The 288,358-nt window shown below is 37.9% G+C and overlaps 8 protein-coding genes and 4 long non-coding RNA genes across 31 annotated transcripts; 6 read left to right on the forward strand and 6 right to left on the reverse strand.

Moving 5' to 3' along the window:
- Positions 1–16,397: 16,397 nt before the first annotated feature.
- LOC122568725 (G kinase-anchoring protein 1-like) lies at positions 16,398–19,205 on the reverse strand. Of its 4 annotated transcripts, none has more exons than XR_006317187.1 (7): positions 18,748–19,184; positions 18,397–18,465; positions 17,853–18,123; positions 17,527–17,784; positions 17,299–17,453; positions 16,946–17,218; positions 16,398–16,856 (listed from the first exon to the last, which is right to left on the reverse strand). XR_006317187.1 is itself a non-coding variant. In XM_043728811.1 (7 exons), the coding sequence occupies exons 2-7, from the start codon at positions 18,919–18,921 to the stop codon at positions 17,186–17,188; spliced, it is 960 nt and encodes a 319-aa protein (XP_043584746.1). In that variant the 5' UTR covers positions 18,922–18,932; positions 19,076–19,205; the 3' UTR covers positions 16,398–17,185. The 4 variants fall into 4 exon arrangements, 2 of the variants coding, with proteins under 2 accessions (XP_043584746.1, XP_043584748.1); XR_006317186.1 differs by having other exon boundaries at positions 16,398–16,859; XM_043728811.1 differs by having other exon boundaries at positions 16,398–17,218; positions 18,748–18,932; positions 19,076–19,205.
- A 1,032-nt stretch (positions 19,206–20,237) lies between these two features.
- Positions 20,238–33,395, forward strand: LOC122568119 (mucin-3A-like). Its single transcript, XM_043727492.1, has 3 exons — positions 20,238–21,727; positions 21,853–21,929; positions 22,142–33,395. Exons 1-3 carry the CDS (start codon positions 21,552–21,554, stop codon positions 31,354–31,356), a joined length of 9,468 nt encoding a protein of 3,155 aa, XP_043583427.1. The 5' UTR covers positions 20,238–21,551; the 3' UTR covers positions 31,357–33,395.
- A 280-nt stretch (positions 33,396–33,675) lies between these two features.
- Positions 33,676–37,659, reverse strand: LOC122568120 (phosphatidylinositol 3-kinase catalytic subunit type 3). 2 transcript variants are annotated; one of them, XM_043727493.1, is made up of 10 exons: positions 37,487–37,659; positions 37,007–37,201; positions 36,501–36,930; positions 36,290–36,385; positions 35,528–36,079; positions 34,983–35,458; positions 34,727–34,915; positions 34,484–34,659; positions 34,343–34,417; positions 33,676–34,237 (listed from the first exon to the last, which is right to left on the reverse strand). In XM_043727493.1, the coding sequence occupies exons 1-10, from the start codon at positions 37,558–37,560 to the stop codon at positions 33,837–33,839; spliced, it is 2,664 nt and encodes an 887-aa protein (XP_043583428.1). In that variant the 5' UTR covers positions 37,561–37,659; the 3' UTR covers positions 33,676–33,836. The 2 variants fall into 2 exon arrangements, with proteins under 2 accessions (XP_043583428.1, XP_043583429.1); XM_043727494.1 differs by having other exon boundaries at positions 37,474–37,615.
- Positions 37,660–38,433: 774 nt separating this feature from the next.
- Positions 38,434–40,900, forward strand: LOC122568161 (T-complex protein 1 subunit gamma). Its single transcript, XM_043727570.1, has 4 exons — positions 38,434–38,615; positions 38,711–38,772; positions 39,086–40,223; positions 40,312–40,900. Exons 1-4 carry the CDS (start codon positions 38,579–38,581, stop codon positions 40,725–40,727), a joined length of 1,653 nt encoding a protein of 550 aa, XP_043583505.1. The 5' UTR covers positions 38,434–38,578; the 3' UTR covers positions 40,728–40,900.
- A 135-nt stretch (positions 40,901–41,035) lies between these two features.
- LOC122568159 (death-associated protein kinase 1-like) lies at positions 41,036–51,143 on the forward strand. Of its 4 annotated transcripts, XM_043727567.1 has the most exons (21): positions 41,036–41,749; positions 41,820–41,998; positions 42,400–42,478; positions 42,557–42,669; positions 42,735–42,895; positions 42,976–43,096; positions 43,176–43,476; positions 43,577–43,625; positions 44,124–44,240; positions 44,313–44,585; positions 44,655–44,837; positions 44,938–45,052; positions 45,129–45,320; positions 45,431–45,672; positions 46,764–46,853; positions 47,064–47,228; positions 47,303–47,521; positions 47,581–47,760; positions 47,832–48,125; positions 48,208–48,530; positions 48,610–51,143. In XM_043727567.1, exons 2-21 carry the CDS (start codon positions 41,992–41,994, stop codon positions 48,770–48,772), a joined length of 3,387 nt encoding a protein of 1,128 aa, XP_043583502.1. In that variant the 5' UTR covers positions 41,036–41,749; positions 41,820–41,991; the 3' UTR covers positions 48,773–51,143. The 4 variants fall into 4 exon arrangements, with proteins under 4 accessions (XP_043583502.1, XP_043583503.1, XP_043583501.1 ...); XM_043727568.1 differs by having other exon boundaries at positions 41,036–41,985; XM_043727566.1 differs by lacking the exon at positions 41,820–41,998.
- LOC122568165 lies at positions 44,009–45,644 on the reverse strand. The gene is made up of 3 exons (XR_006317000.1): positions 45,539–45,644; positions 45,199–45,334; positions 44,009–44,238 (listed from the first exon to the last, which is right to left on the reverse strand). It is a non-coding gene; the product is annotated as an uncharacterized LOC122568165 (long non-coding RNA).
- On the reverse strand, positions 46,202–47,112 carry LOC122568164. The gene is made up of 2 exons (XR_006316999.1): positions 46,946–47,112; positions 46,202–46,873 (listed from the first exon to the last, which is right to left on the reverse strand). It is a non-coding gene; the product is annotated as an uncharacterized LOC122568164 (long non-coding RNA).
- LOC122568163 lies at positions 50,603–51,590 on the reverse strand. Its single transcript, XR_006316998.1, has 2 exons — positions 51,365–51,590; positions 50,603–51,196 (listed from the first exon to the last, which is right to left on the reverse strand). It is a non-coding gene; the product is annotated as an uncharacterized LOC122568163 (long non-coding RNA).
- Positions 51,591–51,729: 139 nt separating this feature from the next.
- On the forward strand, positions 51,730–54,495 carry LOC122568162 (tropomyosin-2-like). Of its 2 annotated transcripts, none has more exons than XM_043727571.1 (7): positions 51,730–51,871; positions 52,480–52,777; positions 52,848–52,981; positions 53,274–53,462; positions 53,539–53,614; positions 53,723–53,855; positions 53,929–54,495. In XM_043727571.1, exons 2-7 carry the CDS (start codon positions 52,538–52,540, stop codon positions 54,009–54,011), a joined length of 855 nt encoding a protein of 284 aa, XP_043583506.1. In that variant the 5' UTR covers positions 51,730–51,871; positions 52,480–52,537; the 3' UTR covers positions 54,012–54,495. The 2 variants fall into 2 exon arrangements, with proteins under 2 accessions (XP_043583506.1, XP_043583507.1); XM_043727572.1 differs by lacking the exon at positions 51,730–51,871 and adding an exon at positions 51,878–52,030.
- Positions 54,496–55,074: 579 nt separating this feature from the next.
- LOC122568073 (tropomyosin-2-like) lies at positions 55,075–65,134 on the forward strand. 8 transcript variants are annotated; one of them, XM_043727398.1, is made up of 8 exons: positions 55,075–55,139; positions 55,726–55,992; positions 56,155–56,288; positions 56,367–56,555; positions 56,648–56,723; positions 56,942–57,074; positions 57,155–59,465; positions 62,305–62,437. In XM_043727398.1, the coding sequence occupies exons 2-7, from the start codon at positions 55,753–55,755 to the stop codon at positions 57,235–57,237; spliced, it is 855 nt and encodes a 284-aa protein (XP_043583333.1). In that variant the 5' UTR covers positions 55,075–55,139; positions 55,726–55,752; the 3' UTR covers positions 57,238–59,465; positions 62,305–62,437. The 8 variants fall into 8 exon arrangements, 1 of the variants encoding a protein (XP_043583333.1); XR_006316963.1 differs by lacking the exons at positions 55,075–55,139; positions 55,726–55,992; positions 56,155–56,288; ... (2 more) ...; positions 56,942–57,074; positions 57,155–59,465 and adding exons at positions 59,554–59,597; positions 63,341–63,679; positions 64,233–64,491; positions 64,880–65,134 and having other exon boundaries at positions 62,305–62,675; XR_006316960.1 differs by lacking the exons at positions 55,075–55,139; positions 55,726–55,992; positions 56,155–56,288; ... (2 more) ...; positions 56,942–57,074; positions 57,155–59,465 and adding exons at positions 59,562–59,597; positions 63,341–63,679; positions 64,233–64,491; positions 64,880–65,133 and having other exon boundaries at positions 62,139–62,675.
- On the reverse strand, positions 62,388–182,998 carry LOC122568072 (Down syndrome cell adhesion molecule-like protein Dscam2). Of its 5 annotated transcripts, XM_043727397.1 has the most exons (30): positions 182,465–182,998; positions 106,366–106,716; positions 99,451–99,615; positions 90,612–90,758; positions 90,357–90,474; positions 85,169–85,330; positions 84,260–84,543; positions 79,371–79,515; positions 77,143–77,294; positions 76,091–76,363; positions 75,497–75,781; positions 70,767–70,886; positions 70,134–70,307; positions 69,876–70,026; positions 69,391–69,539; positions 69,182–69,313; positions 68,655–68,955; positions 67,908–68,086; positions 67,660–67,829; positions 67,454–67,592; positions 67,212–67,329; positions 66,685–67,136; positions 66,427–66,608; positions 65,909–66,302; positions 65,512–65,655; positions 65,181–65,333; positions 64,222–64,433; positions 63,506–63,659; positions 63,337–63,439; positions 62,388–62,640 (listed from the first exon to the last, which is right to left on the reverse strand). In XM_043727397.1, exons 1-30 carry the CDS (start codon positions 182,490–182,492, stop codon positions 62,388–62,390), a joined length of 5,790 nt encoding a protein of 1,929 aa, XP_043583332.1. In that variant the 5' UTR covers positions 182,493–182,998. The 5 variants fall into 5 exon arrangements, with proteins under 5 accessions (XP_043583332.1, XP_043583330.1, XP_043583328.1 ...); XM_043727395.1 differs by lacking the exons at positions 62,388–62,640; positions 63,337–63,439; positions 63,506–63,659; positions 64,222–64,433; positions 75,497–75,781 and adding an exon at positions 74,128–74,427 and having other exon boundaries at positions 64,886–65,333; positions 65,512–65,640; XM_043727393.1 differs by lacking the exons at positions 62,388–62,640; positions 63,337–63,439; positions 63,506–63,659; positions 64,222–64,433; positions 75,497–75,781 and adding an exon at positions 74,128–74,427 and having other exon boundaries at positions 64,886–65,333.
- On the forward strand, positions 144,643–145,422 carry LOC122568075. Its single transcript, XR_006316964.1, has 3 exons — positions 144,643–144,778; positions 144,857–145,040; positions 145,211–145,422. It is a non-coding gene; the product is annotated as an uncharacterized LOC122568075 (long non-coding RNA).
- Positions 182,999–288,358: the final 105,360 nt, after the last annotated feature.

The following is a 288,358-nucleotide window of genomic DNA, read 5'->3' on the forward strand; positions in this document are numbered from 1 at the left end:
GAAAAAGGAACGAGAGAATGAGAGCAAGAGGGCGGCATTAAAAAAAGAGGAAGCGAGAAGGTAGAAAGAGACAAGACGGGAGAGAGGAATACAAGCATAGCCTTGCTACGGGGATGAAAAAAGTGGAAAACAGATATAGGCAAAAGAGAATCTTTCTCCTGTACCCGTAGCTTCTTCCCACCCTTGCTCGCCTGTCTCTTCGCGTCTCTTTACTGCGTTCCACGGACGTATCGAGGATATGTTTACACTGCCGGAGAAGAATCTCCGCTCGCGTACGACTGGAATATCGATCTTTAAATGCACCACAGAATTGAAACGTGCGTGCCTTTGTCAGTTTATCTTAAAATGGGACCGGTGGACTTCTTCTTGAAATTACTCGAAACGACTGTGAAGACGAACGCGATGAAACGTGGCGGAACGCGGTAATATAAATAATTCGGTCACTTGTTTCCGCTTCAAATTGTACTTCTGTATCACGATTTTTATAGACTAATATTCAGTACAGTACAGTAATATTCAGATACAAAAAGCTTTGCTCACCTACACATGCATTTATTATAGAACTTACATACTAACTAATTAAATTCAAATATATCAAACTTTTTATTTAGTAATACTTTAAGGCTACAAAAGTTTGATACTATGAAAATAAAAACAGCACCTGATAAAAAATACTTTATTGTAAAATAAGATAAGGGACTGTGATAGCTACTTTTTGTAGCTATTCTATACTATTGCGAATTTAAAAAATTATTTACACATGTTAGTTTTCTAAAATTTTAATTCTATTATCTCCTAATTTTACCTAATTTTATATTAAAAGAAAAAAGAGGAGTTATCGAATACCTTGAAGGAATTGTAACTATGTGCATTTTAATTAATGTTTAGTTACCCTAATAGATACGTATAAAAGGTGTGAAAGAAGGTTGGTGTAGTGGAACGGAAGAAGATAGCTGTTTTGCCAGGAAATGTATAGCAACCACAGGCAAACAAATTTTCTTCGACGAGCTGAATTCCGCGAACAGATAAATGGCAATGGGATCCGTGCGATGGTTTCGATTCAGAATTTAAAGAATTTCGAGAGATTCCTCACTGCCTCGAACGCAGCGAACACGTTTTGTTAAGCCGCGAACGGGGACATACGATGCACGATACAGCTTTCAATGCATCAGGGATCAATCCACGCTTGCATAGGTACGCATAGTGCGTATTTAATTTCCGCGTTCAACCTACCGATCGTAGAAAAAATTAAACAAATTAATCAGAAGCTATTTTATTTCGTTTCACTTAGAAAATTCTCGTATTTTCTTTATAAAATACAAGATATTAATATGTTATCGAACGATAACGACGAACATAAAATAAGGAATTGTTATATCAAATTTAGCTTAATTTAATTTAGGGCTATTACTTGAAACAAAAACTTGAAGGTTTTTCCATACAAAGTACAGGAAATGTATTTTAAAAACCTATATTACAACGAAAGTAAGAATGAATTTTCTTATAATATAACTAGTTAAATTTATGAGGAAGCATTACTTATATGGTAAACGTAATATAGTAATGGTAAACGTAAAGAGAAAGTAAATAATCCTGAAAAAGATAATTGACCATACGAGATCGGTCTAAATATTTATTGTTCAATGAGACTTTTCGTATAGTAGACGGATTGTCCTTGGTAACAGGTTCTACTACATGTGGAAGTTAGGTGACCGTTCACATCAGACCCTGAAACGGTGCTAATTGGCCTGTTGCGAAGGGTAATGTGCGAAAGCTCTCGTAACACTCCTCACACCGCCCTAAGCCAGACTTACTTCCGGTTGTGCTTCGATCTAAAGGCAAAGATTAAGTTGCCTTCATTCCTTACAATATTTTTACGGTATTTATTTTTCTAGTAAAATATAATTTTTTATTTTATTACGAACAATCCTGAGTTTTGAAATAAATATTAATTCATACGAAATATGCAACTTGTTTAAGCAGGATGAAACTATACAAATTTACTATACTGATTTAGTATACTTTCAAATAGTTACAAAAATTTCATATTTTCATTATGAAAGCGAAATGTTCACGTAAAAAGCACAGAGTTTCAAGAAAATGCAATGCTTGGTCTTCTTTTTCATATAATAATAGCACTCTATTTTGCGATCGACGAGAAATAAGCTCAACTTATATGAACCTCAAACTATACAATGGACTGGGTCAAGGTACAACGATTTTAACCAGATGCTTGGAATTCCCAAATGGCGATAATCCCTCCGTATTTCAGGGATATCTTCTACCTCATAGGCAGACGTTATGATTAAACCATTGACTTCTTCTCATTGATTCACTCCCTAATCTAAATTCTCTTCAAATGAATTTCATTTATCGTGACGTCAACACACAATGAACTTGCTTGATGATGGTTAAAGTTTCTGCTCAAAACACGGTATTACTTAAAATTCAAAATCATTAATGCTTGACAACACTTGACCGAATAAGATTTGAAAAGAATAGGGCGAAGGATTAAACTATGAAAGTAAAGTATAACGATTTCAAATCGATGATCTCCAATTGAGAATGGGAAAGAGGGAGAGAGAGGTGAAGGCCAGCCCAAAGTCCAGAAGGGTGCTTCGCCTCGCGGGCAAGTACCCCAAATTTAAATCGTCGCTTCCACGACGACACCAGTGAATCTCCTCTGGGCGATGGCGAGAGAATTCGAAGAGGCAGGGTGAAAAGAGGGAACGAGAGGGAGGACTCGGGGGAAACAATTTACCCGAAATTCGCCTCGTCGCGTTTGGCGACTGGATACACTCTTATTTGTCCCCTCGGCAATCTGTCGACTCCGAACGCTCAACCCCTTCTCCTCGTTTCCTCTTGGTTCTCCACCTCCTTTCCAGCAACCCCTTCAATCCCCACCAACCCCATTCTTCTCTATTTCCCACCTCTTCTCGCGAAGCGCGAAACCGCGAAACCTCACGGGAATTTTAAACACCGGTGATTCGTCGGTGTTCTTTAGCGTTATTCCTGTCTTTTTCTTTCTTACACACGCGTATATACATACATATAAACGTTTCTCTATTTTTCCCCCTTTTTTCATCTCTCTCTCCATCTTTTTTCTTCCTCAACTTCTTTCCCCATTTTTTGTGCTTCTTTTTTACCATATCTTCTGCCTAGGCTTTTTCGTTCATTTCGCAAGTACACCTCCTCCCTTCCTATCCGTTGACTGGAACGCTTTCTCCGCAGACGACGACGAGCCATCGTTGCTGAGACATCCGTGCGCTTCCCATGGTGATAATGCGGAAACATTCAAATCTGGCGCAGCCTTTCTTCCTTGACACGCGAAAATCGTGGTCGGAGCTAGCGGAGCGACGATGATGTTGTCTTTGTAGAAGGGGACCGCTTCGACGTTAACGCGCCCCTCTGACAAGGTCGAAGAAGGGTTCTTCACTGGGGTACTTACGCACTGGTAATCTTATAACGAACGCGGCCTGTGAATTAATCCGTTGGTTAGGATTGGCCATAGGGTCTCTGAATGGTGACTGACACATCATCGTCAATCGATACTTCAATCGTGAATTTTTAATTTTTGACTGTTCAATAGAATATTTTCTTTTTTTTTGGAATATAAATTGTTAATTATTTTAACGTGAAATTTGAGAATTTTAAAATCTGAAGTATTATGCTATAGTATTTAATTTTATAGTTTTTGCATCTTAGAAATTTCGTTTATGTTTGCTTCCATTAAGCGCTAATGATTGAATATCGTTTATTTATTTCACCAAATAATTTTGTTCATTAATAATTTGAATACCACTTTCATTTCAATCGCATTCATTTTTGATAATAAGCAAAAATAATCGTCCAAATAATTCTTAAATTTCTCCACCATTGCCCCTGAATTTTACCCTAATTAATCCTCCAATTTTGCCAAACAACTTTGGAGATTACCGAAACTCCTTTTCACTCTCCCCTTCCCCCTATTGATACACGATGAAGCTTCATGCTTCGAATTCACGATCGTTCCAACGGAACGCGGGTCTATCTACTATTGTAAGTACATAGATTACGATGTGACACGGAAGAAAGAAGAAAGACGAACACAAGAAGAAGAAGAAAGAAAAAAACGAAAAGCAGAGACAAAGGGAGAAAAAAGTAGGAAGAACATCGGCGAGGGACAAACGAGGATAGCGGCCGGTTAAATCCGAAACACGGTCAACGTTCCATCAAATCGAAATTCATCTAACGGGAGAAGGGCATAAATACAGCCGTGTTGTTGCGCATCTGCTTTCGCGAAAGAACGGAACGGTTAGGAAAAGGGCGAGAGATGAGGAATCACTCGAATCGGCGGGAGCTCACGGCGGGGCGTGTAATATTCCCGGGAAGTAAAGCTCCCGAGAATTTCAAGACCCCTCCCCCACCGTCAACCCCCTGTGTCCGTCTCCCTGTGGCCCCTCTACAACCACCCATCCCATCCTTCCTTTCTGCCCCCTTCTACCCTCCCCCCCGTGCGAACGTATCCTCGTGCTCGCAGCAGGCAGTACCAACCACCCCACCGACTACGAGAAGGGATGCAAATAACTGGTGATAACAACAGATAGCTGTGCCGGTACGGCTGACTCTATATCTGTGTCGGTGTACCACTACGCGGTGGCGGTTTAGGTTTCGGGGGCGAAGGGAGATCGAGGAAAAGAGCGTGGCAGAGTGGTAGAAGGGGGAGGGGATGACTGAGGGTGGTCGGCGCGGAGAGGCGCGCAAAGAGGACGAGTAACGGAGATAGAGGGAGATAGAAAGATACGATGGAAGATGAAGAGAGTACACAGAGAGTGGTCGTCGGTGGGAGTGAAGAGGCCGGCAGAAATCGTAGAGTAGCGAGAGTCAGAGAAGAGATGGCTTCGGCTGCGAGGGTAGAGGGAGTAAGAGGTGGCGGTGGAGGTGGAGAAGGAGGAGGGGTGACAACAGAAACCGGGTAGAAGGTAGCGAGATGGGGAGGGTTGGTCTCTCTGTTGGATGTGGAGAAGGGTGCAAAGAGAGTAGATAGACAGAGAGGAATGGATAAAATGAGGGAAATGAACGAACGAAGGGTAGAGAGAAAGGACTGAAACGAGTCACCTTACTGGAGAAGCGAGAAAAAGATAGAGACGGAGATAGAAACACGGCGAAAAGGGGGTAAGGGCGAAGGTGGAAAAGAGAAAAGCTACGTGACTGTATAGTAGTGGTCCGAGGAAAGCGGCGATACGGAGGGTGACGCGAGGGGAGCATTCGAAGGGTGTGTAGACGGGTGTGGAGAGCGAAGCAGAGGAGGAAGCGGAGGGACGTCACTCGCTGTCGCATCGAGCGCGAGCGATGAGTGGCGCGCGCTCGCTCGTCTTTTGTTTGCGATACGATGCGACTGCCAGGCCTCGTGACAGCGGTGATGGGCGGCGGGGGTGGTTCGTGGAGGAAAGGGATCACGGCGAGGAGGTGGGTCGGGGGCGTTGGAGGCGACGGCAGAGCGAGAGGGAGAGCCGACGGTGGTGTGCAACCGCGAGGATGAGCAAGAGGGCGCGGGGAGAGGGTAGGAGAACTGAGCTGGGTACCGGGTGAGAATCACAGAGGTACGCTACACTTAACGCGACCCATGCGTACATATGTTACATGGATGAGCGTACGTATATGAGCGTCGATACGTGCACGTAAATTTCTACTGCCGGCTTGTTCGGTGTATTGGGGCCTTGTTGTCAGCAGGTTGCCGGATGCACATCCACCTACGGATCTCTCTGCTCTTCTCTGCTCCACTCTTCTGCTCTACTCCGCTTTGCTTTGCCCGCGAGTAACGCACCGCTGTTGTATATGTATATATACGCTTCTATGTACATACGTGTGTGTATGATTGAGTATGTGTGTCTATCGAATGTATCGGGACTAGCTATACATACGGTTGACGTACACGACGTTTTGGGGATAATCGTCTCTACTATCGTACGCGTACTATTGGATCAGACTTAGGTGAATGTTGTAGGGTCGTAAGAACGAGATGAGCAGAGGAGAGACAGAGACGAATGTACGGATAAAAGGGAGCGTTGAGCAATTTCAGATTTGCTTCCGACACGAGTTGGTATTTCGTTTAGCAAGTTATTGAATCAGCAGCGCTGGTTTCGCGTTAACGCTAATTAACAGGTTATCGATATTTCTTTAACCAAGAAATTTTTCTGCTGGATAAATCGCGGTGAATAGCAGCTGTTCTTCCTTTTGAAATTTTATATGATCCGCAAATTGATAAAGACTAACAATAATTTATCCTTAGAGATCAATAAATGCTACGTAATAAACGTACCAATATAATTTATTATTCTTATATTTCAACTTTTATATAAATTAATTGAATATTTATATCTTTTACAATATTACAAAGCATAATTCTATTCCCTTTTTATAGTACTTTTTAATATTTTACCAACTTTTTTAAAATTCAATTAAAAGTATATAAATGAATGGTAAATTAAACGATTATTCGATAATAAAATAAAAATAAAAAGACTAACAAGTCAAAGAAATGTGTATGCCGTCCTATGAACAGTAGAGTCTGTTCATTACAGGAAACTTCTACTGATCCCCGAGAATGTGTAGTTGTTTCACTGACTGGCCAGACATCCTACGCACGTGAATTCATACACAAGGTCGTAAACGATCATATCCAATAATAGGATTTCAACCAGCAATTTTTATGATAGGTATGACAGAAACGAATGCATCCTATCAGGCTGATTATTACGTAAAATCGTTATTACATTCGTTTGCTCTTGTAGCAATCATCAATGATTGAACGTATGCATGCACGCAAATGCTTCGCTTATCGGAGGCTTATTGTCAATATGGCTGTTTGCATGCAGAACAGTAGATACGCCACATCTGTATTTGTCTTTTCAGTATTTCAGATCCTCTCTATTAATTCCCATTTCGCGTCAACAATATTTGCGTTCTATTTTGAGGATGCACGTGTTCACACGGCACGCGCGAAAGATACCACGTTTTCCACGAATTTCTCACGTGAGGATGTTGCTTTGCTGCATTTCCCTATTAGCTTTCTCTGTGATTGATATATAACCCTGCTACGAAGTTCTTAAGAGGTTTCACGTCGAGTCTGGATTTATCGTGAATCTACGATAATAAGCAAATTTTCATTCAGGTAGACATAACTATTCTTATATCTATCTATAAAAAAGAATAAAACGTTAATAATTCAAGTTTACAAATATTTCTCTACAATTAAATATTCCAATGCAGGTTTCTAACTTTCTTTTAAAGATTTTACATTTCTCGAATGTTCAGAGAACAGAAAGTTTCAAAACATGTTTCCATAATATTTTAATAAAGTCTAAAATTGAAGACGTTATAAAGATTTTTTACCGTCACAGACTATGTGAAAATCTGCATGGATTTTTTGCAGAGTATTCTTTAGAATAACGACGACGCGACGGTTCACGATATGCCATAAATTACTGAACCGATTGATTTGAACTTTGGCGTACGTGCTGAGAATATCTCTATATCTCTTACTACTTTTGGATCAATATTTTTAACATATCTTTGCAATTTGCAGAAGTTTCGTGTGCTGCATATTTAAATTAACCCTCGAACACTACCATGGTTGTTCATGAAAAGTGAATTTTTTCCCAATTATCGTTTTGTAATAATACCATCGAGATATCGTGATGTAATTTGTAAAACAATTATAAACAATAATTTGTCTGCATTTCATTTAATCTTGAATAATAATAAAATATTCAATTGTTTGAGCTTACTGATAGAAATCACTGAAATAAAAGAAAGCAATGAAATCTCACTCATAATAGATTCTAAGTGTCACATTGAAATTTTGCTATAATTTTGAAAAAATTATTGTGACGATACACGCTAAGCAATGATTCCTACGATATTAATGATAAGCAATTAAATGTAATTAATGTTTCTGAAACAGTTGAATTATCAATAAATATACATACCTGCAAAATTACTATGTCAGAACCTGATTTGATTTTTTATATAAAATAATCCGAATATCAACATCAAAATGTATCGTTTATATAGAACAGCTGTTTAATTTTTTCCAAGCGTAAAAGCGATACGGACTAAGCGATTAAACTTAGTCAGGGCTTACGTTACAAAGTTTATCGGCGAGGGATTCTGTGTCCTTAATTGCACGACGTTCCGCGGCGAAACATTTTTGTTTCGCGACAGTGAGCGAGCAACGCCGCGGAAGCGCGACCGATGTTTTATTGTGACAAGGCTCAAGTGCGAGGTGTTCGGTGCACGGGAGGAAATATACAACCGCGAGCTTTAAAGTGCACCGATGCACCGCGCTCGAGAATTTCCGTGGATATAGAACGCGCACGGTTCGTAGGAGTAGACGCGCCAACGCGACCACGTATTATTACGTAAGCATTCGATACTAAAGAATGCCGTGCACCAACCGTCGCGGTATTTTATTAAACGTTTCTCTATTTTAAATGGAAAAACGCGAATTTCTACCTTTGATAGAGAGGAAATGTTATGCTAAGAATAGGATAGGCGGAAAACATTTTAAATGGGAAGAAATTTGCATGATTGTTGTCTAAATGTATGTTGCATTGAAATTATTTTGTAAATGGCCATTTAGTGCAGAAGTGTTATATTAAATCTGTAGCATAGAATTTTGGAAAGTAAATTTATTTATATGTTTTAAGTAATTCTATTTCAAGATTTCAAGATCCTCATTGGCGAACGCTTATCAATTTTTTCAATCTTCTGAAATCAAAATGAATTCCGGTGATTATCCGAATGGAAATCAAATTAAAATTTTGTCAAGATATTATTTTAAAAGGTAAATGGAGAAAAATCGGAACGAAAGAAAATGTTCGAAAAGAATTGATATTTTCCGTCATCCTCGTTTAATTAAAAAGATATAGTTATATTAAACGATGTAATTATATATTATCAAATATATTTAAACTGAATCTGCTTTCCAGATCTCTAAAAAACTGTAGATATGAAAAATAAAATTCTATATCACTTCTGTCTTGCATAGAAACGCTTTATTCTCAGCTAGTAAATACATATGTTTGTTTTAAAATGTATATGTAAAGCATTCGAATCATTTGCCCGGAAGAATATCGGGAAGAAAACGGGAAACCTGGCCGAAAATAACGGTTTGGTGATACGAAGAGGAGGCGAAGTAAGTTCGAGATGACAGAGTGGGGTCAGAGGATAACTCGGGTCTCGACCGGAGCTGCTTTTGACACGAATACGTTTATGCGATCACTTGGCCTCTCGTTTCTCACGTTAAAGCTCTGTCCACACCGACACGGATCACTTATCGGTTATTTTATTTCAGGAAGAACGCGTCGCCGAGCTTCTTTGTAACTCAAGAAAAAAGATTTCACCCGCCGATATTCTAAAGGGATATTTCAGCTGGGTCGCGAAATTTCCTTTTTTCCGTTTTTTCTCGTCTTCGCTCGCGCTTACTTGGATACGTCTGAATCTATAATGCTTTTGATATCAAGCTTTAGTCGGTTGGTATAATCGAGTCGTTTCGCGGTGAAATAAAAAAAAAAAAGGACGGGGGAGGAAAAAGACAGAAGAGAAAAAGAAAGAAAATGAAATCCGCTGACGACAGAGCTTGGTTTTTAAGTGAATCGCGTCTGTAAACGCGACGTCGCGTAACACGAGTGCGCGAAACACCGCGAACCTATTAGCGCGTGAAATGGAGCGACTTGAAAGAAACGAATTCTATCCTCATCGAGGACGACGGTAATCTACGTAATCGCAGACACGCTTCAAAGCGTTCAACTTAATCCGAGATGCAGGAATTTTCTCGACTACTAACGCGTAATTAATTCGCGAGCAGCATCAATTAAATCGCGACTCACCGATGTCGCGAGTGCATACTTCTACAAATCGGTAGGACAAGAAAGGAAAGGCTTACTCTACCTCGGCCAACGTCCGTTATATTAATACATCGGTATCGATTCTGTCATTTAAAATCAACGATTTGAATAGAAGTACGCAGCGTGTCTTCGTATAATTACGAGCGGCGTAAAACTACGGCGACGGACGCGCGAATTCGGTTTCGATATCGGCGCAAATTAAAAATAAAACGCAAGAGGGTCGCATTGTGATATCACCGCCAACTTCGAGGAACATGAAAAGCGTGACGTACAAAATTTTTCTCTGTGTAATTGCGATAAAAGTATATTTATATATTTACATATATACATGTATACATGTGTATGCGGCAGAGTAAATTAACGTTTCGCGTGTAGCACCTTGCCAACGCTACGCTATAAAAGAGACCGGTGCAAATGGGTTAAGGACGAGATACTTTTCACGAAAATCGCGACACGCTCGTGTAGTTCTTTTCTTGCCCGTTGACGCGTTTACTACTCAGCCCACCCATCCGGTGACTTCCGGTGACATGATGACGAGTATAACTCCCGGGCCATACGACGCATTAAACGCGAGGACAATTAAATGGCCCCTTCGCTGATTCCCGCTGGTAACTTATTCCCAAAGTTTCCAAACTTGGTCGCGCAAACAACTTTAATTAAATATCTACCAGCGATGCCTGCGCGTGTTCGTCGATGAACCACAGACGAAGAAGAAAGAGTTGGAAACAAACGAAAAGAAACGATCATCGAGCGAAGAATAAGAGAAAACGAAGAAAAGAAGGTAAAGTTGAAAAGGAGAAAGATTTACGGAGAAGAGATAGAGAAAAGTGAAAAAGCGAGAGAAGTAAACGTGAATACCTAATAATGTAATACTAGGTTAATACTCTTTAGAAGACTCGGAATCGCGGTTTTCGTTAATGAAAATGAATAATGGACAGGGTAGATAATCATACCGCATTCGATGTACACAGCCACCCCCCAACCACGCCATTTTCTAATTGAGTCCATCATCGTATTGGCATACCACGGTTTTCGTTAATTATAATGAATCGCGAGTCCCAGCAACGCCTGTATTAGGGTAAATACAAGACTGGCTATTTTTGTTGCGTGGAATCGAATTACCGCTACGTTTCTGTAGAGATCACTGCGATATCAGAAAACCGTTTTAATGAAACATAACGAGAAAACTCGCCGCGACTTACCCTCGGTCATAAAGAACGTGATTTATATTCGTACGTGTAAATTATGTAAATCCTGAATTTTTCAGAATACTGCTTGAAGATATAATTATTTGTCTGATTGCTTTTTAGTGTGTCGATTTGTTTAATTGTATGAATTGTAGACTGTAGTAAAATATTGACATTATATGTATATATGATGTTTACTATGTTGATTAATTTAATTGAAGTAATTACTAATTAAGTTAAAATATGAAAAATGTAATCCGCAATAATTGTATGCCAACTATTTAACCATTTAACGTACTTACATGCCCGTAACATATCCCTATGAAGAAATAAATTGTTTTTAATTTAATCTTTATAAATTCAAAGAAGGCGTATAATTTAAGATCTCAGAATCTAAGTATACATATATATCTTTTAAAAAATAGATGATACACCCATCTGTATTGTAAGTTGTTTTTTATTATGAAAAGAATAATTACATGCTCTTACTCTGTTAAATTTCCCATAGATACGTAAACATCCACAGTTTATTTATGATAATCGCATCGACACCGGCCAATCTTCGTAATCAACGTTCGTCATCAATTCGCCACTCTTGAAATCATTTCGATCTTGACTGGAAGTGAAGTGGGCCGGGGACGAAAAATCTCTCTCTTTAGGAAAATTATCGACGGTTCGGAGAAGCGCGATCCAGTCGAAAAGCACCATTGATACGAAAACGAGTATCGACTTTGACTGTCCACCGACTCTCACCTTTGCCAGTGCGTTCCTTTTAATCTATCCGCGTGATGCAACGGACTGCAACGTTCTTCTGCCTCCGAGGGCTTTCGGATAGCAGTAGAGGAAGAGAGAATGAGAGGGAAGGAAGAAGGAGAGGAAAAAGAAGAGAAGATGTATGCGGAATCGCGCGCGTCGAGTACGTAGAACGCATTACACGATCATCGCGTACGGAAAGCCCAGATCAATTACATAATGGCGCGACTGAAACGGATGCTCTTCAACCACCGCCCCGAGCCCCCTTAGCCCCGTCCCACCCCAAAGCGTCCCTGCGCTCCTGGCACAGCCCCTTTCGCAAAGTGACTATAGAACAAAGGGTTGAGCCTCTTCTCTGCGGGCGCAGTAATTATTATGCTCTTTGACGATCCCTCTGTCTGTCAACGGTAACGCCAACGGAATCGATACTTCTAAAACTTTAATCGTTTCACGTATGAGTGACATGCTTTCGCGTTAAGCCGCATGTAAAAATATTTCACGTCCGCAGTCGAGCCTCGGGGGAGACGAGGAGGTGTCGAGAAGGGTACCATCCATGTCGATGATTTTCCTTTCATCTGAATCGATGACTCGGTGGAGTAAAAACTTTATAGATCGGTAGATATAGGGAAAAGTTTCGATTTAGTGGTAAGATGTTTGGTTTGGCTGAGTGTGTCGTGCGAAGATTTCAGGTTGAGGGATTAATAATCGTCTAAAGAATTAATAATGGATAACGAATTCTTTTTATTTAAGAAGAATGTACTTAAAATATCTTTTTGAATATGATGTCTTATTAGATATATCCATGTACTTGAAGATTTTGCAACCCATACACTGAGGCACTTTAAACTTTAGGCCATTAAGAACAGTGTATAGGTTCCAAAGACCTTGACCCATTGTACGAATTTCAACAACTTCCACAGTCCCCATAGTTGATTATGTGGTTCTAATGTATGCCATATTGCTTAAATATTAAATATTATATTGTTATTGTAGCAAATATATTTAATTTAATTCTTAAACGACTAGCTTTAGTTTGAGATCTGCTTGATTGATTACGAAAAAGTCATGTTAATTATAAAAAATTGTGAAAATCGTATAATCACAAAAAAATGTGTAGAAAATATTGTGCAACCACCTTAGAGGAATATTATTCTTTTCTTCAAGAAAGGTATATTCTGTCCCATTATTTTACAACCAATGATTCAATGATTTAAATAAATATGAATATAAAGAATATTAAACCCGCAGACATGTTTGTCAACTTATTCGATAAACTTTCAGTCTTTCCAATTTTCGAATTTTGAACATTTAGCACTATATTCTACAAGAACTACTAAGAGATATTCGATATTACTTCAAAGACAAACAGAAATAAATACATTCGTTCAAAATACAACTAAACGCAACACATAACAATTAAAAAATTTCTTATCGTGCCTATTACAGTGACTCAGGCGTTTATAAAGGAACAAACAGATAAGAAATTGTTGACTCTATGTATATCAGTGAAGAAGAGGGAATACAGAAGATAAACGGAGGATCATGATATTGCCGAGAGTTAGATACTTTCCTGGATCAGTAGTGAAAAATGATAGGGCGCGATCGAGCTGGCGTCGCTGGGATCTCATTATACCCCGTGGAAAGACGAGATCGTCTCCGTAGAACTTCTTTTTCGCCTGGAAGGAAGGAGGGCCTCCCGTTTCACGATACAGAAACGCTTTCCTCGTTAGTCTTAATTTTCTCTTGCGGCCCGACATAGGCGACGACACTTCATATCGCGAACGACAGTACATTCGTGGGAGCGTTAATGACACCGTGGAATACACGCGATGAATAAGATCGTAATAACGAGTGCCAACCGTTGTTCGCAACGGACCCCTTAATTTTCCTGCCTAATGTTTGGATTAATTTTCCGTTCGTCTTTTTCGCGCGCCGCGTATTTACTTTTGTTGAAATAAAACAAAGAATGTAGGCCGCTGTCTCCTATCTGAATATGAAAATCTCTTTTGCAGCTGTATCGTCACAGATACTCTGTGTATACATACAATATGCATGATACACACTTTCCGGCGAATCACAATTATAATATATATAAGTATATGTATATAATTTTGTTTCAGTGGAATATCGTCACTACCAAATACTCAATAGCATCCTGGATAATTTAAAATATTATTTTGTTACTTCTGCAGGGGATGAGCGCGTACATATAAAGTGCGCGCTTATATTGTTCCTTTCTGATTCTACATTAAAACTGTTTCACAGTATTTTGTTGTTCCATTTTTTGTTTGGAACATGCATGTAGACATTTTATTTTGATATTTGAAGCATACAAATTTCTTCATTATAAGTTTTACTTGTTATTTTTCATAATAAATTCTTTATATGTTTATCATCTTAAATAATCTTCTATAATAGATCGTTAAATTTGTACGAACCAATAATTTCACTAAAACGTAGAACGATATAACATTAATCTTGTCATATTTTTAATGCATTTCATTTTAATACTAATCAACAAAGCCAAGTCAGGCAAGACTGTTTTACATTTTTTTTTTTTTTTTAGAACTTAATATTTTCTGTAAAATGTCAAGTTCTTTAATAAGAGATATTACAGATCTTTGACCAGAACCTATCTAATGATACGAGGCGAAAAAGAACTGAAGGAAATGTCTGACTTTTCAAACGCGTTTCTGATGGCAGATATCGCGTATCACTACATACATACACGCATAATATGTACACAGACATATACCAGAGATGCTCTTGGCCCGAGCAAAATCTCAGCCCGCAGGAATGACAATAGACTGTCAGATAATGAATCCCCACTGTCACCCCCTTTACCATCTCACGTCCTAAAACCCACCCTTTGCCATGCTCTCTCTTTCTCTACTTGTCTTTTTCCCGCACGTATTTCCTTTCTCTCGGCAGCGACGGGTTCGAAACCAACCATCAACTTTTACTTATCGAAGAACAAACTTTTTCACAACATCGACATCATAATGATAAATTAGACTGATCGAATCGATTACGAAATAATATTTGCCCAGCTAATTATTTATTATACCATTCTGAGTTTATATATCTCTAGTTTAGAATTTTAAATGAAGAAATTTAGTGAAAATTACTTACATTAAACTTACATCTTAAGCGTTTATTTTAAACAGCATAAAATATGAAAAGATAACGACTAATGTTTTGTTAATTCTATATTCTTTTTTAATTTAAAGATACAACATTGCGACATTGCTGTTAGGGCTGATTTTCTTATGTATAGTAAGTAATTAGTTTTCTCCTTTCTATTTTGATATATAACGCTTATTTTATATTAGTATTTTTTCTTTTTTTAATTTCTTGTAATACAACCAAATTTGAATAAAAAGAGTCGTATCATTACGTAAGCTAATAAACGATGTATGTAACTTTTACTTAGATCTCAGTTGTATCTCTCGCTAACTATACCCTTTATATTTTCCACCCTCTACTCTTGTAGCAAACAGGACTATGACCGAGTAGGCGAGGCGTCCACTTAACGCTAATGCCTCTTTTATTGGTCAAGATTCCAGTCAAAAGCTGAATAGACGCTCGAGTTATACTCCCAATTCAGTTTCCTCTAAAAATTGAACGAACAATTCATTATACCTGCTTGTAAATATTATATTCAATCCCGTAAAATCTCATTTGACAACTAATATAATTTTTATATGCTAAACAATACGGATTAATTTACTTTGAACAAATTGAAAATAAATTAAACATAATTTTCCCATTCAAGCAAATATTTTTATATTTTTTTTTGATTGTGATTGATTACGTTATTTATAGCTATTCCTTATATTGTTTTCAATTCCACATTTAAACATAATTAATATTCATTTCCGTTTATAATTCACATATTAAAAAATAAAAGAAAGAAATTCAGTCGTTTATCCGCTTACGATTAAGCCGATGGGTTCTTTTAATCAAAAGTATAATGCGTATTTAAATTTATCATGGTACATGCGAATTCTCTTCCATTTTTTCCTTCCTTCTTTTTTTACGTGAACTCGGAAACGAATGAAGCAAAGCCGGAAAAAAGAATTGGAACGTGAGGTGTAACATATCGAACTGAATGTTGAAGCCAGTGAGAGAGCGAGTCGAAAAAAAATTTTGCCTGGGCCTGGAGTAACTCCAGGCAGAAAAAGTGAACAAAAAATTTCCATAAAAATGCACTCGTACGTATAATCCGGATAAAGCTTAGCATCGTGAGAGCGGCTATGTCACCAGTGGAAATGGCGAAAAAAACAGAATTGGTATGTGGAAATGACGGTAATCGAAGATTGTAAAAGGGCACGTGAAGAAAATGTTATAGCATACAATAATTTCAAAGATATCTTCTTGAATAAAAAAAAACATATATATATAAGTATAAAAATTCATGTTAAAAATAAAACATGTTAAAAAATTATCTTTAACGGGAATAGTATATTGTACTACATATATTAATGACATATGAAATATGTATGGGTTAACATCATATTAGAAAATAAACATTTATTATTTTGTTAAATAAAATTTAAATCTAGAATAATTTTGTGAAAAAAATATATTTTCGTTAGTTATTTTGATACATTCATGATAGTTTGTATATAAATATGGCTTATACATTTAGGACCTGAAATTCTTCTTTTATGTATATAATTTTGTTTCAGTCTCATAGAACAAAAGATTTGATCATTCCTTTTTTAATCTTTTGTCCACAAATGTTCGCACTGAATAAAATATTACTTCTAAATTGTATGTACAATATCAAAATATTTTAATTTTACTGATAGCTTTAACAAAATATTAAGGAAATTATTAACATCAACAAGGATGGTGTAGGATATATTTATTACAAAATACTTCAGATAATGTATACTCACTGACTTACGTTCGCACAAAATTTGGAAGATAACGATATTTGTTTATGTTGTCAAGTTGCAATATGGAAGTTGTGTTGCACTAGTTTCCCGTTTAAACTGGACTGCAAAGTTATGTTCAACTACTACTGTGTAAGAAAGTTTGAATAAAAAAAGATATTCTTGTACCGTATTATGAAAGAATGAAACTCAAATTACAAATGGAAATACGCACTTTAGAAAAATATGACCCTATTTTCATTGAGTGAACTTCTGTATGTTTGAAAAATACGTTACTTAAAAGATTGCTTTATATGCTTCAAAGTCAAATACGTGATACATTTTCATGAGATCTTAAGTTTTAATGATTACGCATCAGTCTTGAGACTGTTAACTGATTAGTCATTAGCAGTAAATTAAGCTTTATAGATCACAATGGTTTAGTACTTTGCATTCAACAAAAATAGTCTGTAGTTTAGGCATTTTCATTAACGGGCCTCTTCTTATTCTAAAAAATATTGTTTGTTAACACTCGATTATATGTAATCAATTACATTAAATTTAATGCCGTTCTAATAATTATCTTACAGTTTGTTTAGATGGTTTGACATCTGTACTAGAAGTACGTGTTTTGGACCTCTCTTGTTCTAATTGTGCATGTAAGGATGCTACTTCGGACGTCAACTCATCTCGTATTTCTTGTAATTTTGCTACTTCAGCTAATACTGACGCTTTATCTTTCACTAGAAACGAACAAGAAAATTAACCATATTTACAATAATACTAGAACTATCAGTAAAGAACTATCGAGCCTACTTTCTCCATGAGATAGTATTTGGTAAAGCTTTTTATTCCTTTCTTTAACTTGTGTTAATTCCTTTTTTAAGCTTTCTACTTGACTCCGTAATTCATTAATGATTTCATCACGTTTTTCCACTTCTACCCTTAACTGAGCAGATGTAATATCATCATCGATTTTATTTAGTCTCGCCTTCAATATATCCTTTTCTTTTTCCTTTGTGATTTCTTCTTTCGTCTCCTTTTCAATTCTTTCAAAAAATTCTGTGTCTAATTCTATAAATAAATTAACTAAATTAATCATTTTATATCTACTTAAGATTTAAAATATGGAATTACTTTACCTTTGGATTTAGTATCACCATTTTCTGGAGGTAATACTGTGTTTTGAGTAGTGGTAGTGGTAATGGTAGTGGTTGTAGTAGAAGTAGTTTCTAATCCCATATTGTTGAACTGCTCCAATGACATAGTAGCCTTTTTTGATTTTTTCCCTGATTTCTTATTTGACTCTTGCTCTTTTTCTGACTTGACTGCACTTACTAGCTGCTCTTCATAAGCCAGCTTTGACAGCAAGATGGCTTGATGTAATTCTTGCTCAAACGTTTCCTCGACAGCCTTAAGGAAATCACAATTGGACGTGATAACACACAACACTTATAAATATGTCACTACTGAAACAAAACCTTAGCTTTAACAATTTATATCTAAAACTAAACTATGATTTTCACACATATTAGTCAAGCCTGTGCTGTCCTTTATTACACACAATTGGTTGGGTGTCATTGTACCAATGTCCAGATAAAAACTTATTTTATTAAATTTATAACAAAAATTTCATTAAGCTAAAGACAAGTAAACAAAATACATTATAAAAAATGTATACATTACCATTGTATCTTTCTGTTTCCATTGTTCCCATTGTTGATTTTCATTGCTACTAGTTTTTTTCTTTTTTCCCTATAAATAAAGAAAAAGTGTAAAATGAATAAAACATATATTTTACAAATTTCTGAACATTATTATGATAATATTAAGAACTAAATTATTCTATTAATTATAAATTGACTTGCTTCCTACATTTCAAAATATATTGAGATTTGTTATATACACCACTAAAGGTCAAAATCAATATTGAAGTTCGTTTCAAAATACAAGGTCCCGCCGCGACTTATAAATACTATGACGTTTACCGGGTAATCAAAAACAAAAAAAAAAAAACAAAAACTATACGCATCATACCTTATTTTGTTTTTTCTTGTCATCCTTTTTTGGTTGCTGCTGTTGTTTCGATTTGTCGGTTTTAGATTTTTGATTCGTCTTACCGGCAGTAACATTCTTCTGGGTTTTCTTCGGCTTACAATCATCATCATCAATGCTGAGAACTGCGAATCTTGATGGTACGGCGGTCGCCATTTCTGTGAACTCTGAATATACGTATTGATAACGAAAACTACAGAACTTCCGGTATCATTATAGTCATAAAACTTGTAATGTTCATTGAGTCTTGTGTTATTGCATCGTGTATCATGTAAAAAATGATATAACCTAGTACAAACGAACGACTTACGTGCCTATACTTATCGCACACAAACGGATGTATAAGGAAAAATGAAGAACGATGTTAAGCTACCACATAAACCGGAAACGAATAGTAGACGTTGTTACGAACTTTCAGCGCCTCTAGCGGAAAATATTATGGAAATTACACTTACCCGCCCGGCGACACAGTAAGACCAACTGTAGAAATAAAAATAAGAAAATTGTATATTTCAAAGTTTCAAGAGTTTAACAAGGTACTTATACCTGAAAGAAAATAAATTTATTACTATTATATATCTCAAAGTACTTACATATTTAGTACCAAATATTACATTTGAATTGTTTTATATACACATACATGCTGTAATCTTTTCCTTGGTCTGTATTAAGTTTTATTACTGTTTATCACAATATAACAATATAACGATATTAGTAATTAAGAAACGTTATCGATGTTAAATGCTTTGCAACTTATTTTGTAATTAATTTCGTATACATTTCAATTTACATGTCATAACTGATAAAAAATATTTTAGTTTTATAACTCTAATATATGATATTATACTTTTATAGTTGTACAAAATTTAAAAGTGTCAGTTATTAAAGTTATAAGTTGATCCATTTTGATATTTGAATTTATATTTACATCACAGTTATTGTTTTATACTTCATAATAATGTAAAAAAATTTTCGTAATAATTTTGCAACTAAACTGTATTTCTTTTTGTTTATTTATTATACACTAAATTTAGTTTTTTAAACTTTATGTTTACGCTATGTATACAAAATATAAAAGTATGATATTTATATTTAACTGTAGCGAAAAGTGCATTCTACGTAGCATGAAAAGCATAAAATCAGATTGATATTAAAAATTTATATACGAAGTATTACATATATATGAAACTATTGATAAATAGTTGAATGAGAAATACATACATGAGAAATGTATGTATATTACAAGGTATTACTTAGCATTTAAATCCTTATAACCTTTGATCTTTTGTATAATTTTTATTTCGTTATCATATATAGAATAAAGTCTTTTTAAAATCAACAATGTTTATTTATTCCTATCCTGAAAATAATATTTCAGCGCAATTAGCAATTATTGGAATAATTATAAAATTGTAGAATTACTAAAATAAGATATGTATATAAGTAGAAATTGGTAGAAAGTTAGGAGATAGATAAGATGCAATAGTTGGCAACACTGTCGGATCGAGAATCTCGAACAACGAGAGAGAAGGAAGTATCCATCACACATCCATCCATCCACCGTACAGAGCCCCGTTGCACGTCGGGAAATTGAACATGTACGTATGTCGTATGAGCGACGTAGAGCGTTGAATGTGTCGATTGCGTTCGGGGTTGGCTTGCACTTTTCGCGGTTAAATGTGCGCGCAGCAACGTCGCATGGTCAGCTATCAAGACGTTCGCGAACCCTTCTAGTTTATAGTGACTAAGTGATAAGAGGTGAGGTGAAAAGAGAAACTTCTTTTCTTGGGACGCTCGCCAATTTCGGAGCTATAACATTCTATTGCGGCGTCGTTTTAACAAACAGTCGGAAGAACACATAAAGGTTCACTGCTGTGTATCTGTGTGTGGAATATATCCAATCACGGAATTCGCGGGCTAAGATGCCCGACGTGGCTCCCGCGGACAACGTCGGCATCGAGATCAACGAAGATCGACGAAGCGGTGCACGACGAGAGGAGCGACGCTCGCTCCTGGTTTCCCGCGAATACACCTCCGATTCCATTTTTATCTATGCCCGCGCATATGGATGAACAATTTGTCGTATTTTGAAACATCGGAGTGCTTGCAAATTAATCGACTGTTTTGAAGAAAAAAAATATTTGTGTTTTATATACTACGGATGATTGCTATACTTTGTTCAAGATAACGTAACATGAAAACAACGACAATTTGTTAGTGTATTATCTGTTCTTTTTTTCTTTCTCTCATGTATTTCTAATAAAATATGTAATACATGATTTTGGAACGAATATTTATGGTGCAATTTATAGATCTGGAAGAAGGACATATTAATTAAGGCTTAGTAGCAGGATTTACTCTAGTGGTTATATTGTCTTTTGTATTTATGCCTAATGTAAAATGTTACACATGAAAAAATCAGAAGCGTTTTGATCAATCAATATATGTACTTTAAGTTTAAAAATTTACAAAATGAGAGGAACGTAATCGAAAAGTGTCCATAAACTTAAGAGAATCATTTATTCATTTGCAAATTGCATATTGCATTTGTTTATATGGTTTTCCATACATATTTATCATGTTTCTTCTCAAATTAAATAAAACCACTTATTGTTACTATATATTAAGACCAGATTTCAGTCAGTAGAATAATACTTTCTTACTGTTACGATACGCGAACAATTATTATTTGAGGTGCTTCATCTAAAAATAGATAATATACAAGATATTTATGTTGAATTTCAATGCTGGTTTTATGAAAGAATAATATTAAGTATCTTTCTAAAATGTGTGAGCAAACAGAAATTAATTATTTGGATGGAGATGTTGTTTGGGTGAAACTTGGAGGTTGTTGGTGGCCTGGACAAGTTACTGGGTTCCACAATTTACCTGAAGATATTCAACATGGATTTCAAAAGAAACCTTTAATAGCTGCTGTGAAGTTTTTTCAAGAAGATACATAGTAAATAATTTTCAACTTATTTTTATTATATACTAAATCTATTAATGTTTTTAATATTATTTTTGGCTGATAGATATTTATGTCTTTTATATATATATATATATATGTCTTATTAATTTTTTCAGTGAATTTGTCAAGAACTATCAACAAATTTATAAATACAACTGTACCCTGAAAGATGAATTTATCAGGAAAGGATTAGGTAATATTTCTTATATTTAGAATAGTATATTTCTAATATTTATGTGTGAGTATACAGTTTAAAATAATAAATATAATAGGGTAGGTCAGGAGGTCATTCAAACTTACTTTTTTTTTACTTATTTTTGCATATCAAATATTCTCCTGCCCAGGTATACCATCCAACCTGGCACACATTTTGTATAATTATACATTTTATAATATTACTTGCAGACAAATATAGAAGCAGATGCAAAGATGGATCCAGATACATGGACAAATTTCCTGGAGATGTTGAAATGGCTGAAAAGTTAACAGGAGGAGATCCTGATATATTAAGCCATGATAAATTTTCTCCAGAAGAAAAGCCAAATATATCAGCTTTATTTGGAGACAAGAAAATTCCTAAAAAGAAACGAGAACGTGAGGAAGGTCATAGAAAAAGTGATAGTAGCGAAGTTGTACGAAAAATCACACATCCACGATTTTTAAAAGAAAGTGATCATGAAGTTCGGATACGTCAACAACCTAGCAGCTTACCATCTACACCGAATAATAGTGGGTCTCCACAATATCCTTGTCATTTATGTAATTTTACTTCCTCGCGAGTAAATGTTATTATTTGTCACATAAAAAGCCACAGATCAGGAAATTCACCAATGTCAAAATCTAAAGTAAAAACTTATTCTCAATATACAAGTAGATATTCTGATGTAGATACTCCAAAAAGGAAATATACAAAGAAAGAAAAAGGTCAATCAAATAAGAATAAAAGCAGCAGTGATTCTGGCAAAAGAAAACAAATTAAACAGAATGAGAAAGTTGCTAAAAAGAAAAAGACTTCAGATCCTAAAATTCGCGATACTATATTAGCAGATTGGGAAGATGAATCAGATGAAGAACTTAGTTTGAATCAAAGCAATCCAACTGATATAGCATCTATGAATGATTCATCATCAAAAAATCAATTTGATTTTGACAAATCAGAAGAACTTAATGAAAAGAATAATACACTACCAGATGCTAGTGAAATTATTGCAGAAACTGAAAAATTACTTAAAGAAACTGAGACGCTTACAACAATTAACATAACAGAAGATTCTGTATCTGATAGTACTAATACTTCGAAAAATCTGAAATCAAATCTTTTTGATAAACAGTCGTCCGAATTAGAAAAAGACGCTAGAATATCTGATGTTGAGAGTAATGAGTCTACTAATAAATCACAGACGGAAAAAGAAACTTTTAATATTGACAGCGAAAATAAACCTACTGCATCAAATAAAGATAAAAAATTATTATTATCTTGTTTTGATTTCCATGAAGAAGAACCATCCATACCCCCTGTAAGGAAAAAGTCTCGTGCATTTCATCAGAAAAAAGAAATAATAAAAGAATTTGAAATGAGTCAAGCTTTAAAAACAGAACAAGAAAAAGAAATTGAACATAATAAACCTGAGGATGAAGATAATACTAGTTCAAATGAATGTGAAAGATTAAATACACAGTCATCTTTAAGTGAGCAGAGTTTAGAAAAAAATAAAAACAATGACAAGGTTATAATTAATGATAAAGAGACAAATAATAAACTTGAACATACAAAGGAAAAAATTAAATCTGGAAAAGAATCAGAAAAAGCACAGAAATCTAATGTTAATACTTGTGAAACAGAATTAGAAATTGTGGAAATATTTGAAGTTGAAAAGATTGAAGCTGAGAATGAAAATACTACAAATGTTTCAAAAAATGTTGAGATACAAAATTCTCCTACAACAAACGTAACGTTAAATATTAATAAGAAATTAACAGAAAACAAAAATCTAGATGTACAAAATGTCCCTATTGATGATGAACAAACAGACATTAAAGACACAACTATTAAGGGAAATGCAGAAAATGTAAAACAGGAACCTTTAAAGCAAGTTCAAGAAACTTCGTCTGAGCGTTTTACAGTAGAAACAGAAGATGAAGCTATTTCTGAATCTGCTGACACATTTCCAGAACAAAGTGAAAATTCAGATGCAGATATGCTGGATCAAGATCAAGTGCCTAGTTCAAATTCTACAAAAATTTTATCAAATGACGATCAGTTAAATGTTACTCCACAAGCTCGTAAGCCCAGTAGTAAGTTAAGAAAATCAGAACCTATGCGTGCTAATACTAGTGAAAGTGCCAGTGGTAGTGAAAGCCCAAAAATAAGGGATAATAAGAGCAATTCAAAAATATTTGAGAAATTTGAAATAGAAAGAACATCAGAATCTGATAGCGATCGTTCATATGGTCGAAGAAAACGAAAACCAAATAAAAAATATTTAGAATCTGATATATATGTACAAGATGCAGATCAAATGATATGTAAGACTGATGAAAGTCAATCTGAAAGTGAGGAAAAATCTTCTGAAAAAATAAAAATTAAATCAAAAAGAAATAAGAAATTTATAGAAAATATTAAGAAAATAAGCAAGGACATTGATCTTAAAGAAGAAAAAGAAATAGAAATTTCTTGTAATACCATACATACAACAGAAAATAATGTTAATTCTTCAAATATAGAATTAAAAGATGAATTATTTGAGAATACGTCTAAAAACCAAATGTTTATAGAATTAGATACAAAAATTGCAGACAATCAAATTTCTGTTGAAATTCCTAAGAAGTTACAAGTATCAACTGAGGAAAAAGTTCTACTAAAAGAATCTGATACATCTGTCCTTGAAGATACAAAATCTGTAGTAATAGAAGATAATACTGCTAAATTTGAAGGTACAATTCTTGAATATGAGAAAACAAAAGACAATGATACTGAAAGTATATTAACTTCAAGTAATCTTTCACAAGAAGATTTAAAAGATCTAGAATCTCCTACTTCTCTTCAACTGGAACTTTCATCAGAGAAAGAAGCATCTTCTTATCAACAATTAGATATTTCAAAAACTGTTGATATGCTTCCTCCCAAAAAATCTCAAATAAAAAAGTTTGAATTATCACAAATTGATATTTCTGGTACTGATGAAACTCAAAAAATCATGATAGATCCTAAATTAAATAGTGGACAAGAACAAATGAAAAATTTAACTACTAATGAAACAATTGAAACTAGTACAGATACAGAGGCAATTCATTCTTCAAAGCAAGAGAAAGATGATCCAGAAAAACTTGAGATAGACACAAATAATGTAGAAATTACAAAAGATGCAAATCAAATAGAGGAAGAAAATAAAATTCAAGGTGGAAACACAACTATATCAATAAATCAAAAAATTCAGCATATGGAAATGAAAACATTGGAGAAAGAAGAACAAAAAACTAAACTAGAAAATTTAGAACAATTGCCTACAGATTCAATAAGTACATTAAGTGAGCACCAAGTTCAAAATAGAACATCTATGCAAACAAGATATAAAGGAAAATTTACACCAGATACATGTACAAAATTAAAGAAAGATAAAGAGTTATTTCCTGAAGAAAAATCAACAAATACATTCCAGGAAGCTTTCTTAAAAACTTTGCATATCGACAAGAAAAAGGGTATAGTTAATGATTCTGATACAACTGGTAAAGGAAAAAAAGGTAAGAAATTAGTGAAGAAAAAGCCTGAAGAAGAAATAGATAGAAATACATCTTCCGAGACAACTCAAAATATGACAACTGAAGATCCAAATATTCCAGAAAATTATCCTAATCTTTCTCAAGACAACAATTCTCAAGTCACAGTTATGAGCAATTTTGAAGGTATAGAAGTAGTAGTTGATCAAAATCTTGAAATCGATGCTAAAGTGGATGATACTATTTTTCAAAATGTTGACCAACTTACATCAACAAACGAATTTAATATCATGCCTAAATCATTGATACAATCACCTACTGAAGACAGTACTAAATCTATCAATATAGATGTGCAAAAGTTAGATGAATCTTCAAGATCATTAACTTCTACACCTTCCCCATCATCAGATGTTAATGTACCAGTAAAAAAACGTGAAATGCCACGAATAATTGAAAATGTAACATTGACTGAACCTATGCAAATTTTAAAGTCAAAATTATTAGACAAATTACCACAGAAAGCGGTAAAACATAAATTAGAAACCGATGGTACAAAAAGGTGTGACCAAAAGGCAGGTCCAAAAACGAAAATAATGAAAATTGAATCTGCATCTTCAAATACCAAACTGAAAACTGGTTCAAAGGTTACATCTCCACATTTGTCTTTGACTAAAAAGTTACAAGTTTTAAAAGCTGAAGAAGCAGAAACAGCTGCTATGTTAGAGGCACAAAATGAACAGTTAAATGTAAAAACTTCGAAAACTCCAACTACAACTACTACAACTGAAAAATATATTCAACAAAGTTCACAAAGCTTGGCAGATATGGAACTAGATATAAATTCAATGCCATTTGTTTTAAGTGAAGATGTTTTAACTCCAGAAAGCATTGAACAAATGCCTGTTGTTATATCTTCTATTATACCTGCATCTAGCACAATTCCAACATTATCTTTTACACCAACTACACAAATAGTATCTCCCACTCAAAGCCAGTTCAAATTGAATGAAACTACAAATGAAATGTCACCTTCAAAGAAAAAGAGTGGTACTCCAGCAATTTTGAAAAACAAAACTAAAGCAAAACCTACAATTACAAGTATAAAAACGCTAGTACCACCACTTACAGGTGGTGTGAAAGGTATAAAATTTCAAAATACACCAACAACAAACAAAGTGCCACCTCTTTTAACACAGAAGAGTACATCAGGAAAATATGTAGTAGTACAAACATCTGGAGGTCAACAATTGCGATATGGTGTTCAAGGAAAAACTGGTGTACAACAAAAAATTGCTATACCTGGTAAAAGTACTGGAAATGCCCAAGTTGTTCATCAAGGTAGTAAAGTAGTTATATTAACATCAGCACAATCAGGCCAAACTAAAATGCTACCTTTAAATATTTCTAAAACATTAAGTGGCAAGGTTCAAAGAATTATGACAAATAAGGGTCAAGTGTATTGCCCTATCAGTCCTCAGGGTATTATAAATTCAAAAACACTCATTGCTCCAAAAGGAGATGGTGTTTCAGCAACAACATCTAAGCTTCCTGCTGGACATAAGATTATTAACACACAAGGTATAATAGCTTCAAAAGGGGTTCTAACTCCTATCTCAGGAACAATGGGAAAGACTGCTTTACTGGGGACATTATCTCAAGGAATTTTCACGAAAGGTGGAATTTATACGCCGATAAGTGCTTCTACTTTAGGCGGGAAAACTATCATTGGATCAAAAGCCCTGGTTACAAAAGGTACAACCATTTTATCTTCACAGAATTTAGGTACTTCTAAAGCTATTTTGACCCCCATATCTCAAGCTATTTCTGGCAAAACAATTTTAAGCACTCAAGGTATAGTAAGCAGTAAGGCAACAGTTTTGACACCAATAACAGGACAGCAAGTAAAAGCTATTGCAGCAAAAAGTCCATCCAAAGGAAATAAAGTACAATATCAATCAGCGCAACAAAAAGTACAGCTTCCTATGTTACAAAAATCGCAAAAAGTTCCAATGTCTGCTACTTCACAAGGAAGATCTGGTCAAATGAAAACTGGTGGCAGCAGTACAGTAGTATTGCAAAATACCATTCCTACACAAAAGACTGTGCAACAAGGAAAGAAAGTAATTAAACAGACAGTTGTACAGCAAGGTTCTAGTATTCAAAATATTGTATCTCAAAGTAGCCAACAGACAATAGGTATAAGTCCACAAATTCAACAGAAAGGAAAATCTGTATCTACATCAACTATACAAAAAGTTATTATACCTCGAAGTAATCGACAGCAAAAAACACAACAAAAAATAGTTGTTCAAAAAGTACAAGAACCTGCAATTACGACTGTACAAAATATTCAATCAAAACAAACGGTCTCAGTACCATTAACTACTGTACCAAATGTATCTAAAACAATAATTCAGCAAAAACAGGCAGCTAATACTACTGCAACTACAAGAATTAGTACAAAAGGCCAATCAGTAAATAAGACTGCTACACAACAGCAGAAGAATTTGTTGAACATTGCAATGAATTCAGTAACTACGACTAACGTAAATACAAATGTTTCTACATCTTTGTCTCTTCCACCATTAGAATCTACTGAATCTGAGAGGAAATCGAAAATAGAAAATGTACTTGTTGAATCTGTTCAAAAGGACCAGCCTAAACTAGAAAATTTCAATGTCGAGAAAGGTAGCGAAATAGAAAAAATAGAAGAACCGAAAATAACAACACAACCACAAATAATGGCTTTGCCAACAGAAAGTACTGATGGAACACAAACTTATGTTTTGGTAACTATTGATGAACAAGGACAAATACAACCTCTTGATAATAATACTCTTATGTCACTAGAAGGTACTACGCAAAATCCAGATGGCACAAGAACATTATATATAGATCCTAGTTCATTAGGAGAAGCAGGCACATTAGATAACATTGTTCTTCAATTTGATAATGCTGTATTACCAAATATACAAACCAGTGCTACAGAAACTACTCAAACAATTATATCAGAAAGTCTTCCTACTTCAGAAGTAATACACACATCGAATCAAGATATTTTAGCCGCTGCTCTGGCAAATACAGATTTTCAACAAGAGATCAATTTAACAGAAAATCCGACAGGAAATGTAATGACCACTGGTTTGACTCAAACAAGTTTAATTAATCAGACTATCTTGCAGTCAACTATCGTACCTCCTACAGAACCAATATCTTCTCCTTGTGTGCTTGAAACTTCATTGACTTTAAATCAACCCATAATGACGCCTTTAGAAGTGCCTAGTAATTTGCCAATACAATCAGAGTCAACTCCAACTTCTGCTGTGACAACCATCCCGTCTTCTCTTGAATTACCAATAACAATCACAAGCCCTAATATTTCATATATTTCAACGGGAGAAGCACAGATACAAATCCCTGGTAATTCTATGCCAGATATTGGAGAAATCATGGAAAATCCAAGTACAGCAGAGATCGCTCGAGCGGAAATCCCCGCAAGTACTCAATATTTAGTATTACCAAACTTAGAAGATAATATTGCTGTAGGAACTTCGAGTGAACAGAGTAATACTATTTCAATGCCTAGTGTTTCATATTCAGTTTCAATACCAAATAATATAGTTTTACAAACTTCACAAGTTCAAACTACTCCTTCAATGCCAATAATAGATGATACCTATACTGAAAATGTGCAATTTGCTTCAACAATAGAACCATCAATGGCACCAGAACAGACTTTTGTAGATGTACCTGTTTCTGAAATGCTTGTTTCAAAACCAGTTGTTTCCAAGAAAAACGTAAAATCGCAAGACACTGCTGTAACATCAGAAATGGTAGTATCTCATAATGTTTCTACATCTTCCCAAGAATCTATTGTATCAACAAATGAATCTCCTTTATTAAGTGAAGAACAAGATACCACAATACCATTGCAAGAAGTATACTCTTCTCAAGAAATTTCTATTAAGTCAGAAGAGATGCTCTTGGAACAAACAGTTACTAAGCAAGAGAATAATTCAAATGTGGGAATTAGTAGCCAAAGTGAAGAAGTTAGTAATAATGATAATATAGTACATGTACAAATTATGGAGCAACCGGATGATGCAATGACAAATAGTATGTCATTAATGGATGATAATACTTTAGTTACTTCTGAATCCAATGCAAAAATTTCGTCTGAAGAACATGCGAATTTTGAAGTTTCAAATTCAAATGAAATAGATACAAATAGGTCACAAGAAACACAGAATATAAAAAAATTTAAAGAATTAAGCTTTAATGAACAATCTGCTAATAATGTCCATTCTCCCATATGTGAAAAACAAGCAGCAACATCCAATGAAGTAGAAGTTGCTCAAGAAGGGGCACAAATCCTACCAGCAGAGTCACTGAACCGTTTAGATGAACATAGTATGGATATAGATGAGGTTATTGAATCTAAAATTTATGCTGCAAATACAATGAAAGAATCCGAAGATTCTCAAAGAGATGAACCATCATCTCAAGGTGAATCAGATTTGATTCAAAGAAATCTAGAATTACATTTTGGAGAAACAAATGCAGAGGCTAGTCATGAAATACCATCACAGTCATATGAACAGTTTGGAATAGCAATGACTACTGATTCCACTGATTTACCTAGTCAATCTGCTACAAAGTCTGAAAATTCAAAAGAACCATCACAATCAATAACATATGAACCTATGGAAACAGATGAAGAAGCTGTTGTAACAGAACCACCAACACAATCATTTGAACATTCAAAGATAAATGAAGCTTCTCAATCATATGAAGCATCTGCAGAAGCAAGTACAAATGCGCCTACCCAATCTTTTAACGAATTAATGCAAAGTCAAGAAGAAAGATCAACTATTGATGATGCAATTGATGATCAGACGTTCCCAACACAGAGTTATGAAGTTGGTAAAGCAGAAAATATTCCAGAAAATTTAGAAACGGATGCTGAAATTAGTCAGGAAGGAAATATGCCATCTCAATCTAACGATATTGGTACAGATGGGATTGGCACATCCTCAGTTTCTACAAATAATTCTGGACTTAATGAAGATGAAACTGCAAGTTCATCTTATGTTCCAGAAACGCCTGAGAATCAAGAAAGAGATCCAGATCAAGAAAGTGCAATAAGTACATCATCTTGTGAAATTCCACCTTGTGCTGAGTTGAATATTGCATCATCTAGTGCAGAGCATACAAGTATCCATGACAATGGAGTACCTGAAATACCTACATCTTCATATAATTTGAATCCAGACATTACTTCAACTCATGTGGATTCTGTACCAACCTCTAGTTATGAAGAGCAAAATGTATCAACTTCTTATGAAGTTCCAATCTCAATGCCAGGCCTAGAGGAAACATCCTCTCAGAATTTTGTTACAGAAAGTACAGATCATAGAAACGAACCATCTAGTTATTATACTCATCACCAGGAAGTAACAGCAAGCTATTATGAATCTGTAGGGCAAGAAACAAATTCGAGATTGGTTGAAGATCCACAAGAGGAAGTTACTCCTAGCTATTATGACAGTAATCCACAAGAAGCAAGTCAAAGTTATTTTACTCCAGAAGAAGCCACACCAAGTTATTCCAGTCATAATGTCTCTCCCAGTTATTATGATCACAGACCAGAAAGTGAAGCAAGTCAGAGCTACTATTCTGCAGATGACATGGAAAAATCAGAGCAGTCTTCCTCACAAAATATTGAGGCATCACAAAGTTTCTATCAAGAACAATCTGATGAATTAAAATTAACTCAACAAGGAGAAGCTACACCAACATATACAGAAAGATATCCAGTTGATTACACATTAGAGAATTCACCAATAGACAGGCACGATCTTGTAGAAAGTTCTGTACCAGCCACTAGGCCTACAGAGAGGTAATATATTATGATGAGAAGTAGCGTTGCGCTATAAAAAGAGTCCTTGTTTTTATAGACTAATGGACATTACAGCCATTGATAGATAAACTCATCTATTTTCAAATGTAAATATAATATTAAGATGATAAATAACTATAAGCTAAAATTAGATTCTTATCTATAATTTATAACTATACATATACATGTGTATATATATATGTGTATATATACATACATACATACATACATACATACATGCATGTATACACGTTATCACAAATGCACAATGCTTATGTACATCTGTGCATAAATATGTATGTATATATGTGTATATATTAATTATATATATTCGTACATAGAATTTGATAAGTGAGCAGTGTAATTACAGAGGAAAACTATGGTTTTGTTATAAAAATATTATCTTATACATATATCCATCTTATTTAATATGTTGAAAAAATATAAACATTTCAATATATTGAATTAGATTATCATTCATAACTTCTTTCTCCTTTCTTTTAACTAGATACAATACTTTATCATATACTAAATTGATTATATGTTTTCAAATACAATACATATGCAATGTGTATATTGTAAAATTTTGTAAACTGTCATTGGAATAGTAGTAACAACTGTTAATTATTGCTAGTTTTGCAATAAAACTTAATAGTTGCACTATATGGACAAATATAAAATGTAAAATAATTGTATATTATCGTGGGTTCTTAAGGAGAATAATCAGAATCGAATAATAATCAGAAAAATAATTCAGTGAAACTTTACTACTACTCCATAATGACAAGTCTTAATGAACGTATAAAAACTAAATGCACAATATACCTTCAGTAAGTACTAGTAATGTACATCCCAAGATATTTATAAAATTCAAATAGAAAGTTTCTTGGATTATTCTTTAAAGACTTAATTTTTCAAATAAGTTTTTCACTCTCCTTTTTCACTACTTATGAATCTATTTACTGACAGGAAATTCTTTATGTATAATCAGAAGTGTAGATAATTAAGAGAATCAATAATTGAATTATTATGCATACATTGTTTATTTGTAGGTAATAGTTTACATTTATGAGAAATAAAGAAGCCTATTATTTGAATTATAATAATGTATAATCCGTGTGCTGAAGTGTAAAGAATAAAAGAATTTAATAGGAGATCTGTCATGTTTGAAATGAGTTAATATTTACAGGGGAGTAATTTAAAAATAAATTAATAAAAATAAATGATTTAATGTGAACAAGATCATTTTATTCCTGTGAAATATTTACAATTACATGCCGCAATTTTATATGTAAACAAATTTTTACACATGCGTATTAATATATATGAATATTTTTAATAGCTTTAACATGTTTTAATAGTTTTTCCAATAATTTAGAACAAATAATTCTTTTTGAAGAATGATGTAACCCTCAAACAAGACAGATTTCTCAACATACTCTAATATAAAAACGGTTATATTATATTCTTTATAAACTCATGTTATCAAAAAGAAATTTGTTTTTATTTTTCGCGGCGTTTTCAATCGTGATCACGCATGTATATATTATGTTACTGTTACGGGAAGAAAGTTATTGATTATGATATATCGGATTTGATGGAAGAGAAATTAAGCCAGAGAAATTTTTGAAAATGGACTGAATTGTTAATATTCTTTGATTGCTTCTTGAATTCAATCAATATATACATAAATACACATGTACATATATTTTTCAAAGCAATTATATTATAAAAGTTTCTATACCTATAAATAGTATGTAATACTGTGAAATGGGGAAAATATAATTACATTTTCTATTAAAATTTTCTGGTACAATCGTAAGTTGGGATATAATTGCTTCATTGAAGTAATCAAATTTAAGTGACATAAAGTGATATTGATTAAAATAGCATTAATGCGTTATTATATGGATAACAATTTGATATTTTCATCACTAACAATATTATCTTTTTATTTCTACAGTGTGCACCACATACACGATTGTAACTAAGAGATAAAATAAATACATAAATATTTACGTAACAAATTATATATACAATAAATGTTTTTGTTGTTTTATTATTTGGACATGCCCATTACAATAAATTTTTGCCTGTAAAAAAATATATTTACTATTTTATTTAATGTATTTTCATAAAGAATCTAGTAAGCAACATTTTTATTGCACTTTAAACTGTAATTTACGAAAATTGTTGACATATATATAATTTACATGTATAGTTCACATATATTATGCAGTAAAAATTTTTTTTATTGTGACCATGTTAATTATTAAACATTTTTGTATGCAATTTACAAACATATAAAAAGTACTAGTATATATTTGTTATTATTATCAAAGATTTATTACCTAAAATAATCCCAAAATACAATAAATTATGTTACATTTATAGATGTATGGTCATTTATATACAATATAGTAATATTTGCAATAGTTATGAAGGAACACAGTCTTTACAATCATTATCTCGATTGATTTAGTTTTATTTTCGCCAGTATTGTGCAAACTTGTGTAATTGTTCCACTAATACTGCCATTACAGCTGTTACTGATAAGTCCAAAAGATTATGTACATAATGCACTGCTTCTTCGTCGCTCAAATCCAATCGTAGTTTATCTTGAACTTTTTTAACAGCTTTATCTGGTTCTAAAGCTATGTCTGGTACACTAGCATCAACCATTAACGAAAACAAATTTAGAATTAAATTTGCATGTCTGCGCAAATGTAGAAATGCAGTGTAACATTGTTTTCGAAATTCATGATAATGTTCCGAACCTACGCCGCCCATAGCTTCAACCATCTCTTTACTCAATTTCATTGGTGGTGGTAAAGGTTTTGGATCTCGACCCAAAATATAGCCGAAATCTATATGAAAGAGTTTACCTAAAATATAAATGTTATTCCGTTTTATGAAATGCTTATAATTTTATATATGTATGTTTATTTTTTCACAGCTTATATAACTAAGAAATTTATACCAGAAATTACCTGACGTTGTTAAGAGTAAATTATCTAAATGTCGGTCACCAACACCAAGTACATATGTGATAATGCAGTAACCGGCTGAAATTTTATGATTTTATATAATTCAATTTGATATAAATTATTTCAAGAAGACATAATTCTTACCACAACTTCGAACATAAGTATCCATAACTTCAGGTACAACACCATAAGGGCCATTTTCGGATGGATGATGTTTTCGGAAAAAGCTTAATATAGATCCTTCACTAGCTAGAACTTCTGCAACTGTTGTAGATTCAATAAATTGTAAAAAACCATGTCTAGTACTTGTTGCAAGTACCCTAAAAATAAAGTAATTCATATTTTAAATAACGTTATATGTTGACAGATTGTTCTAAGAACTTTTACCTGTAAGGAGTAAGTTTTAAATCCAAATTTTCTCTTCTTAATAATTTATCCATAAGTGCAATTGTTTGTAAAATTAATTGATCTTGTCTGAGGTCATCACCATGTTTAAAAATCGCAATGTATTCGCTGTTTTCCGTTGTTAAAAATGTTAATTTAGAAGGCATAAGAGCTGATTTAAAAAGACTGGCTCTAAAAAATAACTTACATTACTTAAATATACCATATATCATTATTAAGTAGAAAGAATTGCACATACTTTTCAGGTATAATTCCCTTGATACAAATTTCTGGATCCAAGGGAAAAGGTATTGGTTCAAAATTGGAAAAATTGATTTTAAATGCTGGATCCGGATCTGCCAATAATATCCTGAGCCGGTCAGTTTTCTTTTTACGATTTCCGCTTTCTCGTGCAACTGCTTTTACCAATGCTACTAATTGATCAATAAACATTTTTTGGCGTAAAAGAAATGCTCTTCTTTTTTGCCAAACAGCATTTCCTTGTGCTAGCATCATTGAAAACATTGACATTACAGTATTATACATTTCTTTAACACGAGTATCTTGTTTTGCACTTATGGATGGATCACTTTGATCTTCACATTCAATAGAGAGATACCAATAAAAGTAATTGGCCAGTGTAGTGTTTTGGCATGCACGAGTAATCAGAAAAGATGCTAAATCCATAAGAGAATCTTGACTTGCTGAGAAATGTCCACTTTCAGATTCACTGGACTATAAATCATGTATAACTATTCGTAACAAATTAGAGGAATTCAATGTTTATACTATAAAATTACTTACCGTTGTTACAGCTGTAGATGAAGAATCATTAATTTGTACTTCTCTATCTAATTTTTCAACTTTTTCAGATTCCTTTTCTTTTATTAATGTTTGATGTGCCCTTTTGATGCTTTCAAAATCTTCATACTTCAAAGCTTGTACTAATTGCAACAAGTACAACATTAAGTCATCATCAGGTGCTTGATTAAGTCGAGTGATAGCATATCTTCTAACAGCTGGATGTGTAAATGCTGGGCCAAGTAACTCTAATGCATCTTCAGGGTCAGGTGGTGCCCATAATGCTAACATTTCTAATGCTTGTCGTTCTTCTCCAGCAACTTTCCAATTTACGCATTTCACGAATTTTGTTAAAGCCTTCTTTTGATTTGACAAATAAAATCTATATTTCCAAATAAGATCTTGTTCTTCTGTAGAAAGAGCCGTTGTTGGCGGATAACTTAATATTATGTTTAAAGCATCACGAACATTTGAAGTTGGTTTTAATTCTCGAGTATGGCCACCGCTTCGTAAACTTCGAGCCAATTTATGATGTTTTGCTTCCACAAGATTTTCCTAACAATAAAAATATATGAATGAATATAAGAATTATACATATACTACACATAGATATATATAAGATAATGATTTAAGAGTAAACCAAATAATAAGAACTAACTTTCTTCTTTCTTTCCTGGAAATATTTATAGCTTTTATGATAATAATCATATAAATAAAGTTGAGATCTATTGTATATTATGTATAAAAGTTTATAATAATACTTACTTGCAAAATTTCATAATCGGGCAAAGTTACAACATCTGGTTGTGATCTGTGTTGAACAACTTCATCCCCATCTTTTTCGTAATACACTATAGAGTACTATAAATATATATAAAATATTTAAAATATTTAGGTTAATAATAAAATTTATAATAAAATTATAAATAATAATTATATAATAGCCTGCAGCACTTAAATTTGAAGTTTTTCATACCGGTATTCCATCCATAGTAATTTCAGGAAATTCAATCATTAAGTACAAGTATTCAGATGCTCTTTTCTCTCTTTCATTAATTAACTCAATTTCTCTAAATGTTAGTCGGTCCAGCCAGTCAACTTTATTCATTTGACCATTCCTGTGCTTCTTGACAAGTTTTGCTAATCGTTGCATTTGTTCTTTCCCATGATCTCTAGTTTTTCCTGGTGTACTAGTTAGTACACTACCATCTGCTTCTACTCCAGGCCATACTCTAAGGTCTAGCATTCCTTGACGAAACACTCCATGTTTTCCAAATAAAGATATTGTTGTACCACCAACTGGTAATTTTCTACCAGGTCCAGCACAGTCATATAAACTTATACATAATTGAGCATCTCGTGGTAGATCAGAATAAGAAATAGGTAGAGTTACCCATTGATTCCAACTAAGAAAATTCATATATATATTACACGTATTTTAGAAAAATACTGCCACCATACTTCCAAAACAATAATACATACTTCCAACGTGATGTGAAATGTTTATATGCTGTATGAACGGGTAAAGCAAGTGGTCTACCACCAGCCCACACCTGTAAAGAAGCTGCTAAATCCCCACGTCCTCCATTGGTTCCATATAGACCAGAGTATTTCAACATAGGGTCGATAAGCAATTTATCATATTCTGGTCGTTGTCTTTTTCCTTCTAATGTTCCTCTACGAAAAGAAAAATGTACTATATTAGAATAATTTACATTAAAATTGATATGTATTCATATGGCATTTTAATTAAAAGATCCAGATAATCTGCAATGAAATATTTGATTGTCTGTACTACATTTAAATTAGAATTTGTAATCGGATTATTTTATATTTTATGGTACTACCAGTAGTCCATCTGTTTTTATTGGGGAGATACATTATGGAACATTTATTATGGTAACCTGATAGCAGCTGATACTGACACTTATTACATTTCACACACTTACAATTAAATCTTACATTTTAATTTGTATTTTCGTGTCTAACGAAGAACTGTACACATAGAAAAACTTATCATTAATATCTTCCATCATTTTATGAAATTACAAAGTTAACATATTTCTCTACTTCACATTTTCCATCATTCTGCCGCGTCTATTGTGCTTAATACATTGGTATATGTACCATACTACGTGAAGGAATATTGCTACCATAGGGATGTAGATATATGTATGTACATAACATATATAGGTATAAATATTTCCTAATAGAGTCATCTATAGTATTTTTAGTAATATAAAAAGTTGTGGTAACAGGTGTTGCAATTTTTATATTATCGATTGTTAGTCAGAAAGTTATATCATAACTTCCATGCTTTCGTTTATAAGTAGGCAACTTACCATTTGTAAACAAAGTTATAGAATCGCATAAAATCTGTATAAATAATATATAAAATACATAATTTATATCTTAAAGCGTATCTTTTAATTTTACTTTTAATCTTGTAAATTTACTAACAATAAAGATTTGTCTTATTTTATCAAATATTAAAGATATTATACAAGTATTATGAAATAAAGATATAAAATTTATTTTTATTATACTATTATAATATTTAAATATTTTACTATTTCTTTCTATTATCATTTTTTATTGTTATTTATTTCACCATCAATACACGACATGTTTTTGTGAATATGTTTCATATTCTTACAGTCTTGTTGTACTTTGACAGATAAATAAATCATAAAACATAATGTTTTAATATAAATATTTGTTATTGAAATACATATAGCATTGCTTGAATAAGAAGTAAGCAATTATTTTATTCCTGTTTTTATATTACTGTGAATTAAAAAAATATTAACAAAAGCAAAAGCAGGGAAGAAATTCTTCTCTGGCAAAAGCAATCATAGGGACATTTCACATTTTTGTTGGCAATACCCATTTTACTGAAGTATATTTCATCCTAGGAATATTCTTCAATCGTCGTTCCCATTTCTAACCAATTATTACGAGTTCTCGTCTTTCGTTTTCTTCTGGAAAAGTCAGGCGTGTACTTAACTATCATTTTTTGTCACAGTATTTTACTACTATAGTAATTGAAGAAAAATGTTTGGATCAGGGGCTGCTCCGATCGTAGTATTGAGTATGTAAAACAATTACGATTTTGATTGTCATTTATTTCAATAGTGAGATTAAGAAAAATTTATTTCGTTATGTCGTGTGCTTTGATTATTGCAGGTCAAAATACGAAAAGGGATACCGGTCGAAAAGTTCAGAGAGAAAATATACAAGCTGGAAAGGTGAGTCTGTACGATGCATAATTTACGTACATATTTGCCTTTTAAGGCCTTCATTAAATATCTGTACGCCCACGTGTATATTCTATACGAATAACTTTCGTTATGCAAAATTGATGCTACGTAATAATATAAAATGTAGTATTTATAACATTTATGACAAATAAGGTCGGAGTAAAATTTATATATCAAATATTAAATAAATTTCTTTAAGATTGAGAACGAATGTGAACTAATTCTACATTATTTATATATGTAGGTGTTTTACATTTAACATGAATCTACGAATTTTTAAATGTTGTATCTTTTTATAAAGGCCATTGCAGATGTTATTCGAACATGTTTGGGACCACAAGCAATGTTAAAAATGTTGATGGATCCAATGGGAGGTATAGTTATGACCAATGATGGAAATGCTATATTACGAGAAATAACGGTACAACATCCGGCTGGAAAATCTATGATAGAAATAGCTAGAACTCAAGATGAAGAAGTTGGGGATGGCACTACGTCGGTTATTGTATTGGCAGGAGAAATTTTAGCTACTGCTGAACCTTTTCTTGAGCAAAATATGCATCCTACAATTATAATAAGAGCATTTCGCCAAGCTTTGGAAGATATGGTGGCCATTCTCAATGAACAAGTCAGCATAGATCTGGATTGCAACAATAGAAGCAAATTGATTCAGGTCATTAATTCCTGTGTGGGTACCAAATTTATTGGACGTTGGTGTGAATTAGCATGTCAAATTGCTTTAGATGCAGTTTATACTGTAATGCTTGAAGAGAATGGTAGAAAAGAAATAGATATAAAGCGTTATGCAAAGGTGGAAAAAATTCCTGGTGGCACTATTGAGGATAGCACTGTTCTTAAGGGAGTAATGTTCAATAAGGATGTTACTCATCCAAAAATGAAAAGATATATTAAGAATCCAAGAATAGTTCTATTGGATTGTTCCTTAGAATACAAAAAAGGAGAATCTCAAACTAATATAGAAATAATGAAAGATACAGATTTTACCAGGATTTTAGAATTGGAAGAGGAGTTTGTTAAAAAAATGTGTGAAGATATTATATCTGTAAAACCAGATGTAATAATCACTGAAAAAGGAGTATCAGATTTAGCACAACATTATCTTGTCAAAGCTGGAATTTCTGCTATCCGTAGATTGAGGAAAAGTGATATTAACAGAATTGCAAGAGCTTGTGGTGCTACTGTTGTTAATCGTACAGAAGAACTACGAGAGGAAGATGTTGGTACTAGAGCTGGTCTTTTTGAAATTAAAAAACTTGGGGATGAATACTTTTGCTTTATTACGGAATGTAAAGATCCTAAAGCATGCACTATAATTTTGAGAGGTGCCAGTAAAGATGTGTTAAATGAAACTGAAAGAAACTTACAAGATGCTCTTCATGTTGCAAGAAATCTTCTTATTGAACCTAAATTAGTACCAGGTAATATTTATTATTAAAATAGCATAATACACAAACGCGCATGTAAAATATGTATTACTATATTGTATTTGTATTCCTATATATAAAGGTGGAGGAGCTGTGGAAATGGCAGTATCAAGGCTTCTAACAGAAAAAGCAGCAAGACTTGCAGGTGTAGAGCAATGGCCTTACAAAGCAGTGGCACAAGCATTAGAAATAATTCCAAGAACGCTTGCACAAAATTGTGGAGCAAATACAATCAGAACCTTAACTGCATTACGGGCAAAACATGCCACTGAAGGAATGACATGGGGTATTGATGGAGAAACTGGTCAATTGGTAGATATGAAAGAACGTGGAATTTGGGAGCCTCTATCTGTGAAACTTCAAACATATAAAACAGCTATTGAAACTGCTATTTTGCTGTTAAGAATTGATGATATTGTATCAGGAAGCAAGAAGAAGAAATCAGATAACGAGCCTGGTCAACCTGCACAAGTTTCAGAAGAATCTATGAAAGATTAAAAACACTGAATTTATATTGCACTTGCAAAGCTTTTATTTGTTAACATTTCATAATTCATACTCATGATAATTTTATTAAAACTTAATTCATGTTTATGAGAAGCATTATTTGCCTGTCTGTATGCATTTTCATAATAATAAAAATACCTTGAGGTATTAAAAATTGATGCAAATATTATATCTATTTATATATTGTTTTCAGTAGTTTATTTCCCTATCCGTATCAACAATGTTTCATAAACTGTCTCAGTGCATGTTTAATATATAGCAAAATGATAATATAATACTGCTTAAATATTATGTTCTGAATCTTTATGTACCTACCACTTTCACATTTGTATTATAATACTTGTTATTAATTTCAGTTCCACCAAATGGATAAATATTTTTATTCAAAATATTGATGTTTATAAATTTTTAATTATTCTTAAATTTTATGTTCATACATCAGTGTCTCAAATAGCTTGAACTGTTCTCATTACTTCAAATATTGAATAAAATGTTCATTGAGAATTTCTGTAGAAGATTATAAGTATTTTGTTATCAATTTTTATCATTTGCTTGATTTGTTACGAACGATCAAATAATTGTAAATATAATTCTTCACAAATCATAAGTTTCAGGTTTTAAAAAAACTGGTAAGATATAGCCAGTTTCCTATTCCATTCCTCATAGTCTTTTTAAAGAAAGGTAACATTAATTTATAACCTTTAATGATAAATAATTAACAATAATCAATGAGGTGTAAATCGAGCAATTGGTATAGTGTAAATTTTAGATTCTAAAAAATGAGAAAAAGTTCAAGGAGATTGTAATACATTTTGAGGAAGGTGGCGTTTCACGCGACACAGGTATATTGATTGTGTGTGTAGGGTGGCCGGCATGAGTAAAGGCCGACGAATGGGACACAATTTTCGTAACGGCTCTTTGCGAAACTTAAAACTGTTCGGATAGACTGAACGATGAGCATGAATGTGAGATGATGCCAGGCACGTCTCGCAAATTGGGAACTTCGGACGGTGGTAAAAACCGACTTCCTTTCAATTGTTTTTAATCTTTCTACACAATATCGATGTCGATGTTTCTGTCAAGGCTGGCAGATGTTTAATATATCTTCGCGATTCGATACGATCAAGAGATGCAAAGTGTATCAACAACATTTTTAATGCACGATTATTCTGATCTTAATGAAAATACATCCACGTGGCTACGTGTGTACGGAAGTGAATTTCATATCTGTTTACTACTGGATTGACAGGTGTCTATGTTCTGTTAGTTTTGAACGACGACTATTAATAAATAATTATTATTGTATAGTATTACACATTGATTTAAAAGATTGAAGAACATTCGTTATATTACTTTTGTTCTATTTATATTGATAGATATTTGTAAATAATGTTGCTTAAGATAAGTTGTTCATGTAGAAATAAAACGTTTATTTTGTAAACATTCATATTTTTGTTATATACATATACATACATATAGATATCTTTTGAATAATATTGTTTGTCAGAAAACTTATTTTCTATTAGTTGATAATTTTACTTTAGTATCTATGAAGTTCTTTTTATTTTGTTGACAGAATACATATAATTTCTGTATTGGTAAAGTGATATATATTAGCAAAGTATATATCTTTTACATGTAAAAATCTTTATTTATTAAATAGGCTCTGAGTGGGACACTTTAATGGAGGTTCACCATGAACCAATTGAAAAAAACTATAAGTTACTGGAAGAAATTGGAAAGTAAGTCATCATACAATGTATAGTTTGCATTTATAATAAATATATGAAATTACAAATCTACATATTTATAATTTACAGAGGACAATTTGCAATAGTACGGAAATGTATGGAAATAAAGACTGGAGAGTTTTATGCTGCCAAAATTATGAGAAAAAGACGAGTTGCCAGAGGTGTGGCAGCTGAAGACATTGGTAGATATTTTTGCATATTTGATAATACTTTTCTTGTATAAATAATTGTTGAATTTTTGTTTTAGCTCGAGAAGCAGGTTTATTAGCACGACTAAGACATCCAAATATTGTTTCATTGCACAAAGTTGTTGACACAGGCACAACAGTTGTTTTACTTTTAGAATTAATTTCAGGAGGAGAACTTTTTCATTGGGTACCATCTGGTGAATTAGAAGCTGCACATGTGGTTTGTAATTTTTTTTTTTAGTAAATGTAATTTAAAATAACTAATATAAAACAAATATTCAACAATGTAAATTTGTATAGGTTCGTCAAGTTTTAATGGCTCTTAGTCATTTACATTCTCATCAAGTTGCTCATTTAGATATCAAACCTGAAAATATCCTGTTATCAACTCCACCACCAATGCCAAATATAAAATTAATAGGTAAGTTATTACATTAAGGTTTACATGTGAATGTATTGTTTAAAATATGTAACAAAAATTTGTGTATTTCAATGTACAGATCTAGGTCTTTCACATCGATTAGTACCTGGATCTGAACACAGAGCATTATTTGGTACACCTGAGTTTGTTGCTCCTGAAATTGTAAATTATGAACCACTCAGTTTGGGAACTGATCTTTGGGCAGTTGGTGTTTTAACATATATTCTCTTAAGTGGTGCATCACCATTTCTAGGTGAAGATAAACAAGAAACTTATGCGAATGTTGCTGCTTGTCAATATCAGTTTGACAATGAATATTTCAGTACAGTATCTGAAATTGCCAAAGATTTCATACGATCCTTGTTGATCAAGGATCCAAAGTAAGTATGAGAAATTTAGAAGTAGTGTTAGAAAGTTTAATTTTAAGATATATAATGATTTAAAATGGAATGAAGTAACAATGAAAAATTTGATTTTCAGAGAAAGAGGAACCGCAGAATCGTGCCTTAAACATCCTTGGATCCTCACGGTCTGTTCCTGAAAGCAATATTATAATTTCCTTTGTAATTGCCAGAGCTGACTATCATTTTTATTTTCTATCATTCGTATTATTTTTTGATTTCTCATGAAATAATGTTTATTTATGTACATCGCATAATGAATGTTAGTAGCATTTGTACAGTTACATACCAATTATACATCATGCATATACATTATTTCTCACAGAATATACATAAGTTAAATGTAACAAATTTTTTTATTGAATATATGTACCTTAATTATTATGTTTTCGAAAATATAATTTTTTACATAGTACTATATAATATAGAATATAATATATGTTATTCATGTTGATAATTCACTTTTAAGGAAACGTTTTTATTGGCATTTGTATATAAATATATGACTTCGTAATTGTATATTGTAATGTAATTGATCATAAAACACGATATACATAAAATACATACATAATATGTACATAAAATAATATAGTATTGAATAGTTGTGTTTGTTTGTTTTTCTGTAGGAATCAGAAGCCTCTCAAGGTCTTGGTGGAGCAATGATCAGTGCCGTTAAACGAGGCTGTGTTGAGGCTGTGTCTCAGTTACTATTGCAAGGAGCACCATTGAATGTGAAAGATTCTGTAAGATTCTTTTTGCTATATACGTCCAAATGTAATATGAATAAAGTGTGAATAATTTTGTTTTTTAAACAGAAAGAAGATACGCTTTTACATATAGCTTGTGAAGCAGGGGATGAAGGAATGGTAACTTTTTTAATAGAGAATGGAATAGACTTGGATACACCAAACAAGAAAGGCTTAACACCACTACATGTGGCTGCTAGATACGGTTTCATTAATCTTGTTAGACATTTGTGCCTTGCTGGTTGTGATGTTGATAAAACAAATCGTGGAATTAGAGCGGATGTGACAGCAATCAAATATGGACATCCAGATATTGCATCATTGTTGGATAAGCTTCGAAATGTATGTTATTAAAATGGTCTATTTTTGTTATATTTGGTATTACATTAATGTACTTATTTAAAATTATAGCCCATTCAACGTGAAAATTATATTAAACAGTTACAACCAACACACAGACCAATAGATCGTTTACACATAAGACTCTTAGGACATTGTGCATCAGGAAAATCATCTTTAATAAATTCTTTAAAATCGGGTATTTTTAGTTTCGGATTTTTTAGAAGATCAAGAAGTCAGAATTATACTACAAAGGTATTTATTTTTAATATTTTAAATATAAAGTAAAGGTATATATTATATTTATTTGGCATGTTGAGAGCGAAAATTACTTTTACTAAAACTAATTTTATAGAGGGAACCAAGTATTGAATTAGATGTAACTAGTAAGCACGGCTCACTTAGTTTTGAGTACAGTGACAGTGAATATGAAGGTACACAAGGAGTAGAATGGAGTCGTGGTAACGTAGGTAAGAAACATAGTTAAATATTCTTATTTATGATTATATGAAATTACATATATTTATAAATTTATTAATTAATAAGGTGGTGAATGTATCTTTTGGGAGTTATGCGGTCGGGAAGAATTTTTACCATCTTATCACTATGTACTCACTTTTCAACAACCTGTTGTACACCTTATTACAGTTAGTCTTAGAGAACCACTCACTATACAACTTCAGCAAGTAAAGTTTTGGCTACGATTTATTTCAGATCGTATTGCATCAACTACTTTTGGTAAGTTTAACGATCTATTTATAAGGAAGAATATAATTATATTTATTAATTATTTATATATTTATTAATAAATTATATATATGTCGTTGTCAAATATGTTTTTGCAACAGGTTTTGGTGGCAAATATAATGATGTAAAAGTAATCTTAGTCGGTACTTATGCTCCAGAACCTCTTGCTCCAAATACAAATAGTGCAAGCCTTCTTGCCTCCCTTTTACCTTTTTTGAGAGAGTTCGCACTAATTTTGGGAGATGAACCCCAAATGGTCGCAGTGGATGCAACTAATCCTTCTAGCCCTGGTCTGAAACTTCTAAGATCTTACTTGAATAATGCAAGGATGGAATTTTTAGAGGTGAATTATGAAAGTGACCATATTTACATTTTTTTTTACACATATTACAAAACAAATTTTTTAAATAGTATTATTACGAGTCTCTCAGTTTTAACCGAGTTTCCATAATAACTCGTAATTAATTCTTTATTAAACTCAATCAAATTTAAGAGATTTAGATATTTGAAATTTTGAATTAAATTTTTAAGACACACCGATTTAAGTAAACTATTGCATGTCATCATACATAATATCAAATTAAGATCATTGTATGAAGATCACTTACTTTAAATTAAGAATGTAGGATGTAAATCATATGTGAATATGTTATTGCATTAGTATATTGATGATAATTTCTTGTGAAATGAGAAAGATATTTAAGGGTATAAACATATTTGAATATTTATGATTTACATCTAGGAATCTCAGTTCAACACGAAAATCTACAATCATTTCATGCTTGGTTGCACGAGCGACTCGTTTAGTAAAAAAAAAGGTCAATTGATATATCACTAAAAAATTGATGCCAAATATACAAAATATTAAAAGGTTTAGGTTCAGCTTAATATATTTGTGTACATAATTATACTTCCACATCTTTTTACAGGGATATCGCCAGTGTTTGTACAGCATGCAATAAATGTGTGCATTAACATTTTCAAAACGATTCTGATCAGAATCGAGTCATTTCATTTGCATAGTGCCAATTACATTTAAACGATTCACGTCTCTTTGATTTCAAATCCCGCAATGTTAATACTATGTTGAACAAAGCATTCATTCCTAAATATGATGCAATCCTTTTTGTTGAAGTTATGATTCAGTAATCCATGGTCATTTCATGATGCATGGTTGATTTAATATATATGTATAAGTAATTAAGCTCACCAAATATAATACTTTGTATTATCCATAATTTTCGATTAAAATAATTATTTGCGACATTTAATCAAGCACATTCTCTAAAAAACAAATATTATAAGTAAAATTTCTCAAATCTGCTGTCACTTTATCACATAATCAATTTACTAACGACATATATTTTAGTTGCTGATTATTTGGTCATTAACGTTTATTAACATCAGCCTTACTGCATGCAATGCATGATGTAGGAAGGACCGGAAGTTGCAGAAAGTATTCTCCGACGTGACACGCCGCGGGCTGCGGCCTCGTACGTGCCCTTGGCGAATCTTGATAAACAGGTCGAACTATTTCTCAATTCCTTTGATAAAAGTGATGCGTATAATGAAGCTGTAATTTAATTACTCTAATGCTTTATCCCATTAATACATACGTGCACTACTGTCCAATGCAATTAAGAAACTACTCTTGTATATATTTTCTGCATCAGTGTATTATTTAATACTTTTCCCTTGTATTTTATTGTTAAAGATTCCATAATTTTATTATAGAGTGCACTAGTGTGGACTGGTCTTGCTGAATCTTGGAGATCGTACATGCAATCATTAGAAGTACCTCCAGTTATGCTAACACAGGAGGAATTTTTGAAGGAAGTGAGAAAAATTAATCCATTAGTTTCCTTAGAGCACTGTAGACACCTTGGCTTACAATTACAGGTTTCTGTTCCTACTGTTGTATCTTTTCCATTTAGTTTTTGTTCTTGATACATTAATTAAGATTTAATCTTCAGAATTTAGGAGAATGTATGCTTCTTCCTGGGAATTTAGTAGTTTTAAGTCCAGAATGGTTTTGGCAGGATGTAATAAATTGGCAATTAAGCCTAGAACAGAGAGGACGTCTTGGTGGTCGTACTACAGGGGTTTATGCTTTAGAAGATTTTCAGGCTCGTTGTCCTTGTCCTGCAGGACAAGCTTTACAAGCTTTACAGGCTGTAAATTTATGTGTGCCGGTATGTATTTAAATGTCTGCATTTTATTCATAAGATAAATTTATGTTACTTTATTTCAGTGCGAGGTGGATGATGATGAAGTAGAATATGAAATACCATGTTTAAATCTCGTCGAGCGTTTACCAGGATTATGGGAACCATGGAAATCTTGCTCCAATGTTTTACCTCATACTGGTCTTCGCCTTTCTCCATCCGAAGCACCCTTATATCATTTGACTGCAGTATTTCCACATTTACAAGTATGTAAAAATAACAAGCACTTATGTAATTTTATAATTGTAATCACATTTTTGATAATGATGCTATATAGGCACAATTGAGGAAAATTACACAAACATGGGATCCATCAAATTCAGATTTATATCAATGGTGGAGAGGATCAAAATTATGTATTGGTCCTTGTGAAAGTATTATTACTTTCGAAGAAGAAGAACAGAGTTGTATAGAGATAAGAGTACGTGGACCGCGAGGTACCAGTGCTCAATGTTTCGCCCTTTTCAGCATTATTCTCGATGCTATTGAAACAACGATTGAATTAGTTGCTCCTGGCATGTTACTTGAAAGACATTGGTTAAGTCCTAGTCAACTTCGGGAATATGATGAAGTTAGTTATTTAATAATAGTTAAGTAAGAAAGTAACGCAATATAAAAAAGGTGTACTTAATGTTTTTTATGAAATTTTATAGGTAATACATTCTTGGGAACCAGCACCAGTTATATCAGCTTTAATTGATAAAGGTCTTGAAGAAGCAACACTCAAAAATCCTTTAAATGGTCAAGAAGAAACTATATGGGAAATAGTAGGTTGTGGACTACCTTTAATAGAAAGTTGTCTTCCTGGACCAAAGCAACCAATAAAACAAATCAAGTCTGCTGTACAAAGAAGATTGGCGCAAATGCTCGATCCCCCCGATCATCATGGAAGAGATTGGTGTTTACTTGCTGTGAGACTAGGTTTGGGAGATCGAGTCGCGCAGCTGGATAGTACAGTAGACAGTCCAACGTTAAGGTGAGATAAATTTGTAGTAATTATTTATTATAATCCTGAGCAGTTAATCATGTATTTCGTGCAATTTATTATTTGATAGATTGCTTAACACGGCAGGTGTTGATTGCACCGTAGGATCTTTAATACAACAACTACGAGCTCTTGATCGGGAAGATGCTGTACATCTTTTGCTCTCTTATACACCGACATATATATTGTCAACAGCTGCTGATTCTGAAACAGGATCTAATCTTTCTAGATGACAATGTTGCATTTATCAATGGTGCATTAATACTTTTTGAGGAAGATGTATTTCTGAAAGAAACTTTTATCCTCATTATGGGTTTGATAGACTTATTACGTCACCGCTTCCGCCCAATATAAATTGTGCATTGCTCTTTAAGCTAAGTACATACATAATAGTACATTCCTTGTGTACATCTTTAGAAATGCACATGCACCCATGTGTACTTTTATATCAAAATATTAAAGCACATTTTAAGCGGCACAAAATTCTTTTAATATATTCTTTTTAATACATACGTACACACACACACACACACACCTATACACATATATAGTTAAAACGTTGCATAAGTTGCATAAATTTCTGTCCTTTCTTATGAGCTCTTATAATTCTAAAAAAAATATCATAATTTAAATATACTTGTTAGCATAAAATATATTTACAATTCTGTGTTTCTGTTAGGTTTGCAAATATTTACTTAAAGAGATATATATAAAACGAAGTTTTAATTTATAATATTTAGAATTTTTTTAGTTGTGAAACATTTGTAAGCATTTGTATTGTGATATTATATTGTATGATTAAGTACATTTCTAATCAAATTTCTTAAGTAAATTTATATTAGACAGAATAATTCTAAATATTAATCGTAAAACACATTTACACATTATATAATACGATATTATCGTATTTGATACTAATATTGTTTTGAAAGCTTTACTTGATATGCATATATACTATATGTCTTGCCAAAACTCAGTGTCAATATACGCTGCTTTTTATGATATTTAGAAACTATTTATGTGAAAAAAGGAGTGAAACAGTTCGCACAATTGTTTGCTTTTGGTAAATTTATGGAAGCTCCATTCTTATATGGACATTTTTTACTAAATCAACATTCCTAAAATATTTATTATGTGCCATAAACGAGATTTGCTCATTTATACTTATAAAAAAAAAAAAAAAAAAAACGTTGGAACGTTCTCTAAAAATTTCTAAATTTCTAAATTTCTAAATTTCTAAACTGATCCTTCTGCTGATGTTCGTGGAAATAAAACACTTTCTTATTAACGATTTGAAGCTTACAATACGAAGGATCATTGTTCAAAACAATCTCAAATAATGACAATGGTTTTTGACATAAGATATTATTCATGTTTTATAGGCACGAAAACATTACACAAGGTGCACTGTTTATGTGCAACATGCATAGATGTCTGTATATCATTAAAAACACTTGCTGTTCATTGAAACACTATTCTTTGAACATATCTATTGTGTATTAACTTTGTCCAGTGAACACTGCTTATACATAATGTGTTGAATAGGATATGATTTTTATTCCCATCTGACATGATACAATGTTTGATACGAATCTCAAATGTATGGGAATAATTGAACATAATATGAATATAAGAACAAGACAAAAGTAGTGTATTTAGTTACAAAATATCTAAAAAGTTAGTTCTAATTTGCTCTTGTAAAATGTATCTAAGATACTTCTGTTATCTCTGTGTTCTATGCGTATGTATTTACTATACAATGAACATTTACTATGATGTTGTGTGATACACGAATTGTTTAATATTTTGGTACTGAATCATCTTTTCGATTTTGGAATTTAGTCTCGAGTTTGCATTCTTTTATGCACTGTGTTCATCATGCATTTATACGTCGACGTTTGAAATATTAAACGCTTTAATATTGTACATTACATAGAGAATTGTTTTCGTAATGCGTACATTAAGTTACAGACGAACATTTACTTTTGAAAGTTTTGTATTGTTAATTAATTATTTAGTAAAAAGGACATTTTGCAGAATAGGAAATTGAAAAATATGATAAATATAATTACAATCGGTCTTTATTTATACCTTGTGAACAATATAAATATAGTAACATTGATTTTGTTGAACTTTGTAGTATTTACAATTTTCTAGTTTTTATAATAACCTGGGTGTTTATTGAAAACTGCTCTTTTTAAACCTTTTAAAATCATGATTGAGATATCATGTCTGATCAATGATATCATTGAGAGACTGTATTCTTCAAGCTATAATCAAAATTGATACTGAAATAATCTACTAGTGTCGTAAAACAATTCTGAATATAAGAAAAAAAAAAAAGATGAACTGCAAAGTGTCGAAAAGTTGCGTTCAATTTTGTTCACCGCGTAATGACTTAATAAGTTGTATTTATATTTCTTATCCATACCTTTGTAAAAATGGTCGATAGTAATAGGAGTGAATATACATTCTGAATGAAAAAACGTATATGCTGCGCATTTATTTGTAACGACAAGCGATGAAAAATATACTAGCTGAACGAGATGTGTAATTATTCCTTTTATACTAGGAAAGATGTCAATAAAGCCATGTTGCTTCATAGATGTATTTTAATTTATCATGAGCCCAATTAATCCTTTCATAAGTACAACTTTCTATAAGAAAGCAACATTTTCAATATAAGTATAAAAAAAATATTAATACAAAGTATATTAAATAGAGTATATGTGTATTTCATTATGATCGACAGTAAATATACTTTATTAAATTAATATATGCAGCTACAAAGAATTTTATTTTAATATATAAAAGAACTAACGTACCGTTTTGGATGATCAAGACGACAGAATTCCCGCGTTTACAACGTGTAATGCACGTTGTAGTGAACGAGATCGATTCGATGGATCGACAGGGGTCGCCGTTGGGAGCGGGAAAATACAAATATTAGAAAGACAACGCGGACGATATGGCGCGAAATTAGACATTTTTCAAGATAACGGAGAACGGGAGAATGTTTATCTCGGTATGGTATTTATGTAGACTAGGTTACGTAGCCGACAGGAAACAAGAACGGAATTCCTTCGAGCCGAGAATAGCATAAGGGAGGTGGAGATCGCGTTTCGTTGGTAGTCAGTGCGACGAGCAGCAATCAGCCAGTAAAGAGCCGAGATAAAATCGGGACGACAGCCAACAAGGCGACAAGCAATTATAGAATTGGATTGGATCGAGAAGTTCGAGGAGGCCTGCGACGCCGGTTTCGTTTTATTTTAGCTTAGCTTTCGAAGGCATCCGGTTGTGCATTCTCATCGCGGATCGTCGCCACGATTACAGTGAGTGTTGTCCCCCTTTTAACTCTAACTTGTCTTTTCTTTCGCGCTATTTGTTATTAAATGTTGCTCACCGGTGAGTAGCAACAACGGCTTGGGTGCCGTATGAGAGCTAGATCGCTCATTTTTCATATCGTGCATCGTCGAACGATACTGGCTGAAGTAAGTACTTCGTTTCGTATTCGTATAAACTATATCAAGTTTAAATGTGCTACCGCATCGTTTTTTATTAAAAAGAAACAGGTTAGAGATATTTTTCGTTACCCTTCGCGAGCGTATTTCTCATGGCGGTTCGATTTTGTAGTAGCGTTAGCCTAATTGTAGATATGCAGTAGATACGGTGCGATTATAGTCAGACCAAAGCAGAGTAACGCTACTTTTAATTTGAACGTTGTTATATTATCAACTTGTATTTATTCCTGATTAAAGATTAGAATAAGGAGTAGATTAAATAACAATTCACGAATTTATAATGCTACAGATGCAACTTTGATTAATGATAATTAATAATAATACTGTACTGACAAATTACACGTTACGTTAGTGTAATATTAATAAATCAGTTTATATACATATATATATATATATATTAACATTAATGAATTTATTAGGTTTAAACTGCCGACAAAGAATAAGCAATAAGAGGGGAGAAAAACACGGACTATCATCATGGAGGCGATTAAAAAGAAGATTGCGGCGTTGAAGCAGGAGATGGACGCCGCTAATGAAAAAGTCGAAGCAAATGAAGCGAAAGCAAGATCAGAGAACTTCCGAGCGGATAAACTGAACGACGATGTAAGGGATTTACAGAAGAAGCTGGCGCAGCTTGAACGAGATTACGGAATTACCAAGACGAATTTAGAGCAATCCACTGCCGACTTGGAGCAATGTGAAAAATCTTGGTCTAAGGTGCGTAAAGACACGTGCCACATTGATTTACGAAAGTCGATATTGTGTAATTGATGAATGATGTTAATAGGCAGAGCAAGATCGAACCACGTTGACCAAAAGGGTACAAGAGATCGAGGCAACGTTAACGAAGAAAGAAGAGTTACGTCTTTCTGCTCAATTGAAACTTGCACGTGCCACAGAACTTGCGGACGATGCTCAAAGGTTTTACATTACAGTTTACTGAAATGCTTTTAATAAGCGATAAATAAATATCGTTCGTCTTAGCAGATATATTTAGATAATTGACACGACGAAATATTTTCTTTGTCATATTTTATATCTCTATTATCAGATAACTTAGAGAATTTTTATTAAAATTTAAGTAACGTATCGTAAAGAAATATTCTTAGGGTAGATGAATTTGTCGAATAATATTTTGACACATCATAAACTCTATAATTAGCACGAATGTTTGAACGCGTGAATAATAAACGAAACTTTCTTTTTGTCGTAGAATGTGCAAAGTACTAGAAGACAGAAGTCGGCTGGACGAAGAGCGCATGGAGAAATTGATGCACGAATTGAAAGATGCAAGATTAATCGCCGAAGATGCGGACGCAAAGTCTGACGAAATATCGAAGAAGTTGCAATTCGTTGAAGAAGAACTGGAAGGCGCTGAGGAGAGAGTCAAAACCAGCGAGGCGTTTGTATAATTATATTACTCTCTTTTCTCCACGGTTTCCATAAATTCTTCTTTACACGTTTAAACGCATTTGCAGAAAAATCGTAGAACGAGAGGATGAGCTTTTCATTGTGCAAAACATAGTAAAATCTTTAGAAGTATCCGAGGAAAAGGTAATCATCCTTTACGAATTATGTATAGTATATAAATTTTAAAGTAGCAAAATTCGATCAATTGAAAAAAGTATTCATACTTTTACATATTAAAAATTATTCATTTAGGCTAATCAACGAGTGGAAGAATTTAAAGTACAACTAAAACAGTTAAAGAAAAAATTGAGAGAGGCTGAGAAACGCGCCATCCATGCTGAAAGAACGGTGAAGAAATTGTTGAAGGATGTCGATATGAAGGAAGGTAGGGTGTTTAATAGATGAAGACTTACCTTTTTTTTCGAGGGCAATATTTTTCAACGATTGCTGTATTTTAGACGAACTGAGAGAAGAAAAGGAGAAATATAAGGCAGTCTGCGACGACATGGATGCCACATTCGCAGAAATGACAGGATATTAAGGCCACAGAAACGGACGGAGTTCCTTTTATTTTGCTATTCTGAGCTTCTTCCGCTTATTCGCTACATTTAATAATGGACATCAGTCGGCTGTATTCAGCTACGCTGATTTGACTCGACTCGTTATAGTGTACCGTTAAAAAAAGCTTTCAATGGTGCTTCAAACATAATTTGCTATGCGAAATTGTGCAATTAACATAGCAATTAGAGAGCGTACACTGTACTAGTTTTCCGTTAATGTAATGCTTTGCTTCAAGCTTAACACTCTATAAAAGCTTCGGGGCCAGAGATGATTGGACTGATGGTGTTATAGTTGCTTCACAAACAAATAGTCTCTTTTCGATAGAATTAACGGCATCGCCTATTTTTCTTTCAGAGACGTTGAAGAGGAATCGGTGAATATGAATGCAAGCTCGATACTGCATCCTCTTTTTATCATTGTACGCAAAATCTGTATTTTCAATAAACGGTATTTAAAAAAAAGAATTCTTCATCGTAGTATGATTTATGAATTCATTCAATACCTTGTTAAATCCTGTCGAATAAAGATAATATGAAAAGCATAAAGAAAATGTATACAGGGATAAACGATATGCCCTTTTATGATTCATAACTAAGAAACAGAAACGTAACTTAAAATATATACTGCTAACTTTTTATAGATAAATTTCTAATTGCATATTCTCATATTATAAAAGAGAGACGTAATCGAGTAAGATTTTATTTTTCACCCTTTAAAACATTTCTTATTTCCTTTTTTTAAATAAATGAGTAGTTTTTAATAAATGCATTTGCAGACAGAGAACCGAGTAATTTTTTTATATGTATAACGCGATAAAAACTGTATAAATTTTTTTAGCAACGATATTTTAGGATTTGTTATATTTCGTTAATGCTCGAATCCTCAGCTTTGCGTCAATTGAACTATTGGATGAGCATAAACGTCTAGAGAAGTCGAGGAATTCGTTTGCGTCTAACTAAAGAAACCGACTATTAGGTTCTTTTGCATTTCTTTGAGTCTATAAAGCATTGTCCTCGTCGGTCACGGAGTGCAGTAACCCGCGAGCTTTGCTTTGAAAGACCGTGCGATCATATTATCTTTACGAATTTTATTTTTAATATATTAATACGTAAGATCATAATTCTTTCACAAATAGGGTGAAACGTTTTGTTCGACGTTCTGTTTTAATGTAGTGTGAAAGTGTTTCAAATGGATTAATAATAGCGTTAGAATTAGTGTAATATCGGAGTAGTAAAAAAGTGTTTCCAATATATGAACTTTTGACGCAACTAAGTTCCCTAATTTTCAATACTTAATCGTTCTTTCTTTAAAATATCGATTCATGTGTGTCGAATATTCCCGTTTTTATTAAATTTTCCAACATCTACCTGTACAATTAGAACAATGTTCTCTTTTACATTTGAATTCTTCTATTTATAAAATATTCATTACTCTTAAAGAAGAATGAAGAAAAAATATTCCAAGATTTAATTAAAAATATTTCAAGAATTCGGGAAATTCATAGAAATACTTTTTATATATAGATTGCGCATCAATAGTGTGCATGTCTTGATCAAAATCTTTTAATCAATTAAGATGATTCATAGTAGAATATTGGTCGAACGTTTTTGCACTATCGAAGAACGATCCAGATTTTATTAAACGAAAACAGAGTTTTGTTGATAAAAGATTTATTGATCGAATTTTCCATATAGCTTCGCGTCGAAACGTCGGTCGTTGTGATGAACGCGATTAAGAAACGCCTGCAAACGTTGAAGATCGAGAAGGATCTGGCGATGGACAGGGCCGATCTATGCGATCAACAGGCGAAGGAGGCGAATCGGCGAGAAGAGAAACTAAAGGACGAAGTTCGGGAACTGGCGAAAAAGCTGGTGCAGATGGAACGCGACTTGGAACTGAGCAAAGCTCAGTTGGAAAAGTCGAATAGAGATCTTGAGCAAAAAGAGAGAGTTTATATCGTGGTTGGTGATTTTTAGAAACATAAAATCTTCTTTCAATACATTCCATAAATAATATAAATTAAAATAATTCTATTCTGATAAAAATTAATTTTTCATACGGGATAATGATAATTTGTACGAAACGTAAGAATAATTAAAGATAATCTTTATGAATGACAACAGACGCAATCGGAGTTGGCAGTTCTGAACAGAAAGATGCAGCAGTGCTTGCAGAATTTGGAAAAATCGGAGGAACGCCGTTTGACGGCTCAAGCAAAATTGACACAAGCGATGGAGACCGCGGAAGACGCGAAACGGTTTGTCCTGTGTGAAAGAAAACGAAAAGAATTTGATTAACGTTTGAGATTTTGTTCGTAGTAAATTGTTGCTTTTAGCATCTGCAAAGTTTTGGAGAACAGAAGTAAGCAGGACGAGGAAAGGATGGATCAACTGATGGCGCAGTTGAAGGAGGCGAGGTTGATCGCTGAAGACGCTGATACAAAATCGGACGAGATCTCGAGGAAATTGGCTTTCGTCGAAGATGAATTGGAAGCGGCTGAAGAAAGAGTGAAATCGAGCGAGGCGTATGTAGGACGAATCGTAAATCATTTTATGATAATTTTTTACAAATTTTAGTTCCATGTACAGCAAGTAATTTCGTGCAATGATTCCACAGGAAGATAATGGAACGAGAGGACGAATTGTTCATCGTTGGTAACATATTGAAATCTTTAGAAGTATCTGAAGAAAAGGTAATAATATATTATTTATCAAATATTTTTTGAATATTTATTAAAAACAATATTGAATAATAAAGTATCTTTTTTATATTTGAGAAAAATATTTATTAATCGATGCTATAATATCGTATAATGGATCAACTTCTTGATGTTTCAAAGATCCTGAAACAAAGTGTAAAAGATTGAAGTTAATAGCTAGTTAAAAAATTCCCATTTTGCAAATTTTGTAGGCTAATCAAAGGGTAGAGGAATTTAAAACACAGCTGAAGGAGTTGAAAGTGAAACTGAAAGCTGCTGAAAAAAGAGCCATCATCGCGGAGAAGATGGTTAAAGTGTTTTCGAAAGAGTTGGATGCAAGAGAAGGTATTTTTCTACAATTCTTTTTACACTTTTTAGCGAAGACCTCCCTTGTCTGTATTTACTGTCACGCTTTTGTTTTTCAGACTTCTTATTCAGAGAGAAAGAGAAATACAAATACATCTGCGACGACATGGATTCCACGTTTGCTGAACTCACCGGATATTAGTCAAACTTTTGTAATATCGAACTCTGCTATTTTCTACGCCAGTATATCCATATTGTATCTTTTCTATTAAAAGCTATGCTCGAACTTATTTATTCACGAACGTATTTAAATTCAATCATAGAGTGTAAAGTAATCTTCGCTAATTAATTAATCCGTTAACCGAGTTGTTTTTTAATCAAACACTCTCGTAATCTCAAAGTTGATGCTTAATAAAGATCAATTTGAATTAAGCCAGCTTTATTTCTTATACATATAAATATAGTATAATTCATTTTTCATAAAAATGAAACGATAAAATAGAAGATCCGTAAAAAAAGAAATTCCGATGTCCAAGAGATCGACGATGACTAAGCGACGAATCAACTCGTCTGCCCCGGTTAACAGGTTAATATTTATTTATCTAAAATCTTCAAGGAGTGAAGCAAAGAATCAACAAAGGTGATTTTCGTACAGTACTTTACAGGATATCAATTTATTTTATCGATTCTACGATCGACACAATGCTTCGAAACGCCATACCACCGACTCGAATACAATTTCAACCGTGGCATTGATAGTCACGTCGCGTCGCTTCGTTTGCTTCGCAATTCTTTGAAACAGGGAGAAAGATCGCGACTTTTCCGACGGGGTTTTCCGACGTCCCTCCGCACGTAGCCATGCCACTCAAGAATAGAATCTCGATACGCAGACACACCCTCACATTCGCGCCTTCATCTCGTCTTTCTTTACCTTTTCTTTCAGTTCTTTATTATTATTATTATTTTTTCTTTACAACGATGCTAATAGTATAGTTACAGTAATAATTGTTCGTTTGATTTGCTCACTCCCCACGCCTTCGTTCATTCGCAAACGCGGTCAAACCGGTGACGTAATCTCAAATACTCAATCGAAATAAAGACAGTTCCGTATGTAGAATCGCGACCAAGGGGAGTTTGATGAATTTTTATAGAGATACACGAGAGATCTAGATAACTATATAGCGATACAAAGTCCATCATTGATCAATTTTTAGATTTTAGACGTTGTAAAGCTGATGCTTATCATTATCGATATTTTTCGCTAAAAGGTTTTCCGCTACGTCATTTTAGTTTTACATTTTACGTGTTGAGAATATAGTACTTATACGATACAATTGTACGACTAGCTTGGATTTTTCAGAAGGACGTAAAATCTTACATTTGTTATGTCGATGTTGATGAACTTCCATCGCTATTGTTTTTCAAATTTTTGCATTACTTTTCATAACGTGTACCCGTGTGTAATGCGATTGTGTGTATTTCGAGGTGTTTTAAGTGACGTCACCGTTTTAACTGAAACGTACAGTTGGAAGCATCGTTCGTGGTTCAACGATTAACGCGGAGGAAATAATTGGCAGTAGAGTCGTGTGTGCTCGAGGAATTTCTGGCTCTTCATCGAACTGATATTCTTAATAAATAACGATTGACGAATAAAATCAGAGATGTATAGAAAATCTTATTAAACCTTGCAATAAATTGTTCAGATATTTCAATACGATGATTCGAATTACAGTAATGCGTTTGTTACATCGTAATATATAGTGGCTCTAAAAGTAAGCCAAAATCCATAACTCACCCTCCAGATCCTAGATCGATACTTTCAAGTATGTATTTTAAACTGTCAGTCCTTACAATACCTGTAATTTCCTTGTCCTTCGGTAGAATAAAAGGTAAGCGTTCATTTAATTTCGAAAAATTGATTCCGACAGGTATGATTATTTTGAGAGATTATTTTGTCTGGAGCCAGAAATTCCCAGAAGTGGAAAACAATCGAATAGAAAAAGAACCCGGGCATATCGACGAATATACGGAGTCCTCGTTAAGCGGACGTCAGTCGGTCGGCGATATAAGCAAAAATGTACAAAAAACGTTATCATCGTCACGATAAACGATACCCGCTTCCCGAAAATCATCTAACAAATTAATCGAACTCTACGAGTTTGATTGACGTGCTTCTCGATATATACATTCATGTATGTTGAACCGTAATGTATACGCTTACAGGCGCTTTTAAGTACATATGTATATATATATTTATATAAATTTATATATATACGTATACCTATATGCCCTCGTCTTCGCAGTGTCGCGCACACTCTTGGAACTCAGGTTGGAATTTCACGAAGGAAACGATTGAAAATTCATTATAAAGTTCGTCGAAAAAACCGCTCGTTTTTAAAATCCTAAAAATCTCGAAAAACCTGCTACCTGGTAATGATAAAAATCGCAATTGTAAAATTATTGTTTCCGGAAGTAGGAAATTGGCCATGATTTGGCACTATTCGAGTTAGTCTGCGGGATGGCAGTGTCGTGGTAGTGTGTGTTTGCAACTCGTGGATCACGGTACGCGTAAAAACACGCGCGTTAAACCACGTTATTTTTACTTTCAAATCAGTCTGAGGGAACGTACGAATTTGTCGCGGCTCGCGCGGACCGCGGTGCTTCGCCACGTTTCTATTTTCCATTTGTTTTTTGATTTCAATTTTAACGAGATCGATATGCTTCTTTCTTTTCTTTTTTTTCTTTATTTCAACCGTTACCGAAAAAACCTCGAAATCTGTGTGAGAACAGGTTCTTCAGATTGCTCATTTAAGAGCCATCGTCGATGCCACACGAACGTATTCGCGTGCAATTTGTTATTTCGTACTCGCCATCGAACCCATTAAGGTCCAAACGATATATATGTATATATAATTTATTATTATGTTATGTAAGATATTTTACCATCTCCAGTTAAACAAAACACCCTGTGTATTATCCTAAAGAGACTAATATTCTGATAATCGATATTGTTGTAATATCCAAACTGATGGAAAGAATACGTATCTGATCTAAAAAGAATCAACTAAAGAGAAGCTTTGATAATATAAAATTGATCGACGATTGGGTGTATAAAATTAAAAAAATGGAGAATATTACTTATCATATTGCGTTAATGCAATGTTGGACCTTAATGGGTTAATTCGAGTTTGATTATCATTTAATCAGAAAATAACGACCGTTTGGATCTCGAATATAATTCGAGTACAATTCGCGAGTCTTTCGGTCGAAGTGCGCGACATTCGAAGAGAGATGTTGATGTATTTAATCGACGAACGATCCAGAGTCGAAATGGTCGCTGTCGATGTTAGACTAGCGTTTTGTCGGCACGGCGAAAAATTTACAGAGCGGGAGAGGAGCGTGCGGTCCGCCCGCACGCGGAAATAATGCCTTACTTAGAAGTCTTAGGATTTAATAACGGACTTAAAGTAATCAACGGTGTTTAGACGTACGTATAAACTTTACAATGCAACAGAGCCCAACTTTCGACGAGCCCGTCTTGAAAACGGACAAACGCGTCTCATTGTTGTCTTCTAAAACGTACCACGAATAGTTTTACGTTAGCTCGCGTAAAACCGCGCCGAATTGGCACTCTCTTTCGGGTTTCTTCTCGGTTAATAACTCTCATTCCGATTCTAATACCACGCGCACGTATTTAACTGGACACAGGCGAGCACGGATCGAGAACGTGGAAAACGATGTCCGGCGATTCGTTCGTTGAAATTAGATCGAATACGAGCTCGTGAACAATCGCGATCGAACGGAGAGTAAGAAAATCAGTCTTACGAATTGAAAAAATCGCTTCTTTCGGTAACGAACGTTACACGAGCTTTGAACCGTTTGTTGAGATTCGTTGTTGCTCGAGCAGCATATTATTCAGTAAAATTTGTAATATTTGATCAGAAGAAATAATTGATGCGATTAGTTAACACAGTGAAAGATAACAAGATGACTAATTTCTAATATTAATCATCGTTTGCGAAATTTAATATTTGGTTTATATTTAGGAAAAGTGTTAGTTAAAGTTAATCGGTACGATAGTACAGGATAATGAGTCAATTTTTTGATATAGCCGTGTTAAGGAATTTTTAAGCGTAATTCATAAATAGATGAAAAAGAATATTTTAGAAGCAAAGAAATACATATACCATCTACTGTGATTCATAAAATAAAACATTTCGCATGTATACATAACATAACATAAAACTCAAGAGTCGCAGTTTGTATAATGATCGAATCGATTGCGCCGGAGAAGTCGATAGAAAAACGAACGCAGAACGTAGTTGCAAAAAATAACGACGGACCTGTCTAGAATCGTAGAACGAACAGCGTAGGCCAGCGTGACCAAAATAAATGCTCCCGGCGTGCATCGAGAGGGGACAAGTTGTTTAGATCGTGACAATTAGTTACGTAATGATCAATTTAATCGACGTCGTGTAAATGTTTTTTCAATCGTGTTGTACCGCACTTTTGTCATCGTTATTCTATTAATAATTACTTTTACTCGTCTATACCATGAGAATATCCAATCGGTCAACTGTACGAACGTTCAAAGCCGATCGTCCATCGTTCGAAGAAAGATCGAAACGCGAGATTTCCACGAATGCAAGATGCCATCGTTTTCCACGATTCGCTGGTGCTCCAAGGACTTTCCCGTGCTCTGTTCGTACGATTAAGTCTTTGGTCTCGAATGGGTCGCCCGCCGGCAAACGAGTCGCAGCGGTCTGAGCAAATTGTCGTTTGGCACGCACTCTTACACGCGATTAACTCATTCAACTTCTTGACCATTCACTCGTTACGTACACGCACGCGCGGATATAATATCTCGTTGCGTCATAGATAAAGAAGAGAAAGGTAAAAAGTGTATAACTTGTTCGACGTTCCATTAACGAGAGATAACGAGTCAGTCGAATTATTTTTGTTAACAATGCACGTGATACAGTTCATTTCACGATACTTATTTTAATATTTCGTTTATTTAGCCTCTCTCCGTTATCTATGAGCGATTCATCTGCCGATATTCCCAGCAACGAATATAATTTAATTTTCATCTATAATCGACAGAGAGAAAAAGGGAAACGGACGCGCGTACTTACGCGTCACCAAGTCCTATCTTTCAACTTTTTTTTTTCTTTTTCATTTTAAATCTAACCACGTCGAAACATCCGGCGAGACACCAGATAAAAGGATTTTTTTTCATTTATCTAACTCTTTGGACCATGGGATCAAGAGAGGGAGAACAGAGATATCTTGGCCTACCACGGACAATAACGGGAAGTAGAGGAGGCACACAGAGGAAGAGAGTGGAGCGAATTAAACGGCGATAGAGTAATCAGAGGAAGGATTATTTTGGGTACTCGGCCTTGACCATAGGGAGCTCCTCAGACCGAGTTTCAGCTTCTTCAAGGAGTCGATATCGCACTCAGCTTCGCTGAGCTCTGGCCTGTCGGAACGGTCGCCATTCCCTGGCACTACGTTTCCCTGATTGCCTCCGACGAATGTGGTCTCCGCGACCGATATCGGCGGTAATAATGTGCGTAGAGAGCTCCTGCTGGGAACATGCCATCTTACGGGACAGCCAAAGAAATGAACTTACTACGGGTGAGAATATGACATATATGAGTTTGCTTTTTTTCAGCATTGTTGGCTGAATCTTGGCCGTACAGAGAGTTTTATGAATATTGCATGATCTATGAACATGAACATGATACATGGCCTTTTTTTGGAAATCAAATTTGGATCATTATTTTATGATCGAGTTTCGCGTGTGATATGCTATGCGAGTTTCGTATATAATAAAACTTTTCTACTTGTGTCATTTGGGATTGAAACTTTGTAAAATATTTTGGGATTTGATAAGTTTGATTAAAAACTAGCCCTTTAGATCTTAATTATATACTATTCAGTTGGTATAATATAATGATTGCAAATTTTTTAACGATGTTATAACTCAATGAATATATATTCTAATAAATTTACTTTTCTCGTTTTATCTCTATTATCTATGATATTGATCTGATTCATTACATTGTCTTATAACTGCGTAATTATTATATTGAAACTTCTCTGCATGAGTGTGTGTGTGTGTGTGTGACAATTTAAAAAAAAACAATGTATCAAATTAATTACTCGAGAAACGCTCTGTACGATGTGTTACGAATACGAATCAATTATGAATGAGATGAATGATAATATATCTAATGAATGTATTTAATATAAAAATATTAAAAAATTAATGAAGGATAGATTATTTATCAATTACCTAGATCGTCCTCTTCGAGGAAGTGACTTCTGCTCTGACATGGGCGAGATGTCCGAAGAAGTGCTCGACGTACCGTGATAAATAAAATCGGAAACGGCCCGAACTAGAAGTAAAATTTTGTTACTAAGGTATTATTTTATGAACGAGTTGGATGGATGATTACGCATACTATGTTTGAGTTTTCCCGCGTCCAGTTGGTTGGAAGACTCTGTGCGAGAGCTCGTCAACTGATCCGGGTCAGACTCGCTCTCGTCGGTCTCGACATCGCCCGGAGTTTGTTGCTTTCTCTGCTGTCGTCTCCTCGAAGAAACGCTCTTCATGCTCTGTGAATATAATACGATATGTAGGTCTAATAAAAATATAAAACCTGTGACTTTACGTCACATTTTACAAATGAATCACTACTTTAAGAAATATCATTAACATTAAAACGTATCAAATAGAAATAATTGTATAAAACTTTACTTGCTTCTTTTTTATGAACAAATAATAACAGGAACAGAACTTATTTATTTCCCTTAATATATAAAATATGAATTAATACGCGAAAAAGATGTGAAAGGACCAATTTATTCAAAACAAATGTCTATGGGGAATTGCAACATGTTTAATACATATGTATGTACGCTAGTAATTAATAGTTACCACATAACAATTAATATCGCGAATAATGTAGGAATTAATATATGTAATTAATGTTACGTTATTTATAATTCATGTAATGAATATATTCATCAATTAATGTAGTAAGCCCTGGGATGGTACTAATGGTTGCATATATTACAGATTATAGTTTAATGGGAAAATAAGAATTTAGTGCTCAATAAATTAATAAAATATTAACATTCTTAAGCTATTAGGTACTAATTTAAACTGTGAACTTACTGTCGCGGCAGGTGGAGGGCTTGCGCACCCTTCGGTCATGGCGTGCTCGTGATACATGAAACTGTGTAGCAGAGTGTTGTTCGGGTGGAGGCCGGCTGCTGAAGCTTCCGCCGCGCCTCCCAGTCCTCCCAACCCTCCCAACCCTGCCAGGCTTCCCCCGCCACCCTCCGAAAGCTGGAACGTAGCGTACGGCGAGATGTCCTCCGCTGTCTCTGTAACCCACCAGAGGCATTGCCTACCTTTCAAATCGCGTTGGGATGAATTTTTTATGTGAGAATCGATTTTTATCTGCTCTATTATAGAATGATTTTACTTTCATTTTGTAATTTCTCTGTTACAATTTCTAACGTGAACTATGATTCTTGAGAAGCAACTGGTTTCTTGAGGAGAATATCACGAAACTATCATCATCAATCAAACGCAACTCTGTGAATTTTTTGGTTTATTCTGTTAATAGATGTTTTTGAATGTATAGAATAAAATATCCAATAATGTAACTACAATAGTATTCTTTTATATTAGAATATATTTTTTTATAATATTCTCCTGAGAGCAGAATTGACAAACACAGAATTGACTACAAATCTCTCTAATGAGTTCTCGTCACTGTTAATTTAGAAATTTTAGTTATATCCTAAGTGATACAGTTTCTAAAAAGTTACAGAGGGTGGTCGATGAAGGCAGAAGCAATGCATGATGAAGTGTCGAATGAAATATGCGGTGGAACACGAGTGAAACATACAAGATCGGTCGCATAAAGGGTAAAAAGAAAAAAGACGATGATCTACGGTGATGAAAGGGAGATGTAAAATAATCCACCTTTGCTTTGTGAACTGCAATCGAACGCTAACGGGTCTGCCCATTTTGGTTGAACAGCGCTACGCGTGCGATTTTCTTTTACCTGAACAACAATTATAGTACCAAACCTGGCTGTCGTCCGTATCGTAACAAAGGTTCACCTGGAATCTTGTCGGGCCCTCCACCCGTATTCGCCGCTTGTTGTAAAGCCACCTTGTGAATCGTCGCGTAGTAACGTTCTCTTTGGGTTTCGGCATTCTGTTGATTCTCTTGGGTCTCTTTCATAGGACGCTGCATTCTGTCTCCGAGATATCCTTATATATAAATAGAAATAAAATATGTATGTACTTTGTATGAATAAATAGGATTTATTTACAATATATCTATCGCTGATCAAGATTGTTTCATGATCCATTGATTGTGAGTTTCACACCATTCGGATATTAAAAGTGGAGTTCGACAATTGATAGAAATTTACAACGAACAACTTACTGCTTCGCCAGCGAAGACCTACGATGACCACAGCGACAACTAAGGCAACAGTGGCCACGATCAGAGGCAGCATCACTTTCACATCAGCGTAGAATGGTACGGCCGAAGCGATTCCACGTTTCGACAGTTCTGGAGGAGGCGGTTCTGCAAGGTTTCAGGAACACAGTGCTTTTGGATATAATTCTTTCAACTTGAATATTGTCACCAGATTGATTCGTTTTGCTCTATTTCAAATTTTGTTACAAGCTGTGAAATGTCTCTATCCTTTGTCCATTATAAATTAACTGCTCTTGATAATTGAGAAATGATAAATTTGTTGTTTATTATTCGAATTTTGGAATTCAGCTTTAATGATCAATTGGTTTTGAACGAAGAATAGTTATATCATCAAGCTTACCGCCTTCCTTTGTCAATGTTACAAAAGTGAACTCCGCTTGATTGTTACCAGCTACATTGTGGGCTTCAACTTTCAGCTGGTAAACCGAACTCGGTTGTAAATTTGTCACGACAAATCTTCGTTGCATTTTTACGCTGTTTGAGACTAATGTCCAATGAAATTCATTTATGGGTCTGTATTGAATCACGAAGAAAAGAATCGGACAGCCATTATCTGGCCACACGTGAAGTCGAAGGACTAATGTGGTCGAATTTGGACTGAGAAAAGCTGCAGCTGGTGGTATTCCTGGTGCCTGTCCCTGTGTTCGAACTGAGAGGACTGGTGAGGATGGACTGCTCCCAATTTTGTTGTGAGATGTCAAATATAGTTGATATGTGTTACCACATAGGAGACCCTGGAAATTAATATACTATATCAGTAATACGTTCAGTATAAAATATTCTTGAAACATTTCATTACGCTTTGGAAATCTTTTATTTTAAAGATATGAATATAGAATAAATGTACGTCTATTATACCTTTAATTCGTGACTTGTGGCATGACGAGATAGTTGCAACTCGTCTAAATTTCCATGTGTCGTTCGATAATGTAACGTGTAGCCTGTGAGTGAAGCACCACCATTGTGTCCAGGTTTCCAGTGCAACAAAATACTGCTTGATGTGGAACTCGTTACGTACAGAACAGGTGCACTAGGTGGTACTGTGAAAAAATTCCAATTAATCTTCTTACAACTTCAACTATTAATAACCACTTATCCTTCAAAAATTAAACTTACCCTGTGCAGTCAAAGTATAATGTAACTTATCGCTGCCTTGAGCGTTCTCAACCTGACAAGTATAATTTCCACCATCTTGTGATTGTAAATTCGACAGCACGAGTTCTCCAGACGGTAAAATTTGTATGTTTCTGGTTGTGTCAGTACGAATTTGTTCGGCTTGTCCTTTATACCACTCTCTAGTAGGGTCGCCAACTGCGTTGCAAGCCAACGTAGCAGATCCTCTCCATGGTCGTACTACGTGGCCTCCGAAAGACGTAATCCTCGCTGGTACACGATTTGTTGGAACCTGTGCGGCTACTCTGGAACTTTGACCTTCGCCTACACGGGTGCTACCAGTCACCCAAAATTGATATTCTACGTGTTGTTGCAAATCAGTCGCTTCGAAATAAGTGCTTGTTGCCGGCAGTGTTCTTTTACCGTGATTAAGTTCCTCTCGGCCATCTACGACCCTATAGCATTTATATTTTTATAGTAATAAAACTAAATAGAAATTTATTTAACGATTTCAGTGTGGTTGTTTTTACCTCGTATACAGATTATATTTTGTAATAATTCCATTTGGTTCTAAGGGTGGGAGCCAAGAAATAAAAAGTGCCTGCGGTGAGCTTACCACCACTTTTATGTCTGCTGGACTGCCAGGCACTGTGGATAAATTAAAAATACTGCGATTATTGCATTTTTAATCATAAGATTATTTAATTTCAAGTTATTTACTAAAAATACTTCTACAATTGTGTAAACTTTCAATTAGTTTGACAAAAATTACCATCCTCTTCCGTTTGACAGTAAGTTACTGTTGTAGGTACTCCATCTCCAACTCTTGTAAAAGCTAATACTTGAATGGTATAATTTGTATATTTCCTCAGACCCGTAAGAATAATGGTTAAAACGTTAGTCTTACGAACCTAAAACAAAGTGACGTTGAAGAATCTCAGTTTAAATCTGCCTAAGTAAAAGAGATATTATGCTTACTTCCATTTCATCGACACTGCGCCACATATCCGCCAGGATAGGTTCATAATGTAACTTGTATCCCTGAATAATACCATTGCTGTGCGTATTAGGTGGTGGCTGCCAAGATACTTGAAGTGATTGTGAAGTTAACGCAGCGCATCTTACATCTTCGGGTGGCATACTGGGCACTAAATAAATTAATTCTTGTAATTAAATATACCTTTCGAAATACACAATTATTTGACATCTTAAAAAATATCATTTACCATCTTCCATTGTCTGTGTGAACAAAGGTTCGGAAAGTGGTCCAGATCCAACTTGATTATACGCTTGAACCACTAAAGTGTACTTTGTATAGGGTCGAAGGCCTGTTAGCCGAAGTTCTGCACCCCCTTCTTCCCCGTCTCCGGACACAGAGCTGAAGTTATACGAGGGATTCGCCGAGCTGAAAGAAGATTGCTAGCGTAATGGAGTTCTGAACTTGAATAGTTCAATGCGCTTCAAAACATTTGTATAATTAGAATTGAAATGTAGTGGCGACAAAAAGGATTTGTACACCATTGTATTTATTACAGCATTTATATTATAATTAATTAAGTCCAAATATATTAAACATATTAAATTTGATGGTACTTTTATACAACTACAACAATTTAATACTATGAAAATGAAGTGTGGCCCCTGATAAAAATTTTATTTAAGAAAATTTCTAGTATCTTTAATTTCTGTTCAATATATTTCGATTCTTTTAAACAAAATGAGCGTATTTGTAATTATTACATTGCAGGAGAGTTATATCTAACTAAATCATGAAGTACTGGACCCATAAGAAAGTTTTTATAGAACCGGTTGATTTTCATTAGACATAGGTCATTTTTCATAATTCCGAAATTATAAAATATACATAAAATTTACTAACATAAACTGTTTACTTATAGAGTGGCATCTTTTGTGCATGAATTTTAAAGTACAACGACTGTACAAGACAGATTACTCTGTTTCGATATTCCTACCTTGTTTCCCTGTAGCCAACATTGAATCCCTGAATGTCACCGTGTCGGAGTTCAGGCAGTGGTGGCGACCAAGTAATTAAAATTTCAGAGGAGGACAGAGCCCTAGCTTCAAGATTAATCGGGGGTCCAGCCGGTCTTTGTGGCTCGGTTCTGACGATCAGTTCTGCCGAGGGCACTGATCTACCCGCTGGTCCTTCGGCTATTACGCGTATAGTGTATCTAGTTGCCGGTTTTAATTCGTCTATTAGAGCTGCATATGAAAGAGGCGGCCCGGTGAATTCTTGTTGTTGCCATATTCCAGCTGTTTTAATACAATTTGTTCAATAAATGTTGATACATATCGCTAGACTTGGAGTGTTTATGCAAATTCAAATTTTGATCAATTATAAATCAAAATTTGCTTGATCTACTAAATATTACAACGACCAATGTGATCTAGAATGACAGTAATGATAAATATTTTATTATTAGATCTTTTTGTTTTTTTACTATGATATATTTTCTTTAAATAATTGAAAAATATTCACCATCGCCTTCTTTATATTGAAGAATATATTTGGTCACTTCACTGGTGTCTTGTGATTTATGTTGCCATTTAACGTTAATGCTTCGGCTGGCAACCATGGCAGTTTCTAAAGAACTTGGCGGCTGTGGTGGCTCTAAATTAGAATGAAATGAATATTTCTTTAAATGAATATTTTTTTAGTTATACCTATTTTCATCGATGAAATTATACCTTGTACGAGGAGTTGCACTAACTGTTGATCACGACCATACAGATTGCTTGCTTGACAAAAGTACGCCCCACTGTCTGAAGCTTCCGCCGAAGAAATTTGTAATTGTGCAATCACACCATCCGGTGTTACCTCTCGTTTCACCGTAACTCTTTACATACGATAAAGTAACCGTAAAAAATTTAGTCATAATCCTATGTATAATTAATATCTGATAGAAAAACAATTGGAACGCAACTTCTATGAATTAAAATTCTTTCTAATATAAACACTCGTGTATGCACATATTCGTCTTATACAAAACACTCGCAAACAAATAACGAATCATCTCATACAGAAACAAATAAAAAAAAAATTGATCAAAATTTAATCAAAAGTTAATAAAACTTTAAAACAACTTTTTTCTATCACGCGTTTAAAAATATAAGTTCCTAGCAATATATCAAAGAGTTTCATTCGACAGTATTCAAGCTAATCCCAGCTTTACCGATAGTTCGTCGAGGGATTTAACTCAATTTTTCCTCCTTTCAACCAGGTGACGGTGACCGGTGTGTCGCCGTGTACCTCGCAATGCAAAGTTGCTGTGTCACCCTTCTTCACGGTGACGAGCCTCGATGGTGCCGCGAAATATGGAGAAGCTACCAAGACATCAAAACGAGGATATAATGCGTTTTACGTTGATTTTACTGATATACAATTTATTATATGATTATTCGATTTATACGTTCAACACAAAGGTACTTACAGTTTACTTTTAGCTGAACTACTTTGCCGATACCACTCCCAATGCCATTGCTCGCTTGACAGAGGTAAAATCCTTCTCTGTCTTCTTTCACGTGTTGCAATAGCAGCGTACCATTACTGAGGATTTTCGTGTACGCTCTTTCCCGCAACTCCTCGTATTCACCGGATTTGCTTCCTATTTTGTTGAGATAATGAGATATACCGAATCTGTTTTATCAACGAATTTTAGACCTTCTTTTTCTTCCTTAATTCCCTTTATTATCCAACTAAGAGCAACGTTTATTCGAGATCTTCTGATAGAAATTCATAATAAAAGTGGTACGAACTTTTCTAACAACTCGATGCTTTATACAAGTTCATTATGTAAATAAGAAACAAAAAGGACTTCCGATAAGATATAAATAAGCGTTTTAAACTTTACAGATTTCTTTAAACTTTATAACATTGTAGAATCTGCGATCTAAAGTTGAGAGAATAGTGAACAATGCTAAGAAAAAAATATTAAATAAATTCTTGAAATTTCTTCTTATCGCTACGATGTTAACAATAAGATACAATTATGTAAATCGACTTGAAAAAAATTGCAAATGTAATATTGTCAGCCCTTAATGGATTAACGTAGCAAATTTCTTACCCGTGGCCTTTTTCCAAACGATAGTAGGTGTAGGCACGCCCTGCGCTTGGCAGTGCAAAGCGACGTGCTTGTTTCTTTCGACGCTCACGTCCGCTGGTTCCACGATCCATCGCGGAGGTACTGAAAACCAGAGCGAACAGCTTTAGACAAGTCGTTGCAATACTTCCATGTATGTTATTTTTACTGGTCGTTAGCGATTTAGAGACAGGTACGTCGTGAGAGAGTCGTGAAAAGCGCGGTCAAAGGACGAGCTCGTCGACGGTATGGCGCTATATCGTCGTAAACGCAGTATCGAGATACATATGTACAAAACGAGAAAGATACACTGTACAAAGGTGAAAGTACGAAGAGAACGCAGAACGACGGCGCCTGTCGTCGACGAGAAACGATCGTTCCTTTTTTTCGTTCTACTCTTTATTTTTCTTTTCGACTTCGTTTCTATTCGAAAATGATTTATCTGAGAAGTCGATGGTTCAATATCGGAAAAACAAGCCGCGGAAAGATTCGACACGCGACTAAACAAATTTTGACAAAATCTCGAATTTCCGTAATAATGGTGGAAAAAATGGTAAATTTACATAATGAAAAAGTGGCAGAGACATTAAGAGATAAAGTGAATGAAGGTTCGTAGGTGAGGTTTAGTATGGAAGTGGGGTTTTTAACTGTCGATGCGCGACGTCCGCGACGTACAAGCCTTCGACCGATTCTCTTGGATCGCTTGGAACAAATAAACGACTGGACTTGTTTCTCTGCTTCTACTAAAGGATCATCAATGTAAAGCGGTTCGATCGATACACCATCAACGTACATACGTAGCCCAAAAAGGAGACAGACGAAAATAAAAAAAAAGAAGAAAAAATTAGAGAGAGAGAGAGAAAAAAAAGAGAATGAGGTACACAGTGCAGTATGAAGCATCTATCTGAGATCTCTGTATATCTAGCTACGGCTCAAACGAAATCGCCACTAAATGTGTGCATCGTCTAAATTGCGACAAACACCGGATATGAGTGAGTTTCCAAAACGGTATAAATGATCCGTGACGGTACGCCGCGCATCGACCAGTGTCGAGAGTTTGAGGTTTACTGTATTTTTGGGTGTACTGTTTGGCGGGTTCTACTTTTTACGGTGGTGAAAAACGCTGCACAAGCGAGATACTGTGAGTGGGAGTTCCAACGTTTTACAAGACGGCAAATACCGGCCACGCATTAACGCGTGCGACAATATAATATATATATAAATATATATATATGTGTATGTAGACCAAATGTATGTAAAGATTGTGTGTATAACGTGTTATTAAATATATAAGATACTCGTTCAATTGTGGCGTGAAACAAGTAGAACTCTCGGAAGAAGAAAAGGCGCAATTGGGCAGGAAATGTGAGGTTCTTGGATGAGAGCATGTCGGCGGAAAACCGAAAGATATATATCGTGGATAGGCGAATAATAATATATATATGTATATATAGATATATCAAGTACCCGCTTCTAACGACTAGTTCGACGAATACGAATTTAATTAATAATAAATACGTACTACTAGCCTACATTACCGGAAAATTCGCGTTGGAAACACATGGGGCGCGTGTTCCTTTACTTTCGACATTGCGGCATACAATGCATCTATATTGACGTCTCATTTATGCGGATACGTTCACATAGCGCAGCACTTTGTGTGCGAGTATCTATATATTTGCCTTATTATCCATTCTCGTTTCGCGTACGGTCAGATGAAACTAGTTCGAGTTCGTTCCGATTCGTGCCCCGTGTATTTCGCGACCGCGAAGGAAAGATAAAAAAGAGCGTGACAGAGAGATAGAAAAGACAGTGAGAAAAGCATGCAGAAGTGTAATGAAAAAAGGTTGCCTTCCAACGAGCCCAAAGGGGAGCCACAGCGCATAGGTTCTGTGAAGATTTTTGATCGTGAGCAGAGTGGCACGTGCTCGTACTCGGTTAATCAGAAAACACTTAAAATATATATATATATATATAGAAGTAATAATAATAATATATGTACACAAACACGTAAGGTATATGTATATATAAATATATGTATATGCAGACAGAAAAAACGACAGCTATGTCAATAGTAAAAAGAGAACATGCAAATAAAGTGTGTATGATGCTCACATACACGCACGCACGCAGGCCAGAAGAGAGTTTTATTTTTGTTCGTACACATCGCCATTATCATTTTTTTTTTTTATAGTTTTGCTTGGTTGGTTGGTTGCTCCGTTTTAAAGAAACGAGTAAAAATAAGGAAAGGTGCAAACTGTTACCTTTATTATTCGGTCAAGTCAAGCAAACCTCGGGGGTCCACGAGATACCGACGCATTCCCAGAGAGCCAAAGCAACGTAAATGTAATACACACTGTGTCTGAGGGAACAAGGAGATTTCTTTGGATTTCTAGGAGAATAGGACGGACTCGATGATTCAAGAGGGTTCAATGATGAAACGTGCGTGATCTCGCTACGAATAGACTCTGTATTCTTGGTAAATCGAACAGGCCACAGTAACGTGTCTTGCTATATGTAACAGAATTATTGGTTTTAATGGTTCGTCTTTAATCCGTGCGAGAACACTACGACGATTAACGATGGTTATGCAGGGATCGAATTAGTAAAGCGTTATGACGTTATGATTCGATCGTTATGGACGTTAAATATGGACGATAGATTATGGCGATTTGGATAGAGGTGGATCTGATGAATCTCTCCGGATGTACAGTTGGGATCGGGACAAGAGTTGGTCTCGACCTCGACGTTATTTCTTTCACAGGATATATATATATATTTCTCGCCGAGTTACTCTATTTATCTGTTTAGCAGATATTAAAAATTCTCTTTATATCGATCAAAATAGGTATGTAATCTCTGATTGGCAAAAAATATTCAGGTACATCTACTGAATGTGCAGATTCACTTTGTCAAATGTCTAGCAAAAACCAAACGACAAATACGAACTCTAAATAGATACGTACAAAACTCTTACAGCAAATTCAATTGTCTAAAAATCTTACCAACAAAAAGCAAAGTAACAAGTACGAATTTTATTTGAGACCATATACTAAAAATATTACATTAACCTAAGGAAAATAGGAAACAAGGACAACGAAAAGAACGTATTAGCTTACTAGGAACAAACCACAATTACCTGGGATTTAAGGAGAGAAAGAAACAAAAATGAGCGAATGAAAAATTCCTCGAAAGAAGAATAAGAAGATAATTTCATAGCGCGTATATGTAAGAGGATAAAATATATTACAGATATTTCCGTCGAGATCGATGGGAAATGCTGGTATGAGATCAAAATTGGAAGTTTCGGGATGATGATGGAAAAGGTCGCCGATCATCTAGTTACCTTTTACCTGTAGCTTGGCCGTGTACCTGACCTCGGCGGCGGGGTTCGCGGCGACGCAGGTATAGTCGCCGGAGTGCTCGGCCGCGAGGTTCGTTATACTGAGGAGACTCGAATAAGGATCCAGTTGGGAGATGTTTGCGACGGAGGCGAGATTCGGCGGCAAAGGGAAAGGACTTTGGCCGTCTTTTAGCCAGGATATAGTTAAGGGTGGGTCACCCGCCGCGACCCCGCACACCGTCCGCGTCCGCATCCCCTCGGATAGTCCCTCTTGAAACGTAAATGGCTCAATAATAGGGGGTACTGGAAAAGGTCAAGAGAGAAGAGAGAACCATACGTGAGAGCGAGAAAAAGATGGCACCAAAAAAAACGCAAGAACCTTCTTTTTGTACCAGGTACATGTGTTCTTTATATATATATGTATAAATATATATATAGATGTTTTTCTTTAATATAGTAGCGGTATGTTCATATATATTATATATATAGACAGTAGTACGTCCATGTATATGTATAGATATATATATAGAATATAATATGTATATATATATGTAGAATATGTACAATAGAGGCAGTATAGTAACGTAGCAATGTAGAGGAGAGAGAGGGTGGCCCCGCCGCGGACCTGCCCCTGCCGCCCTACAACACCTTGTACACTTATAACTTGGCATCGCACACTCACGCTGCATACGGTCGTTCCCAACGCAAGAGCTAGCATTCGTCGACTCTTCGAAAATTTAGTTTCATACAGATAACAGATTTTTTTTCAAAAATACTTTATACAAATTTATATTCGTACATATAAGCGATGCACTTATGTTGTTAATTTTTATCCAAATGTAAAATTTCTTTTCAAAGAGTCGAGACAAGGATGGAGGAGAAAACATAGGATGTGATAATGGCAGGTCTCGTGCAGGAGGATGAGCCACGCTAAGCGTGAGCCGTCATTAAGTAACCGTCATCAGGTCTCTACGTTCCTGAATGACGTCCGATGGCTTGATATCAGATAAAAAAAGACTCCTTCTCGAATGAACGCGTAAGAATTTAACGAGCTGTGTGATCACGCATCTTCATTGTATCGGTTCACGTTGAAAGCTATTTACAGCGGTGAGACAGCACTAACACACATCGAAATTTTCAGATGAAGCGAGAACGAAGAAACGTGTGCGAATAGAGACTGTGGAAAATGTTGTGTACTCGCTATGACTTCCACGGAGACGCAAGAGAAAGAGAACAGCACTTCGAGATCCTCACGCGGTTCATTCGCGAGTGTGGGCAACCGTGTACGCACTCACGCGATCGGCACTCGTACGGATTTCGGGCGGTCAGGCGGTCGTCGGGCAAAAATGAAGGGGGCCTAGAGGAGGATTACCATGAACCACAAGCCGCTGCGTGTGTGATACCTCTGCGGCCAGATTACGGGCCACGCACGAGTAGTTGCCGTTGTGATCTGGAGATAAACTTTCAATCATCAGTATGCTATTGTACTGGTCCATATTGGTGACACTGACTCGCTCCGACGGTCCCATAGATCGTCCGTCCTTGAGCCAGGAGATCGAGAGCGGCAGATCGCCTCTTGTCACCGAGCAAGTCAACGTAGTTCTTTCGCCGAGATGAAGATCACGATCTGCCGTGAATGGGCTAATTTTGGGAGGAACTGGAATAATAACAACAACGACACCTCGTGAACTCGAGAAGCATAGACGAAGATAAACACGTCGCATCTGGCAATCCTTCGCTGCTCATCGTGGAATCCTAGAAATTATCTTCTTCTATTTCTCATTTTTTCTTTTTTTTTGGGCGGTTCTTCCACCTTACTGTTGATCGTAGTAATTATTTTTTCGAAACATATTCGATTTGGTTCTTCGTCTTTGCCACGAGACAATAGTTAAGACTTGGTATCGTCTTCTCGGCATCGAAACACCTGTAACAATCGTACAATAGTGGCACGAACGAAATGCCTTACCGATCACTGCGACGTCTCCCGATCTTCTCGCGTTGTGTCCTTGTTTGTTCCTTGCTGAACACGTGTACACCCCTGCGTCGCCCTTCTTCTGTACGCTCGTGATGACCAAAGTACCGTCCTTAAGCACTTTCTGCCGGAGATCGTCTGGTAATTCGCGATTTGCCCGCTCCCACTTGATTTCCTCGATCGGGTAGCCAGCCACTGGACACTTCAAACGAAGAGTTTCGCCGGCGACGGCAGTTACCTTTGGAATTAGTCGAATGTATGGAAGACCTGAAGGGAAAATCCAGCGATTAATATATTAAGATTTATGGATTATGAAAGAAAAGTAATTGTTAATTTATCGGTAGTTTTGCTGACTTAAAATAATTACAATCAGATCCAATAAATTGGAAATATTTATTTATGCAATTCTGAAATCTTAGAATCGGAGCTTACAAATTATAAATTATGAATGTTTTAATTTTGCAACCTTTTTGAAAATTTTACCCGAAGCTCCTTTTACAAGTTAGAATGAAAGATTTTCTTACTGCAGGAATATATGAAATTTCGTAGCTAGATAACTTTGAAAGATATGTGTTATCATTGCAGTAAGAAGTGGAATTGGTCTGACTATGAACATGGTAGTACTACTTTTATACTGCTGGAATAAAGTTCTCTTGTCGACAACAAAATTTTCCGTGAAAACATAAAATCAAATGCAAATTTGGCACAGAATGTATGAATAGCAAAGAATGACAAAATTTTGTTACTTCGAATAGATGAAATATTCAATTGAACGCATGAGCAAACGGCCTAACATCATACGCGGTAATGCTACTTATTCGTTCATAGCTGATAACGCAGTGACGTATTTTAACCATTTTACGTGGCTCTATTTAGTCGTGTAACTTATTTCCATTTTATTTAAATAATTTTCAGCTGCGAAGGGCGTCATAGAGTCAGAAATCAAAGCTCAAACGTAAACCATAAATTGGACAAACTCTAACAGGACATCAATTTGCTAAACATTATTCACGAAGTTCGGTCACCGGATTTAGCATGAAATTTACCGTAAACGTTGAGGCGTGCAGCGTGAGTGACTTTCCCTGCTCGATTTTCAGCTGTGCAAGAATATTCTCCTCCATCCTCCACCATCACATGACTGATATTGACGTGCGATATAACATCGCCGTGAACTGTCACGTATTGACCGATAACGAACCTTCGGACATGGATAACAAATTCTCCTTTAATGAACCGTAAATTATTTCTAAATTATTTCTAATATAATATTTCTAATATAATTTATAAATTATTTCTGACATAATATTTACAGATAGACGTAAGTTGGCAGAGAAATGCGCAAAACTCTAAAGAAATGGCCCTCAAAATCAGCAGATATCTGGCACTGATGTCGAGTAACTGATACAGTCTCGCTTTTTTCGATAACGCCATGTATATCTCAATATTTTTTCTCTGTTCCCTTTCACTAACTTCAACGAACCAGATACATATTTATAGGATACATTCAGTCATATCTGTTCTAACCCTTGGACGATCATACGTTCTACCGAGTCTTTACAATATGTAAAACCAGCATGTAAAAAACAGAGCTTTTCCGTAAAAATTCTCATTGACAAAATAATCACCGATGCAATAAACAAACCTCAGAAATTCCTATAAACTCGTACCACCATACGCCATTCGTTAATCTTTTCTTCCAGCTTATATTATTATTTAACAGAATTCCGAAAGGGCGAACGAATATTTCCATCGAGAACGTTCCAAATTGAAGCTATATTTCACCAGCAAAGCTCTCTACGCAATTTCAGCAAAATCCTCCAAGTTAATGAACAAAGTTTTTTTTTCAATTAACGATTAACTTTGATGGGGGAGGGAACACAGTAACTTCCTACTTCCAATACAGTGCAGAGAGACCACTTTTCAATTACCGCGTCGCAATGCGCGTTCTCGACCAAAGCGGCCCGATTTCAATGAAATTGCTAATTTCACGTGTACCGAGAATCGCGGGCAACAGTTTGTACGACGAGAAGCGAATTGCACGCGTTTCGCCCGAAGCTGGAGGATCGTATAGGATGGCTTTTTACAGAAAGGGGAAGGAAATGGTCGAGAACGAGGCGGTACAACAACGAAGTGGCACAGAAGAAGAATCACAGAGCGTCTTTTATGTCGATCTGTCGTTAAACCTTACGAGGGTCTCGCGTCATATCCTCTCGTGTCCGTCCTCTCGTACCTTTGCCTTCTCTATCCTCGACGAATGACGGCCCGTGTCGTCGCAATAAATATTCCCCGGCTTCTTGCTGGGATATTGCACTTGAAATTGAAATTGGCCTGGCTGCAGATGCGACCTCTTGACTATCGCCGCCAGGAGATTGCATTTTAATTACGAGGCATCAAGCACGCGTTAAAACAATTGTTCAAGAGTTACGATCGTATGCTTTATGCGACGATCAAAGAAGCAGTAGCGTATTTTATCAGTCGTATGCGGAAGTAATGGTTGTCACGTTGAGTATCGTTGAGTTGAGATTTAGCACGGGCACGTGACAAATTAACCGACTAGCGGAAATAGTTTAAAATTAAACGATCAATATTAAGCAGACAGTTATAGAAATGAAAGAAATTTAATTGGACAAAATATCTCGTCCGAGTATTGCATAATTTAACACGAACGTGTTAACAAATTAATCAGCTAGTTGGAATGTTTTAAGATTAAACGGTCGATAGTTGTAAGAGATAGGAAAGATTTAACAAGATGGAATATTGTTAGTTGATAAATTATTACGCAAGACGACCGTGATAACTTATAATAAGTAATAAATTAAATTAGTTCGATACTTAATGTAGGAATCCTGAATACTTGGAGTAAGACTATTCGTTTCTTGCTTCTTTTCTATCTATTAATTTGACAAAATATATTTATATAATTCTTGTCTATAATCTGTAACCTATAATTTCTCGATTCGTCACTATTATCAATATAACAAAATTAAATTCGATGTTTGATACATCTATCATTTTTTATTTACTTCTTGATCAAAAAACGATTATATGATTGTTAAAGTTAGATAAGTTAAATTAAAAACCATAAGAGTAAAATCTACATTTCAGTTTTTTACACAACCTCTCATACAATTCCATATCCGGATCGAATTAATTAAGTAACCTATAATTTGCCTTGCAGCGTCTAATCGATATATGCAACAATTAACGACCAATTATACCTTGCATCACGTTGAATACACCAGTATTTAGTTACGTACAATTAAATGAAGCCTACCTTCCGTTGGTTGGCAGAGGAAAGCCGTCCAAGGCCCAGGAGACCTGCGGTGTTGGATTCCCAGCAGCGGAGCACTTCAAGGATACAGCCGGGCCCGGTTGCAACGTTTGTTCGATAAACGAATAGAGCAGCATCGGTGGTGCGTCTGCGAACAGAGAAAACAAGACCAGGACACATATATTTCTCGGTATCCTTCGTTTTTAACATTCCTCCCCTTCCCAACTACCCTCGCACTTTGCTCGCGTTTTTATACGACTTCAAAGAAGCATTTGAAACACACGCGGTTATGAAACGGCCAGAGAAATATCGAAAGAAATACCGAGCACAGAGCAAGAGGAATTCTTTTTTTTTTTTAACGTTGCTACTCGACACAGATTGGACTTTCGATAGCGGTGAAGTCTCTCCGTTTCCATCGGTCGATTCAAAACGAGGATGGAGAAAGGCGGAACGGAAAGCAGAAGAAGAAAGATGGAGTCAGCTCGACCAGAGAATAGCCATTCGATTCGTAAATGACCGCGACGCGATCGGATCCATCTCGTTAAAAACGATACGCGGGTAGGTTAGGGAGCAGCAGGTAAGAGTTGAATTGGATAGCAGATAACGGGAGAAGTAGAAATCCCCGTTTGCTCGGGGAAGAAGAAAGAACAAGAGGCAAAAGCGTGAAAGACCACGACGGATTCTTGATTCTGAAAGCCGCCACGCCTGCCTGCCTGCCTGCCTGCCTGCCTGCCTGCCTGCCTGGCTGCCTGCCTGGCTGACTGACTGTCTCCCGTGCATCGCGATAGAAAACGAAAGACAATGGGCTCGTTGCGACGGAAGCGCGTCAGAATATTTTTCTCTCTCGATGTTTCTATCTCGACGACACGACGACCGGTGGAAAGGGGCCTAGGAAGGATGAAACGGAGAAAGAAAGAAAGAAGGGTAGAGGATAGAAAGTAGAGGTAGTGGAAAGGCAAAGAAGAACTGGGAAAGTCCAAGATCGAAGTCGAGTCTCTCTCGGTCGACGCCGAGGGACGGAGCTCGCAGGATGAGAGACTTTCCATAATTAAAAGTGTCGATTTCTTCGTCATTAAAAATGCTCGAGCGTCCCGTTACAAAAGACAGTTCCGTCGTCTAGAAACGAAGAGACAAGCGGGTGGATAGATGCATAGATAGATAAGAAGATAGAGATAGAGATAGAGAGAGGGAGAGAGAGGAACAGATGACTAAAACACTTTTGTCTACGATGAATACAGGTAGGAAGTAGAGACTATGCTCGCGGATCCGTGTAGAAATTGATGAATCTCGTCTCGATGCCTTCGAGCGATCGTCAATACGTAGTCGTGAGACCGCGACACTTTGTCCGCTTGTTTCAATAAAACAGAATTTCTACCTGATGTTTATTCAGTCTGTCTGGCTTGGGAGAATCGTGAAGGAAGCAGGGAAGTCGCGAGGCGAGTGTCGAAACGTTATGTGGTAGTTGGAAAATGTAGAGATTTCGAGCGTCGAACGGTCTATTTATTACGAGTGGTAAGTAAGTAAGTTTTAGGCGTAAATGGTCCTGAAAAGTATAGTAGTATAAGTTTATAATAATTCCTAATATACAACTGTATAGAGCATACCGCTACAATATTTTAGTATACACAAAAAAAGATCGGGATGCAAAACAAGGAAGAAGATGCTATAAATGTAGCGTTCTGAGATTAACTGCTAATCACTGAATGATAATTAAAATAGATGTAAAATGAAAGTGAATATATGTATATGAAACAGATATGTACAAACGTAAAAAACGTGAAATTGGAAAAAATACGAAGGAATAATGCACGAGCATCGAAAGCTTTTGCTAGTTGGAACTATGGAGTCATTTAAAAATGTCCATAGAATTAATCAATGTAACAGTGAATTTTTTAGGAAAAACTGTTATTTTTACGAATATAAATAAAGAAGTAGATTCTAAACTCATTTATTTACCGTACATCATAACGGCTATTTTACGTTGAATACTTTGTGTGCTTTTATACATCGTGTACACTCTATGTATTTTTCTATCTCAATGTATAAATATGCACGCTCTAATTATACATTATATACAAGCTTAAATAAGTTACAGTTTTGCTTCGTACTAATTCATAACAACGTTTATTACATTAATTAAACGTTTCCAACATCACATCCATAGAAATCTCTTTTTCCTGTATCTCACAATATGAAAGAATTTTGAGAAAGACGAACAAATTTCAGCGAGGAAAAAAATGTTCCAGTTGTCGACATTACAGCTTCGTCGAAGTGTATTCACAAGGCCGTGAATCTTCATTCACGCGGCTCGACAAAATACGAGGCAGCCTGGCGTAACCGCATCCACGAGAAAGGCGAAATTTCATAATGCACTATGGTTCATAATTTTCATAGGGAAAGTAATAGTTTAGTGCTCTTGCGATCGTACTTTTTATATACGCAAACTCGGCCTTCTTTTTCTTTATTTACATCACCACGAGATTAGAAGAAATTAGAAGCACCACGAGAGTGCTCCTATCGAAGTCGAGAAAAGCGGTTCATAGGTTACCAAACGTTCGATCGGAACGCGACTGGTCTCTATTTAGTTGCAGCTCGTCAGCGAAACGACTTTTTTCCGCTAGCCTCTTGGCTCGTGGCATTACAGGCAAGTCATCTCTCTCCCTTTTATTCCTACGTTTTTCCTACTCATGAAATTGTAACGAAGCGGTAATCCTCCCTCTCTCTCTCTTCCTGTCTCTCTAAACTTCTCCTTGGATATATATATATATATATATATATATATATATCTTGGTCTCTCTCTGTTGCTCTGTGTCCAGACCACGGTAGGTCCTTACCACGGGTGTATGGCTTGCTCGAATTCCCTTTGACGTAAATTCCGTGCATTACCGACGCTGACGAGCGAGAGACGCTAACTTCATTGTTGTTTCAAAGGCTCTCCTCTGGCTGGTTTCCTCCGCGTCCCTCGCCAACGGCATGTTCCTCTTTCATGCGCTACTCCTCATCCATAGGTGGGTGGTCCAGATATAGGGCAAACGGTCCAGAGAAAGAAGGAGGGAGAGTGGCAGAGGAAGGAGAGAGAGAGAGAGAGAGTGAGAGACGCTTCGTGGTGCTTACCAAAGAGTAGAGGGGAAAGGGGGTTGACAGTGGTAATAGTGGCGAGTACGGAGGAGGTAACGAAAGGGATGGGAAGAGGTAAAGCGGCGTAAAAGAAGCCTCCTCCACTTCAAAGCGGAGATCTCTGTTCTCTCGACGTAACGGTCCACGTGGTTGACATGCTCTTTTCATGATAATCGAGTTCCTGGTAATACGATCGGTAACGTTCACTACCGATCACGCGAACCTACTTTGGAGAGCGCTACGCTTGCATCGCTTCTGACACGTAACCGTGTCGCGTTCTCGGAAAGGGGTGAGAGATCAATTCTCACAGGCACCGATCGGGTGAAAGTATTTCGGGGGCAATGGTGCTCGATTTCCGGCGATCGATGAACAGAACACTTGCAATGATGGAAGCTTGTAAGCGGCGAGGGGAATCGTGATTACAAGCTTGGTTTGGGTCTGCCAATTTGGTATTATACTCGATGTGTCTTTAATGGTGTAGTATTAACGAGGCATGTTACGCAATACGTAATTGCGTATTAAATCGTTTTGATATCATCATTCGTTGAATTTTAATTTTTCTGTTTTTATATCGATGCGTATTGGACGTGAATACCTCCGAAAAATTACGCAAATTAGTTGTAACGATGTCGAAGGTTGGATAAATTGGAAGTTCGAAAAAGTCCAAAACTGTTAAAACAATATCTATTGGACGTAAATTTCGAGCTGCTAAATTACTAAATTAGATTTGATGAATGAATTTTTAATAAGAAATCGTTTAATTCTTAACTAATTTCTTAGAAAGCTTGGTTGTTTCGAGGTATCACGTGTAATTATCAAAGAGCTAAAATTTGTAAACTGTTTGTTGTTCGATATAGCGACACTTGAATCGATTAGTATTTTTAATTAATTTTATGCCAGTCGAAGTGGAACGCAATTATTAATATCAAATTCTAGAGCAATCAAATATAACGATAACCAAAATCAGAGGTAAAACAGTAAAATTTATTAATTGCATACAAATTGCTTAGTTAATAAATAAATTAATTCAAAATTAATATTCTAATTGTATAGTTTTTTGTAGACGAAAATAAAAGCTGTTGTTTATTTTACATACATTTGCCATGGAACGAGGTCACGGATTCTAGACGTCACGTCGTATCAATTTATTAAATTTCCTCTCTGGTAGAATGGCAAGCGTGATGCATTTCCATGCTAATTAGACCGCGTGAATTTTCACGGAAGCGATAAAGTTTCGAGACGCAGAAAATGAATCTTCGAGAATGACCTAATTTGCTTTGTGCCCGACCAAGGTTGATAGTTCCGCGAAAAGTGAATTTATACGTATGCATAGACCTATTGAAAGCCCCCTCATTTGCAATTCCGATCGAAACTGCACCGCAACTTTCCGTGTAATTTTCCTTTGTGCAGTCCAAGTCGAAATGAAGCCGAGTATGTGGAATTTGGTAATTGAGATCGAGCGAGTCGAATCGAATGGAATACCGTACGTACGAATATATGCTGTTGCGCATTTACGTGTTTCTGCATACGAAAATTACGTAACTTAAAGTAGCTATTCGTTCGAATACCCTTTTCCAAATAGTATTCGTTAAATTTCAGAAACGACGCGAAATTTACACAGATAATTGGAAGAGGATAATTTCTGAAGAAATTTGGAAAAAACGAGATTTTCCCAAAAAGGTGAATTTAATCCTGCTATGAGCTCCGAACTTGTAATATTGCTCCGGTTTCCACTATGGAAAAGTCTAAGAAATAAATGAACATTCCTTACGTACCGCCCAATTGTAGTTCCGCAGAGGCCTGTGCAGTGTCACCCTCCGCTCGTCTGACGATACACTGATACATTCCACGATCTTCTCTGCTGATACCGTTCAGCCTCAATAATTCTGATTGTCTGCCGGAGCCTGGCAGCTGCCGACCATCCTTGTACCAGGTAACAAAGTGTGGTCCAGCTTGTGGATGCGTGCTGACCTCGCATCTAAATTCGGCATTACCTCCTAAATGGACGCTTAACAACGGCGGAGTCACTTCGATGTGTAGCGGGGCTGTCACGATGAGCCTGAAGAACGATTATTTACTTTGTAACATTGGTTTATTTCTTCCAAGTGCAGGTTTCATTAAGAACTTAATCGAAGATACCTTTTATTTTATCATTTAATTGGTCATGAATTTTAAATCGTAAACGTTTTAGTAATCTTGTCGAAATATCAACGCTTTATGCTTTCCTTACCTTACTTTCTTTGTAATAAAGTATCGGACGAAATAAAGGCGTTAATAATTTCTTTGTAATAAATTATCAAGGTATTATTTGTAAAGTTAAATATGTAGATAGAGTATTTGCAGGGAGTCCACGGTCTATGGGCATAACTACCAGAAGCGAAGCTTTAATTAGTCGATTAAATAAGCTTCCCGCTTTCTCTGTATAAAAAAGATAGAAGTGTTAAAAATTTAACGCAATAGATATCTTTCTTATAATTAAACGTTCTCTAGAAACTTCTTGACCTAATTTCAAATCCTTAAACCTTTGTATAGTAGGAAACGCGTTAATTTCAAAATAAGCTTTTCCGGAAATAATATATCTATTCTTTTCATTTTCGTATAGATGTTAATAATTAGGATATTATTTATTAATTATTTAATTTCTTTCTGAACGTATTACTATTTATATGAAATCTATTCGTTACCGAATTTCTGCGCTAGCTTCGCCACCAGGATTGGACGCAGAACAACGATAAATACCGCTATCTTCTAACGTCACAGCTTCGAGGGCCAGAACAGACCCGAGCAATCTGGTCCTTGGTCCAGAGAGTACCAGCATTGGCTCGGAACCGGTTTGTGCGTACCATCTGGAAATTGAATCGTAGATGGAACACTAAACCTTAAATGATCGAGCCACTGTTTGTGTAAGCAATATTTCACTCTTGAAATAATCCAACGGTGCTATGAAACATAACGGAAGATTTAGAGATCGTAAAGCTTAAAAACACTTTCTACTTGCAATTATGATCCATTAAAATCATTCTTGACGTTATGTTTCAATTACGTCTTCGTTAACGTACTTTCTTTATAAAATATTATGAAGTTGTACTTATGTTTGTTAAACATGTATGAAATTAATATAACTTCTTCATATATATCCTCTTCTACGAAAATTTTTCATAAATCTCTAGATTGATTTAAGATTCAAAGAAGGACTATACTCAGATATCTTATTATAATAGAATGGGTTTTATAATCGCTGAATTTTACCCCCAAGACTATAATCGTATATATGTACGTACATATAGTATTATATCCGTATATTGTACATCTTTACTTCCCTTTTATAGCTTTAAGCTTCTTAACATCGTAATTACAGAATTAATATTACTATCATCTTAATTATAGATTTAGTACTACTATTATCTTAATAATAATTACCGTTAATTAAAACCTTCGTTGTTGTACAAAATCTAGTTCCCGTTTATACAACCCTCGTATTAGCAAATACTTAGCTACTCAGAAAATTATTGAAACACGTGAAAATCAATTTTTATATTACGATTCTTTAGATTACGATTAAAACGAAATCAAACACATATTTACGAGATTCATTCCACTCGTTATTACCTATCATTTTCATTTCTCCCTATCCACAATAACATATTATTTCTCTAATTTATATCTCATGCGAAATTATCCAAAGTACCAATTAAAAATTCCATCGAATCGACCAGCAAACAATCGTGAAAATTCAGCCGACGATAAATTCCCTCGTAATCTCGATTAATTCAAACGTCATTCTACTCACTCGGCAACATAATATATCATCCAATTACATTAACTGAATCCATTGAAATCTCTTTATCGGCGTACAATTCGCGAAATTCTAGCCGAACATTCCGTTGAAAATTTGCCGGCAGCCGCGCACAAATCCTTTGTAGCATTCGCACGAAAATGGGTCCTGGCAGCATTCCATTCTGTTCCCGTTCTCGCACGCGAATTCCGGTAAAAATTTTCAAACGTAGCGTTGCGCGAACCGAACATTTCGAAGTTAACGCGGTTTGCATGATTGCAAGTTAATGCGACTTCCCTTGCCGCTTCGGAACTTCCTTTTTTTCCGGTAAAGACTCGAGGAATAATTTTTCATCGGAAGGCAAAGCGCTCGCGCATCAGGCAAAGGGCTGGTTGGTGGAACCGAGGCGCTTCAATTTCACTGGCTTTCGGGCACGACGACCTAGAAACGACATCCAGTCGCATCCACAGTGAGCATTTATCCCGGAGATTCCGTGCTTTCTTTCATCCTCACCAACGTCTTGACAGTTTTCGATCGAAGCACGTTCGTCGGCTCGAACCACTTCCACAGATCCCCTGCTCTGTTTTTCGTTTCTTTTCCTCTTCTCACTTTCCCCGATCCTCTTCATCTTCGCCTTTTTATACCCTCTCTATACCCCACCTAACCCTCTTTGTTTTTTGTAGATCGTCCAGGAACATCGTATCTTGTATCTTTGTTCGTTCTTGGATTTCTTGATACGTAAGGGAGCTGACTTCCTTCGGGAATTTTAGTTGGTAGTTCTAGGGGAAGTTAGCCGAGGTAAAAAGGTAAGAAGTTAGAGTTCAAACTCGTCTAGTAGATCAGTTCTTCGATTCTTTCGAGAGCGTCAAGATAGCTGAGTTAAGTTAAAGGTGTATTTTATTTGGACTTTGCGACTTTCTGTGAAGTATTTCTCTCTCTCTCTCTCTCTCTCTTTCTCAAGGAAAAGGGAATTACGTTTGTAGCGCGATCAGTTTCATGGTAAATACGTGCTATCTCGACTCGCACATGGTCTGACTGCAGGTAAATTGCAGCAAGTTTGTTGTTAGAAACCGAGCGTTTCTAGTTTCGATTGATTGCTCCTGCTTACGTCGTGTTTTGGAATAATGGATGGTGTAGGAGCGTGCTAATTTATAAGATAAATGTATTGGTCAGCCACGTGTTAGAATACATATAGCCACATGTTACATGTATGTATAGTCTACTAAAACAATGTTTCTTTACGGAATCCTACACAAATCTTCATAATATGATACAATGTAACATAATATAATGAATGAAAAAAGAGTTACTAAATTTCTGGAATTTCTTGTAATTACACGAGTCTTGAAAAACATTAATTAGGCTATTGAACATTACATCGTAGCCTCACATTAAGTTACTAGATGTATTACTATTAGAAACAACTTTTCGAGAAGATACAATCCTTTTTCTTAATAATTTTCTTCAAAGTTTTCGCTTCATCGCCAATTTCCTCGCTTACTGGCAATTGTTTTCTGAAAGATGGTCCTTAATTCTTGGTCAAACGTGCCGGCATTCTATGTACGATCCTTATAACCGTTACCACTGTTCTCCTTCTTATTATTAGCATCATTGTCGTCGTTAATAAAATAAATTATCTAAACGTACAGCTTCAATTGCTAAAACAATGCGTTAGATTAGCAAGATAGAACACAATGAGTTAAAAGTGGTTTCACTCATAAATCTATAGCCGAGCCTAAATCACGCGATAAAACCAGTTCACCTCGTTATTTCAGTCGAATGGATTGGTATCGGTGAAGCATGTAAGTACTGTTCAAGCATATCGTTCGCAAAATGTCTTGGCACGCCATGCTGGCTAGCGATATCGTCAATAAATTTTCATCTCTCCAGATGTTTCTTGTCCGGTGCATGCATCTGCCCGTGGTCCTGGGTCGAGGAAAAGGAGATCCAGAAATTCCAAGAGAGAAGGAAAGAGAACGAGGAGAAAAACTTTGTAGAGCAGAAGGCTCCTCGAAGACCCGGTGAGCGACATGGAGAGTTTCCGATTGTGCTCCGTTCGCGAAGCTTCACGTTCGAGTGCTTCCACTTTTCCTCGATCAAAGTCCTGCCCAGTCCTTATTTCTTTACTTACCTTCTATCTCGAATATTCCTGCCTCCGATCCTCCTTTTCCTGTCTCTGACTGTCTTTTCGTTCATCCTTGTTTCGATCCACTTTTCGACGCTGATAAACGTGGTTCGCAGTTTTCTTTTAGATTAAAGAGCCAGATTAGAACGTGCGTTGTTTTTTCTGCTTCTTTTGTACGTTACGCTTTTATCGCCTTCCCATTGGCATGGAAGAACTTTCTCTGTACCTGAGCTTTCAGACGTTTGTCTTCGACCTATGTAGTTCTTCGGCCAAGGCAAATGTATATGTCGATCGTAATTGATTTACAGTTGTACGTTGATTTATCGCTTTTTAAAAATTGATGAAGGTGGAGGACGCAAACGGTGGACACACAGAGATTTATCGTATCACACAGAGATTAAAAGGTCTTATTCCGAAGGATTACGTCTATACCCAGTCCTCGAAGGATCGATGAATTTTCATTTCTTGCATCGTGGCGGTAATCGTATCACTAGGAAAAGCTATACTCCTCGGTGAACGCCTGATTTACGCGAGAATTCGTGTTTCCGTTTTATGGATGCTTCGTTTCCCGCCGCTTTGAACTCGCAACGACCAATGCCCCGCAATTACAGTTTGTAATAATAATTGTAACATTAAATTTACCATGAAACACGCCATCTGTTTTCGATTACGCGTAATTATTCCCATGATTATTTGGATGTATTATGATTTAATTTATATTTGCCAAACATTCACGAACAAAGACTGTACATAGATAGCTCGATCAATTGAGCTGCGTCTTTCGTTCCATAAATAGTCTTTCGCTGCAACTTCATTCGCATGGACTATTAATATACAGAACGATTTTTAAACGGATGAACTTTTACGAATGAAATATTTGCATATTTTTCGTACCAACAATTAGATTGTTCTCCGTGGTAAAAAATATTAAATTATCAAATGGTTGGATTTCAGAACAAATACGACGTGAATAATAACCATCGTAGCTTGATAACTCGAACGCCAGCTATTTCTCAGCTTCTAGAAAACGGATCGAGATGGAACATATTCTATTTTCTTTCCCGGATACTAAGATACAGAACAGAGAAAATCCCAGCAAAACTTGTTCAGTAGTTCTTACATGATGCGAGTATAAGCAGACAAACAAGCAGACAGACAAAAATTGAAAGAACTAGTCTTCTGGACACAATATCTTATGAAATGTTCCTGGATAACCGTTTTTCTTTTATTCAATATACAGATACGATCCTTCTACTGTTTTATTATTATTATACATAGGTATAGATTGCTAGATAGTTGGAGAATTTCTGGCATTTTGGACGCATTTTGGTCGGTGTATAGTCATCTACATGTTTTGATTTTCGACATTTTTACTGTTTTATTTACCTCTCGTGAGTATAAAATATCGTTTCTTTAATAGTACAGATATTTCTATATCTGATTTTCATATATCATATTAAATAATTTAGGAAATACGAGGTAAAGAACCAAAGTCTTGCTCGATATTCGTACGTTGACTAGTAGAATGAGTCCTTCGCGACGGACACAGTAGTACTAACCAATCATTAGTTTCTACAGCGACGGAAAAATTGTACGACCTCTGTTACGTACAACTGGTTGTAACGAAGAGAACAAAAAGAAAGATTATGTTGTACATCGCAATAGAAAAAAGAAATATTTCTTTTAAAGATAACAAATGGGAGTCGTGATTATACATGTATATATGCTACTTAAATTTCAAAGTATTCTACACGGTGCAAATATTAAACGTAAAGTAACAATTTAAATAAACGACATAAGCTTATAATTTCATTTACATAAGCTTTATGTATTCACGTTAATGCGATTAAAAAGATTCTGCGTATCTAAACAAAAGTTCGCCGATGTAAAATAAAATTTATATTCTTTATAACAACTCTTCGTAATGAGTAAAGAGCTAAGGTATCTCTATCGAGATAAATGAAGAACTCACCGATATTCAGGAGTAGGGCAGGCCTGTGCTACGCAGACTAACGACGTTGATTCATCTTGCGCGACGTGAACAACGCCAGAGTTTTCAAGAATCACCGGCGGCATTACCCCTCTGTGATCTACAAAAAAGGAAGAAAGGAAAAAAAAAGAATCGTTCGAGAGAGGGTCGATTAATGCGGCGGGTAATTGGAAAAAACCTCGGCAATTTCCCGACGATAAGAAAAATCGGCCTGTCCACCGGAGTGAAAATTACTACCTGCTATCCTTACGTTGGCCACGGAACTCACTACCACTTGTCTAGTGAGACGATGCATCGTTCGACATCTGTAGCCGTGTATTTGATCGCTGAACTCCAGGCTGTGGACCAGAAGTTCCCCGGTTGGTAAAAGGTGAAACTTCCCATCTGCAACGCAGATAATGAAAACGAGATTTATGTCTTCGTATCATTTATTGCCTCTTATCGTCGTAGTTTCTCGTTATATTATATATCCGTGTGTTACGCATATTCTATACATTTTTCATAAATTCGTGAACACCCGTAGTCTAGTTATAATCATTTGTAGCAATAAATTTCAATTTATCAGACACTAAACAACGATATCCATTAATTTCAACGATCTATAACAACGATCGTTCGTAGTAAAACAACTACGATAACTTCAGCTATAGATCGTTCGTCGAATCTAATAAACAAAAGTATCGATTCGTCGAATGAAACTCTCTTTTCAGAAACTGTTGCGAATATCCTCGATACGAGGTATAATATCGGAGTCGCCATACGTTTGGACGCAATTCGCGTTCGAAAGCTTTCATCACGACCAGAACATGACCGGGCTATCGAGTAGACGTTTTGCAATCCGGAAAACGGCGAAGGCTATCTTCCCCGCGGTGTTAAACGCGATTATATCGTCCCCGGAGCAAATAGCTCCACGTTCGGTGAATTATTTAACTCGAGATACGACGATAGTGGGATTCGTGATACGTTGCAGAGCATCCTCTGCGAGACACTCTTTCGTACACGGCAGAAAGATAACGAGAAATTTTCTAACCTCCGTATTATTCATAACTGGCGTGCATGGCGATAATTTATAATCGGCGTCGACGTTTCTCAATAAACGTGGCACGCGGATTCGGAATTACCTTTGATAACTACTCTGTGCCATCGATGAACGAGCTATCGCCAACGTTTCGTGATATTTTCGTCGGTGAACCGGCGAACGGTTTTACCGTAACGATAATTATGCTAATTCCGGGATTTCCAGCGGCCTGTTCTGGATGACTGGCGGAGGTACTACCTCGCCGTTCTTGCCCTGCGCGGCTTAAGCCGGTGCTCGTTCCTTAGATAAGCCCGAGCAACGTTAATGACGGTAGTTATCCTAAACATTCGCAGTCGTTTTACGAAAACCCCTATTCACGTCCGGATATCTTCAACATGGCTTTCGAATATATGATTATCTTGCACGAAAGAGGTCGTTCTTCCATTAGTTCTCGTCTTTCTTTCTATTCCTTTTTCCTTACACGTTGTCCGGTGCGTTTTTCGCTCTTCGTTTTTATTGAGATATGCACAATTTTATGTGCTAGACAAGATCGGCCGCGTAGTAGTGACACACTTATATGAATATGAGTGTGTGGAAGTATGTCTCGAAAAACAGATAAATGTAACTGTTTCGTCGGCGGTGTGCAATGGAAGATGGTGAGACAAAGAAAGTGCTGAGATGCGTGCAAATGTATATCGACGAAGATCTTGGAAATCGTTTATTAAATAAATCTGAAACTATTTTAATATGAATTCTAAGTGTAACCTTGGCGTTCCTTTACTTTTATTTCGCCAATTAAGATCCACAATTCTCAACAGTTTTCATTCTGTTTCTCGTTGCTTCGTTGGAATCTCGCATCGCGAATCGATGAAGATTATTACAAGTAATCGCGCGTTTCTTACCTCCGTGTTTGTTGGCCCCTTTAACGAAATTTCTAGCCGCGCGTACTGCACGCTACCTCCGTGTCCCTATCCAAGATTCTACGTTATTGCGTCTACGTTCGAACGCAAATTCGGCTACGAGACATTAGCACAGCTAAGACCGGCAGAGATAAGCGGCCCTGCTAAATAGCGATTGTCGGCCAAGTCAGCCGGCTTGGATGGGTTATGTAGTTTCGGTATCACACTCGATGCTACTACCTATACCCTGTCCTCTCGGATCTATTCAACGTAGATAGACTGCGTATGTACGTGACCATGTACACGATGTACATACGCGTATGTATGCACGAGACGGAGGAGGCTGCCTCGAATTACGTGCAGTCTGACCATAGCGCTATTAGTAAGATGGATATGTTACGCTTACAGAAATATAGCGACCATAGATGGGGAACAAAGGCGGCTTAATATTATATAGGCAGCAAGAAATACGGGATTGCTGCTTGTGAGAGAGTTGCTGTAGAGCCGCGAGAGAACGGCTGGAATGCGTTGTGAAGTTAAAAATGGTAAGTAATTTGATGAATTGTTACGTTTATTCAAGGGGTGAAAAGATATTCGCGTAACATCTGCGTGGAAATTAATTAGTTGTGGTTGTAGGAAGGTATAAGAGGGATGATCGAATAATGGGCAGAATTTTAATATTAATTAGGTTAACAGAAAGATATCTATATAACGTTCAAGTATAAATTAATTGTTTCAGGCTATGGAAAGTTAAGAGAAGGATGATCAAACAATTTTTAAAACGTTCGCGTTCCAGGTGCATAAAATTAATTGTTTTAGGATATAAGAGATTATAAAAGAGACGACGAAATAGTTTATAGAATTTTAATGTTTATTAGATGGAGAAAAAGATACCTGTACGATATTGGACGAGCGATAATGTGATATTTATCAAATGCACATATGAAACGATGAACTATTAAGAAACGCATGAAATAATAATGCCCGTGTCCTTGAAAAATAAAAAAAGAAACGCAATCATGCAGAGGAAGGTTTTTCTTTCAAAGATAAAACATTTGCATTCAAATTCGAATGATTCATTCAGTTGGCCAGTTACACTGAAATCCCTTTCCTCCTCTATTTTAATATATCATGTTAACCTTTTTATATTATTTGCTGTTCGAATGCGAGCAATTAATTCATACAATTTCCCGTCGATTTCTCTGAAAAACCATCGAAACGAACACTTTCGTTTAATCGACGAATGTTAAATTCGCGCGCTCCATTTACAAACTTTTTCTGTTCTATTCACCGGCGCTATTTTCTGTTCGAACGTTTGGATTAAATTACAAACAGAAAGGACAGGAAGAAGAGATAAAAGAAGAGAAAGAAAGGATACAAAATGAGAGAAGGAGAAATAAAGAAAATTAACAACACGTTTGCACGCTGAAAACAATGAAACGCGGAACCGTATTGTACCAATACTGTTTTGTAAATGTACGCGCGCACCTTTAACGAGTCGTAAGTCTCAACTTTGCAAAAGCATGTAACCTTTTTTGAGAGCCCTATGTTCAAACAATATCGTTTCACGAAGACGATTCTATCGGCGAGTTCGTAGGCGAAGCAATTAAAACTTCTCGCTCGTTTCGCGCGATAATTTCGTGCGTGTTCGCGAATAAACGTTTGACAATTTTGTTTGGAAAAACGTTGGCTTGTCAAAGAATTCGTGACAGTGGACATGGCGGTAATCCTCACGCGACTATGTCTGCACACGTGTACAATGTACATGGATGAAATATGCGCGTGGAATTAATTGCGGGCTGATCCTGATAGATGTATAGGGATAGATTTAATGGAAACGTACAGGATATAACGTTTATAGGGTCATTCAGAATTAAAGGAGGAAACGGAATGAAAGAAGGCTGGCAAGTTCTTGTTCGAGCTTCTGTACGTTCTTTAATCCGAAGTTGCTAGTTTTTGATATATTATGATAAATGTAGATTGATGATATTTATGCAAATTTATGTTTTTATGAGCATAGTATCTTCGGATATTTTATGCATCTTTACATATTATGTGCACTTTGCACGTGTTTACCTTCAAAGTTTCTCGTAAATCGGCATAAATACGATGCAAGTAGCGACGAATGAAAACGGTTAATTAAAGAGAGCTTTTCAAAGTTGATACGTTGAATAATTGAAGTTTGTGCGGACAAGTTTTTTATCTGACGGTACAAGGAATCAAATGTAACGCAAAGTATTCTTTAACTGGAAAATAAATCGAATTTGATAAACAAATGAACATTTTTAAAATACCTTCAGTTTGGAAGATAATGCTGTTCCGTAGATCGTAAACTGTGAAATACAGTTATTGGTTTAGCGAAAGCCCGATGCGAATTAATTTCTATCAAACCTGGAGCAAATGTAACAACTATGCGAAAACATTTTCGAAGTAGCGCACATTTGTACAAAATTATTTTATTCTATTTAATTTTCGAATGAATTTCTAGAGAATTTAATTGTTTACTTATCGGATCGCATCTTGTGCATGTTTGTATTGTTTCGATTTGTATCGAAAGCATTATGATTCCGGACGGAAAATGGAATTTCCGTCTAGCGAGTTTAGACGAACGACGGAAGCGGAACACAACAGACAAAAGAACTCGGTGAAATTTAATTTCTCGAGAACATTCGGAACGCTGTACACGTTCCTGTCTCGATTCGAATGATATTGTAGATCTTGCACTGGATTTGTTACATTCCTCTTGGCACGGTGTTTACAAAGACCACAAACGTGGGCTGCGTTTGTGACAGGAAGCAATTAAAAGAAACGGAAAATTTTTTTTTTAATATATTGCTTTCAATATATTTTTTAAACATACGAGAAGCTAAGTATAATAGTTAGAATAATAATGGACGATTTTATGTTTGCCTTTTAGAGATTATGCAGAAATTCTGCCTCTTCAAGATTCCCACGTCGTCTTTTATTATGTACATTATCGAATAGTCCACTATACTTAATTTTATATTACTTACTATACTTAATTTTACGCTATATGTTATCAGGATAGAAGAAAGGAGAACAAAGAAAGCAAAACGAGTGAAAATTTAACGAGATGAAATACCAGTCAAAAGGAAATGTTTAAACAAGAGTATACGGATATAAATTTCTATTTAAGTTTATAAGAAAAATTCCTAGTTTATATACTATTACTCGATATAATGGTAATCCTAAAAAGGGACGTTATTCGCTAGAACTCGTAATCGGAAAAAATAACTTTCGTCAGTTAAGATTGTCGACATCCAATTAAATAATTTTATTTTCAATATTATATTTCCTATCCGAGGCTGTACTTCGATACAATATTGGTGATTTGGTATAAGAAATAGTCGACACGACACATCGTAAATATGGAGGAACGAAGACATTATTCGCGACACTTTGATCTGTAGCGGTTCCCCTTGGATATTAGCCACTAGGGTGCCTTCCGTCAGAACATCACTTCCAAAGCATGTACTTACTTCCTTATACATATAGTTTCGCGTCTTTCAAATATATTTTCTGCTTTCACTATTAAGTACTTTGCTGTCTAAAATAGATAAAGTTTGCACCGAATATTATAAAATTTCAGGATCACGGTATTGATGCATTCGACAAAATCCTCATCTTATATTCTCTCTAAGCGGCAGCATTTTAGTTCTACTGAAACGTATAATTATACATCTTTTGACTTGTACATTTTGACTTGAATGTTTAATATATCCAAAAATGTTGTATTAGAAATCTATAATATATCGTTGATTAGAAATGAAAGATATCTTTATCAATATACTTTACTTTAATTTAATATCCTAACATATCCCTTTCTCTAAATAAATTTTTTATTGGTCGATAAAACTCCTTCTACGTACTTGTCTATTGTAAATACAATGGATTAACGTTTCACTTTCAATTTGATAATAGTTGATGAAGAAGAAGTATTTTGTTCTAGAGCTATTTCGTTGAACAGGCTACATATGTACAATGTGATTCGAAATGAAGTATCGATTTTCGATTAATTTCTATTTCCATCGCGTAAACCCATTTATTTCTACGCCAAATTCTCGCGCAAATGAGACGGATTTATCGACGATAGTCGATCTCTGTAGACGGTTTAATACCTAAAGCGCGTTATAGATCTGTAGGAATAAAGACAGTATCTTTGACAGTCGCTTAATCCATGGCGGTGTCTTCCGCATTTACCCGCACTCTCCCAAGTGCTTTCCATCAGTCCCAATTCCCATAATGTCTCTGCTATATGGTCTCCGATTCCGTGAAATAGACGATTCGTTTCGAATGTTTGCATGTCGAAGATATGGGTTCCTAAATAGCTATGCTGACAAGTGCGCTAACAGACAATACGTGAAACGTGCCAAGAATCAAAAGAGATTCGGCAAATTGGTATGCTCAAAGCGTAGGTTACGAAATTTTGTGCCAGTAAATTCTGAGGAATACGGGAATTTGATCTTCCATCTCACTTGTTTTAAATTCTCTGATATGATTAAATTCGTAATATAATCGACGTTTGCTTAAATTTACGTTTTTTATCTTGAACCGATCTTCGGTAGTTTCTGTTGAATCCTATTCTCATTGTTCATACGAATATTTGTAAATGGTCAACCTTTTACCTTTTAATTTCATCGAATTGCATTAACGATGGGTTTTGTTCGAGGATACGTTCCTTAAAGTTTCAATCTGCATCGTCGGTCGACTATTCGCTGAAGGCTAATTAACTTTTACAGAAAATCGATTTAACGAATACGTCATCAGATGTAAGGTCACTAAGTTTTAAAGAAATAGCATCTTAGAAGTATACAGAGCGCTGATAGTATCGTAAAAAGAAATTTTAACAAGGAGGAGTGTTTCGTCGACCATTCGCGGAGAGACGCGATCGCGAGAAGGCACGTCAACGGGAGTCGTAAATTCCCGTTACGATTAAATAATCGACGCCACGAAATGATCGATCCCCTGATTTCTGTTACGATAATAGGGGTGGTTCAACTGAAATTACACTGAATTAACAAGGAGAAAGCATAAGCAGGGGAGAAATTATACTGGAAAGCCGAGCGGGAAGGCCAGGAGGTTCGTTAAAAACAAAGCTACATGCAGGGAATTTTATGTATCACGCGATAACAGGGACGGTTCACGGTGTGCCAATATCTTCTCGTTGAGGGCGACGTGTGTTTTTACTGTTGTCTTTTTTCCATGGTCGTATAAAAGTTAAGCTATCCCGTCGTTCGTCGCTCGAAAACCGAACGACGATGGTCGTTGGATACCAGCCAGCTCTGTATTTTTTCATCGGCTCCCGTTATCGCCGGCGAATATGCTTTTCTCAATGTTCTGCGTAATTATAAAATTTGTCCAAGCATCGAGAGTTGACGTAACGTGGAACGAACTGATTTCAGGATCTACATATGTCGGTCGGACGTTCTTTATTCCTATCGCTCGATACAATGTACTATACTACATTTGATGGTCCTGACGTATTCGTCGAACAGAACGACAGTTTGCCAGAGCGCGTGTCCACCGAAATGTAAACAAGAAGAAATCTAAACGAAAAGAACAAACCAGACGGAGCAACAAGACGAAAAATTGGCAAGTAGAAGGGAAATAATTATCAGCGAGATGAGTCAGGTAAATCGCGGAAAGATTGCAAGACCATCCTCAAACGACATTAACAACGGCGTGTCGCGTCCAATTAAAAGGATTACTAATTAAGCTTACTAATTAATAGCGCGCGAACCGACGTGATATTACGTTTTAATTACCGGGTATCATCTTTTTCAATGCGTGTCGTCGCAGCGACAGAATAGTAAGAGAAAGAAGGAGAGAGAGAAAGAGAGAGAAAGAGAGAGAGAGAGAGAGAAAGAAAGACAGAGGCTCGGGGAAAAAGCAAGACCAGCCGACGACGTTCTTAAATCCAATTAATTTCTACGACTATTAATGAGCGAGTCGCTCGACCGTTACGAGGTCGATGTCCTCGACGATCTCTCCGCGACCTACAGCAACGCCGCGGGACGGTGATGCAAGATTATTGTGGATATTAAATTTCACTGTACCGGCCGGCTGTACGCCCGTGGCCGGATATTAAATTTTAGTCCTAGTAAGCAATGCCACCAGCCGGCTATTATACCTCGTGCTACCTTCTACCTACGTGAAAATCGCCTCTACAACCTTTGCCATCTCCGCTCTCCTTTCCTACACAGTATCCTCTCTTTCGTCTCAGTGTTTCCCTGTTCTACCGCACGAACGTGGCCGTATAATTCTTCTTGTTTCGTGCTTTGTGCTTCGTACACCTATCGGCTGTGTGTTGCTGCATCTGCGCCAATGGAATGTCCCTTGGGCTTTTATTACCACCTCCTACCGCACGAGCGACCGCTACGCGGAATATTACATTTTGGTAGATAGGCGAAATTATCGATTATATGATAGCGCGCTGCTTTTCATATAGAATAATAGCGTTCGGGAGCGGGGACTGCCGCAAACTCAACCAGCGCGGCTATTAGCCGTACATATTCTTCCTGGTGTATACACCCTCGCGCGGCTTTTGAAAGAGAGGATGGTTTTTTGTTTAGGTAATGGTATCGTCGAGAATGGATTATTGTTAATGCTAGTTTCTAATTTTAATTGGAAGAAGAGCGTAGAAGCGTCTGTAGAATGGTACATGGAAGATTATAGATAAAAAGATAGAATAGCAAAGTGCACGTAATTATGTTCCTTTCTCGATAAAACTCAGCATTAATTTTCTCAAAAATCTCTACATGTATTTTAGTAATTGTAGTGAAATATCTGTAACTAGTCCTTTAAATTCTGTCTGAATCGGTTTAATTCAATTTTAAAGCTTACGATATTTGAAGTAAAGACTATCTCATTGAATATATCTTCGAGGTATTCCATCATTCTTAATAAAAATATTTTACTCTACCGTATGCATAATTCCTTGATCTGTTGATGGATATCATCGAACGTGATTATCAAGTATCACTGCATATTTTACGTAGGTCATATTATTTTTGAAAAGATTCTAACCAGATTAGAACTGAACGTACCTTTGAACGATTCGAATACGTTACGATATCGTCTCTTCGACTATTGCGAGTACAAAACGAAAACAACTATGTAAAAAGGGAAAATCTCTTACCTCCTTGTAGAGAAGGATAAATGTAGAACGATGGTTCCTGCAACCAAGACACCACGCGCACCAGATCTTTCACGAAACTAGGAACGACACATCGTAACACCGCGGTGCAGCCCCTCGATGCACCTCCGATCACCTCCACGTCGACTTTGTATGCTTGGGCTACCACTGTGAACAAATAAACGTAAAGTTACATTTGCGGTTGTACACAATTCCAGTGGAAAGATTTATGGCTGTAATTTTGCTTGGTAAACACAGAGACAAAGTTATATTACTAAAATAAATTAAATAATAGACGAAGGAAATAAGCTAATATAAAAATAATATTCTCCATCGATAAACCAACTTTTCAAGGAAACATTTCTACATATGGATATAAATATAGATATAAATACAAGATTCAAAAACATTAAAATTCCAGTGGAAAGATTTATGGCTGTAATTTTGCTTGGTAAACACAGAGACAAAGTTATACTAATAAAATAAATTAAATAATACGCGAAGGAAATAAACTAATATTAAAATAATATTCTTCATCGATAAACCAACTTTTCAAGGAAACATTTCAACTTATGGATATAAATATGGATATAAATACAAGATTCAAAAACGTTAAATCTCTAAACGATTAACATATTAAGTTTTCAGAACAATAATTCGGATTTATCAATAACCTTATGCCATGGTACTGTAAATTAACGTCGTATGGCCTAAATAATCATATCTAAAAATATATTAGGCCCATTTCTTTTACCCAAATCCATTGATATCATCCAAGCATATCATCCTTAACCATCGCTAAGAGATTCATAAAAGTTCTCCCTTATTTCCCATCGTTTCTCCTCGGACAAATTCAATTCACGAAGTTCATATCATCGCTACATACTACTACTACAGCGTAAGTATTACAATTCTACGTTATCTCTCCGATTGGAATATTTTTCTCCAAATTCCATAATTGCAAAACGTTTCCTACAAAATTGATCAATGCCAACGGCAAACAATTTTGCTGTCGTTTAAATCAAAACCTTCAGCGAACAACCTTAGCAGTGATTCAGAGAACAATCTAGAGTTCTATTAATCCAAACTTTCGACCCAGTGCTACTCGCGTTGAAAGGGTGCCGCGGAGCGATAGTTTGCGTCGATGGTAATTAAAACGTTACGTTACACGCGTCGCCCTTATCCCTCGTTCACTCGCGTAACGTATACATTGTACACATGTACGTAGACTTATATACAGGGTGTCACGTCGTTACTCGTCGTCGACAATCGGGTGAATCTCGACGTCGACGTCGGGGAAGCGGCGAGGCGTGAGGCGACGCGAGCGTAACGAACGCCTCGTCCTCGACGTCTGCCGCTCGTTTTTCTCCTTTCCTTTTTTGTTTCTACCGTCGCCCAGCCGCTCGAGAGGCACTATACTCTTCCGGAGATTTTATTTACGTGGAAATTCCAAGGGCGACGGCCAGCGACGCTGCAACCGGTTCTGACACGCCGACGCGACGTGGCGACGCCGACGAACGCTCTCTTCCTCTCGCGCCTTTCGTCCCTGTAACACGCTGAATTTCTTCCTTCCATCGTTTTCTTGCCTTGCAACCTTCCGTTCAACGAAGAAACTCGTTCCCTGTCTCCGTCAACACTTTTTTATCTCTTCTCTTCGCTTATTGTCGCGTTTTCGCTCGGTAGTCGCGCCTTCAGCGGCCTGCCACGTTACCCATATTACGATATTTCATCAATTTTTCAAAGGATTCGAATTTCCTTGCAATTCTTTTCTCTTGCTTTTTCGCGTTGCCTCGTGTCGTCGAATGTTTAACGTGTTCCTGGAGAAGCTAATAACGCGCTGATCTAGCGACGCGAACTCGACGCTGCAATAGAGATTCTTCTGGAAATGAAAACACTTAAACGCGACGGGCGTCGAACGCGATTCGAGATTGGAATCTCGCTGTAGCTGGCGAAGGATGCGGGTTACACAGAGAAACCCGCGCGATGTGATTGCCACGCGATGGGGGTTAGGTCGTTTGATCGGAGAGAGGAATTTTTTCGGTTCGATCGTCGTTCGCGTTGTTTCCACTGCAGATGAAGGTAGATACCAGTAAATGTGGGTTACGCGAGTAGAAATTGTAGTGTCGCGTTGATTATCGTACGCCGAAGTCAATTAAATTTTTTATTGTTGCAAACAGGGAAATTGATATCGGGGATACTAAATGATAAAGTTGATCGATGTAAAATAAAGCAATTGTCTTTTTTGTTTAGTTTATTTAATTTTTCATTTGATAGTTCTTCGTGTCAATTTAAAAATGTATCGTCGATTTCAAGCTCCCTTTCTCGTTAGATGACTGACGCGTCAGAGAGCCTTCTATGATTCGTTCGTAACTTGCGTTGTTTAAACTAAAGCCCGAAAAGAAATAGAAATAAGTGGATATTTATATGATTCTAAATAGTGTGAAAAATTCGTACTCGAATAATATTTTCGAATCGATAATTTTATCGTTAGAAAAGCAATCAGAAAGATGCGACTACGAACTGTTCTACTTTGGAGATAAACGCGTTATTCGTATAATATTGCGTTAAGAATTAACTTTAATAGCAATAGTTAGAAAAGATCGTGCGAACGTAAGAAGTAGATATAAAAATCAAAACGACACGGGCAAACGAAACTATCGTTGTTTGGCCATCGTGCATCGGTGAAACTAATAGTCTGAAAGAGATAAATATTGAGCAAATTAGACGACAAAGTCGAACGACAAAATAAAAAGAAGTAATTTGCGTATTTAATTTCCCTCGTCTCTTAACTTCTTCCTCGCGTTAATTTTAAACTGTTCTGTTAATTGAAGATAATGAGAATGGTAATCCGATACAACGTCTGGTGAGAAATGCAGTAGATTGAACGATTAGTTCACGTAATAGCCCTCCTATAGTTAAACAGATTGCACTGTTGCTTATGTTGGTCTACAGCTATTTGCATATTCAAATTGGGCAAATAGTCTTTGTATTACGTTCACTCGCCCAAGACGTGTTTTGCCTAAGGTATGATACAAATTCCAAGGTCTTTACGACACAATGTCAACAACAGTTCGATCCTTCGACAAAAATATCGTTAGTTACACAAAAAATGTAGCCCTTGCGTTCATTAAATCGTATTCGTGAGAATTTTATCTCTTTTAGAAAACGGAGTTGAGACTTAAATTTAAAATCTAACTTAAAATGTTAAAATCTAAACAAATTTTTTACAAGGTACAAAATATAAATAACAGTAACGGTAGGACGTAAACGTTGAAAGATTTTTGATCTATTTTCTTCTTTCAAGTCTTTCTCTCACTCTCGCGTGATAAAATTACTGTCCCAAATCATTAATATTAGCTATAATCGAAGAATAAAATTTTGAGGAAGGTTCGAGGTCTCGAAACCAAGTCTCAACCTTAGCGTACCAATGTAGTCAAAGTCAAAGGATCTCGAACTTCATAACACGCGGTCTAAGATCCCCTCAGACCAACCTCTGAATCGTGTAATCTCTACAGTTTCAGAGACGCGAAACACATCAAAATCATGCCAGAGGTCTCAAGATCTCGACTTCAATAGCCGACAGTTACGAAACTCGCTAAAGCAAATTCCGAGATCAATAAGATCGGGGTCGTAAGACTTTGAACATCTATTACGACGTAAAAGAATACGTTTCGAATGATAGATCCTGATTTCGAATTAATCTTAGATCTCAGATATGTGAGCGTATACCTTGACTTCGAATTCTACTCCTCGAATCTTAGATTTCCGTCCTCTCCTGAAAGCACATCTCCAGAAACTAAGAAGTGTCGTCTCGGGCGCAAGATCTTACGTTTATAGGTAACTCTGGTAAAGCTTAAAAGCATTCTGTAGCGTGATTGCTGTTGGTGGTTTAAAATATAAACTTTTAAAGTTCTCTCTGCGATGCTAGCGTCAAACTTGGCGAGCTTAATAATTGTATGAAACACTATGAAACTCGAGGTCCTACGTGTTTAAGGTTGGACTCGCTGGATGTCATGTTCCACGTGTGAGTAAAAAATTTGAAGTCGTATGATCTGAGACTATGAAATTCGAGGTCCTCTAAAAACTCGGTATAACGACCTTCTCCACTTAACTACTCTTTTCTATGATATAGATATCGTACATCTTCTGACCTGGCTTTTACTATCTCGACACCTGAGAGTTAACTAACAAGTTGATCGACAAGCTGAGGACGAAATGCGCTTGTTTCTTCCGCGTTTCTCTCTGCTCTTCCCCCTCTTTTCTTTAATTACAGCGTTACACAAAGCACATTCTCATCGATCGATGATGACGCGTTTCGTTTTATTCCGATTCGTCCTAAATCGCTTATGTCGTCCTTAACGCAGGAAGAACGCTCCTTCTCTCGGGATACACGCGACAACAACGATCATCCAATGAAACGAAGCGAAACAGTATCGATACGACGTTCTTACTGTTTCTAGGTTTCCTTCGATTCTGAACGATGCAATGGGCTGCGAAAACTTCCGATTCGGATCAGTGGAGGCAGTTCGGGATAGAAATTTCTTTTGTTAAACTGAAAGCAGGAAGTAAAGTTTTAATTAACGGCCACACGTCCCGGCCAGAACTTTATAGCCGCGAGGGAGTAGTTGGCAATCCTGAAAGCGTCGGGCCGACCTCGCAGCTGCCACGGATTTGCATTCAGATTGCATTTTTTTTCCTCTTTCTCTTTTTTCCTCCCCTCCTTTCTCTCTCTATCTCTCTCTCTATCTCTCTGTCTTTCACTCTTTTTTTAAAGAGGTAATTACACTGAGCTCCACACGGAGAAAGCCTGGCCGCCTCTCATCTGCATCCGGCCGGGTTTAAAACATCCTTCGTCAGGACTTGCCTGGATTCCGTGTCTTGCCTCCTTCGAGGAACAAGACCAACGCATCTCCTAATGATTTTTTAATTGCTCCTCCTATTCATTCGAACGCCCCCGGCGCAATCAACGCTCGTTTGCATCGTGTTCTTTCGCTCCGCATAAATTGTAGTTGGTTGTTTAGATTTTGCTCCATGTTGAACGTCGCATGTTGAACAATGTACACGGACTTTTATGTCGGAGAAACGAAGAACAAATTTGAGACTACGTGTTAACAGAAACATATTCGAGCAGCTGGGAAACCGCGTATCATGCTCTTCTATCATGCCAGTCATAAATAGAACATTGACTTTTTTAGTAGTCAGGTATTAGTTATACGCGTAAGATCTTTGTCTCAAGAAACGTCTTCTGTTATCTGCTACGTAACAAACAAATGAAACGATTCGAATTCCATCTACCATTTCCTCAATAGCGCTGAACTTACATATACCAGAGAATTTATCTTCTATTAGCAACGATACAGATAGATTAAAGATTTTTATGGCAAAGCTTGTGTCGCGACAGAGAAACGTTGACTTGAACTGGAGTTTTAAGGAAGAAGAACAATAGATAACGATAGAAGTGTAGAAAGTATTGAGAAAGTAAGATCGAGAGAAAATCTGCTCGTACTTGCGAGCTAGTACGTCACGTGTGTAAGTATTTCCGGCGGTGTGCAAAGGCGAAAGGCTGACTATAGAAGAAAAGGCAAGGGGTACAAAAGAAGACGCAAGAATTCCAAAGATATCTAGAGAAGTAGATCAGAAAGTTGGAAAGAAAGAGACGGGGAAGATGTTTCCGCGAGATTGCGCTTGCCAGAATGTGATGCTAGCGGTGTAACATTATAAATAGCCAAAAGTTATTTATTTAACAGGAAAAATAATTCCTTGCAATCCGAACGATGTTTCATATTTTATTCCATTTACAATTCAGCTGGTTAAAATCCAATAAGCCAATTCCAGAATCTGTTCGTGCTTGGATGTTTTAATATCTTTGTAGCGAACAATGTATCTTCATCGATATATTTAAATTCTGTAAATTCGTACTTTTACAAGTGCAACTAAAGAAACATAGAGATAGAAATTTATTATGCGTATTTTTAAATTATTATATAGGTCCTCTACGTTCCTGCATCTTTAACCCATTGACGTACAAATAAAATGGAATTTGATGCGTCCCAAGAATACTATTTAATCTGGCTCAACTGAACAGTTATATGCAAGCTCAGAAACAGAATATTTTATTTCGAAATTTACATTGCTGTATAATATTTAATCAAGTTGATATATAACGTTAATGGGCAGTAATTAAGTAACGTTATGAAATAATAAATTAATAATTCTATAAAGTATGATACATTTCAAAATATTTTCGAATATGTAGAGGAACTAGATATTTTGTCACTGCCAAGTTGTTTCGCTTCTTATATTATTTTTTGCGAACACATGGTATCTCTTTGCAGGATGTTCCTTTTTATTAATCGAAGGTATATGTTCAGGAAAATATGCCCAATGTTTTGCCTGTAGCCGAGTTGGACACTCACTTTGCGATGGTCTGTTCCGAAGAATTGTGTAGCGTATCTTCTGCGATATTCATTTTGTTATCGGTACTGTTGGGGTGGAAGGAGGTGAGAACATTTTGAGCATTTTAAATAAAACAGAATCGATGCACGATTTTCGACGTCAGCCGGATACAGTTCTTCACGTCTCGGAGACGTCAAAATCTACAATGGCACATGAAATGGATGATGTCTTCCAGACGTCATCGTATGCCAAGGTGTTAAATTTCTCACAAATGCGCAAATATCCAAAGTCTATTCTAACGCAAAAGAATATAATTTACATCTAAAAATACGAGGCACGGAATTAATCTTAACTATATTTTGAAGTGGAAAGTAATCGAACGAAACAGAATAATTCCTGGCACACGTAGAATATCGACTCTAGGATCGTAAGATAGGATTGCGAAGGATTAAATTGCCTCTTCGTTTCACTGAATAGAGAAACTCTCAATACCATCATACCCATTACCAGTAATTTTCTTACCTGCCCTGACCTGGACGTCACGGCTGAGCACTCTACCGACGGAATTGCTCGCCACGCATCTGTAGGCCGCGCTGTGCACATCCTGCCGGAACGCGGCGGCCGGAAACGGCAAAAGGACCAACGTGCCGTTCCTCAGCACCCTCCGCACTCCCGGTACGTCGTTCACCGGATGTCCGTCCGCGGTCGACCAATCGATGTTGGGCGGGGGACTTCCTGTCGCGGTACAGTCCAGCCAGGCGCCACTCGAATTCGAAAATTCCACCCTTGACGGTGGCTCGATCACGAAGCTTGGGCCGCGTAAATGTGCGTCGAATCCATGACCACCCGCGGATGTCACCACCGCGGCTGCACCTGCGAACAAAACGAAACGTTCAACGCTGGAAAATTCGCATAAATCTGCCGGCTGATTGCGGAAAAACGGCGCCGTTCGCTGAATCGTTGACCGCCCGACACGCGACAGTTTAATTGCGACGTAAATCCCGTCCCACCTCCATTTTTGCATATTTCTCTCACCACCCTCTGTTCCGGGTCTCTGCTAATAAAACGCTTCGCGTTCATTCGTTTCGTCTACGAGCTTTTCTTTCCTCCTTCGTGCGGATATTTCCGGCGTGATTGCGAATCTTGGCTTTGACGTTTGTCTGCAACGAGTGGGGTGCGATTATCGATGGACTCGAGGCAGATTCAAACGCGCCAGAGCGCACGAAATGCAAAGACGCACGAAATAACAAAATGCAACAACGAAATATTATTCATCAGGAATCGTGGAACACGAAATGCATTAACATCCATAAATTGATATTTCTCCAACTCGTCGTTCGCGTTTCTCGTGCACCAAAAATGATCCCTCCCGCGGTTCTTCGTCAAACGAAGAAGAAAATTACGTAGTGAGAACGACATTTTTTTCTGATTCGATAGCGCCGATCATTCCTGGTCTTAGTCTATGCTAATATCGTTTGACATGTTCCTAGCAATTAAGCGTAGATCCCGATAGTTAGCGCGTGGTTTCATCGTAGAAATTCAAAGCGCACTACGAAAGAAGCCATTGCTCGTGCAACGATTCCATATTGTTAACTTTCGTTCGCAAATTTTCCGCGAGAAAAATTGAGGACGGTTGCGAGAGACGGAGGCGTGCGTTATCTGCAGATTATTCTTACGCGGATCGTAGATTGTGCCGTGGAACGCAGTTCGTCGATTTTCAGAACCGATTAAACGCTTCGGTTATCGCGATTGTCGAACGAACGATGGCCAGCACGTAACGGGCAAGTTATCCTACTCGAAGTATATCAGAGGCGCCGTACTTGGACATAATGCTTTGATCGGGGGTGCGAAGACACGAGTCAGCAAGTACTCGGCTCTTGCATCGTTAGAAGCCACTTCAGGCTAATAACTCCGGCCAGGCCACTCCCGCGACTCTGGAGTGTAGTTTAATTGTCGACGTTATTCGTATGCTACGGTAAAGAAAGTACGAGCAAAGTTCTGTTCTAGCGGGTGGATAGCTAATATCGTTCATTCCCCTACTCTTCCGTACCCCTATTTCCCCATTCCATGAAACGATTCAAGATTGATGGTAACTATGTGGAATGACAGAAGTATTCGGACACTGTAATGTCCGAATAGATCGATCTGGGTTAACGGTAGAAATATCATGGCTTTTCCTTTCTCATAATCCTCTGAATCCTGTTACGATTCTTTAACTTTTTACGTCTCAATCTCGTTTTAGTTTCAACCGAGGGAAAGGCTTTTAACGTTTTACGATAAAAAGATCGTTAATATAAAATTGAAACGAGAAATCACGAACGTTAATAACCGTTCCTTCGTATTTTCCTTGAATTTAGGAAATTTTTTAAGGATAGAAAGATACGATTCGATCGGCAACGGCTCGAATGTTAAGAGTATACCGTTGTTATAGTTAAAAAGCAATTACCGAACACAACGATCCGATATTATCTCAAACAAAAGGCAGAGAAAGCTTGATCTTTGGTTTGCGAGTAAAACGTCAGCCAAGAATGGTTGTGTCAGTGAAAATAACAATTTCTGCTTGTCTACTCCTTGTTGCGTTAATTCAGCATTTCTGTCTAGTCCAAAAGACTGTTTATACGTGTACGTTATTTCGTAATTACTTCGTTGAATACTTTTATATTCATACGTTCATAAATATTTATGTAAACATCGACACCGCGGTACAGATTAAAGTCATCTCATCTTTTTCAGATGTACCTTTCATTGAACTTTTAGAACCGCAATCTAACAGGCTTGAAAGATCAACACATCGATGCTTGTTGTTGTTCAAAGACGAAAATAAATTGCATAGCCATAAAGAGACGGAAATTACTTTACGCGGAACATCACAAAAATTCCACAGAGAGGCAGGTTATATTTCCCCAAGACTCGGTTCCTCTAGTTTTTGATAGACGGCGCATATGGACGAGGATAGGACGATAACGGCGATCAAAAGAAACCCTCGTTGGTTCGTATCCGCGCAGAATTCCGTTGGTTCGATTTTAACGAAGATCACGATTTCATAGCGGCCACTGTAGAAAGCGTACGTTCTAAAATTTGCGTATCGATCGCTGGCACGCTGGCCGTGTGGTCGTGTGTTAATTAAAAATTCATTTATCTTAAATTCAATTTCCTCTGACTACGAGCCAGTCGTGCTTGCTCTCTCACACATACACACACACACACATACACACACTTATATATATCCTGAATGAATGAAAAAATGTCTAAAAAATTTATACCATGCAAGTAGAAAGAAAGAGGCGAGAAAAAGAAATGGTAAAAGTAACAAACAGAACGGGAACGCAACGGTAATGCAAAATTAATTCGTCTAATAAAGGCGTAATTTTTGAAGCGAAAGAGCATGTTCCGCCATTAAAAAGAAGCACCGCTGCTGGCTGCTCACGAGCGTACAGAAACCAGGAGATGGAACGATATTGCATATCTCTCTGGCATCGTCCATAAGTGAAGAGCGGTTCGGTGAAACGTGGAACTCATAACGACGCGACGTCCAAGGGAACGAACGTAACTCGTTTATAACGACATTTGAAGGAAGAAGAGAGATACAGAGAACGAGGGAGGGAAAGGGAAAGGGAGAGAGAGAGAGAGAGAGAGAGAGAGAGAGAGAGAGAGTGTGAGAGAGAGTTTTGAGTCGCGACCGAATTTCGTAATACCCGTTGCAGAATAGTATGCGCGTCGCATACAAAACACAAAGTATGCAAATCCTGGGTGCCGCGCGGTCGAATTGAAATCCCCGTAGTGTCCGGCAATTACAAACCGTCACGGTGACTCGCTTCCGGAATTGTCTCGAGCACTTAATTACTAATTCCAGCCAAGTATTTCGTTGGCCGGGAGCATCGCGTTGAATTACACGCATGGCACCTTACCCTCCGCTCGTTCGTTTTCCACGCGCATACATTATACACGCGAGTGTCGCGATTAATGTGCACATCTCGACTTTGATGGACGGAACGTCGCACGGAATTGCTCGCTTCCACGGTACAATTTTTTAATGGAAATTACGGCTGCGTTTTTTAATGCTGTTTTCGGGTATTGGTTTTTAACAACAGCCGATATTGGCTTATGGTTCAATGGTGAGCCTTCAGGAACGCTTGTGCTGCAGTAACTTTCATCGGAGAATTTGTGGAAAGAAATGATCGCCTCGTGTTTTTTCTTTCTTTCTTTTTTAGCTTTTTAGTGTACTCGACGCTACTCGACACGGACAATTTTTTTAAAAATTGATTTGTAGGTTTAATGCCGTCGCTGTGTCAACTATTGGAGAAAATAGTTAGTTTAGACTACCACTTTAGAGAACCATGGTAATGTAAAGTTTCTTAGAAAGAAAAGGAATCATCTAATCCCATTGGAATAAACATACTTTAAGTTATTCTACCACGCAAATACGTTTAGCTGATTACTCCGTTTTCGGTTTCTAATCAATGTATCCTGGAAATTACATCAATTCGCCGATTTGCGTTTAGTTGATCACAATATCGATGCAAACTGAATTTCATTACATTTAATAATCAACAATTAAATATGTAAATGGAATTGCTAATTAAAAATAATACATAGCTATTGTTACATTATTATCACACGTATATAACTATTCCTATAATAATGTATAACGAATATATAAAACGAAATAAATATAACGCGTATCGACGAAATAATGGTTGGCTATATGCATATGCATCTTGAATGTATATGACCTAATTTAAATGATAATTATTATATAATTGCGACATTAATACAAAACTAACATTGGAAACAAAAAGCGTAATATTCTACTCCCGTGTTGGACGGGACGGGGACGGGCTTTTTGGTTTAAATCGATTGAATAGTTCTCCTCATTGTGGAGAATTTAATAAAAAATTTACTCTAGCGGTATAATTGTGTTACAAGTTTGGAATGAAAATTATGGGAATATATTGTACCATGTATTTGCGGGAATTTAAAAATTAGAGAAATGTCTGAAATACGTATAATACACAAAAAGATAGAAAATATGCAAAATAGAATATTCCTTATATTTCCAAGGTTATGAATTTGTTTGATCGAAACTGTTCGATGAAAATATTTTGCCATTGATTAATTTTGAATCAAGGTTTTGATCGATTGATTTCGATAATGGTCGTAATATGTTATGTTTTACGAACTAGCCTAAATATAAAAGAATTAATATATAAAATGTATAAGAAGAAAAATTAATATATATATTCTGATCATGATTCTTGATTGTTCTCCTATAATGACAACCATTTTTCTATCGTCAAAGAGATTCGACGTTTTTCAATTACGTAGGGTAATTATGGAATTGTTAATTCGACGCGCGAATTTTTATCGCGCCCCGGCAGAAATTAAAATGCGAATTAATGGACGAGTTAAAAGGAACATTTGAATTTAATTGAGGAGAAGCGGCCGTGAAATAGCCGCGTTGGTTGCAAAGGGAACGTGTACAAGATGCTTTAAATCGAGAGAAACAAGGTGTTGTTCTTTTTCCTTTTTTTTTTGCTTTTTTCGTCAGTTTAGTTGCAAGGAACTACGAATGGATGAGGAGCATTGGGAGGCAAAGAACGTGAACCTTTTTGCCATTTGACTTTACGGAGCATGAAGGAAATTATCCCATGCTGAAGCTAAGTATCACTAGCAGTCCGTAATATCCGTTCTTGTTAAGCTACTTTCCATTCTTTGCCATTTACGCTGCTGATAAATTATTTTAAGGTATCAGTTTTTACATTTTCTATTTATATTACTGTAGGTTTGTAAACAATGTTGCAAGCTTACAATGTAATGTAACATTTCATACGTTTGTGAAACATTTTTTATTATAAAAATTTACTTTAATGTAACTGTAACTTTTTATGTAATTTTAGTATGATCTTTTAAACATCTTTTCATGTGTACGATAAACGAATGAACCTAATTTTCCTGTGTCTCGTATTTCCTTACAAGTACAATAATAAATTTAATATTCTACCATCCTTTTATATCCCACTTAAACAATGATATTCTCCTTTCTACGATTCTCAGAATCATTTTATACACATAATCTTCTCAAGCAACATAAAGCTTCCTGTTCACCGAGCAATAACAACGTCATCTTCACCACCGTAATCTTTTTACACGGCCGAGTAAACTGCACAAACATTGTAGGATAAATGAAACGACATCGTTTGATAAATAAGATACAGTATTTTCAATCTTCCAATAACGTAACCACTTTAACCATTGATCGATCCAAAGATTTCAATAAAAACAATCTCAATAGATTTCAATAAAACAATACATCACATCAAGCATCAAACGAATTACATTAATTTAATAAAACGATCTAAAAAAGATCTAGAAAATGTCTCTTTTACAATATACTCGTTCGTAACTCAAAGAATTGAAAAATTCAAGCAATTTCTAACACATGCCAATCTAATCCTAACGCCGATCAAAAATTCTAACACAATTCAAAAAAATAAATTTTACACGTCTATTTTTACTAAGTCGAAAGCCACGGTCCAGGATTTATCGCGGTTGCGTAATGGAGACTCACAATCTCTGGAAGATTTAGATTCGAACGACTGCAGCGGATAGACAGCAGAACGAGAGAATTAAAAATGCTCGATATCAGCGAAAAGAATGTCTGACTGAATTCAACCGAGTAACGCTCTAATTTTTTATTTTCCCCCTCTTCTATTATCCCCGTCCACCCGTATCGATACGAAACCGTTCCGGACCGCGTTCGTTAGATTCCTCTCGGGAAAATCTAAAAACGCTCTCGAGCCCCGGGGATCGGATCCGACCAGACGATCCGTCTTCGCGGAGCGTCGTCTCAGGCATTTGTTCGACGAGCCGGAAAATCGAACGAGAGTTGGATGGATGACAGGAATTCCCGACAACGTTGGGAATCGCGCGGATTGCACGGAACGACCGGGACGTCCGAGACAACCACCGGCGAACTCCATAAAGTGGCGGAACGCTAAATAGCGACTGGGACAATTAAAGGGCAAGACGCTCGAGAGGGACGAAGACAAGAAGCGTCGTAGGTTTTGTATTTGCGCGTAAAGTTGGAAGAGAAGAGGAGATGGTCGTTGAAGATTGTAAAGATGCGAAGGAAAGAAAAGAGAGGAAGAAACTACGGATAAAAGTAGAGAAAAGGGTAAAATATAAGGAGAAATGAAAAGGTCGAGAAGAATAGGAGGAGAAGAGTAGCGAGAAGAGTTCGTGCATCGCGAGAGCGAGTAAATGGCGAGAAAATATAGTAGCGAATGATAAAAAGGGTAAAGAGTGCGAGAAAGGTGAAGAGAGAAGACGGATAGAAGAAAGGCAGTTAATTAAGAAACGGAGAAGATGAGTAATAATAAGTTAGAGGCTAGCTAGGATAGAGAGAATAAATCCTTTCTATTTAGAAAGGAAGAAATTCGCATGGAGAAATAGAAGAGTAAAAGCTGCGAAAGAGTAAGAGCAGAGCGAGAAAGAGAGGGTTGTAACGATAAGCGGGCGAGAAAGACGGAAGGTGTGAGAGCAAAGGGGAAGAGGATGAGAGAGAGGAAGCACTCGGCAGGTAATAGCTCCCAATTACCATAACGCTTGGCTAAGCCGACTAATCGGTTCCGCTTATGCCGACCGGCAAATTATTATTAATCACATTGCACGTGGATTACCGTTTATGTACATCCCCAGCGATGGCATTTGCACTCTGGGTCACGTCGCGCGTCCATGCCAGCCTAGTAGCATGAATTTCCAAATCGGTCTTTGATCTCACGGTTACTCACGCTCCAGTAGAACTGGATCCTCGAGAAATGCTAAAAGCATTTCCGGCGGGTTACTTCTCAGAAATTCCTCCATTCGAAATGTGGAAATGCTGATAACAGGCCTCTCGCATCGTGTCAGAATTATGTTCGTCAGCATTGTTTGCCGTTAATGTCGGATTTCTAACTTTTGTCAATATATCGTCAAATATAAAGCTCGTAACCGTGCAATCAATAGTCAGCTACGATTTATGGCACTCTATAAATTATACAACGTGTACGCAACATGTACACTCATATAGGTACATAGATAGATAGGTATTGTTATAGAAATTACATAATCAAAGTTAAATTCGAGTTATTTCATTTTAGAATCTTCGATCGAAATTTTCATTCTCAGTTGATGGAAAGAGAAAATAATGAATTTTCAAAATTCTACTTTTTAGAACCATTATAATATTTTAAAATACATTTCTATCGAAGGCAAAGCTTATACGCACGTTGTAATTTTTAATCAACGTTTCAACTAATTCCGTATATTGCATTTGACAATCAAAAAACACACGTGAAACAAAATTTCAATTTTTAAAAGCTTTATACCATTATTTCGCTTTTCAATAAAGCTTTGAAACTAATTTTTCCTGAAAAAAAGAAAAAGTAATATAAGTATAAAAATGGATCGTCCACTTTATACGAGTGTAACGAAAATTGAAATTTCAAAAATCTCTCTCCATTTTCCTATACACAAATTTTTCATCTCGACCTTTCCTGCGTAAAACCTTTACAAAAAAGCATTTTAATATTAAATATAATCGACAAATATCAATCGTTTAATAATTCTGATTCATGAGACAGAAAAAAAAAACTGAATCTTTCTATCAACAAATCATTCAACTTTCCGATATTTATTGATTAACTTCGTGATTACTTTACCGCAAAAATTTGCAAAGTATTCAGTTTCTTGACGAATGCCGAACAATTTTTATCTATTTCTCGTAAGAATGTAAGACTTGTCTTTCTTGTTACAAAATGATACGTCGACCAATACAGAAATTTGTTCTCCTATTAATTGCATTCGACGTTCAGCTAAAAGTAGAATTTGTCAAACAGCATTTATACAGACGACAAACGATAATATACAGGCTACAAAGATATGTATATCAAGTGTCAAAAATGCTACGAACTTCTCGAACCACCGGGGAGAAATCAATATACACATTTGTCACGATGATCAAAGCAAAAGTATCGAAAGGTTTGTGGTTCCTTACATCATCGCTGTACATTGGCGAAGAGATTAATTGTCCGTCGTAAATCATAGCGGAATTTCGTTGGGAACGTCGGGGTTCGTCGAGCCAGGTTAGTCGAGGAAAAATTGATAGAAAGAGAGGATTATATTCGGAACAAGTTTCCTTCCGTGAAAAATTGGGTTGCTTCCAGAATCAGAGCTTTTGTGCGGGATTTCGGGACGTTGCGTCGCGTCGGTGGAGTCGGTTTCCATGAAACGAGCCGACTGGCTCGGGACCGGCCAAGGTAAGCTCGACTACGAACTCGGAATCAATAGGCGGAACAAACTGTGTAGGTGGATAGAGGTCGCTGGTAAGATTGAATTTGCAGACTCTACCGCCCTTGTCGGTGAGAAGGGACCGGATAAAAAGAAAAAAAAGAAAGAAAAAGGAAAGAAGAAAAAGAAAAGAGAGGGCGAAGGGCAGACCTAGAACGGATAAGAGTCTAAAAGTCTCACGAAGGTGGTTCCTCGCGAACTGTTTCCCTCTTTTTTCTTCCTCGCGAAGGTTCCCGTGTTTACACTACCGATCAAGACAGCAATTATTTGATCCGGCTGTAGGGACGAACCCCATCGCGAATCGTAACCTTTCGAGAAGAAGGTTCTCCATTTTCCTCTATCTTTCTACTCGTTGAGATTCTGTTCCCTCTTTCCCTTCCTTTCTGTTTGGAATTTTGAGATAATTTGATATTCGCTCGAGTGGATTTTAAATATTACGCGGAATTGCTGGAAATTTTCTCATCGTCTGAGTTTTCTTATTTCAATACCGCTTTATAGGTAAATAGCGGATACGGGATTACCGGTTCAAGAAGTCATTGTTGGAGTCGATACGGTTTATACTTGGGGTTGGAGATACAAATATATACTCCAGTTCCTACCTTTCGTTCTTTCCGTAAATAACTATGATCATTCTTTTCTCATTGATTCGTTTAATCTGTAAACTCTTTTCCTCTATATTAGGAAATTCTCGAGAAAAGACAATTTCCTCTATAGTAGCCGGTGGTTTGTGTTAGTGTTCTACTCAAGTTCAAGCGTCCTACAAATATCCATCTAAAGCTGCCAGAATATCTCCCAGTGCACGGTATACGTTTCTTTCCTTTCAACGTATCCAACTTCCTCTCTATTTTTTTTTTTTAATATTTTCGACCAACGCATCTCGCAACAACGGTCGGAATTACTTAGAATAAATCGCAGTGACAGTGTGTTAATGTTTACCGTGTAATTAACCTCTTCAATTACTTTTGGTTCAGTCCTAATCTTCAAGGAAGCGACATTTCTTCATTTTCAACCTTCCTGCATTTCCTATTTTACGAACATATTTACATGTATTATACGTCGTTATCGATTTACGATAAAAGAGAATAACAGCAGGTATTAGATCAAAATCGAATTGTTCGATGAAGTTACATGGCTGAGCAGCCTAAGGATCAAGGCAATGAACGGAAGAAAACAAATTATCTGATATAATATCCGATTAACAAACATCCTCGTCTATCCTTCTCCGCGCAACGATCAAACACTCGCTAAAACCCTCCACAAACAAACGAATAATCTCAAAGAAAAACACTATCAAACCTACTTCACCTATTTGATACGAACTATGTACACATCTACCCCGTACACATAGATTTTTTAATTCGCTAAACAAGCAAGCGCTAGTCGGCATTCGCTGCATGTTCTATCAGCGCCTTGCAGGAGCATAATAGGCTAAGCTGAGCGATAAATTCTGGGTATCTTGTCGCGCACAGTTACCAACGGATTCATCGACGTATTTTAGAGGACACTCGAGTCACCTGAAATATTCACCTCGACCCGTTGGGTAGGTCTGAAGCCTTATTTCTCTCTTGCTTTCCCCCTGTCTCTCTCTCTCTTTTTCTCTCTCGAGGGTTCTGCGTTTAAAGTTTAAGGAGACCCGTGTTCGCCGTTGTACGATGTCCTTGTGTTTCCGACTGGTGTAAGGAAAGAGCCGTGAGCTTGTTCGAGGTCGATACCAGCTTCTTCGTCTCCCGTATGGATGGCTTCCCTGAGGCTATGCAGTCACGTCGCTACGTTGTAACTTTCAGTCGGACCGATGTATTCAATCTGCTATGGTGATCCCTGTACCGGAGTCTTAAATCTCGATGTACAGTAGCAGACGAATATTTTCCATTAAGTAGCAGATAGTATTTATTTGTTTCTCGATATTTATATCGTCCCCTTCAAAGCAATCACCATTAACGATAATACTCTTTTGCTAACGTTTACTCTATCCTTCGAAACATTTTTGGGATTCATTTCATTGTATGTATTTTAGTTTGCTCTGTGCTTTCTGTTTTATGTCTTCGGTGCTTTGAGATCGTTGTTATTTCATAGCTTTTTCCATTAATGGCAATAGGAAGAAGTCGGCCGGTGAATATGGCGATTGAGAAATCACAACTGTATCGTTCTTTGGCAGAAACTTTCTAACGAGCAACGATGCGCGAGTCCGAAATGATCGGTCGATTTAAATAAACAAACTGAAGTGAGTCACGAACAGACGAATCTCAACAACATAAAGCAATCTTTCCTGCAACGGGTACTTTCTACACCGCGAAATTGCCAATTTGCGCGAACGTTTTGATCACACCTTGTATAGTATATCCTGCATTGTATTAGGTTCTTCGGGAAGTTCATTTTCAGAATGGGGAAATTCTAAATTCTGACGTTTCTACCTATTACTTATCAGCAATTAGGGTGAGACTGAAGATCAGTCAATATCCGATGTTCTTCAACGAGACGTTAGGTCCCGAGGAATGAAGATCGAATAAAACTTGTCAAAATAAAAATGTCAAAGAGAGGCGAAATCTCGTTAATTGACAAAATTTCATTGCGACGCATGTACAATACAACGTGTATAGCTGGGGAAGAAATACGAAGCGACGTGGGAACGAGGCAAGCGACCGATTTTAGGAGCCAATGCCACGAAGAAAACGTCAGGGGCAACAAGTTGCGAAAGTTGTTTAGACGCCTTGGAACTGGTTTGGCGAACGCTTCTGAAAAACTATCACCGTGTAGGGACACGGGGCAATTTTACAGCGTATACCGGGCCGGGAAAAAGTTTCCGTGGCGGGCAACAAGTTGGAGAAGTTTCGTTATGACCGCGGTGGCAGTGCTTCGTGAACGGTCCGTGGGGCGTTTCGAAGAGCGTCGAACGACTAATCTTACGGCTTGCGGAACCTCGATATGAGACTGTACGTGGAAAGTTTTCGCGAATTCTGCTCGTAGAAAAACGTCATCGATTTCATGGAATAGGGGTAAAGTGAATTGTCTTGGTTCTTCCAATCAACTGTTATACGATCTTTCTTACCGGCCACTTCTTAACGTTCGAGATTATACGATTCGAGGATAAAAGGAAAATTACGGACGTTTGGGTCTAGCCTCTTGCGTTCTTGAAAAGATTCGTGAGAAGGACACAAGAATATTCTTCGATAAATATTTGCTTAAAAATTACTTTTAATTTAAATTCTACGTGAAGGAAATTTGTCTCTGGTTTAATATGATGTTACATGCTAAAACAGATGGTACACTTACATAATCTTTATTTTCAAACGCTCTACAGATCTAAGATATCTTTAGCAATACACTTAGATAAAATTAAATGAATTTCAATAGAATACGATCTTTTTATTGCTACCAAACAATGAACTAAACGACTGCCCAGTTATTAATACTCAGAACGACATCCTCATTATCTACCTTCATAAAGTTTTATCTTTACGTTTTCTATTACGCGTGAATTAACTGTCTTTTTTTCTTTCTTTTTGTTAGTAGTTCCCGTCAACTGTCGATCTAATTTTCTTCGTCATAATTAATTTATGTATGGCACAGCAATACAGACGGAAATGAAAAATCTCGGGCCCGCAAGAATACAAGGACGTAATAACGCTCTCTTTCATCTAGCATTATTAATTCCGCTGCAGGCTTTTGTTTTAATAAAAATGAATTTTTCATAAATGAAAGAGACAATACCGGTTTAATCCGTAAAAAATGAAGTTATAGTTTCCTTTATTCCGCGTAGTCGAAATAGGAGATGCAAAATACCATTATTTTTTTCGGCAATCATTGCGATCGAACGTTCCCATTGAAAGGCGTTCGGACGAATCGTAATACAATTTTACGTCTCTCTTATTCATAATATACATATATGTATACGTATTTACAGCGTTACCATAGAACAGTGATATATACACGTGCCATTATATCGCGATACTTCGAGGTTTCACGAAACTTTCAATTAAGACGAAGAAAACGCAAGAGAAGGCTCGAGAAGTAACCAAAGATTATATCCCGCGAGTTATTCTCAGCCGCTCGTATTCTTTTTTTCTTGAACGAAGAAAAGAACGAAAGGGGTGTTGGAAAACGCGAAAGCTCGCGCGCACCTTTCTTTCGAGCGGAGGTGAACGCACCTTCGGTCACTGCTGATGTTGTCGACTCTCGGAGGTGTTAGTCGTTTTAATTTCTCGAATAGAAAGGAAGAATGGAAGGGAGAGATACAAGAGAAAGAAGGACGGACGGATTGTGATTGTTTGAAATATGAGAAAAACTTTCAACCCTAACCGCGCTTAAGACGAGAACCTAACCTTCCCCTATACCCTTCCTTCTCTTTTTCTCTTTCGCTTCCACTTGCTTCCCTTTCTCTCGTTGTTTCTCGTTTCCACTCTAAGCCAGAGCATACACGTTCTTTCAGTTACTTTTTCCCTCCCTTTCAGGCTTCCTTCCTGTCTTCTAGTACGCGCAGATTTCACAGCGTACCACGAGTGCTCCGTAGCGTAACCTTTTCGTCATTTTAAAACGCTCTGAAAGCCCGTACGGAGTTTTCGGAACAAAAAGCTGCTTTTCTTCCGGTTACGTTAGTTTTATCGTGCTCTGTTCACCTGCCGACTTACTTTCCCTCTTCCTCTGTTTCACTTTGTTTCTATCTTCCTCTTTCTTTCTCTCTCTCTGTCTCTCTGTCTCTTTCTCCCTGTCTTGCTTTCTTCTTCTTTTTTCTTTTCGACGTCGTAGCAATTTCTCAGCACTCGTGGCTCGCTCTTTCATACGACGTCTAGTTGATACTTCCGATAAAAGAATCTTCCTGGGGGAAAAAGGTCCCGTGAAAATCTTGGTGTTCTTGTTAGACGGCGAACTTCCGGACCAATTTGTCGTGGTCAAGAGACGCGCGTCGCGTTTCTTTAACTATTGAACGCCATCGATTCGAAAGACGAGTCAAGTTTCTGGTGATTTTGGAAACGTCTCCTGACCAATTGATCGCATAAATATATTCAACGCGAATAAATACTATAAATAGATACTATAAATAAATATAATCTTACATAGTTCCCATCAAAAAGCTGTACAATATTTCTATCTGTGGAAGATAAGTTTTCCATTTCAATGCATCATTATGAAATGAAAATTTCGTTAAAAAGTATTATATGCTTCGTTTCGTCTATAAGTAATTTATTAAGAGCAACAACGCATTAAAGTTACAGTTACAGAACGAAGTTGAAATATTCACTGATCGTAAATTCTAAAAAAAAAAAAAAAGAAAGCTAACAGAGTAACACGTATTTTGTTCAAAATTAATATCTGACGATTTTTAATCGCCACATAAAGGAGTAGTTTTAAGAAGAATTACGCGAATGAAAAGTGCTCTACTAGCAGCAAAAAGACGAAACTGGTCTCATCTACATAATTTTCATTCCGACCAAGCTTAAACGAACGTTCTCAAGCGTTCCGCGTCCAATCCCGCTCGCATATCGATTTCGTTTGGCATAAGAAACCCGAACAGCATGAGATCGCCCTAAAGAAACAATCGGCTCTTTGATGACGGAGCTATCAAGCAGATGTATGGTGCTTCTCTTTACGATTCACCGAGCGAGACTCGACTCAAACGATCCATCGGCAGGCGGGTAAAAGGATTTCCCGATCGTCGAGTGGAACGTAACAATCTCATTTTCTTTGTCCCGGAAGATCGAGTGGGTGGTGAGAGGCGGATGGACGCGTTCACCGCCCCGCAGGTGCAAGGATATAGGTTCGCCTGGAACAATGAACGCAATCAATGCGGTGTGGCACCCCTTCGACGTCAATCAAACGGTCGGTGTACGCGCCAGTAGCCCATTGGCCCCGATTGCCTTTTGTCGCCCCTGTAGTGTTCGCTGTACGCGGCAAAGAGGAATTGGATGGACCAGGATCCACGCGGATAGCCAGATTTGCATCCAACAAAGACAGATGCGGAAAGAGCGGAAAAGGAACTCAAAGGATAGAGCGAGTTGGCTTGGGATGAAGTCGAAGCTAGGGTAGATGAACACGGGTGGACAACGATGAAAGGGAATGCGACGCGTGAGGAAGGATGGATGGAAACCGAAGAGAAAGGCCAGAGGAGTATAAACTGATAAATGGAATGACACGAAGGGGGAGCGTAAGCTTGGTCAGGGATTGGCGAATTGATGGTGGGGGTTATATAGGGGCGAAAGGGGAGAGAGAACGGATAGAGAGATTGCAGCGGACGGTAAATGGGGCGAATTCCAGCCGAATACTGCCTGCTTGCGACACGCGTGTTGCAGTACTGACCAGTCCACGACCCAATTTCGAAGGGTTGTTTTCTCTCTCCCTCTCCCTGTGTATTCGTCTCTGTCTGGAGCGCGTACCATCCCTTCTCTTTCGATGGTGGTTCGTATTCCCACTCTCTCACTCTCTCTCTCTCTCTCTCTCTCTCTCTATCTATCTATCTATCTTTGTGTCGATCTTCTTGAATCGAGTGCGTACGTGAACGAGATATACATATATGTATGTGCACATATATATATACGTACGTATGTATGTTGAAGAGGTAATATATCGGTAAGCGCGTTGATTCGAACGTATTCGGTAGGTGGAGGCGTAGAGGGTGCAAGTCGATCGATTATCGCAACACGAGAGTCAGGTGAAAGCGGGTGATCCTTGTTTCGAGCATGGATACTCCCTGCTGATTGATTGCTATGTAGGACGCTAATATCGCCACGCGGTGACAACGTGTAAAACATCGTCCCGTGTATACGATGTTTCTTGTAGTTTCATAGTAGCTGTTGCTTCGTTGCGATCAGACAATCGTCGCTATCGGTCAGATCAAATTTTTCATTCGAAAGAATAATTAGCTCGTCGTATCCGCAAACGTCCGATATAATTTCGTTGGGTATTTTATCGGAAGGTGGATAGGAATTTCGAGCGAACGCTCTATATTATCGATCTCGTCGGAATAGCCAAGAGGAATTTGTCGATACGAATGAAATTTCGGATTGCACTCGATAATAGGTTTAAGTGGCGTTTTAATGACGCGGTATAATAATTACACGCAGCTATCGATTGCTTTCCGCTTTTCATTGGCTAGAGATATATCAGATCGTGCTCGACACAATGAATATCGGCTCGCATCTTGTTAGCGATATTCCATTACACGGCGACACGCTTATGAAACAGAAATAACATTTAAGCAGCGTGCTAAACGAACTGATTTTAACGAACGGCTCTTTCGACGTGCTCCAGCCGACAAGTTCTTGTAATTAACAGAATTGTTGGCTCCTTTTCTCTCTCTTTGTATTCCTGTTTTTTGTTTCACGTTGCCATCGTGTCTACGACCTGAGATAATTGAAGATGAATCTTCCACTTGCTGAATGTTCGATGTTTCATGCGCGGTCAATAACCTCGCCGTTGATCGATAAATGCAACTATATCGCGGTTTGTAATTATAGATAATGCAGCCGTGGAAACGTCGAGTCGCGTTGCTTTTCAAACTTTCGATGTCTCCGAACGTCAGGCGCGGAAACGGTGATGCGCCATCGACATTTTATTCGAAACGTGATAATGCTCGTGACAATTGTGTTAACAATTTCTAAAAAATCTGTTCCGTATCAATGAAATGTAACGCTGACAGCTCTGTTTTACTTTTTAAAGCAGGAGATGTTTAAATCAGGAAATGTACTTTTAGTTCGAGAAACGTCTATTTTAAAGTATTATCATTTAATGAACCAAATGTTTTATATCTATGTTTCTGGGAGGAAAATTATGTAGCGTTTTCAATAAGTAGCTAGATTTTAGGTTGAACAGAATTATTGAAAGAATTTTCACGAGTAACGAATTTTTAATGTTAAGAGTGCTATGTGCAAAATTAATAACACAGAAAACTGTGTAATTTTATTAACGTGTTTATTGAACTTTTAAACCTAATTTCTGATACGTATAATGTATAACGTCATTGCGTCATTGTATAATTAGACTTCTGAATTTATTGAAGGCGCAATCGAGAACTTTAGATTTGTACAAACGCTATCTAAACTTAAACGGAACGTCTATATTCTGTTTATACTTTTTACTAGACTACAGTGATGTGTACATTATTTAATAATTAACATTTTATGAAATATGATTTTTATTACGTGTTTTTTAAACGTAATATTAACATTTTATCGACGGATCTTTTCGCTCAACGCAAATGATACATAATAGTTACATCAATTGTGCACCTTTTGCAAGAGCCAAAGCGCTTTTAGCGTGTACACCTATTACATTGTAATGTAATAATTTTACGTAGGACGCCAGTTGATCGCCGATGAACAACGTAAATTTTACTTAAAACACCAATTACCGTGCTTCGCCGTTAACGTTGTTAATATCATACAAAATCATAATAAAACTTATACTTTGTGGAATTTTGATTATTAAGTACATAACATAATTAGTAGATTTTAAATCCTTGGACAGATCAAATTTTGATTGTTAAATTAGATTTCATTAAAATTATTAATATTAGTACGACTAAATGAATTAAGAAACGACTAAATGATCGTTCACAAACATTTCCAAAATTATCTCAGAACCCTGCACGAATCGATGCTTTGGCGTTTGAACGAAGAACGTCGTAAGATTGCGTGTGATTTCGGACAAGTTAACGAGGATACCTTCATCGTTTGGCAGTTTATCGTCTTCGATGGATTTAAGAAACGAGCTAAGATGGTTGTCGCGGAGTATTATGGCAGTGTTTCTTTGCAAAAGGAAAAGGACGATGGGGAAGGAAGCGACCAAGGAGGGAGGACTATGAAGGAAGCAAGGACGACGGGTAAGGACACCGATGATTTCCCAAGAGGGATCGTCTGCTTCTTCTTCCGCCCGCTTCTTTCTAGTATTTCCTCGCGTCGTTCTATCCTCGCAAGTAACATTGTTCGTGCCTTAAGCTCGGCAACGTTATTTCGTTTATTCCGTAGTCGACAATTTGTCTCGTTATAAGCAGAGGTAAGAATCGAGATGCTCCGCACAACAGAATTTTAATATTTCACCCTTTCCGAATGCTCGAGAAAGATCGAACAATTTTAATACAACGGTGAACTAATAACATCCGACCAATTTGACGTTACGCGTGTCGATAAAATGACTTGAAACTATAGAAAAATATATGGATTATATATTAGAGCAGACATGATTGATTAAAATAAAGACATTTCTAATGAGAGGAACGCGCAATTCAATTAGGTGAATGTTTAGGAACTTTTTATGCTTCGGGAACAATTTCTACAATCGAAGCCTCGAGAGACGATCAGGATCAGACAACTTCGAGCAAACTCATTGTTCGAGCTATGTTGCTATTCTCCATTGCTAGATTGGAATAGAAATTCTGCAGAAAACAAGCAACAAATTTCATTTGAATTCCTCTATCTTGTTGTTCTCTCTTGGAGCTAAAAGTTTAGGGACCTACAGATCCTAGAAACTTAAAATAAAATCAATTTAAACTTTTCTTACCGTAGAAAATTGTTTAGTCAAAAATCTACAGAAGTAAAAGAAATTACTACTTGTTTCGCGAATTATAATTACAGCTGAGAAAATGATTCTGAAAATGAGAAAATGATGTTCTGGCATATAGTTATCTTTGCTATCTATTTTTTCAATAAATTTATACAAACTATTGCACATATTTTTGGTATACATCTTCACTGAGTTCTAATCAATGAAAATCAGCTTCATTTAATCATCGTGAACGTAACCTTCGACGCTTTCGACGCTTAGAATCAGACTGAAACGCGAACATCATTTCGACATTTTGGCAGATAACGTTCGTTAATTTTTCCTAACTTCCTGATGAATTAAATAGAATCGCATCGGATAATATTTACCGATGTTTCGCGTTTGTACACCATCTCTCGATTCGCCATCTGTTACTTGAGCCGAGATGTATACAGATTTCGATGGTATACGTGTATTTGTTCGCTGGAAGATAAATAATATCGCGTGACGATATTGTACTACGCGCCACGAGAGAATTAGAACGGCCGTTATTTTTTACGTAACGCGTATTTTTGCAATATCTGTTTGCACAGGGTGTTCCAGAAGAACAGGTGAATTCAATACAGAGAGGTAGATTTTGGTGATTGCAACATTTTTTGCTTAACGAATATGTATTCGCAATCGTGATTTATTTTTTTAGTAATAAAGCTTTGAAAATAATGGTTTTTAGCTCGTTGACGAACAATCCACGATAGATCGACAATTCTCGGTTCGGAGTTTTAGTAAAATTTTTAGCAACAAATTATGTATTATCTTGTATGGCAATTAGAATATTTATTAATTATAATATTTTATTTACACATTTAAATCGTAGCTCTGTATATCTATTTCCTGCTAGTCTATCATTCTGAAACACATAAAGGGTGTAATTAAAATATGCGTTGAAACTTTAGCACAGTACTTGGGTCTCTCTAAGGCTGAAACGAAGTTGTACGAAAATAAGAAATTCCTTTTTCGACTAGAGTTTCTTTTATAACGTTCTTTCCGTATATTTCAAGAATGGCTGTTACCCTTACGAAATATTTAAATTGACATGCGTACACTTCGATATCGGTACGATCTTCCTAATTACAAATATCAGTGCTACTTGCTTTTGCCCTCCGTCCAAAGGAAAACAACTGTTTGTAATTTTACACGTGACAATCATAATTATGAAATTTCAACGTAGGCGAATATTCTCATCGAGGATAGATTCTAAAGCTGCGTTTCCACGATATTTTTCCTTCCTTGAAAAAGTGAAATACGGTAGACGCTAAACTCTAGTCACATATGTACTTCGCTCACAGTTTGTACCCATGTCCAACACGAATCACACAAAGACATATATACGATCATACGTCCGTTTTATTCATCACAGTTTTCTTAACGAACTCAATTTCACCGGATACGCAGCAGAGATAAATTCTGTACTTCACGATGGCCATAAACTTCCATCCGATGTTATCAATTTATTTTTCCGCAAAGCGGGCATAATTCAGAAGAGGAAGTCATAACTTGATCCCCTGCCGTATAGAAAGCTTCGGTATACCGCTGTCCTTCGTCGTTTTCTTCCGGTGCGGCCGGCTCACCTGCGGGAGGTCTTATCTCGCTGCGCCAGCCGTACTTCGGTTGCTCAGTTTACTCTCCGTTTCCATCCACTTCCACCCACCAGTGTACGGCTCGTAATACACACAATGCAATCGCGCATTCTGAGAAAAATTCCGAACAAGCTCTTTCTTCCGATGTTACGACGACACTGAGTGGCTTTTACTCCGCTTCCTATTCCAATTCCCATTATCACGAGGGCGCACGATGGGGATTATTTTGAGTGGTTATGCGTGTATGGATGTTGCGTATGTGTAGAGTGCGATGTTTCAATGTTCTACGCAATTGTGTGGAAAACATTGCACAGTACTGGTCGCTATACGCAGAACAATTGCAAAACTTGAGCGAGTGAAAGCTGACGAAATCAGTAGTGAAAACAATTACGTTTCAGACACTAGGACAATGAAATTGACAGAAATACGGCCGTAACGTTGAATTAATGTCGAAATCCGAGTCACGACTATACATGTAATCATTAACATTTCCGGTTTACCTATTTGTAAAATAGTCTTAATTTCCTACTTCAATTGCGTGGATTTTTGAAGCAGCATGCACAGCGTACTATTCTAATTTTATGCGAATACACGAATTTAGCGCTAAAATCGAGCTTGTCAGAACGACGCACTTTAGATTTGTTGTTTCTGCGATTAAAAGCTCGCAGCTAAAAGTGTCTTTACCAAAATTAACACTGACTTTTACCGGGATAGGAACGTAATATCATTTTTATCCAATCGCTTTGATCATAATCGTCTGTGTACAAATTCTAAGATCTTAATACGGTAGTTTCATAACGTACATAGAAATCGAATATTCGTATAATACGAACTACATTTCTGAATCACATGCATCAAATCTTCAAAGTTCAATAACGTGTCAGAAATATAGATCTTGCTGAAGCTGCGACTGCACTCGATACCATTATTCCGAGTAACCCGTAACCATGGAACATAAGTGCATTACCGCGTATTCCCTGTCCAATTTCCGGCTTTCCGCTGGAAAAATCGTTTATCCGTGCGTTTCCAGGCGTTCTCGAGGATATTCGACGAGGTTACGTACGACTTCACGATATACGTACGTACGAACGAGGTTTCTTCTTCGGGGTGGAAACAGTCTCGAGGGTCGGTCAACGTCTAACCGGGAAACGTCTTCTCCGCACTTGCAACGCTTGGGGGGTTGATATCCCCTTTTCTTTCTTTAGTATCCCCTAGCACCTGCACTGGTGCTTATCTCGAGTCTCCAGGCCGCCACCTAACGTGCTTCGTCTTCGTGTTCCCTTTTTGCTTCGCAGCCTAGTTCCACCCTTCGAAGATTGCGAATTCGCAAGCCAATCGGCCGTAGCTTCGCGTTACGGACACGCGAGAACCGTTCTTAACTGGTATACGTTGCCATAATTCACGGTGTAATGGTTCGCAGGTGTGCCGCATCGGGACGTGTCGTCGTCTTGATTGCCGAGCGCCGTGTACACGATACTCGAATCCTCGTGGTGCTATTGAACACGCGATGTGACGTGTGAGGGAAGGGCTGTTAACCGTGTTGCTCTTTTGATAGACTCGAGATCGCTGCCTGATACCGAAGGAGCTGCTAGTTATCGCGTTACTGGAACGTGCTTAACTAGAAGCGCGTGTAATTGAATGCAAATACGCGTACTGCGAGGAGATGGTCTACGAAATAGCTCGTGATAAAGATGTTAAAACATAGAGATCGATGTAACTGGTTGAAGTAATTTGAGATTGTTGGAAGGCGAGCGGCAGGATCGCGACTCCGTTTGCTTGTATCGTCACGTTTGCTTAGATTCTATCAGAGTCGTTTCGAATCCAAGTAGTAAAATATTCCTCTTTAACGCTTTCTTTCCATTAAATAAGCATTTCTATTTCTCAAGATTCAAAATTATCCTCCGACACGTACGCGTATCTCCGATTATTCTTCTACAAAGAACGAGATATCCTCTTGACACATCCAAAAATTACATAACTTTACCGAATCACATTTGCTCGTGTTCTCAGCAATGTTCATTAAATCCTACCACCCTCAAGCTGTTCTCTACCATTCAGAGTACATAAGAGATTAATTACGTTAGATAACCTTCTCAGATCCTATTCACCGCCATTTTTTGCCAGTTTCGTTAAACCTATCCTCTCGGCAGGAACGCTCTTTCCTGTTCATGGTGTACAAGAGATTAATTATATTAGAGATTATCGTGCAAGCAGCCCCCGAAACTCCTTATCAACAGGATCGACTGGCTGGTTGGATTAGCTTCGATGGTTCGGCGCGCTGAATGCGACGTTATCTCTCGCGGTGCAGTAAAATTGGCGGTGCTTTTTGGTGTCACGAGGCGTATAAACACGTATAAAGGTTACTCCTCGTGTAGATGGTCTACTACGATAGTCCCGGTTTAACGACGCCGACCCTTGGTAATAAGAGGCGTCCCGGGTAACTGCAACCACCGGCAACCAACGCCTCCAACCTACAGGCGGCAGCGTCTCTTATCGGTGGCGTTTATCTGCTTCGCTTGTGAATCAGTACATACGCGACAGCCATTCTTTACTTCTATTTAACGTCGTCGACAGACAAAACTAAAGACAGCAAATAGGATTCTCGATGAACGGAGGATATTCCATTTTGATCCACGTACGTGCTCTTGGAGTAAAGGATATGCACGGTCGTAAATCGAAGCATTAAGTGGACAGCGCTTAATCTAGCTATATCTAGAGCTTTATGCATCCTGGACACGTGTAAGCACTCTTTTTAGTCTAAAGGGTCTTTAAAGTGGAAACATTTTGAATTTCAGGTTGCAGATGTCATTTACGAGTAGACGTATGAATCTTCTACTTAAAATCGTCCATTAAAATGTTATGGTATAACATAATCCTTTATCGCTTTTTACTTTACGACGATCTGTTCGATACGAACGTCGACTACAGCCAACAGCTGTCGAATATATTCTCGCGGCCGAGCGTCGATTAAAGTCAACAATACGCTACGTAATCGCTTAATTACAATATATGTTTATAACGTAATATCAAACGTAGAAAAGATTAAAGACTCAAAATACTGCGATCCCAAGACATAATCAAGATTAATACGATGTAAAGCGGGTTACTCCATCTATTGCGACGCAAGAATCTCTTCCAACAGTCCTATTTTCCGTGATCATCCGGACTGAAGTTTCGGCGCGGGGCTTACAGTTAAACCATGAGTTTCAACACTAATTACTACCGCCATAGATAGTAGTTAGTTAACGGAGGTTTAATTCCCTTTATCATTTTGCATTTAACGTAATATTCCATATCCGAACATTTTCCGCATCCAATAACGATAGGATAGTACTTTAATTAAGAAAGTATGATTATCCCGAAACTAGGACGTTCGTTCATACCGTGCTCGCGCGTATAACGCTTTTGCTAGACATTTAATTGGCCAAAAAGGGAAAGCAAAGGAAAAAATAATGATCGAGCAAATTAATCGCCGGTGACGAGTTTGGCGACCAGAGAACCGCGTATATCTTGTGGCGGAACAAACCGAAATTGACAAACGGAGAAAGAAAGAAAGAAGAGCGAGAAACGCGAAATAAATTCGGATTTGCGGTTCTAGAGCGAGCCGAGAGCCGGAAAACGGCGTTGCGTCTGCCACGCCGGAATTTCGTCTCACTGAAAACAACCAGGAATTTCGGCGAACGATTGCGAATAGCCGGGAAATAGGGTGTACGTATAGTCGAGTTGCGTTTCATTCACGTTCCATCGTGAATTCCATTCTCGGTTAAAAGTCTCGCCGAAGCCGCGGCAGCCCGGAATCTCTCTCCGTGCACGGCCACGGATACAACGTGTTCGAGGGAGCCAGAGGAACGAGACCCGATGGCGGGCGCAGGACAGCAACTGGTAAAAACAGTGAGAGAGAAGGAAGGAAGGGAGGGAGGGAGAGAACGAAAACGAGAATGGCTGTGGAGTTGAATTGCGAGCCGCGGGACAGAAACGGTGAAAGCTCCAACTTCATCCGCGTAACGATAATGGGGCAACAACGCCGGAGGAAAACAATATGTAAATCGTTCGTTCGCATCCCAATCAAAGTCAGAATCCGCGACGCGAGCTTCCGCGTCTCTCTAACGACGCAATTTAAATTCCGAACGCAGCACCCTGAACTACTGCTAAGGTATATATCTTCGGTGGATGGAGAAAATTCAGTCGCGTTACGACGAACAGGAAACGGAAGCCACGTAGACGGGACAGAGAAGTATCGGAAGAAAGGAGGAGATTAGGTCGGAGAAACGGTCGAAGAGAGACAAGGCTAGCGAAAGAGAGAGTTGGCGGAGTTGCGTTGGGCGCGAACTCGCGTCGAAGTGACTTTTGTAACTTCCGGTGATCTTACTTGTATCCTCCTTCCATTTACTTCGTGACTACCGCGTCTTTTCTCTTCTTTTCTTTCTTCTTTCTTCCAGGGATCTCCCTAGTGCATAAGCGATTCGAGCTCGCAACTCTTCTTATCCCCGTGCGCGCGTCAGAGTTCGACTAAGAATTGGATTTCATAGAAATGCATGAGTCGCTCGCGGGCGTGCATCGGCCAGAACGAGACGGATCGCGCTACCCGTGTTTTAACATTTTCCGGAGATCAAAGCGCGCGCTATCGTATCTCGGACGACTTCGTCGATGAATATGATCCTAAAATATACGGTCCAAAGCCGATCCACCGTTTTCTGCAATTTTATCCACGACGGATACGATGTTCTCCGTTTCAAGAAATACGATAGTTTCCGTAAATCGTATGGTGGACCAACGAAAATGTCATCCTCAGTGCGTTTCCATGACTCTGGTGATCCTCTTTCGTCGTCGGAATTCGTACGTACGTTTGCAAAATTCGAACATATCAAACTAATACGTATGACGTTCCATCGTCTCGTGTTAACAAATCGTGTATTTATTCCGTTTGACACGGGCACAACGCCGTTGACTACGGATTTCAATTTGAAATCCCAATTTACGGGCGACGGATAGAGGGACGGTTTACGTCAAAAAGAAAACCAAATGTAAGAGAAAAGGAATAAAAAAAAAGAAAAATAGAAAAAATGCGAGTTCGAATCGGCCTGTGTACGTACGAGCCAGGCATGAATAATTCAACGGGGCTTGGCCCGTATTCTAAGGACGCGCTTGTGCATATGTTACGTTGCACGGTACGAGACCGGTTCGCGGATTCGCGGCGGCAAATCGCGTGCACCGTACGATTTCGACTGGTAATAAAATGTGAGACGCAGATGGGGCCCGCTTGTATTCGGTCATGTTTACGTGCGTTGCTTCCATTTACATAGGGCCACGGTATTTTTAGTCGAATCGATATCGAGGCGAATCGGACAAAGAGACACGAATGGGAAAACGCTTGAATTTTGCGCAAATGTTGACGATATCGATTTTCATGTTAAATGCGAGCGAAATGAATTATAGAATTATTGGATGAAGAAAAGGGGCGAGATTGTATATTGCGCAGGGCTGTTTAGATCAGAATTCCTTGTAGCTGAAACTGCGCTAAGAACTTTTGTGTACACCTTTCGAAACCTTCATGCACGATTTTATGAGAATGTTTGCGTGCAAAAATATTTCTACGAAATATATTTATGTACGTATGTAGGTTGATCGAAGAGATTCTTCTAGTTTATCAGGCTATTTGTTTAACTTGTAGAAAATTTCTGTTGCAAATATACGGGATGTGTCACCTTCCATAACAGATGATGGAAACAAACACATGGCTTCCATTTGTCTGTGTTCCTCAGTTTATAGTTATTTATCCGATCGAAAACTAGGTATATATATATATATATATATATATATATATAGGATACTTAGAGAGTGTATACAAAATGTCTATGTTTGGTTTGTACATAAATTTGCAGCTATTATACGTAACTGAATAAAAAGGAAAACACGACGATTCGTCTCATTTTCACTTAGAATTACGATTTGATTTTTTTGTTAATTCGATTGTCGATCGAGGTAGATCGAAATGTCGTGCGATCTATAGGATAGTAGCTTCTCAATCGCCGAAAAACTGCAAACATTTGTACATTTCACTCTGTATAAAGCGAGATAACGAGAACGTGTCTACGCAAAATATAGTGCGAGCAGTGCGAAACACCCAATACAAATTTGATCATACATTTTCATATTTACGGGGCTCTTTTCCAGTCTATTGCATCCCCCGTGTCTCGTAAGTTTCTTTAACAAACGATTCTCCAGAATCGAATGAAAACAGCGCGAAATTTAAATCCCACCGGAGGGAGCGTCGCACGAGTCACAAGACAGCACGAACCCATACACTTCCTCTGCGAATGAAAACCAGCGTGCAAACGAACTTTACGCTCGTGCGATGCTCACCTTTGGGAACGCGCAATTCTCGTAATCCACTCAAAAGGAAGAGATACGAAAGTCAGGGACGAAAGGTTCGCGGGGGCGAAAATCGAGGCTGAGCGCGTCAATGTAAACGAGAGCGGCATAAACGGAACCAACAAGACTTTATCCTCATCTTCTACCTCTTTTCTTGGCCGGATCGTGGTCTGAATGTCCGAGCGAAGGGCTAATACACGGGGTCGCACCGGCTCGACGTTGAAATATCGGCATATAAAGGCCCGTAATGTTCATAGGATGGTTGGAATTACCAGCCCGGCAATGGCGCGGAGGTAAGAGGGTGGGCTGACAAACGACGAAAAATTTAGCGGTAATCTCGAGGCCGAGCGGTCTCTGGACGAGGCAATTCCCTCGGCTGCCTCTACCGCGCGTCGTAGACGTTGCTCGCTTTATGTGCGCCTCTTTGACTCGCGCGCGCCAACAACCTTCTACCCTCTCGCGTACCTCCTTCGCCGCCCACCTCGGTCGCCTGTCTCCATCCAGCGGTACTCCTCTTTCTCCTTCCAATACACTAGCAGCAGCCTCTACATCGGTTCAGCTTCAAGCTCGCCCTCCGTCGGTTCCTCGTCCTTTCATCTTTCGTGCCTCATCTTTCTCGTCCGCTTTTCTTCCGCGCCCGGACTGAAAGTCTGCGCCGTACAATCGCCGCGCGGAAAGTTTTCGTCTGGAAATTTCGACGAGGATGCCTTTCCGCCGCACTGCCCTATCCTACTCGCATCCGACGAGTCCACGGAGCTTGTTCTCTCTCTCTCTCTCTCTCTCTTCAACCTGCGGTCTTCCCAGCTATATCATCCCCGTGTCTCGACCCATCCCAACCATCCGACGCTCGAATAGATAGAGAAAAGGAAGACTTCGCGGGGAATAAATTTTTCGGCGATTCTCTCTCGTTCCGGCTGGCCGAGCCAACGACCACCACGCCGGAAGAATATTTTACGCCAGCGGGGGAGGGGGGAGAGAAGGAGGAGAAGCCGGGAGTGTGGGAGTGTGCTTGATGAAAATATTAGCGGGCGGCGTACGAAAAGCGAAGCAGCACCGGCTTCTTGCTGCTCGGGAAGCAAGAACAAAGATGGCCAGGGAATAATGAGGCGGCAGAACGACCGGAAATACCGGGCCTTGGCTTGTGAGCGGACGACAGAACGTTCGAAGCACATTTAACTGTGGCAAGAACGAACTTTTTCTCTCTGTGTCTTTCGCTCTTTCCCTCTGCGTCGCTGATCATTCCGAGGGGATGGGCCATCCTTTGTCTCCGAAGCGATACGGAGTCGGTTCCTCGCGCATGAATTATTTCGAAGTTCTTGAAAATTTCCACGGAGCTCGTTCGCCTCTTTCTCTCTGACCATTTCTCCCTTCCAATCTCGCGAGGCTGATTTTACCTCCGAACGAATTCCCTCCAAGTATATTGTATATCGTAGCTGCGCATCTTCCGGATCACGCAGGCCTGTACGTCGTTTGATATTCCTTACGAGATTCATCGTACCAACGGGAAAAGAAATATCTCGAAGAGAGACTTATCCGTCGAAGAGCACGCGGAAGTCTGAGCGTTGTGTATGCGCTGTTCGTAGTCGGAAAAAGTAAATATAGACGCGTATATGGATAAATATACGTATGTATGAGGAGAGGGATAAGCCGTGAAACGGGAAACATCCTTTATATTTGATCGCAGGATACGTTTAGATCTATTTCGAAGGGAATTGGAAGAAAGAGAGCGTAACGGGAGAAGGGACGGCGAAGGATGTTGGATATGCTCAAATATTTGTATTTTCCAAATAATTCTTCGATTCGTACCGCAGATGTTTGCTACGTTTGACTCGGCTATTTGTTGCTGGTAGAAATATGATATAACGAATGGCTCAGAAAAACTGATAAATCGTTTTCGTTTTCAGGATCCAGGATTTAGTCTGAACAGATGCGGACATGCAATGGAGAATCGAAACATTTATGGTATTATTAATAGAAACAATTTATGGTATTTTGTTGTCTAAGAAATGGATGATGTAAATTTTACAAAGTATCGTATCAGTTGGCAGGGTTACAACGTTAGATCGGTACGCCTTGGATCGAAACGCCATTCTCTCAACTGAGACTTACATTTTTATAGGATTCAATGTACCTTATCGACTAACTAGTTTCATTATTCTAAATTTATAGGAATTATTATTAGTTCTAGAATTCCAGTGTTCTCAGAACTGAGTTGTTTCTCTTAAAATAATTTTTGTATTATGACATTGTTCGTAAATTTACGTTTCCAGAAACTTTCGGAAGACTTTCTTCAAATTTAAACTCACAAGAAGTTTACGAGATATATTGTTCGTGACGTCGTCAAGTATATACCTTCTCCGTGGTTTTGATATTTTTATCGCCAATCTTCTCAACATTGAATATATGAAATCGACAGCTTTCTTTTCCTTTGTTAAATATGTAATCGACTCGACAAATTCAAAGTTTGAAGAAACAATCTTTCGTATGATTGAATCCTCACGGTACATTTAAATTACGAGTAAAGAGAAAGTTCCAAATAAAAACATGAATATTAAATACGATATTTGCAGAGTCGTCTATTCCGGCTTTCAGTAAGAAAATATACGCTTCCTCGTTGCCATGAAATGTTAACTGAAATAAATGTACACTTTGCCTGTGTTTCAAGGAACACGGGAAGATCACAGTCGAGCAAGAACTCAAAAGAACTCGGCTCCGTGCAAAAGTTCGTTCGAAATAATACAAAAAGCATACATAATTCTTCGTATACATTATAACGCGTTCCATCTGCTGCAGGATGGCTAGATTCGTTGGAATTTGCATTTGCCATGAACCCTGGCAATATTCGTTGGCAAAAAGCTTGTGAAATTATGCAGTACACGAAACCAAGTAGTCCGATTCTGGACAAATGTGCAATTACGTAAGAGCGAGCCTTTAAGTAGCAGAGAAAGGGAAATGAGCGATAAAAGAATAAAAGAAACGTTGAATACAGACACGGATAGACTAGGAAGAATCGCAACGAGACGGTCGAATGCGTTTATACAAGCATCGACATACAGCGCAAGTGCATGGTAATTTGGACAAAAAAAAAAAAAAAAAAAAAGGAAGAAAGGAGGGGGATCGTGGATCAGGACCCGCGAGGGAAATGTTTTACAGTATCGAGTTGATGCACCAACGATTCTATAGAACACAAAATGGTGGCTGTAGCGATAGTTGGAAAACTAACGGGAACGATGTATTCAGGTTTCGCTATATTTTCGCGATTCTACCTCTAACGAACAGACCGATCTGTAGCCGTAATTTATTTCCCTGTGTCTGCAATATTCATGGAATTTTCCTGCTCAAAGTGAAATTCGAGAGAAACGGGGAAACATTCGTCAACAAGTGAAATCGATATTGCGTTGCGCACGGATAAAGTTTTCGATTGTAATGAATTTTACGCATACGGTTACGAGGTTAGAATCAAACGAAAGTTAGTTAGTACCAGGAGTATCGTGTTTTAAGTTCACAAGAATAAGCAAGCGGTAGGTAAAAGTAGTCGGAAAATTAGACAGAAAGAATTTCTTTCGATAAAAAATGTTTCACACGGTCGACCTACGATTTCAGCGCTTAGCCGTCGACTTGAGAACGGGAATAGTTTCGATGTCGTGCGATATAACGAAATATTATTATCCGCTGCAGTTATCGACATATTCGTATGTACAATATGCTCAGAATGTTTATCTTTCGAATTGAAAGCCCTTTCAAACGGAGCAACTGTGTCGTCTTGCACCTGTTGACTTCACTTTCTTGCGAGCAAACTTCTAGTCTCGTCTCTGATGTAATGCCATCCGTATAGACTTTCAAACGATGATAGACTGTTTGATTTTGAACGCGAAACTCGTTTAAACTCGATCAGCTTCATAACTGTAAAATCGTTCGCTTTTATGCAACGATTTCTGAAACTTATCTCATTATCTATGTATACAACCGAAGAATCTGATTAATACGAGACACTTTTTAGTATCGAAGGGACCGCTGAGTGTTGATGCGTATAAGTACATTGCTCGAAATAAAGGACAGTATTCTGCGCTACTTTGAGTTACACATCTATTGCTTGTATTTGTACATTTTTTTGAACGATCATCTTCAAGTCGATTTATAAAAATATCAAACGAATAACTCGTCAAACTCTATCAAACCTGTATGACTTCTTTTCGCTTTCATTTGCTTGGTTGGTTAATAGAACTGTTCATACTAGTGATCTTCTAATTATCTTAATTAGAAAAGAAATGACGATGGCAAGCAACATAAAAACCCACAGTGTCAAAGAGTTCTACAACGATAATAAAATCACGAATGTTTATACAAATTCATATTTTTATGAGGATAACTAAAGAAACATGGTCAAGATAGACGTTTCATCTACCCACTATATATGCCATATATCTCTGCTCTGGACGTTTTATATATCTTTACATTCATACGTATTATTAATTATCATTCAAACGTACACATTCTATACATTTTTCTTTGAATTTCTCACGAAAGCACAAATACCTTTGCTCTAACGATAATCTTAGGAATAAACGTATTACGAATAACATGCAGGAGTATCTCGCCGCAAAAAGTTACACGAGCCTTTGCGTCTGAAACACTAATCCAGCGATCGCAATGGAAGCAAGTACCGCGTTTCCTAAGACATCCTCTGCCCTTTTCCTTCCGTCTGCTTTATCCAGGAGGTATACGGTGTTTGTTTGTACTCGTAGTCTCGTTAGAAGTACGCTTGAATACTTCTAACAAGGAACGAACGAGGGGAATGAGGGGATAGACCAGCCAAGGTAATCCAAAATATATTACCAGGGCTTTGTACCTTTGTACCTTCCGCAAGCTATCCCTGGAGGGTGGTAGTGTACGCTCTCCCCACCAATCTCTCTTGCTAGCTCCTCTCTCCTCCCTATCGCTTTTCCATCGCAGCATCCCTCTTTTTTTCACCGTATTTTCGCTGTTTCTCTCGCGCCCTCCGCCGGTCCCATCCCCCTTTTACGCTGGAGTTATTACCACGCCAGGGCCGAGAACCGCAAGCTCCACACGCATAGATAACGGCTTGGCCGCGCTCGAAATGAATTCGAATCGCGCAGAATTTAAAAGCCTGCAGGTGGAACGTGTATGTGGTGCGCGCATCCGCGCGCATTTGCACACGCGGAACGCGAACGGATCATACGTGCAAACGCGTACGTACCGGAAAAATATCTAGCGTTCTCAGGCAAGAATTTCGCTGTGTTCGATTTTTTATCACCACGGCCAGCCACCCGTCGCACGTGCATCACGATGAATAATCGATATAGCCCGAGATTTTATTTTCTTCGACAATCACCGAACGCTACCTGTGTTTCTTACCAAAACGAGCCACTGTGTCTGATATATCATTTAGGCTAGAAAATTATGCGAAAATGACGTCGATGAATAGAATCACGAAAGCTACATCGAAAGAAAGAAAAGACGGTTGAATGGATTCGAACGATAAAAATTTTTGTACGAATCGCAAGGGAAATCTCGGTGAGCGAGCGAAAGATGTCCGCATCGGTCGTAAAGTTAAACGAAGTTACATTCCCAGGCAAATAGCCTTTTTTGTCGGACGTCTAGCCTAGTCGTTAAGGCTGATCCTATCCGTTTAACGTTACGATATATGCACTACGAAAACTAATTGAAGCGCGACGCTACAGCAATATTGAATACTACACCCAGTCTGACCAGCTAGTATTGATTAACAATTAAACGTGTCACGTTATATAAACGTGCCCGCCGCTCGCGGCTGCTCTATGCGTTCTTGAAATTGCTCTCTTAGGGTGGGTCGGTCAGTTCGATGAACCTTTCCCCGATCATATATCTCCTGTCACGAACATTTGTTTTTTTGTGCATCTTCTGCTACTGTGGCGGCTTAGTTATCCGACCGCAAAATGTAAAACTGTGCCCACGTTGTGCCACGTATCGTTTATATAATACGTACAGATCGTGCGCAACGACAAAAATTTACTGCTAATTACTTTTCACCCCGTCTACAAACGCCTAGGTTGTAGATAGATGGGTAGTATTCGCGTTCGAATGACGCTACTCGATCCGACGATATTGAAATTAATTAAACCTCGGCACTCTTAATTAAATCAACGTTCCATGGGGAAAAAGCGATTGTCTTTGAGGCACAAACGGGTACCCGTTCTCCCATTAATATATCGTACGATGATATTTGATTTCACCGTTGACCCAGTTTGGCGCCAAATTCTCGCGACCTTTGATCTCTGCCAAGCGTTGTAGTTTACAGAAGACTGACCAAGGCACGATGGAATTTCACGTTTTAACTTTTCTTTTTTGCTTTTTCCGTCTTTCATTCTTTTTCATCCCCTTTTTTTTCGTTCCACCCAATGGCGACGGATGCAATGTCCTCTTGCTCTAGTTGCCCCACTAACGTATTCTCTCATTTTTGTTCGAACGGGCGAATTAACACGGCAGACTGGGTGGAAAATTGTGCCGCATGGGCCGAGTGTTAACACTTTGCGGCTCTGCTATCTGCACGTTCCCACTCTTTTCGGCTTTGGTTATCCGTTTTACAATGTTTTCAGCTTCCGCGAAATAAGCAACGTGTCTGTAAAAAAAGTGTCTATTCGAACAAACCGTTTGTATGTCGTATAGTAATAGAACAGATGAGACGAAAGACGAATTCATTTGTTTTTCACGTCAAAGAGCAGAAAACGCTTGGAAATTGCTCGTCTGAATAGAACGTGTGAAACTCGTTAAGAACTGTTCGAGGATTATAGTTTTCGACACGTATTAGCCATTGATTGTTACTCCTCTTCTATTCTTCCCGCTGGAAAAGTGCTTTCGAGCCACTTCGAATTACCGTGATGTAGGTCAACGTGTACCTATCAACTTGCACACGCTTTGCTGTTTCGCTTGTTATCTAGAGTACGACACTTTGTGTGTGCACGAGAGTGTCTAAAGTAGCTGTTTCGATATTTAGGAGCCTGAATGTATTGTGAAATACGAAGACACAGGCTACTTTGCTATTCGAACTATTAACTCTTAGGTATCGCGACAGTTGTTACTGTTTCATTGAACGTCATTGAGTATGTTCAAGTATCTGTTCATTCTTGAAATTTTCCGTAAACTAATCCTAGTGATATTAAGAATTTAATAATGGAGAAGCTCCGACGAGATAGATTTATCCCTTTATATAGTTATATTCTTTTATAAACAATTTTTCCAGAAATCTGCTCAAATATACAGTGCTTAATAGTTATATTATACCTTTTGTGTTTTGGAAATGTAAAATTATAGTTGCATGGTAAATGCTTTACGATAATAATGCATTAAATTGCATTAAATACGTATAATTCAACCGCATCTGCATAATTATTATTGAAATGTTTATTCCCATCGAACATTCCGGTACGAAAGTTAAAACGTAATTAAAACGCACGATTAAATTTTAGAAGGTATTCGAAATGTAATTACAATTTGAGGTAGCTATCTTAAAACTGATTACTTTCATCCTATAATCAGTAATTATACGGAGAAACTGATACAATTTATTCGTTCTATTTGCAATGTTAGCTGTTACTCTCGAAATTGAGCAAGCTTTCGCAGCGCAATAATTGGAACAGTAAACCGTTTCAAACAGCCTTTGGCGAATCGCAATTAGCGTGTTCACAGTCCCTCAGGCTTTTCTTACCTCAAAGCGCGTGGTAAGAGCGTGAAATGAATTTCATAACTTTACAGCGAACGCTGTAAATTGAACAAATGAGCGTTTACATTCATGGATGCTCCCTATTTACAGTGCATTAAGATAGTAAATATTATCGGATAAATACCTTTGCGAGTAATTACCTACACTTAATGCTACATGTCTAAATATGACATGCGGGACGAATGTGTATATTGCAGCAATAACGGGCGTATAATATTTGGAAATTATATACGAGCGAATGTACGATGCAATTTAATATGTAGAATACAGATTTTGCATGACTAACGAAGAAGGAAACTGTTTTTTAGAAGTTATACAACAGTACTAAATTTTTATAGGTGTACAATAACGTTTAAAAAGATTTGTTTAGGTATATGTTAAAATAAAAATAACTTTTTAACACGAATGATCTGTTTCCATATCATAAAAATTATTATAAATTACTTGAAAGATTTCATCAATTTTCCAAGTTTAATTTAATTAATTGTGAAAATATTTGTTTTAATGAATATTATACGTTGATTTATCTTTGGGTTTGGAGATTTGGAAACGTGAATTTCAAAGATTGTAAATATATGTATGTATAATCGATTAAAAAGTAAAGCTCCATTCGAGCAAGAGATAAAAAGGAACGAAGAAAGAAATATTTCACGCTTGGTATGAATTTCCACATTATGAATTTTATATTTGTTGCTTGAAATATTACTAGATTGACTTACCATATATTCAACGTATTCTGTACATTAGAAACTTTTAAATTTTATCAATTTCTACGATAAATCGAACACTGCGAGACATTGTCGCGGAACGTTTTATTGTGAAAAATAATTCTCAGGATGGTTAGCACGGAACCGTGAGTTTTGTCAGAAACAGGGAACTATTTCGTGAATTCATTGGAGCGGATATCTTTACGTGTTTTCCCCTCCTCCTTTCCCTTCTGCAGCGATCACATTCGCCCTTCCAATCTGCCCTCTTGCCACTTCTCGTTTCTTTCTGCACGGTTCACGATATGTTTCACGGACTGAATACGAACCATGCCCGCGTTGGAATCCTCGTGACGTTGGTAAACGTCAAGTCTTCGACATCAAAGAATATTGCTCCCTTCGCTCGACGTATTGCTACTACCGCACCGACGACAACCCCTTCTGTCCACGGCTACCTTCTCAACAATGACCTTCCTCTTTCTCTCTCTCTCTCTCTCTCTCTCTCTCCCTCTCTCCCTGTCTTTCTTCCTCTCATTCTTTCGCTCTTTTGTTTCCTTCGCGTAGGTTTTGCTCAAAGAAATGCTCATTCACCGGCATTTTACCATTACTGGGATCGTTCACCGACGCAGAGGTTAGGCGAACCAGGCCGTTTTCAAAATAATACAGCCATATGTATATCGCGGGTATATTTTTATCGGTCGATCAGAGCGCTCCATCGATTCGTCGCAACTGAGGCGCAAAAGCTTCGGCGTGAAAGGGAACGAGAGAACTAGAAGGAGTTAGAGGAAGAGAGACGATAACGAGAGATCGAAGGAGCGACGAAGACGCAAGATGAGAAACAGCAATGAAAAGAGAGAAGGGTAGAGGAGACCGTGAAGAGCAGGACAGGGAAGGTCGAGAGAAAGGGTGAAACGGGGAAGGAAAAGGAAAAGAGAGAAAGAGGTTCGCCCACGCCACCCACGGTAATTATCGAAGGCGGGGTTGTCGACCTCTTTTAGTCCTGCCTGCTTGGACTTTTACCGGTGGTGGTTGCCTCGAGGATGGTGTTCATCTCAAAGAGAGGTATGCACGTAGCGGCGCGATATCAGAGAGATAGTTAAGCGTGTACCACCGGACGAGGTTTAATAAAACCGCCTACTCTTTACACCGCCTGGATCTACACGACAAATACCAGGCTGCATGCAATAAACGAAACTGAGAAAAAGTTATCTGTGCGTTGTTACGTACGTTCGACGCAAGTGGTCGGGCTTAACGCGTCCTGCGTGTAAGTATACTTTCGGGGATAATTAATCGTGCCGATGTTGGACCCAACAGACGTGCGCGCAACCGTTATCGGTTTTCGATTCGGATGAAATTATACGGTTTGTATTGAATCGTTGCCGATAGACGATCGAAATTAGATAGCCAGGAGTGTGTACCTGCTTCCACGGTTACATTCTTTCTATTCTAATAAATGATACCCTTTTCCTGTTCGTTTCGTTACGTTCGATACGCTTTATTAATCGAGGCACGTTAATGGATTCATCGAAGATAATCATTCGCCATGGTATAAGGATGTAGCTAGCTGAAAATTTTCGAGAAATCGAACCAGCTAAAACAATGACCTATTTAGGCATCCACATGGTACGCTCTTGATCGAAGCTTGTATATCGATATAAATTAGTTTTATATCAGCGAAAATTTGTTTGAAAATCACTTAACGATTTCCGATATTATTTCCGTTTGATTAATTTATCTTCGATGCTTTTACTTTCTGCTTCACTTATCTTAATAGCATGAATGAAACTCAAAATCATCAAACATAGTTATTTCCTTCGCGCAACATCGATTTATAATTTCGAGAACGCTTAGAGGAATGAAACGTATGGATAAAGTCAGATTCAGGAAAAAATCTGACGCTTTCGAGATTTCTATCGACTCTTCTAACTACTAACGAGCCAAAACTTCTCTTTTCTGCTTGTCGAACTGGAACACTCTAAGTCTCCCCCTCCGTGGCTTTTTGCCCTCCTTTTTCTGGATTCCGCTATCCCGTCCTCATCCCCGGAGATTTTTTCTTCTTTTTCCCCTTTTTTTTTTTAACGAAGAAGAGGAAAGTCGCCGGAAGTTCCGGCAACTTTGCCATGGCTCAACGAGTGGAGTCAATTTTTCATCGCTTTCAGTTGCTCTTTCGACGGATAACAGAGAGAATGTCCGCGGAGAACCGGCGAGACTTATTTTCGATCCGCAAAATGTTAAAACTTTTATTAATGGCCCATTCATTTTTATAAAACTTTTTACAAACTAAGCTTTGTTTCTAAGTTACAGGCTAGGTTAATTACTCTACAAAATTGCTATATTGCTGAAGGAAATGTTTATCTACAGATGCTGACCAGAAGATTAACGTGAGACAACAAGAAAACTGTTCTCGACAAGTTGAAATTATGAAAATGATATCGCACTTGAGATGATGTATATATGTACAGTAATTATATTACTATTTACATATAGAAATTATTAAAATGGTTTTAATACAAATTAAAGTCAATTAATTCTTTTAGATAAAATTCTGCATTGTGTTATTGTCTGTTTATATGAATTGAATATTTAATATGTAGAAAACGTAACATGTGTGTGTTGATATTAGTGGTGTGTGCTAGTATTGTATGTTATGTATATTTGTATATGTTCATTCAACCTACGTATTTCGCGGAAATTTATTTCAATTTAATTAAATAATACAATACCAATAAATTACGATGTATTCAAATGTTTATGGACATGTAAATATAGGACATGGAAAGTGTGTGTAAAAAAAGGGTCCAGAGGCATTCGCGTTTTTACACATAACCTCTTCTGGTAGTCATAAAGTAATATAAATTACCATGGAGATAATTCATGATATGAATAATGTGAAAAGAAATAACGTATTTTACTCACCAGTCTGGTGTTCAACTCACTGTTGTCTGCTTAATTTTTCATTGCAAATAAGTAGGTAGGTACATATCATAAATAAGCACGTGATGTTATACAGAAAGTCCGGAAATTTGTTTATAACGTTTGAGAATTAAGTGACTGAATGGAATATATTAACACAGTTTAGAAAATTTATAAATATTTGAAACGAAATTAATTAATTATTTAATGCGCACAACTACACAAAGAATCACTCCAATTTATTCGAATTACGATACTTAAATCTTAATATGACAACTTCCTCAACCAATAAGAATCTAATACCAATCAGAGAGTTATATTTGTTTGTATGTCAATCACGGAAAAGAGTTTAATATCAAAAATTAATGCACTTTAGAAAATTGATAAATATTTGAAACTTAAAATTGACAGCTTATCATGCGCATATAAATAATCACTTTGAATTATTTAAATTATTCAAATTATTCAAGTTATGTGAATTTTAATGACAGATTTCTTAACCAACGAGGTTCTCTACCAATCAGAAAGCTGAGTTCATTTATACGACCAATCAGAAATATTTTTGTAAATGTTTTCCTAAGAAGTAGTATATGTACATGTAGGTAGCAGTGGTAGTTGTTCTTACAAGTTTGGATGTATTTGATATTTTGAAAGCGTAGATATTTTCGCGGAGTTATAAACAGTTTACAGTCTTAGAAAGTATCCTAATAGTGAAATATTGTCAAATTACGATCACGGACAAAGATTCGTTTCAACGACGGTGAGAGAGAATCTTCGGTATCTTCTCAGAAGTATGTACATTTACCTTGAAATTGCATCGACAATAGTGGGTTTGCATCGATCGAATACACATATTGATTTGTTTGCAGTAAACGTTGCCTATCGTGTTAATTCGTTGACAGAAACACAACTAAGAGTTTGCTATTCGTGAAGTGTATAATTCTCTCGAGTAATATGGATACCAGTTATTTGCACAATATTTGATTCGTAATGTCCATTTGCATCATTTAATTTACTAATTATATATTCGGCCTAGAGCGTAAATTACACGCGGTAGGTAAAATAACACTAATATTGATTTTACATTATTTAACTGATTTTAAGCTTTCGTATTCGTAATAAAATATAACAGAAAAGTAATGACGCTTTACGTGTGTGGTATGGTGTGTGTATGTGTGTATATGCGTATATAAAACGAATTTCTGTATGTTGACACGATTCAGGTCCAACAAGACTCGTCGTTAAATGCGAGATGAAAAATGAAGCGATTTCACCGTGATATATCGTGAGCAATATATTGCGATTTGTTCCTTGCAATATCCAATTTTTTATCAAATTTTATTGGGACAATGTTATCGTCAGACAAGTTCGTTAAGGAGAGAGAGAAGAGGATGGCTTGATTACTAGATGATCATACGAGAGCGAGAAGGATAATAGTCGAGAAAAGTGTGGAGATGCTGGAAACGGTGAAGAATGGAGATGAATTGCTGTGCACATCCTAGTGGGGGGTAAGTAAGAAAGCAACAGAAAATATCAATTGCCTTCTACCTCCTTGTTTCGTCCCGTCGTTCTTCCTCTAGTTTCTCATTCTAGATTTATGTTAACGGTTGTTCAGGCTATACGGATACGTATTCGCTCGAACGACAAAGTATCTCGAGTCACGTAATTTCTTGAAATGACTACTATTTCACTTCGAGTATCTTACTAAATAAAAGAAAAAATTAACTTATATGCGCGTATGGTAATTCACATTTTTAATTGAAATCTTGTTGAAAATATATATGTTGATTTTTAGCAATATACTATAGGATACCAAAGGGATACGATCCACTATGAAAGGAGAGATAGTGATGATTTATGTACGCCATGCAGGTTCAATTTGTATCACGTCAAGTTTTACCGACTGAGACGTGTAGCTACGTGGACAACTGAATTATTGTTCGAACTAGAGTAGAGATATTTATAGATAGAAATAACTGAAACGATACGTACGATCGAATCAGGAAGATTTTAAACGAGTGTCTTGTTCAATTTTGTGATCTTTATTACCGTCTTTTCCCCAGTCGAATCTTTCTATTGTCGATTTTTTATTTTGAAACATCTTGTTTTGAAAGGTATATATCTACGCTATGTCTTTTTAGGTACATGTATTTCAAATTCATGTTTCTGCCTTTTTTCTACTTATGTTACTCGTTACTTAAATATATTTTTCGAGTTCTGTTGCAATTTCTGATATATAGTACAAATAATACAAATGTCAATATTACTTTGAAGGTTATGTTCTTATTCTGCATTATCTTAAATATTCAAAATCAATATTTATTTATTTACTCCACCATAACATTCAACACGCTTATACAGATTCCATTCGTTAAATTGTTATTTATCTTGCATCCCATATATTCCAATTTCGCGATATTTTGTACAGAGAAAAAAAACATATACTCTCTTGAAAGTTTTAAACGCTTATTATATTTCTCTCAAAATTGGCAAAAACGTAGATAAATCATTTAAAATTACTAAATACGAACGATTTATTAAAAACAGGAGATACACTCTAAGACTTTTGTGCCAGAGTATACGTAAAATAGAAAAGGCACGTTGTCTCGAATCGTAAAAATTCATTATCAACTGCAACAAGCACCCTATTCGACGATATCGTCCGTGAATTCATTTTCCCCGTGTTCCACGTATCTTTGGATTTAACCAGAGGCCGTGACGTGAATGCAGAACTGCTCAGGAATCTCTGAGCTGATTCGGTTCGGATAGGATTCGCAGTTTTGGCGTGGAGCCCGTTGTTTAAAGGAGTCCAAGTGGTTGAAACAGGAGCTCGTGCCACGCTGCTCGGACAATATTACTTCTCATGGAGTCGAGAATTTGCCGTAGGCCGTAAGTAACGTCGTGCTAATTCGCAGACTCGCTCCGTCGACGAAAACGGAATATTACTGTCTGTGGTCCATGTTTCTCTCGGTATTTGAATCTCTGTCGTTTCAACGAATGTCTGAGTGCGTATCAGACCGTATTAAAGACATGTGTCCCTTGCTTAAATGTGGTAACGGTAGTTGCCATTATAAAGGATATGGGTTGGAAAAGTGGTTACTGCTAATGTGATCGTTTAGTGTCGTGCACGCTTCAATTTATTTATTAGTTTGAATCTTTTTTAAGCGCTTTTGGATTTTTTAGTTTCTTCGGAATTTAATAATATTGGAATCTCTTGTTAAGATTGATCTCGTACGAAATTAGAGGAATCGTGTATTAGTTCCTGATTTTTATTTTAACTTTTAAATCGAAACTTAAAGCTTTAATATGATGTTCTGATTGTAATAAATTGAAGAATATAGCGATTACATTGTCAATAGAGTTAGTGAGATTTTGTTTACTAAAGAAGATTGTAGAAGAATACTTCAATAAATAATATTTATAGGGAATTCCATTTTTAGAGTGTAGCGTATGTTGTTGCTTGGTTTCAGTTAAATATTGCAGTTATTTTTAACAATTAATCTTTCCATGTTAACAATTCATTAACGTTTCTTTATCCTATATTCTTTCTATAGGGAAGGATATTTATTATACATACATATATTATAATTATTTACCTACTTCGCTTCTAACTTAATAAAATTTACGTTCTCAAACAATTTTAAGTATTAAATCCAGCAAGATTACCATCCTGATTAAACGTGGTTTACCAATGACAAGATTAAATTCACCTTCCAAAATTAAATTTTCCATTTATATTATAAGACTTTTTTATTTATTTAGAATGGATTAAACAGGAAACGATGGTTATTTAACGTGAACTAAATACAGTAATGTGCTATAACTAAGACAACTAAATAGTTAATTTACAACTCTCGTCACCATGGTTCCAACGCTCTCTCTCACGTGGACCACCCTCTCAACAACGCTGACAACATTCTCTCTGACGACACTGACAACACTCCCCGACAACGCTGACCACACTCTGACTTCTCAACTAACTACTGCCTGTTAATTCGTCTTTCTCCCTTCAGCATCTCTTTGTCTTTTCTCGTGTGACATCGACCACACCTTAATCTACATCAGAGATAAGACTTCCTTCCCGACCTTCGGACTCTTCTGCACACGTCACCACCTTAACATCATAACCTACACCGAGCCTCTCAACATCCCCAAACCAAAACATATATAAGCCGAGACTTTAGCAAACTCAGGCAGTTCTTGTTCAGCCTTTCTCTGATTCAGTATATTATACTACTTCTGTAAGACTATTGTAATCGTTGAATTTATGATAATGCTTGATAAAAGAAAGTTAAGAGTTGGGCTACGGCTCAACCTTCTTTTTTTATAATCTAAGTCACAAGTTTACGTGACATCCGCGTTTCGCAATCGTTTGCGGCCATGGTCACATCTTTTTTCCGCGTAACTATTCGACTGAAGGACACATTGATGGGCCGCTCGGTCCATTGAAGTTTCCAGATTCTTTTGGCCTGTCGGCACTTAGGCTTTCTCGCAACATTGTTTATGGTTCGCCCGATATTTCTTGGGCAATTTGTCCACGATACTACAATTTTTACATATTTAGTCATACAAAAACGCATTTCTAGTTTTCAGTGTTGTTAATTTTTTCAGAATATACGCAAATATCGCTGATAATTCGATACGAAAGTCGTTCTAAATATTCAAACATTTTACTAAACAGCGAAAAATCATGTAGAAATTCCACAGGAAGTTTCACGTGAAATTCGCTAATGTTGTTCGCATAGACAAAAAGTTTCAATGAAATGGAATTTCGTACGGAGCGTTTGCCACATGCTCCCAGTTCCAGACGCTAAAATACTTTTCTGCATAAAAATATAAACGTCGTATGGTTCGTTATTCGCATATTAATGCTCAGGTTTTTGATCGAAGTTTCTCTCTGGTGGTAGCGAATAAAAACTCGTCGTTATCGCGGTGGTTCGAATTTTACGCCAACCATTGATATAATCGAGTCTATTCAGTCTGTGTAACAGACCATATCGGTCGTACTCGCAATGAAATCATCTCGTCGAACTTACCGCGCATTGAATCTTTTACCGCGATAAGAGCCGTGAACATTGAAGTACGAGTGTCGACCCTACATACAGTATGGAGTACTATAGAGCATAATTGCGGAATCGGAAATAAAAGTTACCCTAGCGGACGCTCTGAACTTCCCCGAGTTATCTGTACAAATATACAAGTCAATATTAAGCTCTTTCTGTTCGTACATTGGTAAATCCAGTTCAAAAGAGACATGGTCTTTTTCCTTTAAATAAGAGAATTAAAAAAATGGTTATACACACATAACAAAAATTAACGTTATACAAGAAATACGTTAGAAAATTTGTACCCTTAAAGCACAAACGTAGATCTTTCGTGTCTGATACGTTTTCCGGTAACAGTCTTTCCAAAGAACCGAAGAAATTCATACGTCTTTGATCATTTGAAATTGTGATCATCGTAGAATCTTCGACATATTGCACCTATAGCAGATAGTCCAAAGTAAAACATACAAAATGTATGTTCGAAGATCACGAAAGATCTAGTCTTTCTAGAAAGGGTTAATTAACTGATTTCTTTAAAAATTTAGAAGTTAGAAAACAATATTGGCTTACATAAAGTATAATCAGAAAACTTTAATTAGATTATACAACAAACTTTACGTGCTTTCGAGGATCTCGAGCTCTAAAAGAACAATTTTTCGCCGTATCAAAGTTTCCCTTTGTCTCTTCATTTCATAGTCTCGGAAAAACGCGTCGTTTTTAATATCCACCCCATGGATCCCCCAAAAAAAGAAAAGACACGAGCATACCATGCCAACAGAGACGAACCAGATACGAATTCCTGAAATTGCTCGCGTACTACCATGACAAAGTTGCCTTTGTCTGGTCCGCTCGCTAAATCGGTAGTCGTCGATCGATAAACGGGAAATTAAGACGCGAAACGAAAGGTTAATGATTGTGTATAGCGCATAGTTTATATCGAGATGCGACTTGAACGGCGATTGTATAAGGGCTGCGAGAGTTTACTATGCGAAACGCGACAGGGCCCGCGAGCGATCGGACAATGACATCTTTCGGAACAATTCATTGTTCCAAGGAAGCTCGTCCGCTTACGAGGGGAGGCAGTCGGTGGAGCAGAGTGCGGCGTCTCTGGGTGCTCGCAGTTTCTCCGGCTGTCCCCTGGCCCCCCTGACGGTTAGTTGCCGCGGGCCGTCTCATTGAATACACGCTGGGACAATGTAGTCTGCACAATACCGGTGTCAGCCGGAAATGACGCCACGCAGAGAGAGACAGAGAGAGAGAGGTGGTGTACGCGCGTAGTCAAGCCTCGCGAATTGGCGGCGTTAAGGCAGCCAAGCAAACCCCTCTTCCGCGAACGAGCAGGCTATCTACACTGCGTAACGCACAATTGGCCATGTTGCAGGCTGGCATACGCGGCTGACTAGGCTATTTCTCTGTCTGGCCACCCATCTCAGACAGTATTTCTGCCAGACGATATCTCGGTTAGATGGCGTTATATCCGTGCAAATTTTTCGATCACGTTATTCGATAAGCGCCCCATAGGTAGCCTGTAATGGGATTCATTAACGTGTTGCACGAACAATCGAACGATAAGGAACGGCTTGATGGCGCGTCGTAGACATTGGATCGTACAATGGCGTCGATGGAACCAGTCAGATGGGAACCGTTTTAAGTATCTTGCCGGTACGGACGCTATTGAATCAGCTTTCGATGCCCGGGAAAATGACTGATCGGAGAAGAATTGTCTGTAGATCGTCGGCTCCCCTTTGTTGCGTTCAATGACGAACGTAAGTTAGACGGAAAGTTTTACTGACGAGGGAGATCGTGGCAGTGTTGATCTTGGGTCCTCGAGCTTGGATTCGGCAAGTTTGTTTGCGTTTTCAGATAATTGCAGATAATACGAACAAAGAAAGAATATTGTGCAGAGATGCGTTTTTGTAGCAGTATTTGGCTACTTCTATATCCACATTCTGTGTTGAGGGAACAGGGATGAAGTAGAACCAGGCTGGAGAATAGCCAGTATTTGTCGAGAAAGTTCAAGGATGATTGTAAGCAGTTTTGTCAGAGAAACGGATAGTACCTTGGTAATATTTTGGTCATAGAAATATCTCTTTTTCGAAATCAAATTTCTAATTCAAAATTTTATGAGAAAGTAGCTTATCGAAAAATCCAATGAATGTAATTTTAAGTCGAGTAGAGAATTTAGATATCATCGACATGACTATAACACGTATTGACTTTAAATGTGACTTCATCTTTCAGATTTATTGATAATTGTTAACGTCCATAAAGATTCACCGTGGTGTAGGATATATGTAATAAAATTTATTCAGCTTACGAGTAGAAACAAAGCAAATACATTCTATAATTATTCCACTTAAAAGCACGTATATTCCAAGTATAAATATCATAATTAATAATCTGGTGAGCTATGAACTGTGTGAGCTAATTTCAAGGTAAACGGGGACGTTTTCAGAGCAGATCATTCAGAAAGTTTCCTGACTGTCGAATCGATAATCCGGCGAATGAATTTACAGTCTCAACCTAAAATCGGCGGTCGTAAATGTTCGGTCACGATTTTGCAGTAATTAGCAGTGAGAGGAATTAGAAAAGTTTTAATTAGTTCTTCCGAGAGTTAAATCTTACAGCGGAATTTATTAGCATAATTTGGAATCGATCGCAAACGAGAACAATAAAACGGTATGTATAATTGAATAGCGTGGAAGTGGAATATTCAAGACCATTCGCGTAACTGATTCATCAGCTATTATATCATTGTTCCATTGATATAAATTTTAAAACAAGTATCTGATACGATACTTATTTCACAATAGAATATTCTATGGTGAAAATGTCTGGAAATGAAATAAAAAGAGAGAAAACGAGTCGATTATTGAATATCTGGTATAGTAGTCGTTTCACGGTGGAACTTTCTATGACGAAAACGTCTGAAAATAAAATAAAAGAGAAATCAATTATCGTAATAAACAACCCCTTTTGCGAAGTCTTGCATTAAAGTCGCCCCAACATGATAATTTCAAGACAATGATATCGCTGTAACGAGTCGCTAAAGACGGCGGAAGTTTTTTAATTAACGCACATTAGGCGGTTATACACTTTACATGGCAAATTCATTTATCACGAGCGTGAAGTTTCCTACAAAAGATGCAGCAACCTCGTCCTGCAACGGAAAACTTTATTATGCCGCAAGCCAACAATCGTTTTACATATCCCGTTGTAGTTGAAAGTAACAACACCAGAAAGTATACATTTCATCTACAAAGAATGGCGGTATTTTATCGTGTTCTGCATAGGGTCGCGTTGCCCTTTGCCTCGAACTTTATACCAGCTCGCGAGTAAACGTTGCTCTCCGAAAACCTTGCGGCGATTTCTATCTAACCAAATTGCGAATTCTCCTTTATTCCTATATTTTATTACAATCCCACTCTTTAATGTAGGTGTCATTTCTGCATCTTGAAGCATCCATTTTAAAGATTTGAGTGTTTAGAACAAATCAAAGAATTGTATCCGTAGCATTTTGATAATAATTTTGAAAAGTAATATGAATTCCATAAATGTTGCTTACAGCATAATCAGTGACGTATTTAGCTAAACACCAACTTGTTTTCCCATTAAAGCAGATAAAGATTTGATAAGTATCAAACAAGTTTCCATTTACCGGATCACATTATAGCCTTCTACAGTCTGTAAAAGACACAGTTTTTTTTCTACAGTAAATTTTTATCGAACTGTGAATACATAAGAATTATCACGGACGAACATCGATCCGTTTTCCCATCTCAATTCTACGATTTTACAAACGAGTCCATTAATCATCGAAATAGAATCGTCTCGCTCGATAAAGCTAATTATATACACATATACATACATACACACATATTCCTACTTTCTCAAACGGCATATCTCTCAGAGAATCCCAAGAGCAGAAAGTAACACGTGTTCGTCCTTAATTCGCGGTGTACATCATCTTGTCCCTCGTGCACTTTCACTAGCCATTCGAGAATCGGGATCAATGTCCCTCGCCATGGTTCAGCGCGTCGTATTGACCTCGGGCCAAGAAAGATGCAATCGCCTCCAATCGAACCTTCAAGGGAGAGTGGTGTGAGCGTCGTAAGAAAGTAGGCCAACAAAACAAACCGCATCGCCTGATTCATACGCTGCAAACTGTTGCTACGTTTCTGGCGAGCAAGTTCTACGTGCGCCGTTTTATTTACGATGCTCGCATAACAGTGTTGGAGAGGCTATGGAGCAAAGCCGAGGGATGATGTTGCATGGCTCGCATGCTCCCACACCAAAGAAGGGACGAACGAACCTTCTTGCACGGGATCCTGGCTAATTTGCAGTCCGAGGATGCTCTTTCGATTCGAGAAAGAAGAGCGTCGGAAAAACAAGGATAGAAAATGAGAAAGAGAGGGATTGAAGGAAAGGAGAGAGAAGGAGAGAGAGAGAGAGATTGCGAAGGTAGTAGAGAAACTGATGTCCTCTGGAGATGAGCAGCCGCCTGAAGGAGAACGATATTGCTCCTTGGCTGGCTGGATACTGTGACTCCTCCACCTCTTTCTCCTTTTCCTCTATCCTGCAGACCACGAATACGAGGAGAAGGATAAAAAGATTACGGTAGCAAATACCCGAGCGGAGACGAACCCGTCGTCGAATGGACCAACGCGGATGGATAAGAATCTTTCGCCTCTCTTTTAGATGGCAAACACCGTGCACAATCCCTTATCCACGGGGATAATCGATCTATTAATTCTTTTATCGAAATCACTTTTCCCGTTCATAAATTTTAGGAGATTTGTATTTTTGGAGAGAAGTAAATTTTGGAAATTTAAGAATTTCAGATATTTTTGGCTACATTAATCCATTAAAAGCTAATTTTACGCGAAGCTAATGTTTCATCTGTAATTTTCTTCCATTCAATTTATATTATTCGATTTTTGTTTCTTTTTTTTTTTTAATGTGTAGAAAGAAATTGCAAATGTTTGTTCGGTACTTTTTTCGTTTCAAAGAATTGGCTTGAAATTTTTTGCGTTGATATTGAATCTTGTTCGTAATGGATTTAAGAACTCATTCTTGATATAAAGTGCGATGCTCTCAGTCAAAGATATAAATACAAATTGGATAAAAATCCTATCTAAATACTCGAAGATAGAAAATGATATTGAAATATAATATGTAGGATGTCACACCTTTTGTTACCTATATCTAGAGATGACTCGATACTTGAAAAGCATCATGATTCTATCTGAGTGCCATTTCCCTGAAATGGCTTTTGTCCTGTTCCAGATAGTGAGAAAATATTTTTTCCGATATTTCACGAGAAAAACGTATTAATCGATGTTCGTAAAACTGAAATTGAAATCCAATCTCAGAGGACGTCTACAGCCCTTAAAAGAGCGTGTATCAGACGACCTGTTAGTCGTATATCCTGTTCGGATCAAAGGAGAGTAATCTTTACCGGATCTCGTGGAAAATCCATGGGATTTATGAAGCACCTCGCTGACATTTCTCGATCCAGTTCTGTAGAATGTAGAAGTTAAGAAGAAATCATTAAAAATCTATCTCCCGTGAATTATTTATTTCTCATGTCCTTTCCTATTCCTTTTCTCCAGCTTCCTATTTAAAGTAATCGGATAATTATGATCAAAGTACTCATATTTTTCATTCATATCGTTGTTTTGCTACGTCTTTGCTATTTCGTTCGAAAAGTATGCTTCAAAAATATTTTAATAGAAATAATGTCGTTGATTAAATGTTTTAACATCTCTTTAAGAGAAAATAATGTACAATGAAGAATCTTCGAAACTATTCGATTAATTAATCACATTTCTTTTGACATAAATTTTCATCTTTGTATGATAAAATTAATCGAAATATGCTCATCGTTTCTATTTCGTATGTAGCACGTTATTATTATTATAATTTGTGATCATTCACTAACTTAAAATCCTTAACCGTGGAATTTTCAGATGTTTCCAATATTTGCTATTTTAGTACATTTTGCTCCAGATCGTTCTTCATCATTGATACTCTTTACTGTTAAGTAATATCTAATTATAGATTTCGTTCGTACAATTTTATGATAATTCTCTTCAAAATAATTAATGTGAAATATTTTGCAGAGCTATGTGCAAACATTTGGCCAAATAGATTTTTGATGATTCCTCTTAAATAAATTAATTCAGCATTCCTCTGTATAGACACAAGTACAGTAATAACCAGCGTTTCTCTGTTATATTATTTTCTTCAGCTAACATCCACTATAAAATAACACTCTCCCATTTTTTTTCTCTTTTCCTTTCACAGAGAAACGTATGAAATCTCGCTGAACAAACATTTTTGTACGTCGCTGTACAGAATATGCTTTTTCGCTTTGTTTCGCTTCTACTACAAAAGATACACGGCTGTTCATTTTTATTGATTCCACATACGACTCTTGTTTAGAACAACGAACATTGTTTTGACTATATTATTAATTAGAAATTGTACGTGTCACAAAGTGAAATTATTCAAGAAATATCCATTGTCCTTTGAAGTCGTTTGAATAATTCTGGCCAGGTAATATCCTACATATTCAACACCAATGGCATATTATTTTAAATAAATTACGACTACATCAACGAACATTTAAATGCACAGGAAAAAGTCTGTTCCCTCGACGAATAAATAGAAAAATAAAGAAAAATCAATCGAGAGCGGATTTGTATGTTTAAGCCAAAGTCGAAATCCTCGTTGGCGAAAGCGTGTATATGTAGATCTGAAACCGACTGCAGTTTTGACAGCGCGTTTACCATTACGCTCTCGCATTGTGTATATTCCCATATGAGCGCCCCCGTTGAGAAGCTGTGTCCTTTTGATCCACCCTCCCTCTTCAGCTGGCAAAGAAGAAAAGAAAGAAAAAGAGCGGCTAGGATGAGGAGTGACGGTCCTTTTGCGCTGCGCGCGCGAGGCACGCTGCTTTAGGAAGGACGAGAGAGGGGGAGAGAGAGAGAGAGAGAGAGAGAGAGTGAGTGCAGGCGGAAATAATATTTTACCGTCGAGTCAACGACCGCAGAAGCACGCTCTTATCTCTAGCAAGGAATATCACGAAAATCGGAAGCACGAGGATTTCGATAAAAAGTTCCAGCAGCTTTGCGCGGCCATTCGAGAAACACCATCGATGCCTAAATCGCGAATTTCTTCAGAAATCTCGTCGCTTCCCATATCCAGGAATATCCAGCTATATTCACCGAGAAATTTGTTTAATATTTTTTTCCTTATTATTTTTTCTCTCGATTAAATTCTCTAATCGTATGAGTTTTAAAAGAGAAAAAGAAAAGATGAAATATTTACAGCGCTGTAAGGGCTATATGTCAGGAAATTTTTTCTTCCTGATTCGTAGAAGAACTTTTCTAAAGGTTCTATTGTCGTAGTACACGTTTTATATAGCATCGGTAAAGGAATATTTTTCCAAAATGCATATACATGAATCTCGAATTTTTTAATTTTCAATTCTCCACATGTTCAGATTTTTCGTTATAAATCCGCAGATCTTTAGATTTTTAGCTTTTTGAATTTTTAAAATTCCGTTTTGTATTATTCGTCGAACGAGGTTTACGCAACTTTACGGATTATTGTATTGCTCGATCCCTGATGGGTTAATTGGTAAGTGAAATGGCCATGTGATTTTACGATATTATTATCATTAAAAAGCGAAGGTGAAAGGAAGATCGATCGGACACTCTCTAATTTTATATTTTACGTGAAACTACTTCCCTATCTGAGATTTTTGATAAAACGTTAAGTGAAGCCACGTTTCACGTTTTATACTTGGGAGAACGGGACTTCCTTGTTCGTTTATATAAGCAAACATCGTACAGAATTGGTATATCGCGAGAGGAAACGTAAACCTGTTTATATCCACTTGCCAGAAATAGGGAGAAAATGACGTCGTCCTCCCTTGAAAAATCGCAATATGTCATTACTCCACGAAGGCTGGAAGGCAGTTGATGAGGAATATAAAATCAGGTGAATGCTAGGCAAAGATATATTTTACAAAAGCCGGAAACGTCGATACGTGTCTTTAATTTTACTTACACGTAATGTTTTCTAAATCCTACTGCGTCTGTTTATGATTGACCTCTTCTACTTTATTACAACGTGAGTTTACATTACATCGTTACTCTAATATCGAGTAGTCTGCTTATTGGCTCTCGATTTCCAAATTGAAATAACAATTCAAATCTGTACTCGTAAAATATCGAAAAAGCTATATTTTACCTATAAATTAGTTTTTCTAATAAAATATCAGCTCGTTCTTCTCTATTCTAATCTAAGACGCATAAACTTCCTCAATTATGCTCAAATGTTAATCGAAATAAATTTCATCCATAATTTAGCGATCAAACTGCAATACCACTTACGATAAGCAAGGATATCGTGAGATCTTCGTTGGCATGGCATTTCGTGTGTCTTTCTAGGACAACAGACAGCTGGAGAACGGTTGCGCCATCAAACCGGAAGGCATCTCCCGGAGGGCGTTTATGTCGCCAGGCGACATCAGTCAAACCGACATGTTACTTTGGTCGACGCGTTATCGTGAAAGGCAGGTGGATGGATAGGGAAAGATGGAAGGTGAAAGAGGGGTAAGAGACACTGGAGAGCATGAGAAGAGGGGAAGTGACGCTTGAACCAGAAGAGGGGACGTGAAAGGAGAAAGCTCCGACTATTCCCAGGTGTAGTCGTGCTGTATCTCATTCTCGACGCGAGCGTCAGGTCGACTGAGACGACGCTATGCCGCTCGTATCGAATTTGCGTCGTATTTGCTCGAGTAAGGCGACGAGACGACACTTTCTTCCGGTTCCTTCGGCGTCGTTCCTCTACCATCGTGTCGGGAGTTGCGCGATAGTTGTTATGACGTGAACGTTTTACCAACTAAAGGGAACACGCTAGTCTTTTCTCTCGGTAGCTGTTGACCCTCGATTCCGGAAATTGGTCGACGTGTTACGTAACTGGTAGAATAGGATTCGTTTTACGAGAATTATTTATAGAAATGAAATAGCTGGCACGTTTGTGATTGTGCTTTTGGAAATGAAACGATCGTGGCTTTATATCACCAGCCTCACAAATTTATGACATCTTAAAATTAATCAAGTTACGTTTTTGATTAAAAAAAAATTAGTATAATATACAGTACTCTGTATCGTTAAACATATTGTACGAAGAATAAAGAAGAAATACTTCATAAAAGAAAGAAATACTTCATGCTGAACTTTGCTACAATGTACTGTGGTTACATCCACGGCTAACGTGTTAAACACTTTCTCTAGTAACTCTAATAAGTACAAGTTACTTGCTTAACTACACGCCAACTGTATCTATCATTGTGATTTACATACTCTCGTACACAAGCTCGTCTCATATCTCGCGACTTTTGCGCGAGAAACGCGTCTATAAAAATCCAGAACAAACACAGCAGCGTAGCACGGAACGAAGGTGAGCCGTCTCTCAAGAACACCCGTCAAAACGTTTTCTATCCCAGTAACCGGCGCTGTCCCACTCGACATGCGAGGGCGCACCCCCGTGACCGGCTGGCTGGTCCTGAATTTAAAGCTACACGCCACTGTCGGCGTATAGACGATGGGACAAGGGAAGAGGGCGAGGATCAGACGACTGGAAAGAGAGGTAATGAGGGTGCAACGGTGTGAGACGGGACGAAACAGAATGAGAAAGACAGACGAAGAAAGAGCGAAAGAGGGTCAGCTGGAGGGGGAGTGTAAAGGAAAGAGGAGAGTGGGTGTTCGAGAGGGCAAGGCGAAACCATCAGCCATCGACCTCGAGAGTCAGATTCGAGCTCGTTATATTCTCCTACAGGATGCATTCGCGTCTCTGCATCACCATACAGTTGCACGAAAGCGGCAGAGGGGCAGGGACGCACATTCACCCGCAGCCCATCGTGTACCGTTACTATCGTGGACACGTAGCACATAGGTCCTCCTCGTGCGCTCGTGTCATTGAACGTGCCACGCTGCTACCACCTCGGTCACGGCTAATGTGTATCCGTGCAGTCGCGACGAAAATTATACATACACTTCTGCCTGTAAGTTGGGACAATCGATAGTTTCATATGAAACGTAACGAGCAGCGTTATCAAGGAACGATTAATCGATTTGAGCTTTGTGTCGGTGAATTTGCAACAGCAGAAGTTCAGTTGAATAAAGAAACAGCTAAGTATGTAATGGAGTTTTGAAAACGTAGTATAATTAGGTTTCTTTATAGTACACGTATATTAAAAAATATAACAAATATATAAGTGGAAAGAGTGTTTTGTCTGACTTATAGACAGTGTTACACGTAAACAGGAGCGCGTGCAGAATTGCGTTGCGATTCGTCGACTTCCGGTCTACCATAACTCGATCTGTTCATTGAAAGTAACTTGAAATCGTTGGGAATAAAACTGTTTTTCGAGGTAAACTTCGTTTCCATAGGAGGGGGTGGGTACAATTTTAAAAATTGAAGCAGCATCGTATTCGGTGCGTGCGCTCGTTGAGATTTCAGCGTAATGGACTCTGTTAGCGACGACGATTGTGTGAGTGTGCCTGTTCGTGGATGCACTGCTCGAAAATTGGAAACGTTATTTTATTGACCAAAAATACGAAACGCGTTTTCTAAATCGGGGAGAAGCCAGTCGAGTACGAAATATGGACGCGATTATATTACAGCGATGAACGTCGAGCCACAGTTCTACGTGCATCGTCGAAACGAAAATTTGTAACTATTTCGAAATTGCTCGAATACTGCAACTACAAAGGGCAACGTAATTGGCCGTTCTGAAGCAAATCCGTATAACGAAATGACCTACGTATGCACATGGGAAGCTCGATTCAAAGACCAAAACCATGTAAAATGATTTTGTTCGCTTTAAGTTTGATTCTTTATACTCGATATTATATGAGAAGATTATCTCGCGTCGTGGTTTTTCTTTCAACCTGTATACGTCTATCTAAAGAGATAGCAAAAGCAAAAAAAGAAAAAAGAAGAAGGAATTAGAATTGTGGGAAAAGCGGCCACGTTTTCTTCTTTATTCCCGTTTTCTACTATAAAGACGAGGGCAATAGAAATTTAGTATTTGGATCGATACTTTTAAATGACATTTATGTCTATATATGCCAAAAAAAAAAAAAGGCGAGAGCGAGTAAAATAGTCGAAGCTTTAATCGCCGCAGGAATAATCGATATACTCGTCTATAGGACGACGCTATCAAATTGCTGTTACATTTTTGGAAAACTTTTCTTCTATCTCGGGATGACCTGTTTCTTTTGCATGCACGCTTTTGTCATGACCTCGATATTGTCGTACGAGACGCAGGTATTCCTAAAAAAATAGTCTAACGTTTATTTTTTGATGAAATACATGGAATTGATTTTAGATTTATTTTATATATTACGATCTTACGATACGTTTTGTATATTACGATCAAATATTTTTCGCTTTTTATGAACTATACCATAGGGCTACAGGTTAATATATACTATTAATTAGCAACGATATTTCCATATTCAAATTTCTTCTTTAATTGGGTATCGAGAAATTAATTTTTGACCTGTATATTTATATTCAGAATATTCATAAAGCCCGCTGAGATTTTTCACGAAATGGACAGCGAAATTGCAAATAAATCACAGTGCCTGTTAAATAATTTTGGGAATTGTTGGGAGATAATTTAAGAAAATTGGGAATAATTTTGGCGAATAAAAGGATCAACGATAATCACCCCATTTACATTATTAAACCTGTTAACCTAGTCATCTCTTAATCAGAGTTTCGTACGGTTCAAGTAAATTATAATGCAAATATGTTTTAAACCAAAAGAATTGCATACCGCGCTAATATAATATATCGTAGCGTCAAAGTAAAAATTTTCAATGTATCCGCCACTTTGATTTTCGCCAAGATATCGACCGTCTATCCGCTCTTTGCTGCCACGATAATGCACATTCATCAAAGGAAGGTCGCGTGGTCGTTGTAAACAGATCCCTGCGGTATTCGCTGCTTTATCGCAAAATTACATTAAACGGTGCAGCACGATAAATGTGGGCAATTAATCAGCGGCAGTAGCCATCGAGCTTTCGAGATGAGTGGCGACGATTTTGAAATGCAGTTTCTTAATTCGCCAAGGGAACGAGCGAACGCGGCGGTGGTTCATTTTTTGAAAGGAACGACAGATACGTTGCCCGCGAGGAGTGTGCTACCGTATGAATATTAAATGACCGAGGCGTGCCGGACCGCCTCCGTAAACAGTAAAACGAGACACGGAGGAAAAGCTTGAAGAAAAGATGGTCGATGGAGGGAGAGGGCTGACCAAAGTGTGTCCCTTTTGCCATCTCGTGTTTGAAACTGTTACGTGTAATTTTCCAGGAAAATTATATCGAAATCTTTGTGAAGATTAAATATCGGTTTAATTTCGGATATTATAGAACTATGGAGCTACAGTTAATCGATAGCTGTACTATCGCGCGGAACAGATTTATTGAAAATTGAAATGGATCTGATTGCATGATTTCTGAATATTGATTCAGTTTTGTCCGAAGAATTAGATAACCGTATCAAGAAATCATATTTAACGTGAAAAGCTTAAATGTCTACACACGCACATAGATACTTTTACAATCTTAAATCATAAATCTAGATCATTTTCACATTTATGTTTATAACATATAACATCGCCTCGTAAATTCCTATCTCACATAATACTCAAACTTTGATCGCTTAACATCGCAACACAGAGCAACATATCCACATTTCGAAGTACATAATCGTAAATCTACTCGAAGGTCTCCATTCACCTTATCGTTTCCAATAAACAAATTTCTGAAACTTTCGCGGTCGTTTTATCTCTCAACCAGACGCATCCTTGTCGAAGGATAATTTGGTGGAACGAGATGGAGTTTAAAAAAAAAAAGGATATGGTTCCTGGTCGAGCTCGACTCCAAAGTTCCAGTTTCCGAGCAGGTTAACGAACGAGGAGGCTTCGGCTTCTCGGCGTGGCATAAACTCGTGTCTTTTCGATGAACGAGGAGGGAATAGCCTCCCCTAAACCCTACAGAGACTCGGGATGGTTGCAGGGGTAGGGGGTTAATGGATATCGAGCGAGTCGTGCCAGCCCGCTCGCCGTCTCCGTTTCACCCTCTTGTGTTCCTCCTCCTGTTCCCCTTCCGCTGGTTCGGGAGCTTCTTGAAGACTACGAGAGGAGGACGAGATTGTCGAGACTGCTGCTCGCTGGGTAGTTGCTTCATCGAGATCGCGGTACATCGGTACGTAACGATGCATCCGGTCACCGGCCGAGCATGATAAGGAGAGGGTTGGAAAAGTAGGTGTACACGATGATGAACGCGTGTGCGCGCGTTCCGTATACATACACTACGTGTACGACGCCCGAGAATTCCTCACTTCGTTCCCTGCTACGCTTTGATCTATGGCGTAATCTGCGATGCGTGAGGAATTTGCAGAACGTCACGTAGCCGATAAGGAAATCGTCCAAGAGGAGATAGAGGGTGCGCATGGAGAAGATAGCCGTGAGAATGAGACAGTTATGAACGAGCATACGAACGACCGTGATTTCTTGCTAGAAACGAGGTTGTTAAAGAGGCAAACACGTTTCTTGCTTTGATTAGAACTAGATAGTTCGTACAATCGAGAAATTATTATTAGTCTTGGGATGCAACGAGCTATGTACGACGTTTGCGATCGCGTAACGGCGATCGTCAGGTTGGAATATGTTGTGCATTTTGAAGGGAAAGGAGAGGAGGAGGAATGACCGGATGAATCCTTGTTTATTGTCCAAAGATCACGCCACATATCCGTAGAATCTATGTAAGCCAGTTCGAAATTATAAGGTTTCCGTTTAATCCATTTTGGGAGGAAGACTATGGGATGGTGCAGCGGAAATGAAGATTTTGGTATTCTGGTAATCCGTCGACTACAGTGGTGTGATATCGTCATTTGCGATGGATGGCCGCATTAAATAGCGTGTCCACGCACAAAACGTTGCGAACATGCTCGAAACATCGGCAAGAAGGATAGATACGTAGTGGTGTACGAATGTGTGTTGCAGAGGAATCATCGGCCGTGATGATTCGTGTTCGCGTGCACCGAGTGCATTCGTTAAATTGCAGAGAAAACGGTTGAATTATTCAGAAATAATTCGAGGGAACCACGGCAATAGCCTTTAGTGAATTATTGCCAGGAATGGAACAGTGGAGAGGTCGTTTGTTTTACTACTGGACGAGCGCAAACTCCGCGACGAAATTATTCGCTCGGACGTAACCGTGTTCGCGGACGATATTCCCTTTCTTTCTCTTTTTTCTTTTTCCTCGATTCTTCTTTTTTCGATAAAATGCCTCGCGAAATGACTCGAAAAATAGAGCAACTACCGCATGGCCTGCATCTTTCTCCGAATCCATTAACTTTATGGTAATCACGTTATCTTGGACTAATGCACGAACAATTTTTTACACCTCTTTTTTCTCCTTTTTTTTTTGTAATGTGTCAGATGTCGGTGCGACACTGATGTTCCATCTTTGGTCGAGCGTCGATAGAGAAGTTCAATTAAAATAAACGTAAAAATATATACACTTACTTTATATAAAATATCAATATGAACATGTATTTTAAATAAGAATTATATCCTTTTTTCTAGATGAGATATAATACTTTCGTACGAGGAAATTACTTTGTCAAAGAACTATTCGAAAGTCAACGCTTATCGGATTCGTTATTTTGATTTTGTTACTTATTATTTTATATATTTTAACAAAAATACACTATTTCATTAAGAAAGATTTGAATGATCTTGGAATCTTGGAATACATTGTTTTCTTACAATATTTGTCTACTTTGAAACACATACGTTCATTCAGTTATACATTGATTATAGATAATTTTATCATCGGTATAACTCGATCAAAGCGTAATAACCAGAAATACAGACTGGTAGCGAGAAGGCGATTGCAATCGCGTGATATAATTCGTAAAATCGACGGGCGTCTTTATCCCATTCCGTTCTATCCGTTCGTTCCAAGATATCCTTGCGTTTCTCTAAACTGGATTAAGACGCGCCGCGGACTTCAATTTCCTAGGAGGAAAATCGAACTAATCAATTTTCCAGGAATGAGAATCGATCAGCTTTAACGTTGATTTCCGTTCTACACTCCACCGAATTCACGTCGAAAGATCGTTCGTAATTTCGTCGTTGATTTTTCGTTTACGTATCCCGTCGTCTCGTTCACAACTTAATGTTTAACATAAAATCCGCCTTTGTCGTGTAATTGCTTCAGCGCCAGAAGAATATGCCGTTGTTGTTGCTTCTGGACAACGTCAATCTGTTTATGTGGCCATTTTCGCCCTCTTTATGAACTAAATACAATAAGACGTTATCAACGATAGCATAATGGAGAAACTACAATGAAAGGTGTTTCTGAAGCTTTTCAGCCTGTTAATGTGACCATCTTCATGCGATATGTTAATTTGACGCAACATGACATTATCAACGATTATTGATAATAAAATATAAAAGTTACAATAATAGAAGTCGTACAAATGTAAATTGCCTGTAAAATATTCATTGTATCATATAGAAGCGTAGAAGTTCGAATACCGACAATAATTACTTTACAGAGAGATTTTTTCTCGTTGTAATAATGTAACGTGATAAAGTGAAATGATCAACGTACATGCTGCGATATGATGTTACGCTATTATTAATATTGCTACGATAAATCAAAAGCTCACTAACGATCCGAGCCAAGAATTGTTAATTTTTCGATTTATAAAATTTTCTTCTTAATATTTTTAAAACGCGATAGCACGGACGTGGATCTAATATGGAGATTCTACCGTAATTAATTTTCCAGAAATAAGAATTTAAAGTGGGGTTTGACGCGAATTTCCATTCTACGCTCGACCCAGTTCGCCTGGTACTTAGACCATCGATCTTTCGTTTTTTATGGCGTTGTTCACGATCCTCTGCCCAACGTAAAATCCGCCTTTGTCGTGTAACCGGTCAAGCGCCAGAGGAATAGGTGCGCTGCTGTTGCTGTTCCGGAAGTGTCTCAGACTGCACGGAACACGCCTCTTACTTGTTCCTAAGTTCGTATTAGCTCTAAGCAAGAGCTGTCGTACTTCTCTCGTACACGCAGTGTTTATTAAATTTTCACGTAACCCGTCGTAGTTCGCCGCCTCGTAGTCGAACATTCTTCTGATAATGGGATTTCAGCCGATCAACTTCCCTCCACTTGTTTCGATGGAAACTTCGAAACTTCGGCTTTTGTAGGTTGCCGCATCGTGCACCAGATCGTCGCGTGTTCACCTTATTTCGATGCATTGCCAAAATGTAGGCTAAGTTAAGGTGAGTAGAATAGTACAGAGTTGGAACAACGATGCCACGGCGAAGCGAGAACATCTTTACATACCGATGGAATTGAAATGAATTTTAACGCGAACCTGTGAATTTGTTTCTTTCTAGTTAGAGCTTAGGGTTATTAGCATTACGTTAGTTAACTATGAATTTTATATATTTTGTTTTGGGAACCGTGATAGGTTGAAATATACTGCATAACGTTTAATTTTTGCGAGATATTCTGCGTGTTGTATTTGCGCACCTTTCTGTGACAATATTATTCAAGTCATTCATATTGTTGACAATTTTCCAGTCCATGAAATTTGTCTTATTTTAATCGTACTAGAAAATGTGGGTCACCGATAACCACCGTAGCAAGCAACGCGCTAACGGTGGAACGATTACAATTCAATAGTTTTCTTTAGTTTAGATTTTGCGGTAGCGATTGGAGTAAGCGATTTAAACTGTATTTTACGTAATCTTGCTATGTCAGGACACAGTTTATGTCCTGAGTTTATGTCCGAGTATGAAATCTTTTGCATTCGCGTAAAATATTTAAAGCATCGTAACAATAAATGCTTGATGGTTATATACATACGTATTTGTTTTCTTTGTTAGTTTATGGCTTATTTTAGAGTACATTATGTCACAAGAATTGTTTCATTTAACGATGATTTCTAATATTCCTCGATGATCTCAACCTTCGATTTTTAAATCAAAATTCCAGTAAAATTGGTATGGAAATAAGTAAGGCTAAATTTCTTCATAGGATGGAACACATATCTTAGCATTTTTCAATCGCTTAATACGATATTGGAAAAATTATGTAGCTGTGTTTGAGAGCCACAAAAGAAAGTTGATAGGACACATTCTTCGTTTTTTATAGAGAAGCAATTTTAAAATTCAATATGCTTCCGACCAATCTCTGTTTTGTGAAGATTCTCTTTCTATTTGATTTACACATTAAATATCATTCTTCCGAATATTTTAAAGATATTAATTGTCATGATACGAATTATTTTTAGAAATTTATGATTTTTAATGAATTTATCAGAATGTTTAGCTTTTCAATTGTGATATATATTAAAATAATGTAACTTTGATTTTGCTATAAAACGAATACGTCAAAAATTCCACTTATTAGTATATTACCTATTCTGATAAATTTTTCCTATTTAACAATTTTCCTAATAATTGTAATTAATAATTTTTTTTAATTAATAATTCCCAAATAATTTTTTCGACCTCTCTATCCCTTAAATAGAAAAAACCTTTGCAATAAATATCTTGTTCAACGCAAAAGAGTAAGAGCTCGTCGACACAAACCGATCAATATATCTTCGAAATACCTACTTTCCTCGAGAAAAGAAAAGAAAAAGAAAAATCTCATTTTCCCGAGCAATCGATTGCCCATCGATTCACAGCAATTTCATTTGACACCAATAAAGCCGATACGATGAATTAAAGAATTAACCGGACGAAATACAATTGTACAGCACATGCGGTGCAGTGACGAAGAGGGACGAAAGGCACAAACGCGCCGCTAATGACAGAACAATAGAGTAAAAGGACACGAGCGTTTAGCGCGGTGCGCGCCGGCTATTTCAAGTTTACATTTGAATTTTTCAACTCTGACAAATCCTGTGTGTTTAAAGGGTGGCCGAGGCGCTGTGTTTGCCTCGCTGAAAAATTTCATCGATGCTGCATCGGCGATAAAGCATCGGGCGTCGCGACAAGGAAAAACGACGAAAAAAGGGGAAAATCGAGGAGAATGAAAACAGGTACGCGTGGAAATGCGTTCGAGCTGTTTAGCGTATCGTTTATTCACCGATACGTGACCGTCGTGCAAGCCGTTCGATCGAATTGCATAGATATTGAACACGTCTATTTGCCGGTGCGATTAAAGTAGCCCGCGTGACGCTCGTTGCGCGACTAAACGTACGCAAACACGTTTATCGTGGAATAATTTAGTAGCTGGTAACGTAACGTGCACACACGTGCGATACGTGGCTAGACTAACGCCATGGTCCTACTGGGATTCACGTTGAGTATCACATGCACGCGTGCACATTCCCAGTCAGAAGTGAACGTTAGCCTCGTCTGCTCATGTTTATTTGACCATTTTCGTGTACATACTGCCGGAATCTCCAATTAAGACTATTAAGATACTAAGTAATTAATTAGCCTAGTCTTAGAGCAATGGAAAGTTTATCATATTCTTGTTTTATCGAGGCTAACGTAATTTAGTGTCTTGAAATTTTGACGTTTCTACATATTTTAAATACCAATTCCCCCGCGTTGGGCTCCATCAAATTTTTAAATCGTGTCGTAAGACTTATAAATTGGTAATTGGATAGTATAGTTTGTTTTGGCGATAAATTCGATACTTGTTAATCCATAGGTAAAATGTAAATTTTGATATACTCGTGATTTGTTTATTATTGGTTTTTCGCGTTTCGTTCGTGTTATTAATATGTTGCGTCCTGTTTCCACGTTTCTGGAACGCTCATCGTTTCCAGTTCACTTGCTCGGGACAATTTTCAAGTAATCGAAAATGTACAATGAACGTCGGGGCGACGAACAAGGTTCAAATGGTAGCTTTATAACGAAAAAGAAGAAAGAAGATTAATCGACGATTAACGAGAAATTCTTTTTGAAGATATAAGAAACTCTCTTTGTTCGTTAAATTTATCGGTAAGATGGACAATGTTCATAAAATAGGATCAAGTTTTTGCAATTTTTACCTTATAATCTTAAACTTAATTCCTTTTTGATTTCAAGTAACTTTCGGTCTTCCAAGAGTTACGTAATAAAATGTAAACTATGAACGTGCTAACAATTACAAGACTTATTATAGAACAAATTTTGAATTTTAGATATAACACGTAAATTTGCTTTTAATTATTTCTGTACACGTCAAAAGTAAACGATGTTTTTATGATCGCTACCGAAAATCTTGAAAGTTTTGAAGCGTGATTCCTGGAAATTTAATCAACGCTTCGTTTTCGCGTTACACGGGGCTCTCCCTCGTCGCCATCACCGGAAGAGACGTAATGTCGGAAGGCGCGATGCAATTTGCACGGCTCAGAGTCACCAATTGGCCATACACTCGGGACACTTTTGTCGCTGATACGTGTCGTTGATTCAACGACCCATACCGATTTTATCGAGGACATAAGTAGTTTGCAAGAGGAGGATCGATCGGTTTTGTATTCATTATTTTCATTCCTACTCGTGTGTTCTCCTCTTGTGTTCTCTGCTTCAATTCAATATTCTATTGATTCCGATATCGTATTTTTTTCTGTACACGACTCAAACAATGTGAGCGATTATTTAAATAAATTTGAAAAGTTAAAAGATTTTTTTGAAACTGTTATTAAATATTATTTGTGAAACGTTTTACCATTCTCTAGCGGATCTTTTTACTAATTCTATATTTTTATTTATCACTTGTGCCAATACGCGTGCCAATTTCTTGTCTCGTAGCATCAAGTCCCATTTGTGGCAAACGGTGCTTACGACATAAATAAGAATTTTATTTCAATTTTAATTTTCATATAATACAGGCATCTAATCTAATTTACACGTCGGACTACTACTGCTCTCGATTATTGTCATTTAAAATTCAATCACTCAAGCTCTCGTACCAAACACTTATTCCCACAACATATACAAAAAAAAAAAGAAAAGAAAAAAACCCGGAGAAGAAAAAGGAAAGAAGAAGTTTCGCTCAAATAACTCATACACCGTCGCTCGTAATCAAACGGATTTAAAGCCCATGCATATCGCTCGATTAATTTCTTTTTTTCATTGTTCCAACAAAGAATCATATAGATATATTAACAATAGCGAGAATTCTCTTACTCGGCTCTTGTAACAGTAGCGAAGTGAAAGACGGTTTAAATTAAAAGTAAAGTACGGTTTAAATAATTAGAAGCTATGCTGTACAATTTTTCAATTAACCTATCATTCACGCGAACCTAACCTAATGCCTACCTACCTAAATAATACCGTCTCTTGTCGCCATAAACGCCGGGTAGGAAAGCGACACGAGACTCGCGTTTGGCGCAATTTCCTTCCTCGAAGAGAGCCGTGGGCAGCCGAACTCTGCTTCTCAAAGGTTTGACCCGGTTGATACGATTACGGGTCGCCGTTTAAATTATCTTTTAGTGTCCCGGAGCTGGTAAAGTGGCCGGAATAATGAGCTCATTACCGTGCAAATTAGCTGTGCGATTCGTTGGCTCAGTCAAGGACGACGATATTACACGATGGTCGACGATACAAGTTCGAAAACGTTGCCAAGGAGCTCCATTGAAAAACGAAAGCCCGTGGTGAAGTACCCCCACGCGTGTCACGGGGGTGCAGTCCGTGTGTACTTGCACTCGCCTGTGTATATCCTCTCTTTCCGTAACAGGAGAAAGAGAGAAAGAAGCTTTTGTCGTGTTCACCGAGCGTCGATGAAAAGCAATCCCGGCGAATGAAAATAAACGGGTCCGGCCGACCACTCGACGAACCAACTGGCGTGCGTGTTACGGTTGAGAGTTTAAAGAGGGTTGGATCGGGGGTTGAATCGGGGGGAGACGAAGGAGCACGTTCCAAGGCGGCGCAACACGAGGGCGGCAGCGCCAGCCAAGCTTCGATGTTTCACCCATGGTCGATCAGGAAATTGGCTCTCCTTTCGTCGTTTTATCGCGCGTAAAACTGTGACGCCTCTAACCCTGGTGACGACTTAATTTACCGGCACAATGCTTAGACCCAGCGAGAATTTCAACTCTCTTCTCCCCTCCTCCGTTTCTTTTACCTTCGTTCGTTCTTGTATCTTTGCTACTGTGGCAAAGTTGCTGATTAATAGGTTCGAAGATCATTGGATCTTACCAATCCCCTTTGGGGTTTATTCCGACAGTTTCCATCATCTCTTAAAGATTGGATATTTCTTCCTTTTCCTTTTCAATTAATATCTTTCATTAATTTTAGTTGTATTCTTACGGTTGAACTAACCGGTTAGCATCGCCAGCAATCATATTAATCGTAATAATCACCGACGTTGGGACGTATACACGTTAGATTAAGTTAAATAACTTAACGCGTTTCGAGGATTTAAAGACGCCTGAACATGGCTTCGAGATGGCCTATCTTTGTTTTATTGTTCGTTTCATTTTTGCAAGTTTATGATGTTTGCTGTTTCAATGGTGATGGCCTTGCAGGCTTTAATAATGATTCCAGTGAAGGAGACTAAGTATTCGCGATCTTAATCGCTTCAAACGAAAGTTTAATCTTTTACGGCTATCTACCGGTGTGAAACTTTCCCTGGACGGCTACTCGTGTAAGAAAAATTGCGAGGAAGCTCTTTTGGAAGTTAGAGAGAAGGATTCTTGCTGCAAAGAATCTTCGTCCGAAGTTCTGAATCGTAGATACCTGTGTAGCGTGATTCAGGAACCTTAAATACACAACGAAGATAATTTACTGAAATAAACTATTAGGAAAATGTGGAGAGGAAAATGAAAAAAAAGACCTCTTAACCTAATGTCCAGGTAGAAACCTCGTGCAGTATTAAAAAATTATGGAAGCAAACGTCGTCTACTCTTATCTGTTTATCTTTTCTCGATTAATCTTTACAGTAGGTATTTCGATCAAAAGTACTGTAGATGACATAGAAAATTTGTGGTATAAAAGTCTAATGTTCCATAGAAAAAGATTTAAAAATATTCCTCTTTCATAATTAAAGAAAGAGGTATCTTATTTGAGCTCCAAACTCCTTCAACGTTTTACCACATTTCTTAAATCTTTTCTTTAAAGCTTTCTTTACTTAAGCTTAATAAAACGTGCGGTAATATGAAGTAGGAATAGGCAGCGTTGGAATTTGGGTTAACCTTGACGCCTTTGCTCGCATTTTTACATTACGTAACAGAAAGGCAAGAAAAAAGAATACAAAGAAAACACGGCAAGAAGAAAAGGAAAAATCAAATTTGTTATATTCGCGAAGAAAGGGAAGAATTTCATGACGACGTGATATGACGCGACGTGACCCCAGGGCGTAGCATTTCCCGGCAACCAGCCGGAACCATCAAGAACACGGGAAAAGAACAGCGCGGATATCCGTGGGCAGACTTTAAAGTAATAATCCAGAGACGAGGAGCGAAGTAATTTCAATTGTAAATGCCCGGGCGCGGCTAACTTTGTTCGCTAAGGAAAATAGCCAAGACGCGGACCTTTCTTCCCATGATCAACCAGGGTCAGAGGTGACAGTCATAGATTCAGATCTAACGTGTTTAAATCGCTTTTCGTTCTTGTAACGTGAAAAACACCAAAATGAGGGGAAATAAAACTAGTCTTTGAACTTGATTTATGGCTTTACATTTTCACGATCGCTAACGATAAATTTGTATTAGCTTATAGTAATTATTATACAATAGGCTGACTACTATTAACATGGGAATATTAATTGTTTCAATAACTGAAAAATTTTGTCGACAGAAAAATTGGGTTACATCAGTGATTACGGTAATCCTTTAAAAGAGACTAATTTTGTTCGATTGTTCTTGATCAATACACGCATGATTTGTCCAGATCTTTCTCGCAACACTGTGAGTATTGTAGGAATAAATATATTTTATCGTAGCGGAGAATAGTTGCATTATGATGTTAGTTAGTAGTTCATTTGCATGTTTGATTATCGATTATTAAAGGTAGTTGAATTTGATTTGCATAAATACAATGATCGAGTGAATGCAAATTGGCACGTTGGTATGATTACAAAAGTACGATGACCGAAGATGAAAATGCCACATGTATCTTTCCAACTGCAATTTTTTTTATTTAATTAACTTCTTAGCTTTATCGAAACAAAGCGCACGTGAGTTTGTAGAATATTTGATTTGCCATTTATTAATAAATAATTTGAACACGTTATGCATCGAATAAGCGTTTCAAAATTTATATCCTTAGAGATCGAAGAATTCTCTGGCCCATATGTTTAACATACTTCGTAACAAGTACTTTAAAACAGTACTTTAATACTAATTGGTGTCAATGTCTGTTACACGTGTAATTCGGGTCAGAAACTCATTGCGTGAGCGTAGCTCTTGAATTACGTTGTTTTCTACTTCACAAAATGTATCTTATTAGTAGAATAAATGCAAGCAAATACGTGCACCAATAGTGAAACTTCTTTTCACGTATATTTACAATTATCGAATATTGCTTTTTATGTAAAAATATAATATCAAACAAAAACAGTAATTTGAGCAACGCGTGATCATCAAGCAACACTTAGTAAAAAAAGCGAATATTATTATTTCTCACTGAGATGAACTTCTTTAAACTAGAAAATATTTGCCAACAAAAATTGTCACGGAATCATCGCGGACGCAAATTGTCATGGTTGCTTCGCCTATTAAATATTATAATAAAAACTGTATGTTGGATTAAATTCCTCGCAATGTATACATTACCTTCGGTATAATGTAGCATTCAATGAATGAGGAGAAATATGTACCTTGACAAAAAAATACGAACCAAAAATACTAAGGGAATAAAAGATATAATGGAGACAGAAGGCTATATAATTTCTATAAATGTACGATGTTTGCAAACATGTAAAAGACGGGAGATCGTTTAGTCGCGTTCGAAGCGAAAGCGATGAAAACGAGAAAGAGGCATCGACCGATGGCACAAGAATAAAAACATGTGTCGTGGTTGAGTTTCGTACGTGGCGATGCGTTTGAAAATCTCATCTGCCTCGACGATGTTTTTCTTCTGCCTTACTGGGACCATAGACAAACAGTTATGCATATCCGTTCTATATTTTTTCAACGATACGAGCAAAATTGAAACGTGCTTTGCGAGATTGAAAGAAACGAATGACGTGGAAGGAATAAAATTAGACACGGAAAGGGGCAGCGAAAGAAGATATTATGACTCGCAATGGCGAACGTAAAAGTTTCTCGTTCGCGACGATATCGGAAACGGGGAGAAGGAAATTCAAGAAACAACTGTTGGAATGAACGATGGAAAAAAGGACGATACTCAACCTGGACGAATATTGTGCTCGATAAGAAAAGTAGATACTTATGTATTTCAATTGAAAATTCCTTTATCCGGTTAAGCGAAAAGAAGGGATGAATTAAAAAAAAAAAAAGAACTGCGTGGTAGAAAGTAGTAAAGAATTCCGTACGGCGAAGAGGATGATAAGGAAGATAAAATGATAAGAAACTGAAAGTTCTAAGGAAATTTTAGGAGAAATGCGAGTGAAGCGCAGTAGCGTAGTAAGAGAAATGCAAGTATGATAAAGTGGGATTTATATGCATATGTATATGCTAAACTGATACTTGGAAATCAAGAAAGTTTTTGATACTGACAAGCTTCTTAACAAGTTCCAAAGAATATTTGCAACGTGCTGCATCTTAATACATATTTAATGAGCCAAGATTAAATGTTCTAGTGGTAGTTATAGACGTCATCCTATTTTGTCAAAGTACGGTCATGTACCTTGTAGCTTGGCCATTGACGATCAACGATAAAACAACTGGAAAAATGTATTTCCTGGGTTTCTTACGTGTATCTCTTTTTTTTCTAATAATGGAATAAATAAACAACAGAAAGATAGATGAAATTGCCAATTGAACTCTTCAACGAGACACTTGAAACTTAACAAGATTTAGATACCATCGAGCATTTTTACATAATTCATAAGAAAGAACATTTCAGTTTAGTAGATGATTTAAGATTCTTCTACAGTATCTTACAATTCATTTCGTTTCATGCTTATTGAAATTGAATAGAAAAAAGTGCCATAAGATTACCAGTGTATCTTTAACTTCTTAAAAATGGCGAAAATAGTACGATCAACTAGAAAGGAGTGAAACATTAAGCGAGAATCGAGAAAGAGTTCCAGACGATAATATGGATCGAATTAAATTGAATATGCTCTCGCTAAACAGCAGGGATATGTTGAATTGAATTTGGACGGAAGCACCGGCTGTAATTCGATTCACGAACGTCTAACTGAAAAGCACGCTACTAGCACTCTATTTTTGCTATTCGACAAAGGAATACGATGATTGCATGGCTTCTAGGATAACAAGGGAAGAAAATATAAATAACATCGTACAATGGTACCTATGTTTCCGTGCGAGGGCGCAATAACGTTTGCAACTTCTACTTTGTATTCTCATTACGTGTTTCCTGCACGATTAATATTGAAACAAAAATGTCGGACTGTTGGCCAGGAAACGGAATTAATAAAACGTTGCGTTTATTTCTCATTGCTACACTCGCGCAAAGTTACGGAATACAGCCATGAACGTATGCCAAAAGACAGAATATAATACCTTTGTAAAAGTTTCGAATTATTTCGTAGAATCGGTAAAGGAGATACTTTTCTTGTAAGCAATATCAGAGAATAATTCTGATGTTGCTTATAAAACATTCGCTCAAATTACGATAATAAACGATAGTCCTCTTTTAATGATATTTTTCAACTCGTAAATTACAAATTATCGATAGATTCTTTTGCGTAATTGGAACAAGCTTGACAACGAAACGAATGGAATTTTACAAGCGTACTTTCATTTGCATGAAATTGTAATATTACCGCAAGGAAGCCAATCGTCGCCCGTTATTCACAACTACTGAATCGTTGTGCAAGGAGATTCAAGTTTAGCAGAGTCGTTCTTATAAAGAAAGTCAATGAACTTAAAGTATGATTTGTTACTTCATCCACGGTATTGACCAGACGAGATTCAGTTATACCTGATATTCGTCCATTACCACGACTAAACAAAATTTCCTTACTGCGAATAAATTCTCAGCTTCCTTCTCCGATTGTTCTCTGCCAACAACCTTCTGCATGATAAACGACAAAAAACCTTCCCATGTCAACTGTCTGCAGCTAAAAAAAATTTCAGCGGAGCAAGAATACGAAAAACGTCAGGAACGGCCACGAAACGTGGGTACGATAAGCGCGAAAGTTAGCAACACGATTGCAGCGTGAGATGTCCCTTCCGTCCGGTGACGAGGGTGCTCGCAAGCGTAAGTGGTAGTTTAGAGTGTAAACGCGGTGGTACGGATCAGTTTCCTGGAGTCTATATTCATAACGAATAAGTTATTCAACCAGCCTAGGGTGTGCCTATCTGGTTGTATATATAGGCCCGTCACGTTGTCTCGTATTATCCACATAATCGGAGAACGTGGAATGTAACCAGAGAGGAAGAGAAGGATTAAGCATAGATGAGAGAGTAAGAGAAGGTGAGAAGGTAAGAGGATGAGAGATAGATAGATAGAGATAGAGATAGAGATAGAGATAGAGAGAGAGAGAGAGAAGGAAAGTGACAGAGCATATACCTTATCCGTATGTCTCGTACTTGTTGTTGGCTCCGCCATCTCTGCGAGAGCGCAACCCTTCAGACTGTCTAGGGATCCGTGTACAAACCGCTGGTATACTTGAGCGATAATTTTCACAGTGACTGACAGCACTCGCAGAGCCGCGTCCTGCTGTTTCCCCGTTTTTATTTTCGAGACAGAGTATTAAGCTATTTGCGTTCACCGGATCCGGTCGCTTTGTTTTTCGACAACAACCTTCCCGCTTGACGTCTCGCGATAAAGTTCGATCGATACTTCTCGTTCGTTCGTTCGTTCGTACGTTCGTTCATTCGTTCGTTCGTTCGTTCTTTTTACCGTGAAGTTATTCCGCTGGAAAAATAAACCGAGCCGACGAGAATAGAATAGAGACAGGAACAGAGGAAGAGAGGTGGCATACGCTTCGAAACTTTAATTACGCGATTTCGTTATAATTATATCATATTTGGAAACGAGCATTTTTGCGTTCTCGGCTGCTACTGCTGGCATAGACAGCCATAGGGAGAACAGTTTCAGAGTTTCGTTCCGAATCGGTAACTTCTCGCGCTTTCCAGAAGTAACTTTTACCTAGCGTTGTCGATGAACATTTCGAATTTAGTTTCGCATCGATTCGCGCGTCAGCTCGGCTTCTGACCTGCCATTTTGCCATTTCCGAGGAAACGTTGCCTTTCGCGTGACGACCACTTACTTTCGTTCATTTCGATGCTTACGTGTTTTAAGTACGTATACTCGTCCTACCTCTCTACGATACATACGCGTAATCGTGATAAAGATCGCATTTGACCTATTGCTTAATTCAAGTAACACAGACGTATCTTACTCAACGACGCGGCAATTTAGAAGAAGACGCAAGTTACGGATAATATACCTTAACGCTAAGACTAGGTGATGTATAAAAATATCGAAGAGATCAAAATGAGAGATACACGGAAGAATATGTAACGTAAGGGAAGAAGTATATCCACGTACCACAATAAAAAATCGCTTTTTCCTAAAAATAAGCATATCGTCGTAAACTTGCAAAATTTCTATGAAAAGTTACGAACCGATTGTTTAAATCAGTCTGGTAATCCTAGTGTCGAAGCTAGGTATTCTTATTTCTAAAAAATCAACGTTCTTCGATATCATCAACTTTCTCTGTTAATATAATTCGACAAAATTAATTAGAAAATTTTATATTTACGTTAAAAATTCTCATCCGAATGTCGATGGTCTCTTGACGTATCATAAGAAGATGAAACACGTGTAAATCGAATGAAACTACCACTTCGATAGTTCTAGATACATTGATATAAGGAGGATTATTTATTAGAAGTACTAGCTTTGCTATCGATTTTATATTTTTTATATTTTTTAATAACATGGCTGACGACTTTGTGGATTTCTATTGGATCGGTAAACGTCCCGTAGTCCGTGAAACGACATCGATTGTTACACAGCGAAGTCGTGAAGTTGCTTTTGACATGCCGCATTCCGGAAAGAGGAAGACATTGTTCGAAGGGGAAATCATATTGCCTCGCTATATTATGCTAGCGATTCTAAAGAAAATACGATCGCAGCGAAGAAGGTCGCTGTTGCGTCGCGAATATCCGCGAAACTGTCTCCTTATATTTCCTGCTGTCTCGTGGTTTCTTCTGTCACAGGTTAATGTTTCACGCGCTTAAATCCTACTCGAGATATGCTGCTTAAAACGGTGAAAATCGCATGGAAATCCATCCAGTGGAATTCGAGATTAGCTCGAACATGCTACAGACGCTTACTGGGAACTTTATTTTACGCTATGGATAGACAGAAGATATAGATTTTCAACTTTGACGTAGATTTACTAGATTCTCTCGATCTGGTCAAAGTTGCGTCAAAAGTTTGAAACGAGTAGAGGAACTTGAAACTGTTGCGAATAACGTAATGGTTAGCTGCACGATGTTCCCATTGTAATTGCAGTGAAAAGCTATGGACAAAGCTAGTAAATTGTTAAATAAGCATCGTTTAAAATTCGAACAACAACTTTGAAAAATCATTCAAAACTACACGAGGATCTTTAAAAATAGACTTTATAAATTTGTCGAATGATTGTTTGAAGTGTGTAAAGAAATCGTTAAGAAACGTGGAAGTTACTTCGATGTGAAAACGCTAACAGATAATACGACTTCTTATCGGTGCAAGCCCTCACTGTTTTTCTTTTCCTATTTGTACGAACGTTAATGATCATATAACCGCAAAAATGATCAAATTTATTGAAATTAGATCCCTAGTTTTCGCGTAAAAACGCAGATATCTCTTTCCCTCGTGATCATGCTATTTTTGCGTTTATTAATCACGTATCACGGTAAGGATATCGTATAATATTCGGAGCGAGCCATTCATTGAGTTACAAGGTATTTTCTTTGGAACTACCGCGATTATCACGACTTTTTCGAATTAAACGTTACACAAAGACCAATCGTTTGATGCAATACGTTTTTCGAAGGTTCCATTTCTCCAAAATCCAAAATTTCCCACGCTCAGATGCAGTGACATATTTTCATACGAAGATAACGAAGCTCTTCATAGGGTAAATAAAAATCTTAATATTTTTCTCCACGACATCTCTATTTCGTCTACCTACATCGTGCGATTTGAATGTTACACGCAAATGTATCCTACGAATGTTATCTCGCTCGTTACTGTACCATTCGATCCTATTGCGTCCCATTGTTATACCATTACGCTATCACTTTATACACAGCAATTACGTACGTATTATTGGTTGAAGTCGTAACGCCAAGAATATCCGTAAAGCAGCCATCAGGCCGACTAGGATCATATCCGTACTCCACCATCGCCTCGCGCCCGCCATAAGACACCGCCAACATCTTATCTGCTTATCCCTAATTTCGCACAATGCACTACCGGTGAACAAAGGTTGATTAAAGGTTTGCTTAGTCATTAAAATATTCCATTAACGTTCTCGCCTGTGTGCTATCGGGCGCACGGTGTAGGTGAGGTCAGGTGAACGACGAAGAAAGAGGAGACGATGAACCGAATAGCTACAGAGCGTATGAGAAAGTAAGACGGAGATGGACAGCTAGACAGAGGGCGACATATATATCGTGGAGAGTGAAAGAGAGGAGAAGGCTAGTAGGCAGAGGAAGGACGAGACGATGGAGGAACCTTATTAAGGGTGTCTGTTCCGCCTCCTCGAGCGCTTAAATTTCAAACTGTCGCTCTACGAAACACGGCGACGTCGTTAAGGCTCGGCCGTCGAGATTAAAGGCTTTCGAGATTCGAGAGATTTAAAGTCTGGAATTGTCCGCAATTAGTGCGAAACGGATAAGGAGAGGACAGCGACTGGTAGGGTGGTAGCGAGGGATGGGACGATGGTAGAGAGTTGACCGGGTGGCGAGCTCCTTCAGGAAAAGTACAGAGAGCTTCCTGCAAGAAACGAAAGAGCCAGTAGAACGTTAACGAGAGAGGTCTTAAGATGCGTCGTGATCATTATCGACATTCTTCATTGTCTGAGCGATGTCGTCTCATCCTCGTCCGGACAAACGTATTGTTCTTACGAACGCAAATAAGACGATGTAGCTCTTTGTGGACGTCGTCGCGAAAGCCAATCGTCCGTATCAGTCGCGCCGACTGTTTGTTTCCCTTCGATTCCCGCGTTTTTTTCTGATTTTTCTTTCTTCTTCTCTCCCATTTTTTCTTTTTCTTTTTGCTTTTCCTGGTTCGCTTGTTACCCAGCGTAATAATGGATATCGTCGAGAGACAGAATGAAAGTTACGGTAGAATAGATTTTCACCTACGCAGCATTTTCCATGACGGTGGCTATTCAATTTTGATATCCTCTGTTTTTCCTCGTTTTGTAAAATAATCGTTGTTTCCCGGTTCGAGCATGCGTACACACGCGTATTACTGGGGGGAAACTTATTAAACGCGGAAGCTAAGAATTTGGAAAAATGTTGGTACAGAATTTTGACCGGTTAGAGAATTCGTTTTTCGATAATCGTTCGAAGCAATGGAAATAATTAACGATATTTGAAGCATTCATTTGATCACTGATAATTATTAATATCTGATTTCTTTAGTAATAATTATTAACCATTCGACTGTTCAGCGATTGAAAGTAGGTTAGTGAATTTTTTCATTACAATCGAGTTAATTGTAATTAAATTTTGAAGGTTTCTAATGAAACATGGTTTACGCGTACTTTCAATTGTTAAAAAGAAAACGAATGAAAGATTTCCGTGCTAAATAGAAGGCAACGTTCTTCCTTTCGAATAGTATAATTTCTCTAGAGAAGTATATCACTCGCATCCGAAAAATATGTGTTAGATCCTCTTTCGCATTTTTCACTGGCAAATTTTGAAATGAAAACATGGGCCTGGTAGCGTAGCGCACGTTCTTCGGAATGAAATTACAGTTTTTCCTTTTTGCTGGCGACGAGAGATTCTCTCTAACGAGACTTTTTCACGGGGAAATTTCCACGAGATATATTCCACGAACGAACGAACGCGGCACCGGTTGATCGAGAATTTTTATATCTAAAAGAAAAAGCCGGGAAGACGCAGTTCGTTAACCGGGCCACGATTATGCCCGTGATTTTTCGATTCGAATTTAAATAGAGCCTCGTTCGAGTCCGTCGTACGATTATTGTTCCTTTAACGCGGTCATAATATATGTACTCGAACATCGGTTTTCTCTCGAACGAACGCGACCGCCGTCCAACGAAATTTAACGAGCGAGTGAAAGTCGTTCATTTCTATAGTTGATAATATTCGTATTCGAACAGCGGTGCATTTTGCTATTTGATACGTTTTACGATTACGAAGATTATTAAACGCGAGCCAAAGGCTAAACAGGGAACTAAAAGTTCATAGTGGCATGAAAGTTCTAATGTAAAAATAAAATGAAATATTTTATTCGTAAAGCGAAAAATAGAGACATTCGGTTGTGAGATAAAGGTAGAATATTTTACGTTTAGAAACGAGACAAGAAAATATTTCGTGGAAAGCTAGAAGAGAAAGTTAAATTTGGCAGCCGCGCTGATCCGAACTTGCTCTGTAAATTCGGAGGGTACTCGAGGAATAATATCGTGATTCCACTAGTTTGGATATGATAATTTTATAATGGGTCACGTTTTTGTTAGAAATCCCTATTTCAGCTTAAGCAGACTTCGAATGAGAAAAATGGGGAAAATCGAGAAAGTATTTCTTTAGAAGGTTATGTGCTAGGATGATTCGAACGATAAATAAATTTAGATACGTAGCGCGATAGCACTCCGTAATGTAGGCACTTGTTAGAATTGCGTTTACAGTAAACGGTATTTCTTTCGTCACTTCGATTCAATTCGAATTATCTCCACGCCAAGTGTTTTTAATTATACAAACAATTTATCTTTCGAGTACTGTAGGCACGTATACGTGTCATATTATATCGGTGAATGTCGCCAATATGAATTACAAACGTATATGTGTTCAACGAGATTTTCCTACTACGAACCATCCAGATACTCGAAATACAAAAACGCGTTTCAGTATTTTCATACGGTTAGGTAACACATAGAAGATGATCTAGACGTTGTCTAGAGAATACGTTACGAAGAAACATTCAACTCCAGATTTAGTTCATCCAACGCTCAATGTTGAAACAGTTCAGAAGTTTCTTCGAGTATGCGTTAAATTTTCTATCACCTTTGGGAAATTTCTTACTGTAATAGAAAATGCAGAATCTAACCAAAGATATTTCTCGTTTCATTGTATATATTTTCACGTTTTTAAATCCCCAATTGTATTCGCAAATCCGCACACATGCTCATCAATTGGATCAAACTCGGAGCTTTTAAAAGAAAAGACTATTTTTACTAGAAAAGTATGCGTACACAAGAAATCGTAAAAAATGAAAAATCATTCGTCGAAGACCGATTTTTCAGAATTCACGTATGTGATAGTTGGAATAAAGGAACACGTCCCTAACAGACATACCGTACGAAACGTTTTCACACATGACTCACTCACTGATGTCCGAGATGCATTCATGCACACAAGTTACGCCGCATAGAACGTGGTCCTTTGATTCGACGGCTCGATAGGATGCGCAGATTCGCCGCCTCTATTTCACAAATTAGATTTACACGGGTGTCACGTGCTCGGTCGTTATCTCGTTTCCAATACGCGTTGCCGAGCGAAACTTTTAGAAAGAGGGTAGACGCACTCGCGTCCGTACACGACGAACGTGCGATTGTTTCCTGGACGGTGGAAGCAGCTGGTTTTTCCCGAAATAGCACTGCGAAAATCCCGGAACTATCGTCGATGCTTCCGCGCCTCTTTTTTTCGCGGTAATTTTACGCGCCGGCGAATTCCGTCAGAGATACCCGGGAAATCAGTTCGCCCTTTCATCCCTCGTATCAGCACATCCACGTTGAAAAAGGAAGGTAGAAAAAAAAATTTGGGGAAAAATGGAAACGGCGTTTTGTGAAAATTTCTGAAAGCACCTGGCAGACTTCTATCGATCATCGTCTGACACGTAACGAAACGATGTATCCGAATGCGTAACGTGCACGAGTATGTCTGTGACTGTCGAACACGGCTCTATCGCGCCTTTTTCACGAATCGGATTCATGCGAGACCTATGAAACTTCACTCAACGACCGACAAGATCAACTCGCAAAGTTAACGGACAGCGTGACACACGCGGAAACAGACTCGTAATCGCAGGACACTTACCAACAAAAATTAGGCAGCTGGCCAGCATCGTTCGGATCCTGACCCGTCCTTGGACCTCTTGGTCAACCCTGTCGAAGGCAACTTAAACGAGGAGCACTTAGCCGGTGGTCTTCGAACGTCACACCGGTGCCGGCGCTCGGTCGTGGTGGAACGTGGTCGTGGTCGCGGTCGCGTCGATCGACCGGTAGCCGGTCAGAGGTCGCGTTCGTTCCTCCGATCCTCTGTCTGTGGCCGCGACGTACGCGCGAAGTAACACGCGACGACGAGGCTGCGAGGATCAGCGACGATGGTAAGTCACGGATGGTTAGGGACTTCTCTGTCACACGGCGATCGGTGTCGTGATCGACGTTGATGGTGGTGCAGCCGACCGCGAAAGTGCACGCGGTGGCGGTGCAGGGTCATACGTGCGCGGCCAGACCAGTCGCGGCGTAAATCGGCGCCGAGGAGAGGAGAGGAGGGGACAGATAGGTGTAGATAGAGCGAAAGAGGTCCGGCAGAAAACGCGGCGCGTCCACCCTCGCGAAAGTCTTTGGCCTCCGGCACCGCCGGCCACGACTGATCGTACCGGAGAACCCCCGCGAGTCCTCGCGCGCATGCGTCCAACCCTCTCCCTCGCGAACTATAGCGATCCTTCTCGCGCCGATTTCAGCTTTCCACTGTCTCGCTTTTACTTCGCTCGGCCGTGTCGTAGGGGTTGGAAAGGGTAGCTGCAGGTGCCACAAAGAATGAAAGGGAGGACGTACGGTGCGCGGCCGTTGCACGCATCCAGCATTCGTAGATGCTTGCGATGCGTTACGCTTTTGTCCGTTTTTCTCTCTGTCTCTCTTCCTTCTTTTATTCTTCTCCTTCTTTGTCCTTCTTTTCTATCGTTCCTCGATATTGTCTTACTACGGAGAAAGAAAGTTCTTTCCAGAATATACGGTTGCATCTTGAGCTACGCTCTGGATGTTCGACGTGAAACGCGAACAGGTAGGTAGATGATCAGGATGGGTTAGTTTGTGGTTTCTGGATCGGCAAGTATCTCCTTCTTTTCTCTTACGCGTTTTTCACGAAGTAGAATGCTACGTAAGGTAGGATGTTGATCCGACCGTTGTTTTCGTCGAGTTTCTGTTGTATATACTTGCTGTTATAGTTCCTTTAGAGCGTCGTAAAGAGTAACTCTAGCGTAATTTTTATTCAGCTTTGTCGCGGATGTTTTCTCGTAGCTTTTGCTACGATCGACGGGGATGGCGTGTGCATGGGTGCTTGGAATGAAAGGCCGCGAGTATTATGCTTGGTGATTGTTCCACGCACGGTGGAACTTTCGAAGACTCGGCCGGCCCGTATTTTGTATTTTGTGTACGACGTGCGCGCGCGCGCGCGCGCCCGTGTTTTCGCTTGGAAATTGTCGCGCTCGCTTTCCGCGACACGCTATTAATTTAAACGACGGCGCACGAAAGTTTGTAATATATTCGATGTCATTTCGCTTTTAATTTATTCGGTTTTACGTTAATTAAAAGAAAACACAGGCTTTTTTCTATTAAAATATTTGGGACATGCAGCGTTATTAATTTATGTAGAGTTTTTAATTTTACTTTACTGGCTGCGTCTTCGCTCCTCTGTTATACACGACCAGATTCGCTATTGAATTTTAACGAAAATTGCGTTCGGTGCAGGTTTCTGGTGAAAAACTACGTGCAAGCTTTTCAACGGTGGCAGCGAGTCTATCGAGGACGAATAGGTTTGCTCCTATCAATTCTTCGTACGAGACTGTTGTCGTTTTCCTCTTAATTCTTTGATCACACAGTCGACGCTAAATGTCTTGGCACTAGATCAACGTGACACATGCGTAATATTAAACTGGCAACTAAGTGATTGCAGATTTTGTCATTAGGTAGTATTGACAAAATCCGCAATCACTTAGTTGCCAACCCAATACATTGTATCGTGCGTTCAGTTAGACTGGTTACGTGTGTGTTAAATTTTGACAAATTAGAAAACTTATTTCAGTATCCTTAAAAGTAAAAACAGAGCATCCAAAATAGTTTGGTACCGGCCGGTATTTTATACATCATTTGACGACAAACGCGTAAAACAGTACCTGGATCATAGCTTGGATATACCGAAATATTTAGAATTCAAACGCTAGTAGCCTTAATTTGTCGAAACCGATATATCGAGATCCCAATATCTATTCGTTCAATATGTTATTATCCCTGACATTGTGTTCATCAGTTGATATTTTTACATTACGTATAGGTATCCCCGATCGAAAGACGTTGTGAACCAAAAATCTCCTGAACTAATAAGAATCAGAGACGCTAAGAATCATAGAACGCATAGCCTGGACTTCTCAGATTATTGGGACTCACATATTAGGCCTTTGAGGTCTCTGAGAATCAGCATTTCGGATCTCCGAGATCATCGAAACCAATATATCGGAATTCATAAGTCGTGGAAACCCATACGCTAGGACTTTGAGATCCAGCACTGTCACGACGTCGTTCGAATCCATACACTAGGATCCTGACATCCTTGGAGCCTACACGATAAAACCCGGAGGCTTTGAGACCAATACACTATGACCATGAAACTATATACACATCTAGTCTACTGGCTAGGTTTCAGCAAGTTCTTAGCGTATCAGCTTCAACGGCCTCGAGGTCCAAACGTATGGATTTCGATAATCCCAAAGGTCTAGTATGTGGGTTCCAACGACTTTAGAGGTCCTGTGTATTGATTCCAATGACGTTAGAAACCTAGGACGTAGATTCTAACAATCTCAGAGGCGTAGTGCGCGAGTTCTAACGTTACCGGACGACTGGTTTATGGGTTCAAACGAGCCAGGAGACCTAATGTATGAGTTCCATTGATCATAGAGGAACGATGTATGAGTTCCAACAATCTCCTAGTTTAGATATTTGGATTTCAACGACATTGATGTAGCAGAATACGCGTTTCATTAATCTTGGTGTCTTGCGATCCTGGTTTCAGCGATTTCAGAGACCTGGTGTATGAGTTTCAGCGACATCGCCATACTACTGGTATATGGGTTCCAACGATCTTGGAGTTCCAGTGCATGGATTCCAATGACCCGGGATGTTTAGTCCATGAATTCCAATAACGTGAAAGTCGTGCTATATGAACTTACACGTCTAAATACGCAGATACATACACGAATCTTTGCAGGTTCCATTTTGAATATTGTCCAACTTCCATTCTCCCTAATTCCTCGTTAAACGCATCAAACAAAGTTCAAACGCAATGCTTATGGTACTATTTGCTATAGAGTATTGATGAGTCATCAGCGCGTTTAAACTATTAAGAGTCTCACGTATAATTTAAACGGGCCAGCGAATAATTCATGATTTCGCATACGATAGAGATTAAAGTTTCAGCATCCTTGCCGCATATAATCCCTTCCGAACCGCACGCGCGATTTGCGAGCTCCAATGATCGTTTATTGTGTTGAAATATGTAGATGCCGTGTAGAGCCAGGAAGAATAAAGCAAAAGCCGGATATTGCATAACGATCGTACGATGCGATACACGTTGTGTTCGAAGCCACGATGCGGTGACGACTCAAAATGTTTCCTCGTTTCGTAGTAACAGCTTCGTAGAATTATAAATCGCTTGATTCTTTTCATTCTTTTTTCTTTTCTTCTTTTTTTTCTTTTTTGTCTATTCATTTTACGTGTCTGACGTTCATAGAACTCGCCGAATGGCGAAACGGAATATTTTTGTCAATTTGGCATTGCAATTTAGTCGTTCATGTTTTCGAAATGTACGGGAATTTGCTCGTATCCGAGTTTCAGGTTCTTTATTTTATTATGCGCGTCTGCCAGTTTCTACGTGAACGTCAGAATAAAATAGTGGAAATTGTATTACTGTGCAAAAGTTGCAGACTTTTCGAGAAAAATTTCATAAATGAAGCAAAGGGTGTGTCCGTACGATATTATTTGTATTCTGTTGCTAATAATAATATTCTGTTTTTAAGCATTCGATCCTGGAATTTAGTAATTGCCGCGAAGTATCTCAATTAAATCGAAATATTCGATATTTTAAGAAGAAGAATATCGTAGAAAAAAAAGAAAGAAGAGGAATATGTATAAATGTTTAATTTCCATTCGCGAAACGTTTTTACAATATTTTCAAAAGAATTTTAATACGTTCTCGTGCAACGTATCACAATTTAAATATAATGAATACTTAAAAAAGTATTTTTATACGTTCCAGCAGTATTACATCACGGAATCCATAGGTTTCGTTGGTTTTATAAAACTGTATAAAGTGACACCAAAGAAAACGTATTAGAGTCAACCCCTACACACAGTAAGGAACAAATCGTAATCGTCATCGTTACAAAACCGTCGAATGATCATAATCTATTGCGATACTTGTGTATATTTCAGTAGTGCGTATATATGAAATCTCAGACGTTCAGCAACTTACGGAAATATTCGATCACCTGATGCAACAAACTTTTCTGTAACTATTATATGTTACGTGCTTTAGAAAACTTAATGATTATACGACTATATGTACTTACCTAACTAATTTTAGAAGACTGGGGATAAAGTTAAATTTTGGTAGAAGAATGGTCTGTACATTGTCAAACTTTAAAACCTACGTACGCGATCGTAAAGGCGTGCAAAAATTCATAGCAAGATCCTCCAGAGAAACACGGATTTTACGTATCTCGTCTGACTTGAAAAAGGAAAAAAAAAATACACCGATACTACTTTTCCTACGAGCTCGATATTTGTCTTCCAGTACATTCTATTTATTTGTCCCCCGGCTAATCTAATGTAAGAGCAGCAAAGGCAATTCGAGAGAAACTGAAGACACGCGTTTGTATCAGAGCTTAACGCCCCATCGCGAAATTCGCTGCTTGTTTCTTTGAGCGTTCGTCGAGCACGCTCGTTACCCGTTCCCCGACTATTCCTTTGTAACAGTTTGCTGAAAATTTATCGCGCTTTATGACGCGTATATTGCGTCCCGGCGTCTTTCTCGTTACCGGTTGTCATGTCGAGATTTCTCGAACGAGCTGCCGACGCGTCGTAAAGGGTGGTTGGCGAAGATGGAGAGCGTCGTGCGAGTATCGGCGCGTATGAAAAAAAAAAAGGGTGAGCATTTTGCAGTCGTTGCATCTTTGAGGAACTTTGCAACTTACGTGCACGTAGTCTCTCGTCCAAGCTGCACCGAGCTACCTCGGAATGTATAATTTATTCTTTTAGAGTTCCTCCTTATGTTCGTCCATCTTCTTCTCCTTTCCTCTCTCTCTCTCTCTCTTTCTCTTATCTTCCTGGTTCCTCTACATTTTTTATCCTTACTCAAACAAGTCTCGTTGTTTCCCATATCGAGCTTTCTTCTCGCAGCGCGCGTTGTCTCTGTACTTAAAAAGCAAGAAACAAAAAGGAGAAAATGCCGTAAAAAGAGAAAATAATGGAGGAAATAAGTAAGAAGATACAAGCCGGAAAAATACGTATTCGATTCTTCCATTTTTACGCAGTCATTTGCCAGAGATTCCAACGTCCGAGTTTTAACGACTTTATTAAAATATACTTGCCCCCGGTTTGGTCTTCATTCTCTCCTCTCCGTTTCCTCAATTTCTCTTTCTCTCTTTCTGTCTCTCTCTCTCTCTCTCTTTAGTCTCTCTCTTTCCCCGGTTTTCTCGGTGCTTTCCGAAACGAGCCCCTGGAAGTTGTAAGAAACTGGATGGTTGCAGTTTCTTCCTCGGAACAGAGGATGCCGGCTATATCATATTCATACAGTTTTTACAAAGTTCTAGGGCTTCGTTGTTTATGCATACGCAGTAGCGAAATTTCTATACCAGAGGCAACGATCCAGCTCGCGATGTAAATTCCAGCGAACGAAATTTTCTGGTTTACTAGGCTCGAACGATCCTTGATCCTTGACTGAGAACGACGAGCCGACTTGGCGAATCAATTTACATTCTATTTTGCTACAATATATTTTAGACTTTGTAATTTAATTAGACGAGCACCGCTTCGTTTTTTAATGCACGGATAGATTATACGAAGGATACAAGGTATTTTGTTTGCACTGGCGAACATTAAATTTGGCCTAATTAATTCGCCTTTATCAAGGGTTTAATGCGGTATTTGAAGAATTTTCTAACTCAGGAACAATCCAGTAATCGGGTTAAGGGGCTGTTCGGTTTAGCGCGCTGAAAATTATGCGTTTCTCGTAAATGTTTTGCAGAAAAGTCGTTGAAGATAATTGCGATTTTTGCGTCTTTCCAAATTACTGTAAAACGGAGGAAAATATTTTATTCAGCCGTACGCGTTATAGTCGGGAAGAGAAACACAACGAACGCTAAAAGCATTGCCTTTTTTTATTTTTATTTTTTTTAGTATATTTTATCGTGATGCGAAAAAATGGCAGTCTGCAAATTGACTTAAAGCAAAAAGCGTTCGTTGTAATCAGCAAACAATCTTTATTGTAATGGTATTTGAATTCTTCGAGCTAGAAAATTGGAAAATATGGTCTCCAGAAAAACGTGTGATATATAAAGAACTACTCGAGATAAAATAGCGTGGCAAGGTCTTCAATTTTCTGATTGCGATCTATTAGACTTGTTTCATCAATTTCGGAAAAAAATCTTTCAGATGTTTGTTTTAGAAATTCCAAGTTATCCATTAGAGGAAGGAGAAAACATTCAGCCCGTGATCCCCCGGAATCGAGTAACCTTCCCAACTTATTAGCCGCATCATAAATCAGAAACTCCTTTGAAAATAGAGTTAAGCTTAATAAAGACAAATTACTTGGGCTTGAACCTTTTCCAATACAGACATGGTATAATGTGTATTTGATACATTATAATAGATCAGAACGATTCATTAATATCGAAGCCAGTGACGACTAAAAAGTATAAAGTCTATATTAAAAAAAAGTGCGCTGTCATAAATCTAAAAATTTTCGAAAAATTTCACTGCGAATAAGTCATTTCGGCTATTCTGACGATACTGCTTTTTCAAGAAACGAATCATTAGACGTGCGAACTATCGAAAATCCGCTGAATATTAAATATAATAAACAATACTAAACAGTCTATAATTATAATTGTCGTATCTTAAATGTTATCATAGGTATACAATTATTAATAATTTATTTCATATATAGAAAGTTGAAACCTATAAAATTAAAAAATATATACATCCACGTACGTGTACTTGTTGTGCCCGATATCAGAAACGATGTAAGATTTTAAACAATCTTGAGAATAAAATGAGAACTCCTACTGAATTTTCCTCGCTTTGTTACAGCTTCAAAGCGTTGCCAGTCTCGATACTTAACCCTGACCATCTCTCCGTGTGCGTCTTCGAAATGATCACCATGGAACAAACAAGGAAAGAGGAAGGAACAGGACAGGTTGTTTTCGCGAAGGATGGAATCGCTGGTAATAAGGCTGGACACCCAGTGTACAGGCGGAAGGATGTGTTCATTGGCTGAGAGAACGGGACGGCGACGAGGGACACGAAAGTTTTGACGTTAAGCGACGAGGGAGCTTGCAGGCAAGCTTGAGCCGTATGAAAGGAACGACGGAGACATACGGAGCGGAGGTAACTGTTGTCGTGGTTAGATAGGGACGAAAGGAGCAGGAGACGGGAGAGAAAGTGACGCAAGAGAGGAACGAGGGGTTCGAGGTTGGCGAGTGAGATTGGCGATGAGAAAGAACAGAGAGAGAGAGAGAGAGAGCCGAAGGTGGAACGGAGGTAGCACAGCCTGCAGAACGGAAAGAGACGCGAATAGCCTGAGAGTGGAGAGTGAGAATGAAGGAAGAGAGTGGAAGCACTCGACAGGGGCAAAGGAGCAACAGGAACGAAGACAAAGAAACAGAGAGGAAGAGAGAAGGAAGGGAAGAAGGAGAGAAATAGGAGAGCGTGTCAGCATGTGTGTATGCGTACGTGCAGAGAACGAAGGCAGAGCTTGGTGCGTCCCGGGGTTGCAGCATGCACGAAAACGAAACGAAGCGAAGGCTGGAGCGCGAGAGACGGATGGAGCTAGGCCAAGTAGAATGAACGAGGAGAGAGGGTAAACGTGGTAGTGAAATGGGCGAAAGGAAGAGAGAAAGAGAGAGAGAAAGAGAAAGAGAGAAGGACAGAGTTACCGTGGAAGAGAGCGCGTGCATCGGAGGCAGAGGGATGCAACGACTGTGTCCGAGCACGTCGTTAAAACCCGACCCGGGGCTACGGATTCCGAGTCGTCTACCGGTGGTAGCAGCCCCTCTTCGGCATCCTCGACACCCTCGACACCCTCCAGCAGCGCCGGTCTATCGCCCGCGCTCTACTCGTTCGACTATTGTTTCGTCAAGTGCGACGTAAAAGACTCGAAGATCCGCCCATTGTACTGGCTATTAAGGCTGTTGTCTTGACGCTCTTTTTCTCTATCTGTCACATTAGTCGCTTGTATCTCTGTCTCGTTCTGTCTATTTCTTCCTATTGCCCTTTATCGCCGTCTCTTTCTCGCTTTTACTCTTTCTCTATCGTTTTCGGCGGGGAGGAACCACGTAAGGTAACTCGTAGAGAGCTAGCCGGAATGATTTGCACGAATTCAAATTTGTCCCTGGCTCACGTTCTCCGCAGAGAAGCGAATTAAGGGACCAGGGAAAGGGGTACCGCGGGAACGCGTGCTTTCTAGGTGAATGCCTCGGGCATCGGATACGCGAACGTTCCTCTGTTGTTCGCAGTCAGTGATGCGCGCGTGTTTTGACCTTAGCAGAGTGCCTACACCGAAATATCGGATGCATTTTCGGGCCTTGAAAACGTTGGCTCTGGTTACGCGGCTTTGGCTAGTTCTGTGGCGCGCGCGCGCGCTCGTATGTGTGTACGTATGTGTGACCTCGGTATATAGAACACAGAATGTTGGGCTCCCAAGGTTCGTACAAAATGGGATTTGGAGCTTCCGTTGTTTTCTGAAAATCTCTATTACGTTCATTTTATTCCGATTGATATTACTTAAACGATGATTGTATTAATATCTCTTTATCGGTTTCTATTACGCAAGTCGATGTAAAAGATAGATGAAAGATGATCTATTTTCTATTTTATCAACGAACATTGGTAGTTATAAATGCTACTAGAATTTTAATAATCGCTTCGCTTTCGATCCACGATTGCGCGGAATATAGTGCAACATAAGTAGAGACAATTATCTGTATAACACGTTCTGTATATTACTGAAATTTGGGTATATTACATGTTACTTTGCGTAAAATCTATTTCTATAGGTTCACACGCTTTACAAAAATTATTGTAATTTGTATACGGAAAGCATTCTTCGAAGTTTTGCAATTTTTAATCGAAGCGTCTAACAATCGTATTTATCAAGTGAAAAGAACGAAGATAATCCAAATATGTACTCATAAAAATGTACCTTTTGAAATTTGTTTACAATTATCTATACCATTATTTATGACAAATAACCTTATGATTAATTAGTTTGGTACTTGAAATGTTGTATACTAATTATACATATATCCGGATAATAAGCCTGGAAATTTATAAAAACTGAAGTTAGGTTTATCAGTTTCGTTTATAAAAGTACGTGGAGGTACCAAGTAAGGATAAAGTATAAAATCACATTCGATCATGCGCGAAAAGATCGATAGGTAATTCACGAATCTCATAGATACCAACAATACGTAGAAGTAGTTGGAAAATGAAGTGCTGCATCGATTGCTTGATGATACACCCGATCTATTAAGAGCTTCAGACGATATTTAAATTAAAGATTGGGCAAAGAATTTCGTCGCATGTAATTGTCGGAGAATACCGGTTCTTTAATTAGGGCAGAATTTTAACGAGACAATTTCTTGAAAAATTGATGAGCTTTATAATTGCCGTTATTTCTTGGAATAGCTTGAAGGGAAGTATTTCCGCATCTTCGAATTATCTTTTCGCAATAAAACTGTAGGTAGTCGCACTTCATAGCGTTGACCTAGTTAGGTAAATAACGAGCATCTTTTCTCGGAAGAAACTTCTGTTACAAGTTGCCGCGCGCTTTCAAAACAGATTGTCCTGCTTAATCAATTTAATTCGTTGTTAAAGTGGTTCCCGATCCGACTCCAACACGATTAAATCGATATTATAATTCGGAAATTTTATAGCAAGTATCGTATTCGCATAATGCGGACTAATATTAACGAAACGTAATTATCGATTCGTTACGTATCGCGCGAGAAAATCACGTATCAAAAACGTTGCCATAAACGCATAATTCTTTAAACGATAATTTTTTTAACCGATTTCTTATTCCGAGTTTACCATCGAACAAAAAGCTCTCGAACGTAATACGTTCGTTACGCTGAATTTATCTCTTTAATACGCGTACTGGCAGCCCTTTCCCGCGCTTTAGGAAAAAAATCTGTGTTTCTCCGAGCGTAGAAAAAAACGCTCGTAATTTAAGTTTATTTCCATGCTTGATTTACCGGCAGTCCAATAATCGAATTCTAAAAGCGCAGCGAAAGCGGCCGCGACGGAACACACACGCTCCGCAAGCCCTACCTCTACAGCGTAATATATCAATGCAGCCAGTGTAGAATGGTACGTCGTTTGTTTTGTACTAGTTACCTCTTTCCTCCGCATTCTTCCGACCATTTTGTCCCTCCCCATTAGTCCTCTTTTCTGTCTGTCCTCTCGCTTTCGCCGTTTCTTCCCCGCCCTCCCTCCTCCACAACCCTCTCTACCTTTTTATAATATCTAGGCGCAAATTGCACTTGGCGACGTTGCAATTGTTCCCTTTTATTTCCTTTGTGATGCGCCGTAGGTACGAAATTGACATAAACAGTGGTTCCGAGCTTCTTTCTCCCTTGCCACCCATTCTCTCCTCTCCGCCATCCTCCTCGCCTTCTTTTATTCGTTGGCTTTTCCCTCACTACCCCCTGGTAACTCACCGCTGTTCGGGGCTTGTGTGACGACAAATGAACTATTAAGGCAACGACGGAGGAACATGGCTGAAATTTTCACCGACGACCGTTTTAAGGCTTGGCGACCACTTAACTTCGCCATCGCGTGAATTGCATCAGACCAACATCGATGTGTTTCACCGTGGTATACGTAGTTTAACGCATGTACGTACGGCGTTGCAAGTTTGACGGTGATTTAATTTAATACGTTTGCACTTATATTGAAAGTTGGAGTTTGCCAACTGTATATTGTATAGCTACGTTTTTTTTTTTTTTTTTTTTGTAAATTCATTTAATTGTTCGTTTAATCGTAACGTGGCTAATCGAGTATCCGAGTACCCATTTTTATATCTATCATTTTCGATCACTTTTACATTTTCTAGTGAAACCGTTCTATCGCCATTCTTTGGATATTTCAATGTTGAAATTTATCTTATCTTCAAAAGTTATAGCTATTAAAGATTTGAAGTTACTTGCAGACTTGTTGAATGGTCACAGCGTTATGGCTGACTATGTAAGAGCTAATCTACTGAAGTCGCGTGCGAAAGCGTAGCATTTCGTTGAGACTCTCCCGTTCCACTTGCATGAGAACCGATGATACGTTTGCATCGTGTTGCATATTTTGATTGACAGTTAATTGTCATTAATTATTATCGCAAAATAATTGTCCATATTAAGTATGAAATCCATCTTTAATTTTTCTTTATCGCAGATTCATATCTTCCTTTTCCATCATGTTTATCGATATGTTAATAAACATTAACAAAACCTATATAAACTCATACCTAATCATTGTTCCCCTAGAAGAAATGCTATTTTATCTGTTACGAATTTTATTGTGTTTTTAATATTTAGATTCTCGGTATTAGGTTAGAAGTTACGCTTATTAGCGCACGAATGAGCAGTAGCATTTTACAATTTGATTTTCAAGCGTCAAGTGACAAGTTACTTCAATGTATTAGCGCGTAAACCTATTCCAGCGCGTGCAGCAAAGCGTAGAAACGAAGTTAACGACGAGAGAAAGTCGATTCGTTTCATTAATAGTCGCGCGCGAACCGACACGCTATTGATCAGGCTATTAATCATATTACACATCCCTTTACGAAATGTTTCGTAAACACTCGTCTTCCAGCTACGATACATATACACATCGACGTACACGTATAAACAAAAACTGTGTCGAGTTTCGGAATTAACTTCCGCGAGGCTTTTCACGCGCAGTTTGTAAATTCATGGCATATCCGCGGAAGAAACTGCTCGAAACAGATTCGAAGAACCGAAGACCGAGAGCAGAGAGAAGGTGGTCGCTACGAGAGGGTGAGAGAGAGTGGCTGGTCGCAAATTGGCTGGGTAATCGATGCCGATCTTGGGATTCCATCCCGAGATCAGGCTTGTTGTACCGTTTAATTAGAATACGGCTGCACCGCTGTGTCAAATGCCGGAGTACCGCTGCCAGAATGGGTTCAACTTGTGCAGATTTTCATAGTCCCGTCAGATTGATCGAGCCTGTTATCGTTCCCCATTGGCATTTCGTGCTTTGCCGTCGTCTATCGCACTCGGCCGATCGGTATCCTCCGAAACGACGAGTCCTTAGAAAGAGATTTAAGAAGATGGAATGTGTTGAAGTAATTACTCCAAGAAAAACTCTACACCTTTACTTTTTGTATATCCGTGACCTGGAGACCGCTGTTACGAAGAGAATAGAATTTAGTGAAACAAAAAGTTCGAAATAAAGAAAGGTCCATAGTATTGTACTCTTGAATATATAAATTATGTTTTGTGTTACGAGGTCTAGAAACAATAGAAGCTGTAAGTAGATTTCTATTGCTGTTTCTTGTAGCCTCCAGCTAGAGCCACAAGGTTAACTTTTTGGTAATGTCCTTTGCCGGAATTTAATGAAACAAAAATTCGAAATAAGGAGAGGCTTATATTATTGTGCTTTTGAATATAAATTATGTTTTGTGTTACGAGGTCTAGAAACAATAGAAGCTGTAAGTAGATTTCTATTGCTGTTTCTTGTAGCCTTCAGCTAGAGCCACAAGGTTAACTTTTTTGTTATGTCCTTTGGTATAAATATATGAACGTGTTCCCTATCATAGCTCCTTCTATCGTATTGTAACACTGTAAGAGTGAGGATCTGGATCAGCATACACTTTGTGCAGGTCTTTCTCTTCTTCTATCATTAAAACAACGTTCTCGGCCTAAAACATACCAATTACAAAATACAACATCATGTGCATGAGAACACTCCGGTATCGATAAGAGACATGACGAGAATGAGAATTCAATGAGATCGTTCAGAACATTTTGAAGTTCGTTCTACAACTTAATCCTTGTATGCGTGTAATCCTACAAAAATTGCGCTAAAATATTGTACATCGAATAGGATATCCAATCGCATATCCAATCACGATAGATCGATCAAAATATCTAGCCGGGTCTTTACAAGGTGATTCTTGTTCTAAAGTTTGATCAGCTATCCGCAAGACATAATAATAATAATTCTAATTCCTATCGAATGGTATCTATACGACATCGAAACTGATGGAAGCTAACGAGAATCGTAAACGTAATCCACGTTCAACGTCGACCAATCACCAGCACGATATTGCAAAACTTGTAGGAATCGATTTGAATTGATTTGACGGGAACATCAATTAACGATTGTCGGTTTGTTTAATTGGCATTAGTTTAATTGCCGTTACTATCCGCAGCACCTCGAACGGAATCAATGGCGAAGTAATGAGAATACCGGAACCTCGAATAAATACGAAAAAAAAAAAAACAGAGGAAGGTATGGCCGAGGATTGGCAGAGAAGCAGAGAATGAATCGATCGGAAGAAAGGTTCGTCGACGCGAATGTTTTCTAAAGGATAATCGAGACGGGGAATAAGATAGCGAAACGAAGGAGGAGCGGCCAATGGAAAAAGGGAATTAATGAAGATTGAAGCCCAGTAGACGACCAATTCTGAATACGTTATTACATCTTTTCATAATGTACCCCGTCATTATTTCTGTATAAGGATATTTATTCAACGATCAATCGATAATACGCGCCATGGTCGTGTGTATGCCACAACCGTTGCATCGATGGCTAACCAAGCTCATGACAATCGAAACGATTCAAATTGGACGAACATCGCAACGCCAATTACAGGAAAATAGAACCGTCTTCGACTATAATAGCATTAATGGAAAGAACTTTCTGATTATTGTCTACTTATTATTCTCTACGTTTCTGTCGAGTTCTTAGCGATATTCTTTGTACTACGGATGCTCCGAATGTAATTCTTTGTTACGAATTGTATACCTTTGTTAATATCGTGAGCAAACGTGAAGTTTGTAGCGCGTATGTTGAAAGCGTATAAAGAGAAAAAGCGAAGGAATTGATATACATTCGTTGTTTCATTATTTTATGGTCTCAGATTTTGCCTTCTGTTAAGGTAATTTCTTTCGTTCCCTCCGTTTGAATTCCGAATTTCTTGGAACACTGAATTTCATCATTTTCAAACGCTTTATTTTTGCTCAATAGTATCTGTATTGCACATCGTAGGATTCTACACGGAGAAATGAATTGGAAAGGTCAAGATGGAAAATCTTGACGCAAAGTTAGGTGTACTTAGGTGCACTTAAATTTCGATTACGCGGAGCTCTGAATAGACGAAGATTTTTGTTCCTATTTGCACTCGTTAGCATTACAAAGATAGTTTATTATCATTTCCGTTATTGATGAATAATTGTTAATAATTGCACGTCTATTGAATACTTCATGAGGTACATCCATGAAAGTTCCAGATTCAATTTCCTCGGAAATAAGAGTTCGTCTTTAACAATAACTTGACGAATAACGTAGTCCACGGATTTCTACGTTAATCTATATCTTTATAAAATCTTGGAAAATTTCAAAGCGTACACAACGCGTAAGAATATATGGAATACAACACATACAAAGATATGCAAATTAGTCGTTAGAATTTTTAACGGCTGAAACAGATCTCCATTTAACTTCCATTTCTTCGTTACTACCTTAGTAAAGCTTTACCTGCACTCGTGAAAATATAAAAGTTCATAAAGATTCATAATCGATTTACAGAACGCGATTATAATCCCGAAATACGTTCATAGAACGTTCGATCGATCAAGGTCTTAACAGGATTAAAAAGACGGAAAAATCGACAAGCAATAGGTGGGTTAAACGCCCTTTAAAATTTAAGGCGTTCCACCCTTGGCGTTTCGCCCTCGTCCACGATCATCTAGCTAGCTCCATGGATAAAGAGAGTCGTCGAACGGAGTAAAGCGGAAGAAAGAGGGAACAGAGAAGAAAGGCGCGTCTTAACGTCCCGAAGGCGGCAGATGCGAGAGCGAGATAGGCCACGAATCATGGTTCGAGGGGCGGAGAAGCAAGGCGGTTACGTGAAGGGTCATAATTAAATTCAGATTTGGCGGGGCAGGTGGTGGGGAAAAAGAAAAAAGAAAGGGAAAGAGGGGTCGGTCTAGAGAAATCGGGAAAGAAAAAGTAACAGGGAGAGAAAAAGAAGGTGGAGGGAGACACGGCGGAGACGCGTCGCTGTCGTCGTCCTCGTAATTGAATTAAAATTTGAATCGTTGAAGAGACGAGTGCCTTAAATGACGGAGAGAGGAGAACGACGAAGCCTTGGAAAGTCGGATAGAGCGAATGAAAAAAAGGCTGCGACCGCCATTGAAGGATATATCCCTTCGAAGAGTAATCTCGCGTCGATTTCTTCTTCTCTGGCGAAACTGTAAAAATGCAAAGTGAATTCTTTTCACAAAGAGAGCCGACGGAGCGTATTTTGCCTCGCTTCGAGACAGAATGAAATGGCTCCTCGTGTTATATTGTATTATATATTGTATTGTGTGTGTGTGTATATATATATATTCGTATATATGTATATGTATACATTTTATGTACGTACAGGAGACATTTTAAACGGTCGCACCGTACGATCCAAATTGTGACGCGTATTCAATGCTGAAATTGGTTCCAATTCATGTCGACGAGCAGCCTTCGCTCGGGTCGGTGGTGGCAACCTGGAATTTGTTTACATCGCGCGGACGGTGGAACGTGAAAGTCTCCCGGACGATTTATAACCTTATATCGAACAGATTGATATTGAAAAAAAAAGGTTGCTTGATTGGTTAATTATTTTCCGAGAGTCGTGAAGGTAATGATTTTTAAGTAATTCTCCGGCAGCGACGGTGCGATTTCTAAGAAGCTTTTAGAATTTTCGTATTTGAAAACTCGACAATTCTCAAGTACGAGTGTAGAACGTAATTGTTACAAATTGCAAAATTTATCGTACTTATTATGGAATTAACGTTTTTGTCGTTCCCTAGAAGTATGTCGGTATCTTCCTTTCTTTTCTTTAAAAATCGCTAGAGTTTTGATTTCAAATGTCACCGTCTCGAGGTTCTCCAACGAGTAAGATCTTTTACGATATTTTGTGGCGATCAGAATAATTGAAGATCTATCGCTGCTAAGCTCGCGAAACAAATCTTTCATAGAAATTATAGCGCTGATTTAAAATCCTAGCGTCATCATATCCGAGATTTTAAGCTCGTTTTAAACAATTCAACGGATATTTCCATCCTCGGACGAAACGAATTCTATTTCGCGCGTCTCATATTTAACAAGCTTATTGTCTAGTCGATAACGTTTAAAAGCAACTTCTGCCTAACGTACATCATCGTACATACAAGGTAACACGCAACGTGTGTTCCACGAGTACAATGTGTGTTGCGCAATGGAAAATCGAATCAACGTTACACAGTGGCCGCGTTAGGTCATAAAACGTCACGTACTTACTCGCAACGCATGTATATGGAACAGCCGAGACTCGTGCTTTCCTTTCGCTGTGTACGAGAATGGTTGTACGTATCCGAGAAACGGGTGGCTGAACGGAGATCTTTCTGCCTCTCGTTTAAAGAGCGATGGCCGCTGGAGGACGGAAACTCTAGCCTTTCGAGTCGAACTTGGGACCGAGTTAAGAGTTTCTCCCTTTCTAATCTCTCTCTCTCCTTCTCTTTCACTTTCTCTTTGCTTTCCGCGTTTATTTCTTTCGTGGTTTCTATTTTCGTCTTGTATTCCCGGGTGAACGGCACGAATGAGCGACATACCGCTACTTTGACACGTTTCGACCATCCTCCGAAGTTATTTAGTTACGAGAGATTCGTGAACCGTTCGAATTCCCTGATCCCAATTGGTTGTTTAAATCGTGTCAATGATATCGAGTAGCATGGGAAACTATTGGAACATCGGTGTTTTATGTTGTGTTTTATGTCGCTGTTTGGTCTTTAATCCCATCTTCCTCTCGTTATTGTCGTTTCGAGTCAAAATTGTCACAAAACGAAAAGAGTCCAAAAATCGGTTCAAAGGCGTGCTTAATTCGTTGTAATCATAGCTGTGTTTAATTCGTTGTAATCATAGCTGTGTTTAATTCGCTATAACTTCGTTAAAGATTCGAATTTATTGAATTTGTTAATGAATCACTTTGACGCGATATTCTATGTATTTAAAGCTTCAAGTTTTCTTTGAACGAAAAAAGAACTTCAACCTTTGAATGTCTCATGAAAAATATTTGCACACCATCGTATTTATCACCTAGTCATCGTACTAATTAACTATATTAGTATAACCGAGTATATTAACGTCGAGTATATTATTTAATGCTACTTTTGTAGAACACCACAAATTTGATGCCATGAAAAATCTAATGAAAAAAAAATGGTTAACTGAAAAGTACGAGTATTTTAAAATACCTTTCTAGCCAGTGTACTGTATCTGAAAAAATAATAAAATAATCGAGGCGATTGTTATTCGACTCAAATCTTGGATATTTCATCGTCAAATTTCCCAATTATCCAGGCACAATGGCGGCTGGTAATATAAAGCAGAGTAGGCGGATAGAACTAAAAAGGAAAACGAGGTGCTTGTACGTAGCGCGTAAAATGCAACCTATTTAATTGATTGTCGCTGCAGAAGAACGTTAGAACGGTAATTATTTTTAATTATCCCTTTACCGGCCGAGCGATTACTCAGCTGTATCGTTGAAGTTTTCGCAAGTCGTCCCCGTTAATCATTTATACGATGCGCAATCATTCTTCCGGGGCAAGAGGGCGAATGTTAGTCAATCCGAGTGACCGAAGATTAATTTCAGGAAAGCCGTTCATTGCCAAATTGGCTTTTACGCATCAGGGGTGATTTAACCGATAAACATGGCTCGCTTTGATCACGCGTATCGAAGCAATCGTCGTGCAACTCACTGTATATTAGGCCTCTGTTTTAAATGAATCAAACTCTGTTATCATGGACCGTAATAATATTCTGCCACGCCGCTGTTTGTTGCTAACGTGTACTCGCAAAGGTTCGAACAATTGGTCTAATTAGCACAACTTCAAATCCAGCTCTTTGTAGATGATAATCCTCGTAGAGACAATATCGTCGTCGTGTACAGTTTCAAGTTTTTCACTCGTATCGATGTCTTTGACACGATATATTTTGTAATTGAACTTATCAAGTTCCGATGTTGTATCGGTGCAACGTTTTATTTGTAGCTTCTTCCTTTTTATTTTTTAAGTCAATTTGTATCATTGTATTTCGTTTTTCAATACCGTGGCATTGAAAATAATGCCAAAATGTTTTTTAGTATTTTTTCATGATTATTTTTTCTTCCTTATAGTTCTTACAAATTTCTGCGTTACTACGAAGTTTGAGAAAATTGAAGTATTCATCGATCGTTCAACTATTTCCCTTCACTTTTTCGCACGTGTACAGTGGCTTTTTCTCAAAGTATCTGTCATTTTAATACACCTTTTTTACCTTGATAAAACGATATGTATATTCCATAGTGAGAGATAGTATGTTATTTCGAATGAAGAATTTCATAACTTAGATAATTAATCATTTTCGCGTAGGTTCTAATCTATCAAATAATTACATCTTTTCTCCTTTCGAGTACCTAAATTATGATCCTTTAATACATTTCTTCCTCGAATAAAATATTAGGTTGTCCGAAAAGTTTCTTTCGTTTCGAAAGGTGATACTAGATGAACGACAATTTCTGTTTTATATTATTTTATTGAATTAGTTATGATCCATTTCGTTATATTTCTATTATTATGTTCGTGCATAATTCGATAAACTAATATAAAACAGAAAAACATTGTGCGTCTATTATTTCCTTATAAAACAAAACAAACTTTTCGGACAATCTAATAATTTTGAATATGATTCTATCTGTTTTCAAACTGATAACTCGTTAAATTTCTTTTGTAACGTGCAGAATCTCTATCCACGGTAGTAATAAGCGAGAAATGTCTGTGAAAAGTATTTGCTCTCGTATGCATTGGTAAAGTCCCGACAAAAAGATCGTTTAGGAATATTCAGGAAGTCGCGTCTGGCAGACTACACATATTTCTCAGATATTAGAAATGTATTTTCCGTGATACCATTTCATCACGAGATTTTAACGAGTCGCAGCTCCATTACTATCTGTGGAAGCGTCTGCATATCGACGGATATTCTGTTTCTGCTCCCCCTTTTCGGAACATAGTAACACCTGCGACGTCATCAGAATAACGCGCGGTTTCTGCACTCTGCGAGAAGCTTTCCGGATAATACACGTAAAATCAAAGTTTTATTCGTTCGCATTATTCAAGAAATTCGACTGTTCGATCATTAAAAAGTGTCTTTAGTTTGCTGACGTTATGCTCGATTCAATTATATTATATCTTATTCCTATGTTATATTATCACGTTATATTATTTTATATTACGCTATATTTTATTTTATCTTATTTTATATTTTCGCTGAATCATATTCATCAAACATAGATATTCAATTTTTTTTATTAAATTTTGTCACGTTAAAAAGGGCGATCTAACATGTTTATCCTTTAAACGCGTGTACTAGGTAGGAAACGAACTATACGACGTTCATATCGTATTATATTTCTACCTTTAGCATAGAACTCGATTTAAAAAATGTCGACTCAACTTTTTCCAGAAAAATTGCTTATACGCAAGGAATATCTTTTACATAGGTAGGCACTATTTCTCTCTCCATTTTCTTACCTCTCAACCGGAACAGTATTTGGGTTGAAATGTTCGCGTCGAGTCTCAACCAAATTTTCACGGGATCATTTAATCTCATTTTAATTTCACCCATAACTTCAAGATATTTTAACAACATTTTAACGCACGCTCTCGCGATATACACGGGTATAAATTATTTTTGGTCTAGCTGATTATTTTCGATCATTACTCATCTTTATGCTTTATGAGGATACAAAGATACCCACGTATCTTGCAAAAGCCACGTTATACGACGATTTGCATTTTGTTATTTATTTCCCATTGAGGTTTGATCGTTCTCAACGATAAACCTAGCGTTAGGTGGTTAAATCGGTTGTTGCTGAGAAACAACGCTAACGTCCGATACCTGGAACACGGGATGAACTATTCGCCGCCTGCACAGGGGTCGAAGGTTGTTTAATTCGTCCCTGTCACGGTCTCTCTCGTTGGAGGAAGATTCTAATCCGCAATTTCAATCTCTCTTTCTCCGAGTCCCGAAAGAAGCGCGAAAGCCCGGCAGGGCAGTCGGAGAACGAGAGAAGCACAGCAGGAAAGGCGTGCGCCAAGTACGAGAAGGGATGCGAGAGAAAAAGAAAGAGAAAGCGAGGTCGCACAAAAACCGAGGGATGCGAACCGTGAATCAACGGACGATTCACAGCGGGACTCATTCCGCTCTGCTTTTATTCCTGAGACTTGTGGATTGATGGTATCGCTCGCAGATGGAAATGCGTGTAATTTTTATAACACCCGCGCCTCGCGATCGTCTGCACCTCTGAAATTCTAAAGGGTTTGCGCCGCGAACGACGCGCCCCTATCCGACGTCAGTTATGCCTCGTCAATTTTCATACGTCGTTCAACGTGCTGACCTTTGGCCGCTTTTGTGTCGGCCAAATGACGATTTCACAATCCGTGCACCTGTGGCGGGTGCACGAGAAATAATAAGCATTGTTTTGAAAATTAAACGCGTGTTTTCTATAGCCGGCGGTTTTCGGGGGAATTCCCAGCGTGGAACGAAAAAATGGATGATTTTGAGAAGGAAAAGTATTGGATGCATTGGTGAAAATATATTTCACGTGACGGTGTGACTGACGTAGGATCGAGTTTGTTGCTGGGACTGTTCTCTCTTCAACATCCAATCGTCCATCAACACCTCTTTGATATTAACTAACGTTACTTCGAACAGACGTTCCATACTAGGAAATAATCCCAGACACGTTTCTTGAAATATGGTTTCCATTCTCAATTTTCGGGACTGTTTTATTGAGATATGTATAATTTTATGTGCTAGACTAGGTTAACTACGTAGTAGTAATAATTGTATGTGAATATCAGTGTGTGGAAGTATGTGTGCGCGCGGCGTCTCGAAAACAAAGGAATGTAAACTGTTCAGTCGGTTAACAGTCGGGTATGGAAGAAAGACGCTGAGACGCGTGCAAGTGTGTATCGATGAATATCTTTGAAATCGTTTATCAAATAAATATATAATTATTCTAATATAAATTCCAAGTGTAAATTTAGTGTTCCTATAGCATTATTTCGGCTATTAAGATCCAAAATTCTCGACATGTTTACACTCATTCAACGTGAATATCAGCACGCAAAAAGAAATACGCGTGGAATAGTTGTTAAGTAAATGGTACATTTATACTGCATGTGTGAGAGTGTATGTGAACTTTGAAGAACGTCCAGGTCTCAGTTGAGACAAAAGCGATTAAAAGCGGTTAGAAGTTATTAAAAGCCGTTAGAAGCGATTAGAAGAGAACGAACAACCAAACGAGTAGGTTAGCGAGTCCTTCTGAGGGTAACGTACATGTAGAGCTGAATAATTTGTAGATAAATTTTAAACTATTTGTTTTTCCAAATCCTCTCTATACCTTAACAATAGTTTTCCGAGAGCTACATGGTACACGAGTTTCATTAAAATCGACGATTTACGCTCGAAGATCTTACTTTGTTAGATCTTTCGCAGATTTTGTTCGAATTGGATATCAGCTGTATTAATAGAGAAAGCCTGTGTTTGTATTTAAAAGGAATATAAGGAAACATCTGGTTTTCATTTACTAAACTACGTTGCTTGTCATGTTATGCGTTACAGTGACAGGGACGCAGAAAGTTTTTAAACACCTATGGTCGTCGGAATGTGGTCGTAACGCGAGTAACAATAAACCTGTCATACGTCGTTTTGCAATTTTTGCCGCAATGACAAAAAAGATTGCAACGCACTGCCGTGATTGCTACGTCAAAAAATATTTCATTTCGTCGATCAATTTCGTTATTAAAAATTGCTGTTATTGCTACATCGATGTAGTCTTTATCTTCATCGAGCAAATACAAGTTACTACACCCACATTAAATATCTTTTTCCTCTCGAAAATTGCTACCTTATATCATAGAATCTTCCTTGAGATATCTCGTCTCGTACATAACTCGTATTTGTCCAAACGTGACACGAAAACAAGCCTAACTCGATTACTTAAAACCAAATAGCTTCAACAGAACAAACATACGTGCCTCATCGCCGATCGATCTTCCATTCTCTTTCCCCTCCTGCATACCTGTTGAAGATTTACTACAAATTACCAAACGATAACGCGCGTTCCCCACCCATGAAACACTTTTAATCGAGCAGCACGAATGCCAATTAAACCGAGCCACCCTCGTCCAGGTGGCAAACACCGGCCACCGGAAATACCAGCCACGCCTGTCCGCGTTCCCCGAGCGACTCGCGTTAACCCTATACACGTAGCAGCGCCGAACCTATTCCTAGTAGGACTTACCATGGAAAAATGATTTTCCGTTTCAATCGTGGCGCGTGGCAGCGATCGGAACGAGTGGTGAGAAATAAACGCCAAGTAACGAAGTTCCGTATTGATCAGTGGGGGGACGGGGTCACTGGCGAACCGGTTAAGCGGTTCGAAATCGGTTCGTTGATCGTCTGTCTCCGATCTCTTGCGAAATCATTTATACACACCGGAATCAGCCGATTTTATCGACCACCGGTAGGCGAGTGTCACTTGTGCCATTGCTGTTGGATCTTTCGCTCCCCCTATTCCGCCTTTCAACCCCGTTGCCTGCACCTCTACAACCCCTTCTCTCTCTCTCTCTCTCTCTCTCTGCCTCTCAGCCCGTCCCACGCTCGGTCAATACGACAAATCCGCCGGCAATAAAACACCGACTCGCGCGTTCTCGTTCCTCTTTTTTGGCATTTTTCTCCTCCCTCGCCCTCTTCCCTTTGTCTCTGTTCCTCTTTTTTAACCTCTCCCCCTCCCTCTGTCCAGCTACGACCAACAGCGCCCAACTGCCACCCAACCTACTCACCCGCGTATCCCCTCCCACTCTTTCCACTCTTCGTCCCACTCTCTTTCGTTCCACTCGGTCTCTTTTTCTCCTCTTTCGAAACCTCGGCGTTTGCACGTATCCCAGAGCCACCCCGTATGGATCGAGGCCGGTGGCCCAACAGCGAATAATAAATTATCGTCGCCCGGCAGCGCGTGTGCATCCGAATTTTCCGCAGCCCTCCTCTTCGCCCCTTTTTATCCACCGTTTCTCCCCTTTTCTCCTCTACCTGTATATATTTATATATTTCTCTGTTTCTCTGATTGGCTTCGTAGAAAATACAGCGGCGGTTAATTCGAGCGAAATAAATAAAAAAGAAAAAAAAGGACATTTTGAAATGGTTGAGAAGGGAAGAGGGCCGTGTGTAGGGCAGCGTCGATTGAATCCAGGTCGACGCGAAACGTCCGCGTTTTTTCAGTGAAACGCACCCACGTATTCGTTACTCTTTTTTTTGTAATTCGTTTTTTTCATTTTGTACAGCTGTATCGCATTGCAACGCGCTGCGATAAGAATTTCGATGCTGTTGTAGTAATACAGTAATATGTATAATTATAAAGATAGTAATACAGTGATATGTATAATTATACATAAGGTGGAATTTTCTTACACGTAGGAACGCCACATGGTTTCCGACGTTTATCGCCTTCGAACCGGTACCGATGATATCGTATTACGTCGATAAGAATTTGTGTTTATTTTTATTTCCGTTGGTCGCGAGTCAACGCGTTAACGACTACTCGAAGAGTTTTGTTGCAACGTATTAACGCACGCGTGACGGATTGCGTGCACGGATATAAATATTCTTATCGTTCGATCGTGGATGTTACTGGCTTCGGCTATGACAATTTTGAAACTTACGAGTTGACTATATTACAGTTAGTTTTATATCGTGGTTAGCATTTTTGCAGCGTGACATTTTGTACAGCGGTCGTTACACATATTACGTTTTGATTACGCTTCGATGCGTGGTATCGCTATTTATTAAAATGTCTATATTTCCTAACATAATGGACCCGCAATACCGTATACTATGTTTGAACAAACGTATTACCAAGATATAAAGTACCTATATACAAGCGAATAAATAGCGTTGTTCCAAAGATAAATGTCTCTTTGTTTTATTATTTTATCGTCTCTGTAACCTCGTTGTCTTACAATTAGCGTTACTCGTAGTTGTTGTTTTCTTGTACGAATATACAGAGTGGTTCACAATTCATTCAAGAATAACGATATCGCGTAGGTTCGTTTTTGAGAAAATTGAGTTTGAAAATTTTGCAAAGTATAGATGTAAATTTGCTTAATTCGCAGCTCGACAGGAACAGATAATCGATAAAAAAAAAAAAACAATGCTTGTTTTGCATGTAAAAGTAAATCGAAAATGTAGAATACAATTTTTTCGTAGCACGTTTCGTTTCGGAGAAGATCGAATTTGAAAATTGGCCCGGTACACGTGCACCGAGCTAATTCTTAACTAACATAGTCAAATTGTATTTCCTCGAAAACGGGAGCGACGAAACTTTATTCTTCGTTTGTAATGTATTTCCAAGTGTAGGATAATCTTCTGTCAATTATCTATTCCTGTCTAGTTTCGATTTGGCCAAAAAGCCAAGCCTCGATCTTAAAATATTAATAACTGCGTAATTAACGATTCCAAGTAAAGGCACACTTTCCCTGTTCGAAACAAGAACGTTAATCGTGAAACACCTCGTTAAGCTTAATGAAGATTCTTCGAAAGCGCGAATTGGGTAGAGAAACGGGAGAGACAAAAGTCTAGATGTCTTGGAAATTAGTTTATCGTCGTTGACAGAACAAGATGGAATTCTTGAATAGTCGTGCAGCTCGTTTATTTGGCTGCGAACAAGGCTTCCTAACCTTCTTCATGGTTGTACACTCGCTACCGAAGGAATTCTGTTACGCGATTCTCGCGTTACACACTGTCTTTACAATGCACGTTACTCGTGTTGCTTTCCACGTCAACTATAATTACTACGAGGTTAAGTCGTCGTAAGTGTATAACGTTCCGAGAAAGAATACACCGTTTGCGAATTTATCCTGTGATAAATGTTTCTCCAGGGTATTATGCTTTCTCTTTTGAAATAAATGTCACGGTTCTTGTTACCGCGTATCGGTCGTGCGTTACACGTCGTTTGTACGTCCTCTCGTCTCGCTTAATCTCTTCATTTTACGATTTCGTATCATCGATCGAATATCGCTGTAACGCTCGTGTCACGTCGGAGACACAAGAAATCACGAAACCGATAGATCGCCGGTGATCTCCTCGCGTCGCAGTTCGAACGTTTCACGAACAAGGTGAAGAAATTGAACTTTGTATATGGTAATAGAATTTATTATACAAATCCAATAGAGTGACGGTTCAAAATGTTACAACGGAATGATTCAAAGTGTTACAAGAGATTTATTCAAAATGTTTTAACAAGCTGGGGCGAGCGTTTATTTTGGAGGGTTTTTATACTGAGGTTTTAGTCCCTCTGGAGGGGTTGTCGTCCGGTGTATCTCAGAGCCGCCTATTCCGTTACTATTTGGTTATTGTTTCGATGGCTACGATATGCAGGATGTCTAGCCTATCCTATTACTCTTTCCTCGAGCGTGTGACATTCACCAAGCACCGCCAATTGCGATCAAACTTCTTTACCGATCTCTTTAACGAGCCGATCGTACGACGAAAATATACGAGCGAAAGTCAAAGCAGAACCTTCTTTCTGTACTTCGTGGGGATCTCGAGCCAAGCACGCAATATCCGCTCTGTCGTTTAACGACGTTACCTGCGTCATTAAAGCCGACCCACCGGGAGATCGGTGGGTGATCGGTGATGGCGCCTCCTTCGATACGAAACGGCCGCCAATTCGGATCCGGCAGGCACAGTGTGCGCCTAATTGGTCAGATTTGTAATCGACTACGGTGAGCGTCAGGTCGATTCCGGTTTGGCACTACGAGGCTTCTCGTGATAGGGGCGAAACACGACCGCGAACGTCTGACGAAGATGGAGGTAACGCGCGTTCGACCGGGTAAAATAGGACGAATATAGAAACTGTGCGCTTTTTAGACGGTACAGGTAAAACGATGGAGAGGGTTGAACTACGAAGGTGGAAGGGAAATAGAAGGTGAGAAAGAAAGAGGGGCAAGTGCATGTAGAAGGCGTTCCAGAAATAGATGGCCAAATGTTGGCCACAGCAACATGACAAACACAAGCGTTAAAATATATCGTGAAACGTATTCGTGAAGTGGATTCGACCGGCAAGGGTTCGTTTAGTCGGGCAGTAATTAAAATTTTTGTTCAAATAAATGGAATTCGTGTAAACGAACGTTCTATCGCGTATAGAGCAGCTCACGATGGTGTTTGAAGGTTTGCCGCAAAAATATGTTGCACGAAACGTTTCGAATTTCATTAGTACTGCAACGGAACTCGATTATCGTGATTAAATCGGTAAAATTTTTAAACAAATCTGAAAATATACATAGAAGCTGTGAGATATTTAATGCAGAGATCACTAAAGTATCTGAGCAGTCAATTGTCCCTTGTATCAATAAGTTACATCTTTGACGTTTATCGTACTCGTATATTTAAAACAACTACTCATGTTGTTTATTAATTTTTTATTAGATATATTTGCAGTAAAAATCTCGTAACGTTTAGATACGTCTCTAGATGAGTATCAAATTACAGCAACACGGTGGTGACAGTCAGTCGTGTCTTATTATAGTGGCAATGAAATTTCGAAATATTTTTCTATAACCGACATGAAATATTTTTACCTGCTTTATGGTAGGTGTCCAAGTACTTTCGCATATTTCTGTTACCTTGTTTCATTATTCGAGTACAATATTCTATAAAATACTCGAGTTCAGTATCAAATTACAGCAACACAGTGGTGACAGTCGTGTCTTATTATAATGGCAATGAAATTTCAAAATATTTTTTTATAACTGACATGAAATATTTTTGCGTACTTTATGGTAGATGTCCAAATACTTTCGCATATTTCTGTTACCTTGTTTCATTATTCGAGTAAAATATTGTATAAAATACTCGAGTCTGATCACGCATTCCTGAAACACCCTGTATAGCAGAGTCTCGACGAGAAATAAACGGAGAGAGTGAGAGAGAGAGAGGAAGAGAGGAAACATAGGAGGGTTGGAGAGCGAGAGGAGACATGGCCGTGTGGCACAGATGTGTTTGAAACATGCTACCACTACCAGGCCTACCCCAAATTTATACTCGCACCCTCCGACCCCGACCGCCCACACGGTCATCCCCTATTTCACACACACTGGCGCGCATTTCCTAAACCGCGCTAATTTAATTGCTCCTCGTCATCGATGGCCATTAACCGAAATAGAATTGTCGACGATATCGTTGCCTGTACAAGACGCAATTTCTGTAAATCCAACGCCTCGATGGAAACTTCAACTGCTGGACGTCTAAGGGTTACATCGAAGGATCCTGTCATGTGCGTTCGTTTGACGGAATGAATTTGAAACTTTGGATAGGAATAGATGGAACCAGATAGTTATGGGCGTGAAACACTCATGGAATGTACATAGGTGTTCGTAATGAGAAGCTCCAGGTACTATGAAGACGTCTTACACACATCTTAAAGACATTTGGTGTTCTGTACGTTGTGTACACTCTGTGGAAGGATATCCATGAAATCTGAATTACTTAGGCTAATTTGATCGAATTAATTTTTAGCTATTAATAGTTTACGATAAATATAGATGTTTAAAATGAACAAATATTCATCTCTGTCGTAAAAAAAGATGTTAGAACTTCTTCATTTCTAATTTTCATTTAATTGTCAGACGTTTTAAAAAAAACGTTTCACTATCTTAATTGTACTAATAATAAAACAAATTGCCGTACAAGTAGACGAATATATAATCTGCAACAAGCAGTGCGTAATAAAGGACGTAGCCGTTTTGATCGATCAAATAAATTCGACCTAAAATTTGCGTTCGATTTCGATGGGCGTTTAATGTGAAAATAGAGATAAGTGGAAGCGTTAGAGCGTTACAGGGATGAAACGATACCGTTTCCGGTTTTGCCAGTCGGTCGGTTACCGCGGCGGTGTCATAAATTGGTGTCAGTCGATTGCACGGTTGCGAGGCCATCAGCGTCCAATAAATTTATGCGACAATTGATGCTGCCTGGACGTCTACGGTGAAGAGCCTTCACTTGAAATCTAATTGGTCGCGCGCGGCCGAACGCACATCGAATATGCCGTTAATTGAAACAGAGTAGCGAAAACGTCGTAACGTTCGTGCAAGACAGACTGAAATTCATCGTCTTGCCGTATACTTGCCTTCGTGTTTCTTTTTTGATCAAATTATTACGAAATATTAATATTTATAAAAATGTCGCGCGTCCTGGTGTAAATGTATTATTTTGAATTCTTTGATGATGGATTTCATATTTCGTACGAACTATACGTTTGTCAGCTGTCACAGTGGGACAAAACGAACAGTGACAAAAAAAAAAAAAAAAAAGGAAATGTTTAATTCTGCTTCCGTTTTAAATATTTTTGAAGTATTATATTACACGCATATCAAGCAATTTCTCAAAATTATAGATTCGAATATGTAAAACTTTAACAATTCTAGCAAATGTAATTTGATAATATACTGAAATCTGTTTCAGGTTCAATAGTATTGCGATAAATAAAATGACGTATCCCATAGTAATAAGATTCGTTTAATCCGAAATTTTTAAAACGATATATTCATTAAACAAAACATCTGTTACATATATTATTTCGTAATGCAACGTTTGATCAATGAAATACGCGACGCGAGAATAATTTCATGAATAAATTGACGTAAATCGAAAGTGTGCCGTAATTTACGTATTTTCGCGATTGTTTTTGGATTTAGTAAAAGCAATATTGCCTCGATATAAGCCACGTTTCTTTCTTTACGGAAGCGTAATGACGAATCGCTACCTTTACTGCGAACTGGCTGAAACGCCATAAATGGGCAGCGAGATGAAAGAGGAATTCCTCGCTCCTGGAAAAAGTTGCCTCTTCGAGCAGGAAGGATTTCTCGAGCGATTCGTTCGCTTATCGATTCAGTACCTAGCAGGATACTTGATCGAAAAGAGATCAATGCGCTTTCTAAAGGCAATTAGGATGTCGAACAGAACGTTCCAACAACAAAGTACACAGATTCTTTTCCTCTTCTCATTCGATGCTATAGAAACTTCGTATATTTTCACGAATCGCACGGATTCTCGTGCGATTAAAATTGTTTACCAGCCTTTTGTCAAATTTTATGCGTAGGTGATCGGACAGAAGAAAGTTTGGAACTTCAATCAGAAGGAATATGATAATTTTACGAAACAAAATTGTAATAAATAAATTACTAACGTGTTACATAATATATATTACTAACATATTACTAACATGTTAAACGGTGTTGGTACAAAAGATAATTTAGTTTCTACTACAAACGATGTATCGGCTTGAAAAGCTATACATACGCGAGTAACAAGCTTGCAAACGATATGATCTTTGCTGCATAGTGTTGAGGTTATTGGATGTATAAAGAGAGAGACGCGTGGATAAATTATAAGGTAGAAAAATATATTTTAAATACAGAAGTGAAAGTACAATTATGAAATAATAATTTGAGCGGGTCCAAGATCCGCACGCTAGTGCAGTCTTTTGTCTGTACGCTGTCGATGGCTTCGGTGCTTTAAAAAGCTGAAAAGACCAGATGTAGAGTTTTCTTAGAAGTGGTGACCTCCAACACATAGGATAGTCAGTTTACAAAATCTAGACATCGAAAGATTAAAATAATTTTTCGAACGAGAAATTCTCTCATCCGATGAAACTTCACCGTCGAGAGATTAACTGGAACGCGCGTTTAGCAAGCCAGAAATCGTGTACTACTCTTATGAATCACGATCATCGGAAGCAGTTTAAAAATCTCGCTTCAACGCACCGGCGACTATACCAAAAAGAAACACCAAGAAGATACTTACCAATTTGTCGAATTCGAGTCGGGTGAAAGAACCGAGCCACCGTTTGAAACGAACCAGAAAAGAAGAATAAAATATCATCTGGCTGGTTAGATAAAAAAGGAAAACGCGGAGGGACGAACCAAGAGAGCAAAAGGGGGTGGCATCCGCGCGAATAATTCGAAGACGGACGCTTGGTAATTATTCAAAGCAGATATCTGAAGGGTCCAATTAGCGTCGGATGCTTTTCGAGGCTTTCTTCGAGGGCACCTGCTAGTTCTGTAAATTGGCTGCATTAAAAACAACGCGGCGATAGAACGCGAACGTGGAAATCCGCGCGGCGAAGTCTCGAGTCTGCAGGTTCGTTTCATCGATCGCAATTATTCTTCGATAACCGAACGCCGTTCAATGAGAATCGTTGTCGACGATTATTATTTGATAATTAGGAGGTTCGTCGATGCATTGTTTTCCAGGAGTTTCGTGTTCTCGCAGTTTTGATAGATGCAACTGGATTTTATATATTTAGTTTGACGAGGTAGGTAACAGCCGTAAAACCTCGATCCTCTGGAGACTCGCTGTCAAGCTGAGCCAATGTGACCATATATCACGCAAAGATAAGACATAATCGACAATCACGTGCCTCCCGATGGTCAGTTAATACAAACTTTATCGATCTCTCGATATATACCTGACGTCGGTTTAATTCTACAAGAGCAAAGTGTACAAAACTAATATATAACGATACCGATCCGTCCCGATTGCCAACGATATCTCGTATAGCGTTCCGCGTGAACGTATTTTACGTCATTGTCGATTCGCTGTAAACTCATATTTATTGCCACAGTTACGTGTATGTTTTAAACTTTCGCGTTGTATCGCAAACCGAGCGATATCGCGCGTTGCAAAATTGAATATCGATCCATTGGTTCGATAAACATTAGAATCGAAACATAGTTCATGGAAATAGAAGATAAATACCGGTAGTTGTCGCGATAATAGTAATTAAGCAAGCTGTAATGGCAAGGAGGTAACGGAGGTAGGATCGTCAAGCGAATATCCTGTTTCGAGCTACGCGGTCGTCGATGCTTTTGTAGAACGCTTGCATCGTGTAACTTACACGAACGGATTATTAATGGCAACAATTACGGTCAGCCATGGTACGATTGTTATAGGAATTTCGTTCTGTGTACGTCTTCTGACAGGAAGTTTCCTCAAGTTCGTATCTATCTAAATAGAATCCATTATCAACCATTATCGCGCAATTTCATTTAAGTTGGTTCGTTGAAACGGAGATACAGAAAATGAACTGGCAGCAATTCCGTTAGGCAACGCTAACGAAAAAATTAAAAACGTTATGTCCTTTACAGCATGTTTTTTAACATTCAATTAAGATGTAACTGCGCTTTCAGCATTTTTACGCTTCCATCTTCGTCTTGTTTTAGCAACTTGTTTTAACTTTGCACTCGGAATGTGACTCTCACTCACCACAGCGTCCCATGCTGCAACTGCAGTGGCGAGCGAGAAGCGACAGTCCCTGTTTATCTTAGATTTCGACATCTGTAATTGATGAGAGTGCAATATTGGTTGGTAAATTGGTTCCTTAGTTCTTTATGTTCTTTGTTAGGAAGTGTAAAGTGTTAGACTTTGAAATGGGTATAAAATATTTAACCCCATATGCCTGCGAAACTATGGTTCTGACAACGTCTGCAAAGTTACTTTGGATTCGACGATCATGGCAAAAGTATTATAGTTTAGAAACCCTTAAAAAATGGTTTTCAGAAGTGAAATTAGCTGAAACGAAGATAAAGTTGATCTTGAACTGTTGAAAAATGAGATCAATTATATTGAAGAATGCATCTTGCTGAATGCTTTATAAATTATCATAAAAAAATACGGAAGTTAATATTACAAAATCATACTTCCAAACATGTAAATATAGATAAATTATTAGAATATAATTTTCTTTTTGTAAGTTAAATTTCCATATAAAATCATTTTACGCTAGCTGTAAGACAATCATCCGGAGTAGCTGCTACGCCTCACTGAAAAAGTCGTCGAGTGCAAAGGGTTAATAAATAAACAGATGTTTCACGATTTATTACTTTATTATATTTATTGCTTTACAACTTTAGTTAACGACATCGTTAACGATTCTTCCGTATTTTCTTCCGATTTAAGGTACTTTTTACCGATAGAGAAGCGCACGATCGAGTAGAAGATGACTCAAAATGACTTGGTTTTCGGGATCAGCGTGATTGTTGCTTGTAAACGCAATAAATAAAATTTAGACGTTAAATAGATTGACGTACTTGCACGTAGTATCACCGACATACGATCGAACGAAGCAACGTAAACTTATCGGTGAATGTGAAATTCTCGACAGTTCACATAGATTACATGATTTTATGGAAAAAAAATAATATGGAAACTGGATTACGCATTAAATGATCAGGCAGAGTAACAAATTATGTTTAGAATAAGCGAAAGTTAAAATAGAGAGTTGATCGTTTAATGAATCTTCTTGTATTTCTTTTACATTTCATATTCATTCGATTTAATTTCCGTTAGAACAATTCATCTACCGTTTATCGTTGGTTTCTTGTTAGTTTTTCCCTCTTTCCTATTTCATCAGTTTGCTTCGTTTCAATTTATTCCGTTCTCCATTCCATTTCTATTGTTTTTACTTCGGATTGTAACCTCGTATCTGCCGCGGCCACGCTGCTTTACGTGTATTTCATCGCTTCGACAAACAGGTCGCTAAATAAATAAACAAATACTGATATCCGGTAATTTCTTGAATATTACGTTACAAAATTCCGTATTATGGAAATCACGGCAACTTGTTAACATTATTTATCGCATTATTCATCAGGCCGCGTTATTAATCTTTTATACAGGATATCGGCTTATCGTCAGCGAACTTCAACAAATTCGATCGATCCGTCTACAATATTCTAGAAATATCGAAATTACTCGAAACATTCGTCGCGATTAATGACACAACATTTCATAAATTCATCAAACAGACCTTTAAGCACGCGCTCGGTTTTTTGAAAAAAAGAAATCCGTGCGTTTGTCGATTCAATATTTTCATTGCGTTACTTCAAATTATAAAAGACGCGTTATCGTGTTTACGAAGCTGATATTTCAATTTTAAAGTAACGTATCGTTTTACATTTTCATCGAAATGTGACGCAAAAAGTAGCCACCAACACCGTGACAGTTGATAAAGCAAATATTTTTAATGACAATGCGTGGACTATATTTCGGTGGTTTTAAGAAATTCAAGACACGCAAACGTTAAGAATAAATTGGCGAATCGAAATAATCGGAATCATCGATATTAACAGGGCGTGCCGTAATGCGCAAAGAAAATGTAACTCGCACGTCTGAAATATTTCTTTCTGTAAATTTTATCACATACTCGTTAGAGACGTAACATCGAGTTTCGATATATCGAATAACCGATATATCATAAATATGTGCATCAAAACGCATTTACAAGTTAACTATATAATCGTAAATAATATTTCCCCAGCGATTGTTATTCGAATAATTGTTAAGAAGAGAGATAGGTACGTTCCATTCGCAGAAGCAGACAAAGTACAAAATTGAAAGCACAGAATCCCTCTTTGCCGTTACTAAATAAGAAACAACAAGTAATTTCAGACAACTGTCTTTCAAATTCTCTCGGAACAATAAAAGTTTCTTCGCAAGTAAAAGGGACGTGGAAATAAAAGTACGAAAGATATAAAAAGAGAAAATCATAAAAACTCTTTCTTTTATTTACATTTCTCGGCACGTTATACTTTTCTACGTGGAACAAAATTTCCTACCTCGGCATCGAGAATGCTCAGGGCACGTAACCACGTAAGTGCCTTAATTGCCGCGTAACTTGATTACGTAAATTAATTAATGGGAGGATATCGGGCGGACCGCGAGAGTCTTTCGACTGCCTCTCGTAAAACGTAACGAATTTCGCGAATGCTTGGCAAAACTTGGTCAAATTTTCGCCTCGCTTCGTACGCCTCTTCTTCGAAATTAAACGACAAAACTCGTTTTCTGGAGAAAGCTCGTTGAACAGCTTTGCGAACAAGGAAAGGGAGAAAGGGTGATGGAATCGTGAAAGAATAAAGGCAATTAACGAAACGAGTCTTGGTCTCTTCGTCGACGAAAATATCTTTCCAATCTCTTTTCATATCTTTTTCGTGTCTCTTCTCGAACGACATTTGTCTGGTTTCGCGTGTCGCAAGAATAATCTTGGCGAACGTAGGTTTCTTGTTATACGAGCGAGGGATGACGTTGAAAGATGCAAATGGCGTACAAAGAGTTTATCGTCGGCATACATAATTTACATTATTGGACTTTCCATTCAATTTGAAGATCATGGAACGGAAACGTGATAATTATGTTTATTTCCTATCTTAATACTTTTTATATTTGATAACTTTTTCCTATTTTAATGCGACGTAATTGGGAAGGAAAATAACACGTTGGGTTGAAAGATGCGACTCCTTTAAAAAAGTAGCTGAGAAGTTGAAGCGAAATTTTGTCGAAGTCAAAGATAATCGTTATTGGAACAAACAACATCTTAATATTACAACGAGTAGTAGTATCGTTACAATTTTTTAGAAGTACACGTTTAGTTTCAAAATTAAATAATGAAATAATTGTTCAGCGATTGATGACCTATTCAACTTTTAAACTGCTTCTCTATAGAAAAAAGTAAGAAATGCTTATTTTGTTCTTCTTCCGTTTTGCGTATTCCTGCACCAACCACTTGTATAGATTAGTAGCAATGCAAAAAAAAAAAAAAGAAAAAGAAAAAGAAAAGAAGTGGAAGGTTACGAGGAGTCACAAATTACTAATTAATTGAGAATATTTTAAATTAAATGTTTCATATCTTCAATAATTTAGTAGGTTTTATGAAGACTTATTATTTTTCAAATTACCATTTATTTATTTAGGTTTATTTAGGTTTTATAATGAGTCGTTGTCTGCAAGATTATTTTTTACATTGCAGGATGACGTGTTCCACCGTGGCTGTAACATTGCGTAATTTCCCGAGGAAACAGAAATGAGTAATTTTTAAATTTGAATTTATTTTCATACACGAGAATGCTATCCTACGTTCATAATTACGTAGGTACTTAATTATACTTCGTAGCCTTACAATTAGTACTTTTATTGTTATCGAGGAATTATATTTCTTTCATAAAACGTATTATCATTAATAGACATCGTTTCATACAATACAAACAAATTTGAACAAATCGCAAGATTATGTTTTACGTTGCAGGATGATGTGTTCCACCGTTGCTGTAACATTGCGTAATTCAGAAGGTGAGGGTCTTATTTCTCGATGAAACAGAAGCGAGTACTTTTTGAATTTGAATTTATTTTCATACACGAGAATGACATATTCTATAAAATATTATCCTATATCCATAATTACGTAGGTGTAACGTAGGTAGTTACGTAGGTAGTTACGTAGGTGTTATCGAGGAATTATGTTTCTTTCATGAAAAATATTGTCACTAATAGACATCATTCTGTACAATATAAACTTTAAAAAATTTGATAAGCACCTTACCATATAAATACGTCAATACTAATTTCAATACTGTCAATAGATGCTATTTTACGATTCTAACGCTACCTACCACTTTCAATACCATTTTACAATTAATTCAGACTTTGAAATCCTATCGTTTCGAAATATCTTCGTTCCCAATACAGTCTAATAAATCAAGACTAAAGATCCTCTCATCCATTCGAGGTCGCTTAGACACTCTCCAATGTATTTTAAAATACATTATGTAATGCAAAAAAAAAAAACAATAATCTACAGTTACTCACAAAAGAATATCGATAACCTTGAGAAGCGAAGAAAAGATCGTCCCGTCAACCAACTTCGCAAGCGAAATAACGAACCACTCGCTCGATCGAGATTTTCCAATTTTTCTTTTTCGATTAATGAACTCTGCTCGCGAACGACGCATTTCGTGCAAAGGGTAGCTTCGAGTAAAACATGAAAGTCGTAATCAAAGATGGATTTCCGACGTTTCCCTGTGACACATCGTTACGAGGTTTGCTCCTCCTGATTATCCAACGCCCTGTGCACCGTATCTTTTCCGTAAAGCGATGTTTGCCGAAAGAAGCCTCGGACCGACCGTGATATGAATTTTCGGAGCCATTGGTGCTTCGCGTAATTTTCCCATTTCATCTCGCTCTGCGCCGAATCTATTAGGTTGTCCGGAAAGTGTGTTTCTTTCGCAAACGTGTCTTTTACAACAGTGCAGCTTCATAGAAACGTGAAACCAAGTCTGTGAAATGTCGCGGTGTTTATCTCAACGGAACAAAATGCATCGCACGTAATTCGACAAAATAATATAAAACAAAAAACGTGCGTCTATTATTTCCTCATAAAACGGAAGAAACTTTTCAGACGATCTAATACGAAACAAAAAATTAATTTAAGATTTGTAGAGGACTTGTAGAGGATTGTAATATAGAATAACGAGAACTTTATTATAATTATATAGAATAATTAAATAAATTAATAGATATAAACAACGTCGAGAGATATAATTTAAGATTCGCTAAGACAGTGTATGATTTCTCGCTGATAACTCGTCGATATTGATCGATAACTCCTAGATACTCGGTATATACTCATTCGCTCTCGATCGCGTGCGTTTATTTACACTGGTCGGGGGAGAGTCGGAACATTCAAATTCGTCTTTGTTCGAGGTTGCACGTAGCGACGACATTGTTTTGCGCGGAATTTATTTATTATTACATCGTGTAAGTCCTAACGATATTGATACTTCGAGGCAAAACAACAATACGATTTAATTTGTTTTGTACCTCGTGTGCCGATACAGATTTAGTCCCGTCCGGAAAAGTAAATGGAAATCACGAGCGAAGCTGTGCTATCGTAAATTCAAGAGCGATGTCGCGAAGTCTCGAAAATCGTGGACGACGTTAGCGGCGTTCAGGAATGGCCGCGTTTCGAATTCATAGCAGTCGTCGGTCGCCTGTTCTACGCGCTATCGCGATACTTTCCGAGTGGATCATTCCAACCATACCGTGTCCATGATATTTACGTCGTTACAATCTCGTAACAGAGGAAATGTTATTGCCGCGAGCGGCAACGATAGTAAATCCATTGGTTCGGCGATACCGCGGTCTGGCCACGCCCGTTTTGCCGCGATTTTAATTTTCGCCAGCCAGATGACCGTCGATTCATAAATCGAAAGGGGACTCGCCGAATCTGGAATTTACAGCCGTTTGATTCACGCCTACGCGCGTGTGTCGTTGCGTGTGTGCAAAAGGATTTGTACGATTTATTGGTTCGCAGATTCGGAACAGGGGACAAGGGGTTGGAAGAAGAAGAAAGGACACTATTTTGCCTGCCAATGAATCTTTATTTGTTCTTGGTCTCGGTAGTTGTGGGAATCTGTATTTACGAGTTGGATAGTCGTAGTGCTCAATTATGCGTCTACTCGCGCGTTTTCAGTCGTCGTCTATGCAGTAACGCGTGACTGATCGCTTTAGAACTTTCTTGCACCTTTTGCAATTTGAAAATTTGCAAATCTGTTTTCGTGTGTTTTCAAAGTGACATGTACCTGTTCGCGTGTATTATCGGATGAATATCGTGCGGTGTATTATATTTCAAGGATCGGAGAAGATGAGGCGAAGGATCGTGTGAAAGAAATAAAAGCTCGTTTTGTGTGTCAATGAATTTTTAATCGTTGCTGGTCCCACGTGGAAATCAAATATAAAAAAAAGTACAAAATATGCTGTACAATATTCTATCTCCCACGTCGTTACAACTTCTTCTTTTTTCAATCCTTTTCCTTCGTGAAACCGAATTATACGCGGATATACCCTATGAACGACGTAGGATCGAATTTACAATATCTACAATATTATTTGCTAAATATTTTGGTCGAAGAGTAGCCCGTACCCTCTGGTTCGGATATATTCCGTGAATTGAACGAAACGAATAGGGATATCGAATTCCTAATCGAAAGAAAACACGCGTTTAGCTCGGGGATTTTTGTATGCGGATGTTGCAGGTCGACGAAAGAGGTCCAAGGGTTTGCCGGAAGTGGATTGGCAATCTCGACCAGCTTGTATGTACAACCAAAAGCTCGATCTCGTTGCGTTACGAAGAAAGGGAACCTCGGAAGCGTGATCGTGGCCGCTGCTCTCGCTGTTGTCCTTTTCTTTCTTCTCTCTGTGTCTGCTTATATTCCGGAAGTCGCGAAAGATGGAAACGCGCGTTTCTTGTCGCGACGGTGCTGTTGTCGCGTTCTTCTTTTCATTCCTCCGCGATGGTCGTGTTCGCGTGAAGGAAACAAAGAGAGAGAGAGAGAGAGAGAGAGGGAACGAGAAAGAGGGATAAAGAAAGAGGAATCAAAGATGGATAAACCACACAAGAGGGGTCAGGCTATTTCTTCGTGAACCGACAATCGGTGTGATTACAGCCAAGATGTGCACTGGTGGTGATCGGTGAGCAAAATTTCCTTCTAATTATTCGCGGTCCTCGGTTGTCCTTTACCACCAGCCTGAAAAGAATTTTTCGTGCGTTAATCGGGAAGGGACGACGGGACCTCTTCATCGGACGATGGCCCCGCTAACGGAGCTTTTGTTTACAAGCTCTCTTTGTCTCCTAGGACCCACGGATCGTTGTTTTTCCTCCGCTATTTTGTAACGTGAAGTAACCCCTTTAATCAAAAGCACGGAAGCAACAAGCCACGTGGAATTGTTTGTTACGTAGCGGCGTCGCGTCGTTTCGTCCCAATTACACGGCTTCGAAACTCTGTTTCCACGTTATTTCGCCAAACCGAGCCTCTTCCCGCCGATTAATCGCGATCGCGCCGAATCAAATGTTTATCATTGCACGTTACGCCACAAAATGGACGAATGTTTGTGCGATATATAGAGATGGGGGCAGAAGGCTTTTTATCGGTTCGTATATCGTAGCTGCTACGTGAACAGCTTAATCGGTATTTAAACTGCACGTCATAAATTTAGATACATCGGGTCCGTTCATTTTTGATCGGCTATATTGGATTTCTCGGTCCCGGCTAACTAGTTTTGCGTTTCAGCGACGCTTCAACGTTTCCCACGAGCCCGGTTAAAAAATTATTGACGCGCATTAAGGGCTATTTGTATCAACTACACTGCGAGAATGTGTCGTTCGGATCGATGTCATTTCTGCTAGACTCTCGAGGCAAACCTTTTAGAAAAGTCTTTTGATTGTACGTTAGCGTGAAAATATGTCATACGCTGCGTGGGAGCGCTATCGTTAGATGATCAATTCTGGTCATATCTCTTTTAGAAATATTTTAAAGATGTTTTATGAAGTTTCGTTATACAGTTTTTAATACTTTTCAGATTGGTTTTAAATTTAGATAGGAAAGAAAAGTTGGTCTTGTAGTAACTCGGACATATGCAGACTCAATGGAATATATTAGAAAAACATTTCGAATATTTTCTATACTGATAATATAGAAAATCGGAATAAATGAACAATTAATCGTCATTGATTCGAAAGTATTTGTAGAATAATTTGCATTTATGAATATACAAGTATCTCGTTCGTTAAATTTTCTAATTATTCTTGCATCTGGAATACTTTTCACGCGAAATCGTTTTTGCAATTCAATATTTCTTCCTTTTTAACACCAGTATTTATTACCACTCACACGCGTACAGTATTTGCCAGCGAGTCCCAATAAAACCGTATAATTAATCACAACTTTAAAATCTATTATCCACCGATAATTCTCTGCGTCGATTCAATCCAGGATCCATTCCATTTATCTTGCCCAGTCTTGACAAATTAAATCGAGGATCAGTAACAACATTCCCCATAAACAAACAAGCAAATAAATCCCCCTGCCTTCGAATACCGGCTAAATCAGCTAATTAACGCGTTATCCCTTCAACGAACGTGTCAAACAAAGATCCACCCGTCCAAATTAATTTGCACGTCCCAAGAAATTTCGTTACAGTTTCATCCTAATTTCGAGAGTTGGAGTTCAAGTTAAAGAGGAAGAAACAAGCTTATGGAAAATTTGTTGCAAATTCAAACGCTACTGATCGATGTTTTTAAATTAATATTTCGGAATTGATCAACTCTGCGGAGACAAATAGAAAGAAAGAGAAAGAGAAAAAAAACAAGAAAAAGGATAAGCCACGGATAACAGAAAATTCATTGCTTATAGTTTCAAACACTTTGGATCATTGTTCTTGCTTGGAAATTGATACTAAAACGAAGAAATAATAGAGAACGAAACGGGATCTTGGAAGATTCTTAGTAACTTCCGAGTACTCTTGATCGCTGTTCTTCCAAAGTGGTACTAAAGTAAGGAATAAGAAAAGATAAAACAGCGTAGAGGAAACGAGATTATGAGGAATTCATTATACCTTCACCTTCGAGCCGATGCTCTTACTTCTACTGCTATAGGAGAAGAACAGAAGAAATAAACAAAGAAGAAGCTTTTAAAACATTCGTAACAAGCCCAAAACGTTTTCGTTCGATATTCTCGCTTCAAAATTGACAAACTTAGCGAAAGGAGGAAGAAAGAAGGAAAGGGAAGAGAAACGAGATTACAAAAAATTCGAAAACGTTCGATCGATATTCTCGTTTCAAAATCGACGAACGTACTGAGGCAAAGAAGAGGGAAGACGAAAGAAGAAAAAAGGAAAGAGGAGACGGTAAAAGATTTGGAAAATTAAACTGTTTTCTTACCACCGCCGCCGCCGCCGCCGCTCCATCCGCCACCACCACCACCGCCGCCGCTCCATCCTCCTTTCCATCCACCGCCACCGCCGCTAGGCCATCCACCTCCACCGCCACCGCCGCTAGGCCATCCACCTCCACCGCCGCTCACAGTGATCACTTTGATGATTTTTCCACCGCCGCCACCACCGCCGCCGCCGCCGCTCCATCCGCCACCACCACCGCCGCCGCTCCACCCTCCCTTCCATCCACCGCCGCCACCGCCACCGCTCCATCCGCCACCACCGCCGGACCAGCCGCTGCTTATGTAACCGGCTGCGAGACAAAACAAGAGCGTTCGTCAATTTTCTTGATTCGTTAACGTACACAAATTGCTACGCTGCCAGGCTCCTTCCTATTTATTACACTTTTCTTGATACACAGAGTAGACTGTTAGAAATTATCCTCCAGGACTATGGTTCACTATAATCGAACGATTCCGGAAAGTATAGAACGATTCTCGGTTGGCTTAATATTAATTTTTGAAATTACCGGCTGGTTACATTTCCGAAGGATAACGGAGCAATGCTAAAGTTTAGGTTTTCGATTAGCGTGGATTTAACTTTTACGATTCATCGTTAGTTCGTTACGATCGAGATCGTTTCTGGAAAATAAGAGAAAATACTTTAGATTCGCGCTTTCGATCAAAATTCTTCTCATCTAAGATCGAGTTTCGTCGAATTAAGTTTCCGTTCGAACTTCGGTTCGAGTTTCCGTGTTTTCTAGAAATAGAAATCGTCGAAGCGAAGATACAGTACGGTACTTTTACCCTCGAGTAGGCAACCCTTGAAGCAACACTGTTGATTGGTTTCGTGTTGTTCAAAACCGTGTTATACGAATTCTCAGAAACGTAACTTTCCTACACGCACGAACCTATAATTCTTTCTACTTGTTTAAAAAATTAGACTACGCTCGAATCGAACGATAGAAATCGTATAGTAAAAATGTCGCGTTAGACGAGAATTTCAGCCCTTGTACAATTATTTATAACGCAAAATGGTTCGAGAATGTTGCTCGCGGCTACGCGACGTCGTTACAAGATACACGGTCAATTTGATTCCTGGTAAGTCGATTAACGATGGAAGGCAAGCGATCGTGAAAATTGAGAGAGCGTGCGCGGCTTTTTGCCCGTCACTCGATTAACGTCTCCTCCCGAGGGTAAGAAAGCTCGTTCGGATCGCGGCGTGTTTTTCGTCCTACGACTCATCCATCGTCCGTACTCGTAATCGGAAGGAACCGCGGTTTACTAGCCGTGATATATACCGCGATTTCTTAGCTCCGCTAGAATTTCTCAGTCACTTTAAATCCACGTTCACTGGGCTTAGCAGATACTACTCACCATAGGTGGTGGCTACGAGCGCCAAGAGGATCGTAATCGCGAACACCTGTAACGAAAAGATGTCGTGTAAATCGTATCCGAAGATCCGGCGAGAAGAAAGAGAAAGAAAGTACAAAAGAAAGAATAGAAAGAACACCGTGTACGAATGGAAACGCTTGCGAACGCGTCTTAGCACGTACCTTCATGTTGAGGTGTTTGATGCCCATCGTCGTGACCGGTGCCTCTTTTATAGCTCTTGCCTTTCTTCGCCGATCCCCGCCTTTCCGCCTCTCCCCGTTTAAGCAACGAAGTTCGTCTTCTGCTGTTCGTAACACCTAACTTTCGTGACCACCACCATCGCGACAAAAATCCCCTACCTGGCCTGGCGATCAAGCCAGCATACACATCTCGCAAAAGCCCCCCTCTTCTTTGGGGTCTCTCCACGTAACGTCGTAACCAACGTAACGAACCGCGCGCTGGTTAATCTGAACGAGCGATCGTGAATCTTTTCAGGGGGGCCGCCATCGCGTCTGGGTTACAGGGTCGTGCGATCCTTTCTGCTTACTTCTTCATTTTCTACGAATACGTACGGTTGCGTATATTTGGCTCTGCGTCGGCTTCGTCCGCGTATCGATATTTCATTGTTGGATGTACGTGCGTGCGAATATTTCTACACGAATGCCTCTATATTCGTTCTCGATGCATACGAATGTCTCTTTGTGTCCGTTTTGGATGTTTCTATCGTCGCTGCGTAAATGTTTCTACAGTGGCTATAAAACTTCTATAGCATTGTATTTGTCGCAACATTTAGCATTGGCGTGATAATTAACTAGATCCGAGTATATTATATTTCGTCTCATGTTCATACGATTCGATATTTTCATACGATTGATACTTGACGCTATGAAAATGAAACTTAGGATCTGACAATGCGCGCTGCATCCAAGGGTAAACGTATGCGTGTACATACGCTTATCTGTATGTTTGTCGCTGTACGTTTGCTGCGTATGCGTACGGATGTTTCTGTATCAGTGTACGCGAATACGTGTATCCATCTCTAAGTACATTTCATGCGAGTACGTGTGACTCGGTATACAAGGTACTCCTTCACTCTCTTCTCTCTTTTTTCCTCTCTCGTGTGTTTGTGTACGCGTATTGTTGTCAAAATCGCAGATCGTGAGGAAATTCGTCGACCTCGTTGCCGCAGGAAATGCGATGATTCATTAGCAAGATAATCTCCGATGCTTATGGAATGTTTACCCGCGAGAGACGCCCGACATGAATTCTTCTTCTACTTCTTGTTCGTCGTTGTCGAACGAGGTCGACGCGGTGAATCTTCTTACAATAGATAGTCGTTAGAGCGAGGAAAAAGCTAAGGGAAGGAATCTTCGGAAGATCTGAGGATGCGGGAATTTGATGCAATTTCGTGGAAAATGCGTCGGTCTGGGAACCGGGAGACCAGGATCGCGAGCGAAACGGCATAACGTTTTTGCGCGTTTTATCGTTTTCGTAACGAATATCGCGTTTGCGATCTTGGAAACATGAGAACCGAAGTCGTGTGATCAGCTGCATGTTTTATTAACTCGTTCCTCTGCATTATGATGTAATTGTTATGTTATTTCTATTTAACAATCGTACACCGCCGTAGTAAATATCACACAAAGTATTTCTTAAAAAGTAGTAAATCTGCTCTTCCTCGGTATTCAGCGCGTACATATGTACATACATGAGTCATCCAAAAGTAAGATTGATCGACCGTATTTTCTGAGAATTTCTAAAGAATTAACTTTCCACTTCAAGACCAAAGAATCAACGTCGATCGAGCTGCAAATGCGATCGAAATTGCAAATTTCGTTGCAAGGATAACAAGATGACCGTAATTGTCTTGAAATTGATTTCATATTTTACCAATACGTATCGTATAATCGGTATAATTATATCGTATTCCAGTGGTTATAAAATTTCATAGCTTTTCGTACAACGCGAATACGCTGTACGTATATCCGAAGCTTTCAGAACGGCAAAGCACACATATCATCGACATGATTTCATGAAACATTTTGCGGTAAGCAGATTATTAACTCGTAACGTATAAAAGCCTCCTTGAACCACTAAACTAATAGGAAAACTCTAAAACTTCCATTTTGCCAATTACAAACGGTTCGTCCTTGAATCCCAGCCAATTCCTCCCATCCGGGCAAGTACCCATCATATTGCCATACTCCGTCCCAAACTCATCTACATTTCAACCCATTACGCAAACTACACTTTTACCAGACCGGCGAAACGCAACAGCCAGTAGCGTCATTGTTACGAGATTCAGCGCTGCTTCTTAATTGAGTAAATTCGCTGCAGCATCGTGATCATGCGAATATACAGACACCAGCTACCATTTCACCGCTACGTTATTCATTGAATTCTAATCGCACAATCTAACGTAAGTTTGGCCAATTTCAATTGTTCCGCGATGTTCACTTTCTAATTCTTTGGACAATTTGAAAAACTATTTAGCCTCTTTATATATCGTTTGCGATATATCGGAAGTAATTATTCGTTCTAGTTTCAATCACGAGATACGTATATTAACAATTTAATATATTTTTGAAATTGATCGTTAATTCACAGGTAGATTTTAATTCCTTTTTTAACGCATCGTTATGTCTATGTTCGAAATAGATCGTCAATAAATATTTCCAAAAACGAGAACGCGTCGATTTTGCGTTTATCGATCATATTCTCTCGAAAGAGATTCCCTGACATTCGTTTGTTCTTTATTATCTGCGCTTTGTCAGTGAGGATCGTTCATATCGTTATACCATATCCGAATACAAATTGATCGCCTGTTCAATTTCGTTAATTTTTCTTTTTTAGTTTCATTTGATTTACGTCTACATATATATATAGAAATATCCAACGTAAAACAGTGGTGTTATGATATTTAGATAATGAAACAAATCTCTATATTTGCGTTATAATTTCAATCGAGCTTCCGATATCTCGTTATACTAATTGGTGCGAATATACTCGTAAACGATCAATTTGAAGAAACCTTCGTTCACATTTCGTTTGCCTGTGTTCATAAAAATATGAAATTGCACGAACGCTCGTAATTTAGTAATTGATATTCAGGATCGTCTCAGTGTTTAGTCGGAAACACGCAAAAGGAAAGAAGGAAAGAAGGGAGGAAGAACGAGGAATAATTTTATAAAAGGGCGAAATAACGAATGGCGAATTGGCCGGACCTAAACTACTCGCTTTTTCAGTCGAAAGTGTCCATTATCGTGGATTTCCTCGATCAATTGGGGTTTTGCGATGACGATAAACGTTTCAACTTCGTAATAATGGCGTTTCGAGGATAAAATGGTACGATTCGGACCGATCATCGCCTCGCGGCTCGCTCCTCCAGACGAGAACCGATCTTATTCGTCGGGTTGCATCGTCGAGGCGCTTAATCGCTCTGGAAAACAATGGAAATCGACGATAATGGATCGTCGTTTTGGGGGTGGTTCGCATGATCGTTCGTTTCTGCTAATGCGTCCACGATCACGATACATCTCGCGCAGAACGATCGCATCGCGTGAAACTGTTCGCTTTCTCGAGATGGAATAAAGGTAAACGACGTCTCCCGAGACAGGGGCCGAGCCTTTCTGGCCTTTCACCGATTCTTCGGCCCGATCGACTTCTTCTTGCGTTCAGACGGACCTCGAAAAATTACGTCAAGGTGGGATTTCCTATACAAAGAGTAACGCGTTTCTGTTTTTCTCTGACTGGTTTCCAACTGTTGCGTTCATCTCAGCCGATGTGTTCTATAGCAAACGTGCATCACACCTTTGTTCGTACAAGTCTCGCGATACCTAAGAAAAAATGAGACGAAGATATAAAGTAACTAAGAGTTATTAACAAGTTGATGTGAACGTAATTAAGAACGCGATTCTGTGGCCTGTGTTAATTCAATCGATATCTTACAGAAAGGAAGAATTTCTACAACATCTTCAAAGAAAATTGAACAAATATTAATCTTCTTTTACTCTCTTCTTACAGTGTAATAAAATGACATATAATTCGGAATAACCGACTCGGAAGATAATTGTCGTTTTATTACATCGAATATAAACAATTGTTTGTTACGCGCGTGGTAGCACTCGAGACGTGGTCATTTGTGGAAAAGATAAATTCGATCAGCGACTTATCAACGTTTAGAGTTCCGACGATACTTTCGAACAAATCGAACAAACTTCTTCTTTGTCCTTATCCTTTTCAAATTATAAATAAAAAAATAACATGCGATTCTTATCTAAATAATAACTCGATTTATATGGATTTACAATACGAAAGATTTTGGTAGTCATCATGGAACACAGATGCTTCGAATTGCACAAAAGCACGTTTAGCGCTACGAAGCTCACAGAACCATGATCTTTCGGTCCCTTTGTTCTTCCTGGTAGGTCAGCCGCGACCACAATGACTCTTCTGTCTGTGGTCAGACGAAACAGAGGCTCGAACAGCTCATGCGAGGATTTGAATGATGCTCGTAGTACAGTCGCGTTACTGTGAATCGACCTATCGGATCTGATCGTGCTGCACTTCACCGGTGAAAGTTGCACTGTTGCGCGTTGAACAAAGATATACGGGATAAGAATTGCTTGGCAGAGAGACCGGTCCCGAGGATCCATTCGAGAATTATTGGCTCTGATCTTGCAGAAATTTTGACGATAATTTAGCTTTTACCTTCTTGCTTTACTTTTACTTTTATTCGCCGATGAAAGTATCGAAGAAGGTAAGGATCGATTTACGACGAGAATTCGACGTACGATTGCGTTGAACGTGTAGAATCGGTTCATCGTTGATTCAGCGATCGGACAGGTTAGACAGGATTTTTTTACTTCATCGTGGATTAGACGTGATGCAGGAGCTTAAAAAGATTACGTGAATTGGGTGGTGAGGGGTAGACCGCCGGTAATTAATTCCATGAGTTAATTGGCGTAGAATGGGAAATCTAGTTAATTTGGAAAGGATAAGAGGAGGCGTAGTTTTAGGAGTAGTTCGAGTCGTGCTTTAATTTATCTAGTCTTTTACTTCTTTTTCCTACAAAATCTAGATTCTATCTAATAAAAATACGCATGCTTGAATAATTTCTCATCTCTTTCCCTGTAATAACGAATCTGTTTCGCTATGAAAAGATGTTGAATTTTAAAGTTTGGAATTTAGTCGACAACTTTTACTCTGTGCGATTTTCATTTCTATATTAATTAATATATTTAAATAATCGATATTTCTATCCGCAACTTCCTAGCATCTTTTTTTGTATATTTGAAATTGTTTCTATAGAGTATAAATCGGGAAATATTTGACAATCGTAAATTCAACTAATTTATATAATAAAACGTTTCATTTCTGTTCCCTGTTCTATAATATAGAATTTATAAATTACATTTCCCGTGCTCCGAAGCGCTAGAAATATAGGACAGGTTTTAAAAAATTATTTATAAATTAAGTATATGAATTATATTTAAAGCAGGAACTTTCCCTGTTCTGTACCTGTCACCGCGTATTAATTTCATCTTTAAATCGTCATTTTTTTACATTTATTTAATGGTTACAAAAATCCTCGGTAGTTTGCAAGTAAATTAACAAGCTCGAAATATTAATCATCAACTTCCGTCCATTAGTTCGCTATTCAAAACAACCATTCACCATTCAACGTAAATTCTACCACTTCGTCTGCGTATCACAGAAAAGTCTTCCTATTCAAGCCATTCAATCCACCATCAAGGAATTCGATTCGCTCGTAAACCATCTCGACTCTCGAGCAGAATTCTTTCGCTTGGCCTGTTATTTCTGGCGAAACGTAGCTGGGATCCGCCGGGTTGCACAATTTCCTTCTGTTATTCGATCTCGATCGTTGATTCAGTGTCCAGAAATTTCATTCGCCTCTCTGTCGTAAGAATTAACCTTGCTTCGCGTCGCGTTTCTTCTTCTTTCTGATTCTGCTTTTATCATTTACAACTCGTTTATCGTCCTTTCCGACGATGCATCATTTTGCGATCATTTTTACGACAAACCTATTTCTAATATCATCCATCTTAAATGGTCTGGTATAAGCGATAATTACCTGGTTTTAACCGCAAGATTTTACAATCCTACGACCTGACTTTTTCCAGTGAGAACACTTTACAGTGTAGAACCACGTTACACTGAAAAATGTTAAAAATTGACGCTGGGATACAAGCGTTGATATTGGCTTGGCAACTAAGTGATTGCGGATTTTGTCATTAGATGGTATTGACAGTATCTACAGTATCTCCGAGTATCTAACAGTATCTAACAGTATCTACAATATCTTCGATTATCTACCGCGACGAGCATTTATACTTTGCACTAACGACTCACGTATACAGGCTGTACATTAATTTATTATTTTAAATATATTCGACGGTTTCAACAATGAGCAACCTCATCCTTTAAACCTCACGTACCAACCATCTTCTACGCATAAACATCTACAAATTGGTCATTAGATGGTATTGACAAAATCCGCAATCACTTAGTTGCAAAGCCAAAAATTTCTTAATTAAATGCTTTATACTACGTTGCTATCAATCGTTTATTCAGCTGCGTATTTATGATATCCATTCGTTGTTTCTGTTCGATATAATTTTATAGCACGTCGAAAAAAATTTCGTTTCAGACAGATTTCTCTGCATTTATCCGACCGTACGTACGTTCGGTGAAATCCGCAATTAGAATCTACTCTGCGCAAACACGTGCTTTCTAATTGAGTCTTCCTTACAGTTGAAAATTAAGCGCCTCTTTATAATTTAGTGGATTTATAGCGTTTCATGCGATTCGTAAATTCAGTTTTCGTCCCTCTTTGTATCATTTTCTGCAGAATTTTTGATAAAGAGACCAGGAAACGTGGAACACGTTTCACTGTTTTGCAACGTGTCCTCTACTGTTTTAGACACTCTACGGACATTGATGTATGGAAGAAAGACGAATCATACGGAAAGGGTTGGTCCGATACAATAAAACTTCGCATGTCGTTGGTAAACGAGCTCGATACAAATTGTATCCTTTCGCGAACGTTTGCAATCTCCGCAGCATTATGCGAAGTGGTGAAAGTTCCGCTGTTGCAGACACCCAAGGTGTAATGGAGTAAGTATAGCGCAGGCTGGGCGCGGAAAACTAGCCAGAGGGCGGCTGGTTCAACGTTCAGAGCGGACTCAAAGCAACAATAGCTCGGCGTGTTTGCGTTTGCCGATCGATGCAATCGAATTCGACCGACCGATGCGATACGATGGTTTGATCGTTTCGGCTTTTGGCTATCGCCGATATGTTAGCACGAGGATCGACCGAAACAGTCGAAACGATCTCCTTGCAGCTCTACATAAATTGGGAATAAATTTTCTTTTTATCCTTTTTGTCCGTTCTGATAAAAAGCGGATAACAAGATGCGATATCTGATTGAAGAGATCGATCATCGGTTTCATCGGATCGCTAAAGGAATGCAGAAATTTAAAGAAAAGCAAACTTAGTATATTTGGTCATCTCGAAAAACAATTTATCGCTAACTTCGTCAAACTGTATTGCGACAAACTATTTCGAATCAATAACGCATTCAGGATACTGTAGCGTTTCTATTTATCAAACCAGTTAACATTTCAAATTGCCAGAAGATTTCAATACTCAATATTCTGGAACTAATTCCACGTATTTATAACATCACTTTGAAAGATCACTGCAACGCAGTGACCTAGCGTACATCTACCATTTACGAAATTCGACGCAATGATGGCAACATGGATGATCGTAAATATACAGAAAATATAAAATATTATCGGCACACATACGCGAAACTCATGTATACATACCTACAAACATTCATCTATATCGGTGGTGAATTGCGAAATACGCGAGCATTCTCGATACCGAAAGAGCAAGGGAATCTCTCTCACCGCGAGATGCTTCCCCGGCACGTGACGTAATATTACGTGCCTCACGGTCAAGAGGTGAAAACTGGTCGGACCTGCCAGCGTTGGAGAGATTTTCTCGCTGAAAAACCCACGTATCGTCGAGTTTATAGGCCGTGAGCATCGATCGGTGTCCTTCGTTTTTTCGCTCTTCGGTGTCTGTTTCTTCGTCTGTTTCTTCGAATAGGTGTCCTTGCGGAGTTTCAAAGTGTACGCATAAATATTTGTAACGCGCACTCTTTCGTACTTGTTCCTCTGCGTGCAATGGAAAGAGGAGAAAAAAGCAGCGAGGGAACGAAGGCGAAAGTTTTACAAAGTACAAAACGCTGACATTGGAAACAACGGTTTACAAAGAGTTGCACTCTTCGAATTAGTTTAAAGGGAAATGAAAACCGTTGATTATACGTTTTACCAGAACGGGATGTTTCAAACATCTTTCGAGATGTTTTGTTGGAAGAAGCTTTGAAAACACTTCGCAGAATAATAATCGAGGAAAATGCTTTGAAGGATAATTAGAGAGCCCTTTAACACCAGAATTAATTCGCGCGTAATCTGTGTTTAAATACGTTACACGCGGCAGATTGTGAATAAAGAGATACGATAAATAACGCGCGATTAATCGAATGTCTAATTTTACAAATATGAAAAAAGTACGTTTACAGGAAAATAACGTGCGTGGCATCGATCAAAGTACAAGGGAAAGGTAACAGCGCGAGAACTTGTCTTCTCTAAATATCCAAAACACTGGTGATAGTTTTATCAAAACCATTTCAAAAAGCCAGGCGAACATATACATGCCAGAACCTCTCGACAAAACACACCACGAAACAAGCATCTCCACGAGAAGCGTTAAATCTAAAACACGCGACACCACAGCAAATTGAGCTTTTTCTATGCAAAAAAACAAGTTGCTCGCGTCCTATGTACGTCGAAACAGAGTAAAACAAAAAACCCACCGTATATACGTGTACGTGAACTACGTTAAACTGATATATCGCAAGATATATTAAATCGATAAAAATATTAAACAAACAAAAGTACGTATAAACCAATTAATGTATAGTATTAATTAACAATTACGTGGTCGCGTAATATCGCGTAGGTTGACAGTGTTGTTTAAAAACGAGAAGGAAGAAAAACACGTAAACCGTTCAACGTAGAGAAACTTGTCTATAGAATGTCGAAGCAAGAGTGTCGCTGGGACTCGATTGATTTATCGGTCTTATAGATCTATATCGTGGATGGTCGTGGTCGAGGCCACTAAGGAGTACATAGCGGTTGCTTTCACGTCGTTGCTTGGTCGAGAGAGGAAAAATAGGGGACGATGTTCTGAAAATACAGGAAATCCGATGTTCTTGCAGTCGTTAAGGTTAATGGGTATCGAAGTAGCATCGGTGGAAAGCTAGAAAGAAAGAAATATATATTGGAGAGAGGGTATGGGTCGCTTGGGTGGTGAAGCATGCCGGTAAAAGAGCGGACAAAGTGGTGGAAAACGGCGATAGTTGTCACGAGCATTGGCCATTCGGGGTTTGGCTTTTGTTATTTTCAAGCGGACGGTGAAATTAATCATTTATTATTGGCCTATAATTCCCGTTTAATTACTGTCCCGTTTCGTCGGCATGAGCAGCATGTGTTGTGTATTATTCGTTTAACATTGATCAAAACATTCGTTTAATTCGCCTCGACGATGTGGATAACAATTAACTTCGCATTAACGGCGTATTATTTGGCGAACGAGTTTGCCGCATCCCGCTGCTCTCTCGTCAGATTTCGCGCCACCATTATCCTGATTAGAATGATTAATGCCCTGCTGAATTTTCCTCCTGTTTAAATCGTACCGTTAAACGCAATCGTAAATTTCCTCGGCTACGATTCCTCGCGCTTTCCGATTCAGATTAAGGAGATAGCTGAATGAAATCGTCAAGCGTAGCTACGTGAATGAGGCTCTGCTATTGGGTGTATGTAAAAGTAATGGCTGTTACATTTGTGTTAGTTAAGATCGGAGTAAGATTTTACAGAGATGGAAGAAATATTGGCCAAGTAATTGGAGTGATTTGAAATTAAATAGCCAGCGGTGAAAAGACGATCACAGGGAATAGATAAATTCAACGAACCGGAAGAAGATAGATGCATCGCGCACATTATCCGACGATATTTCATTTCGATCGGGCACCTGTTTGTTGCTATAGCATTTACAAAATGTACAATTAATAGTATTTTAATTTCGTATTTAATCAACGGTGGGAAATAACTATGTCATGAGAATTCCTATATACTTTGAATATTTCATTTATCGAGTGCATTCGCATTTGCGCATCTTTAAATTTCTCAGACAAATCCGCGACCTAAACATCACCGTTAAGCTTGCGACCAGTAACGCTGCAACGAGATGTTTATACGACGAAAGATGTTCCGTGGTTTAAGTACGAAAGAACGTTCTCCATTATGACGTTGTTTAACACGGCTATGCCATAGATAATAACGCCATGATCATGTCCTTCTCTATATTCGAGGTAGAGTTCAGAGATACATTGGGAAGCTACTTGTTAAGGTATAGAGAGGATTTGAAAAAACAGATAGTTTAAAATTCATTTACAAATTATTCAGCTCTGCATGTACTCGACAACCTACTCGCTTGGTTGTTTGTTTTCTTCTGATTCATTCTAATCACTTTTAACGGCTTTTAATAACTTTTAACCGCTTTTAATCGCTTTTGTCTCAACTGAGACCTGGACGTCCTTCGACGCTCACATACACTTTCACACGTACAGTATGAATGTACCATTTATTTAACACTATTGATAATAAATAGCGATATCGACGTTATATAGACAAGACAGGTAGCAGCTCTGTTTGAAGATTACTATTGTCAAAAAGAGTTGGAGAAAATGCCGGCCCAGCAACCTTCTTGCACTCGTCACGATTTTCACAATCATTCCATTCGTACAGATATGTATACCTGGTGATTTATTTTTCATTGCCGCAGGCGAAAGACACGAACCTGCCACGAATGCTTTCCTGACAAGACCGCTAGCAAATCCCAGACGAAGCGCACTTTCCTGCTCTTGTTACTCGTTCTTCCTACTTTCTCTTCTTTCGCTTCCGTCTGTATGCAACATTCAGGACATTATTCTTTTAACATTGTAACTTTAGATATTTTGTAATGTCGAACGATACAACACTTGCCAACATATCACCGTTAATATCGCGGCAATATTCTAGGACGACGTCATTCCTAACAACGACGATATTCTTTGCTTAAAAATATTACGCAAACGAAAACGTACGAACGTGCAATAATATTAGGTTGTCCGGAAAGTTTCTTTCGTTTCACGAGGAAATAATAGACGCACAATGTTTTTTGGTTTATATTATTTCGTCGGATTAAGTACAATCCATTTTGTTCTGTTGAGATAAACACCGCGACATTTCACAGATTTGGTTTCACGTTTCTATAAAGGTGTGTTATTGTAAAAAGACATGTCTGCGAAAGAAAGACACTCTTCGGACAACCTAATAGAAGAAAATGTATTAAAAGTAAGGATCGACAGATGGTTTGTAAAAAATCCAAAATTGGTAAAATACTGAAATAGTTTTAACCGATGTATCTGTGTAGTATTTAGTCTGGAAATAAGCAACTGGTTTGCGACTCGAAGCAAACAACTCGCAGTCCCTTGTTCTTTATCCGAGCAGTCGGCGGAGTGAGAGCTTCGAGAACAAGAAAGAGATCCACGAAAGCGAAGAGCCATAAAGTTTTATAGTCAGACGAACAGCGACATCGTTTGGTAAACGACGAGTAGAATATGTACGATGCTTTCTCGTTTTAATATCAACGATCCTGACGTGATTGTACGCTGCTCGGCCAATCACTTTTTCATTTGCCGCCATCTCTAGCCTCTCGCTCGTTCTCCGCGTTCTTTCTTGCCCGGTTCGAGAACAAAGTCAAGCTGAATAGCATGTCCGGCTCGTAATAAGTCATTTATTCGTAATAAGTTCATTTACTCGTAATAAGTAAATTATTTCGTGGCAGGGCGGTTCTAACTGTCTATTGTCAAGGATCGTTTTATTGTCCAACGTATTACCAGTTCTCATGATCATACGCGGTAAGACACGTTGAATTTACGCTAACGTTCCGGATAAGGCGGATTTCCTTGGAATTTTGGCTGCACGTCGCACATTTGCAGAGCATCGTATGAAAATTGCTCGCGCGTGGAAAACTCAGAAGCCTTACTCCCTTTCTCCTTAAGTTTTAACAGCAGAGTGCACTATGATGCATCATAGTGATCCGACGGCGATGAGGCAACTCGCTTGTCAGGCTTGCCAAAGATCCTGAAGTATATCTTTGTGAGAATCAGCTTGAAATTCTCTTTTTATTAGGTTGTCCGAAATGTTTCTTTCGTTTTATAAGGAAATAATAAACGTACAATGTTTTCTCTGTTTTATATTAGTTTATCGAATTATGCACGAATATGATAATAGAAATAGGACGAAATGGATCACACCTAATTCAATAAAATAATATAAAACAGAAATTGTCGTTCATCTAATATCACCTTATGAACGGAAAGAAACTTTTTCGACAACCTAATACTTCTCTAACTTTTGTCTCATTTAAATGAAATAATTCGATGTCTATCGGAATTGGATACATCGTAAGAATGAGTTTGTAGGCGAAGATGCGTGCGTTTGGAAATTAAAAGTGATTTCGAGGGCGAATAATCGTATGACGCGAGAGTATAATGCTAGTGTTACACGCACGCTCAACGGAAATGAGAAAAAGAGTGACAATCTGAAAATGAGTGGAAGCCTTGACGTTAGGCACGCGACGTGACTAATTGCCGGTCGTTAAGGTATCAAACAGGTATTAATGAGTGGAAGTCACGCAGCTACTAAACGATAGTGTAATTGCTTGTTTCGAGTGGTAGTGTATGGTTGTGCGAAAAGATGATATCAGAAGATAGGTAGCTTGTGTTTTATTACTATTAGGAGTGCCAACATTTTGTTTACCTTCGGATGAAAGAACATGATGAAGAACGACACGATAACGACTTACTTCTTCGAACAACTTTCTCGAGAATGCCAAGATGAAACGTTTTTCTTTCAGATAACGCGAAGAAGAAACACTGTTATATCACGCAACTAGCAGACTATACTGTAACGATCGTTATATCAAATGATTAGCAATTTGTTAATTTCCATTGATTAATATCCATATGATAAGATTCTCTAGTATCCTGTATCGTATACGTTCATTGAAAAATCGAAATTTACGTAAAATTCTCTCTCTCTCTCTCTCTCTCTCTCTCTCTGATGTTATTCATTGCGATTATAAATGCTTAAACCATTCCTGTTTTGCCAATGCATTAAAACACTATTAATATAGCAGTATAGGCATGTGCTTATAATTCAAAAATACTTTTACCATTTTCTCTTCCGAATTTTAAATTTTGATTTAAACGTAGAATATAAAATTTAGGAAACTGCGGAATATTTTATTAATTTTCAATGACTTACACCGAGTGCCATAAGAATCGGAGACCGTCGATCAAGTGACATTGTTTACGAAGACGAAAAGAAAATGACTCTGTATATTTACGAATAATTGACAGTTAATTTTAGCTTAATAAATTGAAGGAATAGCTTTAAATTCTTGATTCTAGCTCAGGTACATTTCGAAAGTAAGTAAATCACATTGCAAAAGCTTTGCATATTCCTTTACTTGGAAATTGGTACATCTGTTTACATAAACATGAAACTCATAAAATTTATACCCACGCACATCTTAAAAGGGAAGTCTCGAAAGCAAGTCGCTTTGAGAGCATCACAACGAAGATCCCTCCTTGCTTCTTCGTGTTTTCTTTTTTATCGTATCAATAAAATTAAAACGTGGCTACTTGGAAACGAGATTTTTACTCCACCACGAAGTACCGTAAATTAATTTCTCAATACTAGTTTCACCGAGTATTTTTAATATTTTACGCTTTACCTTCCACTTTATACACATTATGCTCGCAAATGTGTACATATCAATGAAACAATTTCGAAAATGTACGTAGAAATTGTCGGATAGATATTCAATATATTTTCCATACGACTCTCAACGTTGTATCAAATGCTTATTTAACGTTTCTACGAAATTTTCTTAATATATCGACACGATCACAATAAAGTTTTAAATTTACATATATAACGCACACAATATATCCATAAAAATTTTCTATTCTAACTGACTGCAGTCTAACTTCGCGAATATAATCGTTTGTATATTTCCAATACATCGTAGCATTATCAAATGTTTTCCACGATTTTCTTTTCACCCGATCAGTCGCTAACAGATTCGAGGTGTGAATGGTCGCGTAACGAAGAGTTTGACGAATAAAAGATTCGCGGGGGATGATTAAGACGTAATTAATAGTCGACAGAGGAATGATATTGAAGAGGATCGTATCTAGCCAGCGGGTCTTCCTGCCGCGATGATTATTAGGTTATCACCGAGAAAATCACGAATGCCGCTACTTGCGTCTCGTTACGAGAACTTAAGCGCTTCGATATGGACGGTAATGAACGGCATTGTTTGCCGGCCGATGCCTCGCCGTACGTTTTCATCTCTTCTCTTCCACGGATACGCCGTTAATTATTAAGCGCGTACTCCATCGTCGTTCATTATGCGCCCTACGATCCTTAATATCGCCCTACACCGTCCGATTTATCGACGACCCTCGTCAATAAAAATCCCTACGGTCTTTGACTCGCGTTCCTCCTTCGATCTCGTCCGAGTGGCACGAACTGTACTCCGCTGAATCGGCTGAGGCAGTGAAAACATCAGAAAATACGATATACATAAAGGGAAATGATGCGAACGTTTATTTCATACGAAGATTATAAACGTGGAAGAAATCGAGTAGTTCGTGGAATCGATCGCGCGGATGATGAAAGAGATTTCTTTTCTAAATACAAAGTATAATACGTTTGATTTGTATTAATAAGTTTGATCGATATTCCCGTGGTAAGTCAATTACGGATGTTTATGCGTTTATGTTAATTGTGAATATACACGATGGAGCGTAAATGCAAAAATACGTGAAATATTAAAAATAGAATATACATTAATATAGTTAATAATACATAAGACATACGTTCGTTCAAGCATCGGTTTATTCGTTGTTGGAGATTAAAAGGAAAGTAAAAGTTGCTACCTGATTTATCTCGAGAAATAAAACGTAACATGCTTAAAAAGAAATTCCAAAATTCAGACGACGAGATGGTTAAGTAGGCCGACCACTTTTTACCGCTTCGAAGAAAGCAAATCGCTTTGACATATTTTTACATAGAATTTAGCTTCCGCAACGTGTTTCACAAAAATGGCAATGACGTTAGAAGATTGAAGATCGAACTGTAGGAAACTTAATTATTTTGGTCGATTCGTATCGCGTCGCTCGTTAAACGTCGATAAAAATAACACGAAATAATTAGAGCAGAATTTATTCGCGTACAATTACAACGATAATTTTCAAATGATATGGGGCGAAACGCTGTCCCATCCTATTTGCGAATAGTCGAGGCTAACGTTGAACCAGCTCGATGCGAATGCGTGGAATTATTTAACGAAATAGCTCGATGCTCGCGCGGATCCTCGCAATAATGATGCCTACAGTCGCAAAGTGACTCGACGGAATGAGATTGCAGGCAAGGTGCCTGTCACGTTTAGGATGCAACGCGCATAATCGCTAGACCAAGTATTATACATATGTACATGCACGTATACATCGATCCGCGGCCATCACCAACGAGTCACAATTGGGTAAACGAAAGTCTAATTAAATTCGAATGATTTCGTTGTGAAACGAGGAAGTTTAGTTGACAAAACCCGGTCACCGTACGTTTCCTAGAGACACACAAATGTACGTGACGTTGCTTATCATCGACGTGGTTGTTCGTTGAGAAAATATCGAAACTGTGAATTACATTTTCGGGGATACTTTTTTATCGCTTATACAAGTATTTTATGAATTATGTGTATTCTATAAAAGATATTGAAATTTCCTCGACATTTTAATAACTCGTGACACTCGATAATTGTATTGGCAAAGTATCAGACAAATGCGATGCGATAACGCGTTATTTAATCGCGTTGGATTATTCGAACTTTTTAAATTTCGATGTTTATAAAGGTTTAGCGTTTCGAAACTGTGTGCTGAAAATTTTGTTCAATTAAACATCGGGAGTTTGGAATTTTTCCTGTGAAATGTTTCACAGATATCTGAAAATAGGATACGCGGAATAAGTTGCCGTGTTAACTGGTTCCTGAGATGAATCAAGTACATATTTTTGTGTTTTCCATTGGTACAGCGTGAAATTACATTGGTATACGAGGTTTCTGCTTCGAAAAACGAGCGAATTGTAAAAAATGGTTATTTTATGATAATAACTTTCTTTCTTCTACCAGGGACGTTGATTAAAAAACATGAACATATTTCTCTCTTCTTTTCGACGAATTTGCATATTTGGTTCTGCTCAACTCTATAACCTCTAACAAGGAAGTTAAAGGAGGAAAAAGGTAAAATAAAGAAGGTATTACATATTTACAGTATGAATGTACAAAACTAGAGGAAATAAAGATTATCAATTCGTTATTTATATATATTTTTGTTATTACATCGATTACTACAAGTGAGAGGATTGTCTTAATTCTTGCTAAATGATTCAGCCAAACTTTACACGTGTTTAGGCTTTGAAATAGAAAGTGAGCACAGTGCTGAATAATATACTACTTTGGAAAGTAGTTGCTAAAGCATACTGAGTAATTCATAACAGAACGATGATTAACTGCTTAAAAGTATATTCAACGCCAATTTTCTCTCATTTTTTTTATATATCTTCGGCTTCTCTTTTATTATATCATAGTAATGCTTTCTACTTATCAATTATTTTAAGTTATAAGGACATATCGTGTAAAAGAAAGTGGGACAAAGGTCGCATTTGGGCTCAACTTTCGCTTAAAATTTCTTTCCCCTATACACGTACACGTACATATCTCCTATACGATACATCAATCCAGATATACAAAGATCTTCTTCTGATAATTTTCAAGATAATATCGTTTCCTCTTTATCCGTGGTCCACGCAGCGATTACGTATTTGTGACGCTAGTAACGATTTAAGAGATAAAAGAAAAGAATCATGCCGGCAGAAGCATGTTGTATAGCGCGAAGAATATCTTTCACAAATCGTAAAATAAGACGATAGCCTTGCGCGAACAATCTTTCCGAAAGGATAATACATTGTCATACTTAAGTAGCTTAATTACGGCCATTAAAATCCAGCAGCATTCACATCGAATTCCAACGAAAAGAATAAAGTGTACGAATCGTCTTAAAAATATCTGTATCCGTTGAAGCTGGACAACGAGAAAACCTTGAGCAACAACGATCCGGCAAAAACACGCATTTCACTTTACCAACAGCGATCAACGTGTACGATCGAATGATCCTCGGCAAATTAGCCGTAAACAAAGAAACGAGATTAAGAGACGGTGTAACAAAGTTTGGCTCGGTTAATTATTCATAGGTAAGGAAGCATCGTTGTATTAAAAGGAATAAATGGCTGGCAGGAGGGAAAAGGGAATCGCCACGATGAATATCCATGACGACCTCTTCCTGCCCGGACAGACAAATGCCGGAAAGAGCTTTAAAACCCGCCGAGACAAGGATACATCGCGGACAAAGTATGCAAATGCGGCCCATAAAAGCGTGCACGTTAGAGATACAAACGGCAGAAGATGAGTAATCGACATGGTTCTCTGCTACGAACGTAGAAATACACGGTGTGTATCGTTGCTGGTAAACAGAGACTTGCGCGCTAGCAGCAACGTTCCTCCTCGATCCGCTCGAGATATGCAAAGGTGGATAAACAGAGAACTTGGGCTTTCATCTTCTCGACCCGTGTTTTCAAATCGTCCGGTAAATACCCGCAACAGAAGAGAGAACTGTCACCGAACGAGATAAGTTCGATCCTATCGTGTACATATAGCGTATGTAGCTGTATATGTTTGAGCACCGCTTGTTCGCATAATACGCGTTTAATCGTCGAATAACGACGTTATGTAGAGAAGACGCATCACCATATTGAGAGATTATTGAGAGATGGTTGTATGGGTACTTTGCGAACCATTTTTAAAGCTCCAAGTCAGATAGCGAAGAATCGGCAGAGTCGTTAAACCGTATAATTACCAAAGTTTCGAAAGTTTGTAAACTTTAAAGTAGATTTTCCGTAGCTGGTCATAGGCTTTCGAATAATACAGCTGGTAATTAATCGCGCTTATTGCAATCCCGTTTTCATGAATTACAACGATTCCGATGTACCTTGTAATTTAGAAATTATTGTCGAGATATACTGTAAGGAGGAAAAAATCTCACGACAACATATTATTAAACATATTATTACGAAGTTTGTGTAACAAGTGAAAATACCGCAGTACTTAAATATGGAGAAAAATGTTGTTTACAAAGTCGGAAACGTCGTTTGGCAGACAGAAACTAACCATTTTAAATACACGCGTTTTCCTTGCGTCAGAAATTGAGGAATTCGTTGAAAAATTTCATAAAGGGGCGGGCGCTCGTATAAAGACGGTGGAAAAATTTCTGGTAAAGGTGGATTTACGAGCAAACCTTTTCACAGGTAAAACCCTCTCTTTAATCCGAATAAAAAGTTGTTTCTTGTCGATCCTTCGTCTACTTTCTAGGTATCGTTTTGAATACCACCAGCGACTTTAAAATATAATGGCCCTGAAATTTATGTTTCCTACCTGTACGAAAGGAATTAACTAACTACAATTAAGAAGGTCTCTCTTCGAATGGTATAAATCTAAGTTTTCCTTTTTAAATAGACGAGTTACGATCGTGTAGTGCGACCGTCGAGCTGCACGAGTTACGTTTATCTTAAAAGTATCTCGAGAATGATCCTCGCGCTATTTCCCAACAACATAAAGGATTGTTAAAGAAGATATAAAAAGTAAGTATTCTGCTACCTACACGAAGATGAGAGCAACGTTCCCTCCAAAGACAATGTGCCAAATTTTCTCCATACCTCGTTACGAGCCTAAGATTCAACAATTAGACTGCTTCTAAAAACTTTGAATAATCTCAATATTGGTAGATTGAGTCCGGATCCAGGCGTTCTTAACAGCGATAACAGCGACGATAAAATTATAACAGGTAAGTTGGCATGGCAATTGAAGTCCTTAAAGGGGTTCTGAAGTGCGTCGTCGGAAAGTTTCAATAGGAACCAGCGACGGAGGAAGCCAGATGGCCGGGGTCGAGCTAGCGGAACACAGTCGCTTTCGTCCCCTTAGCTTCGTTGCAGAGAATTATACCGGGATCGTACGAAATTCAAAGAGGGCGAGAGACTGAAACGATGGGTGGAGGAGGGCATAAATGAAAGCTGGCCACGAACGATTACGAGACACGAGGGACGGAAGAGCGTGACCAGTTCGGACAAATTGCCTTTCGATTTATGGCGACAGCCGCTAGAACTCTCTGTACGTTACTGCCGATGCCGATGGTTGTGTGGTGGTGGCGCGATTTGTTAGCTGGCCATGCACTGGCCAATGCCTCGGTGAAAATACTAGGACAGACAGAAAAAGCGAGACGCGGGATTACGTCGTTACCGTTGCGGAATATCGTTCCACTGATATCGATTTAATGCGCGACATTATCCTCCCCGGAATAAGAAACGAGAGGTCGCGATGCGATTCACCCGGTTCGGCGAACCTCTGACTAATTGCTGATTTATCGTGAATTTCCGTGGAAGATGACGGCGGTACCTTTTTCCTTGGCGTTAGAATATCGTTTGCCAGTGCGGATCTGCGAGACTTTAAAGCTTTTGAAAATACGACCCTACGAGAGTTCCCTTCGTAACATTTGACCTTTCAAACTTTACAAAATGAAAGTCTCCTCCGTTTATAAAGTTAATCTTCCTCGTGGCAAGGAATTTTGAAGCGAGCTTCTCGTAGGTCCGATCCTTCGAATAAAAAATCGCGGGCTGAAAAAATGAGGGGACGCGTTATTATCGAATTTTCTCCGATAGTAGCAAAGAAACGAACTTGGTGTAAGGCGAGTCCAATTAGTATCGCGGCGACTAATTAGGTGTGTAACACGGTTCGACGAACACGTGCTTCTCCCTATCGGCTAGTTCCACGATCCCTTTTTTTTTCTCGGCGCATCATTACCAGCGTTGATTAATTAAAAGTAGCAGAGAAACGGGAACGCTTTATTGTTCTTCAAAATCCTTCCGCGTAACTGTGTCACACGGTACGTTACGAAATGCGCTTCGATGGTTTGCTTCTCATACGCGCACGTTGTTTCTCAGTTCTTTGATTCGCCTTAAGATTCGCCGTTATTTATGCCGTCTCTTTGTAACAGGCAAAGAATGTGGAAGTAAGTAGTTCGTTTTTCGAGTATTCGACGTTAATATCTGTGTAATGAAATTAAACTACCAACAGAGAATGAAGTTGATCGGATTAGCTCCTAAGAAACTTATCTATAATTACCGTAAAATCATCGATATTTACGCTGAAACAATAGGAATATCCTGTGCGTCAAAAGCATCCAAAGGAGGATGAAAATTATCAGATACCTATAGGCTGGGATTAAACAGGGCAAAGGCTCGTGGAAACCCTTCACTATCGATTCTTAATAGCCGTTGATAACAAGCGGCCCGGCGTCGACCGTAGCCTGCAGCCGGAGGAATTCTAATGAATTTCATTAGCGACAATGACGATTAAAGTGATAACGTGCTCGTCTTGCGTCGTCGTCGTCGTCGTTGTCGTCGTTTCGTCGACGTCGCACTCGACGTCCGCGTTATAGCCGTGAATCAGTGCGCACGTCTATCAAGAAATCGATTCCGCTCGGTCGGCTACGAGCACTTTAGAAACGTTCCTTGTGGGAGGAACTTAAAGCCACCCTTATCCGCAACTTAACTCGTTCGTCGTAAACGTCTTTGCTCGAGAATTCGAGTAGCCAGCCCCGCTCTTTTTAGCCCCCCTTCTCCTCTCTTCTCTGTCTACTTTCAAAGAGTAGTTCGTCTTTTAAATGAAACGCATCCGGAATGAAACGCTCCGTTCAGTTTCCTCGGTGATCAAACACGGGTACCTTTAATGGATTTTTTCCTGGAAGATGCATTGCTAGATAGATTATTTTTCACCGGCGAATTTGTTAAGGTTAAAGGAAAATAATTACTTTTTATTCTTTTGAAAGAATGTATATGTCGGGTTATCATTGGAGTTAGGGGTGTATAATGAATCTTCGCGTGAATTGGCCATCGTTGTGATGTACTATAAATGATATTTACCGATGATACAAATGCGATTATTACAGAGTGTAACAAGTAATAACGGCGATTGGATGATCGAGATGTCGATGACGAGTAGAACTTATCTGAATGAACTGAACCGCAGTCCAAGTGGAACTGCCCTTATATACCCCTCTGCGTACCTCTCGGGTCAATCTTTGTTTTTAAAGAGAGCTATGTAATTATTCCGTACCTTTGTTAGGTACACGTCCCTCCCGTGACCATGGCTACGTTCAGTGACCCGTTATGTCACTTCAAGCCCAAGCCCACTGTCATGAACCTCGGGCACCCGTACTCGGATTAGAACATAAACAACTATTCCTCAGTTTCATTATTTAAGTGCAGCTATAATAAAAAGTCTAGACTAAAGTATTGGGGATCTTCCGAAAAGTTCCAAAAGAAAGACCCCGATGTCCTTTCATCTCCGATATATATGTACGTATATGGAATTTAGATGTTTAGATCGGTGAGACGAAGAGATTGCGAGATACCACGTGGCAATTTTTAGTTTTGTGATAATTTAAAACTTAATTAATCAAAGATCACGTAGGTACACGAGGCGAAGATAATTCGAGATCGTGAAAAATTCTGCCTTTCTCTTAAGAGTATCGTCCCTTTATATTTTTCATACCGAATTATGTTATCACTTTGTTCTTTGCCACGATTTGGAAAGAAATATAGTCAATTCCTATAGTAAGAGAGACAAAAGCGCGCATACCATTTTATGGAAACTATCGATCGACTAGTTTGTAGCGGTATAATTCTCAAGATTGTATCGCTATATAGATCCGTGAACAGGTTCCGTCTACCTGACATTTTAATAGGAACTGTAGCACTCAACGTGTCCGAAAAGCACTGATTTCTAGGGACGTTAAACGTTCGACAGGCGATTCGCGTAAATTCGGCGCAACTTTTAATGAAGTTAGGGATAGTTGGCCGGCAGCTTCCGCGCGACGGAGTACAGCTTTCTGTATAGTTACGAAGTGGTATTACTCTGCTGTCAGCGGTCTGTGCTTTCACTGGGTACTGGGTGGATAACGCGGCATTTCCAGACACCAACGACTCGAGAGGATCTGTTCGCATTCGAAGTTTTTTTTTTTTATCGAGCAGCTTGACTTTGAAAGCCGTTGAAATGGCTCGAGGCAGAAACTTAGGAGCCGCATATTTTTTCCTCTATTGTCTGCTGGCTACAATGAGGGAAAAGTTTGGAAACTACCGGTTATAATAGTCGAACGAGAGTTTTAGTTACCTATGTACGTATGTATATGATATATATATATGTGTATAAATTATTTTTTGATATATTTCAACTCTCTGTATATCTAGTTTAATATATTTAGCTTTGTTCCAACTTTGTCTTAAACGTAAAACTTGACCTAACGATATAACAAATATTTTTACGCTGTCACGAAGATTTTCCATCGGCTGGAACGTTTCGTTTATGTTCAAATATTTTGCCATTGCCTTCCGGATGCCTTGCACCTCTTTTAAATATTTGATCTCGCGGTGACATGATCCTGTGATTCTGCTTCAGTCTTTTGTTTTTGTCCGGCGTATTAGAAAAATCTCTGCGAAGTGGCCTGTGTATGTATAAACGGTGCTCGAGGCTCTTTGGACGATAGCTTTCTTAAAAAGCACTCAATGTTTGGAAGCATAAAGAAAAGTACGTTCCAATCTTTCTACCATCACGCCCATGTTAAAACAAGGGAACCCTTCGGCCCCGTGTATTTCATGGAAAAGTTCTAAACATTCGGAAGCATAAAATTAAAATTTCGTGCAATATTCGCAATAATATTCCTCCGTCTAAGTTAAAAAGTTTCCAAGGAAGATGATACAGCAACGTTTATAATCGCGTTCATGTTATAAGACATGAACGTTGGAGTAGAATTTTCCGTGCAGGGTCAGACAATCGGACGGTTGTGTATTGTTGGCGAAATTTCTGATAAAATCTCATCGCGTTATTAACATCAGAATCTATTCGTGTCGTTGGCAATTCGAGTGGTTTAAGAGCCTATCGCATCGACGACTTTGACTATCGACACCTAAGGTGGGTTCTCTTGTGTCAAACGAGGTGTAAGCGTCGAGGGTGTTCGCACGAATTATCGAGCAAGCTGCGGTCCAGACTCTCCAGGAATTGATTTTCCACCTCTTCCACCTTCTCTGCCTATGCTTTGGAGCTTGTTCTTGCTAGTGTCTGGACGATAGGCGTTGATTTTTGCCCTTCTTTTTGAGATTCATCTCCGCCAACTAACAGCGTGTTAGTTGGTATTTCTTGTAGCAAGATATCAGGATTATAATAATAAAAATTCTGAATTGATATGAAATGGCAAAATGTAAAATACGCTTAGTGTTCAAATGGAAGTAAATAATAATTGAGCATCTAAACGAAAGTATACTAACGTGTGTTAACTCTGTCAGAATCGAATTTCTGCTTAGTTTATAAAGAAAATTATTTTTTGTCGATTACCAATGGTAGAAACAGTTCTTTCTGAATGGTTTTATAAGGAAGACGTAACACGGCGGAATCGTTGAATTTTACTCGAAATAAATTGTAACAAAATCAACTTTCATTCTAGTCACCTTTACAGTTAATCCCACGTTATACGAAACACCCTGTATATTTCTAAGCGCATAATCGAGAAAGTGTTGACAATGTTATACGCGCGTTTATATTATTGTCTACGTTAGCGCAGACAAATACATTTATCGTTTATTTAATTACTGAGGTATTAAATCACGCAACATTGGCCGTGAAATAAATTAATGAACATATGAAGTTCCATTTGAAATATACATGGTAGGTCATGTGAATTGTCAGAAATCTATATAAATCGGCGGTTTCCATGATACAAAAAGTAATTCATATATACGCGTGCACAATTTATATGGTATAAAATAAATAGGCCGCGACGAATAAATTTATTTTTTCCAATTTCACCCAGTTTGGCTCGTGGCGCATCCCTTAAACAAAAAATGGGGTCGGGAAACTCTGTTGAAAATTTTACGGTCGCAAAGGGAACGTTGTGGTAGGCAAATATTTTTACATAGGTTAAGCTTCTAGTTTCCAAGGTCGAAGCTACCGTGTCTAAAAATATTCCAAATATTCCCCCTCGCGCAACTTATCCTCGGTATGTTAAGAGAGGTTTCATTAAATATGAGAGAGAGAGAGAGTAATTAATCGTTGATCATTAAAACGCAAATTCTTTTCAAGATTATAAAACTAATAATTTATTAGATTTTAACGTCACCCTTTATCTCGCTTTTATCATTTTTAAATTTATAAAGAGCGAAAGAACGTCCGGTCCTCGGTATGTTAAGAGAATTTTTATTAGCTGCGAGAGAGCTCACTAAACCCTGGCATAAATCCTTCTCGTAATTAGTCGTCGATTGCCGTTCGTCGAGTAGCGAACCATCATCCCGGAGCCACGAACCAAACGTTCGAATCAGAGCAGTTCGCACGTACGAGCGATCGGCAAACGAGCCGATTGTTCGCCATCGAGCCAGATTCCACACGATGGTAGCAATAGCGCGGGGGTAGTAGGACAATATCCATCCACGAGCCGGTCGAAAAGGTTCCCGAATGGCGATCTATCGGCAGATCGAAGGGCGAGTAGGTGGACTTGTGCCAATCGCGGATGTCGCAATTCCGGCTGGCCGGCACCGACACGCTGGAATTCCGCTCGAGGAATCACGCGAGAATTCTGTCACGTGGGAATTCGAACGCTTTTTTTCCAGCGTGTCTCCTCCATTATGAATTTCAAGCTTTTCCTAGAGAATTCAGGGAATGCGTGGCACGTACCGATCCTTCGACTTCTTCCCCTCGATTTGGATCGCTCGTCGAACAGTGTAATGCAAAGTCCCTCGGATAACGAATTTTCTTCTCCTTTTCTTTCCTTTCGCGAGTACAGTGTCCAATAATATAAATAGACGGATAGATCTTTGTTAATTTCAATGTTTGATTCGCAGCAATCGTTTATCTATCGATTCTTCTTTCTTTAGTTCGCCATCTGAACGACTAATTAGACGCTTCGTTCGTTCGTAATTTACCTAATTATTCGTTCTATTCCTTTAACTCTGATTCCTCGTATAAACACAAACGTTCCACTACGTTCTTCCTTTAGTATGTCAGCTTTCCTTATAAAATATATAAAAACATCTGAAAATATACGTTTCTTTCGCCTACGATCTAAAAAGCCGCACGGAATGGGAAAGTTAAACAGTCGGTGGCATTGAGAAAAAAAAAAGAAGGCTTCACGCTCATTCCTCCTCTAATATCATCGCTTATAACGTCCTAGTTCCTCCCTTTTCGGGCCGATGACCTTCTTTGTAATTATTTCTACCCTAACTCGTGCCAGTTATCTGACCACGACAGGATAACACTTTGATCTCGACTTAACAGTTTCCAGAGTTAATTTACTTTAAATCTTTCGTCGACTATTCCAGCAAAATCGTGTATTACGCTTTTTTCCCTCTTTTTTTAAGTTCTTCCGATTCTATTTTATTTTACCTCCTTTGATTAAATAGTTTTGATCATTGTTCTTTGGTATTCTTTGGTCTGGTTGGTGATCGTTAGTTGGATAACGCGGCTGAAAGAAACGATGGTAGGATTCGTTAGGGGATTACGATTGTTTTCCAGAGCAATGTGGATTTGTAGCGATAGGAACAGGAGGGATGATGAACAGAGGAAATGATGTTCGAGTTGAAAATCGTAGGGTTTTAGTGGTTTGAAAGAACCAAGGAGCGTGTTTGATATCTTTGAAGCTTTTGTAAGATGGATCTTGTAGGAAATAATGGAACAGGTTTCTATGTTATATGTCTTCCTTCTATCTGTTCATAGTGTGCTTTGATGTTTCCAGAATTATCTGTCAATGTCTATCATGAATTCGATAAGATAGCAATAGCGATGCAATAGGAATTTTTATTCTTGTACTCGCAATTACGTTATATCGATGATTGGACGATCATTGTCATCGGTTGAATGAAACTAAATCATACGATGTGTTTTGTACGAAGCAAATTTCTTTAATACGTCCCTTCGGTATCTTTAATATTACGATGAAACTGTAAACGTTGAAGTATGAAAATTTTAAAAATTTATATAAAATACATATGAAAAGGCAAAAGTACGTATGCCATCCAATATCCGGTGTACTACATTCGTTGTATAATATTTATAAGATGAAACAAATCTTTATTTACTTCCATTTCTTCCATTACGTTCATTTCTGTATTCGTAAAAATTTCATATTCATAAATTTATCTATAAATATTTTTGTTATATTATACATATGCATGTATTCCTACAAACAATGATGTATGTGTATCTACATATATATATATATATATTCGTTTACAACGACACTATTTCTTTTTCAGAAAAAATCGGGTACATTTTTCTTCCTCGTAATTGAAAACGTGAAGATATAAAACTTGAAAAATATAACGTTTGTATGAATCGTAACCGAAGGAATTGGATCGTTGATCTTGAAGTATCAAACATGTTAATAAAATACAGTCAAATAAAACAGGTTCGTTCAAATTATCGATTAAGCGATTCTTAACTCGTTCTGATACGATATTCAACATTTAATAATAAAATGTTACAACAATGCATTCTTGAAGTTTCAAGTATCATTTAATATATTTTTTTAATTTTATCTACATTTCATTTTGCTAACAATTTCAAATCGCTTTGAAATCTACGAATTATGTCACGATGTGTGATATTACTAAGTATGTGATTATCACAAGCTATGCAAATTATCTGTAGGTCGTCTTTACTTATTTTTATAAAAATAGCATTTGCACATACACGCGCGAATTTTGTAACACGTTCTATTGGGTCGGCAACTAAATGATTGCGGATTTTGTCATTAGACGTTATTGACAAAATCCGCAACCACTTAGTTGCCAAGCCAATATTAACGTGTTCTATTTCTCAATGTCATCGACAAATTAGTTTAAGCAGTGACTTGGTGCATCCATTGCTATAGACTGTGCGAATACATTAGATTTCGTAACCGGCTTGCAGGACGAAGTATATCTTCCTCTAAAAGGTTAATGAGCGAAATGTTTAACGTAGTTTAAAGGTGCGCAGCGTCGAACTTGACGAAAGTTGAGGATTCTTTCCGACTATTCCACTTCTCCAACTCTTCCCGTAAACTTGGATCATCCCGAGAGTGAACAACTCGGAAGCAGTCGATATTCGTCTAGCGTTGCATATGTATATGTCGGATTCGCATTATGATTAGGGTTGGGGTTAAGGGCGTGAAACGAATCTTCGTTATGGTTAGACTTTGTCGTTATGCAATAGAGAAGATATTGACTAATGCAAACATGATTGTTACAGATATGGACAAGTAACCGTGGTAATTAGATACTCGAGACGCTAGTGACAATGATTCTAGGTTCGATAACGAATCCACGGTCAACGGGATAACTCTTTATTAAACGTAAAATACTTTAACACACAAACACGTTTGCTGGGACGCTCTGTATATACTGCTCGATGTGTAACTCTCCAAGGCGATCGCACGAATAATCGACTGATGGAAATTTTCCTTCCTTTACGATTGCGTTCGTTTGTTATATACTGGTCCGAAGCTTCGAGAAAGTTCCAATCGCCGTTGCTAGGTAATTTCTGCTTGGAGTTTGATTATTAATACAACGTGTGTCCCATTATATTGACACCTCCGAGGCAAAATGTCCATTCCGTGACCGCGGCTACGTTCGGCGACCAGTTGCGTCACCTCGAACCCAAACCCACTATCACAAATCTCGAACAAATACAATCGGATTGAATGACAATTGTTTAATTATGGCTATAGTAGAATCTAGATTACAATATTACGGGATTTTCCCACAGTTCCAAAGGGGAGGCTCCAGTGTCCTTCCATCCCCGGCATATATATGTCATTCTACCAAATGTCCAAATTGGACAAATTGTGAATGTAAATTATTAAATAAAAAAAAAATATATATATGTCGAGTTATCATTGGAATTAGGGGCGTTTAAAGAATCTTCATTTGAATTAGCCATTGTTGTTATACAATATAGATGATAAATATGATTATTACAAAATTTGACAATTAACTCGAGATGCTAATGACAATAATCTTAGGTTCAATAACGAACACACGGTGAACGGGATAGCAAATGCGCATTCTTCCAAAGTCTAAGTCGAACTGTCTTACTTGTCCACAGTCCAAGTCGAACTCAACTTACATAGTACAAGTTTTTTTTTTTTTTATTTAATTCTTTACATTCACAATTTGTCCAATTTGGACATTTGGTAGAATTTTTTAGCTGTTTGATTGTCATGTGGGTGGCTACCGCCAGCGGGGTACCATCTTCGTGTTTGTTAGGTTATATCCTTTGTGAACACAGTACAAGTGGAACTGCACTTACTTGTCCACAGTCCAAGTGGAACTCACTCATGTACCCCTCGGATCAACTATAGTTTTGAAGGAGAGCTATACAACTACTCCATACCTCTGTTTTTACAGCTGTAATAAATAATATAATATAATATAATATAATACAAAGTCTAGACCAAAGTATCGGGGATTTCCCCAAAAATTCCAAAGGAAAGATCCCGATGTTCTTTCATCTGCGACATATACATGTATATCTATCTAAATAATATACTCTCATTCACGCTGAAAAACGAAGTAGAATCGATGTCGATCGAACAACTGACATGACACACTACTTTTTCGAGAGAAGCAAATTATTAGCTGAATGTAAAATGCTATCGTTTTTATACGATATCGTAGAAACATACCAAGTATTTTTAATGCTTCCATTTACTTTTGTCTACCGTGTACTGTGCGTGTACGTGCGTGTCTTCTCGCATACAGACAGAAACCACTGACAGAAATCGGAAGAATGAAAACCAGGCCCACCTCCTATCTCTATCCTTTTGATTACGTCTCGTATGAATTTAGGTTTTGGAACTTTTGTTTGCTACCCTGTGCGACACGTGGAACGTATAAAATTGACACTTACGCTTCCTTTAAGTACATATACACGAACTGTGCAAATATGTATAGTACTTTATAATGTTATCCGGTGCTGTGCACGCAGAATCAGCAAAGAAATTTCTAAGCTCGTTGCGAAAGGAATAGCCGGCGTTTCTAGTCGCGTAAACGGTTCCTCTGGTTACGTTGCTGAAGGATACCGTTCATTTTTCCGGCGTCGGTCGCGCGAGTGTTTCGCATTTTTCCAACGGATGGGGACGCAGACTAGGCGAGCGGTAGGAAATAAACGCGGAATAGGTGGCTCGCAAAGTGCTCGGGGATCCGTGAGAAATATTCAGAAGCGGCGGCAAATCGATTTCGAGAAATATACACAAATCTATTCCTGGGCCCGAGAACGACGTCTCGGCTGCACGACGAGGAATTGCCTCGAGCTTGGGAAACGATAAACCGGAGGAAGAAAGAGGAAACGGAAAGGCGGTGGGAGAACGAAAAACCAGGGGAGAGAGACGGATGAGAAACGACGTTCTTTAGCTGGCGAAAGATCGATCGCAACCTCGATAACTTTCTGCTAGCTGGAAATCAAATTTTCAAGGAAGTTCGCGCGCGTTCGACTTTAGCGCCGTCTGCGTCGAAATCGGCAGATCGATTCCAGTTTCGAATCTCGTGCTTGAAAAGTAAAAGCGCGTGAAATGAAAAGAGAAAAGCACGGGATCTATCCGAGAGGACGACCAGACTCGTCCGGATCTACGTGCTACGTTTCGGCATCGAATGGATTTCGTATTTTGACGAATCGCGAGAATTACGTCGGATGCGACTTAGACGGCACGCGGAAGGGAACGATGGCGGATAAAAAGTTTCGCGGAGGTTGAATATCGAGCTTGAATGTTGAAGATATCTCAAGGAAAAATGAGGTTTTGCGGTAATAAGATCGAATTCGCTGACGAAAAGATTAGGATTTAGGATCAGATAGGGTTATATGAGTCGGTTAAGCTTCGAAATTCCAAAACTGAAGTTGCAAGTTTGCGTATTATTTCGATCCGTTCTAGATTTTGCGGCATAAATCACAAAGAACATGATGCGCAACGCTCGATAGCTGTATCGTAAAAAGTCTAATTTATCACGAGACGACCGGATAAAATAGTAGCTTCCAACGTTTGTATCTCGTTATTCGGAAGTTTATTATTTTCAACTAGGAGGATCGTAATATCGATAAGAAATATAATTAAGAACAACGATCGTTTCAGTAAATGACAGTGCTGACGAATTCTGTCTCTATAATAGAATTAAGGTGCTTCAGTTATTCAATGATGAAGCTTTCAATGCCTCCATTAGCTGACGTCTTAATCTCAATTAAACTACATTCCCATTAATCGACATAATCCGACATAGTTCAGAAACAGTCCCAGCAAGTCTTGGTAAAGCCATGTACGCCCTAAATCCATTCTCGATAACGTTCGATTGCGCGATTTCCCTGTCCAACATTGTCCTCGAAGCAACTCGGAAACAGCTTCGCTAAGCCACAGTACCTTTGAGCAGATTCAACGAAATCCCGACCGTTGCGTTCACTGGACTCGTAACGAAACACCAAAAGATTACACGGTAGAAATGTTGCACGACATAGTTTGAAATGAATAGCTTCGTCGAACATACAACGAGATACGACGAAAGTATCGAAGTATTTCTTCCTATTAATTCTATTGTTAATTAATTCTCTTAATCCTTCTTCAATCTTTTTTAACCATCCCTTTACGAGTTCATCGGAGACTACAAAATGAAAAATACAGAAATTAATTCAATCCAATTAATATACTTCTGATCGATGACACTAAAATTACGTTCTCTTTGCAAAGGAAGACAAGTTGTGCAAAATCACAAACGAGTTTAAAAATCCTGTTCAAGTAGTTCTACGTTGACAGATAATTTTCATTTTTCGTGCCAAGTACCAACGATACAATTGTAGGTGTGACACTTCGCACAATTTTTGAAATTTGTATCTTTCTAATTAGAAATCCGAGATAATTACAGCCGTAGCGAAGTGAAATAATCACCGGTTGCGAAAATGTCGACAGATTTAAGAGTATCATCTTTTTCAGGTACATCTTCTATATAAAAATATCTTTGATGGTACCGCGCAAAATCCCCCTAATCTCTGTTGTATTAAAAGAAAAAAAAAGGAACAAAGGACAACAAAAAAACCTCCCGTAATTTGTTCGGGCCTTTTCTTCTTCTTCTTCTTCTCCTTCGTCATTCAGATCTCGCGTGATCGCTCGTGATTCATGACGTATTTTACGAGAACGACGAGAGACCCGAAATTATCTGGACGCTCAGGTTTGTGAATAGAAACCAAGGTTATACCACCTCGTTGTGTCCATGAAAATTAGCATGAAATAGCAAGCAGCAGATCGTTACTCTGCCGACCGATGCTCCCCGCGATAGCATCTTCCTTTTTCTTTTTTCTCTGAGTGCCGAAACTATTTGAAAGGATCTCGGCCTTGACACCATGTTTAGTCATCGCACACAAGTACAACTTCCGCGAGATTTTGCAATTTCCTACATTTGGCACTGTGACGTATCTTCGACTATTATATAAGATGTTTTTACTTTATTTATAGACTATGAAAAATTAATACCACGAACGTTCATAGAACGTCGATCGTGTATACTCGTCGTCGACAAATTTGTTTTCAATTTTGGTGATGAATATTTAAGTAGTCAGTAGGTTGCGCGATGTGTAACTTCTTACGTTATAATCTCGGACGTTAGCGGAATTGTAAATGAAAAGAAGTGTCATCGTGAAATTTAATTAATAAATCATACGCTTTTTCGCTGAGGTGCGCTATTTTAACCGGAATTGAAACTGAATTTATATTCTGTTCGAAACTTTGAGAAGAAATTCGACAAGTTGCATTCAAAAATTTGAAAATTCGTGCTTCGATTTACATTTAAATAGTATAGTGTTTAAATGTGCTACTGTTTTACTGAAACTATTCCGGCTCGAAGTAGACGATTTATTACATTAGCCTGAATTAGGTGAGAGATACAACATTTGATTTGATCCTTGAACAGACTCGCTATATATAAATTTCCTTTAAATTTTAAATCAAATTTTATATTCCCCTAAAGATACTGACCCAATGGCTAAAGTATTTGCCTTCCGGTTAGTCGATCTTTATTATCAAGGACTCGCGTTTTATTAAATTCTTTATGCCGGATTAACATTGTACGTTTTAAAATATGTAACAAATGAATATTGCGAAATAATAATGCCACGAGAGAAATTTAGAACGAGTATCAGTTAAGTTCGTTCGTTTTAAATGAAAAAGTAGGTATACACGTGAAAATAAAAGTAACACAAGAGGAAAGAACGAGTTTGCTTAAAAACATATATTGAATTTACTCTGTAAATTACGTTTTAAAAGGCATACATGTATACTAATTAGTAACATATAAAATATAAAACAGAGAGAGAGAGACAGAAGCATCCAAAAACAATCAGAATGTAGCAATTAAAGATAACGAAGGAATTAATGGCACTGTAATATAAATTTTCGACTTTAGATCGCTTTCGAGTTTCAAGGGTATTCTTTCATAGTACTGTTCGCTGATCAACGTATCTGTCATTGTTGAAGCTCGATATTACGATCACAGACCATTATAATTAATCACACGAACCTGAACAATTCGTAATCGCAGAATATAATGTGAATACCATTATATTCCAATTACATTAGCTGGAACTTCAATTCTTTTTATGGAAATAACGCAAGAACATTGAAAAAAATTCCCGAATTTTTACTATAGGCTGCATTATACCTGGTCTATAAATTCTTAAAAGATCCGGTTCTTTCATTTATCAAGCGATTAACTTATCGATTAAATTACTGCACGTGTGATTATAATTCTTCGTTTAATTGTTGTGTTTATTTACGATTGTTCTTTTTTTAATTTTAATACCTCGGATAATAGTTATTTAAAACAACCAACAATTATATATCCTTTAAATTTCTTATTCTAACTTCTAATTTCTACCCTAACGGTATTCGACGCAAATAATTGCCTTCTGCGAATGTAATTACCATCAGCCTTTATCCAGCACAAAATAATGAACCATTTGAAAGAATCGCAAGACTCTGGTAGCCCCATCGCAACAAACAAAACAAATAAATCCCTCCGCGAAAGGAGACGATACAAAGAGCATTCAATCGCATCCTCTTCGATATTTCCAGCGACTTCGCGACATACCCTTTCACATCGCACGTCGCGTCGAGACACTTTTGTTCAACCAAGTTCCGTACTACCGTGGAAATATTTTCGCACGTAACAGCTCGTATCGATCGAAAGCCGATGTCGTTGCCAATACACGTCGTACCACGGCAATTAACCTGTAAACGTGCAAGATTTCACGGATTTTCAAATAAAAGAAATTAACGCGTAAGCAAGAGTACCGTATACGATTCGCGATCAGCAAGATTATTCGTAATCAGATTACAATCAGACTGTTTAAATGCAATTTTTCATGGCGAATCTTCGCTTCGAGGGAAATTGAAAATTTCGTTTGAGAGATTAACACGAGTATAAACCTTTTTGTTCGTTAAAAAGACGGTAAGAGAAGTTAGCGCAAGTGGCGTAAATCTCGGTCGTCTGGAGAGGAAAATTTGAAAATTACGAGCGTAAAAGATGTAAAACGGAAGAGATAATGATTCGATGACAAGCCAAAAACGAGAAACACGAATCGCGTTCCATCCGCTTTAACTTTTAATTATCGCGGCCCGCGTTGCGAACAGTCGCTGATTGAGTCAATTGCACGCGAACCCATTGTATGTTAAACCGCTGATTGCCGGGTCCAGTCACGCTGTGCAACCAGTTTTACGAATGTCTTTTCTAATTCGCAGCCACGTCGTGTGTAAAATTTCGTCTTTGTTTAAATCTTACGAAAATCAGAACACATGCTGATGACTTTCGGGATATTCGTCAACTTAACAATACAACGAGTAAAGTAACTTCATGCAGAAATTACTACGTACCTATTAATCAAGTTGTACGAATAGACAATAACAATCAAACTGATATACTACAGATAATGCCATTGGAATCAAACTGTAACTGTTTGAAATGGAAGAAAATCGTAGGTAGAAGAAGAAATAATTTTGAAACTTTTGCGAGACCCAAGTCGTCAATTCGAACGTGTCTGGCCAGGCTCTCGTGTGATGCAACTGCCTTCTCTTTTCCTACGGCCTTCTATGATCTTGAGTTATTATGATCATTGAAGTGACAGGAACGAAGATTCTCTGTTTAAACAAGCAATTAAGTCTATTCATTAAGCCATAGTATCGATTTCCTAAAATACTTTACCTCCGTTTATTAATATTTTCGAATAGCCTGGCAATTAAATATTACTTCTTAAAGCGTGTAAATTGAAGAATTTCTGTTCTCACAAGCAGTGAAAATTTGTATTCCAATATATAGCGTTGCGATATAAGAGCCGTACATTTAAAGGAAAAACCTTCCGTAACGTCCTATTGCGGATGTCTTGATCCTGATTTCACTTGCACTTTTTACGTGCCTCGTGCTCCGAGACGTTCTACAGATAAGAATATTTAATCCCTTTCAACACCATATTTCGTGCAATGCCTTCTAGCGAATCGGAGTACGCAACCGCTTGCCACGTTTCTATCGTGTGAATTCATTTAAGTTCGGTGCAGTAAAAAGAAGAAAGATCACCTTCCGCTATTTATTTTGGATTAAGATTGTTAAGTAACGTGTCGCAAGTACTCCGATTCTCAGAAGGATTCGCTTTTTTGTTGCAACCGCTGTTACGTTTGCGGTGTACGAGTTTACGTTAACGAGTGACTCGATCTTCCTCCGATAAAAATACTCCATTTTGTTATGACACCACGTTTTATGTTACGTTCGTCGCAATGTTTCTCGTTCCTTTTACCTTCCTCTATGATTAACGATCGAACCACACGGCTTTTTCGTGCATCTGTAGGAAACTCGCGGATGCAAAAATACACGGAATGCATGTAACGCGTAAAAATATAAGAATTATTAACAAAGTAGAGTACCGTTGTGATATTCAGCGAGTGAGAGGAACTTTTGTTCGGTTGTTGGATTTCTTTAATCGCGGAAATTAGACAATTTTCGTCTGGCAGTCTGAGAATGCAGAAATTGGAAAATTTGAACGATCCATCGTGGTAGTATCAGCAGATCTATTTTATTATGTATGTAACCATACTTTGTTACATGTTTTACGTTCAATATCTTTCGAGAGAATGTATATTAATCGGCAATTAAGAGTCCATGCAGATTCATGAAAATTAGCGTTAATGATTGTACAAACGTCTTCGCAGGTCATTCACAGGCACGGTTGAGTACACGTCGTTCAAAGAAACATGTCAATAGACGCATTTCAAGGATAGGAATATCGTAGCTCCGTTGCAACACCATAGTTTGTGTTGTGCTTCTTACAAAATGGCTTGTGCAGATATAATCGCGAAGCTATCGCATCATGTGAGAATTCCTCGATTCAGCGTGCCATGAAACGCAGAGATCATCTCTGGTCTCTCCTTTTTGTTTCTATTAATCGATCAACGTGTTGCAAGTTCCTCTCCTTCTCCAGAGGGTTTATTTAAATACGCGTGACTCGCGTTCCACGTATCTCTGACCTGAATAATTAAAATTACTACACCTGGCAGTGCATTCCAATAGATGGTACGAAATCCGTTTGAGAAATAAAATAATAAATTGGTTTTCGTCGAATCATTTCTCATCGTGATCTCTCGTCTGTTTCTCGATTGCTTGGTATATTCAGAAAATTTTTAAAACTATTTCGACTTTCGTCGATTTAAGGCTATCGACTAGGATTACACTACTTTCTATGGAAATCGTTTTTAGAAATTTCACTCTCGACGATTTCAGAATTCAATTAGATACGGTTCTTCCATAGTACAATATAACTACAAACGCATTTACAGCAATAATACAACGAATATCAGTTTGATACGGCGAATATTTAGTTGACAAAATTTCAAACGCGCTGATACACAGCTGATCTCTTCGATTCTGTGCGAAGGATTTTGTTAAAACGCTAGATCTTTCTCCCGATCGACGCTGAAGCAGAATTTAAATACAAAGAAATTAGAGGATGCGGCAACTGGATTAAACGCAGGAAGAGTTTCCGCTGGCGAAACGTATCGAGTTTAAAACGAATGCGTTCGGACTCTCTCGCCGTGTCGTTTCTGGCCAGCGAGATTCGTATCTAAACGATTCTAGAGAGCACTTGCGTAACCTCGATTACGATCGGTCGTACGAAACGTCCGCAGATGAGATCACAGCCTTCGCGTGGTCAAAGACCGAGCGAGAAAGAGAAAGAACAAAAGGTGCAGCACAATGGATAATCGGTGGAAAATTGCAGCCAATTATGAAACACTGTGACTCAGTTGTCAAACGTTTAGCATGCGATCGATGGATCGATGGCGAAGGCCGCTGATAAATCGCGTGTATCTATCGCGCGAGGCCGCGAGAACAACTGATTTATCGATCGACCGATCCCGCGTCGTTATTCAAAAGATGCTCTAACTCTTGGCACAATTTTTTGAAAGGTTAAACTTGAATAGAGTACAGTGGACGATCCAATCGTCGCGTTACATTAGCGTTGACTTTTCAATCGTACCACGATCCATTCTGTCTGCTTTCCATGTTAAAAACCTCGTCACGACTCGTTCAATGGGCATGTTGTATATCGTTGATTCGCTTGTGAAGATTACGGGTGCAGACATGCCCGCGCGTTCCATTTTTCTTGTACGCCATTTGGACCCTGCCTTGACTAGACCGAGTGTGTGCAAGTACCTACATATTCTTTCGCCAACTTTTCTCGCAAGTTGTACGCGGTTTCTTCTATCCAACTTTTATTGCACCCGCGATGCTTATTTAACGGGCCGTGGTAGAAACTTATGGCACGGTACGGTTATCGTGTTTTTGTAATAACGATCTATGTTATTCTTTCTTGACGAAACATCTTAGTTCAGCATTTCTATATTTTTACATTTATGCTCGAAGCGAAGCTGCTTCGAGCGAATGTATCAGGTGAAATGTAATGATCATATGCGTGAGTGTAAATGCGAATATAAAATTGGCGAATCTCAAAGTGTGTCGATTAATAAAATCAAACGCAGAAAAAGCGTATATTTAAAAAGAATTTCTATTGTTGCTTGATACCGACAATTTTGAAAAAATCAACGTTGTTTGGGAATATGGTTAGCACGAGACCAATGAAAAACTGCAATTTTAAGTTAAAACCTATATTTTACTTTTTACTTTTTTTTGTTTTTTGATCTTTTTATCTTTATTTTTTTAAATTGTGTTTCAATCAAATAAATATTTACTTTGCGCGTCTGCCACTCTGGTTATACTAAAAGGTAGTAACAAAATCAAAAGACTTCCGCTTGAATGGTCGTTAAACTGTTTTCTTATAATCTACTCGTTAACCATTGCTGATATATGCGTGTTGGATTTAGTAAAGAGTAACAGTCTTTGATAATTAATTAAGCTTCTCGCTCTATCTTTTCTACATCTTTCAATTTCATTATTCGACTACGCAATTAATGCTTAAGTTCTTACAAAATAAACGAATTATTTCCGCTGTAAGAACATGACACGAGTAATCATAAATTCCAAGCTAAAGTACAAAGAACAATGTTCGTATTATCATCATTTTGTGTTACTTTTTTAATTTACGAAGTTCTTCATTCCATCTCCTGAACCAGTCAATTACCAGATACTAAAACCACCGTTATCCTAATTAAGATTCAAAGCAACTAAAATACCTCTTAGATACTTTCAACAGATGTAGAATGTATAACCTACTTTCCAATTTATAACATTGATCGACGTAACTTGTGAACCATTCCTATCGCCATTGCAAGCATATCCCGAATAATAGTAATACTCATTCTTCGTAGAAAGTTGGATCAACAACGTCAAAATACGTTTTCGACGGATATACTAAACGAAGAATTCGTTACCTCCAAATGAGCACTATCGTGCTATAAGTTCAGGATGATTCCATGATCGCGGTACAGAGGCAGAAAGGACACGATTTTTCCTGTAAAACCTAACGTATCCTGTACCTAACGTATACAGGACGTTAATTTAAGTAACAATCGGGTGTTACACCAAGACGTTACGCCAAGTTGAAATATAGAGAAACGCGACGATACTACGATCGAGCAGACGTTTCAACGTATCTTTCCACGAGAAATCGTATCCTGTCCGGTTGTAGCACGATCTCGGAACGACTCTGTACGTCTTAATGCCAACGAACATCCCTCAAAACCCAGCGTCGTCTCCATCGCGCCATCGTAAACCCTGCCGTGAGTCCTTAACGGCCTGGTAATGGATCTCACAATTCAGGCAATTTCGAGCGCCAACGCGCGCGCGCGCGTACGTACAGCCCATAAGCAAAGCCGCACTAATCCGTGAAAGTAGGCCGGCGTGCATTACCGCTAATCGCGCGGCCGGGGTGTCGCGCAGAGGCGTTTCAGAATGGAACATCCCGTACACCTGGTCGAGGCTAGCGAGGGAACCACAATTATCGGGGTTCACGGTACGCGCACCTGCTTACCGCAGTTGCATCGGCTCGCAAGCAGAAAACCAGCTCGAGCCAAGGAACACCGCCGCGATTGTCACCGTACAGTCGACCAGCCACCTTGACTCCGTCCAAGACTCTCCGCTCTTCGTCACGCGCACCTCAGGCGCCTCCGATGGAATAGTCCCGCCTCACAGTCGCCGATATCGCAGGAGAAAGTTTTGTTACGCGAGCCCTGTAACGTTTTAACCGGCGTTATGACCGGCGTTATGTAACGCGAGAACGCAGCTGCGAACGCGTGCAGCTGCTAAAATTGGAGCGGTGGTTGCGGAGTCGCGAAGGGTTGATTAACTTATTAACGATGAACGTAAGCGTTAACACGCTATTAAGTCGCTTTTCTTAACATTTCTCTTAACGTTCGAAGAGTTCGGGGGAAAAGCGCGATGAATCACATTTTCAACGCTTTTTAACGCGATTCTACGAAATACGTGTTGCTCAGACAACTGCGGATGTACAATTGCCACTGTCGGGTTACTTCCTCGACGCGAAATCAGTTCTGACAGTGTTTACAAAGCGCGCGGAAGATCGGAAATTTTCTAGAAAACTATCATAAAATTTGTACGTTCTACCCTCGGCCATCCTGTTTCGGCATTTGTCCTCGAATATCCGTTTTCGTCCTACGCTCGTGAAATTTACCCTTCCGTAGCATCGATGGACATTGGGATCATTAGATGAACAAAAATATCGTCTGCGTAGTAAAAATACGATGGACACAAAGAGAAACTCGGTAAGATATTGAACACGGTGTTAGTTTTCTTCGACCAAACGAACCAGTACGATTCTTTCGTTCGAATTTATTCTTCTTTCAAGATAAAATGCTTTAATTAGTGCACAATTCTTGCACCATCGTTGCGTCTTAAGCAACGCTAGAATGGAAAGGATACTACGGATATAGATATCTATTATAGGTAGATATTAAATTAATGTAATAGGTTCATTATAGAAATGAAATTTCAATGTGACTTTAAACTCATCGTAATTAAGATTTCCGATAATAATAATTGGTTTCGTTGCATTTTCATTTAATTGACGGTCTAACTAACGACCACGTCGTTGCGGTACGACAAAAAATAACTTCACACTCGTCTGTATCTATTATTGCATCCTGCGATCTAATGAAATCAACGACATTAAAATCGCGTTGAAAGTTGTCTAAAATCGTCTTTCAGCTGCGTTTTACGGTCAAAGTCCTCGCCTATCCACGCGCGTAAAACGTAGTCCTCTGAAACGAGTTTCGCGATTTCCAAACCGTCGCTTTCGACGTATAGATCTTGAAAGTGGTTTCAGCCTGGTTTCGCTGTTCCGTAGTCGTCACCGGCTCTCTACACGCAGTAGCGGCTATTACGGGAAAAGTACACGGTCCTCGTAACAGAAGATTCAGTATGTGCTTTACTGACAAGTATCCGTTGCAACTGTATTGCGTGGCTTTGTTCGGGAGCGACCGGCCTCGAAATTTGGCTACTTCTTCGCAGACCAGCGCAAGGAGACGCTAATTGCCACGGGTTGACACAGTTCGCGCGAGGAGGCGAGAGTGGCGTTTTAGTTGGATGAAAAGTAGGCTGGCGCGCGCGTGAGCTCAATTCGACGCGTGTGATGGGCCTCTTTTGTCGTGTTCGCGTTCCTGCTTCGCGATAAACTACTTTCTACTACAATGGTCCCGCCTGTACAGAGAGAAAAAACGCCTCGATGCCAGAAATTGTCCACGACTGGTTCGATTACGAGTAAAAGTACGTTTAGACAAAGCGAGCGAACGCTCGTTCTCCCGTCACTTTGGTAAAATTAACAGCAGCTGTATAGGGGCGCTCTTTTACCGTTTTACCTCGCTCGACAAATTGATCCTCGTCCAACGGAGTTTTGAGCGATCGTTATCGACAGACGTCGAATATTTTAGTTCTATTATCAGTTAATCAGGTCGAGTTAAGATCGAGAAAGCGAAGAATTAGCTAAAAAGCGCCAGCTGAGTTCTTTTGCATATATAATTTATCAAGTGGGAATATCGATGAATTGATTTTAACGATACTAAATAGAATTGGATAATACTAGACAGAATAGAATTTGTACAATTTACTCGTAGAAGCCCGTTTGTAGATTAGATCATCAAGCTCATCGCTGTTACGCGGAAGAATTTATCAGTTACCGGTAACTTGTAACCTCTGACTCGTAAAATATTCTTTTGCTAACGATATTAGTCTCGATATCATTACGATATCATTACACGAGATGGCTGCGATAATAAATTCCTTGTACTTTGATAGGATAATAGCGTAGGAGTGTAGGTCAGGAAGTAAAAGACGTGGAATATTTACGTGAATCACAATTGACCCAGCCTTCGCTTCTGATATTTGCGGACGTAGCTACGAGTGTGGAATACTCGCTCGATCGCATTTCTGAATCTGCTTGTCAAACTTGCGTTGCCACCAGCTACCGAAATACTACAGCAATTAACTAGGGATTTCGGAATATTCTCGCATGTCGTGGGCAAAATTATAAAAAAAAACTACGTGAACTTTTCGGCTGATGGAACTTTATCCGATGTCACGTGTTAATGTCAATTACGCGTAAAATGCTAATGCGCCATTAGATTAGGTAACGTAGCAGCATCGCTCGCGTCCAGCAATATCGTACCGTACATAGCATTTGAATTAACAATTGTTAATTTATTTCAGTGTCAAGCATTCCATCGAAGTCTATTCAGTCTTATCGTGGCGTTCTTCACGATGATCCAACGATTAAGATTTATTTCACGCGTTGTATTAGCGTGCGAGAATAAAAAGATAAAATAAGCATAAAATGAAGTATACTTGACGCGTATGTACATACCTGTTATTAGCTCGTTCTCATAAGCGTAAAATATTTCATTGTACAGCGATAAAGAAAAAGGTCTACAGAACAGGTTTTTACCCTTGCATGCTAATTAACCATAATTAACAGGTATGAGCTGTCGTACCACTTGAATCTATAAAGATCGACAGACTGAAATAACTAGCTAAAGTAAATGTACATAGATTCGTGAACTCATAATCGTACGCGTCACGAACGTACGTATACGTCAAGCGATTAAAAGAGCACAGACACTGCGCAGACGTAAATTCCGTCGTAACAAAACTAAAGAACACGACGATACTGTTTGATCTTGGATTTTAGTCGGCAGTCATTCGCCACAAGACCAGTCAGAGAGCCGATTATGAGAGATTTCAGCGTCGGAGTCTTGCTGTTTTAAGTGGAGCAACAACGTGGAACAAGCAGGATTCGCGAGTAGGATTCAGTAGGATCGGTCGATCGCGAATCGGCTCTTCGAACTAGTCGTCGGGAATTCGTTTCTTGTGTTATGCCGTTGGCTGCACAATCGCCGTATCGATTGTCCGAGCCGATCGACAGCGCTGAATTTAGGATTGTTTCGTGGTCCGACTTGCCGGGTCCGCCTGGCAATTAGCTCCTTATTGATGGCCAAGACCCGATGGACTATCGAGTAATAGATTACGGTGGTCTACGAATAATTGCAAAGCTTGCGGACATGACCGGTAAAGTTTTAGTAATATTTCAATGGGTTTCTCTTCAGTTCTTTTTGATTGTTTGCGATCTTTATAGGCTGATTTGTAATTTGTAATTTAATCTCTCGCAGTCGTTCGGGATTAAAGCTACTACGCTTTGGATCAGTTGCATGAGAAATTTAAAAAGATTATTTTAGACGTATAGACCGATCGATATTTAGTATTAGTATCTTCTGCTTGTTTATTATATTTATTAAAAGACATATAGAAGGATATCGAACAGAGATCATTTCACTTTGAAGGCTATAGATACTTGTGGATCAGAGCGAATCAGAGCATTGGAATATCCAAGTTTCAGTTAACAATAAGCGAGAATTATTCGGTCCAAGCATCTGCTAAGACAAGGATTGTTAAGGATTCTCAGTTATAAATGGTTTAGTAAATTAGCTATAGATAGTTTATATTGCAATTAAGGAACCTACATATTGAACATGTATCTAAAATGCATCTAAAATGTATCATTAGATATGTATGTTAAAAATTGAAAATTGCTTTTCATCGTCTTCTGTTCTCGAAATAAAATAATTCTGAAGGAGGATAGCCAACATTTAAAAAGTATTTTAGATAATAAAACTATTGCATTTTGTTCTAATTAACTGCGTTAATGCTACGTTCAAATGACAAGAAGGAAATATTTGTTTCTCGTTGGGAATAAATTTCTAGACTGTTAACAGTTTTGCAATTTCGAAATACATCCTTAAAAAAATATTCTGTGTCACGTTGATTCGCGCGTTATAAATTACACGGGACAATAATTTTCATAACACCGTGAAACGTAATGAAAGTTAAAAGTACGATAAAGAGGACTGACTCGTAACATTTTACCGCGTTTATCGACGGGAACGAATGCAATCAGAAGACAGGTGGTCGCGAGTGCGAATGTCAAATTTGCATTTATAATTAAGCATCCGTAGAATAGAGTTTGGCACGGCGAACGATTCTGCAGTTGGTCGAATCGAGTCAATCGATTCGTCAATTTGTTTACAACGAATCATCGCGTGGCCAAGCTGTCGATGACAAAGACAAAATCACCTTGTAACCAAATCACTCGTTTCGTTGTTTGTTCATGTTAATGGAATCAAAATGGAAAACGGGGAATGGATTCGACGCGCGCTGGATGTATAGCGTAAAAAAAAAAAAACGCAAGTGGAGGGGAAGAAATAAAAAAAAGAGGGTGATTTTACTGGGAAACGCGCATAAAATCTGCATCTCGCGTCTGGCCGATTGTTTCGAGTTTCGTGCGGACTTTTACTCCACTTTTTTATTCCGTTGAGATACGAGACGCAACATGTAATATCGAGTGCAGCGGAAAAATTATTTCATACGAATCCCACTTCCATGCAGGCTAATTTAAACAATTTTAATCATACATTACGATCGTAAACATTTTTCAAACGAATCTTTTCCAAAGATCATAAAACTCCGTGTTAAAAAACACGGTTCGATAATGTAAATTGAGCGAAAAAGAATCGCAAATCAAATGTTATTTTAACGGAACGTTGATCATTAATGAATTAACGAAGATCTTCATTGCCAACAAAATGTTGGCTATCCTCCTTTAGAATTATTTTATTTCGAGAACAGAAGACGATGAAAAATTTCAATTTTTAACATATATATGTAATAAATCCTTGTCGATCTTTAATATACAAGTAGCTTATATCCTTCTACAAAAAATAACCATCTTTTTCTATACTACTTTTACTTTTATCGATTCCTTAAGTGGCAAACGCTAGACATTCTTCCGCCGATTCCCATAGTTTGACCGGCTGTTTTCTTCTTTCCAACCTTCTACAACCTCGAGTGCAGCGTGTCAAGGCTACCCGAGGCCAACGACACGGCGTACCAGAATCGTCTAGCCGCGAGACTTCGATCGTTTATCGTGTTGCCGCATCCTTTGCGGTTCCCTAGCTGGAAAGCGATCAAGAGAAAAAGAAAGCAACCGAGGGAACTTGTTCCGACAATCCGTGAAACCGCTGCACATTCCACGCAGCTACGTCGCGCGGTTTCTCTTATCGAATTGTCAAACGAATTTTTATCGATCTTTATCTATCGAACGTTATTCGTGTAAAATTGAAGAGACGACGATCAAAGGGATTGCAGTGATATTAGCTAACTTTCATATTTAAATTATTTTTATTGGAAAAGAAAGAAGGGTATAGTAGGTTTCATACTTAAAAGTGCAAGAATTTATTGCTACAAGAATTTAGAAAGTGACGTGATTTTTATTAAGTTGGAGCTGCGTCCTTATTACGATAGCCTTTTTCAATTTTCATTATTTGAAAACGATAACTGGATCAACGATTTTTCTATCTACGAAATAATAAGATTAACAAAGTACGAGACATCGACACGTCACGAAACTCGTCTTGGAGAACCTCGACTATCGCGAGACGATGATCTCTGCGTTTCAAAGACCGTCAAACCGAAACTCAATCGCTACAGAGACGTTGAGAACTGACACGATCCATCGTAAAACAAATTCAACGTAACATTTTCTGATTTAACGGGTGTACGTCGACTTTCATGACTATCTGCGGCCATTGACCTAATCGTAGTTACTCAGATCGGATTGGAAGAAATTGAAATGTCTGTCTGTTGAATCTCAAGCTGTTTATTCATCTTCGTTGCATGCCATTATTCGAATAGTAAATCTCATGTTTCTTGGGTAATTTACAGCGAGCCTGGCATTTCCACAGGCTTGTCTATAGAATCTCACGTGTCCAGTCATCACTGTCATATGTCATGGTAACCAGATTAGACTACGTCGGTACGATAGAACCATCCGTCTGATTCAGTATAAATTGTGCCGAGTATTACAAATTCTTTTCATCTAAATATATTTCCGTGTGGTAAATTTTTCTTCCACTAAGAATTACGCAAATGAATAATCGAAACTATAATTCATAGCGCGTGTTGCTTGGAATGTACATAGAAACGATTGTTTCGTCTTACATCTTCTGTTGTTATTTCTGTATTCAGAGGTAGGATCACAGTAGCTATTATTTTATTCTTTGGATAAATCTATCACGCCGTTCTGAGCCGAAAAACCTTTATTCTACTTTCTTACATGGACTAGGGATAAAAACAAAAGAACATGTTAAACCTAGCGATTAAATCTATCGATTGTATCTAGAACTATCTTCTAGTTACTATTTACTGTACTAGCGCATCTGCATATGAATGGCGAGCACGAACTCACGTTGTCATTTTCAACATCTTCGTTACACGATCTACGCGTAGTATTAGAAGAACGTATGCAAACCTAATTTTTAGAACCTGTAGGTTTACTCAATGAAGCAGGAACAGAGATGAATTAATTCAAGTTAAGTGGCCTTTAGTCTCTTCGAATCTACGTACATTATGATTCACTTTTAACAAATTCGACATGGCGAAAGAACGTAGGGCCTCCTAAATGAGCTTCTCAGAAGATCAACGGGTATTTTCTTTTTGCCCGATTGCACGATCGGAATTAAACTTCGCAATAGGAATTGTCACTTACTTTCATATGTTCGTTAGATATACAAAGAGATACGATAATAATAGATAGCATCAAGGGGCTGTAAATATGAAGATAAATTTTCAGAAGCAACGTTTGCAACATCGCGACTTTTCTCTGCTGTATAACTTGATCAACTTGACTCTATAATAGGTGGCTCGAATGAACTATCATTATAACGTGCAAGAGACCGACAATCCACAGTGTCGAGTTAATTTGTCGTCGCCTGTTAACAAGCTCAATTATCTCCTTCATAAATATTCGCATCATCTCCATTCCGCGAAAAGGAGTAAAATCTTGTATAGCGTTAAGAGAAGATCGAACGGGTGAAGGGTAATCGAACGTTGCATCATTTGTGCGTTTTGCATCGGGATTACGATGTAATTGAATAGCAGGAACGATTGATTACCGTGGAAATTAGAAAGTGAGGCCCGTCTGATGGCCTCCTCCTGCTCCACGGTTACTGAACCATAGACCGCGCGCGTGTATATGTATTTTTACCGGGCGAAATAATCGAATTTAGACACGCCGTGAATGGCAATTCAAACAATCGCATTTCCATGCAGTCAAGCAAATATCGAGCGAATCGAGCGAACGACGTACGAGTGGCCGTAATTCACCGATATGTTTTACATCGATGATTTTACGTGAATTGTTTACGATGCGGAATCGTATCAGCGCACGAGACCGTGCAGTTTAAAGCTTCTCTCGAATGAGCGGGAGCACGCCTTGTTACGCGTGTATCTATAAAAATATGCTCGTTCGACTGAAAATACGTCGATCCAGCGTTTGGAATCAAAGCTTTCAAACCGATACGCCTGACTCGTAGTTCGAAAATCTCGCATAGCCACTCGAAATTCTGCATCCGAGAAGTATTTTGCTTTTGCCGCGGTAAAAATTATCCAGAAAGAGACGAACCGTTATAGAGTTTGATGATCACTGAATCTATTCGAGCTCCAACCCTTTTGATGTTTAACGTATACAAACAGAATGGTGGAAATCCGCGAATATTAGAGGAATAAGCTTTAATTAAAATAGCGTATTTAAACACGTGTGTTCAAGCCAAGAGACCACTGAAAAGCAGAGTATTAGAACTGTGTCTTTGTCTTTTCGAATATACGTTGCCATTCATCGGTAGTAAGACAATTGCAGAGAAACGAAATAATCCATGAAACTACCTTTGAAAATGTTTAGATTGCGAAGAATTACGTATTTATTTATGTTAGACACCCTATCGTGTTTTATATCGTATAATAAGTTACATGTAGACTTATATACTCTTCTCTGTACCTGTCTGTACCCCTCGGGTCAACAATAGTTTTAAGAAGAGCTATACGACTTCTCCATACCTCTGTTAGGTAAGAACGTCCATCCCGTGGCTACGTTTAGCGACCAAATGTGTCACTTCGAGTCCAAGCCTGCTGTCATAAATCTCGGGCAAACCGTAATCGAATTAAATCATAAACAACTACTTCTAAGTTTTATTATTTAAGTACAGCTATAATAAAAAGTCTAGACTAAAGTATTGGGGATTTTCCGAAAAGTTCCAAACGAACTCCGAAAGGACCCGGTGTTCTTTCATCTCCGACATATATTTCCAACAACTTCATATGGAAGCTAGTTACGCTGGTGCGTACATATGAATGAAGTGGATGAATGATTGATGACGGGTGAAAACCCGGTAAGAGATGTTGACCGTTCTAAAGTTGAAAAATCAGTGCAGAGATGTTGACTGATCTGTAGTCGTAGATCGAGCCAAGTTACACGTAGACTATGAAGAATTTAATTCGTTTCAAACTTCTTTCAATGAGATTTAGTTGAGGGATTTGTATAAACGTCAGCGTATAATTGTTGACTAATTATCCTTCTATAAAATTCTAGCAAGTAGTTTTCGCAATTTCGCATCACCACGTATTTCGGATTGTCATTTTGAATGATTACAAAATTTAGACTAATTATTTCTCTAGGAATCGCGTTCTATACGAGACCAATATTATGATACTATCATGTACGTGTTACATATTTAATTTAATTTAATTTAATTTGCGTTTTGAAGCTTTATGCTAATAACGTACCTATTATTGGTTATATATCTCGATTATAGATTACAATTTTATAATTTCACAACGTTCCATCGCTTCGATGATTATTTCAATTTGTATTTTAATTACGTTTTAATAGATTTTACAAAAATGTAGAGTAGATCGCTGCTACTGCAGTTTCTTCAACATAGTTGACTATTTGTAACGTCGGAAAAAGTTTCCTTACAACAACGTGATTCACAAGGACCTAAAAGTCTCAAAGAGTATTAACCACATTATACATGCTGATTTTAAAGTAGGACAGACTGAAACTCTTTCTCAAGTAGATGTAGATGCAGAGGAAATTTGTAGATGGAAATATCGTACCTACTGCAGTTCAGCTTGGTCCTTTAAGTGAAGAATAATGTCTACGAGGATTCTCTCTCGACGAGAAGAAGCGTGAACGATTAACGTTTGACTTCCACTCTTTTTTTATTCAAAGTTAACAATGCCTGATTATTCGACACATGTAAATTACGTTTACCACACTATCGTACGATCTATCGGAAAATTTCTTCTTAATTAAATATACGAACAATTTCTTGATAACAAACCTCTGCTACTCCACAATCCACAAATTACTGTGCATAGTGTTTAATAAATGGAAACGATGATCAAGTACCAATAGTAAAAATCACCAATAGGAAGAAAAAATATACTTCGGTTAATTTTGTTACTTAATTCAATCTGAGATACTTGAATTAATCGATCGGTTGTAGACATTTATCATCTTTAAAGATCTAGAGAGAGACTCGGTGCTGAAAGAAATGTATCGTACTAAATAAATTCATTTATTACATTTTTATTTATCTCGGCTCTCGTCGGATATTGTACAAATCAGGTCGCTAATAAATGAGTAGGAAACAAGAAATTAATTAATAAAGAGCTCGACCAACAGCTCTTAAAAGTCGTTCTTTATTTTTCTGGCATTTTTATAATTTGCTATTTCATTCTTAATTATCTATCATAAAGTCGCCTTAATCCTTCTCATTTGGTTTTTCCTTCTGCAAAAAAACGTGTCCAGGTAATTGTCTCTTAAATTGGCGTTCCTCGACGACGTATCTGATAACTGTCACTCATTGCCGAGGGATATCGACTCGACTTGGAGAATTTTTAACGAGCTGAAAATCGTAGAAACGTGGACGAACCGTTGTCGTTGAAAATGGCATCATTTGTCGGCAGTTGTTCATTGCACGCCGAAACATGTGCAATGGTTAGCGAAAAGATTCTTTGTACGGGACGTGTGGCACACACGCGCACGCGAAGCAACGAAATAAAAAAGAATAGGTAGCACTGGAGAGCGATGGAGTGAGAAAATCAGAGACTAACTTTTCACGCGTGCCATGTTCGCGACACAAAACGCTAACGGGTCTCTGGACTCGCAGCTCCCGTTCCCGTGCATTTACAAAATTTCCTCGAGCATCGCGGAATTGTATTCGTCTACTTCAAAGGATTTCGCGTCGGGAGACCGCCACGAGTCGGCAAAGCGGCCGCGAGTTAAAGAATTATTCGTGAAAGCCGTGTACTCTCGTTTAACAAATTGCGATTCCCTCAATACGAGCGTTGCAAATGGAGGGGAAACGCACTGTCGCAACGCTATGCTCAGTTTTTCAGTTTAGAATCAGTTTCCCTTGCTTGCCAAATAAGCTTACTTTAGAATAATTTTGTCATTGTTGCGACGAAACTACAGCAGACTGCCGTATAACGACAATTCCTATAACGCGTCAAGGATATTGCGACTACTGTTTTCATGTAACGCGATTCTCCGTGAAACGTGCCAAATGCATAAAATAAAGCGAGATAATAGATTCGTTGAAAGGATCGTATCTGTAAGCGAAATTGATTCAATAATTGAAAATAAACATTTGCTTCCACCAAAACGAAGACGTTGGAAGATGACTTTGGACGATTCGGACAGTGACCAATTATCGAGACAATAAAAGTAATTTTCAATGTAGAAAATCTTGGAAAACATAATACATAAATTTGTTTAATTACATTTTTTATTAAATTTCAATGAAATAAACGATTTCTTACATACAACGATAATATATCTTCTTTCAATCAACTTGGTATAAATTTACCTTCAAAGTACTATCTTGTTTCATAAAATATAGAAGATAAAAGTTGGCATAGCAATAATCGTTTGAAACATGTTGCCTTAGATTATTATGCGCGTTATACGAGAAAAATTCCCGTACACCAGAATTTCCTATAACGCGAATTCATATAGCGCGCAACGTATTAACCGCGTTATACTGCGGTCTACTGTATAGTCGCTTATAGTCTGGCGAGATAAGCATTTAACAGCAACGGAAGTCGTGGTTATCCGTTAAGCGTCAGCGTTCTATTAGCGCAATTTCTTACTTGCTATTTTATTCTAGTCAGTTTGCTGGTCGTTAGTCGCGCTACATCGGAATCCAATATCTTCGATTCTACAGAGAGTCAGAAATTATCCAGCCGTGCATAATTCAAAGGAAAGAGACACTGAAAATCAATTAGAAATTTCCCTATTATTGGTAGATGCTATAAAAACGTTTAACCAACGTTCTTCGCCTAATACCAAGACCTGTTCGGCTCTGAATCATCCACAATCTCCGACAGAGTCTTCCCTTCGTTCTACTCTTGTATCTTTCTTGCTCGTGCAATCCGACAGAACCAGCGTCGCCTCGCCTATCGCGGATAGCGCGACACTAAGTGCATTTCCTCGTAACAGAATCCACTTAATCCGTGCGCGAATCACGAAATCCGGGAAACGCGGTTACCGTTTCTCCTCTGGCCGCGAAATTCATCCGCGTGAAATGGCCATCGCGAGAAGGTTCGGAGGACAAAAGCGGAAATAATTCATGTCGGGAATGATATTCGGTAACGTGCACTGATACACGATGCCACGGTTCGATCGGACCTAGTCAGCCCTCGAAACAACGGTCAGCTTTGATAGGCGCATCAGAGTCCACGTGATTGATCGATGGCCCCACTGGTGAATTACGATCATTGCGAGCTGGCATTGTGCACGTCCTTTTTAAAGGAACGTTCGCGGTGCTCCGTCGCGACATTGCATCGTAATGGTGGCATTTCTTTCGGGAAACTTGGTTCAATTGATCCGATTTGAAAGGATTACGCGCGATAATTGATTGGAATTTAGGGATCCAAGGAATTTGTTAATGGTTTGAGTGGATTAAGGGGTTTCGAAGGTGAATTTTCGAGATTACAGTGAGCCTTTGTTATTAGTCGATGCTATCGAATGTGATTATTGATCGAGATTTGGCATTTGAAACGCGACAAATAAATTAATTTTCTACACTTTTTGAGGTAATTTGCTTTCGGATAATGCGAAATGAACTTCGTGTTTTGCTTTTATTCCTTGTGAAAGAAGTATACTGGATTGAGTATTATAGCATGCCAAGAATTACGTAATTTCGATGTAAGAAATCGGTCTTTCGAATCTTGACTACCTACTTTGCGGTAAGTTTGAATTGATAGTAAATCTTCCTTGTGTACGCTCTTCTTTATATAGAAATACCTGTATGTCAGGTCTGTGATATAAATATTAATCTTCAAAAAGAAAGTTAAATTATTAGCAAGATCGTTATCGTTTACATATCATTAGGTAAACGCATAACATCCAAAGAGAGAAATCAAAAATGAGGAGTAACAACGTTCGTCGATATTTTTACCAGAATGTGCTGGCAATGACCTGGAACTTTCCGTTCGACGTAATACTTTCTTTAAACCAGTGTATTCAATTAACGAAATATTGCACGCTTATGAAACATTTAGCTTTCTTGCCATCGAAGTATCGGATGCAAAGTGAAGAGAATTATCGAACGATTGAAAATAAACTTTCTAATATTTCATAAGTTAAGATACCCTGCTTTTTGGTATTCTACAAACACAATCAGTTTGAAAAGGAAATCACAAATTTCAATTCAATGTATTCCTTGATCGCCTCAAATTGATAATTGTATTAAAAAATACACGTTTCGTGCTTACGAGAATTCTCTTGCGATCCAACCACATGATCTAAAACGGAAGAAAATGTTTGAACAACGAATTATCATCTTCTCTGCCTTCATAATACTCTGGAAAGGCGATCAATTCGAAAATAAAGTTACCATTTCGAAGATAATCGTATCACTTGGCTACTTCAAAATCTGTGCACGAAATGTTCTACACTTGTACAAAGTATCCAATAAGTTTTAATCTCTTCCACCAAGATACTCCACTTTAACCTACTCTGCACTCTACAAACTTGGCCAGTTACAAAGTAAAATTACTCGATTCGTTTCTTCGATTGTTCCAAAAGCATTACACGAAATAATCCATATTTATAAAAAAAAACTTCTTTTACCACCGAATTACGCAATTCGAACTGAAAACAATCGCAAACGATAAATCTTAATCTTAACCGCTCTAAGGACCTCTGCTTCGTAGTAGTCTAAGAAAGCGATAAATTTCAGGATAGAATCGCTAAACTCCAAGTTAACACGATTTCTTGACCACTTGAAAGGTTTTGCCAACGAAGAATCCTCAGAAATACCCTCGACGAGATAGCAGTGTCGACCTTTCGCCTCTTGCCAGTGGGAACATATCTGACTCCGCGACGCTTCAGTGTTGGCCAATACGGAAAGCAGGATATGTCGCAAGGATGTCGCAAGCATCACGAGAGGCGAAAAAGAAAGGATAACGAGTCCGGTGTTCTCACACGAGAAATTACGCCGTCGAGCAGCCATAATAATAACGATCAACGCAAACCAGTGGCCTTTTTCTCGGACAGCCTGTCTTCGTTTTAATAACGACGGGAGCGGTAATGATCGACTTGCTCGATCGAAAACCACGGGTTGCGAGCGTTGACATTATCTCTTGGCAATCGCGATAGTAATTACTATTAACCTCGAGTTTGCCTTAGCCGTGGATAAATCAATGCAACCGATTTAACTTAAATACCAAGCAGTTTTCTTTTGTTCTCTCGTTCTCTCTCTCGTTCTTCCGAGCCTTTCTTTACCATGAAAATGCTGTTTCTTATGCTGAACGAATATACGTTAAGAGTCTCGACCCTCGTATCGTTTATGTAAGTTTTCCATTACGTAAATTTCGTGAATTTGAATGGAAGAGTTAACAGTTTTGTGTTGTTCGTTCTCTGGCAATACGTCCAATCGAGTGTTTGCTCTTGAATTATTGAGATTTTAATATGGCCTTTTATTACGTAAATTTTGTGAATTTCGATTCTACGGAATTTGATCTAAGATTACGTAGTTTTATGTTGTTTCGACTGGTAGCGTAACTTTTCAGGATCTGTTTAAAAATAAGATAGAATACTACTTTCTATAATGTAACATGTGCTTTTATATGTTGGTATAAAAACATTTATAAACCGTTTTATATTATGGATCGAGTAAGTTGATTGGTGAATCAATCGCGAAATAATTTTCCCCAAATGTAGGTTAATTGAATCGTACAACAGAATTTATTCTGTTATTACAGAAACGAGCGCAGAAATATCTGGGCAGAAGTGTTTCTATTTTATCGTTTAGCGTTCTGTTAAAGTTTCAAGAAACGGGAATCGAAGTAATGAAATGTGAAACTTAATCAAACGAACATTCCAGTGGAGAACATACACAAACAAAATGGGAAATACACAAGCGAATAAAAAATAAGACGAATCTATAGAACAATTTTTTAGCTGTAATTTCGTTCCCAAATAAACGAATATCGCGGCATGTAGCTTTATATTTGCCTTATTAAATAAATATCGTTAAAAATTGCACAGGTTTATTGCAATTCTTGCTTATCGTACACAACGATGAAACGACGAAACGATGGACGATGGACGATGGACGATGAAAACAAATATTACATTTTTTGCGTAATAGGTACTTTTCATCGCGGTGAAAAAATTACAGATAATAATTTCAGTCTTCCTGCCAGCGTAATTACACTTCTGCCAACTTGTTACGAAAAAATATTCATTTTCACAAAATTCGCGTTTCCTCATTTTTGCTCGCAGTATCGCTTCCCGTTTAATTCATTCAAATCTATTAGCATCAAACATTTTCCACGTTCTCTACGTTACGGTTAGTCAGAAATTTAAATTTGAAACTCTTCAATTCGAACGGACAACAAATCGACCCACGCTACGAAAAAGCTACGAAATAAACTACAGGAAAAACAGAAAAGCTATTTTATACTCCGAAAATTACGCAAAGATATATCACCGCGTGGTAGACATCGCGTCTTTCTTGCGCGTTTAGTTGAATTTTCGCGCGATTAGATCCAGAACGAAAGAGTTTCGTTGGTCGCGCTGAGCGAAGAAAGAGAAACACGGACGTAGTACGAAGCGTGGAAAAAAGAAGCACGTTATCCATCTATCTTCGTGATAAATCGTTACTACGTTATAAAGCGATTTACGACAATTGTCCGTTGCATATCTCGATACCGAACGTTTCGCAATTAAGCTGCACTGTCCCCTATCGAAAGATTTCTTTCGCGTTGTTAATGCATTTCCCGTTCGTCTGAAATCATTTCTCGAATACCGTAATAAGGCATATCCACTATTGGGAATACTTTTACTCTTTCCAAACCGGTCAATTATCTCTACGGCTTAATTATTACGAAACAGTTGTTTGTTTCTCTTTTTTCGTCCTTTTCTATCTGCCTGTTAGTCGCGTTATTCGCTGTTATTTGTAAAGCTAGAAAGAAATAAAGTTCGTTGGAAATCGGAGATATATCTTTGATCGTTCAAACATAATCTCTGCGTTTTCTTTATTTTTTTTCATATTTTTCCGACGTTGTGCGTGATTAGAACTTCTTCGCGTTATTTCCTTTCGTTTTTCTTCCTAGGAAATGTCCTTTTCTCTTTTTCTTTTCCTAACTCGAAACGATTAGTTGAGTAATTAAGTTACCTGTTTTTTTATATTTCGTTCACTGATGAATTTCTTTGTTCCGGCCTGTACCTACTCTCCATGTAATTGCTACAAAGTGGACGTTTAACCTTCCAGTCTCAAATGAGCCAGTCGAGCGTGAGTTAACCAACACTTCCCGTCGAGGAAGATCGATAGTCTTCGTCTTGAAAGATACCAAATACCTAAAACCAACGGAATTCGACGTGCATACGTTTGTATATTTAATTGCGAAGAGATATAAGAGGTGAGATTAATACGATATATTGGATTGCCAACTAAGTGATTGCGGATTTCGCCATTAGGTGTTAATGACAAAATCCGCAATCACTTAGTTGCCAACCCAGTAGTTGTGGCCTATCGTTTGAGCGCGCAGTGACAATAAATGGGACAGAAGTTGAGAAAGAAACTACGAAATATTTAGCTTGGGACGAGTTTGAGAATCAACGAAAGTTAGTTCAAAGAATTTTTTAGCAAATAATGGAACAATCGTTCTCTGCTGTGAGTATACTGCAAGCAAGGTACGTGCATCAGTGTAGGATGATAAAACACGTTATTATTTGCATAATCGTATCTGAGTGTAAGTAATATTTAATAGGTACTTTATTGTACCTAGATATTGAAAGTTTAATGTCTGAGTAGGAATATATCTAAGAAAGTTTTTAACGGAATAAATTTTATTTCTGTCTTTATAATTAATTTTATTTCCTATAATCCTTTTTAAGGATATATTCGTTTATACTTGAGCGTAACATCCAGTTGGAATTTAAGACAATTTATCTTAATATGAATTAAAGATGAAACGAACTACATAAATTTTTCATTAATCGAAATTAACAAGGCTACGTTCCATTATTATTACAAGATCCTTTTAGTATAATGCAACAATGTTCGGGAACAGGAAAGGTTATCTAAATCGCATAAAAATAGCTCGTAACAGTGGATAGGAAGAATATAAATGTACTTAAGTATCACTCTAGAAAATTACACGGATTTTAAATTTCTCGGTCGTAAAAACTTTTTGGCGAAACTTTCGCAAGAGTGTTTATAGCTCGACATAAATTCATAACTGCGCTCGCGTTACACCGCGATAATAGATAAGAGCTAATAATATGTAGCTCGTTAATTATGCGTGAGATAAAGAAATTAAAGACGAAATTCACAGAGAAATCTGAAATACATATCGTGTACCATAGAAATTACCTCTAATTCCCTACAATAAGAACGTAGTTTACTTATGGGACAAAAGGTATAATTACTTTGATTTGAAAAATACGAAATAACGTGTGTTATAAATGAACATATATCATGTTATTATAACAGTACACCCCCTTCAGGAATCGATAAATAAAATATGATTCTCATATAATTATATGAAAAAGATATTGAAGAAACATTTAAATTATTAATTAGAAAAAATTAATGAAAAAGTTAATTAGTAATTAGAAAATCAAATATTATTAATACATAAATAAATAGGCAGATAGAATATATTTGGTACCTGACCTGATTAAATTTAAATTTAACAAATATAATAACATTCAACCATCGTGATAATATAATTGTTAAGTGTAGAAATCACTATTAACGACCCAAATAATACGATTGAATTAATCACCCCTTACTAGCCCGGTATACTAACTCTGTCGAAGATGGAATGATTTTGATTTTTCGGGACGATTCATGGAATTACAATAGGATCCAGTAACGTTCACGCTCTGTGCAAAGAATTCGTTTTAAAGAACGATTATTCAACGAGCACTCGAGCCGTGGACTGATTCCTAGGAAGTGGAAGAAGAAAAGCGGACCGTCAGACTTTTCCTCGTTTGTTCATGAGATGACGAGGCGCGACGCCCCCCTCTCCCTTTCTTTCTCTCAAACTTCCAAACAGTTACCAAGAGAAAGGTGATTGATGGTAGAACCTCGTGAGTGGCTTGGCAAAATTTCGCGAGAAAAGCAGCATCTGCATGACAGAAAAAAGAAAAGAAAGAAAGAAAGAAAAAGAGAAAAGGAAGATAGAGGAGGAAATAAGAGAAAGAAGCTCCTGCCGGCCACGGATAATTAATTCGATTTGCTACTTTCTGGGTGCAATTAATGATTCCTCGCGCCACTGCTGATTTCCTCCCTTCTAAAGTCGCTTTCCAACGGTCTGAATGATGGCGAAATCGTAGAACACCAACCGCGCTTATAAGAATCTATAAGGTGTTCACGGTATTATGGATCAATGTTTTTCTCGCAAATGTTAGATATTCGAAAACAGTGAAAGGAAGGAAGTTTCAATGTTTCTTGCAGCCAACGTAATACAGTACATCGATATATGCGAGAATATTGCATAGTTTTTTTAAATAGGATGCTATATATATATGTCGGAGGCTCCGACATATATATATATTTGTATACCTTATGTAAAGACAAATTCAAGCGTACTATCAACTCAGAAGAGGTCATAAATGAACCAAATATATTGAACATCTCGTAATGTTAAATCTACAGCGTGTTGCATCGACACGGTTACGCTGGTCCAACGTTGATGCGCGATATCGCGGACACCCCTGTGTTTGGTCGTTCTGGTCTATTCGTTAGAACGCACATCCATCGTAACGATAGTCTAAAACGAAGAAACATGGAGATCCCGTTGACTGATAACGTTCCACGTGAAATGAAACAAGCGCTATAGGTTGGCACTTCCCGATCTGATTTCTGCAATGATCCGTGACGCTCGAGATGGTTAAGAGCGAGTTGACACGCTCGACAGCCTATAACGTACATGGAAACGTCGTCGAGATGGGATCAACAGGAAATACGAATGACTTCTGGGTAGCAATTAACGTGCGTGACGTTCGGGCAATGTCCAACGTAATTGTATTGCGGGCCACTGCAACAGTCCACGCAGTGACCGAGTCAACCGACATAGGCTTCAAGCATTTCGTAGTTGGTTCTGTGGCCAGCTTTTGAAGGAAAGTCTGGTTAATGAGCTGAGAATCGAGATGCGAGTCTTTTTGTTTTGGTGGATGGAGAAGGAGGAAGTAATTTGGTCGAAAGATGTCAGGTGATTTTAATCGCGCGAGAGGGGCGAGTGTCGGCAAATTGAGGAAATATGAAAAAACGAAGGGATCTGTCCGAGGTTGTGAAAGAAGGAAATGACAGTTTCCTTTCTTTGGGTTTGATTGTTTCACTGAATTTGAAAGTTTTGTTTTTTTTTTTTGTCTTCTTTTTTATATTGCGCTCGTATGAATAGCGTTTTTACCGTGAAATACGATGGCGTTTGTTTCTCCTTTATTTTATTTGCTGTAGTTCGTTCATTTTTGCAAATGAAGAGAATAAATACCGAGAGTGAAATACTCTATAATTAGACTGTAGATGTTTATACAAATCTAGTTTTTTTAATTCCGTCGTTGCTCGTACAAATTTAGAAATTTGGAAATTAAAGAACAACAAAGTTTAGATAGGCATTTGTTTCCTTATCTATATAGTTTAACAAATTCTGAACTTTGCATATTTTGTGCATTCTTGTATACCATATGCGTCCTATAAATTTTTGTTCATTTAAATCTTCTGTCAATTCATAAACATTTTCGCGATCTATTTAAAATACTTATATAAACGTAATGGATTGAAATGAATGAAAGTAAATGAATGACGGAAGATCAGAACAAAAGAACACCGGAAATACATCGCCATAGTATTCGCAATAGGTAATTTTCATCTTGGTTTGTTACAGTGATCGATTAGCGACTAGCAGAATTTAACGTTCCACCGTATCAACTCGCTCATCATCGTCGCAAGGTATTGCAACTATACAAATAATTCATAAATCTTATTTATTAAATAAGACAGACTGTGTGGTAAAAAACAAAAGGTAAAGTCATTAGATATGTCGCATACATTATATTAGAAATAAAACGCGAAAAATATGTAATATAAAATTATTACTCAAAAACATCGTGTCTTTTTTCCAATGCGTTCTCTATTTAATAAAATTTATGTGCATTTGCAATATCTAATTAATATTCAAATGAAGATTACCGGAGAAGCTTTTTCCCACGATTATACCTCGAATGAATTATTGTCAAAGATCGTTACACGTGATCGCGCAGTATTTCCATCATTAAACGAGACGATCATGCAAGAACGAGAGAGCGCATAATCTTCGTGAAAACCTGAGAATATCGCGTAGAAAAATAATACGCTGTAAATACAACTTGGCTAAATATGTTTTCTGCACTGCTCGAGCTTCGCAATATTTTGGAATGAAATATTACTAGGAATTTTCCTTTTAAATTGTCAGAGTCCATGATTCTGAATAACTGATTAATGGTGTACATATCAGTCAGTTGAACGTAGTAATAATTATTCAGAAGATCGATTTGTAATATAGTTAACTCGCGTGTCTAACACGAGGATAGTTTATTCGTTTATATACACCGATACGTTTGAAAGTTAAAACGCGAGCTGATTAATGATTAAATGCAACTGCACAAGATCGAAACTGGTTCCTTTTAATTTGCGACTGATTTATTTTAAGACAAAATTACCAATGATTTGCAGGATACAGGAAAATATATATATATATATGTCACTGTAGTAGTGGTCAAATGTTTAGAAAACATGAAAAACTTGTTCGTACATAGAAAGATATTTTACGATAAAAGTGTAATAATATAAAGTATAATAATACAAAGAAATTTGCATATGGAAAAATTCTATCAACAACGAGTTACGTGAGATCTTAATTTTTGAGACACAGTCTTCGGAGTTATTATATAATTACTTGAATAGGATAGCGAATTCTTGAAGATCGAAGTTGCAATTTAATGTCGAACAACTCGAGATCTAGTTTGACAATTTTATCGGATACCGAGCAAGTGAATAGGAAGTTACGAGCAATAGCAGTAAGTTTCACGAATGATGAAAGTACGACAGAATCAACTGTATGAAGTTACAGAGTGAAGGAAAGAAACGATTTTAAGCCGAGTAACTTCTTTCTTAATCGGCAACGGAACAGATTTCGCTTTCGTACGGTCAACCCTTGTATCGTTCGCTACTCACGTTCGACTACCTGACCTGTTTGTAGAATCATTTTTATAGCTCGTGTGTAGCACGATAAACAAGTGTATAGGGGCAAAGTGGACGAACGTATGAATCTACGAAATGTATCTACGTTTCCTCTGAAAATAAGTATATTTCTCGAAATATCCGTAACTGAAAAATCTAGAGGAGTAATTGAAAAGGAACGACAAAGCTGTTGGAAATTTCGCGAAATAAAAATTGGCTGCATGCATGATCCGAGACACTTTGATATCAGTTTCATTTCTTTTATACAGCACGTAGCTTACTGACTTTGAAACGTAGTGCTTTTTAGTCTTTACACGTTTTCAAATACGCAGCAATGGTTGATAAGTAGAAAACGACGTATTAAATCTTTTTCTATCGAGATTTACGTGACTAATGAAAATATTGAAAATTTTACTGAGACTTCGTACCTAAACATTCAAATTTTCGATACAAAAGAAACGATAAAAAAAACGTGTGTTTTAATCTGTAACGGGGTCATTGAAAATACGAATATAGTTAAAACATCTACATTTTACCTTTTCTTTCGTATTATGTTGTATAAGGAAATGATAGACGCACAATGTTTTCTGTTTTATATTAGTTCATTGAATTATGCACGAACATAATAATAGAAATAAAACGAAATCGATCATACGTAATTCAATAAAATAATATAATACTAGAAATTGTTGTTCGTCTATTATCACCTTACGAAACGAAAGAAACTTTTCGGACAACCTAATACAATGTTTTATCTCAGTCGGATTATTTCAATGTTAAAAACGAATAACAATATAAAATCATATGTCATCGACAACATTAAAACGTACAAAAGTACGCAATATAAATAGAATATTTCTTTAATTCACCCATCATTTTGTATCTTTTTCCACAAGATATCACAAACCTGTTAAGCTGTTGAATGAATTAATCTATGAGAAGTAATAGTAAACTGTATAAAACGTTTCGTTGTATCTCCGTTCCAAATTTTCCACCCCTTGTGTGCCCAACGTTTCTTAAATTTCCACTCGACGAAATTCAAGAGATCGCGTTGCAATCGAACGAAAACATCAGCCGAACGTGTGCTCCTTCATCACGTGCGCTGAAACCAGGCAAATGTTGTCTAGTTGGTCGTGGAGCTGGTCGGAGAAAACGATCCGCTTTAGCCGTCGGGGTTTCTCTGTCCGTGTCCTGTCTCCTCGATCTGCTCCCTTAATAAAGCTAATTGCACCTTCTCCGACCTTTCGCCCTTCGTCACCCTTCCTTACGGTCGGTCTTTTTCCAGCGACGTCTCGCCTCAAACCCTCGTCCTTTCCGGCGACATCTCTCGTTTCAGCTTCGACGGCCAAACGTTGTTTGAGTCTCGCGTTAACGTCCATTTAAGGACGCGGTCGTATTAACGTTCAAATAGACGTTAGTTAAGGGCGAGCGTTGCAAGCTCCGTTTGTGGCGTTAACATTGTAACGCACATACCAACTGTACGCAGCTAAGTGGAGCTACGATTTTATGTCTGAAAATGTCAACTTAAACTCATCGTTAAACTACCCTCTTCCTTATGCACGAATTTTAGCCAAATAAATAACAACTTAAACTCTCTGAAATTCTCCCTTGTTAACCCTAAACGTTCCATACCTCTGTCATCCATAATTATCACGGCTATATACAAAACTCACCCCCTTCTAACTACTAGAATCACACGAATTGGCTGTCGGATAGCGAAAATTCATCGAATCTCTCCGGAGGAATTCTCGTTAATGCAATTCCATCGATGAATTTTATACACATTTAATAAACCCGTTTAAATCCGGCGCTAATCGTCGTTCTTCACTCGGATCCTTGATCTGATTGTCGGAGTAATTCCGAGGCGTTCCATTCTCATTTAGCCGAATCGAACGGTTGGCAAAGGGGTGATTTTCCTGCAGCCTGGAACATCTCTAGTCGGTTCTTCTTCCTTCCATCATTATTCCATGTCCTGGCGGAGTCGTGCTTCCTACCCTTGTAATTTTTCATTCACCAGGAATATCCAACCGGTGCGCTGCCGACGCAGGAGAGAAGAGAAGTCGGAAAGAGCGGTGCTTTCTCGAGTGTGAAAGCTAGACACTCGAAACACAACCCTCAAAGATAAGTCTCGTGCGAACCGCCCGTCCTGTATTTTCCTTTTTTCCCTCCTTCCCTCTCCCTTTCTTTCGTTCCATTTCCTTTCTCTTTCTTCTCGACGTTTTCTCTCCTCCTTTCTTTCTTTTTATTTGACACGACGTTAGCGTCGGTGAATCGATAGTACGAGACTTTATCGCACAACGTATCTTTCTCTCATTTCTCCTCGACCATCTCGCAGCAGATTCGCAATTTGCATGCTTCAAGCTGTCGCGCTCGCGTCGATGAAGGTTTGGGTAAAGAGGCGCGTGCCTCCGCGAGAGACTCGTGGCCTCGATGCTTTGCCAGATAGATTTCCCTTTTTTAGATGTTTGCTTGAGGAACGTTCTTGAAGGATTTTTTTTTTTTTTTTTTTTTTGATATTACGAAGAGCGTGGGATTTTTAGAAATTTTTAGAAACCTGCAAAGAAAGGAGAAATCTACATATAACAATATTAATTGATTAAGAATATTACGCTATACGTATAAAAATGAGACAAATCTGAGAAATTCATAGATATTTTAATGATCATATCTTTAAAATAGAATGGAATTTTAGAGCAAGATACGTACCAGGGAAAGGGAAGCTAAGTACGTCCCTAAGAATCTTTATTCTCCAAATGTTAAAAACGATTATACACATCATAGGTTTGTGTAAATTTCGAATAAAGCGAAAGTAACCCATAAATCGTGGTTCTATGACACGTATTTTCCAGATGTCACGTCTATGGCTCTGAATTGGAAGTTCAAAGAGCATTCGCGGCAATCGAGAAGCCTTATCACCTTGATCGATCACTCGACATAACGAGATTGGCTTCCGCGCCTCCAATGGAAAACCTCTATTTTTCACCAGCCATGAGTGAGCCATGAGTACGTATCCATCATACGTAGGTACTGTTTCCACCTCTATGACTTGAATGTCGGTGCTCATGTCTTAGATATCCGCTATCTTATACGTCTGAAATCTATTAACTTCGATATTATTAGAAATGTGATATGAGAAGGTTCTCCTCCGAAATCTTTTCACTTTTTTTTATCTCTCTCTGTTTTTAAAGCAACGTTTGCGTAACTCACTATTGACAATAAATGGAAAATATATATTTCTTATAGGCATATGACATGTTAAAGAGGGAAAACAACCTTCACTTTGTAATTTCTTATTCGTACGAGCGCATTATTCGTTGCTATCGAAGCATACGTTCGACGATTATTATAAGATACAGTACATTAGAAATCCGAGTTATTATCGTTGCATCGATTATTTTAAAATACAGCTATCGCATCTCGATCAATATGAATAGTGCAGGAA

Source organism: Bombus pyrosoma, linkage group LG6 (assembly GCF_014825855.1).
Source record: "Bombus pyrosoma isolate SC7728 linkage group LG6, ASM1482585v1, whole genome shotgun sequence".
Lineage (NCBI taxonomy): Eukaryota > Metazoa > Arthropoda > Insecta > Hymenoptera > Apidae > Bombus > Bombus pyrosoma.

Excerpts from the sequence above, each read along its gene's own strand:
- LOC122568119 (XM_043727492.1), top strand. The coding sequence starts at position 21,552 with ATGTGTGAGCAAACAGAAATTAATTATTTGGATGGAGATGTTGTTTGG. Across the intron at positions 21,728-21,852 it reads TTTTTTCAAGAAGATACATA|TGAATTTGTCAAGAACTATC; the intron begins GTAAATAATTTT and ends TAATTTTTTCAG. Across the intron at positions 21,930-22,141 it reads ATTTATCAGGAAAGGATTAG|ACAAATATAGAAGCAGATGC; the intron begins GTAATATTTCTT and ends TATTACTTGCAG.
- LOC122568120 (XM_043727493.1), bottom strand. The coding sequence starts at position 37,560 with ATGATGGAAGATATTAATGATAAGTTTTTCTATGTGTACAGTTCTTCG. Across the intron at positions 36,931-37,006 it reads CATTTCACATCACGTTGGAA|TTGGAATCAATGGGTAACTC; the intron begins GTATGTATTATT and ends GAATTTTCTTAG. Across the intron at positions 34,418-34,483 it reads TACTTATGTTCGAAGTTGTG|CCGGTTACTGCATTATCACA; the intron begins GTAAGAATTATG and ends ATAAAATTTCAG.
- LOC122568072 (XM_043727397.1), bottom strand. The coding sequence starts at position 182,492 with ATGCTGGCCAGCTGCCTAATTTTTGTTG. Across the intron at positions 90,475-90,611 it reads GGCCAACGTAAGGATAGCAG|ATCACAGAGGGGTAATGCCG; the intron begins GTAGTAATTTTC and ends CCTTTTTTGTAG. Across the intron at positions 67,137-67,211 it reads AAATATAATCTGTATACGAG|GGTCGTAGATGGCCGAGAGG; the intron begins GTAAAAACAACC and ends TAAATGCTATAG.
- LOC122568073 (XM_043727398.1), top strand. The coding sequence starts at position 55,753 with ATGAACGCGATTAAGAAACGCCTGCAAACGTTGAAGATCGAGAAGGAT. Across the intron at positions 56,289-56,366 it reads ACCGCGGAAGACGCGAAACG|CATCTGCAAAGTTTTGGAGA; the intron begins GTTTGTCCTGTG and ends TGTTGCTTTTAG. Across the intron at positions 56,556-56,647 it reads AGAGTGAAATCGAGCGAGGC|GAAGATAATGGAACGAGAGG; the intron begins GTATGTAGGACG and ends ATGATTCCACAG.
- LOC122568159 (XM_043727566.1), top strand. The coding sequence starts at position 41,707 with ATGATGCCAGGCACGTCTCGCAAATTGGGAACTTCGGACGGTG. Across the intron at positions 41,750-42,399 it reads ATTGGGAACTTCGGACGGTG|GCTCTGAGTGGGACACTTTA; the intron begins GTAAAAACCGAC and ends TTTATTAAATAG. Across the intron at positions 44,838-44,937 it reads GTCAGAATTATACTACAAAG|AGGGAACCAAGTATTGAATT; the intron begins GTATTTATTTTT and ends CTAATTTTATAG.
- LOC122568162 (XM_043727571.1), top strand. The coding sequence starts at position 52,538 with ATGGAGGCGATTAAAAAGAAGATTGCGGCGTTGAAGCAGGAGATGGAC. Across the intron at positions 53,463-53,538 it reads AGAGTCAAAACCAGCGAGGC|AAAAATCGTAGAACGAGAGG; the intron begins GTTTGTATAATT and ends ACGCATTTGCAG. Across the intron at positions 53,615-53,722 it reads TAGAAGTATCCGAGGAAAAG|GCTAATCAACGAGTGGAAGA; the intron begins GTAATCATCCTT and ends TTATTCATTTAG.
- LOC122568161 (XM_043727570.1), top strand. The coding sequence starts at position 38,579 with ATGTTTGGATCAGGGGCTGCTCCGATCGTAGTATTGA. Across the intron at positions 38,616-38,710 it reads TGCTCCGATCGTAGTATTGA|GTCAAAATACGAAAAGGGAT; the intron begins GTATGTAAAACA and ends TGATTATTGCAG. Across the intron at positions 38,773-39,085 it reads AAAATATACAAGCTGGAAAG|GCCATTGCAGATGTTATTCG; the intron begins GTGAGTCTGTAC and ends CTTTTTATAAAG.
- LOC122568725 (XM_043728811.1), bottom strand. The coding sequence starts at position 18,921 with ATGGCGACCGCCGTACCATCAAGATTCGCAGTTCTCAGCATTGATGAT. Across the intron at positions 18,124-18,396 it reads GGAAACAGAAAGATACAATG|GCTGTCGAGGAAACGTTTGA; the intron begins GTAATGTATACA and ends GATTTCCTTAAG. Across the intron at positions 17,454-17,526 it reads AATACTATCTCATGGAGAAA|TGAAAGATAAAGCGTCAGTA; the intron begins GTAGGCTCGATA and ends GTTCGTTTCTAG.